General features: G+C 34.4%; 8 protein-coding genes and 4 long non-coding RNA genes across 18 annotated transcripts; 6 read left to right on the top strand and 6 right to left on the bottom strand.

Annotated features, from left to right (window-relative positions):
• The first annotated feature begins 15,586 nt into the window (after positions 1-15,586).
• Positions 15,587-32,077, top strand: LOC105184018 (Biorientation Defective 1). The gene is made up of 3 exons (XM_011142542.3): positions 15,587-15,835; positions 16,223-20,013; positions 31,773-32,077. Exons 1-3 carry the CDS (start codon positions 15,704-15,706, stop codon positions 31,873-31,875), a joined length of 4,026 nt encoding a protein of 1,341 aa, XP_011140844.2. The 5' UTR covers positions 15,587-15,703; the 3' UTR covers positions 31,876-32,077.
• Positions 32,078-37,805: 5,728 nt separating this feature from the next.
• On the top strand, positions 37,806-38,244 carry LOC112590132 (uncharacterized). Its single transcript, XR_003114028.1, has 2 exons — positions 37,806-37,973; positions 38,192-38,244. It is a non-coding gene; the product is annotated as an uncharacterized LOC112590132 (long non-coding RNA).
• A 1,462-nt stretch (positions 38,245-39,706) lies between these two features.
• LOC105184020 (mitoferrin-2) lies at positions 39,707-122,485 on the top strand. Of its 3 annotated transcripts, XM_011142546.3 has the most exons (7): positions 39,707-40,266; positions 43,083-43,356; positions 48,249-48,473; positions 56,015-56,225; positions 56,359-56,504; positions 121,666-121,729; positions 122,285-122,485. In XM_011142546.3, exons 1-6 carry the CDS (start codon positions 40,150-40,152, stop codon positions 121,719-121,721), a joined length of 1,029 nt encoding a protein of 342 aa, XP_011140848.1. In that variant the 5' UTR covers positions 39,707-40,149; the 3' UTR covers positions 121,722-121,729; positions 122,285-122,485. The 3 variants fall into 3 exon arrangements, with proteins under 3 accessions (XP_011140848.1, XP_011140849.1, XP_011140847.1); XM_011142547.3 differs by lacking the exons at positions 121,666-121,729; positions 122,285-122,485 and adding an exon at positions 66,607-66,871; XM_011142545.3 differs by lacking the exons at positions 121,666-121,729; positions 122,285-122,485 and having other exon boundaries at positions 56,359-57,082.
• LOC112590134 (uncharacterized) lies at positions 65,329-66,141 on the bottom strand. Its single transcript, XR_003114030.1, has 2 exons — positions 66,033-66,141; positions 65,329-65,950 (listed from the first exon to the last, which is right to left on the bottom strand). It is a non-coding gene; the product is annotated as an uncharacterized LOC112590134 (long non-coding RNA).
• Positions 82,271-168,275, bottom strand: Tusp (WD40 superfamily protein Tusp). 4 transcript variants are annotated; one of them, XM_011142543.3, is made up of 15 exons: positions 167,493-168,275; positions 164,639-164,806; positions 139,153-139,335; positions 138,498-138,605; positions 131,778-131,943; positions 131,404-131,672; positions 131,232-131,320; positions 127,152-127,286; positions 126,656-127,055; positions 123,276-123,453; positions 111,273-112,980; positions 92,980-93,093; positions 90,348-90,570; positions 90,083-90,262; positions 82,271-84,929 (listed from the first exon to the last, which is right to left on the bottom strand). In XM_011142543.3, the coding sequence occupies exons 1-15, from the start codon at positions 167,586-167,588 to the stop codon at positions 84,813-84,815; spliced, it is 4,134 nt and encodes a 1,377-aa protein (XP_011140845.1). In that variant the 5' UTR covers positions 167,589-168,275; the 3' UTR covers positions 82,271-84,812. The 4 variants fall into 4 exon arrangements, with proteins under 4 accessions (XP_011140845.1, XP_019697396.2, XP_025161665.1 ...); XM_019841837.2 differs by lacking the exon at positions 167,493-168,275 and adding an exon at positions 148,314-148,378 and having other exon boundaries at positions 84,813-84,929; positions 164,639-164,696; XM_025305880.1 differs by lacking the exon at positions 167,493-168,275 and adding an exon at positions 157,709-157,777 and having other exon boundaries at positions 84,813-84,929; positions 164,639-164,683.
• Positions 133,493-138,491, bottom strand: LOC109503938 (uncharacterized). The gene has a single exon (XM_019841838.2). The coding sequence runs from the start codon at positions 134,388-134,390 to the stop codon at positions 133,671-133,673; it is 720 nt and encodes a 239-aa protein (XP_019697397.1). The 5' UTR covers positions 134,391-138,491; the 3' UTR covers positions 133,493-133,670.
• A 65-nt stretch (positions 168,276-168,340) lies between the features above and the next one.
• On the top strand, positions 168,341-174,125 carry LOC112590133 (uncharacterized). The gene is made up of 3 exons (XR_003114029.1): positions 168,341-168,472; positions 173,768-173,875; positions 173,985-174,125. It is a non-coding gene; the product is annotated as an uncharacterized LOC112590133 (long non-coding RNA).
• A 728-nt stretch (positions 174,126-174,853) lies between these two features.
• Positions 174,854-176,396, top strand: LOC112590131 (uncharacterized). 2 transcript variants are annotated; one of them, XR_003114026.1, is made up of 3 exons: positions 174,854-174,984; positions 175,229-175,298; positions 175,970-176,396. It is a non-coding gene; the product is annotated as an uncharacterized LOC112590131 (long non-coding RNA). The 2 variants fall into 2 exon arrangements; XR_003114027.1 differs by lacking the exon at positions 175,970-176,396 and adding an exon at positions 175,489-175,512.
• Positions 176,397-177,840: 1,444 nt separating this feature from the next.
• On the bottom strand, positions 177,841-179,102 carry LOC105184029 (uncharacterized). Its single transcript, XM_011142555.2, has 3 exons — positions 178,447-179,102; positions 178,073-178,361; positions 177,841-177,978 (listed from the first exon to the last, which is right to left on the bottom strand). Exons 1-3 carry the CDS (start codon positions 178,485-178,487, stop codon positions 177,841-177,843), a joined length of 468 nt encoding a protein of 155 aa, XP_011140857.1. The 5' UTR covers positions 178,488-179,102.
• Positions 179,103-182,629: 3,527 nt separating this feature from the next.
• Positions 182,630-183,331, bottom strand: LOC105184021 (uncharacterized). The gene is made up of 2 exons (XM_011142548.2): positions 183,091-183,331; positions 182,630-183,004 (listed from the first exon to the last, which is right to left on the bottom strand). Exons 1-2 carry the CDS (start codon positions 183,329-183,331, stop codon positions 182,661-182,663), a joined length of 585 nt encoding a protein of 194 aa, XP_011140850.1. The 3' UTR covers positions 182,630-182,660.
• A 2,803-nt stretch (positions 183,332-186,134) lies between these two features.
• Positions 186,135-194,654, bottom strand: Orc1 (origin recognition complex subunit 1). The gene is made up of 5 exons (XM_011142549.3): positions 193,338-194,654; positions 192,969-193,245; positions 188,409-188,674; positions 187,429-187,712; positions 186,135-186,341 (listed from the first exon to the last, which is right to left on the bottom strand). The coding sequence occupies exons 1-5, from the start codon at positions 194,645-194,647 to the stop codon at positions 186,190-186,192; spliced, it is 2,289 nt and encodes a 762-aa protein (XP_011140851.1). The 5' UTR covers positions 194,648-194,654; the 3' UTR covers positions 186,135-186,189.
• A 5,223-nt stretch (positions 194,655-199,877) lies between these two features.
• RpL4 (ribosomal protein L4) lies at positions 199,878-204,240 on the top strand. The gene is made up of 8 exons (XM_011142550.3): positions 199,878-200,059; positions 200,534-200,711; positions 201,271-201,516; positions 202,672-202,796; positions 203,019-203,117; positions 203,187-203,458; positions 203,693-203,852; positions 204,011-204,240. Exons 1-8 carry the CDS (start codon positions 200,057-200,059, stop codon positions 204,203-204,205), a joined length of 1,278 nt encoding a protein of 425 aa, XP_011140852.1. The 5' UTR covers positions 199,878-200,056; the 3' UTR covers positions 204,206-204,240.
• Positions 204,241-205,078: the final 838 nt, after the last annotated feature.

Raw genomic sequence — 205,078 nt, 5'->3', positions numbered from 1 at the left:
TTATTAGCAATCTATCGATAGATTGGTGACAGATTCAACAAGAATTTGTCGACAGAACCATAGAGATGTGTCCGCATTCGACTTATATTTTGTCGATAGAGTCTGCTGACAAAATTTAACAGCAGATTGGCGGCAGAAAACGCGCAGGATCTACAGTATGTTCCATTTAACACGTTAAGTACTACGCTGGTCCTTGCGGACCGGCGCTGGATGACTTTTCGTTTAGTAGACGACATTGGTCCTTGAGGATCAACAGTATCAAATTTAGAAAATAATATTTTTTAAAATACTTTTTGAAATAGTCGATAGATTAGATATGCTTTATAAAACATAACTTTACTGTGGCTTTTGTCTAACTGACGATTTGTCAATCGACTCAGCAAGCCAATACTCTCCCGCCCTGCATCTCGTCATTTCTTGGTTATACTTGCACACGCGCCGCCAAGTCGATCAAAATCAGCGTAGCTTTTAACTTGTTACATATATTAGGGAATGACAGATCTTGCTCAGTTTCTGTCGTCAGTTTGTCATATTCTGCGATCAAATTCTGTTATATTTCTGATAGCAAGCTGCTGACAAAGCCACTATACAAAATCTGTTTTTGCAAATTTACCTATTTAAAATTGCATCATGTTTAAACGCATTATTCTTGTGAAGGGATATAGGAAGCGTAAAAAGGAGGAAAAGTCTCACGCCTGCACAAATGCAGTGTGAGTCCAACTAACAAGGAGAGTGACACAACTCCCTCACCGATTTAAATGGGCTTCGGATATGTTGTAGAGCATCAAAAACTAAGGGACACGTATTTTTTTATATCGGCTTCGGAGCATGTTTAGGGGGTGAAACCACCTCTTGAAAAAAATAGTCGTTATTATTTTTAGTAAATATTTTCTAAATTATGAGTCATATGAAAAAAAGTTTCAGACAAAAGTTTTGCAATATTTTATGCTTTTTGCAACCATGTGTTCAATTTTTTTTAATTTCAAATGTTGAACTACTCTCCCCCTCCCCCCTCTCGTTACTCTGGCAAAATTTTTAAGTTTTTGTAAGGACAAAAATTATAGAGCATTAAATACCAAATTTATCCATATATAATATTAGAAGATGGTATTTAATATTTTGGACAAAACGCAATGAGAAATCTTCATGGTATATGTGCCGCCCTGCCCGAGTAGATAGATACTGTAGGTAGGTACGCTGTGATATTTCTCTATAATTGCACTATGCTTCACGACTGCTTGTGCATATTTTCTTATGCTATAATTAATCGTAATGATATGATATACAACATATTAAGGCTTAGTCTCACAATGTTCGATTGTGTTAATGATTTTCTATATGCTAACTTATGAAGTTGTACACGGAGCTCTACATGGCAACCTTCATGATTTCGACAAAAACAATAACACTAACAATTCAAAATCATGAACGTTGTCATGTAATGTTCCATATGCAACTTCATAAAAGTTAGCATATAGAAAATTATTAACACAATCGAGCATTGTGAGACCAGTCCTTTACACAAAATAAACATGTGAGCACAGATAAATCGTATATATAACAACGTAGCAAATGCGTGTGGGGTGCGCTATTTGTACAGAAATTTCAAATATATATTTTCTGAATTATCTATCCATCATCAAAATACTCGATAGATTATAATGTACCATCCTGTTTACAAACAGAGTTTTCGAGATATATTTTAAGTCCTTCTGCCGTCTGGTATTCGTCACTCGCCCTTGATTTTTGAACATGAACGCACGCCAATAATAGTCAATGTTTATATCTCTTATCGCACACAAATAATGGTTATTGTTTATTATTAAACCACGTGCTCAATTTTATTGTGATTGTCTGTGTTTGACTCGGTTGGTGGACGATTACTTTGTTGAAGTTGTTTTTCTTGGCGAATCTGCGTTGCTCCTTATTTTTGTTTAACCTACAGCTGAATCACGTTTGTTATCGAGGCCATTGGGCACTGTAAGGATTTGATTTTTCACACATAATACTTGCAAATAGCGGGGCTTCGGCGTTTACTGTTGGTGAGTAACGTTTATCTAGTCATGAAAACACTCAACTTTCGTTGACCGGATTCGCTGACGGAATATTTTATAAATTTAATAAATATATTTTATAAATCCTTCATTGCTACAAATAAGAACTCTACACAGACAAGTTCCGAATAACACAAACTTATATATATGCATGATACAATTATAAAATACGTTATCTCCGCGATTTCCGAATGGATTATCACACAAATGTCACGAATTATAATTTTTATATTTTACTATTGAAAAAGTTCGAAAAATTACGACTGGAACATACGTATGGATATTTGTAGATTTTAACTATGATTATTAAAAGTAAATAATTGACGCACGACTAACAGCGTACTACCTCAATTGTCTTTTTATTCTCGTTTGTTTCCTGAATCACATATTTGTGAAATTTATGTTTATACTGCAATTTTACAGAAAAGTCAAAGTGAATAGAAAAGAGCAAGCGCGTTGTGTATGAAGTGCATTGAATATCTTAATAATATAACACAAAATTAAAAAAATATAAACTAGATATACTAACATGTTTATTGTAAGTAATTGACATTATTATGTATGTGTGTGAATGAATTTTATATTATCGCTTAAATGTTATCAAATATGATTTTACCTATTTAGCGCATAATATTATTTAATAATATATTATAATATATTATAAAATTTAAGATTGACAATTATATATACAATTAGAGGCCTGTAAAATTTAAACGACAATCGAAAAGCGCGTATAACTAAACTAAAAAATGTTTTATATAATATTAATAAAAATTATTAAATCAATACGTATGAAAACGTATTCGGTCATTAATTTGACAGAAATAAATTGCTAACAAAAAAATTATCCCGTAAAATTTGAAACGCTAAGCTTCTAGCTTTCAGCTGGCTGGCGTCCAACTTTCAGCTTTCAGCTAGCTGGTGCCCAACTTTCAGCTTTCAGCTGGCTAGCGTCCAGTTTTTATATTTCGTATTCATTACATAAAATATATATAATTCATTATATAAAATAAAACAAGCATACGCTCAGAAATAATATAATTTAATGTTTTAAGAACATAATGGTATAATCTCATTATGCCCAGACATGTGTAAGTTTGGATTATGTAATACAAAACGTTAGAGATAATCGATTTTTTTACAGGAATTTAATTAAAATGACGAGGAAAGATGGTTTAATAACGTTAATGTTCATACGAAAACGAAAAAGGAATTTTGTCATAATTTGTGTAAATATACCTAGCAATTTTAACTTGTGTAAATATACCTAGCAAATTGTAGTAGAGATGCGGAGAACGTAGCAAACGCATTAAACAATTTGTAGTATCTTTCAACTAAAAATAATATGACAATTAATAATGGTATGTGATAAGAGACATTTAACAGTAATAATGACAAAATGTTTTATTGCATGACAACATCTCTGTAAAAAGTTATCGACCATACTCCATTATGCACTGTGGTCTCATTATACCCCAAGTTCCCTTTTTTATTCGGGAACAAATTGTTTAAATATAATTAAATAAAATGATATTTAATTAGACATAATTATATATGGTTATATATATATTATATATAAATTATATCATTTTATATATAAATATGTGTAATTATATATGACAATTTATATATAATTTGATATCTTTATGTATAATAATATGTGAACATATTTTATATATAATTATATATAATTATAAGTTGTACATTTATTTCTGAGCATTTATAGTGCCATGTATATAAAGCAAAGTCAACTGTATCGCAGTGCATCAAAAACAATTTATTTGTACTTCTATATAAATAAATTTTGTTTTCGTTTCCCATGAAACAGACTCATGTGATCGTCATGCGCACTACAATTGGCTCATCTGATCGTATTGCGCACTATGTAGACTATAAAAATATCTGTAATATTTGAAAACGGGCAGTTCACTTCATGAGTTTATAGTGTAAAGAATTGTGTTGTACACTATATTTTTGTGAAATTATGTAAGTATTTATTGTATTGTATTATTGTCTTACGCTTGTCGCTCTTCATATTTATATTATTATACACTTTTATTATACACTTATTATTATACAATTATTATACACAATTATTATACACTTTGTGGAGTTATTAATATTATATAATATACGGAAGATCGGAGCAGCATTAAACAATAGTTAAATTTTAATATTTTGTAGAATGATTTCATTTAACCCATGGAATGTTATACTGTTGCTATACGCAACATTCACTGCTCGTGACCTTCTACAAACTTCGGTAACTTCGGAAGAAATGGAAATGAAGAAGAAGATTGTAAATATGCTCACAGACATAGAAAATAAAATGGACTTTCTAATAGAAGAGGAAGAAACACTTGATTTCTATGATACAAATGAGACTCCACAGGCGAAAAAAGTTGATTTGTTGGAGCATGATGAAGATGAGGATTATCTTCCAGAAGAAGTTATTTGTATTTATGTTGAAGCAGAAATATCAAATGACTATAAAAGGAAAGCTGTGGAATTCTGGAAGAGCGGTAAAATAAGACCAAGAACGATTGAAGGAGTTAGACGAAGGTACAAAAAAGTTACATCAATTCGATAATTACGACGATGAGAGGACTATATCAATGCAGGTGGTAGTAGAAATGAAAAATTAAAAGCAATTTCTGAATATACACTAAACCGTTTCGCTGAAGCACTTGAAAAAGGAGTTATTATTCATGATATTAACATTGCTCGATGGGCTAATGGAGCACAAGAAGAGGAAAATGTGCCTGGATTCATAGCATCACGTAGGTGGATACAAAGATTCAAAAAGAAATAATATTATGTCTAGGAAAATAACCAAATTTGTCACAAAAAATCCTTGTTATCCAAATCAGAGTTAGAAAACAAATGCGATACATTTATTATAAATGTCAAATATTATATTGATCGATACGGGGTGGAAAATAACTACAATTCAGATCAGAGTGGTTTCCAATTAGAACTTCAGACCGGTCGTACCTTACCACAAAAAGGTACAAAGAAAATAGAACCCGTAGTGCAATCTGTATCAGCATAGTTATATTATACAGCCGACTATTTCCGCTGATGGTAGATTATTGTCGCTTCTGTTAATTGCATTAAAAGAACTAACAGGAACGTTCGGTCCACGAGTACAGAAAAATTTATTCAATGCTCCTAATATTTTTGTAATGGCTTCCAAATCAGGTAAATTGATACCAGATTAAATGAAAACCTGGTTGAGAGAAATATTTTTTCCGAAAGTCTGGCCACAATCCGTTTTATTATTAGATTCATGGAGTGGACATTGTTCCAATGTAAATTCAGGAAACTTAAGAATTTAGGAAGATCGGATTTTGCATCAGATATTGTTTTCCTAACCATTCTGGCCGGTACAACGGGAAAAATACAACCATTAGATGTATATGGCTTTTGATTATGGAAAAATTTTATTAAACATTTTTCTGATATTGTAATGTTATTAAACCTTGCAATTGATTTTCATGTTAGAAACAATATTTTAAAACTGCAGTCATTAACACACCACCAATTCTCGTCACCCAGGTTTCACAATTTATTTAAATACGCGTGGTTTAAAAGTGGATATTTACAGAGTAGGCTATGCGAATTCGAAACACCGGTTGAGTTTTGTTTCTAAAATAATTCTAAAATAAAATGCGATATTTGTGGCAAAACTGCCATAATTATTTGCTCTTGGTGCAAAAAATCACTTTGCATCACACATTTTTCCATGATCACCACCTTTGCAACGAATATGTGCCATAAATGTAACATTTATTTTTCGTTTATATGCAAACAGTGTATTGATTTTTTTATTAATATTGTGAAATATATATAATAACGTGTTATTTTTCCATAACTTATTGTATTGTTCCTCTCTATCTTATAAATTATTACTCCATAATTTTTGTTAAGCCCTTCGTTATGTCTCATTCAGCAATTAATAAAATATATTGTATTGTCACACTACACGCTTGCAGAGGTAACATAACGTCGACCTAATTAGAAAACCTCTTAATTCCAATTTTTGACAAAATTGACTCATTTTATTCGATCAAAGTCGACGAGATAAATCGAACAAAATGAGTATCTCAATTTTGTTAAAAATTCAAGTTAGGAGGTTTTCTAATTAGGCCGATGATAATGTGTTTCATTATTTCACATGCATTGCATGAAATACTTTTTTAATCATTTTAATTATCCTTAATCGACATACCTTTCAGATTGTAGTGAACATAAATTTTACACATTAAATGAAGAAAATATATATTTGGAGCTTTTGTACAAATAGTGATGCTGCACACACATTTGCTACTGTTATATATGCAAATTGTTCTATTGTTCACATTTTCATCAAGCATTTTTATTTCGTGTAATACATTGTATATCATATCATTACGATTAATTGTAGCATAAGAAAATATGTACAAGTAATCGTGAAGCATAATGCAATTGTAGAGAAATATCACAGCGTACCTACCTACAGTATCTATCTACTCGGGCAGGGTGGCACATATACCATGAAGATTTCTCATTGCATTTTGTCCAAAATATTAAATATCATATTCTAATAATATATATGGATGGATCTGGTATTTATTTCTCTACAATTTTTGTCTTTACAAAAACTTAAAAATTTTGCTAGAGTAATAAGAGGGGGGAGAGTAGTTCAACATTTGAAATTTAAAAAAATTGAACACATGGTTGCAAAGAACATAAAATATTGCAAAACTTTTGTCTGAAACTTCTTTTCATATGACTCATAATTTAGAAAATATTTGATAAAAACGATAACGGCTATTTTTTTTCAAGCGGTGGTTTCACTCCCTAAACATGCTCCGAAGCCGATATAAAAAAATACATATCTCTTAGTTTTTTATGCTCTACAACATATTCGAAGCCCATTCAAATCGGTGAGGGACAGTTGTGTCACTCTCCTTGTAAGTAACATACATATGATATACAGGGTGTTATAAAAGTCCCGGAAGAGCAGCATAACTCGAAAAATAAGTCCTAGAAAAAATGCGAAATACTGGGTTTTTATGATTTTTTCCTGGTTATCCGATGGTGACCTTGGATTTGACCTTGACAATGACCTTGAAGGTCGTTTTAAGATCAGGTCAATTTTTTAAAATGGGACCCCATACTTTTGACCCCAGAAATGAAAAAAGCGGAAAATTTTACGTTTGGATATGAACTTGAACACTGCCAAATTTGACCTCTGAAGGTCACATAAAGGTCTAAGCTTGTTTTAGGCTGAAAACGCGAATATCTTCGAAAATGCACCTGCTAGGGAGCAATGTTACGCATAAGAATAAGAATGTGGAGGTCAACGAGGGACATTCAGCCGTGTCCTTGCCCTTATTCTCAAAGTCATGAGTTAAGATTATTATTAAGGTCAAACCGGACTTTTTTAAGACTGAAAATCCATACTTTTGACCTAAAAGTGTCAAGATTGAAAAATTTTACGTTCGGATATGACGTTTTCAACCTTGACCTTGTTCTCAAAATTATGCGTTTTATGTTACTTCACTGATCGTGAAGTTTACTGAAAGTAAAGCGTCTCGGAACCTGACCACTGAAGTCAAGGTGTCTCAAACCCGACCACTGAAGGCAAGGTTCAGTTAGTCCCGGCCAACGAAGGCAAAGCATCTTGTAACTCGGCCTGAGATTACAAGAGATGTTCAAAATGTTCCCCATTGACCGTTTGACAGTGTGTTTGACAGGTCAAGGTTGAAAACGTCATATCCGAACGTAAAATTTTCCAATCTTGACATTTTTAGGTCAAAAGTATGGATTTTCAGTCCTAGAAAAGTCCGGTTTGACCTTAATAATAACCTTAACTCATGACCTTGAGAATAAGGGCAAGGACACGGCTGAACGTCCCTCGTTGACCTCTACATTCTTATTTTTCTTATGCGTAATATTGCTCCCTAGCAGGTGCATTTTCGAAGATATTCGCGTTTTCAGCCTAAAACAAGCTTAGACCTTTATGTAACCTTTAGAGATCAAATTTGGCAGTGTTCAAGGTCATATCCGAACGTAAAATTTTCCGCTCTTTTCATTTCTGGGGTCAAAAGTATGGGGTCCCATTTAAAAAAAATTGACCTGACCTTGAAATGACCTTTAAGGTCATTGTCAAGGTCAAATCCAAGGTCATCGTCAGATAGCCAGGAAAAAATCATAAAAACCCAGTACTTCACATTTTTTCTAGGACTCATACTTTTCGAGTTATTCTGCTCATCTGGGACTTTTATAACACCCTGTATATGTCACGCTTGTACTGACAGTTAAAGTTCTTGCCAAAACGAAGTTATATTGTATCATTTTGCAAATGTTTAAAAGACGACTATTAGAATTCGTAATAAAACGTTTCCATACGATTTTCAAGTTATGTTTGACAAGACTTTTCGACATCTTTTTTTTCAGTTCCTCAGTCAAATTAATATTTTTATTCTAAGTTAAATTAATATCACAGTTAATATTCTTTTATCTACTGTTTTCATTTGGAACATTTTTTTCAATAAAACAATGATTCCTGAAATAATTAGGCGTTCCGAAACTGTTGGAGTGTACTTTTTATTACAGTTGCTTCAGCAATCGTATATACTATTTATTATATTTATAATTTAATACATCTTACAAGAATAAATTGTATTCTATTGCAATATTGTAATTTATTATAACAACACAACATTAGATATTCTTTTTCGAATATCAATGAAATATATTAATATATAAAATTTGAATTATTCAACGTGTTTTTTCCGTATATATATAATATATATATAAGGTGTCCGGAATGTGATCATTAATTTTTGGTGTACTGGTAGATTGGGTGTAGCCGAGAAAAAAAATCATGTACCGTAATGTCAAATTGGCAATAGTTATCGAGTTATTAATTGAAACATGTGAGCCAATGAGCGCGTAGAGAGCGCTGGGCGGCCGCCTCTTGTCGCTTGCGCTCGCTCGCTCGTCGTTCGCGCTCACTCGCTCCTCGTCGCACGCGCATGCCTCTTGTCGCTTACGGTTGCCTTTCGCCGCGCGAGGTAAGCCATCTTCTTATACACGGAGCCCGTCCTGTCGCTTTCTCGTGCGCTCATTCGTTTACACATTTTAATTAATTACGGAATAAATATTGAAAAAATTATAAAATGGCACAGGACTTTTTTAATTGTTTTAACGAGTTCTACCAGTACACAAAATATTAATGATCACATTCCGGACACCCTGTATATACTATACACACAGGTATGTACAGGGTGGGGGATTATAAGTTTACAACCCGAAGTGTGAAGGTAGATTAGGTTAAGACAAACATAAAAGTCTCATACCGTTTTGCGAGATTCACAATAATTATCGAGTTATTAATGACAGAAATCTGAGGAGTAGGAGCGCACCGGCAACAGTTGCTGGATCGACTGGGCCGTGTTGCGGCCTAAGTAGCTGCAACGCTTCTCCAATCATTTATGCCGGCGCGCTCCCACTCCTCAGATTTCTGTCATTAATAACTCGATAATTATTGCGAATCTCGCGAAACGTTATGGGACTTTTATGTTTGTCTTAACCCAATCTACCTTCACACTTCGGGTTGTAAACTTATAACCCCCCACCCTGTATAATACTATACACACAAGTATGAAATATATCTGGGTTAGATGTATTGAAAAGATTTTAGAGAATAATGTTGGAAATAAATTGCAGGATATAAAATGCATTTAGAAATGTTAACTATTTTATCTTGAATTATATAAGATTAAGTCAAAGTCACATTAATCAGTTAAAGTATAATCTACTTTTGGCTTCAGAATTTATTAAGTGCTATTAAAAACTTTCCAAAGTCATATAATATTTATTGTTGTTCAAGTTTATGCAAGTTATAAGTTTTCAAAGTTAATTTGTTGCCGGCATTACTTTTATTTTGAATACGCTTTGTGAAAGTTAGACAGTCAATAAAATTTATAGCAGGTTCTCGAGATGTTTATACTATGCTGCTTGATATTTATAAGCTATTCTAAAATACATTAAAAATCGAATTTCTGCTATGCTATGAAAAGTAAGGCTCATCTCATTAATTATTCAATGGCGCAAGTTTTTGAAATCCTGTGTTTTTGATTCGTAAACTTTATTTTTCAGATAATCTTACAAAGAAGAAATAAAGAGAGATAAATCAAGTGATCGAGATGGTTATTTAATTTTATCTCCTTTCAATCTATCCTCGAGGAAGTACTCGATTCATGGATGTACAAACAAATAAATTAAAATAAACAATATTCCATCATGCTGGAACCAGCTATTGTCAAATTTCTAACTAGCAAGATTTTGAATTACAAGAAATATTTCATTTTGGAACATGGTTTCATATTTATCGACAATCAAATTACTTTCAATAAAAAAAATGCCTAATTACGATATGGTAAATAATTCTTACTTATATTTTATACTATATGTGTTCAACGATCCATTGTTGGTTTCCGTCGTTCTAATACATATTAAGGATGGAGATTATTTCGTTATATATTACTGAATAACCGTTATTGAAAAATGTTAATAACAGTTATTAAATTTAGAGAGTAACGATTCACGAACTAGACGATTAATGTCATAAAATTATATTTTACGAGAACAATAAAACGTTTCAGATCCTCCTGACCAACTATTTAGATTGACCAACTATTTAGGTAATAAATCTAGTAGGTTTTAGGTAATAAATTTAGGTAATAAATCTAGTAAATTTTAAGCTACAAGAAATCGAGTAATCATAGTCGACTTTACACCCTGAGCGATTAGTGACTAAATAAATATGATTACACTTAAAATTTAATATACATGTTCAATACCTTGCAAAAGACGCAAATTCCCATTTGAATTACTTGCACTATGTATCTATCTCTCCGCTGCTGATTTTTCAAAATGTAAGAATTGAGTGCGTTCACGACACTCAACGGTTGAGCAACTGTTGAATAATTTGTCAACGTTATTGGTCTGAATGTAAAGATCTAACAGTAAGGACTAATAGTCACTAATCGCTCATTGAACGGTTTTCTCCGCTAAACGCAATGATTGTTGACATACTTATGTCATACCACGTATATTTCATTTCTCGCCTTTCGTTGTGAGTTACTGCGCAGACGTGCTCCGCAGGCGGAGCAGCAGCTCTCATCTTTCTCGAGTCGGGATGCGTCCCGAAAGTCATTAAAAAAAAAGTGACAACCTTTATGTCCGCGACCGTAATGGCAGTCCGTACTACATCCATTTTCAGGCGGTTTATGTCCATACTACAACTATAATAGTGTACTTGACAAGCACGGTCTACCACATTGTTAATATCTCCGTTTCTATTGGGAATTGAAAGTCGAGCTTTATGACGAGAATAGAGTTGATATAGGACTATATTGTGGCAAAAGCGCATTCTTGTATCTTGAGCCGTTTAGGAGATATCGAAGGTTACATTTTTAACTTTTATTGTTCATATCTCCGTTGCTACTGGAAATTGAGTGTCGAGCTTTATGGTGAGAATAGGGTTGGTACAGGACTATATTATGGCAAAAGCGCGTTCCTGTATCTTGACCCGTTTAGAAGATACCGAAGGTTACATTTTTAAGTTGTACTAGTTAATATCTCCGTTTCTACTATATTTCTGAGAATTGAAAGTCCAGCTTTATTGTGAGAATAGGGTTGATATAGAACTATTTTGTGGTAAATGCGCGTTCCTGTATCTTGAGTCGCTTAGAAGACAAAAGCCCGTTTTTGTATCTTTAACTGTTTAGGAGATATCGAAGGTTAAAGTTTTCCAACTTGTACTATTAATATCTCCGCTTCTACTGGGAATTGAGAGTCGAAATTTATAGTGAAAATAGTGTTGATACAGGACTATATTGTGGCAAAAGAACAGGCATGTATCTTGAGCCGTTTAGGAGATATCGAAGGTTAAAGTTTTCCAACTTGTACCGTTAATATCTCCGCTTCTACTGGGAATTGAGAGTCGAAATTTATGGTGAGAATAGGGTTGATACAGGACTATATTGTGGCAAAAAAAACGGGCCTCTGTCTTGAGCCGTTTAGGAGATATCGAAGGTTAAAGTTTTTCAGTTTGTACCGTTAATATCTCCGCTTCTACTTGAAATTGAGAGTCGAGATTTATGATGAAAATAGGGCTGATATAGGACTATATTGTGGCAAAAAAAAAACGTGCCTGTACCTTGAGCCGTTTAGGAGATATCGAAGGTTAAAATTTTTCAATTTGTACCGTTAATATCTCCGCTTCTACTGGGAATTGAGAGTCGAGATTTATGGTGAAAATAGGGCTGATATAGGACTATATTGTGGCAGAAAAACGTGCCTGTATCTTGAGCCGTTTAGGAGATATCGAAGGTTAAAAATTTTCAACTTGTACCGTTAATATCTCCGCTTCTACTGGGAATTGAGAGTCGGGATTTAGGTTGAAAATAGGATTAATATAGGACTATATTGCGAAAGAGCGTTCCTGTATCTTGAGCCGTTTAGGAGATATCGAAGGTTAAATTTGCTATCGATCAAGTTCGCTTATAACTAGCATTTATCTCAAAAGCGCTTCTCGGGAACGCGTATTTTGATAACCCCGGTCGCGATATTCAAAGGCACGCGAGCGAAGATACCTCAAGCTCGGCATGCACTGGCGCAATTTCTTTGCGCATTATACGCTACTCGAGACAATAGGGATCATGATGAAAGGACAATATTGCCAAATAATTCTACAGCCTGTTTTGCAAATAAAAGAAAAGTAGCCAACGGTATCGGCATTTATGCGAATGAATATATTTTACACAGACAATTGAATATTGTCAAATAATTAAATCGTTAAATAATTCTGCGGCCCGCTTGAAAAATAAAAATAAAGCAGCTGATGATGGTATCGCGTTTATACATATGAATATCTTTTATTCAGATGACTGAACATCAAAAGAGAGTCATTCAGTATTTTAAATCTCGTATATAATGCAGGCTATCGATCAAGTAATCCCCTGATTGTTTCGAGCAATGTATTTTATTCAACGTCACAAATACACACATGCAAGAATTTATTTGCAATTCGCATTGACTCGAACTTTTTAGTCCCACATCCGTCATGCAGAGTTTTGTTTTTATTTTCATTTTGACTCACCGAAACGACTTGCAGTCAGAGCTGGCTACGTTCCGCTTCAACTATGTAACAAAAAATTCACATTGAATGTCTAGATAGGAGCTCTTGAAAGAGCTGACGAAAGAAATGACAACAAGAAGCGGAGACAACTGTTGTGTGCTCTCGAGAATACTCTTTTACGAATGGACATTTAAATTTAGATACCGTAACGAGAGTAAACAGACTTGACAGAAGCGCTGACCGAAAACAAAAAAGGTCGCAGTCTAAGAAGCGGTATGACGTTGAATATTCTACACAAGACCGGTATACTCACACAGTTGAGAATTATTCAGAATGTTTAATTGAGAACATGATGAATTAGAAATCCGCGTTCATGGACCGTTATCCGTCTCTGTCTGGATCAATATTTCTTGTATGCAACAACACAATAAATAATTAGACAGATAGAGATTGACAAGAGTAATTGCAAATTCATAAAGTCATGATTACTAGTCGGATAATGACGGATTGTGAATGCCGAGCGCGAAATTTCAACTTCTTATTCCCGACAAATTCGCAAAACGTCCGCTCTCGTTATCAGAGACCTCCCACATAATAAATGATTCCACATACCTGGAAACGTGACGTATCGCTGCCGGCATCCTGCTTCCCGACTACTGGAGTCCTTCGGATTTCACTCACTCACGCTTCTAATGCCGATACTCGCGAATCGACTATGCGGTTAATTAATCAACGCGACGTCGACGCGATGCCGATTGAGTATCTCAAGGACCGACGAGATACATTTCTTTGAATTACACGAGACGGAAATGACGAGAGCGTCGCGCACGGCTGCTGTTGATGGAATGAGGTTGAATACACGAGATGCGCGAGTATTACAATACGGACAAAGAGTCGCTCGCGAGCCGATCAACACAATCGGCACAATGTAAATATTGCGGGCCTCGGCGGCGGTTGAAGCAAGAGAGACTTGCCCTTGGGCGTCTCTTTTTTTCTCGAAAGTTCCGAAACGACGAAGGGAATGCTAGGAGGCCTTTCAACTGTACGCGACATTGATGCGCTCTATTTATTGATTGCTGAAAATAAAGAAAATTATTCTGTCGAAGCATCAAACATCAAAGTTCGCATTTGAAAATTATCGATTGCGATTGAATACAAGGCATATTTGAAATGAATTGAATCCTTTTTAATGCGAAGCATTCACCACTGCCATCTCGTATTTAGCGCGGTGAAATTTAATACTAACTAATACTTTATAGTCCCTTTCTTCGGATCAGAAAGTAGAATTCAGATGTCAATATTCAAAATGTCAATACTTTTTAATATGTTTCAGTTCGACATTTTATACAGGGAGATTATCCGCTGCGGACAATAACTCTTCTACTTTTCATCTAATATTCAATGATGATAAATAATATTTAATTGCATTCGTTTGGCTTTTTTTATTTCGAAAATAAAAAAATATATACCAGGGTGAGATTTCACCCATTTTTTTTTTGGTCACGCAGGGGAAATCCTCATGGATACCCCCGCCCCTTGGGGAGGGTGGGTGTTATGTCGGACTTCTACCGACTAAAACCCCTGCGGGGTGCCTACCGCTCGGACCGTGGTGGGGGGAGTCAGGGGAACTACGCCTGCATTTCCTCCCCGAAAAGGCAACGTCAACCGCTGGGGACGCGAACCACCACTGTCAACAACACGAGTCTAGCGCACTTCCACCAAGCCATATGCTCTCTGAGATTTCACTCATGACAACATCAACGTGATTTTCTTTGATGTTTTTTTTAAAAGTTCAAATATTTCGTCGACTTGCGAGATATTTATAATCGGAGTCTCGTCGCGTTAATTAACATGTGCTCCTCCGAGCGGATCGAATGCTTATCGACGGCCACTGTCAGTGCCACGAGCGAATGTCCGGAACAGACGGGATGCTGAATTGAGGAGCAGGATGAAGGGAACGGGACGCGGGCAACGATATATCATGAGTCTCCAGATATGTCAAATCGTTTATTATAGAGGAGATTTTGATATGGCAACATGTACTCGAAGATTTAATATTTAATACGTACTTTTATTTTTTCTGCTCCTCCCCCCTCCGCCCCTCGCGCTCTTTTAGATCTCCGGGCATAATCTGGTATAGAGATAGCAACTGTGGTTGCAGCACGGACATAAACCGCCTGAAAATGGATGTAGCACGGACTTCCACCACATGCAGATTTTACCACCGAGACCTGAAAGTGGATGTAGCATCCCCTCTCAAAATGGGTGCAGATGGCGTCCTTTCCCAGTGCGGAAAGTCGGTGTCGCACAAAATGTCGTGTTGGCCGCTCTCAGGTTTCTCTCTGGTAACACTATGACAGTTTCCTAAACTGATTATATTTATTGCCAAAAATGATACAATGGCTGTAAGGTACTGTGTGAAATGGTTTTAAGAACAAATATGGCGTATGAATAATAATTGTTTTTGGTTTGTGATGAATAAAATCTGGTATTGTTCTGTGTTTTGAATAATATGGAACTAAGCTTGTCTAACACTTTGTTAGCTGGTGATCCACGTTTGATTGATCATATAGTGGGTGAAGTTAAATCTCAAGGCATCTTCGATCAATTTCGCAAAGAATGTATTGCTGATGTGGATACGAAGGTATGGACAATTTTGAATGCAATAATATTTGTAACGGATTCGAAGTTTTTGTCTAACTTATCAACAATAATTAAAATGTAATGTAATATTATATTAAATGTAAGTAAATTTGAATCATAAGTATTAGTATAAGCTTTTTTGAGTACTCGATAAATGTTTACAGCATAGTAAATATTTATGCAATTATGTAACATTTTACATATATAAAGTTCTTAATGTAGAGTCATTTTATATGTTCCTATTAAATAGTGGCATTCTATATTTAAAAGTTAGATATTAACTGATATTGGAATGCATATCTATTATATATTATTGCATAAGTAGTATTTTAATAAATAGTATATAGCATTATTTTAATAAATAGTATATAGTATTATATATTTTCAGCCAGCATATCAAAATTTAAGGACAAGAGTTGAAGGTTCTGTAAATTCATTTCTTAGTAAACAAACATGGAAGCCAGATTTAAACAAGAATCAGTTCAGAGAAACTTTGCGCAAGCATATACACGATGCGCCATATTTGGATGCTGGTGTAGAACGGATAGTGGATCAAGTAGTGAATCCCAAGGTTTATTCAGTTTTTATGCCACAAATAGAAGATGTAGTTTATAAGTTTTTAGGTATAGAAAGACCAAAAGTAAAGGAGAAAAATGGTGCTTGCGGTCTTAAAGATTTATTACCTAAAGATTTGGATCCAGTCTCACCAGAATCAGATAAGAATAGCTTAAAAGATTTATCTCTTGAATCTTTGGACACAAGTGAAAACTTAAATGAAAAGGAAGATGACAAAATATTCAACGAGCATAAGTTACAAGATCAGGTGCTGTATACTGATAAAGATAATACTGATTCTGAAAATGGTCATGTATCCTCTGAAGAGAAAATATTCAATGAAGCTTGTAAGATTCTTAGTGTGGCTAGTAATATAAATTTAAACATATCTGGTAAGTCAGATGATAAAATAGATGAAGAAGAAGAAGACAGTCCTACTTTCGAGCCAATTGACATTATGAACCTAAATGAATCAAATATGTCCAATGATTCGCATTTGTCAGGAATATCAGAGTTAACAAGTCACAGATCCAAAACTCCAGACTTTTCAAATGAATTGTCACAAGATAATTTTGACTGTAGTAATCAGGATTCTCAGCTCAGCAAAGTCTCATCAGATTCTCGGGTGTCAATTGTAACAGATTTTGGTTCTTCTAATCATGGTTCAGCACCAATATTTGACACATCAAAAGTTGACGAAACAATGAGGGATAAGTACGATGCAAAAAATAACAAAGATGAATTTAGAGCAATTAAAGAATTTGATTCATCTAGGAACAAAATAGCTAAGAATAATTTTGAATTCATTAAATGTAAAGACACTCAAGGATGTAAAGATTTAAAAGATATCAAAAGTACTAAAAGTACATCTAGAGAAAATTCTCATGATGTTACAGACAGTAGTGTTAAAGATAAGTGTGAATATAAAAGTTTGAAAGAAAAGATCAAGGACAGTGAATCTATTAAGTTTAAGAGCACAAAAGAAAAGATCAGCAGTAAGGATGCAAAGCATCCTAAAGATAAAAGTAACGAGAAGAAAAAAACTAGTAGTAATAGTAATATAAAGTATGATAAACATAACAAAAGTAAAATTAAAGAAAAAAATTATCAAATGAAAGATAATTTTGAGAAAGCTAAAGATAATTCGGAAAATGTAAAAGAGAACGCTAATAAATTGAAAGATGAAAAGCTCAAAGAAACAGATAAGAAGGATAATATTAACAAAGAAGCTAAAGATTTGAAGGATCTTTATAAAGAGAAAATTAGAGAACTTAGAGAGAAGAAAGAATTAACAGAGAAAGAGAAGTTAAATAAGGATAAACTTAATAAGGAAACTAAAGATAGAAAGGATTCTTCGAAAGACAGGAAGTCCAGCAGAAAAGAGCACAAACACTCTTCATCGTCATCGTCGAAAAACCTATCTGTGGATTATCATGAAAATAAAAATAGGACGTTAGCAGAGAAAATGGTAAATAGCAAGGATAAAAGGATTGACATAAAGGATAAAGTGAGGCGAGAGGAGAAACGATTGTCGAAAGATAGCAAAAGTAAAACTCATTTCAGTAATAAGATAGATCTATCGGATAAGTTTGAGAAATATGATCTGAAGAAAACTTCTAGAAGCGAGAAGGAAGATAAGACCATAAAAACAGATGTGAAAAAAGATGTTAAAGTGAGTGGCGACAAAATAGATGGTAAGAAGAACACAAAGAATTATTTTCAAAGTAAAACTTCAGATCGGAATGATAAGTTAGATAACAAAAAAGACTCAAAAAACGATAGCCAGCCTAAGGATAAGAAACGTAGAGAAGAAAAAAAACCTAAAATGAAGGATGATCATCCTAGTTTGCGGAAAAATTCGAATGATCGGCGTTCTACCGACAGAGATGGATCAAATGGTTCAAATAGCAAAACTTCGCAATCCAACAATTCATATTCAAATGTAACGAGCCAGAAATCAGGCTCGTCGAGTTTAACGAAGGAAAATCAGGTCGACAACTCTAACAGTGAAACATCCGATAACATCGAGGAAATGCAAGTGAATGACATGAAATTGTCTCATCATTCAAACTATAAATTGTCTCACAAAAGCGGTTTACAATCGATGAGTGACAAAAGTCACTTGAAGATCGAAACCGATGATCACGAAGAAGTGTACGATACACAGGAAGAAGTAGATTTGCATCAGACGAGTTTTCCATCGAAAAAAAGACATATGTACAGTGATGATGATGACAAGTCAACCTCCAATGATATAATTAAAAAACCAAAGTTCGCGAAAAATATACATGAAGCTAAGAAGTTAATGAAAATCAGAAAGCAAATGGAAAAGCAGAAAACCAAAGAAAATAAAACGGAGAAAAAAATAGCGCAAGAAATGGAACAAACTGGTCAGTCACATACAATAAGAGATGATGCTGACAATCTTGCAGGCATGCCGGACGATGAACGTGTTCAAATTATTGAAATTCCTGACGAGGAATATGACGAGCCTTATCCCGAAAAAGAATTTAATTTAATGTTGGATGAAAGATCAATAATAATGTTAGGAGATGAACCATGTGCGAACGATTTTCTTAACAGTCACTATAATAAAAAAGCAACATTGTCCAATATGGAGTTGTGTATAAGAGAATCCTTAAGTGAGATTGTATCGAATATTTCCCTAGGAACAATAGTTACGCAGTCGAATGATTTATATCGACCGACTTCTACTTTTTCATCTGCTGTTTCGACGACATATACCAAAGACACGGAAAATTTGCTGGTATTTAAAGAGGAACTTAAGGATGACTTCAAGGTATATACAAATGATAAGATACAGTCAAAAAGTGCAATTACATGGATAGAAAAATCTTCCGATAGTCCACAAATAAGAGAAACTTCTATTTCACCGAGTCGGGAGAAAGTTACATTTTTGAAAGAATCAGAATTTGCAAATAAAAACGCAAGACGATTAATAGAAGAGAATACGGAAGTATGGGATTATCATCGGAAAAAAATACGATATGATTATGAAGAGGTAGTTCTTAATGATTGTAAAACAGAGATACAAGATAATGAAGAAGCAAAATCGCAAAGTAAAAAGCAAGTAGAAACATTTACACAATCAAAAATTAATACAGATTTACGTAGCGATTGTACAGGAGCTACGTCTTTCGTTAGTGAAGACAACGAGGATTGCCTTTATTTTAAGACCGATAATGAAAAATCTGAGAAATTTTCGAATTTCTTAGAATCTCTAGAACTGGTGGAAAGTTCGTCTTTGGAAGATATAATAGAAAGTTTAGGCGGAAAAGTTGTTTCCTCGGTACCAAAATCCATAGCTTCTACATTTCCCAAACCCAAACGTTCGTCCAGTCCCTTATTAGATATATTAGTGAATAATTCAAATAATAATAATAATGGCCACAAACAGACACTGTCTTCATCTGCCAATGAAGATGTGCATAACGTTAAGAAGAGAAAATTATTCATGGCTAAGAAGTCAAGACTTCCGAGTTTTTGTAATACGCAAGGAATTTCAAATGGTGAAAATTTCGTCATGCCTCTGAGTCCAGACAGTGATGTATCCGCAACGAGCGAGAAAACGGTGTCATCTAATGCAATAAAAGAGGAAAAGAGGTATATATCATATGTTATTGCGAATTTTTTTTGTACGTAGTATTTATTTATACATTGAATATTTTTGAATTTAAATAGTAACATATGTCGCATATGTATATACTTGTTTGTATAATGGTTTAAACACGTTTTTTTTCTGATAAAGTTAGGAACGCATTAAATTACGATTACAAGCTATTGCTCGCACACTTGTGTGGTAATAATTATAAGAGGAATCGAAGTGATAGTACTATACAGCGTGAAAATAAATTGGATCAAGATAATGTGACAAAATGTGTCAATACATCGGAGAGTATTTTTGACTCATCTATGCGGTAGTAATGCTAAAAAAATCTTGTACTTCTAGCATATATGATATTATGACTGCAACAGAGGATTAGGAAAAACGTTCCATTTATAGCATCAACTGCGTACGAAAACGTTCTGTTAATAAATAAAAAAGCCACGGATTAGCCTGGTAAATGATCAAAGAAGATACAGGTTAAATTAAAGCAAACATTTTATCCTGATTTTAACATTATTGAATTTAGAAGGCACAATGGGATTTTATCCCATTTCATTATTCTATAAGAAAAAAAGAAGAAATTTTTAGAAGAAAATTGATAGGAAAGGATATTGAATTTACATTAATTTTTAATAATGATTATTAGATTTCTAATTATCCGGTAAATTTCTAATAAAAGTGCTTTTTATAATCTTAATACCAGAAGTCAATATTATCTTTGGTAATTTAACTGGTTGATTTGTGCTTATTTTACTCATTATTAATGTGTCATATTATGCATATAATGTTATAAATATTAGTTTTTTCTTATATTCTTATATGTCAGATTTTAATTATATTATATACTTATTTTATTGCTTATGCACTTAAAGGTAAATATATTGTTTAGGGATCACCTTCAATGGTGTTGTTGTTGATATACAGGATGGGGGGTTATAAGTTTACAACCCAAAGTGTGAAGGTAGATTAGGTTAAGACAAACATAAAAGTCCCATACCGTTTTGCGAGATTCGCAATAATTATCGAGTTATTAATGACAGAAATCTGAGGAGTGGGAGCGCGCCGACATAGATGATTGGAGAAGTATTGCAGCTACTCAGGCCACAGCGCGGCCCACTCGACTCAGCAACTGTTGGCGACGTGCAGCGAGACATAGGTCCGGCGAGATAAAACAACGAATAGCGGCGCATTGTCTTTCCCCTCGCCACGCACCGGTAACAGTTGCTGGATCGACTGGGCCGTGCTGCGGCCTAAGCAGCTGCAACGTTTCTCCAATCATCTATGCCGGCGCGCTCCCATTCTTCAGATTTCTGTCATTAATAATTCGATAATTACTGCGAATCTCGCAAAACGGTATGGGACTTTTATGTTTGTTTTAACCCAATCTTCACATTTCGGGTTGTAAACTTATAACCCCCCACCTTGTATATTATAGAACTCATCTTCCTGACTAACATTCAAGAAGTTTTATCTTATTTAAGGCTTATTGTTTAGTAAAAAGTTATCAAAAAAAGAAGTTCCATAAATAGAGTTTATTTTTCCGACAGAGTATATGTATATATAAAAAATGTTAAACATTACATATGAGCAGAGGGGAAGGATGGAGCCTCTCCCCGTACATTCTCCTCCCCAAAGAAAAATGTAACCTAATCCAACTTATATATCTTTGCATATGTTTGAGCATTACGTGTTTTAGGGGGATTTCTTCAACAACTTCTAATCATATGACAAAGATGTATAAATAATTTAAATTAAGTTAGATTAGATTTCTAACAGGAGGGTGGAGCCACTCCCCCCTTCATATGTACTGTATAATATTTTTTAAAGCAAATGTCCACAAGTATTACTTCATCAAAAACCATATATTTTTTTTAATTAGGAATTAATAGAATTAGCTATAAAAAGACATGTACTTTTAACAAAATTTTAAGGGGGACTTAAGAATTTTGTAGAAAATATCTGAAAAATATTATTTTTACATCGACAGATGCGTTTTACGCAAAATTTGTCATATATTACTAATTACGAAATGTGATGTTAGAGAAGTTTTATTGCGATCAAAATCAAATCAAATATGTTGCGAATCAAATTAAATATGTTGTTAGGATTTTTAGTTTTTAAAAGACGTGTCGCAATGGTTAATAAGATATTCATGGTTAAATATGAAGTCTATAAATATGGAGAATAGAAAAGCTATGAATTGTATTATTGGTCATTTAATAAACAGCTTTTAATTATGTTCATTTAAATTCAATGGTTTTTTAGGTCGCTGATTATGAATCCGATGTTAAAATTGACCAATTCAAAATGATGAATTTATTGTAACAGACATTTATTAAAGTTATGATATCTGCGTTATATTGAATCCATCATTTTTAATTTATCAATTTTGACGTAGACAAATTCATATTTAGCAATTTAAAAAACTACTAATGGTACTTTTACGGTACAGTGGAATGTTGAGTGTTCTACCTTTCTTCTTTTAGATTTCGAAATTTTTCAAGGACTTTAACAAAAAATATTCTATAAGATCTTAGAACATTAACAAATGCAACAAAAGTGTATACAATTATTAACAATTAATAATTGCAAAAGTTATATAAATAAATAGTCGAAATTAGCATATTTTGAAAAAATGTAGTTCTCATGAACCTTCTATCAAAATCATTACACAATTTTCTTTCATATTCATAAGGAAATATACAGAAGTGTCTTCCAATTTTGATGAGCTTGAAGTATACAGGATGTCTCAGAACTTTGGCACACGGGCTCCGTAAGGACATGGAGCTAAGTGAAAGGAACAAAAAAGTCCTGTACCATAATGTGAAAATCGTAATAGTTTTTTAATTATAACAGCGCAAAGTTAGGCATTTTCCACGCCCAGCGCGGCCTATAGACGCTCCGTGGCAAGCTGTGTGCGTAGGGGCTGAACGATAACGCGGCTCGCGCTGACCGTCGCGCGGCGTCAAAGCGCCAAGACGCCATCGTGACAGTCAGCGCAAGACGCATTATCGCTCAGCCCCTACGCACACAGCTTGCCGCGGAGCGTCTATAGGCCGCGATGGGCGTGGAAAACGCCAAACTTTACGCGGTTATTACTAAAAAACTATTACGATTTTCATATTATGGTACAGGACTTTTTTGTTCCTCTCACTTAGCTCTATGTCCCTACGGAGCCCGTGTCCCAAAGTTCTGAGACACCCTGTATAACTGCAAAATAATATCTCCATATATCATTTATTTTAAAAAATGTTTATTCCTTTGAAGTATACCTTTCTCTGTTCAACAGCTTTTATGAAAATTTGCATATAATGGTTTTTGGTGACGCTGATTATGAATCCGCTATTGTCTATACACAAAAGGAAGAGCTTTGTGGCCATTTAAAACAAAAATAAAAAGTCCAAAAGAATAAAACAAAAAAAAACAAAAAATTATGAAAGCATTAAAAAATAAAAAAAAGCGAAAAGGATAACGACAAAAAACAAAATAAATATCAAAAGGACAAAAGATAAGAGAAATTAAAAAATAACAAACGTAGAAACAAAAATAAAATAAAAAATAATACAAAGATAAAAATTTTCATAAATAGAAATAAATATTTTTAGATTTTTTTTTTAATTTCCGGCATTGGATACTGTTAGTTATTGGATTTCATAAGTTGGCAAAACTGCTCCAATTCCGATAACGGATTCATAATGATCCTGAAAATTTTTATATACCAATTTTCACGGAAATTGAAAATTTTTGAAATTTTGGTTCGTCATAATGGATCCGCCATTATGAATTTCGAAATTCCGTCAGCAGATTCCTAATCAGCGACCCCAAAAATTCATAAATGTAAATTTTAATGAAAAACTTTTTGAATAAAAAAATGAATCTTCAAAGTTTTAAAAAGTATTGTATATATGCAACACTATGCCGTAAAGGGTTAAGTAGATTAATTAAAAAAAGGAATATTTTGAGTATATTTACTATATTTATTTAAAAAATGTTTATTATATATATATTTATTTAGAAAACTTAACAGAGATTAAATTAGGATAAATGTATGTAAGTTTTGTGTCAATATAAGAAATGGAGAGTGATATACAGGGTATCCCATTTTAAATAATAATCCAGCCTAATACCTCGAAAACTAAACCCAGTAGACAAAATGTTTCAGACAAAAGTTGTTTAGCTCGAAGAGGAACATAAGGTGGTGCCATTGATTTGACCTTGGATATTCCTCTGAAGGTCACGTGAAGGTTACCTTCAATTTTCTAAATCTATTTTTCATTACATATTATAGCTCATCTTGAGAGCTTTCCAAAACACTATAACTAAGTTACTTTTCGTTAAGTACTTGTTAAATTATAAAACAAGATCGAGACTGATCCAACCGATTAAGGCAAGATCGCGCGGAACTGATCCAGACGATCCGATCCATGTCAGAATCTAGTTTTTGTGTGAAAGGATTATATTGATCTTAATAAGTGTTCAAATATTTGTCTATTATTATCCACACATAATTGAACTCGATGTTCAAAAATGTCAACTGTCGATAAAAGTATATTTCTTAGAATGTTACGGCAGGTAAGAATTATACGCTCATTTTTTGCCATCAGCCATCATGGATCAGTCCCGGTTGGATGGACCGATTAAGGCAGAAAATGTTGCGTGAGTACAAAGGAATTGAGTAATCCTTTTGGAGATGGTTACTCTGCTGATACTATGGGATATCAGTCTCAAATTTTCGTGGAAGAAAAATTGCATAAAAAGATAAATTTATAAAAAAACTATGATTACTACAAGGATGAGAATATGCAAAGGAGCGCACTGTCGGCGTGAGTGTGTTGAGTTAATCAATTGAGTTATGATGGATGCGTGTTCTGGGAAAAAATAGACGGTTAAGCAACTCACTTTGGGGCCCACGATTAGTAATCAAATTATTCAAATTGCTCATAACCCTAATTTTACATAATCTCGTATTTGGATTAGAAATACATCATCAAAATGATGACGTCAGAGGAATAGCATCAGTTAAAAAGCCTAAAGACTGACTTAAATAAGTATGAATGTCATGAATGTTAGTTATGAAAAGATATCTCGAGTCTTCCACAGTTTTATCATCGAACATTGATTTTGCAGTAATTGAATATCTCAGTTAGACAACGATGATAAACGTATTAAGTAACCAGTAATAAAAATCAGAAATTGATAATTTCGAAACAAGTATGTTTAATCTGAAATCATTGTTACAGATCACTGATTTTGGATAGTCAAATTGAAATCAGAATTGTAACTCAAACTTTTCCAAAAGGCACGTTCGAGTTAACAACTACAATTCAATTTCACTATCCTAATTTTTAAATTTTATATCTACAAATTTTTAGGTTATAATTTTTAGGTTATATATGTAGAAATGGTTATTCAAATGACAATCCACTGTATTGCAACTTTCAAGCCTTATAACTTAACAAGTACTTAATGAAAAGTAACTTGGTTATAGTGTTTTGGAAAGCTTTGGAGATGAGCTATAAGAATATGTAATGAAAAATAGGGGGTCCCATTAAAAAAATTGAAGGTGACCTTCACGTGTGCTTCAGGGAATTATCCAAAGCCAAATTAATGGCACCGTCTTATATCCCCCTTCAAGCCAAACAACTTTTGTCTGAAACATTTTTATCTACTAGATTTAGTTTTCGCGATATTGGGCTGGATCATTAAAAATGGGACACCCTGTATATTTGCGCTTATATTTATGCATTGTACTGTACGTACGCAAACATTTACTAATATGATTAACTTTAATATTTTATTGTTTGAAAATTATTATTTATACAGGTTGTCCCATTTTAACTTTCGCATTAAACAATCTCGAAAACTATGAAAGATATTAAAAAAAGCTAAAACACGTTTTCCATGATTTCGAAGGGGAAAGAGAATGGCATTATCAGTTTTTTTATTTGGAGGGCATTTTCAAGGTCAGTTGAAGGTCAACTTTTAAAATAGAAAGCTCAATTTTTTATTACATCTTCTTTTTCTACCAATTAATTTTAACAACTTTTGTCTGAAATATTTTTTTATTTGCCTAATATTTTTTGAAATATTTAAGAAAAACTTGGTAATTTTTTCAACATTTAATTTACGATATCACGTTAACTATTCGTCGAAAGAAAAAATAGTATCAGACTTTTTTACTTTATTTACTATCAAGAATATATTACTATAATAGTGCCCTAACTTTTGTTAATTTAATAATTTAATTTAATATGTTAATTATTAATTTAATAATTTTGAAATTTCCAAAGGTCAATAAGTTAACAAAAGTTAGGGCATCATTATAGTAATATATTATTGATAGAAAATAAAGTAAAAAAGTCTGATACTATTTTTTCTTTCGATGAATAGTTAACGAGATATAAGTTGAATGTTGAAAAAGTTATCAAGTTTTCCTTAAATATTTCAAAAAGTATTAGGCAAATAAAAAAAATGTTTCAGACAAAAATTATTAATATTAATTGGTAGAAAAAGAAGATATAATAAAAATTGGGCTTTCTATTTTAAAAAATTAAGTTGACCTTCAACTGACCTTGAAAATAAAAGCCCTCCAAGTAAAAAACTGATAATGCCATTCTCTTTCCCCTTCGAAATCATGGAAAACGTGTTTTAGCTTTTTTTAATATCTCATAGTTTTCGAGATTTTTTGATGCGAAAGTTAAAATGGGACAACAGTATGTATATACAGGGTGTTTAGTTTTAATCTCCCCAGGCAAATATATCGAAAAATATTGAAGATACGGAAAAACGTTTCAGACAAAAGTTGTTTGGTTCGAAGGGGAACATAAGATGGTGTCATTGGTTTAACCTTGATGTGCCAAGGTCACGTGGAGTTACACTTTGTTTTTTTAAATAGAATCACATCTTCCACTGCACATTCTTGTAGCTTACCTCGAGAGCTTTCCAAAACACAATAATGAAGCCTTTTTTTAGCCAGTACTTTTCGAGTTACGGAGCTTGAAAGTTACAATTCTACTGGGCATTAGCATTACCCAAGATGCACCGGCCAGTGAAGGCAAGACACTGATCCAGCCAATGAAGGCAAGACTGATTGACTCTGTAGGATCATATCGAAGTCACATTGAATGTATACATATTTTTTATCTACAGCTGCTCAAATGTACCACCATTCTGTTGGATACATAATTGCAACCGTTTTTCGAATGCACCGACTGTTTTTCTGAGTACGTTGGCTGGTATACTTCTACATGCTCGTTTAATGCGGTCCTTTAGGTCTTCAGCTGTGATATATGCGGTCTGGTAAATAGCATTTTTTATATTTTATCATAATATTTCATTACCAATGATAGTAAGAATTATTTTGTAAGGACAAATAAATATTTTAATTTTGGTTTGACGGAGGGTACAATCTCATCTTATTTCGTATACGAGACCGTTCCTGCGGCAGAGTGTCTCGCGCGTGATCGGTGGCTCGGCCGCCGCGCTTTGAGAAGTAGTGGGAGAAGCACAGGCGTTGCCTTTGAAATCGACTCGCTGTGCTCAATTCATTCCTAGCATCTCCAGCAAAGCACTGTTGTAGACTGCTACCACAATACACTTTCATTAGGCTCCTATTCAGCTGATTGTTTTTAGTTAAAATCGACTCGAGTTGGATCTTATTACGACGATTTGTTCGATACGTTTGGTTATTAATGTATTAAGTAAGTATTAAGTAAACTTATTTTATTCTTTTTCGTTAATTGTGTCATTATCAGCATGGCAGATTACATATCTTCAGAAATTGTTGATATGATTGGTATTTATTATGTCGCTGATAATAATGCTAGAGAAGCAGCTCGTCAATATTGAGATAGGTATCCAGATAGACATCCCGATCATAAAGCAATTTTGCGTTTAATAGCTAGAGCGCGTACGGGATAGATAAAACGCAAACGTTGTAAAAAACCATTAAATAACGACGATGCTATTATCGTAACTACATTAGCAATACATTAGCAGTTATATTAATATTAATAACGAATCCGCACATTAATCAACGTCAGATTAGTCGTGAATTAAATGTGTCCTGCGACTTTAAATAAAATTTTACATGGGAATTACATTCATCTTTATCACATTTCACTTAATCAGGAGCTTTCTGATAATGATAAAGTTCTTCATGTCGCATTCTGCAGATGGGCTGTAGCTCAAATTCAGCTCGATCCCACATTTTTTTCTCGTGTTATGTTTAGCGACGAAGATATATTTGAGAGCAGTGGCATACTGAATCGGCATAATAGCCATTATTATTCTGATATCAATCCCCACTAGGTTCGTCATGTAGACAATCAGCATCGGTGGGAGGTGATAGTTTGGTGTGGTATTTTAGATAGTCATATTGTTGGACCCCACTTTTTTGATAACAATGTTAGTTAGTTAGTTAAATAAATATGTATACATTCAATGTGACTTCGACGTGATCCTATAGAGTCTTCCTATAGAGTCAATCAGTCTTGCCTTCACTGGCTGAATCAGGGTCTTGCTTTCACTGGCCGGATCAATTTTGGGTTTTGCCTTCATTGGCCGATGCACCTTGGGTAATGCTAATGCCCGGTAGAATTGTAACTTCCAAGCTCCACAACTCGAAAAATACTGGTTAAAAAAGGTTTCATTATTGTATTTTGAAAAGCTCTCGAAGTAAGCTACAAGAATATGCAGTGGAAAATAGGTGATTCTATTTAAAAAAACAAAGTGTAACTCCACGTGATCTTGGCACGTTCACTCAAGGTCAAACCAATGACACTATCTTATGTCCCCTTTCGAACCAAACAACTTTTGTCTGAAATGTTTTTCCGTATCTTCCATATTTTTCGACATATTTGCCTGAGGCGATTAAAACTAAACACCCTGTTTATTGTAGTTTCGGCATTTTTTGTATGAGAATTTTTTTTTTAGAAAATCTTTCCCAAAATATTTTCTATAAGAAATAGAATATCTTATACATATAACTTATTTTAATTAAAATACATTTTAAAAAAATACATTATTTTAATTAAAATACATTGAAACGTTTTTTTTTCGTATAAAATTATTCCGAAAAAGATAAATTACCTAGTCATTGGTAAACACTTCACAATATTTTTCATTTGAGAAATTAAAGAACAGTTAAGCATTATGATGATTGACTATTTTCCTTTATTCTTCAAAGTCCTAAAAAAGAAATGTGTTGTAACCTTTATACTACAGTCTACAAATATTCTGTTTTTATTCATTATAAATCCTTTTGTATTTATTTTGTTCCTATTTATTTGTTTCCACTACATCTATTTCTATCCTTAAAATGTACAGATAAAATATATTAATGTTAATGTTCATTCAAATATTATTGAATGTATTCGCTACCATCGTTTGTCTGACAAACTGCCTGCTATAGCTCAACTACATTTTTAATTTTTTATGCCATAGAATAAGACTGATTCCATATGATATGATAAACGTAGGCGTATCATAATGTTAGCCGGATATAATACCAAAATACAAATTCAGACATATAGTGCGACGCTATTTTCCAAGCGCCGGCAAATTTCCGTCGGTCCACTATGCCACAGTCGCTAATGCGCGAGACCACAAAGTATTATTGTTGGGCGCCACACGGACAGTCGCATCGCTCACCAACGCTAATCGCCAAGCTCGTGACCGCGACGCGGGAATCCGACGAGACCGGTAGCTCCTTGAGATTTAAAGTCGGGAGACGGGATGGGTTCGATCGGAAATCGGGACAGTTTGAAGAAAGATAACGAACGGTGTTCTAAATATCGAGGTCACAATTTATTATTTCGGGAATCGGCACGCTCCGAAACCCTGCGGGACGATACAATTTTTCCCTGCGCTTTCTCGCGAGATCGATACCGCTCTACGCAACGGAACCCACTTTTGAACGGGACGCAAACACCGGAACACCGAAAATATGCAGGTGGACGGCCTTACAGTATGCGGGAACCTCCCGGCGGCGTGGTCCTGGACGGTCGTCGGGCGGGTCGCTCCCTTCGCTGGGTCGGTCACAGCCGGCGGTCATCGCTTCGTGCTTCCTTTTTCCCGCCTTCGTTCGGCCCTCGGCATCGCACGGTACACCTCGTTGCCTCCGGTAGCGATCGGAACACTAAACAAAATCTCTGTTGCGAGCGGAACACAAAATTTTGTCCCCTTATCGAGCGGAAAAACGAGTCTAGTTTTACGTGACGAAATCCGATCTGCTTCTTTCGCACGAAAAACGGAATCTCAATCTAATCTATTCTTCTCGCACGAAAAACAGAATTTCTTCCTTCCTTTCTTTCTTTTGTCTCTCCGTTTCGGGAGGGGTTCCTCTCTCCCCGTTCCTCGCTCTTCCGACTGAACGGGAATCCTCTCGTGAATCGCTGTTGTCGATCCGCGTAATATATGCTCTCTCTCTCTCTCTGTCTCTCTCTCTCTCTCTCTCTCTCTCTCTCTGTCTCTCTTTCTCTCTTTCTCTCTCTCTCTGTCTCGCTCTGTGTTCCGCGAGCATTGTCTTCGGGTCCGTCTAGACATTGTTTTTCTTCGGCGAGCGGGCCACGCGCCGTGGTCGTGGTCGACGGTATCACACCTCGCTCCTTCCGTCTCCGTCTAGGCTTTGTCTAGCAACAAACACGGCAGCAATAACCTCTTTCGGGACGACATATAATTTTATAATAAGAGACGATAATCGAGAGCAATCACCTGATCGTGCCGTGCCAGTCGATGAGCGACGTTCTCCACGTCCTTCCTGCTCCTCCTGTCCTGCTGGTCGGCTCGGGAGGTCCAGGGGCACAAAATCGTGGGACGCGAGACCGTCTCACCTGCACGCTCTTAACATTAATTGATTTTGCTCCAATTATTATGATGTTTCGAGGAGTCAATTCGAACTCCCTATGTACCGCGCGAAGAATTCTGCCCTCCCCCCGCGTCGCGACCGAGGTCTCGCCTCCTCGTGACGGGCGCCCCCGCGGCTGCCACGTCACAATAGAAAAAAGGGAGAAAAAAGAAATATGTGATATAACTAATGTCATATTGCTCAATATCAATATGCATACATTTTTCATATTATATAGAGTTTATCAACATATGAATATCTGAACAAAATATTCTACTAGAGTAAGATCTAATCAGCCGTTCTGAGCAGAAAATTATGATATTTTTGTAATAGTTTCATAGTAGCTTTTTCGGAAATATTCGGTTTTATACCAGCTCGCGATCAAACTGTGACCCATGTCAACTATCATCACTGTGACACGTATATAAAAAGGGGTAAGTGACAGAGAGAGAGGGAGGAGGAGGGAGGGAGGGAAAAAGGGAGAAATAGGAAAGGTGAACGAGGGAGGGAGGGAGAAAGAGAGAAGGAAATAATATTTTTAAAGAGTATTTACTATACATCAAAGTATTGTGTCAATATATTATACAATGTATATTATATAATTAAAGTAGATATGTGTAAGCCTAATATTAGCTAGTCGAACTGAATTATTCGAAATGCCGTAACGTTCTTTTTACTAAAAATTAATACCATCTTGTCTTAATCGGTAATATATATTCTGTTCAGATATTCATATGTACATGATACAGCTGATTTATACAAATTTTGTTTGTTTATATAAACATAAATACAAAATTTATCATATGTATGGTAGCGAACATGTTAAAGAAAGTTAAGTTAAATTTAAGTTAAGTTAAAGTTAATTTGATCACAGTGTAATTTTTTAAATGTTCTGCCTTAAAATTGCAGCCGAAATAGGAGCAGTCAACGATACTCGAGTGATGACTTGTATAAACCACGCCCATTATTTTCAAGTTCTTCTCGTCGAAGCAGACGATCTAATCAAGTATAGCTAGTGCTACATGGATTCAGATGTTGAATAAATTTATACATTGTACAATTTTAAAATATACTTTCCTGTCTTGCTGCGTAATATTAGCATAAATAAGCATGTGTTGACTTATTATATATGTAATGTTTGTACTAATGTTATATAAAGTACTAATTTATCATGGAATTATAACAATAAGTATACATCAAATTTTATGTTTAAATTTTATCTTTTAAATATTTACTTACACAATTTAATACTTCATTAAGTAATAAGTACATATCTACTTGTATGTGCGTATGTATATGCGTGCACATACGTACATATGTATGTATGCATCTATTTATGTATATATGTGTATATGTATATATGTATATATGTAAGTACGTATATATGTACGTATGTATAGTTGTACATGTATACTACGCGCATAAAAAGGCATATTAATATATATGCATTCAATACAATTTTTAAGTTATTAAAATTTCGAAATGGCGGTTTTAATGTAATGAAAAAAACATTCCAACGTAATTGTTTTCGCATATGAATTAAAACTAAAAATCATAAAAAAGGTTTTGTATTTATTTTTACAAAAATATAAATTAAAACCTATTAAAACAATCTTTAACATACATGCATGGACACATATATACACGTTAGGTATACATATTAAATTCGGTGCCTTTTTGTACAAAATTGCAAATTTATTTATTAAGAAATTATAATAAACTCAATAATTAAAATAGTTGCTGTTGGTGCCGGTGATTATCTAGCGTGTAATTATATAAAGATAGAGACTATTCTTTGATTCCAATAATTTTGAAATATATTATCATGGTCGTCGCCATAAGTAATGTCGTGAAGGTCTCGGTATTGAAACTAAAAATTTTAATATATTTACTATTTAACATAAATATAAGATTTCTTAAATTGTCTTCTTAAATAACTTTTCAATAGATAACAAGAGCCATAGAAAGGAAGAAAAAGAGGGATAAGAAGAAGGAAGAAGGGTGGAAGGGTTAAAACACTTTTTCCCTTTCCTTTTTTCTTTTTTCTGTCCCCCTTTCTTTCTCTTTCTCTATCCCTTTTCCATCCTGCCCCATCCACCCTTCTTCCTTCTTCTTATCCCTCTTTTTCTTCCTTTCTATGGCTCTTGTTATCTATTGAAAATTTCTTTCTTTCTTCCTTTCTTCCTTTCTTGTTATCTATTGAAAAGTTTATTTAAGAAGACAATTTAAAAAATCTTATAGTTATGTTAAGCAGTAAATATATTAAAATTTTTAATTTCAATACCGAAAAGCTGTGTTTATGTATATATATATATATATATATACACAAGTATATGTATACATTTATAAATAGGATAAAAGAAAGAGTATAGGCCAGGGAAGTTTCACATCTGTTCCAGTATTTTACCGTAGAGTCCTAATCTAAAGGAGCATAAATAATCTAAATACAAATAATCTAAGCACTAATAATCTAAAGGAGCGTTTTCTTTTTCGTGGTTCCCATAGTTGATATATTGGGCGCGCAACAGGCAGCTAATCGCTTGTAAACAAGATAATCTCTGTATATCTAACACAATAAATAAAAAACATAAAGAAAGAACGATATTGCCCGGAATATCGATAGGTGTTAATGTAACATATATGAAATTACCGAAAACAAAACATTGGCGGTATAACTCGAATGTTTGGAAATATAATATACAAGAAAACATAAAAACGTTTTAAGGATATGCGTATTATGCAGTTATGAATATTGTTGTCAGGTTTATAATAAAAACAATGATCCATATTCAGAACATGCTTATAACTATGTTAATGCGCTGTTAACTAATCAGAAGGCATATTGCGTGGCTTTTCATTGGTTAACAGCGCGCTGACATAGTTATAAGCGTGTTCTGAATATCGTCTCTAGATTTTTATATTAAATCGTAAAATGTATATGTGTGTGCATGTGTACATGCGTGCGTTGCGTGTATGTATGCGCATGCGCACGTGTGTCTGTGTAAGTACGTGCGTGCGTGCTCATCTATGTGTTTACTTTAATCCTTTGAAACATGATAGGATCCCACCTTTTCTTTTTTCATTTTTAATTATTTAAGCTATCTTTTTAATACTAATTTTAAACTGTCGCAGTCATTGATATAATCAAAGTGTTTCTTCTGGATGGATACCGTGTCGTAATTCAGCTTTGTGCCGACGTTTCGCAAACATTGCAGCTGACATCATCAAAGCTAGGAGCTCCGATATTGAGTTGTCCTGGTTTGTACGAGATATATCCAGAAAGTAAAAAATATAAGGGCTGTGTAGGGATTTTTTTGTTGCAAAGTTGGCACCCGTGACATGTAGAGGGGTTCGTAACGGTCAAAATAAGCCATCGAGCGCCTCAGTCAGTTACGAAATGTCGCAGCAGTCTAATACGTCAATCAGTGCATCCGCCGTTCGCTCCACCTACAGCAGGTGTGAGATTCGTTCCAGTCATTCGGTTCCTCACTTTGCGTAACGAATCGGCGGCCAGTATCCATCGCCAGCTCGTGGAAACTCTTGAGTCAAAAAGACAGTCTCTGCAGTGGCGCCATACCCATTCTCCATCCTCCAAAAAATTCAAAGTTCAATCTTCAGAGAGGAAAATCATGACATCCGTGTTTTGGGACCGGAAAGGGCTTTTGTTGGTCGATTTCATGCCCAAAGGGACCACCATCAATGCTGCTGCATATTGTGAGATCCTAAAGAAGTTGAGAAAAAAAATCAAAGACAAAAGGAGGGGAATGCTGACTTGTGGTGCGTCCCTCCTTCAACGCCAGACCCCATACCGCCCGGCTCACTTAAGACCTGCTCGTGTCGTTTGGATGGGACATTGTGACTCACCCACCCTACTCCCCTGACCTGGCACCCTCGGATTACCATCTTTTCAATAAATTGAAGGAGTTCTTGGATGAACAGCGCTTTTCGAACGATGAGGAGGTCATGCAGACTGTGACAAAGTGGCTTCAGGAGGTGGGGCGAACGGTATACGACGAGGGTATACAAAAGCTGGTGCCCAGGCTTCAAAAGTGCATTAACCTCAACGGCGATTATGTGGAGAAATAATAACATATTTTGGCACATACCATGTAAATTTCAATAAAATATATTCATTTTTCGATTTTAAACAATTGTTGTATTCTTACTTTCTGGATGTACCTTGTAGTTGTCCTTATATACTCTCCCATTCTTCTAAGTGGGGGTTGGGAGAAATGGGCCAGCTGGCCAATTAATATAATTGGTCGAAACATTTCCCCCACCCCGTTTCCCATTTCTCTTAACCCCCACTTAGAAGAATGGGAGAGTATATAAAGACAACCACGTATGAGTGGCGTTGGAGTATTTATTGTATGCACAGAGCCATCTATTGAAGAAGAAGGAGATAAGGACAACCATAAATCAGGACAACTCAATATCGGAATCGTGATGATGTTAGCTGCAATGTTTGCGAAACGTCAGCACAAAGCTGAATTACGACATGGTATCCATCCGGAAGAAACACACTTTGATTGCTATTTTTTTAATATATTCGTCCGAATTTTTTTCACTTCTAAAATATGTTAGATATTGATATACGTGTTAAAAATGTAAAATGTCAATTTTTTTTAAATTGAAGCATCCTATAAATAAACAAATTGCATAAAATTATATATTTTTCAGTAAAAATGCATTTAACGGGTTAGTCTATAAAAACAGTCGTAACGAAACTTGGTCATTTTACGTTTTTGAGGTCGCTGATTACGAACTTGTTATCAGATTTCCGAAATTCAAAATGCCGGATCCAATAGGCGGAACAAAAATGTTCAAAATCCTTCGATTTTGACAGAAATAAGTACATGGAGGATTTTGGGTCGCTGATCACGAATTTATCAGATTTCCGAAATTAAAATCCTAATAATATCATCAAAGTTAGCCATTTGGAGTCGCCATATTGGATTTGCCATTTTGAATTTTTTAATTTCAATTCTGTATTTGTCATTTATGATCGGAAAAACATATATATACCGAGTTTGGTACATATCCATAATATCATATCAATGTTAGCCATTTGAAGTCGCCATATGGAATCCTCCATTTTGAATTTTAAAATCTTGACTCCAGATTCGTAATCAGCGACTCAAAAAACCGCTATATACATAATCAGTTTTTTTTATTATTGCATAGAAACATTCGTACTTCAAAGAATTAAATAAATGAAAGAGAAACTTAATGCAATAAACAGCATATCTTTAACAAATTCTCTACAAATATTTTAATACTTGTAAGTAGAAAATATTGGGTCTGGGAAAAAGTTAGTGGTGTTTTTTTAGTAAAATTCAACTGGTTTTCTTATAGTGTGAAAATGAATTTATTTAAACCAAATATGCTCCATTATTATCGACAATGTTTCGCCATTTTACGGGTAGAGCCATGATGCCATCAGTGAAAAACTTCTGTGGTTGAAAAACTGAATCAAGTGGTTTTCACAGGCTTCTTTTGAAACCAGTTTAATTCCATTGAGAGAGTTCTGCAGAGATCGGAACAAGTGATAGTCAGAGGGTGCTATGTCTGGACTATACGATGGATGCATCAAAACTTCCCAACCAAGCTCTCACAATTTTTGACGGGTCATCAAAGAAGTGTGTGATCGGGCGTTGTCATGATGGAAGACAACACCTTTCCTATTATTCAATTCGGGTCGTTTTCTTTCAATTGCTTGGCGTAATCTCTCTAGTTGTCCACAGTAGAGTTGAGAATCAATCGTCTGACCAACTGGAAGTAGCTCATGGTGGACGATTCCCTTCCAGTCCCACCAAACACACAGCATCACTTTTTTCGGCGTCAATCCTGGCTTCACGAACGCTTGTGACGGTTCACCATCCCTTATCCACGATCTTTTACGCTTCCGATTGTCGTACGTGATCCATTTTTCATTACCGGTTATGACACGTTTCAGAAATGGCTCGATTTCATTGCGTTTCAGCAGCGCATCGCAGATGTTAATTTGGTCTATCATGTTTCTCGCGCTCAACTCATGAGGAGTTGAGCGCGAGAAACATACATCGAGCTTCTTTTTGTAGCTAGCTTTGTGTAAATGGTTCAAAACAGTTTTGTGGTCAATGCCTTACTGTCATTGTAGATCACGTTTTAAGGCTCATCTACAATGGCTGCAAGAATAAGGTTCTAAGCGTAAGCAGAAAAGGCTCGTTTACATTGGCTGCGTTCCGATATTCACTGCCAGTATTGAAAATATATACTTTATGTCACATATATTATAGATTTTCAATACTGGCAGTGAATATCGGAACGCAGCCATTAGCTGTAAGAGTAAAGCCCCTTGCACAATGCCAGGCAATAAGAATAAAATTAGACCAATCACAATAGATTATTCTTGTAATAGTCGATTGTGATTGGTCTATTTTTATTCTTATTGCTTGTTGCCTGGCATTATGCAAGGGATCTAAGGGCCAGAGCACAGACTTCTGCATAACGCATAATACACAACGCATAATGCCTCGTCTACAATGGGGTCGTAGAGTCATAAAATATAGTCGTAGAGTCGTGGCGGTAGTCGCTTGAGAGATCGTAATCGCTGTCGTTCAAGTTAGGATCGTCTACAATAGAGTCGTAAAGTCATAGAATACGGTCGTAGAGTCGTAGCAATGGTCGACTGAATACCTCGTCTACAATAGAAGTCATAGAGTCGTAAGTCGTACAAATTGACCAATCGCGGTCGATTATTTTTCTCTTACCGGACTATGATTGGTCAATTTCTACGACTTACGACTCTAAAGGCTCGTCTACATTAGCTGTAAGAGTAAGGCTGTAAGGTTGCAAGACACGAAATGAAATATTTTCATTCGCTGACAGCTTACGTTGCAGCCTTACAGCCTTACAGCCTCTTATAGCTATTGTAGACGAGCCTTACGACTTCTATTGTAGACGAGGTAGAAAGGTTATTTTCGATCGCAAAATACTTGCAAGCACAGTCGCTTGAGTTGGTTCCAATCCAATTTCAGCGATTATTGTAACGACTTGAGCTACAATAGACTAATCAGAGGAAAGATTTTATATATCACGCTATGTGACCAACGTGGGAAAATGATATCGGTGTGTGGACGGCACTTATTTATTCATTTTTGATAAAGTCACTTTCACAAATTTCATCAGTATCACAAGGATCAATGATAAAGAATTTATCAGCAAAATCGCCTACTTGCAATAAAAATTTTATTAATATTTCTGAAGGCAAATGATTGATAAATTACTATTTTCCACAGAAAACTTAATCATTAATTACATTCTTAACACTTCTAAATAAATTTCAGATAGCGAGAATATTGATCCAGCAAATAAGTATAACCTCAAAGTGCCTAAAACAGATATTAGAAAAAAAAAGAATATAAGTCTTGATATGAATTCTCTAATTATGGAATTATCACAGGCTGTTACTGCAGCCTGTTCAGCTTTGCCAGCATTGCTGAACAACTTCCACGCCAGATACAGAAGAAGAGAAAAGTATGGTGACAGTCTTATTACATGAAATAAAACTTGTACCTATGCAACAAAGAATAAAATGTTTTATCAAACTGTTGGAAATATTGGAATCATTTCAGCATGAGTGAATAATTATATAGTCATTGCTGATAGAAAATATTAAAAATATAATTATCCTAATATAGCATATGTTATAGGATTCTATATGGAATATTGTCAGCAATTAGCAGAGAAAGTTATGTAAATGTTATAAAATTGATCTGATTGGTATATATTTTTAAATTCAATCAAGATTAAAAGCATACCATCAATCAGATTCACGTATTTTTACATAGTTGCAAAACTTTCTTCTCTATATTCTCTATATAATAGTTGTACTGTTAAAAGAAGAAAACTCAATATGAATATTAAAAGTAATACTTTTATGGAATGTACAGTTTAATCATGAAACAGTAGCCTTGCTTTGTGGTATCAACAGATTTTCATAAGATATATCATCTTATATATCTCCTTTTTATATACCTTTTTATATATTTCCTTTTTCTAAGAAAAGGTCTGACAATATGGCACAAATAATCATATCGGAGGTGTCATTCGTGTCATACTAAAAAAATTTGTCATGATCTGTCTCATATACCTCTTTAAATTGTTTATTGAAATATCCTAAATAATCTCTGCTTCTATTTATAGGTCTTATCCACTATCTTCTTTGTCTTTTTCGTCTTAGATATAAATATATCGATATTAAATTCAAATGGTAAGCATTTAATAACAGAAATACTACAAATTGCACGGAATTCCATTATATTTCTATTTCAATAACACACATAAATCTAATCGATCATTCGTATTATTGTACGGGCAATATCCTGCTCTCTGATTGGTTTACACTCCATTTCAGCGACTAATTGAACTTTGTACAAGCATCGCCATAGAACTCAGCTCACGACTTTACGACCCCATTGTAGACATAGCATAAGGCTGTAAGGTTGCAAGACATGAAATGAAATATTTTCATTCGCTGACAGATTACGTTACAGCCTTACAGCTTTACTCTTACAGCTATTGTAGACGAGCCTTAAAATTTGACTATGAATACCGGCCTATGAATACGACCTTAACTTATTGCACTAGTTCAGCAGTGCAGCTATAAAGAACAAACCCTATGATCGCTCTCAAGTTTTTCTCTTCTTACGTATAGGCCACGTGTTGCATACGACGCATGCGTAGCATATGCATCTGAATCTAACCTTCCTAATCTTCTCAAATCGTCTCACTAGAAGTTCATTTATAGCATTGTGCGTTTTTGTGGGCGTTATGTTGTTTGATTGAGCGCAAAAATATTTCGCACATACTATTCCTGCAACATAAAATATTTAGCGAACGAACGAACTGAGCAGTTAGAAGGAAGTAAAGGAAAATCTTGTGCATTGTCGGAAGAAGGAATTATTACCGAGCCTTTCCGATGTGACTGTATTAAGCAATCAACGCACGCAATCACACATTGGCGTACATATTAACATTCGTACCCGTTAATCCGTCCATTCCTTTTACCCGTGAAGTATTTTACCGTGAACACGAATGCAATTTCATACTATATGTCGGATTATTTGAATGTGGGTATAGTAGACATTGAATTTGCGGCATCGCAACGTGTTGCCTAGTACATAAAATAAAGGAAAAGAATAAAAGTGTAAGTGTACACGAAAGGAGAGGGAAGAAAAAAGAGAGGGAGACATTGTGGCGATTCGTAGTTACTGACAATCGAGTGCGCTGTTGTGTCGTAATAATGAGTATGGATGAATACGAGAGTTTGCCGAACACCTCTGTAGCTGTGAACATGACGGCCGGTGCCGTGGCTGGGATTATGGAGCATTGTGTCATGTATCCTTTCGACAGTGTCAAGGTATTGTCGTGTTATTCTTTATTATGTACACGTTTTTCCGGTGCCGATCATGTTTCATACATAACCTCACCTTATCACACTACTCTACACCTCACTTCCTCTCACCCCTCCTCCCCTCTCCCCTTCTCTCACCTCACCTCACCTCATCTACTTCACTTCCTACATTACTCACATACCTAACCTTACATTATATTATCATCTGCGCACCAATGCTCCGTCCAGCGATTGCGACATTGGATAATTACCCTGGAACATCATAATGGAATTCCTGGATGTAGATTCGACTTAAATTTATCTTTGTCATGTTGCTATATAGTGGGTTTCCTACGACATTTTAGGAAAAACCATTTTATATGACTGCTTTTTCCTTCATGTTTTCCTGGAATTTGTTCCTCAGCATTGGATATTTTATCATTGTTTTTTATCTACTACAAATAAATGTACGCACGATAGAGGATTGACTCTTATTGTTTCGCAAATGAATGATTTTGAATAATTATTTGTAAGTTTTACTATCAGTGATATTGCCTCAGCATTTCTTACCATTAACTTTAAAATGTTTATACTGTAAGGAGAGACAATTAGTCGACAAGTGCGCAATTATATAATTATATAACATAATATATATACATACATACATAAGTATATATATATAGAGAAAGGAAAAAAGAGAAAAAGAATATAGAAATTAAATGTAAAACTTTATACAAATCCTTGTACCTTATACATTATATTTGTGGAAAAGGATACTTATATAATTATAATTTGGTATAATTATATACAGTCCATGTACAAATGTTGTTTACATGACAATATGTATACACACACACACACACACACACACACATACAATTATATGTCTACATGAAAAGAAGATTTTGTTGAATGAAAATAGAATTTAATTTAACTAAACATTGATATTATAGGCTGCTATAAACATATATATTTGTTTTAATTGTATTTGTGCAATGTTCTTTTTAGTATGAATATATATAATTATATATGATTATATATGACAATATAGAGTTACAATTCATTATTTTTCTCTGGAAGATTTGCTGTATATATGTTCTTATTACCATTAATTAATATAAAACATATAATATGTAATATGAAACATGTAATATGTAATATTTATAATAAAAATAGAATTTTAAGTCCATATTATAAATGAAAGAGGTTTTTTATCCTATAGACTTTGTGTTGATAATATATTTTTATAGTGGTTTTAATATACAAGGTGTTTCAAAAGTGGATGTTAGTTGTTTGGGAAGTGATTGGGGACCAAAAACAAGAAAAAAAGTTAGTATAAATATGGATCTGAACATGCATTGTTTTCGAATTATCACCATTTTGAAATTTTAAATCGCTTTGTTTTCAAATTTTTTTGTTAAAATTGAAAGAAGAGATGGTTTTTATTCTTTCTCAACTGTTCAACTTTTTTTCTTATTCTTCAATCCTTAATCATCTTTTGAGTAATTGCTCTTTACTTTTGAAATACTCTGTGTAACTTGATATATGCACACTGACAGTATAGGTTGAATATGTATATATGATATAAATAGATTATTAGAATTTCTGCATAATACGTATTCTGATTTTTATTTATTCATAATTTAAAGAAGCAGGAACAATGTCAAGTTAGTAATTTGTGTCTGTAATAGTTTTAAACATTAATATCAAGAAAAGAGTATATATAATTGTAAAATAATAATAACATAATTATATCTTATTCAAAATAATTTGCTGATTAGTGCATAGGAGATAAATAAAGTTAATTGTATATTTTCATGATTTAAAAACAAATGTAACAAATTGATAAAAATTCTATTTTGAATTTATTTGAGACAACAATAAATTTAATTATTGTTAAATATTCAATATTAACATATCCATTTGTATTTACGCATTACCATTGTTTGTTTAATGGTACAATGATATTAAATGCTGTCATCTCTTAGAATATGCAAATAATTAAGACAATCATTTGTTCTATGTTTAGTAGAAGTAACACAAGGGGCTACTATATATATATATATATATATATTTATACTTTTTATCAGACTGTGAGTATCTATTATTTCTTATGCAATACAGTTTGTCTGTCTGTATTGCAAGATTCTGTTTCTATCTTAAACTCTGATATATATTACTATATTTTCCTAAGCTAATATTTCAAGTTTTATATAAATTAATTATATGCAAGTAAAGTTATTTCACAACGTTAAAAATGTAAATGATGTTAGAGTAACATTTTATAATTATGATCAATTTAAATGATATTCCAGTTGCGAACATCAAAATTTTAAGTATTAAGCATTTAGTTAATATATAGTTATTTAGTTATATATAATTATATATATTTAATTAAGTTATATCTGTTTTATTTCCTATTTTTCTTTTATTTTATTTTGTGTACATATATATATATATATATGTGTATATGTATGTATCTGTTTAATTTATAATTTCATAAGTTGATTAAATATTGATTAAGATGCACTTGTTTGTACAAATAAAATCGAGTAATATCAGAATACTTTTTGCAATAATTTAGTTGATAGTTACTATTATTATTACTAGCAAGTTATATTATTTAAACGTCTTTATAACTTTTGATGATTGAAAGAACATCATGAAATTTACATTACAAAAAGATACTTGATGTTGTAAAAAATAAATTTTATCATTTATTAATTATTGTAAAAAATAAATTTCATCATTAATTTATTAATTATTAACATTTTAATAGCTATTTAATATTATATTAATTTAATAACTATTCCTACAATTAATGTTAATTTCTTATTTTTTAGACAAGGATGCAGGCACTAACACCTGGTCCAGGAGGAGGAGGAGTAGGAAAAGTATTATACAAAATGATACGACAAGAAGGTGTATTAAGGCCAATTAGAGGTGTAAATGCAGTAATTTTTGGAGCTGGACCTGCACATGCTTTATATTTTTCTTGTTACGAGAGTCTTAAAGACAAGTTCAAAAGTGCGAGACCTCCAATCAATCATTTTGTTTATGGAGCTGCTGGTTGTGTAGCAACAATTTTGCATGATGGCGTAATGAATCCAGCAGAAGGTTTGTTTAAAGATAATCAGTTAAATATAACCGATAATGTATTATTATTACTTAAAAAATAATAACTAATGTTATTGTTTAATGGAAATAAAGATATATTTTAGTGATTGTTATAAACTAAATATTAGCAATGTTTTCCTTGCAATATTATTCTTAGAAAAGATTGTTTAGAAAAAACTAAATAGCTTAAAGAAGATTTTAGTCTAGAAAACCTAAAATAAGATGTTTTTTTATTATTTTTATCTAAAAACTGAGACAAAATTGTCATGGGCTTTTAAGTATTGTATTTATTAATTTTTTGGGAATCTTTTTCTATAGTTTTTTTTATTTATTAAAGAAATGAAACTGGTTTAATTTTATATTATGCGATTCGGTTAAACATAAGAAAATTGCATATAAAATAGTAGTGCAACGATGAGACTAAAAGAATGAAAAAAAATCCCTAAATTTTATCAATTCTATTGGAGGATAAATCTAACTTTGCAAAAATCTAAATGCAAGAAGTTAAAAATTAACAAAATTACGATTTCGTAAATTAAGGCATCACTTTTATTTTCGTATTCTTTTATACCAAGGTTTTCCAACTTTTTTTGTATTTCGCACCCCTAAAAATTTATTAATGAACTTTTGCTCCCCTACAAAAAAAAAGTATTCGTGTGTTTCATGGTAAAAATTAGTTGTTAGAATTTTAAGGTAAGAAGTTAATTTATAATAATTTATTATTACATAGTATTGTTTTATAGAAATTAACTATCATTTTAATAAAATTATTATCTACAGTATTAAGCTTCGCATAGTGATACGTAATGAATATATACGTACAGATACGTAAAAAATATATAATTTTAATAACATTTTTTTTAATTTGATGGTAAAAATGCTGAATTATCCCAGAATTAATTTTAATCATTATTAATTACAATCACTTTTCCACGCACCCCCAAGAATGTTTTTTTGCACCCCTAGGGAGTGCGAGCACCCCCGGTTGGGAACCTCCGTTCTATACTAAGAAAAAACTTCAATTTTTGGAAATTTATATGTGTTTGTGATTCCAATAAAAAATCTAATAAATAAAAATACCTGTTTTAAAAACAAAAGAATCAAACCGATCGAGATAATAATTCGAAAGATATTTTGCCTTCAGATTTTTAGAAAATAATCATGAGAAAAATGCATTTAAACTTTTACAGGATTTTTAAGGATTATTTGTTTATTATTACAAAATTATTCATTTACTACTTAATTATTTAATTTATCACTTTAACTTTAACTTACTGCCTATATCAGAACCATATAACAATCCTTCAATATATTTGAAATACTTATTTCTATCTTTTTCTCCTAGTACTTTTTATTCTTCTAGTATTTTCTATCTTTTTCTTATATTTTAGCTGTTTTTGTTTATAGAAGAGTGATATTCAGATGTTTGCAATATTGATTCTTTCAGTCATTTTTTTCTCGACGTAACCTAAGAATTACTAGTACAACTAAGCATAAATATTTTTAATAACGGCAAATTTCTTTCATTAAAAATATTAGCTGCTATATATTCTGCTATTTTAATAACTTCTCAATCGAAAAATTGATGTTTTAGTGCGAACGACAATATACAAACATTAAATTTTTCGTCATTTTGTATATTGTTTGTACATCATTGTAATAATCCGATGTTGGATTTTTCTAAATAAGTCGAATAATATCCTGTACAACAACACTGAGTGTTTATTCATTTTCTGTTTTATAAACCTGACTATACATAACAACTCATAAGTTTCTTATTTTTGCAAAATTAATTTAATTTTAGGAAGACATTGTAACATGTTTTAGACATATTAAAAGTATATAAATTTAAAAGAAAATTTGATTTCTTCTAGGTCCTCTAAATTGGAGCTTCTTCCTCCATTATTGTTTTGATGTATTGAATTAAGAAAACAATTTATCATAAAAATTTATAATCATTTTCTACAAAAATAATTTGACATAAACATACACAGAGTGGGCCATTTTAATGTCTTACCCCAATTTCTCTTTCCCTGTACCTTTTACAAAAAAATTATTTGTACAAAAGTTTGACCTCAAGGGAGGCACATAACAACAATATCAATTTATTCTCAAATGGTGTTATTTTGGAGAAATTCACTAATGATTACTTTTCTTAAATAGAAATTGATTTTTTTCTTTTAATAAAAGTTGTAGCTCTCATCAAGATAAATCCAATGTATATTTGTTCAGGATTTTCTTCATGTTATACAATTCTACAGGTTATACAATCTTTTTAATTTTAGAAATTAGTGTTTCGCAAAGATGTGAAGAGATGTTTATAAATCAGATGTAAGGTCTTCTTAGACGCATTTTAGTAGATTGTTTTTTTACTTTTGCACAAATTTCTTATAAAATTTATGTCTTTGATTAGTTGATTATAAAACTAATGTCGAATATAACATTTTTATAATTTTTCGGAAATTGATGGTTTAGATCATAATTCTAATTTTTTATTTTTTTCTATCCATCTATGTGTGGAGTTGGTGAGAGCAGTGATTTCCTTCACCTCTCATTCGGGATGTTTTTTTAAAATAAGTCACTTTATTTTTGAGCTTTTTGGCTCACTTATTTTTCACCAAAACCCATTTTGATGTTTTTTAAAATGAGTTTTCTAGTCTCTCACTTTGGTGGAGGTGCTTTTCTTAAAGTAAGTTCTCTTATAGTTCCTCTCATATTTGGGAAATTTGAAAAAGCACCTCAGTTTCACATTGATAAAAAAAATAAAAATTAGAATTCCAATCTATTAAAACATCAATCTCAGAGAAATTAAGAAAATGTCATATTTGAGTTTTGTAATATATTGATTAAATAATTTTATGAATTTTACATATAATTATAAATAATAAATTTTTAATAATAAAAAGAATCACAAATTTTACAAGGAAAAATTTGCGCGAGGATAGAAAACAATCTACTAAAATGCGTCTAGGAAGACCTTATATATAATTTATAAGCATCTTTCTACATCTTTGTGAAACACTAATTTCCAAAATAAAAAAAAATCGTGTAACTCATCGAAAAATAAAGAAAACCTTAAACAAAGATATATGATTAGATTTATTTTGATGAAAGTTACAACTTTTATTCAGAGAAAAATATCGATTTCTATTTAAGAAAAGTGATCATTAGTGAATTTCTCCAAAGTGGCTCCATTTGAGAACGAATTGATATTGCTCTCTTGTATCTCTCTTAAGGTCAAACAACTTTTGCACGAATAATTTTTTTGTAAAAGGTACAAGAAAAGAGATATTTGGGATGGGACATTAAAATGTCCTATCCTATATGTGTGCGTGTGCGTGTGTATGTGCGTGAGATGAGGGTTTAAGAAATAAGTAGCCAAACTTTAAGAGCATATTCTACTAACTATAAAGATAAGAAAAGATTAATGTAAACGGGAACTCAGGAACGCTTCTTTTCTAAGTTATAAAAACTTTATTTACGACAGAATTTAATAAAAATATTTTATTAAAGAAATTCTTGAAAATTATTTTTTTACGCATCAATGCATGTCTCGCATCTACATGGATTGTCGAAGATGTTTAAAAATTCCCGGACTATTTTATAGTTTATCACACGAAGTGATAATACGATTTCGAGTATTTCTGCACAAACAACAGAAATTTCATAAATGAGAGTCTTAAGATGTCCCCATAAAGGGAAATCCGTTTCTATAAAAGTAAATTAAAATCAAGTGATCGTGCAAATCGAGCGATGAGTACTCCTTTGCTAATATATCTATTGATGTAATTATTATTCAGAAGCTTTTGAGTAATATAACTGAAATATGCTCGAGATGTGCTTAATGAAAAATGTTTATAACTTAAAAAAGAAGCATTCCAGGATCTGTATTTATGTGAATTTTTTCATCCTTCATCCTACATTGAATATGCTCTTAAAGTTTGGCCACTTTTTTCTGAAACACTTTGAATAGTTTAAGAAATAAAATAAAAATTCATTACTTCAATCTTAAGATCTTTTAAGTAAATTAGTTTTTTTATTTCTATAAAAATTATGACTTGTAATTGCTCCATTATTTTAGTTGGAATTAAATCATTTTAAATTCGTACGTTTATTTTGGGCAAAATAATTTAATTCGTTTTTACCTATTTTTAATTATATGTTTAGAATATTTTTGATTAAAAAAATGCTTAATTAACCCTAATTTACTATTCTTCAAACAGTTACACATACACAACGTTACACAACGGTTATCGGATCCGACTTAAACGAATATTTTGTGGTTTCTTGAACTAATTTTACTAATTAGACATTTTATTCTAATGAGAAATTAGAAAATATTTCAGAGAATTGATTACAATGAGAATTTTTGTTTTTATTTTTTGACCCTTATACTAACATGTATTTTACATATTCTTTTTATGTTTTATTGTACTTTAAAAATTGGTTGTAGAAAATTGTTGATGATTTTATCTACCATAATTGAGTGATATCAGAGTACTATTGTAATAAAACATGTATTTTATGTTTTATTTCTAATTTTAATATTAATGTCTTATTTGTTTATTAAATTAAATTAAATATTTATAGAACATAAGTTTATTTCTTTTTATTTCAGTATTACACTTTATTTTATTTTACATATTATTCTTTCGTAACGAAAACTAATAATTAAAGGAGGATGTGTAAAAGTCGTCGATATTTTTGGCTGGCAAGTGAAATTTATATATATTTTTTACAATTTTTAGACTGCAGAATCACATGGTGTAATTAATTTTCTATAAACATGAAAGGAATATAAATTAGGAAGTAAATTTGAGTTAACATATTAAGAAATTATAGAAAAAATATAATATAAATCTATTTAATAGATTAATGTTATTTTGTTACAGTAGTCAAGCAGCGGTTGCAGATGTATAACTCCCCTTATAGAGGGGTATTAAATTGTATACAGAAGGTATACCAAAAAGAAGGGATATCTGCATTTTACAGAAGCTACACTACTCAGCTGGCCATGAATGTGCCTTTCCAAACTATTCATTTTATTTCTTATGAATTCGCACAGTCCATTACTAATCCAGATCGTATCTATAATCCAAAAGCACATATCCAATCTGGTAAGCCATTCTACTGTTTATAATGTAAATGTTCTAATATGCATCTAATATGTTAAAAAAGCAAATATGTAATAATATATTTTTATATAATGTTATATACAGACATATGTATATACTTTGCAATGAGTATAAAACAATCTTAATTTTAAGATAACATTTATTTAAATAATTTGTTATTTGTTTTTAATATAAATATGTAAATTTATTTAATTTCTGAAAGTAGTTCAAAAAATACACAATTTTTATATAATTAATAAATGGAAGTAGGAATTGCACTTTGACAAAATTATAATTTCTAAATAATTTTAATCTAAATATATACGTAATAATTTTAAGCATATAGGAAACGTAATTCATTAAACATATTCTATAACATTTTAATAGCATATATGATATTATAATTTTTTCATAGATACGGTTTTTATATTCTAAGAGTTTAGAAGTTTAAAAATACTCGTTCAGGATTTAAAGTTAAAATTAAAAATTAATAAAGTACAATCCACTTTTATAGAGAAAAAAAGTTTTATTTTAGAAAGCTTAAAACAAGTTTTCTATGATTTTTTTTGTTTTTTTAAACTTGATATAGAGTTTTAAGAACTGTACTTATTAATACTTAAAAAAATATAAGGCATGCTTTTATATAAAAAGAAAAAAATGAATCAATTTAGATCAATTCTACATTATATGGTCAGGCAAGACATGAAAGTTACGAACAAAATTGTGATTAAGTGCAGAATTTGGAATACAAATAAAAATTCAAAATTTTATTAATTTTATTAGAAGATTAACTTAATTTCAGTGCAAAAAGTTAAAAATATTGAATGTTTAGAAATACTACTGTATTAAAAAAATTGCGGTTTTTTTTTTCAGTAATTCAGTAATCCAGTAAAATAAGTTATAAAAGCTATATAGGATAGGCCAAATTGGTTTGTTCATATTCATTTTTTTAATAAGTTATTTGGTGATTTGGTATAAAAAGTCTTTAATTGATCAAATATTGGATAAATGCAAAAGTTTGTGCCCGATTCCAATAAATGTTATTAGGATAGTTGTATGGTAAGCATTATTGATTACACAGGCACACAAAAAAAAATTGCTTGTTCGCTAGACTACACCACCATACCTATATGTTTTCGGGGTTGCTGAATCCGAATCCGTTGTCCGTTTTATCCCACACGTCAGGTTTCGCCTCTAACCTCAAAAAATACCTCAGAATCGCTAAAATAGCGTTTTTAAAGCTGAACAGTGAACACTGGCGACAGAAATCTGTAGACAATAGACTACTTACGTTTTTGGGGATATTAAATTTGAATTTTGAAGTCGAATCAATCTTAAAAGGTTAGAATTTCTTTCCAACTTTAAATATATCACAATTCTCTATTCATTTTTTCCTATTGTATCTAACTCTTTTACTCACAAAAAATCTATGAAGAGGCTTTCTTTTACGTTTGATTCGAATCACCTGACGTGATGAGGTAAAACGGACAACGGATTCGGATTCAGCGACCCCGAAAATATATAGGTATAGGGGTGTAGTCTAGCGAAAAAGCAACTTTTTTTTTGGTGTGCCTGTGTTATTATGTATACATATTATACATTGTTAGAAAAATGATATATTCAGTTGCTATTTGAGTGAAAGACTTGTGTGTTTATTGAATTTACATAGTGGAAAGAAAAACAAAACTTTGAAGATGAACGAAGAAAATTGTATTATAAATGTATTTACCGCATGTTATGCTTTATGACATTTGGAAGGCTGTAACAGTTGGAATCGTCATAAAAAAACATTCAAAATGTCTATCATGACTATGTACTAGTAATTTGAACTGGTTTATGAAGTTTAGGTGATTTTACCTCTATTAAGTTAGCCCCCTCCACATCGAAAATAAAATATCTATTAAGTGCAAAATTAAGTGCTAATTAGGTGCTAATTAGGTGCTACAATCCCGAATTTGGTGCTCGCGCGGTTTGACAGAAAAAAAATAAAATAATGGGCGGGGCTAGCTTAACGTTAACTTAGCCCCCCCCCCCAAATAAGAAAAACGTACAACCAACACGTAAAATCGAAAACAAATTATGTTAAAATTAGGTGCTAATTAAGTGCTTCAAGAAACAATTTACGGATATTAAAAATATATCGCCGTTCAAAAGTTATAACAAAATAAATATGTCATCTCAACGATGACTGTCCAAGAGAGAACTTATATTATAAAATTAGGTGCTCTCGTGGCTATGGTATCAAATTACACGTCCCTTTACGCACTGTCGAGATACCCAAGCGCCGAATTAAATGCTCGTCTCGTTTTGCAAAAATTCGCACTTAAACGTCGGCGGGCCATGCAGGTGACAAGAGAAGACCTGTCTTAAAAAATTAGATGCTCTCACGATATGGGTCTCAAAACACTCGTTTTTTATGCATTGCTTAGATATTCGAACGCCGAATTAGGTGCTCGTCCCGTTTTGCAAAAATTCGCACTTAAACGTCAGCAGGCCATACAGGTCACAAGAGAGAACCTGTCTTAAAAAATTAGGTGCTCTCACGATATGGGTCTCAAAATACTCGTTTCTTTATGCATTGTTTAGATATCCAAACGCCGAATTAGGTGCTCGTCCCGTTTTACAAAAATTCGCACTTAAACGTCGGCTGGCGATACAGGTTACAAGAGAGAACCTGTCTTAAAAAATTAGGTGCTCTCACGATATAGGTCTCAAAACACTCGTATTTTTATGCATTGTTTACATATCCTAACACCGAATTAGGTGCTCGTCCCGTTTTGCAAAAATTCGCACTTAAACGTCAGCAGGCCATGCAGGTCACAAGAAAGAACCTGTCTTAAAAAATTAGGTGTTCTCACGATATTAGTCTCAAAACACTCGTCTTTTGATACCTTGTCGAGATATCTAAATGTTGAATTTGGTGTTCGTGTTTGGCACAAAAAAAATAAAATAATGGGGGAGCTAGCTTAACGTTAACGCAGCCACCCCCAAATGAAACAAACCTTTAACCAACACGTAAAACCGAAAACCAATTATGTCAAAATTAGGTGCTAATTAAGTGCGCCAAGAAACAATTATGAGATATTAAAAATATAACGCCAATCAAAGTTATAACATAAAAAATATATCATCTCAGGGATGACTATCCAAGAGAGAACTTATATTATAAAATTATTATTATTTATTATATTGTCTGTTATGTAATGTCTATTTATTTTTAAAACCATTGCTTTTCCATATATGCGTGGGCCATTTTGACACATTATTTATTCCAGTTGCTTATCATTTTTGAAAAAATGTTTCTATTAAGTTATTTCCTCCGTGGAATTGGACAATTTTTGTTAAAAAATGTTTTCCTAATCATAATCGACTGGATTGGGTAATTATTAAAATGATTCAACTTATATATATATATTTCATTACAAATCATATGTACCAAAGACATATGTAATATTTCTTTAGTACATATGATTTATAATGAAATATATATATATATAAGTTGAATCATTTTAATAATTACCCAATCCAGTCGATTATGATTAAGAAAACATTTAACAAAAATTATCCAATTCCACGGAGGAAATAAAAACTTAATAGAAACAATTTTTCAAAAATGATAAGTAACTGGAATAAATAGTGTGTCAAAATGGCCCATGCATATATGGAAAAGCAATGGTTTTAAAAATAGGCATTACATAACAGACAATATAATAAATAATAATTTTATAATATAAGTTCTCTCTTCGATAGTCATCCCTGAGATGATATATTTTTTATGTTATAACTTTTGATTGGCGTTATATTTTTAATATCTCATAATTGTTTCTTGGCGCACTTAATTAGCACCTAATTTTGACATAATTGGTTTTCGGTTTTACGTATTGGTTAAAGGTTTGTTTCATTTGGGGGTGGCTGCGTTAACGTTAAGCTAGCCCCCGCATTATTTTATTTTTTTTCTGCCAAACTACGTGAGCACCAAATTCAACATTTAGATATCTCGATAAGGCATCAAAAGACGAGTGTTTTGAGACTAATATCGTGAGAATACCTAATTTTTTAAAACAGGTTCTCTCTTGTGACCTGTATGGCCTGCTGACGTTTAAGTGCGAATTTTTGCAAAACGGGACGAGCACCTAATTCGGCGTTTGGATATCTAAACAATGCATAAAGAAACGAATGTTTTGAGACCCATATCGTGAGAGCACCTAATTTTTTAAGACAGGTTCTCTCTTGTGACCTGTATAGCCTGCTGACGTTTAAGTGCGAATTTTTGCAAAACGGGACGAGCACCTATTCGGCGTTCGAATATCTAAGCAATGCATAAAAAAACGAGTGTTTTGAGACCCATATTGTGAGAGCATCTGATTTTTTAAGACAGGTCTTCTCTTGTCACCTGCATGGCCCGCCGACGTTTAAGTGCGAATTTTTGCAAAACGGGGCAAGCACTTAATTCGGCGCTTGGGTATCTCGACAGTGCGTGAAGAGACGTTTAATTTGATACCATAGCCACGAGAGCACCTAATTTTATAATATAAGTTCTCTCTTGGACAGTCATCGTTGAGATGACATATTTATTTTGTTATAACTTTTGAACGGCGATATATTTTTAATATCCGTAAATTGTCTCTTGAAGCACTTAATTAGCACCTAATTTTAACATAATTTGTTTTCGATTTTACGTGTTGGTTGTACGTTTTTCTTATTTGGGGGGGGCTAAGTTAATGTTAAGCTAGCCCCGCCCATTATTTTATTTTTTTTCTGCCAAACCGCGCGAGCACCAAATTCGGGATTGTAGCACCTAATTAGCACCTAATTAGCACTTAATTTTGCACTTAATAGATATTTTATTTTCGATGTGGGGGGGAGGCTAACTTAATGGAGGTGGTGATTTTCATCTTTACAACTAGCTACAATCTAGTTGATCTTCTGGCATAGATGATATTGTGTGCAATTTCGTGTAAAATAATTCACGAATTTCAACAGAAGAGGTTGCTGAGAGATTCAATATTAACAGATCAACAGCATTTCGACATTTAAAAAGAATTAAATTTGAAGCTTGATGTGTGGATGTGCATTTTCTAATTGAAGTGAACAAATTGAATCAAGTTTCTGTAGCTACTTTCTTGCTTGGCCGACTAAAGAATCATTTTTGTATCGATTGGTGATTGGTGATAAAAAATGGATCCTATATAGCAATATTCATTTAGACAATGCACTTAGAAATAAGTACTTGGAAATAAGCAACATACAGAATCCATGGCAAAAGCCAATTTGCATCCTGAGAAGGTGATGCTTTCTGTTTGATGGGTTTGTGAAAGAATAATTTATTTTGAGCTACTTCCAATTAACCAAACGATCAATTCCGACAAGAACTATCAACAATTAGACAATTTAAAGACAGCAATCTAGGAGAAGCGTTCAATTTTAATCAATCGTAAGGGAATCTTTTTTCACTACAACATCAAGAGACACACCGTGCCTTCATGCGAAACTGCGAGTTGAAACGAAATGAGATATTCATATTTCAGCAATGGCTGAATAGACCGAGGTTCTTTTAGTGTCAATCGATTTAGTCTTAAAAAACAGGAAGAAAAATATTCTTGTATTTTTTTGTACGTTGTCTCTAAGTGAAGATATTTATTTTAAAAAAGATAAAGTCCGAGTCACGGGAAATTTCGATTCAGTAAGAAAGTAAGACAGAAACGCTAGACGCACAGGAGAGAGGATTTGTGCACCTCGCTTTTCTGACACTAGAGGCGTTATAAGCGCGCTGAAGAAGCAGCAAGTGCGAGTGAGCAAGCGAGAGAGAGAGAGAGAGAGGGGGGGGGAGAGGGAGAATTTTATATATTTTACATTCATGTGGAATTTCAAGTTAAAATAAAACTATTCTGTACCGCGCTACAAATGTAATATATGTCGATATATTCAAGTTAATTTTAACAAATATATTATTAATATTCAAGACATTTGAATGTTATCATGACGTATCTATTTTAAGAGTATTTTACATTAGACTATATTTGTAAAGAAATGGTTTACATTTTACTATTGTATGCGTTTTAGACATTTTAATATTAGAGGAATGTTTCACCGATAAACGATGTGATATATGTTTCATATATTTACACGATGAATATATGAAATAAAATATATTAATAGCTTGCGCGCATCACAAATTTATCGTTAGTTTTTGGTACAGTCGCGCCAAGATTGTTTGCATTAAATATTTTTTATTACATTGTACAACTAATTTGTTATAATAACAAGTAAAATAACCATTAACTCAGTATTTTAATAAATAATGAAATACAAAATGTCTGTCAAATGTTACACGAATTATACCAGAAAATACAAAATGTCTGTCTGTTAAAACAAAGCAGGGAATTTTTGAAAGAATTCGCATTTTTATGGTACGAAGATGTGAATCGTGTATAAAAATAGAAGGAAGACATGTAGAAAATGTGTAAACGTTGTAAGCACCAGAAGCGAATCGTTTACTTTAATTAAAAGAGAATATTATTTAGCCTTAGAGTCCTGAAGTTTTTTTTTAAATATTCTGTATAAGCATCTTCCAATATTACTTATTTTGTTTTTTTTCTTTTAGTATTTTAGCTGCTTTTGATAGACAGAGAAGAGTGACACTTAGATATTCGCAACGTTAACTTTTCTGTCGTTTTTTGTTTTTTTCTTTTTTGCAAAAATTTCTACTTGTTTTCTACCTAGTTGCGCTAAGTCCACTAGCGCACAACTAAGCACTATGAACATACTTAACAATGACAAATATCTTTCAGTAAAAGTACTAGCTGCCATCCCACTATTTTTGTAACTTTGCCATGGAAAACAGAGAAATAGTTTTAGCGTAAACGACTAGATATAGGAATTAGATCTTTTGTTATTTTGTATATTATTTGCCTATATATCGCTATCATAAATCACTTGACATTAGATTTTCATAAATAAGTCAAATAATGTCTTGTACAACAACACTAAACGGAGAATTGTACTTATTCATCTTTTGGACGCATTTTTTATTCTGTAAATTTGACTATACATAATATCCATAAGTTTCTTATTTTTACGAATTTTGGAAAACATTCTAACGACATATTCTAGACGTATAAAATAATATAAAATAAAAAAGATATATAAAAAGTTGAGTTTATAGATTTTCTAAACTAGAAATCTACTCGCTCCTAATAATTTATATTCTTCAAAGCATTTAGAATGCGATCCATTTGCAATAATGATATTATATATGCTGTTAGAATGCTTCGAAATATTTCTAATAAATATTATCTTTTAAATTATAAATAAGAAAATCGTAAAAATATAACGATTTTTATTGACATTTATATTGCAAATAAATCGACTTCAAATTGGTTGAAGAATTTACCGTTAAATTTTTCTAAACTTTATGAAGAACACCATGTACATAAATATTTTTTAAGTGTTAGAAGTATTTTAAAAAATATTAGTTAATATTATTCAAATATTATTTGTGATAAAATATAAGTAAAACTTAAAAATATTTGTGACTTTACAAGGCGCAGCGGCGGGTGCGATTGCAGCTGCTGTAACAACTCCTCTGGATGTTTGTAAGACAGTGCTAAATACACAACAAGATGGCGCTAAAGCTCAAGGAATGATAGATGCATTTAGGCAGGTTTATATGCACGGCGGTATAAAAGGATACTTTCGTGGTTTATGTGCTCGTGTTTTATTCCAAGCACCAGCCACTGCCATTTGTTGGATGATGTAAGTTAATTATTTTTATATTTGTATTTTTAGTTTTATTATTATTATTAATTTTGTTATTTTATTGCTATACCATCCATTGCTTTGTCTTTAGTTACATCATGTAATACTTTTAAATTATCTTATATGACAGATACGAATCATTCAAGTATACATTACAAGGCAAACAAGGCAAACAAGATAAGGAACGCGACGGCACCGATATAGATAATGGCGCGAACGGAATTAATCAGAATTCTCCAACACTTGCATCAAGATCTAATAACTTTCAAGGCGCAGGTCTGTACTTCAACAATCACACCTCGTCACCTGTATTACTTAAAGTGACTACGAGTTAGGCATGTGGAAAATTACATTAACGATAAGCAGTGGTTTGAGAGAAAGAGAATAAGTGAAGGGCAAGAAAACATAGAATTATATAGAAGAGGAAGATAATTATATAAATTATATAGAAGAGAAGGAAAAGAAAAGAAAAGGTTATCATGTTTTCTACACTACGAAAGTTTAATGACAATGACTAGTATTGTGTTTATTTATTATACGGCAGCATTTCTACATGTGTATAAATTTCGAAATAAAAAAATTCGATAATTATGGAAAAACAGTGCCGAACAGACATCGAACGAGTCTTATTAAATAGGCATAACAGATAATTTCTTGAATAATGATTATTACCGTATTGCTTCATAAGTAACATTAAATTTATATTCTGAAGCACATGATCCCTTATATTATAATTTATATCTGACTTTCACTGTTTGTTGGTTCTGAACTCTAATGAAAATGATGTATTTTAACATGCAACACTGCAAATACAAGAAGAAACTTTATTTTATCACGCTTTATATTTTTAAAACTTTTAATATATGTATGTATGTATGTATGTGTATATACAGGATGCCGAATTTAAAATTTACAGTGCTATATTTCGCAAACCGATGATTTTATTAAAAAATGTTTCGAACAAAAGTTGTAGGGTTCAGAGGAGGACATCTGACAGTGACCTTGGCTTGATCTTGGATTCTCGTTTGAGGGTCACGTAAAGGTCAACTTTAAAATTCTAAATGGAACCCTACATTTTTTATTGCATATTCTTGTCGAGACGTTTTCAAAACACTACCTATTTTTTGTTTTCTACCTAAGCCATTTCCAAGAAATGAAACTTTAAAGTTGACATATCGCCGACATTCGCATTACCCGATGTACACCGCGGGGAGGTTGCTCGGATTTGTACATCATAATGGCCCTAAAAAGGGTTGATTTTGTGTGTGTGTGCGCGCGCGTGTGTGTGTGTGTGTGTGTGTGTGTGTGTGTGTGTGTGTGTGTGTGTGTGTGTGTGTGTGTGTGTGTGTGTGTGTAGCTCATTCATCATAGATGTTCGAAAACGCCGCCATCGACAGCTCGGCACATTCGAACACGCTTTTCGAAATTTTCGACGAGTTTCAGAAGAACGTTTGCTGGAATCGCTCGGCACGCATTTCTGATGCGATCCATTATATTCTGCCGCGTTGTTGGCGATTGACGGAATATTGCATCTTTCAAAAATCCCCACAGATAAAAATCCGGAGGAATAAGGTTGGGTAATCTTGTTGGCCACCAAACTGGACAATCTTGACCTATCCATCGATAAGGGAAAGTGGTATCGAGGTGATTCCCGAAGGAAAGTAAACTATGATGTACAAATTCGACCGAGCAACCTCCTCGCGGTGTACATCGGGTAATGCGAATGCCGGCGGTATGTCAACTTTGAAGCTTCATATTTTGAGAATGACTTAGGCAAAAGTAAGTAATTTGAAAACGTCTCGACAACGGTTATAAGAATATGCAATAAAAAATGGGAGGTTCCATTTGGGATTTAAAATTTTTTACCTTTACATGACCTTCAAACGACAATCCAAGGTCTAGCCAAGGTCACCGTCAGATGTCCCCCTCTGAACCCTACAACTTTTGTTTAAAACATTTTTTATAATAAAATCATCGGTTTGTGAAATATACTACAACCTATAAACTTTAAAAAGAACACTATAAACTTTAAAATTGGACACTCTGTATATATATATGCAGGGTGTTAGAAAAGTCTGGAAACGGTCAAATATCTCAAAAACGAAACATTTCTGAGAAAAATGTTTCCAACCAAAGTTGTAGAGTTTTAAAAGTTCTATTGAATGATCATATGCGTTTGACCTTGAGTGGAGAGATCAAAGCGAAGTCAAGTCCAACATGATTTTTTTAAATAAAACACCTCATTTTTATTACATAGTGTTAAAGATGACAGCGAGACGTTTCCAAAACTCTACTTGATGACCTATTTTTGTTGAGAATTGTCTGAGTTCTGAGATTTAGAATTTACGGTGCCGTCAGCATTAGTATTATCCAGGATGTACCGCGTGGAGGTTGCATGGTCGGACTTTACACTTGGCTGTGTGTGTGTGTGTGTGTGTGTGCGTGTGCGTGCGTGTGTGTGCGTGTGCGTGTGCGTATGCGTGTGTGTGCGTGTGCGTGTGCGTGTGCGTGTGCGTGTGCGTGCGTGTGCGCGTGTGCGTGTGCGTGTGCGTGTGTGCGTGTGTGGGTGTGCGTGTGCGTGTGTGTGTGCGTGCGTGCGTGCGTGCGTGCGTACGTACGTATGTAGACGGGTTTTTATTGAATTAAGTGTTTAAATTGTTTTTCGTCTACTGTTCGACAATGACCTAATCGTAGGTGAAATTTATTTAAAACGTTTTGTCTCATTTATGGTGAGATAAGATTTACTTGGTGTAGTATGCGTCCCCTACGGTCTGCCAAGCAGGTTTCGTTGCGTACACATTATAATAAATTATTTATAAATTGTCATTAGACTTACAAATCATTTGTAGGATCTCATTCTCTCCTTATTCTTCGATAAGGAAGATAGCACAGACGTGATCTCCACATGTAGTATCTCCAAAAAAATATGTCGACGGGTTTTTGGTTATCGGACCCTTCTTTATCAAAGGAAATTTAAATGCGAACATTTATCTAGATTTATTGCAAAATTAAATAGTTCCTGCTATTGACAATTTGTTTGACGGAAATATACAAAATATTTGGTTTCAGCAAGATGGTGCACTGCCACACTGTACAGTAGTAGTGCGTCAATTTTTAACTGATATTTTCCTAAACCGATGGATAGGAAGACGTGGAAAAATAGAGTGGCCCTCTAGATCACCAGATCTTTCCCCATTGGACTACTTTTTATGGGGGTATGTTAAAAACAATGTGTGCGCAACGAAACCTGCTAACTTGGAAGAACGTAGGGAACGCATACTGCACCAAGTAAATCTGATCTCACCAGAAATGAGACGAAACGTTTTAAATGAATTTCATCTACGATTAGGTCATTGTCAAGCAGCAGACGGAAGACAATTTGAACACTTAATTCAGTAAAAACCCATCTACATACACACGCACACGTGCGCGCGTGCACACACACACACACACACACACACACAGCAGAGAGGGTTTGGAGTCATTAAATACTGTGGGAGTGACGAACCGCGGGGTCCTTATCTCTGCTGATACACACACACACACAGAGGGGTGTAAAGTCCGACCATGCAACCTCCACGCGGTACATCCTGGATAATATTAATGCTGGCGGTAAATTCCAAAGCTCATATCTCAGACAATTCTCAACAAAAATACGAGGGCGATCCGATAAGTACTTAGCCTCACCGCCCGATGGCGCCACTATCGCAAGAGAAATTTACTATCGTGTAGTACATTCTCGTAGACGGCTACTGTCGAAATTTCAGCCGAATCAGACTCGTAGTTTTGTTTTGACCGCGTGTGGAAGCGGGCGTATCCGCGGATTTTAGAAAAATGGAAAAAGAGCAATATCGGTCGGTGATTCGATTCTTGTTTTTGGAAGGGAAATCGCGCAGCGAAATCAAAGAGCGCTTGGATGCTGTGTACGGTGACTCTTCTCCTTCGATGGCGACCGTCAAAAATTGGTTTAACGAGTTTCAACGTGGTCGCACGTCGGTTTTTGATGAGCCACGCCCAGGTGCCCCGAAAACAGCTACCACGGAGGATAACATGACAAAAATCCACGATCTCGTATTGGCAGACCGCCGATTGAAGGTACGCGAGATAGCTGAGACAGTAGGCATCTCAAAAGACCGCGTGGGTCATATCCTGCATGAAATTTTGGGCATGAGGAAGCTGTCGGCGCGATGGGTGCCGTGTTTGCTCACTCCGGACAACAAGCGCAACCGTGAGACCACTTCAGAGCAGTGTTTGACGCTGTTTAAGCGCAATCCGAAGGAGTTTCTGCGTCGTTTCGTGACCGTCGACGAAACATGGATCCACTGGTACACACCAGAGACCAAGGAACAGTCGAAACAGTGGACTTCACCCGGCGAACGTGCTCCGAAGAAGGCGAAGACCTATCGGCCGGAAAGGTGATGGCCACCGTTTTTTGGGATTCACAAGGTGTGATCTACATCGACTACCTGGAGAAGGGCAAAACGGTCACAGGGCTGTACTATGCCGAATTATTGGGCCGATTCGACGCCGAATTGCAGAAAAACGGCCCCATTTGGCGAAGAAAAAAGTGCTCTTCCACCATGACAACGCACCGGCTCACACCTCCGCCCTCGCCACGGTCAAATTAGTCGAATTGGGCTACGAACTGCTGCCCCATCCACCGTATTCTCCAGATTTGGCCCCGTGCGACTTCTTTTTGTTTCCAAACTTGAAAAAGTCACAGGGCAAAAGGGCAGAAATTTGAGTCGAGTGAGGAGGTCATCGCCGCCACGGAGGCCTACTTTGCAGACCTCGAGAAAACGTATTTTTCAGACGGGTTAAAGAAGTTGGAGCATCGCTGGGTCAAGTGTATCGAGTTAAAAGGAGACTATGTTGAGAAATAAATCGCCACTTTTCCAAAATTTTCGTTTTTCTTTTGTAGGCTAAGTACTTATCGGACCACCCTCGTAGATCATCAAGTAGTGTTTTGGAAACATCTCGCTCATCTTTAACACTATGTGATAAAAAATGGGGTGTTCCATTTAAAAAAATCATGTTGGCCTTGACCTCGTCTTGACCCCTCCACTCAAGGTTAAACGGATTTGATCATTCAATAGAACTTTTAAGACCCTACAACTTTGGTTGGAAACATTTTTCTCAGAAACGTTTCGTTTTCGAGATATTTGCCCGTTTCTAGACTTTTCTAACACCTTATATATATATATATATATATATATATGTATGTATACAAGATATTTCATTTTAAGTGATATGGTCGATTATCTTGCGAATCGATGATTTAATTGAAAAATTTTTTGAACAAAAGTTGGATGGCTTGAAGGAGAACACATGATGGAAATGTGGATTTGACATTGAGTGACCTTGTCAAAATCAGGTTAAGGTCATTAATGTTTTTTTAAATGGAAACCTCTATTTTTTATTACATATTCTTGTAGCTTATCTCGAGAGCTTTCCAAAACACTATAATAAAATTATGTTTCATTGAGTACTTTCCGAGTTATGAGGCTTGAAAGTTAAGGCAAGACCGATTACTGATTTGGCCAACTAAGACAAGACTGATCACTGACCCGGCCAACTAAAGCAAGATCAATCACTGATCCGGCCAACTAATCCGTGATTAGTGATCGATCTTGCCTTAGTTGGCCCAATTAGTGATCGGTCTTGCCTTAATTTTTAAGCCTCATAATTCGGAAAGTACTCAATGAAACGTAACTTTATTATAGTGTTTTGGAAAGCTCTCGAGATAAGTTACAAGAATATGTAATAAAAATAAGGGTTTCCATTTAAAAAAAACATTAATGACCTTGACCTGATTTTGACAAGGTCACTCAAGGTCAAGTCCACATTTCCATCATGTGTCCCCCTTCAAGCCATGCAACTTCCGTTCGAAAAAATTTTCAATAAAATCATTGATTCGCAAGATAATCATATCACTTAAAATGAAACTGTATATACAGGGTGGGGGGTTATAAGTTTACAACCCAAAGTGTGAAGGTAGATTGGGTTAAGACAAACATAAAAAAGTCCTATACCGTTTTGCGAGATTCGCAATAATTATCGAGTTATTAATGAGGAATCTGAGGAATAGGAGCGCACTAACATAGATGATTGGAGAAGCGTTGCAGCTACTCAGGTCACAGCGTGGCCCACTCAACGCAGCAACTGTGAGCGACGTGCGGCGAGATGTAGGTCCGGCGAGATAAAACAACGAATAGCGGCGCATTGTCTTTCCCTTCGCCGCACACCGGCAACAGTTGCTGGATCGCGCTGCGGCCTAAGCAGCTGCAACGCTTCTCCAATCATCTGCTGGCGCGCTCCCACTCCTCAGATTCCTGTCATTAATAACTCGATAATTATTGCGAATCTCGCAAAACGGTATGGGACTTTTATGTTTGTCTTAACCCAATCTACCTTTACATTTCGGATTGTAAACTTATAACTCCCCACCCTATATATATATACATATACTATGTCAATATATAAATATATATTTTTGAGCATGTACGCAAAATCAGTATGAGAATATGATATTGCTTTAGAATGATTGCACAAAATGATTTTATTAGTTGGCAATTGTACATTTGGTATGATGTTAAATAATTATTAATCGGTCTTTATATTGTTGGCTGCCAATCAGTATATAAAATTCGAATATAATGCTATTATCTATTGTACTATTTATGTGGAGTATTAACTATAAACAAACTTAGCAAAAGTGATATAATTTTAAGTAAAAATTTGCATATATATATATGTTATATGTATATACATACATATATATATATATGTGTTTTTATTACATAATTACATATTTTCGCATATATTTATAAACTAAGTTATATAATTTATTTATATATTCTAATCTGTATCTATTTACAAATATTCAAATATTTTGTTAATAAGTTGTTTAATGTTAATTAAATTAGGTTATTAATGGTAATATTTATCATTTAAAGAGAGTCAGCTAAATTTTTTTTATACAGATAGACCTACGATTGTTTAGCAATAATAGGTTACTAGTAAAAGCACGACATTAGTGTTGTGCTATTTCTATCTCAGTTTTCTAGTTTATAAATCCGATATCTTGAAACTCGAAAAAGAGTTCAATGCTCCACTTGAATAGTGAAAATAGATTATGTATATAGCAGAATTAGATTACGGCTCACTACAATGTAACATTGTACTATTAAGTAAGTTAAGAAAACAGTGAGATGCATGCGAGAATATCACCGATAATAAGATAGATTTTAGATTACATTGGCATAACTATAATTAATGCAGGATAAGTTTGCAGATTTAATTTTGGAAATGCAAAATTATACAATCTATAGTTATCATTAATGATGTAAGGTAATTATTTTATAGAAGATAGTAAATAAACTTAAATAATATTAAATATGTACAGTATGAGAGAGAATAAGAATCCGATGTATATGAAATTATATGTACAAGTATGCGATTTTCTCTCTTCTTGATCATTTAAGTACAAATGACAAAATGCTCTTTAGTCACATTGTAAATACATTATGTATCTGAACTTTATGATATATATTGTGATATATATCACAATATTGCTTCCTATGGCTGTGATTATTGGGTTATTAGATGTTGACTTTAAGAGGGAGTAATATCATGTAAAACTCATATTTCACGCCATATTTTTATTTATTGTTACAATTTTATAATATTGTTACCGGATAAATCGCATGATATTGTTGAAACTAAATATTCGTATATAAAAATATATACGTGAAAATAACAATTTAAAATAATTTCGTAAATATTTAAATTAGAGTTAATACAACAATTACAGAAACTGTCCTCTTCTTTTCTTTTTTATTTCTCTTTATTTCTTTTAAGAAGTCGAAATCAATGTATGATTATAAAAATTTTATTAAATTTAAAGCTGTTGGCCTTTTTATCGCGAAACTTTTAATTAATAAGCGTCAGAAGCGAGAAAATTTATGCCGAAAGTTCTTACGGATTATATTGAAATAATAAGACATTTATAAAACAATACTTGCAATTAATTGATTGTTTAGGAGCATGTTTAAAATGCCCCTAAAACTTTCTTTTTGTTCTTACAAACCGTAAACAACCGTAAAATTTAACATGACATAATCTTCCTTTTTAAACTATCTTTTCTCATTTTATCGTATTAACTTTTCGTCCATTTATTGATTTAACAATAAAGAAATTTCAGAGCATTTTAGGAAAATATATTTAATCGATTGTAAATTTTTCATTTTTTGGATATACCTTTTTATTTTGATACAATCCATAAAAATTTTTAGTATACATTTTCTCGTTTCTAACATAAGAATTAGAGATAGTTACAGCGAAGAAACAGAGACCTCTCTTAGCAATATATATTTGAGAATTCCTTTTGGTTATATATACTATATATATTCTTATACCGGGTGTTTCAGACCACCCGGGTCACCCGATTTTTTCGTTAACGCGACATGTTAGAGAAAAATATTTCAGATTACAAAAGATGTAGGGCTTCAAAGGATCTATTTACTGACGCTATGAATTTGACTTTGGGATAACCTTGAAAAGTCTAGTCAAGATCAACATAAAAATCTGAAATGGAAACCGCGATTTTCTATTACACCGTCTTTTTCCACCAATTAATTTGAACAACTTTTGTCTAAAATATTTTTTCATTTGCCTAATATTTTTCTAGATATTGAAGGAAAACTTGATAACTTTTTCAATATTTAACTTACGATATCTCGCTAACTAGTTGTCGGAAAAAAAAGTGGTACTAGACTTTTTTGTTCTATTTAGTCTTAAGAATATATTTTTACAATAGCGCCCTGACTTTTGTTAACTTGCTGATTTTTCGAAATTTCAAAATCATCAAATAACTAGAAAAAGATGATGTAATAAAAAATTGGGGTATCCATTTAAAATTTTTATGTTGATCTTGACTGGACTTTTCAAGGTTATCCCAAGGTCAAATTCATAGTCAGTAAATAAATCCTTTGAAGCCCTACAACTTTTGTCTGAAATATTTTTCTCTAAAATGTCGCATTAACGAAAAAATCGGGTGACCTGGACGGTCTGAAACACCCGGTATATACTATATATATTCTTGTCATTCTATACATTATAATTTATTATATATATTGTCACGCTTACACACGCGAGCAATGAACAGAACACAATTTTTAAGAAAAGAGAATCGTGAAACTTTTCTTTATATATATATACAGATCTTTTTTTAGCTCACAGGTAATTTTGCGAATTAATAAAAGCTGTCCCTGTCAACATCAAACACCGGCTTGTGAGACTTTTCCTCTTCCTTTAACACGTTTCCCAGGGAACTGATTCATTTTTTGTTACTCGCTAATATTGATTTTCTTCATCAGCTATTTTTTTAAGTACGCAGACATGGAATCCTGACGCGGGTGCTTTGTGCTCTTTTTCAAAATTGTTATTTCGATAATAAGAAAAGCTGTAATTTTCTATTCCCATAGTATTGATTCCAAGATCCTAGTATATTTCCTTGTCCTAACTTGAGTTGCTCCTATAGACCTTTCGAGCCGTTTTGTCTGGTTCCAATCAAATACCAGCTCCGAAACATCATGGCTGCATTGAATTTTATCTTATTCTTTTTGTGCTTCATTTTGGTTTTGATTATCTTTAGCCTTGAGATCTTGGTTCTTCTTCTTCAGACATGGAAAACTGAGATAGCGTCCGTGGTCACAATAAATCTGTTGAAACAAAATTACTCTTAAATCTCTCTGCTTCGGTATTTGCCCTAAGTTCTATAGAAAGACCACAGGGGATAAAAACCTATGAGTGATGCAATATGCATTATTAACTCGATGATCTTGTGGACATGATGAATCAGCGAACTCCACTTTCTCCTGGGAAACAGTGACGTCATTCCATAGTTCTTTTCTTTTTGTTGAATACTATAAAAATAAAATTGTGTGACAGTAATTAGAATCTAATTACTCAAAACAATAATCGAAAACAAATATACATAACAACAGGCTCCCGATGTAGTTTTTTATACTAATCCTTTTTTTCTTTTTTTCGAAAACATCGGCTAATTAGCACGAACAATCTTTTATATTCTTGAATGACTTCAGCATACAATAAGTAACTTCGTCCAACCTTTATTATAACGGGCCTCTTATTATTATTACTATATATTATTATATAGGGCCTCTTTCAGTAGCTTTGTAGCTTCGGAATCTTCCTTTTCTTTCGTTGTTACGGATTATGAAACCAAATTTTGACTAGCAAAGAAAACAATATCTTTAGCCTTCCTATCATAAACAGATTTTATTCTCTTCGACTTGATCGACATCGAATTTCATGTCGCCTCATGGATTGAATTTAATCTCTTTCTTAATTCCAGAGTGTAAAACTCCTCGGTGAAGGATCTCCCTCCCCAGGAGGAATTCCTCTCGATAAATCCAGAAGAATCCGGAGATTTTGAGCAAAACTAAATTCCAAAGGAGAGAACTTCATGGTTTCATGCTTTGAAGAACGATAAGCTAGGAGTAACACAAGGATCCAACGATCCCAATTCTTCTGACAGACCGAAACAAATTTAACAAAATAATTTAAGATCGTTCTTTGCTGCCGCTCCATTTATCCATCAGACTATGGGTATAAAGGAGTCATTCTGGTTTTCTTTATTTTTAATAAATTTTTAATAAATGTGAAAGTTCCTGGAAAAGTTTTCATTTAAAACATTTTTCGGCATGAATTTCTAAAGAAACTCCATATCTGAAAACTATTTGGGTAATGAATATTTTAGCTACCGTGTTAGTTCTAATATCTTTTTTTTTAGGAACAGCCTCTATCTATTTAAAAAACAATCCAATAACGATTATATATTTATTTCTATTAAAATTTAATGGTAAAGTCTGATATCTATTTGTATTCTATTGAATGGAGCCCCAACATTGTAAATTCGTAAAGATTTTCTTTATTGGAACAGCCAGCCTTCACGATACATTCTTCATAAGTCTGATATCAATCTTCGACATCTTGCATATTGCTCAATAAAATTCTTGACGATTTTTTTCTAATGTCTTATTTATACTAAAATGACCTGTTCGAGAATCATATTTCTCTCTCAAAATTATCTCAATCTTTTTCTATAGAACAATTATTTAAAAGACATTCTTTTTCAGTGACTGCATTTCCTATTTTTTTTATACAAAATAAGATATTTCACTGATTCCCATAAATCTTTGCAGATGGTTTTCGACAACGCTTGTCAAGAAGATCGGCAGTCCATCATTTTCTCCTGAAAAAATGTAGAAAATTTCAACTTTCTAATTACCTCTTCAGTTCTTTTTATTATCAAAACAATTCGTTCAACCATTATATCAATGTTTGCACCTTTTAAGTCTTTTTTTAGGTTGGTTATAGCGCAGAGGTTAATTGCAAGCTTCAGCTTGAAAGATCGTTGAGTGGGTTTCTAGTGGCTCAGAGATGTGACAGTTGGACCATTTATACCTAAGCCTACCGCCCCTTTCTCGAGTTTCGAGCCATCTGTGTACCATCTGAGTGAGCCCCCTTTGAACTTGGTCCCCAGATTCCCACAGATCTCGGTACATCGGCATCACCCTAAAGCCTTTTATCAGTTTGAGAGCTTGGTTATAGGTGGTCTGAGAGTAGATAGGCCATTTCTACCAGGCTTGAGGATGCTCATATGACCTTTAAAGGTTGGCACTTCGGTGTAGAGTGTCCTGCTCATTTGTAGGGCGCTTAGGAACGCCTTCTGCACTTGCTGCAGTGGTGTTAGTTCCAATGCTTCCATAACAGCTGTGGGACAAGTACACATGTCACCTGTTATACTCAGGTAGGCAAGCCTCTATTTTTTAAAGTTGTTGCTGCGCTGTTTTTTGTAAAGTTTTTGGCCATCATACTAGAGAAGCATAGGTGACCATTGGTCTTATTATGGTCGTGTAGAACCAATATATTATTTTGAGGTTAGTATCCCAGTTTCTGCCTAAGAGCCTGCGGTATTAAGAGTAGCTGCTACCGTCTTCTTGCGTAGTCCAGCCAGGTAAGCATTTCAAGGTAGCTTCTGATCCAGGATAACTTCGAGATATTTGATTTCCGTGCTGAAGTCAATAGTTATATCGTTCACTTTGAGGGCTATCAACGATAATTTTCTCTTTCTTGTGAATGGGACTATAACTGGGAGTTAATGCTTAGGCCTTTTTTGGGAGTTAATGCTTAGGCCTTGTACGTGGCACAATTTATTCATCTTTTGCATACATTATGATTCTAGGACATCCATTTTTTCACAGATTACGGTGACAAGGTCGTCAGCATAGCCTTGCACCGTAAAGCCACTATATGTAAGGGTATCTAGCAGGTCATCTATAACTATCGACCACAGCAGAGGGGAAGCACTTCATCTTGGAGGCATCCTCTGACTGTTCTAACAGTTTTTGTTTCTCCAGCCAGGGTTGCACTCACCTTGCGACTGCGGAACATATATTTTACCTTGTAATGTGGCAGTTTGAGGCGCCCGTTACCGAGCGACTAAATTATGCCAATCCGTCGATATAGCGTCGGAACGCCCGTGCGAGCGGGGCGATCGCGAGTCCCGAACGAATATTAGAATATACCGGGATTTTTCCTGGCGATTGTGGCGGGCTGAAACGAGTGACGGAGGGACCGTGGACCCAGAGCTTGTGAGAGATTTTGGGTGGAAGCCACCAAGAGCTTACATTCGCCGGTGGTCGCGGAGCGAATTTACGAAGAGCCGCGGCCGACAGCGAGCAGAGGTGAGAGGAGTCCGCGGGGCGACGGGGCACGGCAGCAGGACCGCGCAAGGTTCCCTGGGAGGTCCCGCGAGTGGGGGGCCTCCGAGGCGAAATCCATCAGGAAGCAGGAAGGATTCGTCCCTATTCGGATTTTGACCCCGAGCGAACTAGCGAGCGAACGAACGAGCGAGCAAACGAGCAAGCGAGCGGACAGGCGAGCGTGCGATCGAGCGGGAAGATCCGCGAGCGGCCACAGCGAGGCAAGGTGGTCTCCCGAAATCCGGCCCGATGGACCCGGACAGGAAGGAAGAAGGCGCCGCGTAAGCTCTTCCTGTTATCTGCGCACCTCGCGAATTTGGGGGTCACGCCGCCATTAGGCAGCCGGCCGTGGCCGGGTCCTCTTAGTAGTATTACGAGGGGCCGCATCTCGGTCCCGGTAATTTTGCGAATTCTTGGCGAGGGAGACCCGTGGCCCAGGCTCGGCGGCGAGCGACCGATAGAATTAGCGTATCTCGTAGTGCGTCGCGAATAAAAGACGTGCTCGACACACGCCACAAGCACGAGCTGGCCACATGCGACACGCATGTGTGTGGCGTGTACGCGGGCCGGTAGTGTACGTGATCCATCGGAAACTTTTGGTGCTGTCCAAACGGTTGGTGCGGTCGAGATCCAACTAACTCTTGCGATCCAGATTATTAGCGGAGTCCGTCGGACGGAGAATCCGTCGGCGGCTTGAACTGTATACGAGCGGGCCTATTTTTCTTTTGTGATCCAATTCGGACGGACGGGATTCGCCGTCCAGAGCGCGACCTTGTATCAGATAGAATATAAATTGCATGTTCATACCAAATAGCCGAGCGAGTTCTTAATTGCGCGATAAGATCCATTTAACGAACACGCCCATCTTCGACTGTAATCACATCGAGCTAGTCGGTCCTGCACGAGGCGATAATCGGGAGTCGCGATCCGACGGTAGAATTTGGCGATAATTACGAGAATCGGTGGTACGGCTATCTCCGTACCTGGCGCCCAACAAGTAGAGATATTTTCTGAGTTAGTGTAGCTGGTCGGATCGGACCCGCGGCTTTCGCTACCGGCGGAATTTCTACGACGTGGAAATCTTGCGCGGAGATCCGTGGCAGATCTCTTGGTGAAAAACATCGCAATCTATATAGTAATCAGGGGGTGGAAGCCTTTCCTTTCCGCTGCACTTGTAATTGCAGCTACTGAGATGTTGTCAAAGGCTCCCTGAATATCAATAAAGGCGCACAGAGCTACTTGTTTGGCTTCAATTACGCTTTCAATTCGTTGCACGAGTTTATGTAAGTCCGTAGTGGTGAATTTTGCCTTTTGATAAGCGTGCTGGTTTTTATGTAGAGGAGACTTCGTAAGAATCTCATTTCTTATGTACTGGTATGACCTTTTCTATTTTCTTCAAAATAGAGGACGAGAAACTAACTGGTCTGTAAGATTTAGGTTGGGCATTTGGTCACCCTCTACCCTTGGATATGAAGACCATTTTCGCCTCCATTGTGTGGGAACATATGTAAGGCTGAAGTTTGCCCTGTATAGATCACACAGGGACGGTAACACGTCATCTAAGCCATGTTATAGGAGCTAGCAAAATTCTACTCCTGGCAAAAGTCTACTTCTGAAACTTTATAGGACTTAAAGGTTTGCAAAACCCATTTTATCCTATCCTGTGTAAATATTATGGCAACCCCTTCGTTCTGGAGTTTGAAGGATTTCTAGAACTCTTCTCCTCAGGGCCCAGTAGTTGTATTGTGGAGGAGCCCGGTAAGTGTATGCTGAGTAACAGTTTAAGCATCTCCCCGATATTGGCCATCTGCCTTTTGCTAATGCCCAATATTATTTTGATGATCTTTAGCTAAGATTTTTTGCAGGCGGGCTGCTTTAGGCAAGTCTGTAAAGCCTTCATAGAAGCTCCGTTAGGTTCTCCTTTTAGATCTCTTTAATTCCTTGTTATATATTGTTAGAGCCATTCTATACTGGTCCTATAACTGTTGTTGCTGCGCTTTTTTAGCTTAATTGCTCTTAGTTGCTTAGTTAGCTTTCTAGCTCTTAGTTTCTCTAGTTTGTTGTTCCACCAGAGAACTTTTGTTAACCTTTTCTTGTCCTTTATAAGGCAGCTCTCATTGAACGAGTCCTCGATTGCATCGTGCGGTTATGTAGCAGCGCAATCAAAGTCCCGCTCATTATCAATGAATTTTTATAGTTTCCCAATCCTCCCCTGACACAGTCGGTAAATCTAGGAACTTTGATTGATTCCCTTTGGGTCCAGGGTCTAGGTGAAATTCTATATATCTATGATCAGATAGCGAGGCTTCTTTAGACACATGCCAATTGCGTATCTTCTCAGAGTAGTGGAGTCGCTAGTATTAAGTCTAGTCCTCTTGCCTAACTCTGTTTACGAAGGGTGGGTTCATTGCCCCTGTTTATTATGTCTAGGTTAGTACTACATATTGGGTTGTCGGAAAAGTCATGACATATTCTTTCTATGTTTTTCAAAGATCATTTATATAAAGAACAAAAATCAATCAATATATATTGCCCGTTTTGCTCAATGACCTTTTGCTATCTTTCAGTGAGCTTCATAATTCCTCGTTCATAGACTTGTCTTTATCGGCCAAAAACTGAACATGTTGCCGATTTACAGCTTCATTTGAATTTAACGTTATATCACGCAAGGAGTTTTGAAGAGAGCGAAACAAGTGGAAGTCTAACGGCGCAAGGTCAGGCGAGTATGGTGGGTGGCAACACATTCCATCCAAGTTCCAATCTTTGATCATTTTTGACGGGTGATCAAACTTATGTGTGGTTTCGCGTTGTTGTGATGAAATACAATTCCTTTATGATAACGAGCTCTGGATGTTTCTGAATGATGGATTCATTCAAATTGTCCAATTGCTGACAGTACACATTCGAATTGATTGTTTGGTTCTTTGGTAGGAGCTCGAAAAACACGACACCTTTAAAATCCTACCACACTGAGAGCACAACCTTCTTCTGATAATGTTTGCTTTCGATATCATTTGAGGCGAATCATCATGTCGGGACCAAAACCATTTGCGCTGCACATTGTTGTAAACAATCCATTTCTCATCACCAGTTATCATTCTCTTCAAAAAAGGCTCGTTTTCCTCACGTTTAATGAGCATATTGTAAATGTTTATACGCATCGTCAAATGAACTTCTGTGAGTTCATGAAGAACCCAAATATCGAACTTGCTTACGTATCCCAGCTTCTTCAGGTAGTTATGAACGCTTGAATGATGGATGTTTAATGTTTCTGCAATCTCTCGTGTCGTGTAACGTAGGTTTGATTCGATTAATTTATTAGGAAGACGATATCTGTTGCAGAATCTGCAACAGTCTTGTCTAGTATCTGCAATTATATTAGGACAATGTCTAGTCCATGAATCTAATAGCAATACAGATTATGGCCCAATATTCGGAAAAAATACTTCTTTTAACCACGTTTTTACATGATATGATGTTAGTTTGCCCGATAATGAAGCCATAACAAAAATATTAGGTGCTTTGAACATTTTTTCTTGTACTCTCGGACTAAACGTTCCTTTTATTTTTTTAATATTGCTGCGCCCGTGTCTTTGGAGGATGTGTTATCCCCATGCTCCTGAGTGGACTGCAAAGGAATCGAGTAGAGATTGTTTGACAGCTGTTGTTGTCAAGGAGGTTGTTTAATAAATAAATGGAAGAAGAAGAGATGAGAGAGAGTCGCCCGAGTCTTGTCGAGACGAACGGACGTGTTAAAAATAAAGCTTCTTTCGTTTTATTAATTCCGTGTTATTTTTCTTGCGCAAGGGCGCAACAATATTATAAAAAGCGGCGACAATAATTTACCATCTGCAGAAATAGTCGGCTGTATAGTGTAACTATGTGTGGTTGCTGATATAGATTGTACAACAGATTCTATTCTTTTTACACCTTTATGTGCTAAAGTATAACCGGAATGAAACTCTAATTGAAATCCACTTTGATCAGGATTGGAAATATTTTCTACTCTATACCGACCAATATAATATTTAACATTTTCAATAAATGTATCGCATTTATTTTCTAAATCTTCTTTTGATAACAGCGATATTTTTGTTACAAATTTAGTTATTTTACGAGATACAATATCATGTGCCACTTTAAATCGTTTTATCCATGTGTCCGAAGCTATAAATCCTGCTACATTTTCCTCTTCTTGTGAGCGAGTAGCCCATCGCGCAATATCGATGTCATGAATGATTACACCTCTTTCAAGTGCTTCGTTGAATCGAGCCAATGTGTATTCCGAAATTCGTCTTAACTTTTCATACCTGTTACTACCTGCTTCGATTTGTTCTTCCCATCGTCGTAATTGTCGTTTCGATTTAACTTTTCTGAACCTACGTTTAACTCCTTCAATCAATCTTCGTTTGGACTTTCCACTTTTCCAGTATTCCACTGCTTCTCTCTTATAGTCAACTGATATTTCGTCAGAAGTACATCTAATTTCTTCTGATAAGTAAACCTTTGCTTCATATGACTCAAATAAATCAATTTCTTCTATTTCTGGAATCTCATATGTGTTGTAGTAATCTAATGTTTCTTCCCCTTCTATTACAACTTCTTTCTCGTTTCTAATTTCTTTAAGCATGTTTTCTATTGTTTTTGTTACTTCTCGTTCTTTCGAAGTTATTGGAGAAGTTGGAAGATTCATTGCAGTAAATGTTACATATATTATTACATTATATGGATTAAATTGCATCATTCTGAAAAATAGATGATTCTTAAATATTTATCTCGAAATACATAAGAATATAAAATATATATCAAGATATATGTAAATAAATAAAAATAAAACTCACTTGCGTAGTAAGTATCATGGAATGGTCGGGGTGTCGGGGAGGGAATGCGGAAGCAGTTCTCCTGACTCCCCCTACCACGGTCCGAATGGTAGATATCCCGCAGGGGTTTTAATCAGTAAGACTCTGACATAACCCTCGACCCCCCCAACGGGTCAGGGTATCCATGACGGATTTCCCCTGCGTTACCAAAAAAAAAAAAAGTATCATGGAATGGTCTTTTTAGTTCCGTTATACAGGGTCCTCTAAAAGTCCGGGAACGCTAAAATATTTCGAAAAATATAAAAGATACGAAAAAATGATACAAAATAGATACAAATAGATACAAAAGTTGTAGAGCTTAAAAAGATCTATTTAGTGGTCATATCAGTTTGACCATATGTTGCTAAGGTCATATAAAGGTCAACTTTGTTTTTTTAAATGGAACCCCATATTTTTTATTGGAAATTCTTGTAGCTTATCTCAAAAGCTTTCTAAAACACTATAATGAAGTCATTTTTTATTAAGTTCTTTCCGAATTATGACGCTTGAAAGTTACAACAGTACTGCCGGCATTAGCATTACCCAAAGTGTACCGCGCGGAGGTGTGATCAGAGATGCTTCTCGGTCCACATATTCTAAAAACGAATTGCGCTCGTTCGTATCTCGCTCTTTGTCTCTTTTGTTTCTTTTTCCAATTATAATATCACATTTTTCTCTGAAAAATGTTGACTGAACAATCATCTGTAGTCGCGGTATTATAGGTCCATTTTTTATAGATGGTGATTTAAATGCTGAAAAGTATGAAAATTCATTGCGAGATCATATCATTCCTTTTTGAAATTGAAAATTTATTTGACGCAAACATTTGGTTCCAGGAAGATGGAGCAGGACCTCATTTTGTGGTACGAGTTCGAGAATTCTTAAACCGTTCTTTTCCTAATCAATGGATAGATAGGAAAAGTGCCATTGAGTGGCCTGCTTGATCATCTGATCTATCTCCTCTTGATTTCTTTTTTTGGGGACAAATCAAAAGTAAGGTTTATGTGACGAAACCATGTAATTTAGAAGACCTGAAGAATCGAATAATGCAGGAAGCATCTCTGATCACTTTAGAACAAATAAGCCATATGATCAATAGTTTCTATGAACGTTTAGCTCATTGCCAAACAGTAGAAGGAAGATATTTTGAACATTTGATTAATTGATAAAGTAAAAACCAATAGCTTGAAAAATGTTACCTACACACACACACACACACACACAAAAAAAAAAAAAAAAAAAAAAAAAAAAAAAAAAAAAAAAAAAAAAAAAAAAAAAAAAAAAAAAAAAAACACAACACAACACACACACACACACACACACACACACACACACACACACACACACACACACACACACACACACACACACACACACACACACACACACACACACACACACACACACACACACACACACACACACACACACACACACACACACACACACACACACACACACACACACACACACACACACACACACACAACACACACACACACAACACACACACACACACACACACACACACACACACACACACACACACACACACACACACACACACACACACACACACACACACACACACACACACACACACACACACACACACACACACACACACACACACACACACACACACACACACACACACACACACACACACACACACCACACACACACACACACACACACACACACACACACACACACACACACACACACACACACACACACACACACACACACACCACACACACACACACACACACACACACACACACACACACACACACACACACACACACACACACACACACACACACACACACACACACACACACCACACACACACACACACACACACACACACACACACACACACACACACACACACACACACACACACACACACACACACACACACACACACACACACACACACACACACACACACACACACACACACACACACACACACACACACACACACACACACACACACACACACACACACACACACACACACACACACACACACACACACACACACACACACACACACACACACACACACACACACACACACACACACACACACACACACACACACACACACACACACACACACACACACACCACACACACACACACACACACACACACACACACACACACACACACACACACACACACACACACACACACACCACACACACACACACACACACACACAACACACACACACACACACACACACACACACACACACACACACACACACACACACACACACACACACACACACACACACACACACACACACACACACACACACAACACACACACACACACACACACACACACACACACACACACACACACACACACACACACACACACACACACACACACACACACACACACACACACACACACACACACACACACACACTACGGAGAGAGTTTGGAGTCTTAAAATACTGCGGGAGTGACGAACCGTAGGGTCTTAATTTCTGTAGTGACACACACACGCGAGTTGTAAATCCGACCATGCAATTTCCGCGCGGTACACTTTGGGTAATACCGGCGGTGCTGTAACTTTCAAGTGTCATAACTCGGAAAGAACTTAATAAAAAATAACTTCATTATAGTGTTTTGGAAAGCTCTCGAGATAAGCTACAAGAATTTCCAATAAAAAATAGGGAGTTCTATTTAAAAAAACAAAGTTGACCTTCATATGACCTTAGCAACGCCACCTATGGTCAAACTGATATGACTACTAAATAGATCTTTTTAAGCCCTACAACTTTTGTATCAAACATTTTTCCGTATCTTTCATATTTTTCGAAATATTTTAGCGTTCCCGGACTTTTTGAGGACTCTGTATATTGGGTCTATCTGTGCATAATTCCGTAGCGAAATTTCGACAGATGTCGTTCGCAGTTGTTTTTCCGCTCGCACATGTGTCAAACATATGAAGTGTCATACACTAAGTTAAAGCTGAAATTTGTGCCGAGATTTTAAGAAAGTATTCATCGAGATCCTTGACATATACGAAGTTTAATTATATTTTTTAACATGGAAGGAAAAAACGTGTATTTTCAGTGCAATTTCGCTTTTTATTTCCGAAAAGGCAAAAACGCTTCGCAAACTCACAAAAAGATACGCGCCGTGTACGGAGAGAATGCCGTAAGCGAAAGTGAGTGTCGGAAGTGGGTTGCGAAATTTCGTTGCGGAAATTTGATCTCCAGGATCCTACTCGCTCTGGTTGGCCAGTCACTACTGATGTCGATCAAATCAAAGCTTTAATCGACTCCGACCGGCATTTGACGACTACAGAGATCGGACATAACCTCAACATTGACCAATCAACTGTTTCGAGACATTTACGGAAGCTTGAGATGATAAACAAGCTTGATGTTTAGGTGCTGCACGAACTGAAGGAAATGAATTTAATGGACCGAATTTCAGCTTGCGATTTGCTGCTCAAGCGCCATCAAATGGAACCATTTTTAAAGCGGATTATCATTGGCGATAAAAAGTAGATTGTCTACAACAATATCAGTCGATAAAGATCATGGTCGAAGCACGGGGAGACTGCTTAGATGGTCGCAAAGTTTGGATTATACCCGAAGGAGGTCGTGCTCTATATCTGGGATTGGAAAGGAATCGTCTATTATAAGCTGCTGCCACCCAACAAAACGATTGATTCGACCAAATACTGCTCATAACTGGCCAAATTAAAGCGAGCAGTCGATCAGAAGCGGTCCGAATTGGCGAACAGAAAGGGCGTTGTGTTCCACCAAGGCAACGCTAGACCACACGTTTCTCTAATGACCCGGCAAAAGTTATTGTGGCTTGAGTGGGATGTTTGGTGCATCCATCGTATAGGCCGACCTTGTACCTTCAGACTATCACTTGTTCCGGGTGCTACAGAATAATTTGAATAATAAAACCTTCAGTTCCCTGGACGTCCTCAAAAACCACTTGGATGATTTCTTTGCCCAAAGATCTCAGGACTTCTATGAAAGAGGGATAATGAAGCTCGTGGAGAGATGGCAGAAAGTCATTGAACAGAATGGAACATATTTAGTTGAATAAAATCGCTTTTTTTGCTAAATATTTTGCGTTTGAAATTTATTCGATTCTCGCTACGGAATTATGCATAGACCCAATACAATATTTTTATTCAGTTTTTCGTGATATTTGAATGAAAACTTCAAGAAAACATGAATTTTTGAAAAATTTGCGCTTGCATAAGTTTCCTGTATAATCATTAATAAAGTCTTTATAAAAGGGAACACAAAGTGGTTTGTCAGACGATGTCCCTTCAGAGCGGATATCCAAGTGTAAAGGATTAAACACTGGCCAAATGACTGCTGAAATATTGGTAGTATTTAATCACTACAAAGGACTCCGCACAATTTCTTATATAAATTCGGTGGAATTGGCTGAATATTTGATATGTTGTAGGTCTTGTCTCTCTGGTAAAAAGTTCCCATAGGCACAACCCCCAATAATTGACCATTTGACTTTTACGAGGTGTCAAATATCAAAAGTTTCTAACATCACAATTTCTTATTTTCAACGAATAAAATATATTCTTATTTTGATTTACATCTAAAACTTTCTTCTGTGTATATTTAAAAATAAAAAGCTATAAAGGTGACATTAACTTGAAGATGATGACTTGATTTTTTATGTGAAACATATGTTTCAATATATAATACATTGACAACTAAGTGTACCATTCGATTATGTTTCGCTTTTTGTTGAGAACACAAACACAACTTTTTTAATTAAACTATATTTTAAAGCATAACAATTCAGAATATTTGTGGTTTATTAAAAATTCACTTTTTAATCACATGTAATGTCCAGCAGTTAATAATTCCACTGTTATTTATTCGGATGCGATACTTGACAAACTAGAAAAAATCACAAAATTACCCCATTATTACACAATACCCGCACTTCCTCTATATTGAATATTTAGTATTAACTAAAATGAAAAGAAGAAATGGCATAGAAATCAAATCCCTTGTTTTGTTTGTGATCGAGCTTCGTTCAAATCAGTTAGCTCGATTAAATGGTGACGATAATGCGATAAAATGAGAAATATCTATGAGAAGGTGCGAAGAAATTGATAGGTAAGTTGATTTGATGGATGATGCACGCTTGTGTCTTAATTGTAATCGTTCAATTAATAACGAAACCAGAGAACCAGAGAAAACGATCTCACATGCATGATATGAAACATATTGAATACAAATCAAACGAATAGTAATATTCTGTTTCATTTGTAATGGAGCTAAACAACAAACTTTCAATCCATATTAGAGGCAGGGAACTCACGTTAATCAAGCACGCCGATGTGAGAGGCAAGAGGATTCATGTTAATCAAGCTCTGGACTTAAATCTCTGAAATCAGGTCATCGACCTCAAGCAAATATCATCTTTATTGCTTTTTATTTTTAAATATACACACAAAAAAGTTTTTAGATGTAAATCAAAGTAGGAATACATCTTATTCGTTGAAAATAAAAAATTGTGATATTAGACATTTTTTACATTTGACGCCTCGTAGAAGTCAAATGGTCAATTATTGGGGATTGTGCCTATGGGAACTTTTTATCAGAGAAACAAGATCTACAACATACCAAATATTCAGCCAATTCCACCGAAATCCAATTTACATAAGGAATTGTGCGGGGTCCTTTCTTAATAATTATCATTATTCAATTTCTATAAGAGAATGTCAGAGTAAACTTATCAATGTTCTAAAGAAAGTCTATTTTTTACTCCAAAATTTGATAATTGATATTAACTCTTCAAGCTACCAATTTTTCACTTTAATCGATTTCTATAAAACTTTGTATGCAGGGGTTTTCTGGGTCGCTGAATACAAATCCGTTGTCAGAGTTTCAAAATTCAAAATGGCGAATTTAATATGGCGGACGTAAAATTCAAAATTCAACCAATTTCTATGAAATTAGGTATCTAGGGGTTTTTAATATCGCTGATTACTGTTGTCAGAAATCCGTTGTCAGATTTTTGAAACTCAAAATGGCGTAGAAACTTAGGTTTTTAAAATTCTCGCTTCGCTGTATTAAATCAGCCATCGTGAATTTTGAAAATCTGATGACAGATTTATAATTAGCGACCCAAAAACTTCTCAATACCTATTTTTCTAGAAATTGAAGTTATTTTTAAGTTTTCCGTCCGACATATTGGATTGGCCATCTTAAAAATTTGAAAATCTGATGATGGATTCGTAATTAGCGACCCAAGAAAACCCTAGATACCTAGTTTCACGGAAATTGGTTAAGTTTTTAATTTTATATCCACTATATTGGATCCGCCATTTCGAATTTCTAAAATCTGACAACGGATTCGTAATCAGCGCCCCAAAAAAATTCCTGCATATCAATTCCCAGATAAAAATAGTTAATTCTTCGCTTTACCACACATTTATTCTTAAAAACATGTTATTGTGTTTACTTATTTACTATTAGCAGTAATAAATTTAAAGAATTTATAAGTAATCACAATTATTTTATACTAGTTAGGGTCTTAAGAAGCTAAAAAATATAATCGCTAAGAAATCGATTATTAAACTTCTCATAAAATATAAAAAACTGACGCAATATAAGTGGGTCTCTGCTGTATCTGTTTGCGCCACAAAGGGTTAAAGGAATATTGAACTGTCCTCGGAGAGAGAGGAGGAGGGAGTGACGGAAGGGGAAAGAGAAGGGAGAGGGAGGAGAACAGGAAAAATGAGAGGGAGGGACGAGGAGGGGAAGGGGGAGGGGTAGAGAGGGAGAGAGATCGCACAGTGCAAATAAAAGAAAACAATATACCATATATAATAGTAGTTTACGAATACTGAGTTAAAATAGATTAGTGGCATTCTGTTCAACTGCATATTAATATGTAAGTATATAGATGAGGTACATGTTAATTGTGTGCACACATGTACTTACTAATGCCACTAATGCGGTATTCATAAACTACTTTGCACGGTTATATTGCTCTTTTTTATTTACATATTGAGAAATGCATATATATGCAATTTTTTTAAGTGTACTTTATTATAAAGCCTAAAATTCTAAGCATGCTTCTGAATATTGGACGGTGTTCCTACAAGAAATATGCATCAGGCTATTACCTTTTTATATATTAAACGGAGAACTTTTATATAAACTATATATAGTTTAAAAAAGACAGTTTCAGATGTTATATTTGAAATTTCTTTGTCTTTAATAAAAAGATTATAATAACGAAATATGTCAAAATGTGTACTTTAATCGTACATAAAGTAAAATCAATGTGATTAAAATGATGTGATAGTACTGGGATTAGTATGTAATAAACTTATTTTATGATTGGAATTTTATGATCGAGCAGCACTCCGACATTCCTTTAAAAATTTTCCAAAATACTTATATATTTATTTTCGTTCAAAATTATGTAAGGTATATTTGTTTTGTTCAGAATGTAAGTTATAGGTTTTCAAAATTAATTTAATATTGGCATTAACTTCATCCGAAATCATCATATGGAGAGTGTGGTCAAATTTACATCTCTTTGTGTTACGTATGATGTGTATATGTATGTGTGTATATGTATACACGCGCACATATATGTAATCAATACATATTTAATGTAAATATTCAATAAATTCGGCTGCGCTGCTTCCATGTGGTGTCTTAAATAAAGCTAATGCTCGCGGTAAGTTAAACTTTAAAATTTATAAGATTTATTCGCATAAATCTGAACAAAAATAAACATCATATGAACGTTTCGGAAAATTCTTAACACTAATTATCAAATCTTGAAATCAAAAGTAAATCTAAGAAATGCAAGATGTGTGACCTTAATAATATTATCCAAAAGATTAAACTGTTAATACCACAAAACTGCTAATATTATTTTATACTGTTGTGCCCGAGCCACAAGGTTTGTGGCAGTGTCTGTTGTCCGCGAGCCTTAGACATCTGCTATTGATTTTGATAACTGAAGGATGATTGTCTGGTAGACGGAAAATCGATAAGAAGAAAACAACAACAGCTGAGAAATGTCGCCGCGAGCTGACGTGACACAAACGCTATTCTTCATTATTGTTAGAACGAGTGAATTCGTTAATAAGTGACAGTCTGTACATATTTGAAGTAAAGAAAAGTTCTTTCTTTTCTTTAAAAATCTTGTCCAAGTTCATTTCGCGAACCCGGTACGCGCGAGACGGTCGCGCGTAACAATACTTTGCAGCATTTATCTTAAACATTTTTCTCCAAAATACGTACATTTCAAGATATTTAGATGTCCTCCTATATTTCATATACCTTGTATATAGTCATGTAAAGATAGAAAAAAATCATATATAATATAATCATAATATAATTATTTTCCTTATATTATTCAAATACATAACAAGTATTTGATATATTCTGGTTACGTAACAGCGTAACAGAAAGTATCAGATACATATGTGTTTCCTAGGCGTTAATTTGTGAATATGGGCTTTTCGTGCGCGCGCAAGTAGAAAGTAAAACTTAAGCAGAACACGCGGTTTGGTGTAAAGGCATCTAAATCTCGATTAGCGCCATCGATGTTCGCAACGCAAAAAATTGCGGCGGTTGCAATGATTACGCAATGTCATGAGAAAATATGGTCTTAGGATGTAAATTACGCAGAATAATGAGCATTGCAAGAGCTTCCAAGTGCGACATTCTGTATATCTTTCAGCCCCAGTCTATCGCAGTTTCGTATATGGAAAAAGAGTATGTGATCCGTAAGAATTCTCCCTCGACTGTACGAAATCTGTTCCAAAAGTATCCGACCTCTGCGTATATCTTTGTCCCTGAGCATCCTATTGTAGACAGATATTTATTGTAAACAGATATTTAGTATTTAAGTTGGATCTTTAAAAATACCCTTACCAAGCGGCACGACCCAACAACTGTTCAGTGGGCAACGGTACGCAGTTGTGTGAGCGTCGAAAACTCTGAGCGTCGCATTTCACAATGACTGCCTGAAACGCACCTGCTCATTCATCTCACCTGATTCAGGAGTTTTTGACTAAACACGGCATTGTCCAACTTCGTCAACCTCCGTATAGTCCAGATGTAGCCCTGTGTGGCTTTTGGTTGAAACATCCGTTGAAGGGCAAAAGATTTGACGATGTTGAGGAAATAAAACGAAATGCAACGAGGGCTGTTGGCTATCAGAAAAACGACTTCCAGGACTACTTTCGCAAGTGGGTGTACTGTTAGCAGAAGGTCATTGCTTCGGAAGGAAACTACTTTGAAGGCGATGTTGTTCATATCATTCCGGAATAGCTCTTTCTCATGATACAGGCAAAGGTCGGATATTTTTGGGACAGACCTAGTATGTTCTTTGTAAATTGGCGAAACAACTAAGATAAAGTTTTCGCATTGTTGTTTCAAAGGATCCTTGTACATATACAGGATTATATGACTTCTGCATCTCTAACGTAGAATTCATCACGATCCTTATCGCCGCGAATATTCCAGTTACGAATAAACCCTTTTACGATGGGCATAACGTCAATCACAATCGTAGGAAAAAAACATTATATGTATCTATATATCTATATAAACTACAATGTATTGTAAAATAATGCCGTGATGTTCACCACTAGCACATGTTTATATCAATAACATTTCTAGTTGGTTCTCGCAATACCAAACAAATATCGCAGTTGCAACAATTAAACCAATCCAACCTTGAACCAATGAAGTTGACCTAATCGTTACAATCAATTTATGAATATCGTTGCAATGAGCATTGCGATTGATTGTGATTGACATTTCAGTTATTATAAAAAGACTAGAACATAACAAATTTCTCACTGGTATTCCTTCACGTAGACCTGATACATGTCAAAATTGCATTTGCACGCGCCACATTCGAACCGATGAAGTCAATACCACGGTGCAATCGTTCAAGTCGGATTAAGTATAGACAACAGTTATCTCAATGCATACATTCGTATATATACATGCATACTTTCGCTTTGTCCTTTCCGTCTCTTCCTTTAGAATCAGTCTGCTCTGTTACTGTTAATGGCGAAAACCATTACAGGCCGGACGTTACAATACTATTATTACACATTAAAATCGTTCTTATTATTATTATTATTATTACTATTATTATTATCATCATCATCATTATCATTGTTGTTACTATTATCATCATAACTCTTAGCATACGCATTTAAGAAACATTTAATTAAATAACATGAAAGTTTCGCCCTACATGTGCGAGTTCATCCATATAGTATATGTATAAAATTCGAATACATTCGGCGGATCGCAAAAATAAACGAGATGAATATTTAACAGCGTCATTAAACTCCAACATGTCGCATAAACTATACAAAACGAGCGCTCGAAGTTGGGAAAAACGAAATACTCTGGACGGTACGACGAAGAAGCATTCAACGAAACGTTATACATACATAGAAACCTTTGTATTCCGCTCGAAATCAATTCGCTCGTAACTATACTTATGTACAGTATAGTACTTAGATACTTGTGTAAATATACACAAATTAGTGTACTTGGTTCGGTTGTCGGTTTGCATATACATGTCCAACATCTCGTTTATCTCGAAACTTTGACAATTTCTGGTTACACATAAAATTCTCCTCTGGTACATAAAATCATTACTGGTATCAATAGCTTAATAAGAATTATGCAAATTTGTCAGTATCATCAATATAACACATCCATCAATATACACTATTTTAAGTCCAGACAATCAAAAAGTCTAAACAGACTTTTATTCCCGCTTGATAAAAATCGACCTTGTTTCTTTATTCAAATTTTAATATGTTCACGTGCTTGAAATTTTGAAAGTTCTATTATTCCTCACCGTATATTCTAAACGTCATTTGGAGATGACAGTTACTTTAGCCGTTGTGTGACATTTGCTAGAGCAACGGCAAACGCTTGTAAAGCGCTAAACGGATATTGGAAATCTAATGTGTATGCGTTGCCATCTATTCTGCCAAACTGCATCACCTGGACCAAAAAATTTAGAATTACTTTATAGTTTAATTAAAGCATTTAAACGTTAAGAAAAAGTTCAATTAATTATACCGGGCTTTCCAATAGTGTAGGAACCTCTTAATATTTATAAAATATATATTTTTGAAAAAAATATTCTATACAAAAGTTATAGGGTTTCTAGTGACGCATTACATAGTAAAAATAATATGACTTTGAACTACATTATCAAGATCAGATTAAGGTCACTTTCAAATTTTTAACTGCAACATCTACTTTTTATTGCATATTCTTAGAACATACTTCGGGAGCTTTCTGAAACATTATAATAAAATATATTTTCATTAAGAACACTTTGAGTAATGAAGATTGAAAGTTACCGTACCACCGGCATTAGCATTACTCAAGGTGTACACTCGTGAGCTAAAAGGTATGTGCACCGATTTTTTGTTGACTTCGGAATGCGCTCCAACTTGAGGAGAAAAACAACCACTGCTTCATACGTCAGCGCTGTCACTTATTACGAGAGCAGAAGGATGGCATATACGAGTGTCAAATAAGTAGTGATTGTGGCGTAGACACAAATGTCTTGGAGATTTTGAATTATAATTGAAGAAATGAAGAAAACAAATAGTGATTGTGAAGAAAAGTGGCAAAAGGCTTCATAAAATTTGTAAAACAGCATATTAAAAGAGAGTATTAATTGTCTAATAATATTTTAAGTGAAAAATATTTTTAAATGTGAGTGTAAGTTAAAAAAGTTATAAACCATAATTTCTTTAATGTTAATAAATTTGTCATCGACGTTGAATGAATATATATATAATGCTATTATTTCCATAGGTGCTATTATTTCCATATTTTTAAGTTTGAGTGTAAGTTAAAAAAGTTATAAACCATAATTTCTTTAATGTTAATAAATTTGTCATCGACGTTGAATGAATATATATATAATGCTATTATTTCCATAGGTGAGGAATTATATTATTGTGTTCAGCAGAAGTATGGCTTGTGCGTGTGCATGGATGGATGCAGGTGATTGGATAGGTGATGATAAGTTATGGAACAGATAAGAACTGAGAACCGTCACCTTTTCTCTTTATGAACTTCCCTTATCAAATTGTCTTCATAGACGAGGTAATCTTTAATTTGACGGGAGAAGTTAATAATCAAAATTTTCTCTTCTGATCAGATGAGATCTCAATTGGGTGCGGAAAATTCATACGCAATACCCACAAAAAATAAACGTATAGTGCGGTATGATAGATTGCTATTTAATTGACCTTACTTTTTTGAAGAAAATCTTGATGCTCAAAGGTTTGGAAGATTACTTGTAGATCAAATAATTCCAACCATATAAAATATTTTTCCAAATAATTTCGCAGAAATATGGTTTCAGCAGGATGGAGCTCCTCTTCATTTTGGTGTAGGACCATGTACAATTTTAAATTTTAAAGTTTTCACGAAGGTGGATAACAAGAAGAGATCGAGATGAGGGGGGAGAAAATTGGCCGCCTCGGTCATCAGATCTGACTCCGCTTGATTATTACCTTTGGGGCTACATAAAGAGTAAGGTTTACGAAACAAAACCTCAAAATATTCAAGAATTAAGGCCGCGAATAAGGAACGAAGCGAATTTGATACCTATTGAAACTAATCGTAAAGCCATTTCTGTTTTACTAAAGATTAGTGCATTGTCAGGAAATTAATGGGAGCCACTTCCAGTATTTACTTTAAGACGCTGAAACATATATGCGGAGCAGAGAGTTTTGAGTCATTAAAGAGAAAAGGTGACGGTCCTCAGTTCTTATCTATTCCGTAACTTATCATCACCTATCCAATCACCTGCATTCATCCATGCACACGCATAAGCCACACACGCGCGCATGTACGCACGCACGCCACACACACACACACACACACACACACACGCACACGCACACGCACACGCGCGCGCACACGCACACACACACATACACACGCACGCACGCACGCACGCACGCACGCACGCACACATGCGCATACATACACACACACATAAAAGAAGTATGAATCTGATCGAGCAACTTCCGTATGGTTTGCCTTGGGTAATGCTAATGCCGGTGATACTATAACTTTCAAGTTTCATTACTCAAAATATTCTTAACGAAAAAATATTTTATTATAGCGTTTCGGAAAGTTCTCGAGGTACGGTCTACGAATATGTAATAAAAAGTAGGTATTGCTATTTAAAAAATTGAAAGTGACCTTAATATGAGCTTGACAATGTAGTTTAAAGTCATACTAATTATTCTATGTAATGCGTCATTAAAAACTCTATAACTTTGGTGTAGAACATTTTTTTCAAAAATATATGTTTTTCAAAATATTAAGGAGTTTCTACACTTTTGGAAGACCCGATAGATTAAAAAGATTAATAAAAATCTACGTAAGATGACGATAACGAAATGTCTTAATTCATAAATGCAGAGATATGCAAAATGGGCATATTTATCCATATTTATTTGAAATAGAAAATGCGACAGGATTTCTAGATATTTAAGATAGGAAATAGAATAATGATATTTTGAAAATGATTTTTCAAAATGAGAATAATTTTTCATATATGTGAATATGCGTACGGTGTGCATGTGCGTGTGACGTGTGTATGCGTGCGCGCGCGTGTGTGTGTGCGTGCACGCAAGGTAAGGCATTTAAAACAGGCTACATGAATAATTTTGAAAATATGCAATATATCGTATAAAAAAATATTAAATATAGAAGTTATAGGTTATAAGTGACATCACATAGCAATACTAGTATGTCCTCGGGTAACGTCATCAAAGTTATGTGAAGGCACCATACATTTTTTAAATAGAAACATTTATTTTTTATTATATCATCATTTTCTTCTAATTAATTTGGACAAATTTTATCTGAAATATTTTTTTATTTATTTAACATTTTCAAGATATTTAAAGAAAATTTGGTAACTTTTTCAATACTTGGCTTACGATATCTCGGTAATTTTGTTGGAAGAAAAAACATTAAACTTTTAAAAAAAATTACTAGACTTTCTACTATATTTGGTCTCAAGAATATTCTGTTACAATAGTACCCTAACTTTTATTAACTCAATGACTATTGGAAACTTCAAAATTATTCCTAGGTCAAATTCAAGTCCATTATTAGATGCTTATTTTCAAACTCTTTTATTAGTAAAAAATTTTCTTATTTAATATTTTTTTCAAAAACATTCCTTCAGGTTACTTCGGGGCACCTATCTTGCTAATACACCGTATATATTTCTTACAAAGGGGATAACCAGAAGTGAAAACACGCTTTTGAAATGCGGTTAGTTGCAATAGATAGTTTTTCATGTCCGCGTTAAGAATCCTAAACATTAGCTTTAAATATCTCATTTTTTTTACATATTTAAAAAGCAGGAAAATGTTGATATTGGATTGATTAACTGCTTGGTAGTGTAATAAAATTCAAGAAAAAGAAAAAAGTTAAGTAGCAACATGTTCTAAGATCAATAGTTTTTGTTATAAAAATTGACCTTTCTATAGTGTTTAGGGCACTATAAATAAAGTTCCAATTAAATATGTTGTCACAAAAACTTCAACAGCACGTTGAAAAGTAGATGCAGTAGTAACTGGTGGTATGAATGCAATACTACCTAGTTCATTGTTATATATTTTTTCATATTTTTTCAATTAAGAGGGAACACCACTGTGACGGGCCCCAAAAGGACTCTTTTTCATGAATTTTTTTTTATTATTGAATGAATTATTTAAGCATTGGGGGAAGAGTATATTATTACAGACACTTTGAAGAAGGTTTATACAAATTTTTATTAAAAAATAATAAAAATTAACAAAGATATATACAACAGAGTGCCGGTCCGTAAAAAAATTCTTCTCAAATATTTTCTTAATCTGCATAAACGTAGTTTTTGTTAAGCGTAGCTGTTCTTTTTATTTGGAAAATTACTATTTTTTAAGGCCTTTTAAATGAAGAAAAAATGTTGGAAAAATTGAGATTTTTTTTTAACATGCCGCTATTTCGAGAAAAATTAATTTAAAAAGACGGCCACGTTTAATGAAAACTACATTTATGCAGATTAAGAAAATATTTGAGTTTTTTTACGATGAACCATGCCAGGAGACATCGATTCCACTATTGGAAGAATTTTTTACGGATCGGCACTCTGTTATATATATCTTTGTTAATTTTTATTATTTTTTAATAAAAATTTGTATAAACCTTCTTCAAAGTATCATTAATAATATACTCTTCCCCCAATCCTTAAATAATTCATTAAATAGCAAAAGAAAATTCGTGAAAAGGGGCCTTTCTTGGGCTCGTCACAGTGATGTTCCCCCTTAAATGTTTAAAACAGTAAATAACAACAGTTACTAACAATACAATATATGCAATATGTGATATAATTTTATTTTTTAATTTATAAAAAAAGATTAAGAAATGTCTGAAACTAATGTTTGAGATGCTTAATACAGACATAAAAACTATCTACTGCAACAACAAATCACATTCCAAAAGTGCGTTTCTATTTCTAGTCCTCCTTTTATTAATTTATAAGAAAAAGTTTTTATAACTTATTTTTCAATTTTATTCGAAATAGAAAATGGATAATGAAACTATTTAAATGAAAATATAAAATAGCTTTTTGAAAAATGTATTTTAAACACAAAATATAAAAGTATATATGTAAATTGTATATTAAACACAAAATACAAAAGACATTTTATATTTTGCATTCCTATTTTAAACGCATTTATTTCAAATAATGCCCATCTCTACACAAATGAAACAATAAATGAAACAATAAACGAAAAAATATGAAAAATACTGAAACAAATGAAACAATAAATGAAAAAATAAATAATGTATCAAACGAACATTATTTAAAAAAACTAAATGTTTCGATCGTTATTCTAACTTTTCTTAGTAGAAATGTGTAAGAATTATACGACTATGGACTTAATATATGTAGAATATCGGGAAGATACCCCATATCTCAAGTCTGTTTGATATTGTTTCATTTATGTGTTGAATTGTTCCGCTATAAACTTTTATTGGCTTTTTAAAATTTATAATTAATTGCACATACAAAAATCTTAATAATTTGTCTAGTATTTTATCTTATAAAAGTTTGTTCTCACCTGTCTACCCCTAAATTCAATTTGAAAATTCTTGGCGCTTTCTTGAGTCACTCTGCCACCAAAATCGAGCTGATATACTTGACTAGATTCGTTCCACATAGGTGCTTTGTTATGCATTACTAATTCGCGCCTTATCACTTCTGGTTTGGAACTAGAAACTGCTGCTCCTTTTTGCTTTAACTATAAATAAAATCTATCGGTATGTTTTTCCAAACTTAATAAACGTATTTATTTTTAAAAAGTCACGGATATCGTTACCACGGACCTTTTGACGTAACTGAGCTTTTTGAAACGTCTCTAGATCTCGGTAACTTGTTGAGGAGTCGTTTTGAAGAAGCCCTTCCTCATCCGAGCTTTCGCCGCGACTTTTTCTCATTCTTCTGCTCAATAATGGACTCGATAAAAGCCTTCTTCGAATCGGGGAAGCTGACGCTGGTCGTTTGCCTTTTTTAGAAGGTGCTGGGCTACTAGGCGAACTCCTTGGCAATCTATTATCAAGTGTGTATGGGTAAGTTGCTAAAAAGTCATCTGCACAGTTGATAGTTTAATATACAGTGCCCATCAAAAGTTCCGGGCCACCTAAATAACTTCTGAATGGTTTAAAATATTGGATTGAAATTTATAGGGATACAATGAGATTACAAAGTCTATCATTTAACCATAAAAATACCCACTACCACATTACAGGAGGCCGGGAGGAGAGGGAAGTCGGAAAATCTTAAATGACATGTGGGATTGAATGAGGGCTCGTTTGAAAGGGCTTTCCGAGAAAAAAACAACGCGGGGAGGTCAAGGTCTCTATGATTTTTTTTCGCAGATTTCGTGGTCATTTAAACATTTCTATACAGATTTTGCGATAAAGAGGCCACGGCAAATAAAATAAGGCTTCACGCGTGTTCACTAAGTAGATAGAAGTATATGTGCGTGTGTGTGTGTGTGTATGTGCGTGCGCGCGCGCTTGTGTTCGTGTTCACCGCGAAAATAAGGATTCCGTGGTTTGTCAGCTCCACAATATACCCTGTCATCATCAATATAATGATCTTTTCCGTATCAGTTAAATGCATTTTCTGACAAAAGAAATGTACTAAAATGACTAAAGTAAATTATTAAATTACAAATAAGGAATTGGACTGGCATTCTTCAAAATTCTAAAGCAACTATGTATGAATTTATAATATATTAGTTTATAGTTGGAGCTTATAGCTTATTTGGTTGTAGCTCACAAATCACGTGAACACGTGTGGCTGAACGCGTGTATTACACATTAAGTGTACAAATAAGTTTTAAAGCGTTTTTTGTATGACATATACTGCTGGTTTACAAATCAGAAATTCTCCCGCGGTTTTGTCATGTGACTGTAACCGGTCCAGAATAATAAAAACGACGCAGAAATTAGCTCAGCATTCAAACGTTCTTAAACGTTGATAGGTGAAAGATGGCAAGCGACAAAGCATTTATTCGTCACTGCATTCGTTACCAATTTCATCAAGGGAAAGTGCTGCAAAAGCATGTGCATCGATATGTTCTGTTCTTGGGGAGAATACTGAATCGAAAAGCATATGTGAATTTTGGTTCAGGCGGTTTAAAGCTGGTGATTTTGAGATTAGTGAACGTAGCGGCGACCCGCAGAAGGTTGAACATGAGCAATTACAAGCATTACTGGATGAAGACTCCGTATAAACGCAAAAAGAACTTGCTGAACAAGTGGGAGTAACACAACAAACTATTTCTAATCATCTACGCAATAGGAAAGATTCACAAAGAAAGAAAATGGGTGCTACATGAACTGAGTCAGAGGAACAAAGATGAGCGTGTCATGAAGTGTTTGAATCTGTTAAACAAACAGGAGGTAGGAAGTTTTTTCTATGGAAAATTGTAACGGGCGATGAGAAGTGGATATGGTTCGACAATCCCAAACGCAAGAAACACTTGGTAGATCCCGATCAAGCAACGACATTAACACTGAAGCGCAATATTCACTCGAAGAAAGTTTTGTTATGCATCTGATGGGATATCAAGGGTGTGCTATATTATGATCTCTTGCAACCGGGTGAAACTGTTACTGCTGATCGCTACAAGTAACAATTGCTGCGATTGAACGAGAAAATCAATCGAAAATATCTATTTACTGGCAAAGCATTACGCCCCGTTAAATTACTCCATGATAACACCAGATCGCGAAATCGATCAAGGAAACGTTATTGACGCTTGGCTGGGAAGTTTTGGAACACCCGGCGTATAGTGCCGACATAGCCCCTTCAGACTATCACTTGTTCCAATCCATGCAAAATGCTTTATTTCCAATTCACTTCCGGACATTTGACGAACTGCAAAAATGGGTTGACGACTTTATCGTATCGCACAACGAATACTTCTTTATTGCTGGAATCCGTCAGCTGCCTGACCGATGGCAGAAGGTGATAAATAATGATGGCGCTTATTTTGATTAATAAATATATTGTTCTTTTCTCTCAAATACCCTTTGCATTATCTTAAAAACGCTTTAAAATTTATTTGTACAACTAATATTTCTATCTACTTAGAAATACGCGTGAAGCTTTATTTTACTTGCCGTGGCCTCTTTATCGCAAAATCTCAATAGAAATGTTTAAATGATCATAACTCTGCGAAAAAAAGCCATAGATACCTCGACGACCACATGTTGTTCTCGTCTCAGAAAGCTCTTTCAAACGAGCCCTCACTCAACCCCACATGTCATTTAGAATTTTCCGACCTCCCTCTCCCCCCGCCCTCCTGTAATGTGGAGACGAGTGTTTTTGTGATTAAATAATAGACTTTGTAATCCTATTGTATTCCTATAAATTTCAATTCAATATTTTAAACCATTTAGAAGTTATTTAGGTGGTCCGGAACTTTTGGCGGGCACTGTATACTACCTTGATGATGGACGCGGGGAAGGTGGTGGTAAAGAATGCCTCTCATCGAAATCTCGAAGTCTCGCGGCAAGACCGTCAAGCGATGAAGCAAAAGATCCACTCGGACTCGAGCCTCTGAAATATAATTAGTTTTTTATTTGAAACTATTTTGAAAGTATATTCACTCGCAAAAAAAACCGGCCACTAAATTTTAACACAGTTTTCTAACATCTTTCAATACCGCCAACTCAGCCAAAAATCATCATATTGCGATGAAATAAAGCTCAAATTAAAGCTTGGATATTTCTTGTCAACAACCAAAAACCTAAAAGTAAATTATAATAAATGTTTTAAATGGCGGATGTTGAAAATAGACTTCGATTAACGGGAAAGAAATTTGTATCTTAACTGTTGCACTGTTTAGAGGAATTGGTTCTTTGGTACAAAAATATATGAGATTTAAAGTTCATTTATTTTCTTAACAAATCCATTTTCCTAACAAATCTATATTTTAATCATTTTTCTACGACCTTTTTTGATACAGTTATAACGTTTTGAAGAAAATGTTATAACAGTTATGAGTCCGGATATAAATCCTATCGAACATTTATGGGCGCATGCTGAAACGAAGAGTAAGAAAACATAATATTGAGTTAGCCAATAAGTCCGTACGGTTTTTCTCGATAGATGGCTTCAAGACGCTCTGCTAAGCTTTATCTTCAGTTGAAAGTCTTGAAAGCATATAGTCATTGACAAATGACATTTCAACGTACATTTAAAAAATATACGTAAATATTGCTTGTATATCTTGTGTGTTTTGCATCATCTGAAAATGGATAACCAGAACGAACATTTTCGACATATTATGCTTTTTTATTTTAAAAAAGGCAAAAACACGGCGTAAACCTGTAGAAAGATTTGTGCAATATATGGTGAGGATGCCGTAAAAGAACGCGTGTGCCAAAAGTGGTTTGCGAGATTTCATTGTAGAGATTTTTCTATCAAAGACGAACCATGTTTAGGCCGACCAAATGAGATCGACAGCGACAAATTGAAGACGGTAATCGACACCAATCTACACGACGCGATTGTAGACGTTCTCCAAATATCGAAATCGAGCGTGGAAAATCATCTGCATCAACTTGGTTATGTTAGCCGTCTCGATGTTTGGGTTCCGCACAAACTGAGCGAAATTCATTTAATCTAACGCATTTCCATCAGTGATTCACTCGGAAAACATAAGAAAAGCGATCCATTTCTGAAACGTATGATAACTGGCGACGAAAAATAGATCGTCTATAATAACATCAAGCGCAAAAGATCGTGGGGGGCAGAGCAGCGAACCGCCACAAACCACTTCGAAGGCAGGGCTTCACTCGAGCAAGATCATGCTCTCAGTTTGGTGAAATTGGAGGGGTATTGTGTTCTACGAGCTACTTCCGAAGAACAGAACGATCAATTCAGATTTATACTGTAATCAGCTGGATAAATTGAATGCAGCAATCCACGAGAAGCGTCCAGAATTGGTGAATTGCAGATGCGTCGTCTTTCACCATGACAACGCTAGGCCGCACACATATCTACAAACCCGGCCAAAATTATTGGCGCTAGGCTGGGATGTCTTACCACATCCTTCGTATTCTCAAGACATTGCACTTTCAGATTATCTGTTTCGCTCCCTTCAAAATTCCTTAAATGGAAAGCACTTCATTTGTGAGAAAGCTGTCAAATGACACCTGGAACAGTTTTTTGCCCAGAAAGACAGGAAGTTCTTTGAACGAGGCATTATGAAGCTACCCGAAAGATGACAAAAGATAGTAGATAATAACGGCCAATACATAATTGATTAAAGTTATTACCTTCTATAAAAATAATCATCGATCATTTATAAGTAAAAAACCGCACAGACTTATTGGCCAACCCAATACTCAAGCGTTAGTAACACTGCTTTACAAGAAGAATGGAACAATGTAAAATAAGATATCAGAAATTTGATTTACAGTATGATCCAACGAACAGAAGCATTGTAAAATACGAGAGGAGGCAATACGCACTAATAAATTTAAACACATACACATACACATAACACATAGTATAAGAGTCCTGCCATGTCTACGTCGTTGATCCTGGGTAACGTTAAGAGTAGGACACACACACGCATGCATATGTACACGCACACATTCATACACAAAATTTCAATCCGATCATCTACCACCCCGTGGAACAATTTGATTGAGTTACATGTTAATTTCTTTTTGAAAAAGTTTTCCATGATAATTTTTATTCTGAACTGCAAATTTTACAAGAAAAAGTTGTTCATTTTGTAACATTTTCTTCAAAACGCATAACTTCATCAAAAAAGTCGTAAAAAATGATTAAAATATGGATTTGTTAAGAAATAAATAAGCTTTAAACCTCATACATTTTTATACCAGAAAACTGATTCCCCTGAATAGTGCAACAGTTAAAAAACAATTTTTTTCCCCGATTAACTCTTTGAAGCAAAGCGGAACTCTGAAGTCCCACCTTTATTTCATTACGTTTTTGAAGTATAAAAAACTCGATATTCTTGCTGTTTTTTGTGTTTTCGTTCGAGTATTATGTTATTAAGTACGTTGTAATGTGTAATTTTCATAAATTGTTTATGAAATTGTTTATATAAATAGTTAAATGCATAAAAACAGTGTTTTTTGTATAAAAAATTCGTGTCAGAGAAAACAATTATAGCTATATGGATGACAATTGATATCCTGGGGTTTTCGAGGCCGTCGATTACGAATCCGGGATCAGAAATTTAAAATTCAAAATGGCGGATCCAATATGGTGGATAAAAATGTTCAAAATCCTTCGATTTCGACAAAAAAGGTACATGGAGGTTTCTTGGATCGCTGATTACGGATTTATTACAAGATTTCTGAAATTCAAAATGGCGGATCCAATATGATGGACAAAAATGTTCAAAGTCCTTCGATTTCGACAGAAATAGGTACATGGAGGTTTTTTAGGTCGCTAAATTTATGATCAGATTTCCGAAATTAAAATCCATACTATCATATCAAAGTTAGCCATTTGAAGTCGCCATATTGAATCCGCCATTTTGAATTTTAAAATTTTAACTTCAGATTTGTAATCCGCGATCCAGAAACCCCTATATACATAATCAGTCTCTTTTATTACTACATAGAAAAATTCGTGCTTCTAAGAGTTAATCGAAGTCTATCTTCGACATTCGCCATTTTGTAAAACATTTATTAAAAGAGCAATTGCAAGTTTCGCTCGTTTAGTGGACCTCACGGATTGAATCGAATTGCGGTCTAAATGATATCTTACGATGATATATTAATCTGGGAAAAAATTTCAAATTTAATATAGGAATGGTTTCGGAGATATGAAGAGTCAAAAGTTGTCGAAATCGGTAAACAAATCCAACGGTGTGGGATAGATGAAAATATCATGTTGACTTTCACTAATATATTTGTAAAATTGTAGAGCGATGTGTACCCAGAGTACATGTCGGAGTTCGTTAATTGTTAATTTTAAATCAGACGTTCAAAAATCAAAATGGCCAAATCAATATGGTGGTTTTGGTTGTTAAAACTGGAAAAAGTTTGTTATAAATATTTTTGAAAATCAATCAAATATATTAAAATAGCATAAATTAATAAAAAAACATGAATATGATATAGAATTAATTACTTTCAAAGATACACAAATGATGATCTGTGAAACAAAAGATTAGATTTGGTTATATTATTGTAATGTATTTCAATAATATGTAAGCCTCTTTATCACGTCACGGTACTGATCTACGAAGAGGCTTTTTCTATTTTTTCTTTTAATTTCTCTTTTCTTCTAATTTCTTTTAATTTTTAATATTTTTTTTATTTTCTATTTATTTTTTTAGAGTTTATATTGGGTATGGGAATAAGTTTCCGCCCGTTTTAAATATAAATTAGTCGTTTATTTAAACAAAAAAATACAAAATGATTTTATTCCAAATATATCCCATTGGAAGCGACTACTTTCTCCCATCTTTCAGGTAGTAAACGGATTCCTCGAAAAAAAAATCAAGTTCTTTTGACTCGATCCATTCATTAAGCCATTTTTCGATACCTTTATGAGAAGTAAACCGTTCTCCAGGAAGGGCTGACTGCATGGACCGAATAATAAGTGGAAATCCGAAAGAGCAATATCTGGTGAATACGGCGGGTGGGGCAAGATTTCCCAATTCAATCCTTCCAAGTATTTTTGGACCGGTTTTGCAACATGGAGCCTAGTGTTGTCGTGTAGCGTGTAGCAGAATTAGCTTGTTGTGCTTATTATCCCATTCTGGTCGTTTCTCTTTCAAAGCTCGGTTCAAACGTATTAACTGCAGTCGGTAACGATCCCCAGTGATGGTTTCGGACGGTTTTAGAAGCTCACAATAAATAACGCCCTTCTGATCCTACCAGATGCATAACATAACTTTCGAACCGTGGATATTCCGTTTTGGAGTTGATGGACTTGGTTCACCTGGCATCATCCATGATTTCAATCGTTTGGGGTTGTCGTAGTAGATCCATTTTTCATCTCCAGTGACAATTCGATGCAGAAAACCCTTCCTTTTTTGTTTTTGAAGCAGCACGATTCTCGCACGTCACCAGCTCGTCTTTCAATGTCTCTCTCCTTCAATTGATGTGGCACTTAATTTCCTGATTTTTAGACCATCGCCAAAGCATATAAACATTTTCCGACGGTAGATCTATCAACATTTAACTCGTTTGAAAAATCTTCGAGCGTTCGACTCGGATCTTCTCCGAGTAAATCTTGCAGTTGTACATCTTCGAACTTTTTAGGTGCCCCTTCGCGTTCTCGGTCGCCACGTCATAATTACACTTCGAAAACGTCGAAACCACTCTTTACACGTGGTACTCGACGGACCATGATCGCCGTAAATATTAACAGACATTCGATGCGTTTCAGCAGCACTTTTCTTCAGAATATAATAATAGAGTAACACTTCCTGCAAATGCTGCTTCGTTGGGGTAAATGTTGCCATTTTCGACGCAAAAAAAATGATGTTTACACTTCAAACGAATGTCTACTACTGCGATTCAAAGCTCACAAATATATCTTCAAAACACAAGTATAGCCGTTTCATCAAACACGAAATTAGTACCACTAGCGATATCTTTCTAAAAAGGGCGGAAACTTATTCCCATACCCAATATTATTTTTCTTAATTAACACAAATTAACATTTGAGAAAAATCCCGACATAGGAAACATTTATGTATCTGACCTTGCTTTCTTAGGTATGGAAATGGATATATTACATATATCCAGATTCAGTATATGAATTCCCTCATATTGTGCACCTAGCCTATGCACCTATGTAACATAGGAACTATACAATGTTCATAATATGATTGCAGCAACCAACAATCCGTGCACCACTTTTACATGTACTCGCGAGTCGAGTCGCTACCAGTTTTTGCCTTATCCAGGAGAACAAAAATGTGATGACATATTCTGCTACGAAATCGAGACTTCATGTAAGACTTGAGAACTAAAGGTTTCTCGATAGCAACTTTTTGCCGAGCAACGCTGCACCTTGGCAACAGCGCGAACGTTTGGTGGCCCGGCTGTTCGCGTTCGCGGGCGGCCCCTGGCGGGCCGCCTTTGATTCTTCATATCTCCGAAACCATTCCTATACTCAACTTAAAATTTTTCCTAGATTAATATATTGGATTGGCAAATAAGTTCGTTCAGTTTTTGTTTCAGTGTAAGCTTCACGCGGATTAACTTTTTTTTCTCAATGCTATCGTGCAAATCGAATACACATTTGGAAGGTTATGTTTCACTGTTTATGTTGTGCTGTGTTAGGTTTGGCTAACATCAGTATTGTGGGTGCTGCGTAGCTGTGAACATGGAAATAAATAACGTGCATTATCGTCACATTTTGGACTATTATTTTAAAAAAGGCAAACGAGTTGCGGAAGCTTATAAAAAGATATGCCGTGTGAGATGATGCCTTAACAGAACGCGTATGCCAAAAATGGTATGCCAATTTCTGTTCTGGAGATTTCGACATCAATGATGCGCCCCGTTCCGGTCGCCCGACCGAGATTAATTCAAGTGACATTAAGGCTATAATCGAAGTAAATTCATTCCAATCGGTACGAGAGATTGTTACGACATTGAATATATCCCAAGCGTAGAAAAGCATTTGCGCCAGCTGGGATACGTTTCTCGGCTTAATATTTGGGTGCCGCATTAATTAACCGAGGCTAATTTAACCACACGCATATCCACCGTAGCGATTCGCTACGGAAACGCCAAGAAAACGATCCATTTTTTAAACGAATGGTGACGGGTGACGAAAAATGGGTCGTCTACGATAATATAACGCGTAAAAGATCATGGGGGTACAGGAGCGAACCACCGTGAACAATCTCGAAGACGGGATTGCATCCGAAGAAAATAATGCTCTCCGTATGATGGGATTTCAAGGGTGTCATCTATTACGAACTGTTACCGTCAGGCAAAACGATTGATTCAACTGTATACTGTTCGCAATTGACGAAATTGAACCAAGCAATCTGCACAAAACGTCCAGAATTGGCAAATCGCAAGGGTGTCATCTTCCACCACGACAATGCCAGACCTCATACGTCATTGACCAAACAATGCTGAATTGAAACAAATTGCTTCAGCTTGGCTGGGATGTTTTGCCTCATCTTCCGTATTCATCGGATCTTGCCCCTTCCGATTATCATTTATTCCGATCGCTGCAGGACTCTATGAACGGGAAAATCTTCAAGGATGAAGAGGCCGTTAAAAACCACCTGGATTGGTTTTTTGCCGATAAGTCCCAGACGTTTTACGAACGCGGCATAATGAAGCTGGTGGAAAGATGGCTAGAGGTCATCGATAAAGATGGCCAATATATAATTGATTAAAATTTATCTTGTGTATCAAAAAATTGTGTTTTATTCTACTCTAAAAAACCGAACAAACTTATTTGCCAACCCAATGTCATCATAAGCTATCATTTAGATTACAATTCGATTCAATCCGTGAGGTCCACCAAACGGGCGAAAAAACAAGTGCTTTTGCAGTTGCTCTTTACTTTTAAGTTTTTAGTTGTTGACAAGAAATATCCAAGCTTTAATTTAAGCTTTGTTTCATCCCAATATGATAATTTTCGGCTGAATTATCGCTATTGTAATAAGATGTTAGAAAACTGTGCTAAAATTTAGTAGCATGTTTTTTGTTACGGGTAAGTATAGTTCTCTTTCGAATTGTTATACATTATTATATACTTATTCTTATACATTATGTTATATACTATATTGTTATATAGAGTACCCTACAATCCAGTTCAGGCTACAATCGCTCATGTGCAAATAATATTGTTACATCAAACGTTCTTTTATTTGTAATTCGTTATTGATATTAGTTACCTTTTTCCAATATTAATCTAATTACGTCTTTTTTCGTCAGTAATTGTATCAGTAATACAATTATATATTGCTTGGGTAACAATAATGAATATAAACGTTACATTTATTGTTATTAACCGTCGGCATTAGCCGATTATTATTTCGCGCAAAGACAAACGTGTACATAAAATATATGGGTAACAATAAAGAGTTAGATCTACAGAATTATACTTACATTATATCTACAGAATTCTTACTATAGTTACAAAGTGTTTCATGTTTATAAGAATATATGCACATATCTATGTACATACATATACATCTATCTACACGCGCGTACCCACACATATATCACACATATATCACACACGCGCATGCACGTACACGTATGCACACGAGTACATATAGTATGTATATACATGGTGTTCCATGGGAAGTTGCTGAAACTAATTAGCTATCATTTTTAAATATATGTAGTTATTGTAAAAACAAAAATTGCGTTGGAAAGAGGAAAGCCTGCAGTTTTTAATAGGTATAAATGAAATTTAACAAAATATTTATATATTAGTTTATTTTATTGATGAAAATAATGTTAATAATCAAGTAAGCTAATGATAAATATTTTCGAAGTATGCACTATCTGAATTTATATAAAACTCAATTCTTTTACGAAAACTTATGTAAACTTTTTTTAACATGTCTTTAATGTTGCTGATAACCTTTTTAATAGCTACTACTAAATTCTGGCAGGATCTGGCATATCATGTCTACGGTCTTGGAGAGTTCCATACTGCATAAAATTATCAATAATTCTGTTAAAAATAACACAAAAAATTATTTTAATGCAGATTTATTGCCAAAAACGGAGTGATGTAATGCATAAGTTTAAATAAATAATGAATTTCAACCTTTTCAATATGTTTTTGCTCTTAACTTTATATGTTCCGTATTTAATACGAAACCCTCTATAAGCACTGCTATACACTTTTCTTCGCACTCGATAAGATAGATCTTTTCTTCCGTTGTCAGATTATTCATTTTGACATCCACGGATTTGCTTCTACCACAGCCAGAATAAAACTGCAGATCCTCAGATGGACAACCGTTAATAGTAAGACTCTTTCTGAAGTCATGGAGGGGAGAACCAATCTTTTAGTTTCAGCACCTTCCCGTGGGACCCTGTATATATATACAGGATCCTCAAAAGTCCGGGAACGCTAAAATATTTTGAAAAATATGAAAGATACGAAAAAATGTTAGATACAAAAGTTATAGGGCTTAAAAAGATCTGTTTAGTAATCATATCAGTTTGACCATAGGTGGCGTTGCTAAAGTCATATGAAGGTCAACTTTGTTTTTTTAAATGGAACCCCCTATTTTTTATTGGAAATTCTTGTAGCTTATCTCGAGAGCTTTCCAAACCACTATAATGAAGTCATTTTTTATTAAGCTCTTTCCGAGTTATGACGCATGAAAGTTATAGTACCGCCGACATTAGCATTACCCAAAGTGTATACAGAATGTCCCATTTAAAAAAATGCATCTCGATAATTCTTCAACGAAGCATTTTCAGCAAAAATATTTCGGACAAAAGTGATATAATTTTAAAGGGCACATAAAACGATTATACTATTTTGTTTACAAATGACACCACCTTCGAGATATTCACTAATCATTACTTTTCTTAAATGGAAACCCAAATTTTTTATTATACCACCTTTCTCTACCAATTAATTTAAACAACTTTTGTCTGAAACATTTTTTTATTTGCATAATATTTTTTATTTTATTTTGAGATATTTAAGGAAAACTTGATAACTTTTCAATATTTAACTCACGATATCTCGCTAACTATTTGTCGGGAGAAAAAGTGGTACTAGACTTTTACGCTTTACTTGATCTCAAGAATATATTGTTACAATAGCGCCCTCATTTTTATTATTTTGATCATTTTGAAATTTCCAGAAGTCAATAAGTTAACAAAAGTCAGAGCACTATTATAACAATATATTATAACAATATATTCTTAAGATTAAATAGAACAGGAAAGTCTAGTACCACTTTTTGTTTCGACATACATATAATTAGCGAGATATCGTGAGTTAAATATTGAAAAAGTGATCAAGTTTACCTTAAATATTTCAAAAAATATTAGGCAAATAAAAAAATGTTTCAGACAAAAGTTGTTTAAATTAATTGGTAGAAAAAGAGAATGTAATAAATAATTGGGATTTCCATTTAAGAAAAGTAATAATCAGTAAATATCTTGAAAGTAGTGTCATTTGCAAACAAAATAGTATAGTCGTTTTATGTGTCCTTTAAAATTATACCACTTTTGTCTGAAACATTTTTGCTGAAAATGCTTTGTTGAAGAATTATCGAAGTGCATTTTTTTAAATGGGATTCTATATACAGGGTACATAAAAAGTAACAGGATGGTGAAATATCATAAAAACCAAGCATTATAAAAAAAATGTTTCAAACAAAAATTGTAGGGTTTCAAAAAATCTATTTACTGACATTATGAGTTTAACCTTGGGTGACGTCGCCAAGATCAGGACAAGGTCACCTTGAAATTTTTAAATGAGACTCTCTATTTTTTATTGCATATTCTTATAGTCCTTCTTCAAACCTTTTCAAAGCATTATAATTCTTTCTATTTTGACTAAGCCGTTTTGAAGTTAACGAGCTTTTTATGATAAGATGTCCAGCCAGCCAACCAAGACAAGATCAAATAAGTATTCAGCTAGCCAAGGCAAGATTCTTAAAAAAGCGTTTGAGAATAATGTTAATCTCTAAAAGAAAAAGTAAAGTCTAATAAAAAGTAAGTCTAAAAAGAATAAGTTAGGAAACAAAAAGATTTATCCAATAAATAAAAATTTGCATTAATTAGATAACAAAATCGATAATTCAATTAAAGAAAGAAAAATCAGTAAGAAAAATCATTTACCTTTTCCGTATGAAACAACGCGTATCATATACAAGTATTGTGTTCTACTTCAAATTAAATACATTACAATTGATTTGAAATAATTCGAAGGTGAATTTTAGTGCTGTTATAAATTTAGTACATTAGTATTACGTTAATATTACATGTGTCTGAAATACAAGTTACGAAATTGCTCCAGCCGCTGACTGGATATCTTATCATAAAAAGCTTAATAACTTGAAAACGGCTTATTCAAAGTAGAAAAATTATAGTGCTTTGAAAAGGTCTGAAGAAGAGCTTAAGATATGCAATAGATAGCTTAAGATATGCAAGATGCAATAGATAGCTTAAGATATGCAAGATGCAATAGATAGCTTAAGATATGCAAGATAAGAATATGCAATAAAAAATAGGGAATCCTATTAAAAAAACTCAACGTGACCTTATTCTGACCTTGGCAACGCCACCCAAGGTCAAACTCATAATATCAGTAAATAGATCTTTCGAAACCCTACAATTTTTATTTGAAATATTTTTTTCTAGAATGCTTATTTTTTGTGATATTTCACCGTCCCAGTACTTTTTATACACCCTGTATATATAGGATGTTTAGTTTTAATCGCCCCAAGCAAATATGTCGAAAAATATGAAAGATACGAAAAAACGTTTCAAACAAAAGTTGTTTGATTCGAAGGCGGACATAAGATGGTATCATTGGTTTGACCCTGAGTGAAGGTGCCAAAGTCACATGGAGTTAAATTTGTTTCCTTAAATAGAATCCCTTATCTTTCATTACATATTCTTGTAGCCTACCTCGAGGGCTTTCCAAAACACTATAATGAAGTCTTTTCTTAACTTTTTTTACAATTCCGCCAGCATTAGCATTACATAAAGTGCACCGGCTAGTGAAGGCAAGATCCAAGATTGATCCGGCCAGTGAAAGTAAGACTCTGAGCCAGCCAGTAAAGGCAAGACTGATTGACTCTGTAGGATCATATCGAAGTCACATTGAATGTACACATATATTTTATCTACAACAAATGCTCAAATATACCACCATTCTGTTGGATACATAATTTCAACCGTTTTGCAAATGCATCGACTGTTTTTCTGAGAACGTTGGCTGGTATACTTCTACACGCTTGTCTAATGCGGTCCTTTAGGTCTTCAGCTGTGCGGTCTGGTAAACAGTATTTTTTAAATAGCCCCATAAGAAAATATCTGGTGATGTTAGATCTGGTGATCTGGGTGGTTATGTTGCATGACCACCTCGTCCAATTCAACGGCGCAGATAAGTTAAATTTAAAAAGTCCCTTACAGGGTGTACGTAGTGTGGTGGTGCACTGTCCTGTTGCAACCACATACGCTGGACTGTATTTTCATCAACAAACTGTAACATACTTGGCAACACATCTCGTAGCATATGTGAATATAATTCCCCTGTAACATTGTTATCAAAAAAGTGGGGTCCAATAATATGACTATCTAAAATACCACACCAAACTATCACCTTCTACCGATGCTGATTGTCTACATGACGAACCTAGTAGGGATTGATATCAGAATAATAATGGCTATTATGCCGATTCAGTATGCCATTGCTCCCAAATGCAGCATCGTCGCTAAACATAACACGAGAAAAAAATGTGGGATCAAGCTGAATTTGAACTACAGCCCATCTGCAGAATGCATCAGAAGAACTTTATCATTAGAAAGAAATCCTGATTAAATGAAATGTGATAAGGATGAATGTAATTCTCACGTCAAATTTTATTTACAGTCGCAGGACTCACATTTAATTCACGACTAATTTGATTGAATGTTGACTAATGTGCGGATTCATTATTACTATTGCTAATGTAGTTACGATAATAGCATCATCGTTATTTAATAGTTTTTTTTACAATGTTTCATCTGTCCCGCACGCGCTCTAGCTATTAAACGCAAAATTGCTTTATGGTCGGGATGTCATCTATCTGGATACCTATCTCGATACCGACGAGCTGCTTCTTTAGCATTATTATCAGCGGTATAATAAATACTAATCATATCAACAATTTCTGAAGGTGTGTAATCTGCCATGCTGATAATAACAAAATTAACGAAAGGGAATAAAATAAATTTACTTTAAGAACCAAAGGTATCGAACAAATCGTCGCAATAAGACCCAACTCGAATCGATTTTAACTAAAAACAATTAACTGAATTACTTAATGAACCTACTAAGGGAACCTAATGAAAGTGTATTGTGGTAGCAGTCTACAACAGTGCTGGGAATGAAGTGAGCACAGCGAGCCGATTTCAAAGGCAATGCCTGCGCTTCTCCCACTATCTCTGGAAGCGCGGCAGCCGAGCTACCGATCGCACATAAGATGCTCTGCTACAGGAACGGTCTATACAAAATAAGATGGGATTACACCCTCCGGCAAATCAAAATTAAAATATTTATTTATCCTTACAGAATAATCCTACTATCATTGGTAATGAAATATTATGATGAAATATAAAAAATACTGTTTACCAGACTGCACTTACCACAGCTGAAGATCTAAAAGACCGTATTAGATAGGCGTATAGAAGCTGTGACGTGGCAGCCGGGAAGGCGCCCGTCACAATGCGAACCCTCGGTCTTTACGCGAGAATTGCGGGGGAGGGGGGGTAGAAGAGTAGAGCGCACAAATTGCGGGGGGAGGGAAGCCGCATTGCCCCCCTGTATTAATTAGTATTAGGGATAGGAGCGCGCAGGTGGAACGGTCCCGCGTCCCCGAGCTCTGTGCCCCTGGACCTCCTGTGCCGCCCATCAAGACCGGAGGGACCAGAGGAAAGAAGAGGACGTCACTCATCGACCGGACCGCCACCTCAGGTGAATGCTCCACCTTCTATATTACCGATTCCCGTATCGCCTTAAAGGATTCTCGCTGCCGTTTCCGTTGTCCACAGGCCCGTAGGAATATCGCGCAAAGCTATCGTCGCTCCCGTGCTAGCAGCGTGATCGCCGGCGAGACAAAGCCAGCCTCGGCGAACGGGCCTACGGAGCGCGAGGGAGAGAGAGAACACGCAAGAGAGAGACGGAGCCCCGTTCCGTGGATCAACAACAAGGATCCGCAGAAGGATTCCCGGATGGGGAGAGGCAACGAGGAACGGGGAGAGACGTGTCGCGAGACACAACAATGAGGAAAGAAGCGACACTTTTTCTTAGGAGAGAATAAAAGAGAAAACTCCCGTTTTCTCGCTCTCTTACCTCTTGGCAAGCCAGTTCGCTGTCGAAGACTAAGAATCTATCGAATATCACTGGAGAAATTATTATCGGTGTACCGCTATCGAGACCGACGTTTGTGCCGCGCTCACGAAGGGTTGCCGTTGGTAGCTGAACCGCGGAGGAGCTAGCAGAGGAAGTAGGTCGAAGGACCACGCCGCCGGGAGGTTCCCGAATTTGTAAAACCGTCCACCTGATTTATTATTTCGTGCGTCCCGTGTCTCGACTCATTTGTCGGCGTAGAGCCAGGCTCGAATTCGCGAGGGCACACAGCGGAGTTTACCGTATCGAGGGGTCGGACCGTTCCGATTCCCGAAAGAATAAAAAGTGAGATAATCAAAACGCGCATTACTATTCTTGTGTTTTCCCGACTGCGTCCCGGATTCCCGATCGAACCCTCCCGTCTACCGACTTAAAATACCGAGGAGCTACCGGTCCCGTCGAATTCGCGTGTCTCGGCCCTTTGGTGGTGTTCCGTTTCGTGTTGGTGATCAGTGCAGCCCGCTGCACCTGGCGCCCAACCATTTTTGGTGCGAGTGTGAACGGCCGAGACGCGTAGACCGACGGCAGTTTGCCGACGGCGAGCGGAAATCGCGTCGCAAAGCATACTAGCCAACGTTCTTAGAAAAACAGTCGATACATTCGAAAAACGGTTGCCATTATATATCCAACAGATGGACAAATGGTGGTACATTTACCACCATTTGGTACCACCATGGTACCACCATAGTAAGTATTTGCTATAGATAAAAAATATGTATACATTCAATGTGACTTTAATGTGATCCTACAGAGTCAATAAGTCTTGCCTTCACTAGCCGGATCAGAATTTTGCTTTCACTGGTCGGATTAGAATCTCGCCTTCACTGGTCCGATCAATCTTGAGTCTTGCCTTCACTTTTTCTTTTTTTGGTCACGCAGGGGAAATTCTCATGGATACCCCCGCTCCTTGGGGAGGGCGGAGGTTATGTCGGACTTTTATTGACTAAAACCCCTGCGGGGTACCTACCGCTCGGACCGTGGTGGGGGGAGTCAAGGGAACTACGCCTGCATTCCCTCCCCGGGGTCTTGCCTTCACTGGCCGGTACACCTTTCAAACACTTTCTTAACTCAAAGTACTGGTTAAAAAAAGGCTTCATTGTAGTGTTTTGGAAAGCTCTCGAAGTAGGCTATAAGAATATCCAATGAAAGATAGGGAATTCTGTTAAAAAATAAAGTGTAACTCCATATGACCTTGGCACATCCACTTAAGGTCAAGCTAATGACGCCATCTTATGTCCCCTTTCGGACCAAACAACTTTTGTTTAAAATGTTTTCCTGTATGTTCCATATTTTTCGACATATTTGCCTGGGACGATTAAAACTAAACACCCTGTATATAGGGTGCGACAAAAGTACGGGATTAGTGAAATATCTCGAAAACAAGACATTTTAGAACAAAATGTTTCATACAAAAGTTGTAGGGTTTTAAAAAGTGCATCATACGCCGACATTTATATGACGTTGAGCATAAGCTTGGAGGGGCTCTCAAGTTTAGGTTGAATTTTTTAAATAGAATGCCCAATTTTTTATCATATATTCTTGTAGCTTATCTCAAGAGCTTTTCAAAACATTATAAGAAAATTATTTTTCGTTAAATATTTTTCGAGACATAAGTTGATAGAGGAGTTCAAGTACCGCCAGCATTAGTATGGCATTATCCAAAGTGTGTCGCATGGAGGTAGCTTGGTATGTATCTATGTGCGCATGCGTGCGTGCTTGTGCTCAAGCAACACGCTGTTGGTGAGAATACGCTTTACGATTATGGGCTTCATTTCTTTTAAGCTTTCGTAGAATTTTTTTAAGAATAAAATAATGGCTACGTTGTCTGAAAAAGAATGCATTTATTTGTTGATAATTGACAATTTGAACATCTAATATAATTATTACCAAAAACATGCACCCGCGCGCGCACACACGGATACACACACATATACACGCACACACGTACGCGCACATGGATACGTACCAAGCTACTTCCATGCGATACACCTTGGATAATGTCATACTAATGCCAGCGGTACTTGAACTCCATCAACTCATGTCTCAAGAAATACAGGGTGCGGCGCCAAAATCCGGACAAAATTAAATTTGAATTTCCCGCCGTTCTATACCACTTCGAGAGGTCACGATTGGCGTCCAAATAGCTTGACGCATGTACTAAACATTCATAATCTCGAAACAGTCACAATGTTGAAACCAAGTGCGGAGTATAATCGAAGAGCCGCGATTATCGAAAGTGTTCGCGCTGGGCGTTCAGCGACAGAAATCATTCGATTCTTCGGGTACCCAAGATCGACTGTGTATGATGTCACGAAGTATAACAAGTCGGAGAAGTCCAACGAAGGTTTTGCAACACCGGCAAGGAAAACTCATTCGAAGGAGCGCGTTGTCAGGACGCCCGAAATCATTCAACGAACTCAGGAGCTGATTTTTGAGGATCCAGGGTAGTCGATTCGAAAATTGTCGTCGGTTGTCAGTGTGAGTGAAAAAACTAAGCATCGAATCGTCGAGGAGGACCTTCGCTACAAGTCTTATACAATTAAAGTGAGACAGATGTTTTCCGAAGCTGCCAGGACAAAGCGAATTGAGCGCTGTAACCTGCTTTTGTGTCCTTTATGAAACAATGCTGCCGGATGCCTCAGGTTTTTTTCTGACGAAAAAATTTTTACTGCCGATGCGAAAATTAATCGAAGGAATGATCGCTGGCTCGCCCATGATCCTGAAGATGTCCCCATTGTTTCCAGAACGAAATTTCCGGCGAATGTTCACGTGCTAGGTGTTATGTCCAGTGAGAGTGATGTCATGCCACCGCATTTCTTTAACAAAGGGGAAAATGTCACAAAAGAAGTTTATTTGTATGTTCTGATAAATGTGATGAAGCCGTGAATGGAAACTGTATCGTCTGGAAAGCCGCATGTTTTCCAGTAGGACGGTGCGCCCGTGCACACAAGTCATTTGGTGCAAAATTGGTTATCGGACAACGTCGACATGTTTTGGTCCAAAGAATTTTGGCCTCCCAACAGCCTAGATTTAAATCCTTTGGACTTCTATGTATGGAGCGTTGTTGAAAGGGTCACTAACAAGTCCAAACATCCAAACGTCGCATCATTGAGAGCCGCTATTGAAGCGGCATTGGCCGATATGGACCGTGACTCATTAAAACGGGCCTGCAAACGCTTCAGACCGAGAATGGAGGCGGTCATTCAAGCAGAAGGGGATTATATTGAGTAAATGTGTTCTTTATGACCTAACAAACAATTTAGTAAAAAAATAATTATAAACTTCTCCATTTTTGCAATAAAATTATGTTTCAAAAAAATGTTTAATTTGTCCGGATTTTGACGCCGCACCCTGTACTTAACGAAAAATAATTTTCTTATAATGTTTTGAGAAGCTCTTCAGATAAGCTACAAGAATATACGATGAAAAATTGGGAAAATTCTATTTAAAAAATTCAACCTAAACTTGAGAGTCTCTCCAAGCTTATGTTCAACGTCACATAAATAGCAGCGTTTGATGCATTTTTTTAAATCCTATAACTTTTGTATGAAACATTTTGTTCTAAAATGTCTTGTTTTCGAGATATTTCACCGGTCCGGTACTTTTGCCGCACCCTGTATGTGTATGTGTGTGTTCTCTCATTATGCTGCATGTTGTATGTATTTTGGTACAAGAAAGTCTCAACGTTAAGTCACTGTAGCTCGAAAACTATTTATTACTGGACTTCCGGCCTATTGACATTTGATCTACACATCAAGAGCTATCATATAGTAAATCTACAAAAGATTTAGCCAAAAGTAATTTTCTATAAGGAGTCTCCAAGGTTCTTTATCTGCGATCACGTTTTTATTTTATATAATACGTTGCATATCATATCATTAGAATTAATTAGTTTTCATCTTGTAATATGAAAAATATCCACAAACTATTATGAAGCATAGCACAAGTAAAGAGAAATAACCTAATGATATCGTACAATGCGGTGCCTATAATACGATATTATCATGTCGTTTTTAATCGTCGTAATTAAAAATTTAATCCTGACCACTTTCTAGTGTTATACATGGATAAATTTAGTATTCAATATTTTTCAATTTTTGTCCTTACAAAAATTTAAAAATTTAAAAATTTTAAAAAATGATAATGAAGGGAGGAGGAGCTATTAAAAATTTTGCATTAATTAAATTTGAGCAGACTGTTTCAAAAAGTACAAATTACTGTACAACTTTATTATGAAATATGTTTTCATATATTTCATAGTTTGGGAAATATTTGCAAAAAATGGAAAAGATTGTTTCTTTCGAAAAATTTCCACTCCTAAACGTTGAAAAAATATAGGTTTAGTATTTTTTAATCTTCTATAACATATGTAAAGCCCATAAAAATCGATAAAGGACAATTTTTACGGTTTTCGATGGTTTCCTTATTAGAAAAAAGTAACAGAAATTAATAATATCAAAAGTAATGGAAACAGTAACAACTCCTTACTTTTTGAATAACTTTTTGAATAACTTTTTGAATAACGAGTTAATTTTCAAAGTAAATGATAGTGAGTGAAGGAGTGCGGTATAGTAGCTAAGAATTACTGTAAAAAAATTATTTTCTCCCAATCTCCTCTGGTATGTGTATGTACATAAAATATCTGAATGTTTTTAATTACTCACTTAGCAGGAGATACAGCAGCTTCTAATTGGCTCGATTTTTCTCTTACAACAGCTCCGACAACGTTTTTCTCAATTTCCTCGTGTTTAGGTATAACTTCGCGTATTACATCTATTGACGGTAATACAGATTCAATGTACTTGTCTTCAGCAACTTCGCAATTCGCCGGACTTATTGCTTCCTCAATGTGTTCTGGCAATTGCGATGAAGAAATTATATGTTCGTTACTCGGAAAAATATCACTAGAATCAAGACTCTTAGACTTGCCACAATTGCGGAGTCTGGGCGGTTTCAAATTCTGTTGATTTACATCAGAGTGCTGGGGTTTACTTTTTTTTCTTCGTTTCGTTTTCCGCGACACCAAAACTAGCCTCTTGTCCGGCGCGTCTCGCCGGAGCATTCTTAGAGCTACGTCACATGGAACCAATTGAGCGTCTACCAAGTCTAAGTATCCGACGCTGCAGCTTCTAACTATTGAATCGCTTGAGCACATCGGACTGATACTGATTACTGTAGAAGTCCTATGTACGCTACGTAATTGCTCCAAAGTTTCCGTATCGCCACGAGTTTCATCGTCGATGAAATGCATCTCATCCAGTTTACCAGTAGAAGGCGTCCCGACGTTCGCATAATCGGAATTTGTCTTTCCATAGCACACATGGCATTTGAGATCCTTACCTCCATATTTCGAAAAACACTGCGAACATGAGGACCCGAAACACTGATCGATATTTTCTGGAAACTGATAGGAACACGCCGGTGAAACCATACCGGCAATAGCGTGCATGCCGCTTTTATTCAGCAAAATCGTTCCTTGTCCTAGTTGTGTGTGAGAAGAACTATTCGAAGGCGTTATATCAGCGCTCGTCATATTCGTTCCGATATTTTGATTATTTTTAGTATATACAAAACTATTAGTGTTATGTGATGTCGCGGCTTGAATGGTGCTAATATGCGGTGCAGTGATCGAGTTGACATTATTTTCACACGCGGTATTACTTAAACCATTCAGATACACAGTTTGTGTTGAGGTGCACTCAACGGTGTTTTCTAAAGTCTTCAAGATTGAGGCCTGAGAAATATTTCGGCTGCTCGATGCTTCCGCGTTCAAAGTTTGACCGTTGTGCATTGACATAGAAATAATGTTCGCTGAACAACACGTCAGGTTCGGTTTGTCGTCTTGCGAAAATTGATGGAACTTGTTATTCTCCAACTCTTTTTTCACAGTTACACCCACCTGCTGATCTGCGAGAACGTTTTTCATTCTTTGGATACTGTTGACGAAGTCGGCATTAGCATTTGAAGTTGCTATTAGTGTCTGTGTAGGCGCCACCGCGTTCTTCGGCGATTGCAAAGCTGGCACATCGCAACACCGCGGCGGATTATGCCTCGGCGGTGTACGATAAGTGTTTGTAGGAGCATTTCTAATATTTTCATATAGATTACTCATGTCCTGCATATCTACATATGAATACTCGTTTTCGTAGCTTTCGACTCTTGCTAACGACGAGGATAAGGTCTCTGATGTTAGGAACTGATTAGAAATTTGAGACTTGGGTCGATTTGAGTTGAGTCGGGTGTTGCGAGAAGTCATCGGTGCGATTGGTGGTGGCTGCGTTTCCATAGTAGTCCGTGAACTAGCTTGAAAATCTTGATACGATTCCTCTTCATCCTCGGAGAACAAATTGGGGTTAAATGTGGGATCCGGTCCTAGGAGAAAATTGAGTCATCATTAATATTTATCTTATAAATGACTCAATTCCGTCATAAACGACGAAGCAAACACTTCATTGTTCGTAGTATATGATAAAACAAATATTATTCAATCTAAAATGTTGTAAGAATAATTAAAAATGCTTGCTTTAAAATAACTAGTTTAAGGGGATCTTATAGTCCAAAACTTTCAGAAAATCGAAAAAAACTTTTTTACATATTTTTATAGCACAACATCTTAAGAATATGTAAGTATACTTTCGAAATTCGAAAAACAAAGTTATAAGCGATTTAACGTCCGACCATTTGACGCTGTCAGGTACGGGTCGGAGCAAATAGGAATTTTTTGCTGTCGAAGAAATAGCAAACAAAGAAACAAAATCTTCTACATGTATAGTAGTCTTCTACATGTATAGTAGTCTTTATATGTATGTATATTCTCAGCAAGATTGTAATCTCTAATGGTCATTCGAACTCAGTTCTTTCTCGAATCTTATGCATAATTAGCTGCAGGAGTGTTTAACGAGGGTCATGTTACCATTCTACAAGTTATGGAAACGATGGTAATAATTATTGATTAGTAATGTAAGTTATTTCCTGATTACGCCTATAAACGGCGACTCACATATGCGGAAATCAAGAATGCTGATACTACAACGAAAGTTCGTATGGCTAACCAAAGCAATGTGGAGAAATTACATTAATTTAGAGAAATTAGATTTTTACGAAGAATCGGAAGGGTTATTCTATGGTCCAGGAATAGTAGATTAGCCAGAACAACCCCCTTCGATTCTCCTATTTTGCCCGTATATTTCCATGTCTACATAAATTTACACATTATTTTATTAAATATGATGTGTAAGTTTATCGAAACAGAAAGTCAGCTAATTTATATTAAAGAAATATTGGTCACAGAGGAGATGAAAATGCAACTAAAAGCTTTAGGAAAACCTATGAATTTAGATATATTTGATATAATTAATGACATTTTATCTTAAATAATAATACAAAAAAGAATCAACATATTAAAAAAATATCAAAACATTGTGAAACTTAAAAATACTTGTATTGGGTTGGCAAATAAGTTCGTTCGATTTTTGTTTCAATGTAAGTTTCATGCGGATTCACTTTTCTTTTCTCAGCGCTATCGTGCAAATCAAATACACATTTGGAAGTTTCACTGCTTATGTTATGCTGCGTTTGGTTTGGCTAACATCAGTATTGTGTGTGCTGCGTAGCTGTGAACTACGGAAATAAATAACGTGCATTATCGTCACATTTTGCTCTATTATTTTAAAAAAGGCAAACGAGTTGCGAATGCTCATAAAAAGATATGCCGTGTGAGATGATGCCTTAACAGAACGCGTATGCCAAAAGTGGTATGCCAATTTCCATTTTGGAGATTTCGACGTCAATGATGCGCCTCGTTCCGGTCGCCCGACCGAGATTAATTCAAGTGACATTAAGGCTATAATCGAAGTAAATCCATTCCAATCGGTACGAGAGATTGCTACGACATTGAATATATCCCAAGCGTAGAAAAGCATTTGCGCCAGCTAGGATACGTTTCTCGGCTTAATGTTTGGGTGCCGCATCAATTAACTGAGGCTAATTTGACCACACGCATATCCACCTGCGATGCGCTACGGAAGCGCCAAGAAAACGATCCATTTTTTAAACGAATGGTGACGGGTGACGAAAAATGGGTCGTCTACGATAATATAACGCGTAAAAGATCATGGGGGCACAGCAGCGAGCCACCGTGAACAATCTCGAAGGCGGGATTGCATCCGAAGAAAATAATACTCTCCGTATGGTGGAATTTCAAGGCTGTCATCTATTACGAACTGTTACCGTCAGGCAAAACGATTGATTCAACTGTATACTGTTCGCAATTGACGAAATTGAACCAAGCAATCTGCACAAAACGTCCAGAATTGGCAAATCGCAAGGGTGTCGTCTTCCACCACGACAACGCCAGACCTCATATGTCATTGACCACTCGAAACAAATTGCTTCAGCTTGGCTGGGATGTTTTGTCTCATCTTCCGTATTCACCGGATCTTGCCCCTTCCGATTATCATTTATTCCGGTCACTGCAGAACTCTATGAACGGGAAAATCTTCAAGGATGAAGAGGCCGTTAAAAACCACCTGGATTGGTTTTTCGCCGATAAGCCCCAGACGTTTTACGAACGCCGGTTTAATGAAGCTGGTGGAAAGATGGCTAGAGGTCATCGATAAAGATGGCCAATATGTAATTGATTAAAATTTATCTTGTGTATCAAAAAATTGTGTTTTATTCTACTCTAAAAAACCGAACAAACTTATTTGCCAACCCAATATCATCATAAGCTATCATTTAGATTACAATTCGATTCAATCCGTGAGGTCCACCAAACAGGCGAAAAAACAGGTGCTTTTGCAGTTGCTCTTTATTTTTAAGTTTTTAGTTGTTGACAAGAAATGTCCAAGCTTTAATTTAAGCTTTGTTTTATCCCAATATGATAATTTTCGGCTGAGTTGATTAGTTTTTCGCCGATAAGCCCCAGACGTTTTATAAACGCGGCATAATGAAGTTAGTGGAAAGATGGCTAGAGGTCATCGATAAAGATGGCCAATATATAATTGATTAAAATTTATCTTGTGTATTGTTACGTCCTGTGAACTCCGGGCAATTAACAATTCTTTTTTTCTCTCAAACTTCTATTCTTCTAATATAACAAAGGTCGTAGGAAACAGACATATCTGGCGGACAGCCGTCGCGTCAAATCGAAGGCGATATTCCATAATTAAAAACAGTACCCTATTGTGAAAATCTACACGTCTTTGTTCAGAGTTTATATCTGGGTAGTATTCACCAAGTGTATCCGTCGGCCTAGCTATAAAATTTGAAACTCTGCGCTAACAGATCTCCAGTAAAACAAAGCAACTCGAAACACTCTTGCTTTAAAACCTTGAAACCTACATCTCCCTAATCTAAAACCATATGCAGTCTAACAACAAAGCTTAGTCGTAAAATCTTATCTCAGCCTTTGATTTACGGCATCTTGACTTTTCCAGCTGGCCTTTTGTATACATTTCTTTATCCCACCAGAACCACCACCACCGCACTTTTACATCTAACTCATTCGGCCAATCATAACCTATCCACCTAAAATTATGAAACATCCACGCTCCACCCCTTATCCCATCTATATTTATGTCTTCTAGAACTAACTGTCTCCTCTCACGAGGTCTTTTAACCTCACCCTTAATTTCTAATGGCTAAGACTTTTCCCCACTAAGGACCAATACTAAAAATTTACTAATTAAATCTTTGACATCATTGGGCTCTCCTTAGGGCTTCACCCCTTTCCCAAAGGCCATCTCTCTATCCACCCTGGTGGATCCTACCTCCGATCATCAGTATAAAAACCGCGACAATTCGCCTCCGCGAGCATTCAGATAGTCAGATATTCAGATATCCAAATATTCAGTCATTCAGATATCCAAATATTTAGTCATTCAGATATTCAGTCATTCAATCATTCAGACATTCAGATTATTCAGACATTCAGACTGTGACAAGTTAATATCCAATCACTCGGACAGGTCACCATTGAATACCTTTTGTTACTCCCTGCAACTTTTGTTGAAGAAGTGTTTTACGATAACTAATATTTCAAGAGTTACCTGGCCGTATCGGAACTTTTTGAACACTCTGTATATATACGTATATAGAGGCATTACAATTTTAAATATTTCTCAATGTTCAAATACGTCTCTTTCTCCATAATAAATATGGTATCTTCTAAAATCGTGCTGTATAATATTCAATAAATTATCTTTTAATTCTTTATAAATATTTATCGGCATGTCTTGCCGTAAAATACTAATGTTTGACAAATGCGTCTCATATTTTAGAGTATTTATACCGTCACGTATGCACAGTGTTATCGCATGTATGTTTCAAAACAAGTTTTCTTAATAAGAAAATAATATTATATAATTAAAATAAAAGGTCAAAAATATTAAATATCACCATCATAACGAAATTGTTTTGCACAGTAACTGATGTCGATCGTATCATAATTTCACAAATCAATAAATCGAAATTGTTTTCGATTAAATCGTGCTTACAGAGATGACTTCATCGCATTATCACATCTTCTTTCACTAATACCTCAGAGTTTTATAGAATTGTTAATAAAATGCATCCATTCAATAGTGTCAATTGTAGATACATTCAAAAATAAAAATTTATCTATCATTTTGCAAACAATCAGACAAAATTTTGAGATATTGGTAAAAGAAATTAGGCATATTAATGCTGTGAAATCAGCTTTGTAAGCAAGATTTAATAAAAAATGTCCGACTTTCTGGCTTATAAACTTATCATTCGATATCAATCTCCTTATAATAAACATTTTTCATATTTTCATAACTATATTTGATAACCTCCCCTTTAATTTTTCAACTTATGAATTAGACAATATTATTTTGTTATTAATACTGTATTATCAATTTTATAGACTTACCACGTGAGCGCATGATATTAGTTAATTTTTAATAAAAATTTTTATATCTTTATGATATTTGTATGATATCTTTTACGTTTCAACTTAATAAAATAATATTATTTTCTTATTGATGCTATATTATTACGAAATATTTGTGCAATAATGTGATGTAAATATGTAACGGTGTAAATAGTCCGCAGTGAGACACTTCTTGTTATACTTCTTGTTATGTCAGGTATGTAAATATGAAATCGGAATTTTTGTATAGAAAATACACGTTTATTGTATGAAAATGATAAAAAATATTTTATTTGAAGTATTGCCCATCGCTAGCTATACATTTTTCCCACCTGTCTGACAATTTGTGGATGCCACGTCAAAAAAACTGTTGCTCTTTTGAGGCAAACTAGTCATCAAGCCATTTTCGTACATTTTCGTAAGAAGTGAAGCGCTGCTCAGCAAGTGCGTGTCCCATCGATGCAAATAAATAGTAATCGGACGGAGCCAAGTCTGGTGAGTAAGTCGCATGCGAAAATATTTCCCAACTAAACGCCTCAACCGGTTTCCTTGACCAGTTTTGCTGTGTGTGATGGTGCATTATCATGAAGCAAAATCACTTTGTATTGCCTTTTTTGATATTCTGGTCGTTTTTCACGCAAAGCTTGATTCAAATCGATCATTTGTTGTCGGTAGCGTTCAGTATGAACGGTTTCGCCAAGTTTTAGCAGCTCATAATAGATTACACCTTTCTGATCCCACCAAACACAGAGCATTGTCTTCCGTCCATAGCGATTTGGCCTTGCAGTCGATGTCGATGGTTTGCCTGAAGTTACCCATGATCTTTTACGCTTAGGATTCTCAAAATATATCCACTTTTCATCGCCAGTCACAATTCGATAGAGAAATGACTTTCTTTTGTACCTCGCGAGCCGCATTTCGCAAGTGGTTTTTCGGTTTTCGTGCTGTCTTTCATTCAATTCATGTGGGTCCCATTTCCCCATCTTCTGGATCTTTCCCATGGCTTTCAAACGTATGGAGACAGCTTCTCGTGTCACATTTAATTGATCCGCGAGTTGTTGTTGCGTTTGATTGCGTTCATCCTCATCCAACAATGCTTGCAATTCGCTGTCCTCAAACTTTTTCGATGGTCTTCCACGTTCTTCGTTTCTCACGTAAAAATCGTTACTTTTGAATTTTTTAAACCACTCAAAGCACTGTGATTTACCAAGAGCATGTTCACTGTAAGCTTCGACAAGTATTCGATGCAATTCTGTAGCAGTTTTCTTCAAATGGTAACAGAAAATCAATGCTGTCCGCAAATCATAGCTTTCATAGCAGGCATAAAATTCGACATGTTCAACGCTATTATGCTGTAACTATACTGTTGTATGAAACTTGTATTGTTGTGAGTTGAAAATCTTTGTCAGATGTCAACAAATGGAAATGGCGCCAATGACGCAGTTTGGCGGTAACTACATTAACAGCTAGGGCCATCTATAGGCAAATTCCGGTTTCATATTTACAGACCTCGTATGTGTACGTGCTTATAATACGTTCGTACAAAAAAAGTCATGCATATTAATCCGTTTAATGTTATTGCGTTGCTTCAGGCATTGTTTAAAATAGAAGAGAAGCAAGATACGTTGATGAATATTTATAAAAAAAAATTGAAAGATAATTTATTGAATGTTATATAGCACTGTGTATAGAAGATACCGTACTTATTGCGGAGCAAGAGACATACCTGGACATTGATAAATTTAAAATTGTAATGTTTCTATATATGTATATGTATAATATGTTAATATAAACTCACATGTATACTTCTCTCGTCTGTTGTATCAAACACACTTAAAAATAATGAGATGTGAAATATATGTTATAAATAAAAAAAATGTTCCGCGTCCCGCGTTTGTGTTAATAATTTCTGAATTATTTTATATTATTATATTAATTAAAATGCGTTCAAAAAATGTGTCTAATAGATATTCGTTATTTGCGTAACGATGTAGCGATTAATAGAAAATTTGTTGAGACTTGTGAGGAAAGCGGGATGGAGAATTGTTTAAATTTAGGTTATCCGACCGTGGAGAAGGTACCGGTACATTCGCGGGTTTTCGTAGAGGTTTAGTTAGGGAAATTTTCTTTGAAAATGCCCATGTTCGTCGTGGAATGATTGCCTTTTGGGAACCGGTTTCTTGACAAATGCGGAGTCCAGCATGCGGGAGGCTTCAGGAATTTCGCAGTCGAATGGGAAAACTATCACTTGTGCGAGGATTAGATAGGAAAAAGACAAATACCGGAGAGGCTGCAGCCTTTCTTCTTGCGGCATTCCGAAAAGTTAGACGATCTTCAGAAAGAGAAGGCCGAATTTACTTCTGGCCGAATTTACTTCTGAACTCAATGATATATTTTCGGATCTCAGCTGGAAATTGTGATGTGGGAAAACATCGGATTGATTTATTGGACAACCGGCCGATTAAGCAGAATCTGCGACGAGTTCCGCTAAAGATGGGAGCCGAAGCTGAAAAGCTCATTAACCGTTTGAGTCCCAAGCAGCGCGATCGCGCTGTTCAGATTTTATGTCGAGAAAACCCAGTACATTTCGATCATTGTGGACAACTGACGGTGCGTTACCGATTGTCGAAGTCGCGCGCTCAGATTTACTGAAGCAAGTATATCACACCGATCCTTTTAATGTAAATAGTACATTTTATAATAGGTAGAATAATACTATAATAATGCAATAATACATTACAAAATAAAAATTTTTATTTCATTGTTATCTTCTCAATAATTTTTATCGAACAAAACTTGAAATATTTATAAATTTACAGTACGCATATGTAATAATACAGATGTATTTTATAAAATAACGAATTACAAATTAACAATATTTTTGTGTTATGAACAAATAATTTAAATGGAGAGTAACAATTATAATTTGTAACATCGGTGTTTATCAAAACATGTTGGATGGATTCCTTTTGCTTCCGTTGCTTCGTCTAATCATTTTGAAACACACAATTATTAACAATGAGAAACACTTACGCAAGAATACGTCCGATCGCTTTGCAAACTACAATAAATGTGACAGAGCGATGAGAAAAAGACGAGAATCGCGTTACCTAACAAATACAAGAAGCGGTATTGGTCCGATTGGGATTCATCGATGTAAAATAAACAAAGCGCTATCGCGCTGCTTGGTATTTCTCGACTTAAAATAAAACAAGCGCTATCGCGCTGCTTGGGTCTTTTCATACTCATTTATAGAAAGCGCGGTTGCGCTGTTTGGGATTCTTCGACAGTGTTTTTTCAATACCCCCTGGGACTCAAACGGTTAAGGAGATGCGGGAAAAAAGAGTTACTGAAGAATTGCATAGCCCTTGGCTTTCGCCTGTGGTCTTGACCAGAAGTCATGCAGATTCTGTGTGGATTATCGACGTCTCAATGCAGTCACCGTCAAGGATTCTTATCCATTACCACGAATGGATGATTTGCTTGATCAATTATCAGGAAACGTATGGTTTTCGACGATCGATCTGAAGAGCGGATACTGACAAGTGAAACTTCGTGATGGGGACAAAAAAAAGACAATTTTCTCTATTAAGAAAGAGTTGTGGCAATTTACTATTATGCCATTCGGGTTGTGTAATGCATCAGCAAATTTTGAGCGGATGATGGAAGAAATTTTATATAGGCTTTTATTTAAAGTTATAAACGTCAAAGAAACTCCTTGTAATCCTTACAGTATACATATCTGCGCGGGGGAGGGGTTCCGCCCCTCCCCCGCACCCCCTCTCCAAAAAATAACCCTAACCTAACCTAACCTAGCCTAACATATCTATTGAAATATGGTAAATTATACATTCTTATATTGTTTTTCATTTAGGTTAGGTTAGGGTTAGTTTTTCAGGGGAGGGGGTGCGGGGGGATGGGCGGAGCCCCTCCTCCCGCACATATATGTATACTTTTTTCTTTTACGAACTTTTCACATAATTACTTCTATATCCAACAAATCTGTTGCACTTATGTAACTTCTTTGCATAACTTTTTAATAAACAATGAGCAACGGCTAATATATAATATAACAATAGTAAGAAGATTAATAATGAATATCGAGCACGACGAAGCGCGCGAAACATATAAACGTACCAAAGACAGGTCTTTTCTGATTCCAGATCATCATTATAAAATCAACTACCACTGTTACTTCTCACGTCCAATGGAGTTATAAAAATTTTGGTAAGCGCCAATAGGCACTTATTTATTTTTTGACTTTTCACCTTGAAAATGATTTTGTCGCAAATTTTGAATGAAAATAGGTTGTGAGGAAAAGACGATTCTATACATATATATCTATATATAATATATATATACATATTTATATAAAATATATATATATATATATGATTGTGACGTAAGTGGACCTACAATGACATTGAAAAGGAAACGTCCAATGTATGTCTGTTTTCATAACAAAGTCGAGGTTCATACTCTATAAACACATATCTTCTATTACACATTATCTTACATACATACACACACTGCATGTGTGTATGTATGATACAAGATATGTATATGTATAATAAGTTAAATAAATATGTATAAAGTTTAAAGTCTTTATCATTGTTTTTCTCAGATGACATTATTTCTATAGTAAAAATGCATGAAACAAAATCTATATTTTGAAGAGACTTACAATTTTTACTTGAAACATTTTTTGAAATTTCCAATATTTGATAAAATAATTGACAAAAATGTTAATTTTTAATTTTTGTTAATAATTTTTTAATGAAGAACGAGCGACGGGAAAAGTTTATTTAGCTTTGACATCCTTAAGGGTCAAGGTTAACATCAAGGTCAACCGGAGGTCATTTCACGCGGGCTGTGTAAAGGTGAATATTTAACGCTGTTGTTTATTACATATAAAACTTGATTCATCACACAATCTTTGGAATAAGTCTAGATCTGGAATAAACATTTTTTTATCGTGAAACATTATTCCAAAAAATAAGCAAAATACATTCCTATAATTTGAAAAAAATAAGTTTTAATTGAGAATCAAAAATTTCTTTTATTACGAAAATATTCAAAAGATAAAAAAATATGTGAATTGAATAAATAAAAAATGTATAAAAGGAAGAAATAAATAAAATAAATAAAACAAGAAAATAAAAAAAAACAGAAAAATAAAAAAACAAAAAGTTTAAAAATTAAAAAAACAAAAAATGGGACTAAATTTTGCCATGTCTACGTCATTAGCTTTGGGTTTAGCTGAGAGCGAGAATAAAAATATTGCAGCCAAAAAGACCGATTTTCAAGGCAAATTTAGCATTTTTCAAATTTCGGTCCGCGATATTTGATCTGTCATATTGAATTTTGCAAAACTGACTGCAGATTTGTAATCAGCGACCCCAAAAACCTCTGTATACCAATTTTCAAGGAAATTAAAGCATTTTTTAAATTTTGGTTTGCCATATTGGATCCGCCATATTGAATTTTGTTAAACTGACTTCATATTCGTGATCAATGACCCAGAAACCTCTTAAGTACGAAAATTCTGAAAATTTGACTGCAACGAAAAATTTGTGCATCAAAGGCTTAAGATAAAGAAGAACTATGAATACGGGTAGTATCGTAGTAGTCGAACTTAGTATTTAAAGGAATCAGACATTTCATATTTAACGACCTAAAATATATACACATATTAAGAGATAAAGTAAAATTAATTATATATACAATTATTGATAGATAAAGAAAAGATACTTATCATCAATCGCTTGTTTACCTGAAGGTAAATCATCTCGAAGTTCAGTCATTATTAGTGTCATTTGTCTCGGCTGTAGATGCAATAACGACGTTCGATAAGTCACTTGACCTAAGTTAGCAGGAATCGAATCCGCCAAGCCATGAAATTTAAATTTAGTGCCCCAAATATTTGACGTTACTTCGACTAGTCTCGCATACTGTGAACAAATATTAGAAATCCCCATGCAGTATTGACATGAATAACGCTCGCTCCTTTAGAATACAAAAAGTTCGCACATTATATAATTTATCAAATCAAACGAAAAATAGTGATTAACCCATTAACGCCCAAAAATCCTAAAATATTAGCCTTACTTTGCAACTATATTTTATGTAGAGAAACATATTATATAAGGTTGGAATAGCATTTCCTTATGTTTTCGGGCTCGTTCTACAAGATTCCGACATCAGAATTCGTTAGGATTCACAATAAAATCCAAAATGGCGGAATTTTTGGAAAAAAGTCGTGAAAAATCGACAATTTTATTTTTTTTAAGCTTAATTTCGTATCAAAAACGTTACTTTGATACAGATACAAGTGTCACATCTTGTCTCAAAAATGTTGAACTTTCAAGATGCATTGGTGAAAATGTGAATTCAAGATGGCTGCTTCAAAATGGCGGTTTGAGCGAAAAAACTTAAAAAATAATGTATTTTTAGAATAACTTCGCAAAATCCTAGTATTTAGCATCAATTTAGTATCCAGGGTATTAATTTTAGGATATTTGCTGACAACTTCATATTAGAGAAATTCAAAATGGCGGATCCAAGATGGCGACTAAAAGGCACAAATAATCGTGAAAATTTCCAGATTTTCATGAATTTTCTTCTATTACTTTCATATTCATGAATTATTTTCGAGACGTACACACGCACATATACAGGGTGGGTAATTATAAACTTACAAACTTTATAAAAAACATAAAAAACATCGAGATAAGTACAATGGATGGGAAAAAATTGAAATCGATTACATAAAGTTTTGAAAAAAATTATTAAATAAATAAGCGAATAAATGCGCAGTGGTCGAACATCACGGGCCTGCTACACCACACAGCTTGGACCCGATTGACAAGTAACAACGGCGAACGCCGGTTCGCTGTTGTTGCCTGCTAATCCGGTCCAAGCCGTGCGGAGTAGCATGCCTGCGATGCCCACAACGCATGCCCACTGCGCGTTTATTCGCACATTTATTTAGCAATTTTTCTCAAAACTTTACGTAGTCGATTTCTATTTTTCCCGTCCGTTGTACTTATCTCGATGTTTCTTATGTTTTTCATAAAGTTTGTAAATTTATAATTACCCACCCTGTAAATGTGCGTGTGTATGTCTCTAAAATAATTCATGAATATGAAAATAATAGAAGAAAATTCATGAAAATCTGGAAATTTCCACAATTATTTGTTTTAGTCGCCATCTTGGATCCGCCATTTTAAATTTCTCTAATATGAATTAGTTGTCAGCAAATATCCTAAAATCAATACCCTGGATACTAAGTTGATGCTAAATACTAGGATTTTACGAAGTTATTCTAAAAATACATTATTTTTTAAGTTTTTTCGCTCAAACCGCCATTTTGAGGCAGCCATCTTGAATTCACATTTTCACCAATGCATATCTTGAAAGTTTAACATTTTTGAGACAAGATGTGACACTTGTATCTGTATCAAAGTAACGTTTTTGATACGAAATCAAGCTTAAAAAAATAAAATTGTCGATTTTTCACGACTTTTTTCCAAAAATTCCGCCATATTGAATTTTATTATGAATCTAAACGTATTCTGATGCCGGAATCTTGTAGAACGAGCCCGAAAACATAAGAAAATGCTATTCCAACCTTATATAATATGTTTCTCTACATAAAATACAGTTGCAAAGAAAGGCTAATATTTTAGGATTTTTGGGCGTTAATGGGTTAAAATAACATATTCGAAATATATTCGCGCTTTGAATAATAAAGGACTAATACTTTAAATATCAGAAATAGTTCATAATATGATTAATAATTCAATTTTTTTTTCAGTTTTTAGTTATAGGAGCCTTAGAACTTGTTGAATGATAACTTTTATTTTTCCGAGATACACAGTGTGTTCCAAAAGTCCCGAAACTTTTTTATTACCGACAGTACATATCGCACCATTGTCGTATCGATAGTGAACTATGTAGAAGCCTTGTTTATATATATCTGTACAGCGCAAAAATTCGCTCGACAAAACCGATTGTGTGTTTTTTACCCTCGTCACAAAATGTCGATCGAGAAAAGAACGAACATTAAATTTTATATAAAGTTGAGGAATACGTTTACCCAAATGTTGGAATTATTGCGGGAGGTTTATGGGGACGAAGCCCCATCGAAAACAAATGTGCACGTGTAGTTCGACCGGTTGAAGAAAAGACGTGAATCGCTGGAGAGCGACGAGCGCAGCGGGAAACCACCAACGAGCTGAATTGATGAAAAAGTGGAGAAAATTCGGGAGCTACTCAAGGGAGATCGCTGTCTGACCGTCAAATTGATAGAGGATGCCACTGGGATCAGTAAGTCTCAAGTACATCGCATTGTAACTGAGGATTTGAAGATGCGATAGATCTGTGCGCACTTTGTTTCGCACACGTTAACAGACGATCAAAAACAAGCTCGCATTCTTCATGTTCGAGACGTCATTTCGACCGCTCGGAAAGATCCAAACTTCTTGAAAACTATCATCACTGGTGATAAAACATTGCGTTTACAATACAAGTCACAAACTAAACGCCAGAGCTCGGAATGGAAGATTTTGAAACCAATACCAAAAAAAGTGCACATGCAAAAATCAAGAGTAAAGACAACGCTCATCACTTTTTTCGATTACAACGGGTTGATATATCGAGAGTTTGTCCCACCAGGCCAGACAGTCACCGGGGAATATTACTTAGACGTTATAAAGCATTTGATAAAAAGAATCAATCGGGTTCGTCTACAATACCGAGAACAAGGCATGGTCGCTTTTCCATGACAATGCGCTGGTTCACAAGTGCATCGCTGTGCACAATTTTTTAGCCTCAAAATCGGTCCAGGTCATTGACCAACCACCTTATTCTTTAGATCTGACACTGTGCGGCTATTTCCTAAACTCAAATTACAGCTGGAAGGGCAGTTTTTCGACAATATCTCTACCACTCAGAGAGTTTCGGCAGAAGAGTACCAGAAATGTTTGTCAAAGATTTCAGACCGATGCAATGCATGCGTTTCATCGGAAGGGATATATTTTGAATAATATTTAATAAAAGTTTCACTTTCTAGCAAACAAAGTGAGTTTCATTAAAAGTTCCAGAACTTTTGGGACACACTTTGTGTATGTAAGACGTAAGAGATTACATTACCTCTGGTAAGGTATCCGTGTACGTAAGATCATCTGTTTCGTCATTCAACTTCTCCTCTTTTTTCCTCCTATTTTTCTTTCTGTTTCGTGGCGAGCCACACAAGTCCGCGGTATCCCTCTCAGTGTCCGAGCCATCACTGAACGACGGACACTGCGACGTATCATCAAGCACTTGTAGTGTCTCCTGACTCTGCGGGTCGAATATTACAAATTCAGGCCTAATCTTGCTAATTCGTCTGCCCTTCAAAAGTGGCACAAGGCCGCCTAAATATTCTAGATAGAGTGTATAACACGGCATAGGTTCTATGGCATGTCTCAGCATCGTACAATGTAACCGGCTGCCTCCCGGCGGTGGCCTTGATACAAATCGACGCAACTCTTTCGGTTCTGGCACTGAATATCTGAAAAATATACGGAAGAATATCCAATTTTCTTCCCGGAATTTCTTTCGCAGTGAAACAAAGTTTTTCGTAATAATTTTTAAAACCTCTGTTTACCGTATTGTACTAGCGAAGAGAGCAGCCACTGAAGCTTTTAATCTTGGTGGTAACGGAAGTTGTTGCACATTGGACTCCCGCGCGAGGGCTGCTCTCACTGCTAATCTCGATAATAGTTGAAGCGAACCGACCCTTCTGCAAAAAACAATGTCTATTTTGTCACAATGATATATTATTTCGTTAGATCAACACAGAACAATACAAATATGCAAAAAATTAAAATTGTCTCACATATTCATTATTTATTAGTTCTTTAGATTCTTTAGATTAGATAATAAGTTACATCAATTAATTCGTATGAACATTGATGCTTTAATAATTTAATTTAAAAGAAACAGGAAAGTATAAACAACAAAGGCAGTCTCTTCCGTCTAAATTTTTTACTTTTCCACAAAAATGTTCTTTTAAAATTTGTTTCTCTCTCACCTTATGAAATCCCTATTGAATCATTTATTTCCTTATTCTAATCGTATTGCTTCTCTTATCGATCGATTTTCTTTATTCAATTTTCTTTATTTTCTATATTTTCTTTATTCAATTTTCTTTATTTTTTTTCTTCATTTTTTTCTTTGTTTCGATTATGGATTAGAAATTTTACAGAAATATCAGCTGCTTATTATCGTGAAATTATACAGAATGTTTAGTATAATAATTCACACGATTTTTCAAATATTTCTTTTTTCGCGATCTGGCTTGCCTGACGAAATATTTCCTATCGTCGATTAAAATGGATCACCTTGTATACTTTTTTAACCCATTAAGGCCCATCCTTAGACCAGTAGAGATATGAAAAAAGTAACTATTGGGTTTCTAGCATGGGCACTGACTGATGCTTCAAATTAGTTGAAAAAAAATTTTTTTAAACAAATTGTAAACAAATGAAGCAAAATTAATTTTTTTTATTTGTTTACAACAATTTATTTGTCATTTTTTAACAAGAAATGAAGCGAAAAATCGAAAATGTAACACATGTTTCTTTAGTGATTTTTCCCGTAAAATCGATCGCCGTGGTTAGTTTCTTGGAAAAAATAATTTTTCTTAATTTGTTTATAACATTTTGTTTAAAAAAATTTTTTTTCAACCAATTTGAAGCACCAATAACTATTGCTAGGGCTTATGCCAGAAACCCAATAGTTACTTTTTTCATATCTCTACTGGTCTAAGGATGGGGCCTTAATGGTCTTAATGGGTTAAAAAGTATATAGGGTATCCATTTTAATCGACGATCAGAAATATTTCGTCAGGCAAGCCAGATCGTGAAAAATGTTTCAAATAAAAGCTGTAGGAGTCAATAGGAGACACACACTGATGGCTTTAACTTTGACCTTGAGGTCAATTTTCAAGGTTATCTGAAGGTCAACTTTGATTTTTCAAATAGGAATCATTATTTTTGACTCCAGAAATGAAAAGAGCGGAAAATTTTACGTTCATATAGGTAAATTATGATAGGAGTCCCTGACATGACATTTAAAGGTTATTTTAAAGCCAAATACGTATTTTTTATCAATACCTTCAAAAAACTTGTAACGTAAAGGTGGTACTAAAAAATGTCGTCAACAAAAGTTGTACAAGTAAAGGAGGTCGTCCACTGATGACCTTAACTTCAATTTTCAGATCAAATTTCAAAGTCTGTGATTTTTTCAAGTGAAAACCTCCAATTTTGACACCAGAAATGGCAAGTGTGGAAATTTATTTAATTCTGATACATTATTCTGATACATTATTTTCCTGGTACATTGAAATAGTAATAGAAAATTGCAGAAAAGTTTTTTCAAATAATGGCTGATTATCCTCTGAATGAAATTGTTGATATGATTCAGATTTTAGGAGAATGTGGTGAAAATCACGTAGCAGCTGCAAGACTTTACGCACGACGTTATCCAAACAGATGTCATCCCAATAATACCACGATACGAAATCTTACTGCAAGGGCTCGTAATGGACATTTAGTTCGTGAACGTCCTTGTCATGATTACGGTGTTGTGCACGTTCTTATAGTACTTGCAATTATCCATTTAAATCCTTACATCAGCAGTCGCTAAATACAAAGGCAAACAGGTATACTTTGAACAACGGTATTGAGAATTTTAAGGACAAGGCAGTATTACGCTTATCATATCACACTCACGCAAGCGTTAACACCGAATGGTAACACGGGAAGAAAATGAAGGTTTACAAATTTTTGCCGAATGTAGCGCCATCTATCAGGAATCGAAAAAAAAGTTTAGACAAAATTTACGTGTATTTGGACGTAGAATCCGAATCTGTGATAAAAAGTAAAGATTCCCATTTAAGATATCAAAGTTATCCTCCGCCCCACCCCCAAGGGGGGCCTAAGGCAGCAAAGAATTTTGCGGGATAGAATTGCCCCCTCGAAAATGTTTAGAGTTTATTTGGAACATTTTTTTCGTACAATACTTATTTTTCCGGATATTTTGCAGTCGCAAGTTAAAAAACTCACCTTGTATTGATAGAAGGGTTAAAGAAGGAAAAAGATAGAAAGGTATCGTACTGATTAGGCAATTTTTGGCAATCCTTTGGTACATGTATTAAAATGTACCAAACTGTACCAGGATGTTTTCGCGTATTTGATAGAGGCATAGTTTACCGTTTTGATATAACTTTGGTTGATACCATGTTATACTCTGTTCGAGAGCAGGATAGTTTTCCAAAGTCTCTAGTACCAGAGAGAAATCTGAGAGCGGCCACTGGGCCGGTTACGCCCAGTGGGCTAGAACGCTTTTTCTGCGTTCCTGAAAAAATGTGTGCACACTACATCCGTCCTGATGGTAACGACAAAGCGTACACTGTTCTTGCTCACTTTACTTCCTTATAAGAGATAGTAAGTTAGATAAGCACAGACGATCAATCGCTCTCCGTCTTTGTCGCACCAACAATGAGCGGACCGCGCGGCAGGAATAGGCACGAGGCGTGTCAGCGACAGATCTTATCGTTAAGCTAGAATCTTTCCCATCTTACCCCTTCGCCTTTTTATCTTTCATGCACTGCCTGCGATTCGGGAAGAAATATTTCGAGACCGCGCGGACAAGTTCTAACAATGACACAAAATGACGCCAATGGGGATGGCCATATTTATAATTTTTATATTCAATTTTATAATTTTCATATTCAGTTATGAATATACACATATATATGCGTTATAAATGTTAATATGTAATAATTATTATATTTGAGTTATTATTAATATTAAATAATTTTATTAACACTAATAATTTAAATGATGTCAATAATTTGAGATACTCATCTTCTCGCAAAAAAATTGACATCCATCTGATTTCGAAAAGATTTCTTTGAGATTTTTACGAGTTAGCGTGCAAAATTATACAATGAATTGTTAAGTGTTTGCAGGAGAAAAGTGAATAGTTTAATACTTTAATCTGATGTTGTTCTGTCTTTGATGTTTTAATGTAAAAAGTATATGTTTTCAATAGAACGTCCTACTCATAATGCACGAATAATTCAAAATTATCTCCAAGATATCTTTACAAATCATATTAATCATATACATATAAATCAGCACAATGGTCAGCTCGTTTCTCAGATTTATCTCTGATGAATTTCTTTTTATGGGAATATCTTACAAACTCTTGTGTATCAAACATGAATTAATAATGTTCAAGATCTTTGAGAAAAAATAATTACAGCTTGCGCGATTTTGGATTCAAATAACTACTATATATAGTAATTTGTTAAATAAAGCAGGACTTTATATTGCAGAAAGAAGCAAGCAATTTAAACATTTGCTTCCACGGGTTAGAGTTTTTTTTATTATTTTTATATTGTTATTAATAGAAGTAATTTTCTAATAGTGCGTTAAATTCATCTTAGCTTTCCATAATATTATATAAAAAAGATTGCATGATTGCTATTTAAGAAATTCAAAGTGACTTTGATATTTTTATAAAGAAAATTTCTTTCTAAACTGTATAAAGCAAATGAACATACATTTTAAAACCTCTTCTTTAAATCATCAGAAGTGTATAAAATATTGTGCATACCATTACGCTGAATACTTTGTATAATCGACGAAAGTCGAGGTACATGAAGGTAAGAAATTACCTGGAAACCCACGCTGCATGAACACGCGTCCCGGTCGCTACAAAGAGTCGCCTATCGTTATGTCCCCACGTTAATGCCGATACTGGGGACTACAAAAACCATGCGGAGAATCATAAAATAAATTATTCAATTATAACGAATTAGGAGTAAATAATAGCTTTTTCTGACATACTTGCGTATACGGAATCGTTGTCGTATATACGAGGGTACCATTAACCGAATAGAATTTCAAGAGATTCGTGTATTCTTGTAAATTATTCTGAAGAATGTCGGTCTCCTTTGTGCCGGCAATGGCCAACAGTTTTCTAGAGTTGCTCCACTCGGCGTACAAGGGCGTCTTTAGCTTGCTGTGTATCGTGATCGGCGATACGTCGTCAAATGAGCGCAGCATGACAATGTTTCCATCAACAAGACAAACGGCCAACACGTAACCTCGATCATCTGTGCTTCCACACATATATAAATGTATTAGCATGTCTCAATAGTTCGCCTCAAGTTCGGGGCATGGATATTCCATACTTTCCTTAAAAGAGCTACGATTAATACCTTTCTGAGACCGGTCGCTTGTCATATCGTCGTCTCCTTCCTCCATCGTAAATTTTTCGGCACTCCAAGCCATCGATGTAACGCCAGCCCCCAGTTGTATTTCTGATACCATAGCTCCGTGAACGTCCATCACAATTAGCTGTCCCGCAGTCGTCCCAAAATAGACCTTTGTTAACAAGCAACGTTAAAAATGAATAAAATTTTATTAATGTATCCATTCTTGATATATCTGCATTATGGAGACATCAAATCTTTAATTAACCGAAGACATCCTCATTGACGATAAAAGAATAAATTTTCAATATTTTATGACTCTATGTTAAGTTTAGTTTAATATCGCTTCCGATTTCTGACGCGTTCCAATCTAGTCGATTTTACCAACAATAAACCAACAGTAAACTTTTACATTAAAAGACCCATCTTCTATGACCTTGATTTTCACATATATTAGGTGTACAAATAAATAATCCAAAATTTTTTAAGCGTCTAAGAAATTAAATTTCAAATAATCAAAATTTCCCGCTCTTTTACGGTTATGTAGTGTTGACATGTAGCTATTAAAAATTAGATTTAGTATGGCAGAAGGCACAACATAACGTTAAAAATTATTTAGTTCAGTACAGTGAAAAATGGCAACAGATAAGGTGCATATCCGACACTGTATTCTTTACGAATTCCAACAAGGAAAAAATGCTACAAGAGCATGTGAATTGATTTGTTCCTTTCTCGGTTAAGGTGTTGTATCGTACGATATGTGTGCATTTTGATTTAGACGGTTTAAAAGCGGCAATTTCAGTTTGAGCGACAAAGAACATCCCGGACGCCTTCGAAAGTGCGGCAACAATGATGTGGAGCAACTGCTTCCTGCGAACTAAACACAAACACAAAAAGAACAGTTAATAGTAACGCAACAAACTATTTTCAAACGCTTACACGAAATGGGGAAGATTCAGAAAGAGGGAAAATAAGTTCTGCATGAGTCCACTGAAACCAGTAAAAATCAACGAGTGACAATGTATCCTTCTCTTCTTAATAAGCAGCGTAGAAAGTCTTTCTTGTGGAAAATTGTTACGGACGATGAGAAGTGGATATTCTATGACAATCCGAAACGCAGAAAGTCATGGATAAATCCCGGCGAGCCATCAACATCGGTCGCAAAGCCAAAACACTTCGGAAAGAAAATTCTGCTTTGCATTTGGTAGGATATAGAAGGGCATAACTTACTATGAACTATTAAAAACGAATGAAACAATTACTGCGGACGGCTACTAACACCAATAAATCCGTTTGAATGAAGAATTAGAACGAAAACACCCGTATAGTGGCACAGGAGAACATCATAATTTGACCTGTTGAACACGAATCTGAAGTCAAAAGTGGGGGTTGCTGAGGTTATTTTATCTTTAGAGCAAAAAACCGGTGAAAAAAACGAAAAAACACTTTTTTGATGTAACTGCGATGCATCATCAGAAGTAGCCGGCCGATTAAAAGAGACAGGTTTATTCTCAAGCATTTCAACTTGCTGAACACGAATCTGAAGTCAAAAGTGAGGGTTATTGCGATTATTTTGTCTTCAAAACCAGAAAAACTGTCAAAAACATATTTTTCTTTTCACATTTTTTTAACTGTCATATATCATCAAAAGTAGTCGGCCGATTGAAAAAAACAAGTTTATTCTAAAATATTTAAATACGAATCTGAAGTTAAAAATGAGGGTTATCGTGGTTATTTTGCCTTCAGAACCACAAAAACTGTTGAAAACACACGATTTCTGATGTAAGTGCTATGTATCATTAGAAGGAGTCGGCCGATTGAAAGAGACAGGTTTATTCTTGAGAATTTTGACTTGTGAAATAAAAATGGGACTTATTACGGTTATTTTGCATCTATAACTTATATTGGTTTGCGCCTTCGTTCACGTTTGTCTTCAAATGACTTGTGTAAGGGATTTCTATGTCGTTTCTGTCCTTTTGTCCGGGTTTTTCTCTTCAGCATCCAGCAAAAATCAGCCATTATATTAATGTCCCATCTTCCTTGATATCGACGCTCTATTTCTTTCATATCCTGATGGAATCTTTCACCTTGTTCTTCACTACAATCTCCAAGATTTTCTGTAAAGCTGTCGAGATGAAAATCAAGAAACTGTAGTTTCAAATTCATTAGACAACCTAATTTTTGAAAGTTCTCTATCATATTTTCTATTATTCTTTTGTAGTCTTCATCTTTATTATTCCCCAAAAATTTTGTTGCGACATTTTTAAAACTAAGCCATGCTACCTTTTCCTGCTCATTCATAGTAGTAACGAAATTTTCATCCCTAAACAATTTGCGAATTTGCGGGCCATCAAAAATACCATCCTTTAATTTGGCTTTAGATACATTACTTGTCCTAAATATTCGAAACATTTGCCCTTTGTTGAGAGCTTTGACGAATTGTTTCATCAAACCAAGTTTGATATGAAGAGGAGGAAGGAGAATTTTAGAAGGCTCTATTAGTGGCTGATGTACAATGTTCCCTGAACCAGGTTCGAGTGATGATCTTGCTGGCCACTGTTTTTTTATGTAGTGATTCTTTCTATCTATATCGAACATACACAGATAACATGGGTACATAGTAAAGCCCGATTATTGTCCTAGTATCATGGACAAAATTTTCAGATCTCCGCAAATTTGCCATCTATGTTCTTGATATTTGATTTTATTCAAGACCATTTCAATGTTACAATATTCTTCCTTAAGCACAGTTAAATGTGCTATCGGTAAAGAAGCATACTTGTTTATATTGTGGAGTAACACTGCCTTTAGGCTTCGTTTGGAAGAGTCAATAAATAACCTCCATTCATTACATTTGTATATATTAGGCTTTAATTCATCAATCAGTCCTTTAACATTCGAGCGATAAACTAAATTGGAATCTTGCGTGAAATATTTTCGAAAATCTTTTTCTCGCTCTCGATAAAATGAAGCTTTAGTGTTCGTCACTAACAAACTTTTCTTCTTCATTTCTGAGGCCATGTAAACACTCAAGCGGAACTCAATGATCTATTTAGAAAAGTTGGACTAGCCAAAGATACAGCTGAACTCATGGCCTCAGAACCGAGTTTTTAATAATTGATTTGAAGAACGGGTAATGGCAAGTAAAATTCCGAGAAGAGGATAAGGAAAAGATAGCTTTTTCTTTGGGGAGTTAGGTTGTGGCAATTTACTGTCATGCCATTTGGATTATACAATGCTCCGACGACCTTTGAGCGAATGATGGAAAAGATTTTACATGGACTTTTATTTAAGATTTGTCTTGTTTATTTAGATGATGTAATTGTTTTCAGTCCGACGTTTCAAGGAATCATGGAGAATCTTTGTGAGGTATTTTCAAGGTTAAGGAAAGTCAATTTGAAGATTAACCTTAAAAATATATTTTGTTTAGCAAAAGTGTAACTTTCTTCGGTCATATAATTTCTGAGAAGAGAATAATGACGGATCCACAAAAGATCTCTGTAATGGCGAAATGGTCTGTCCCCATGATCAAGAAGCAAGTTTGGAGTTTTCTTGGTTTCTGCTCTTATTATCGAAGATTTGTTAAAGGATTCTCGTTGATTGCAAAACCCTTGTATACATTGACAGAGAATTTAATTAAGTTTTCATGGACTGAGCAATGTTAACAAACTTTTGAAAATCTTAAATGAGCATTGATTACTCCTCCAATTCTTTCCTTTCCTTTGGAAAATATGGAATTTATCCTCGACATCGATAATTCAGGCCATGGGATCGGTGCTGTTTTATCGCAAGTTCAATATGGAACTGAAAAAGTTCTAGCTTACTACCTGGTATAGCCGAGTGCTAAGTAAAGCAGAGCGAAATTATTGTGTAACGCGGAGAAAATTATTAGCAATTGTAGATTCTTTGAAATTTTTCCATCATTATCTTTATGGACAGAAATTTATAATTGGAACAGATCACCAATTCCTAAAATGGCTGCTGTTATTTAAAAACTTGAAAAGGCAACTTGCTCGATGGATTGAAAAGGTATAACAATACGATTTTAAGATTGAATATCGAAAAGAAAGCGCGAACAAGAATGCCGATGGACTTTCTCGTTGACCTTGTAAAGAGAACCCTTGTAGTTATTGTATAAGAGTGGAGTCAAGAGAGACTATGAATAGTAAAGAGATATTGGGACGAATAATTTTTGGGGAGAGTAATTCTATTGACTGGAGGAAAGAACAATTGGAAGATTTATTTCTTTTATTTTGCTTGGAAAGGAGCAGCAACAACGACCGCTTTAGCAAACTACTTCTCCAAAAATTTTACGAAAATTTACTGGTCCTATTGGGATTTATTGATTTTGAGGGATGGAGTCCTTTATAAGAAATGGGAGAGTCCTAATCTTAAATCGCATATTCTTCAGGTTATCGTTCCTCAGAATAGGATTAAGGAAGTTTTAAGGGAGGCTTATGATTCTCCATCCGGTGAACATTTTGAAGTCAACAAAACCTTAGATAAGATTCGGAAAAGATTTTATTGGGCGACCTGCAAAAAGGATGTCGACAATTGGTGTAAGTCATGCAAAATTTGTGTTGCGAAAAAGGGCCCTGCTGATAAAGGAAAGCCTCCTTTGCAGATTTATAATGTTGGATTACCGCTGGAGAGGCTCTAGATGGACATTCTTAGGCCTCTTCCAACTACTTTTTCGGGAAATAAGTACTTGTTGGTAATTGCAGATTGTTTTTCCAAATGGGTTGAAGCCTTTCCTGTTAAGAATGTAAGAGCTTCTACTGTGGCGGATGTATTTGTGAAGCAATTTATTTCCAGACATGGAGCCTTTGGAGCTCCGCACAAATCAGGGCAGAAGTTTTGAATCCCGATTATTGCAGGAGGTTTCAAGGTTAATGGGAATTGGGAAGACACGCACTTCCGCGTTACATCCGCAGTCTGATGGCCAAATGGAGAGACAACATTTTACTATTGTCAATTATTTGTCTTAATTTATTTCTAAAAATCAGAGGGATTGGGATCAGTGAATTCCGATGTTTCTTCTCGCGTATCGATCTTCACAACATGAGTCCACCGGAATTTTGCTAGCTGAGGTATATTTAGGTCGAGAACTCAGGTTGCCGTTTGATTTATTGTGCGGAATTCCTCCTTCTGAGACAGAGATGACAAATAATTATTGCCATCAACTTCAAGAGAAATTAGATTCAATTCATGAAGTCGCTAAGCAAAATTTGTTTAAAAAATCTATGTCTTTCAAATTTCGTTACGATCAGGGCGCTAAGAAGTGTCATTTTGCTGAGGGAAGTAAAGTTTGGTTTTATAATCTCCGTCGTAAAGTGGGAAGAGCGCCAAAACTATAATCACATTGGGAAGGTTTTAAAGTCGTTAAGAAATTAAGTGACGTGGTATATTGTATTCAGAAATCGAAAAAATATAAGAAGAAAATAGTTCATTCTGATAGATTAGCTTCCTTTCACAAACGAGCGATTTAACATTTTTTTTTAAGTCTGAGCCCGATATCAGGCAATATTTGAAAGATGAAGATTCATTAATTCTCTTTGTTTTTCAGAAACAACGTTTTTCACTTTGCTTTTCCCAGATTCGTTGTCCAGCTTGATGAAATTTTATCTATCTTCAACAGACTAAGAAGACTACCTTACTCACGGTTTTTGATCGTGGTTTTCCCGTGAGTCTTTCGGAAAAAAAGGGCGAATGCCAAGGTAGGAACTCAGGAAGTTCTCACTGAGAATGGATGAGTTCATGGAAATTCCCCCCCCCCTTGTTTGAAGACCGATGTCAAGAAGAAGGCGAGGTTCGACAAAAAACTTCGGTCACTCCTAGGAACGTCTTGGAAACTGATCACCTCCTGGAGGACGTATTTGAAGCGGACGCACTTCTTAATCGGGAATAGAAATTTATGGAGTCCGCAAAACTTGCAGCAGCAGCTCAGGACAGGACAAGGTCCATGAAGTTCCTTGGATTAAGAAGAGGACAACTTCCATGAATTGTCGGGACGACAATTTCAGAGAGAAGAGGAGTAATGTATCCGAGCCACCGTATGTGTGGCAACGTCGGCTGTTCGCGGGCTTGAACCGGCGGCATCGATTGAGAAATTGACAGGCGATCAGCTGGGCAACGAGGGAATAAATAACAAAAAGAAACAGAGGAGGTCGAGCACGAGCCGTCGACACAGGCTGACGTGCAGCGTTCAGAGTCGGCTCTATCTTTACAATTTACGCGCGGGAGAGTTCATGGCTGTAAGGTTTCGCTGTATATAAAACTTTTCGTCTCCAACCCAATATAAAGTTATTTCTTTCCGCGCGGCGGAGTTTGTCTCGCGTTTGCACAACAATATTCAATTTTCAACAATCTGTGGAAAACGACTTCCGCGATTTCATCGTCACTCGCTCTTCAGGCTTTTTCGCTGTTGATATGAATAAGCTACCGTTAAGATGGCAGAATTGTGTCGATAGTTTAAGCGCATACTTTGATTAATTTTACTATTTCTGGTTTGAGATGTAATGAACCAAACTTTTGTTTCGAAATCGAACATTTCATACTTAATGACCTAATATATTATATTATCTAATATATTACCGCGAAATAAATGAATTTCTACGAATCAGCAAGAAGAAAAGTCGAAAATAATCTAAATCGTGAAATGCCAAATTTATGTGTCGATGGTTGGTTGACGATTATGTTCCACTATATCTAAAAGTGTTTTCAAACCTGTTGGTCATCTGGAGTCCATATGCCACAAGTTATCGTTGCTTTATCGTTGAGCATCGACGACCAATACCTCTGACCAGCTACACTGCCCACCAAGACAAAACCATCCTGCAGAAAATAATACATTCTTTGTTACGTCATTCTAGATCGGTGTTTTTCAACCTTTTTTATCTCATAGCACACATGAACCTATAATTAAACTTCCGCGGCATACCTAAATTATAATGATTAGAAAAAAAATATAAAAAATTACTTTTTTGATTTATTTATTAACACAAACAAAATGCATGTTATAATTTGTAATAAAAAGATAATAATTAAAATTCTTAAACATTTTCGCAGCACATCTTAAATCTTCTCACGGCACATCAGTGTACCGCGGCACATCGGTTGAAAATCACTGTTCTAGATGATTCTTCGGAGAAACACGTGGAACATTTATTATTTAGTGAAGTTGTAAATAAAATGCGTTTAAAGCGCAACACGACCAAAGTGCATTTTTAACTGAACAACGATATCAATAAAAAATATATATTTATTCATTATGACCAATTTATTAAAAGAAAGCAGAGACTTTTTCGCCTCTTTATAATATTTGAATGTTGTTATTCGTGTCAAAAAATCATTGTTGTCACTTTGTAAAACTAATGCTTACTCTGTAACATATGAGCGCCATGCGTCCGTCGTGGGACCAAGAAAAGTGTGTAACAGGAGTACTCCTATCATTGATTAATTCTATACTCCATCGTCCTTCGTATTTGATCCAGACGAAGATTACACCGGAACTGTCGCACGTGGCCAACTTCTGGTAAGGTTCATTCCATTTTACGAGTATCACCTGCGATCATATAATAAATGTTACGTGGTAGAACTGAAAATCGCTAATTATGGCTAAAGTATTTTTTAATGTAGATGTAATCTATGATAATAATGCAGATGTAAATATCATATTTGAATATTGTGTATTGAGGAATTGTACGAATTTTTGGAGTTTTTTATGCCATGTTGACAAGTTTATCCCAATTTGACAAAATAATACTTTCTTTTAAGATTTGTGTAGGATCAATGACATAGTTAGGATATTTGGAAAGAATATGGTTTCAAGCGTGAAAAGGACATAGTTTCAAGGGGGAAACTTTTACTTAAAAAATTTGATATTTTTTATTAAAAAGATTGTTAAAGTGTTTAATAGAGGGAAACTTTGTAGAACCAGTTTCTAGTATTTTTCCGTCTATTGTTGGATTTAATTGGATAGAATTTGATTGTGAATATATCATTTATGATTGTCCGTATATTATATGATTTAATGTATTCTATAAGTTAGATCAGAAGAGAGACGAGAGAAAAATTAAAATAGAATTGAAAAAGTTTCTAAGAAAGGAGGAAAAGTTAAAAAAAGTTGATTTTGGCTAGCCAAAAACTTGCAATTATTGATTATTTTAGGCAAATCACACCTCCGTACGGTTCCTTATAAGTAATTCTTATAACGGTGCATAGAAAGAGCAACTTTAAATGATAAAAATAAAGTCATTGTTGTATACAGCACTAGTCGTATAGAAGCACGCTCAGCGAGAGCGCGCTGCGCCTGACGCCGCGTTTCTGATTTCAGCGGTTCTGATTTCAGCGTATGGCGACCGTTTGCTCTTCTATAGTAACATTATAGTATATTCTCATTGAGTACTCAATGAAAAATTACTTTTGTTCTTGAAATTGCATATCAACCAGTGTGAAGCAAGTCAATAAACGACACTTTGCCTTATCTGTCTCTTAATTCTTCAGATTACTTTTATATATTATAGATTCATGATATTCCGTGCACGGTCTTTTTTCAAGTGATTAGAGCAACGTTTGGGCATAATAAATATTTTTCTGAGGAAATGGATATGGCGGAAGTGGATATGTTATTTTAATATACCTCTGAAATTGAGTTACTGACCAATAGTTATAAAAGGAATTGACTACAAGAACTAGATATCGCTATAAATGTTATATGTTGAAAATATCAAACTTTGACACTTTTTGGTGATATTTTAACAAATATATAATCATGTGTGAGTAAAAATAGTAATATGAATCAATTGCAACTGTCAGAATTAAAATTATAAACGAGTATATAATATATAAAAGTATTAGGTCATTAAGTATGAAATGTCCGATTTCGAATCAAAAGTTTGGTTTATTATATCTCAAACCAGAAATAGTAAAATTAATCAAAGTATGCGCCTAAACTATTGATACGGTTCTACTATCTTAACAGTAGCTTATTCATGTCAGCAGCGAAGAAACCTGAAGAAGAGCGAGTGACAATGAAATCGCGGAAGGTGTTTTCCACAGCTTGTTGAGAATTGAATATTTTTTTCTTGCAAGAAGTGGTCCAATGCCTGGAAGAAATGGTAGTCAGTTGGTGCAAGGTCTGGTGAATATGGTGACAGAGAGTTTCAAAGTCTAGCTGCTGTAATTTGAGCAACGTTGTTTATGCGGCATGGGGTCGAGCGTTGTCTTGCAAGAGGATTGGTCTGTCTCTATTGACCAATCTCGGCTGGTTAATCGCAAGCATCCTCATCATTTCGTCCAGTTGGTTACAGTGGACATCCGCTGTAATCGATTGACCAGGTTTCATGAAGCTGTAGTGGACAATACCAATGCTGGATCACCAAACAGACACCATTAGCTTTCTTTTGTGAATATTCGGTTTCGGACTGTGTTTCAGCACTTCATCTGTATCCAACCATTGTGCCGAACACTTGCGATTGTCGAAAAGAATCTATTTTTTATCACACGTAATAATACAATATAAAAATGGTTTGCCTTTATGTCGTGATAATAAAGAAAGGCAAGCTTCGAGACGATTTCTCTTCTGACGCTCGTTTAATTCATGCAGAACCTATCTATCCAGCTTTTTTATCTTGCCGATTTGTTTTAAGTGATCCAATATCGCTGGAATAGTAACGTTAAACCGTACTTTTAATTCACACGTAGTTTGAGATATATCCGCTTCCATTACAGCTTTCAGCTCATCATTATCTACCTTGGTCTCGGGTCGCCCACGTGACTCATTTTCAAGATTAAAATCGCCAGAACAAAACTTCTCAAACCATCGATGTACTGTGCGCTCATTAGCCACATCTTTATCAAACACTTCGTTGATATTTCGAGTTGTCTGCGCTGCATTGGTTCCACGATGAAACTCATATTCGAAAATAACACGAATTTTTAGCTTATCCATGGTTACGCAAAGATTGCTGTAGACATTTCGAACAAAGACATTTCGAAAGATAATCACAAACTAAAACATGCGTTTGAAAGAGTGATGATGTACCTTCACAAGAAAAAAAAACCAAGAACTATAACGGTGAAGTGTCAGAGATATCGACTGTCGAACTTAGTACTTAAGGAAATTGGACATTTCATATTTAACGACCTAATAATTCTGAAGAATTAAGCGATAGATAAGAAAGTGTCGTATTGACTTGCTTCACACTCGGTGATATACAATTTCAAGAACAAAAGAAATGTTTCATTGAGAACTCAATGAGAATGTATAGTGTTATTATACATTATACGAAAAAACAATCCGCCATATGCCGATGACCAGAGACGCGGCGTCAGGCGCAGCACGCTCTTACTGAGTGTGCTTCCGTGCGTTTACTTGTACCGTACGCAGCAATGACTTTATTTTTATAATTTAAAGTTGCTCTTTCTATGCACCGTTATAGGAATTACTTATAAGGAACCGCACGGAGATATGACTCGCCTAAAATAATCAGTAATTGCAAGTTTTTGGCTAGTGGCACTTTTTACTATATTCAGGCCATTCTTGCAATGTTCCTATCACTGGTCGGATAAATGATTGTTATTTCCTGTCATCTGAGGACCCAAACAATGATTTTTCAAGGTCTCCAATCACTTTTCCCTTGGGGCCAAAATCGACACTTTTTTAACATCTTCCTTTGGGAGATACAGATTTTCATATAAGAAATATGTTCTTTTACAAGTAGAAGTCCATTTTTTTCCTTATTTTTTGTAAGATGTGCAAAGTCTTCATTACTTACGACTAGGACTAGCATTTAAAGCAAACTTAACAAATTAAAATGTACGCTCCAATAAAACGGATAAAAAAAAGGACAAGATAGACAATGTTAAAGAAACACCAAAACAAAATAATGTTTGCGGAACAAACCATACTATAAAAAAAAGACCAAAACAAAACTAAGACAGAATAACGTTTGAAGAATAATTTATATCATAAAAATAAACAAAAGTCTCAAAAATACCAATCACTTTCTTTTACCTTGTACCACAAGTAGAAGAAGTTGTATATAAAATTGGTAGAATATCAACGAAATATAATATAAAAACCAGGTACAAACCTCCAACAAAAATAGAATATTTTCTTAATAATCTAAAGAACAATATATCTCCACTAAACGTATTAGAAATTTATAAAATTCATTGTATTGCATGCGTACATAAACAAATACACACACACGTATACATGTGATAATTATACAAGGTATCCGATAATTTGCTACCAACCCGAAGTGTGAAGGTAGATTAGGTTAAGACAAACCAAAAAATCCCATATCGTTTTGCGAGATTCGTAATAATTATCGAGTTATTAATGACAGAAATTTGAGGAGTGAGCACACGTCGACATGGATGATTGGAGAAACGTTGCATCTGCTCAGGTCACAGCGCGGCCCAATTGATCTTGCAACTGTTGCGGTGCGCGGCGAGAGAAAGAACAACGCACTGCAATTCGTTGTTTTATCTCGTTGTACTTACATTTCGCCGTATGCCACCAACAATTGGTCGACTAGGCCACGCTAACCCAAGAGGCTGCGACCTTTCTCCAATCATCTATCTCGCGTGCTCATTCGTCAGATTTCTGTAATTAATAACTCAATAATTATTGCGAATCTCGCAAAACGGTATGGGACTTTTATATTTGTCTTGACAGCTATGTTGATAGCTAATTATCGGACATCCTGTATAATCTATGTAGGAGAACCTAGAAAAATGGTTAACTCATATAAAGAAACATCAAATTACACATCAGTCAGGCTGAAATATTTAACACAATTTATATTAATAGAACATCACATAGAAACAAGACACTTAACTTTATTTATCTACCCTTACGGAAAAAACTAATATTGAGTATCTACACTCAATTATTCGAATTTCTCAAATATTAGTGTATATACTGAAATTTGAATATACTATATAACTACATTTGAGAGTAAATTCGAATAATTGAGTGTAGATACTCAATATTTGAGTATTTTTTCTGTAAGAGTATCTATTTATCTAATACTATTTATTTATCTATACTATTTATCTAATATTATTATCTATATTATTTATCTAATACTATTTCTTTATCTAATACTTAATTTTAGCCAAAACGATACTTCCTTCTCTCGAAAATGTAAAAAATATCTAATTTACAAATATTTAAATAATCTAAACAGACAACGATATGCAATTCCATTTAACATGGAAATTTATACTTCCAGTTTTAAAAAATACAGTACATACTTCTACTATACATCCTTTTCACTTTCTCTCACCAGTTATCTAACATGCACTTAGTTTTTGAAACGTATATACAGGGTGGGGAAATAACTATTAGGACCTTAAATAACTTCGAATCTATAAGGCCTAGAGGAAGATTTGTGTAACCAAAATTGCACGGTACGAAGGGGGCTATCATATAGCGTTAATAATTTTTGTCCAGGTGGAAGTGCTTCGGAGATACCAAGGTCATCTTTATTTTTTTAAATGATATGTCCGATATGTTCTTTTTCCATAATATAATAGAGGAGCTCGAAACAAGTTCAGAACTCACGACACAAGATCATTGAACAAGATTTAAAGTAAAGAAAAATCGATAAAAATACATCTTTGTTATTGAATGAAATTTACGTTTACAAAAGATGTTCAAACGGATATATTGTGCATAATTGACTGATTTTCTTTTTATTTTAATCTTATTTCAATCCATTTTCATGTCTAGTTTATCCTGAGAACTTGTTCAGATGTCTTTCAGCAGTGAAAATAGATACTCACGTATTATCACTTCAATGAAAACAAACACTCTTTGAAGGACATCTTAATAAGTTCACCGTAGTAATAAAAGTAAACATGACAAAATTAGTATCGACAAATCAGTCAATCGTGCAAGATGTATCCTTTTGGAGAACAAGTTGACATGATTTTTATTTATGGTGAATGTCAACAAAATTCAGTACGAGCAAGAATTTTGTATTCTGAACGATATCCTAATCGTATTCTGCTTTCGTGTTAAACATTTAAAAATGTGTGCCATAAGCTTAGACAAACTGGTAGTTTAAATACTCGTAAAAATGAACGTGAAAAAAGAGTAACTCATGAAGGGAATGAAGTTGGTGTCCTTGCAATGATTGGTCAAAATCCTCATGTTAGTTCGCGACAAATTGAACGAGAATCTGATGTCAGTAAGAGGAGCGTACTCCGCATTTTGCACCGTCACATATTTCATCTATATCATCTTAGCCTTCACCAAGGATTGCATGGGATGGACTTTGTGAATTGTGTTAGATTTTGTCAATGGGCTCAACATCAGATTCGAAACAATGACTCATTTTTCGATACTGTGTTATTCACTGATGAGGCAACATTTACTAATCACGGGAACGTTAATTTGCATAACATGCATATCTGGGCAGTGTAAAATCCTCATTGGCTACGGCAGGTCGAATATCAGAGGCAATGGTCTTTAAATGTGGTGTGATATCATAGGTAACAAAATTGTTGGTCTTTATTTTATTGACGGACATCTAAATGGCAATAGCTACGCTAATTTTCTAGAACATACAATAGGTCCTTTATTAGAAGATTTGCCTTTAATTACGCGACGAACAATCATGGTACCAGCACGATGGATGCCCAGCTCATTTTTCATTGGTTGCGAGAAATAAACTCAATGAAAAATTTATAAATCGCTGGATTGGACGTGGGGGTCGTCTAGTGTGGCCAGCTCGTTCGTCAGACTTGACACCGCTGGATTTCTTTTTATGGAGAACCCTAAAGGACATGGTCTACAAAGAAGAACCAACTACACTTCAAGACATGCAACAACGGATTATTACAGCCTGAACATCAATAACTTCTGACGTTATTAAAAGAGCAAGCCAATCAATGATCGGAAGAATCTAGTCTTGCATCGATAATGATGGCCATCACTTCGAACATCTTTTGTAAACGTAAATTTCATTCAATAATAAAAATGTATTTTTATCGATTTTTCTTTACTTTAAATCTTGTTCAATGATCTTGTGTCGTGAGTTCTGAACTTGTTTCAAGCTCCTCTATTATATTATGGAAAAAGAACATATCGGACCCATTTAAAAAAATGAAGATGACCTTGGTATCTCCGAAGCGCCTCCACCTGAACAAAAATTATTATCGCTATATGATAGCCCTCTTCGTGCCGTGCAATTTTGGTTACACAAATCTTCCTTTGGGTCTTATAGATTCGAAGATATTTAAGGTCCTAATAGTTATTGCCCCACCCTATATAACAAGAGAAATCTCATAGAGAATTAACAGTTCCGAGTATTCTTCTCTCCGAAGAAATAAACTGGAATGTTCATAAAATAACGGAAATAAATTCAAGATGGATGTGGCAAATATATACAGATTGAGACATCTAAAACAAGACCTTATTATATAAAAATTGCATGATTTCAAGGGGAACATCACGATAATATATGTATTTTTTGTAAATGAAGACATTTTTGGAAATTTAAAAGTCAATTTTAATTTTATGTATGGAACTAGCCTAATTGTTTTATATTAATAGATTGCTTCTAATATTCTACATAAATAGTTATAAAGACAGTCAAAAATGGAATAGTTTACGAAATATTTTATATTTGAATTTAACATATTTTGTAATAATATACAAAATATCTCGTAAAACATTTAGTTTTTAATGATCTTATCTCAATATTTTTATGCATAGAAGAATGAAACTAATTGATTGATGTAAAGAAAACGTATAATTGTTCTTAAAAGAAAAAAGATACTTTTGCATATTATATTTCTTTTACCTTGTTGTTTTAGATATACGCATATCTTTTTTTTACCTTATCTTTTAGCTTATTACTTTAGATACGCAGTCTTATTGCAAATGTTCAAAATAATGATCTTGAGTATTAATGCATGCTATAAAGCGATTAAGTATAGAAAATATTGTGTGTGAAAATTCTCAGATAGCCAAACCTCTAACCCAGATAATCAAACAAATTCTGAGCAGAATCTACTATAAATTTTGGTACTAAAAAGGCAACAAAACCAACATAGGATCTATTCCATCAAATTATGTTATTAAACTGCAGCTAGAAATGTGACAGAGCCTGCTAATAGATAATGCGAACAAATTTCCGGCAAAAACCACACAGACCTTGTAGTAGTTTAACGACAGATTAACAGCAGAAATCGAGCAGATCTTCCTGCATGCAGTTTGGTGGCAAGAACTATGCAGTTTCTGTCGTCAATCTATCATCATATCATATCAACAGGCTCTGTCGCCAAAACATGAGTTGAATGTGGACACAAATGGCTATGATTTTGGTATAAGATACTGATCAAATTTATTCTTAGTCAATTTTATTTACTGAGTTATTTGTATCTATATGCTATAGAACATACATGCTATAGAACCAACAAATTTTAAATGTTCTTCATGTATTATGATTATGGGTATGTAAACAAACATTTAATTGCATTACACTGAATACTATTTACGTAAATAATATTAGTCTAACATTTACCACTGACTAAAATATAAGTTCGTAAATTTATTTAAAATTTCATAATGCATTACATAAAAGCGGAAAAAATTAATATAATATTCATTCATGGTGAATGTCACCGAGTTATGAGAGAGGCAATTAGCTTGTACAGGGTGTCCGGGATCTTTTGAGAACGAATTGTGAAAATTAATCAGATCAAACTGCAAAGAAGAGCCTGGTACCATTTTACAAAAATCACAATAGTTATTAATGATTGAAAATGATCATCTAGAAGCTCTTTTAATTGATAACTTGAAACTTTGCATACTTATTTGCAAAATGATAAAGGACTTTTTTGTTCAGAATGACCTAATCTACAATTATATGACAGCTATTGTGCCTAGCGACAAGTTCAAGATTCTAGGTTTAAAGTTTGATATACTCATATCTATCGCTATAAACAAATTATCATTACAAACAACTATTATCATTACAAATTACATGGGCAAGTTAATCTTCGAGATATGCACTATTAATCAGTTGAAAATCCATGGTGGTTAAGAGAGATAAATCATTAAAAATCTTGGTCTGTAAATGTTTAGTGTAGAATCATCAATAATCAAAAAATTGGCCCATATTTTATTGATGGAATATCAATCGGAATAGCCGCATATAAACAATTTATAATATAAATTTTATCAAAATTATTAGTAGATTTTATTAAACATACGAGAATTTATGTGGTCACCAAGGTATCATCGAGATAGATGTCCTATTCATTCTATATGAACAATTACATTCGAATGAACAATTTCTTAATAGAACACTTAAAAATCGTTGGTTGGCCGTTCAATAATACACAAATGGCCTCCGCAATCATCGGACTTAATACCCTTGAATTTTTATTTGTGAAACAAATTAAAACAAGAAATATATTGCAAATTAGCAACATCTAAGGAAGATATGAGAAAAAAGTATATAAGAAGATATTCTACAATAGATACAAATAAAATTCGAAACGCAATATTTTCCATACCTTTGCTTTATAGCATGCATTGATGCTCAAGATCATTATTTTGAACACTTGCAATAGGACTGCGTCTAAAACAATAAAGTAAAGAAAATGTATGTAATATGCAAAATATCTTCTTTTAAGAAAAATTATACGTTTTCTTTATATCAATCGATTTATTCGTTACATTATTCCGTGCATAAAAATATTAAGATAAGATCTCCAAAAACTAAATATTTTACAAGATATTTTGTATTCTATTATATTTTATTAGGAGATCTTTTGTATTTAAACATAGGAAATAAGACACGAGTAGCGACGTATTGTTCTTCTTCTCGCTGTGTGCAGGAACTGGTTGCTATATCGAACTGCGTTGTAATCCGAGCGACTGCAATGCTTCTTTAATCATCCATGTCGGCGCGCGCCCACTCTTCAGATTTTTGTCATTAATAACTTGATAATCATCATAAATATTGTAAAACGGGACTTTTATGTTTATTTTAACCCGTTCCATGTCTCCACGAGCTCTGTAACAATTGTTCTAGGACACCCTGTATATTATACTTGCGTAACGACAGTGTTGTTATCGATTAGACCACGCTATAACACGAACAGATGAAATGCTCCTCCAATACTATCTCGGCATATGTTTATTCGTGAGATATTTGTCAGATATTTCTATAATTAATAACACGATAATTATTATAAATATCGTAAAACGATATAGGATTTTTATATTTGTCTTAATCTGCTTTATGTCTTCATGAAATCTTCGGACCGAATTATAAGACATCCTGTACGTACACACACACACACACACACATGCGTGCGCGCACACCCACATACAAAATTAGCCCTTTTTAAGGCTACTATAATATACAAATCCGACCGAGCAACCTCGTTGCGAAGTACATCAAATAATGTGAATGCCAGCGGTATGTCAATTTTGAAGCTTTATATCTTAGAAATAGCTCCTATAAAAGACCAAAGTAGGTAATATTTTGAAAACGTCTTGACAAGAGCTATAAGAATATGGAATGAAAAATAGAGGTTTCTATTTAAAAACTTCAAGTTAATTTTTACATGACTTTGACAAAACTCTTCAAGATCATACTGATATTACTACGTAATGCATTACTTGAAACCCTACAATTTTTGTCTGAAACATTTTTGTCTGCCGCACTCAATTTTCGAGATATTCGACTGGTATGGGTGATCTGTGACACCCTATGTATACAGGGTAGGCCATTTTAATCTACGCACTGAAATCTTTCAAAATCCATAAGTTTAAGACAAAAATGGTTCAGACGATAGTTATATGGTTTCGAAGGGGCCATAAAAAGGTATCATTGGTTTAACCTTGAAGAGTTATTTGAAGGTCACATGAAGGTCATGTTTAATTTTTTAAATGGAACACTATATTTTGTATTGCACATTTTTGTAGCTGACTTCGACGGCTTTCCAAAACACTATAATCAAATGTTTTTTCGTGAGGTACTTTCCGAGTTATAAAGCTTCAAAGCAGTATTTTGACTTTAATGCAAAAACACCAACCAATATCAACTAACGCATATACAAAGAAGTCGTGATGACGGCGATTCACTTAAACAATTTTGGGAGCGGTATACTTAAAATCGGATGGAAATCTTGGGGCCCTCGGAGTGTTTCAAACGACGTGACGGAGATCTTGCCGAGCGTTAAGTTAGCGTCTTTCCGAAGCGGAGATCTTGAGCACGAAAGACGATTTGCGCGAGAAGTAGGAGGGATCGCGACCGCGATTCACCGCTCTCAAAACAATTGGTGGAGTAGATCGTCCGACAATAACACCAATTTCAATGACGACGTATATTGACCGTAACGCACCGATGTCACTGGCTACGATGCACGAAAGTCGCGAGCGGCTGCGAGCGAAATACAGCAGGCGTACGCGATAAGGTAAAAAAAAGAACTGATTGCGACAATCCGCTCGATTACGCGATGCGAAAGGAATTGCTCGATCACCGTGAGCCTGTACGAAATCACGGCGGTTAGGCAACACGCAAAAGAAGTTGTTGATTGGTTGCCCGACATCGAATGATCTGCGGCAAGAAGAAATCACGCAAAAGGAGTGTGACAGACAGCAAAACACCGGAACACGAGCGAGCCACGTGCCGAGCGGTCACGAAATGGAAACACCGAAATTATAACCGTCACCGACAGCCCGAACACGCCGCTCGATCGAATCTCAAACAACCTTAAAATACGATATCTTGTATAATTGTCATGTTATGAGGTCAAGTTGACTTTTAGGGATCATTCCAAAGTCAAATCAACTTTTCATCCAAATCTCTGTAGTTATGCATGTTATGCATCAAAAAATTCGAATCATCCTACTTTTAGCTACTTTTATCCAGGAACAACGACGTGGACGCAGTAGAATTCTGTTCCCTTTGAGGTGTTTGATTAACGTGAGTCCCCTTACCTCTCACGAGTTGTCAGAAACATTTTTACAACAAATGCTCAAAAACGTTTCCATTTCCTCGAATATATAATTGTATCCTTCGATGAAAATGTTAAACAGTTTTCAATAATACAGCTTATGGTATGTTTCTGCAAGCTGTTGTAATTCTTCCCACCACGTCTTCTCTAGTGGTTGGTGCTTGTTCGTATACATTTTTCAAATACCTCCCTAAATAAAAGTCAGGAGAAGTAATGTCAGGAGATCATGCCGGCCATGCAACAGGCCCATCCTGTCCAATCCACTTGCCATTGAAGCGCCTATTTAGGTAAGCTCTGACATGTCTGGAATAGTGTGGTACAGCTCCATCTAATTGAATCCACATTCTTAGTCTTGTATACAAATCAACTTCTTCGAGTAATACTGGAAGTTCATCCCTCAGGAGAGCTAAGAAGTTCTCTCCGTTTATATTTTTCTCAAAAAAATATGGACCAATAAGATTGCTTGGGCCAATAAGCCATTGATGATACCACATCACACGTTGATGCTCCAACGATGTTGGTTGTCTATTTGTCTATGCCAATGGGGATTAGTATCTAACCAATAATGACAATTGTATCTATTAGGTTCTCTATTATTCTTAAATGTAGTTTCATCCAAGAACATAAGATAAAGCTGCGGTGAAATGTAGGTCCGGCGAGATAAAACAACGAATAGCGGCGTGTTGTCTTTCCTTTCGCCACGCATCGGCAACAGTTACTGGATCGACTGGGCCACGCTGAGGCCTGAGCAGCTGCAACGCTTCTCCAATCATCTATGTCGGCGCGCTCCCACTCCTCAGATTTCTGTCATTAATAACTCGATAATTATTACGAATCTCGCAAAACGGTATGGGACTTTTATGTTTGTCTTAACTAAATCTACCTTCACACTTCGGGTTGTAAACTTATAACCACCCACCCTGTATATTTATGTTGTGCGATCTGTAATTTAATTTGTAATTTATGTGTGTAATTTATGTAATATCTAAAATTTCATATTGAACTTATTTAATATTAGTTCTTTTAATATTAAATTCATATATCGATTCTGGAATCGATTAATGGTCGAATCTTTTTTTTTATAAATAGAACTATAAATTCGTTTACACTATACTTCCACGAAAAGCAACATCAAAGCTATATAGCAAATTATAATGTATAAGGAACATCCGCGAAGTGTGTCTCCGATTTCGACGAAACTTGACATATTTGTAGAGTAGTCAAAAATAAGAAATCTATATTTTTTATCGGCAATGACTCACGTTTAAGAGATAAAACTGCCCTTCAAAGTTGTATCCCCTTTATGCTATGAACTATTGCAGATAGGAAAAACTTCTTAAACAAAAATTGTACGGTTTTTTATGAAAAATAAAATAAGCTTGATTAAGATAAAAAAATATTTTTAACAATTAACAAAATAACCATGTCAAACTTAATTATTAATTTATCAAATTCATTATATAAATAAGAAAGTTAGTATATTTCATTCGAAATCCATCTATATATATTGTTTTATATTTAAATTATACGAACATTACAGTTTATAAGTGGAAGTGATACCATAAAGAAGGTACTCCCAAGTAACACTACCCAATTGTCATTCACTAATCGGAATGAAACTTTGCTCTCTTATAAAGCATTGAAAAATATTGAAAATCCATTTTTTTATTTTTGCTTAAAACGCTTTTTAACCCCTTGACTGTCGAAGGCAAATTGTACCTTGTGGGACAAAAATGCGTTAACACAAAGTAACACTGATGGTCATAAAACTCGATATTCTAAGATTTTTTGGTAATCCAAATATGATATCAAAATTTTTTAATTCAAAATGGCGGATCCAATATGGCGGATACTAATTTTAAAAAATCAACATATTTTCATAAAACTCGGTATCTTAAGATTTTTTTGGATCGTTGAATCCGAATATGATATATTGGGTGAGTGCAAAAGTTCGTGCGGAGTTTGTGAGTAAAAGTCACACAGTGATTAGGCAAACAAAAATCTTTATTCAATCAATGATATATTCTCCATCGTTTTCTATAATCTTTTCCCAACGTTCTGGCAGCATACGGATGCCTCGATCATAAAAACTGCGCGGTTTAGATTCGAAGAACGAAGAGACGCCGTTTTTTAAGACCTCCAAAGAGTCAAAGTTTTTTCCATTTAAATAATTTTGCAATGACCGGAACAAGTGATAGTCAGATGGTGCGATATCAGGAGAATACGGTGGATGCATTAAGACATCCCATTTCAGGCTCTTCAGTTTGCGCAGCGTGTTTTCGAAACGTTTTTCGAAACGTGTGGTCTGGCGTTGTCGTGATGAAAGACGACTCCCTTGCGATTTGACAAAATCGGACGTTTCTCTTTTATTTCTCGATTCAGATTGATTAATTGGCGACAGTACTTGTCCGAATCAATCGTTTCGCCAGCGGGGAGAAGCTCGAAATAGATTATGCCCTTGCAATCCCACCAAACAGAGAGCATCACCTTCATCGGGTGCAAACTGGCCTTTGGCATTGCGTCACCATGCTCACCTGATTGTTTCCATGTCCGTTTGCGCTGAACATTGTTGTAGAGGACCCATTTCTCATCGCCCGTCACTAGTCGATCCAAAAACGACTCGTTATTGAGCCGCCCGAGTAAAGAAACGGCTGCAGAAATTCGCTTGATTTTGTTCTTCTCGGTCAGCAAATGGGGCACCCATATATCGAGCTTCAAATCGAATCCCATCTTTTTTAAACGCCGAAAAGCGGTTGATCGGTCAACGTTTAGTGCTGTAGCAACTTCTTCTGTTGAAATTCATGGATTATTGAGCACTAAAGTACGCAAAACATCGTCATCAATGTCAGAAGGTCGACCAGAGCGTGGCTCGTCTTCAAGGTTAAATTCTCCGCGCCGAAATTTAGCAAACCATTTTTCCACAGTTCGTTTAGCTGGTGCTTCATCCTGAATGTTTTTTACGGCTGCGGCAACGTTTATTCCCTTCCGAAACTCGTAAAACATAACATGCCGTAAATGCACCTTATCGATACTCATTTTTAAAGTGATATTTCTCGAAGCAGTTTGTATGAAAACAAATGATTTTTTTTTTAATAACAGCTGAAGACGTCACCTTTCCAACGTTATATAATATGTAGATGGAAGTATTAATGACAACACTTTATGACACTTATAACTCCATCTATTGAAACTCCGCACGAACTTTTGCACTCACCCAATAAAAATTCTAAAATTATGATACCGAAAATTCATCCAATCAATAAAGGCAAGATTGAAAGTCTACCCAATCAATGAAGGCAAGATGGAGAGTTCATCCAGCCAATGAAAGCAAGATATGATGTACGTCGATTTATCAAGGGAATAATATAGTCTATACGGCCAACAAACTCAAGATAAAGTCTACTGGGAAAGATAAATAACCTATATAATTATTATTTCACATATACATGACAATAGTGTGGCAAATTTCCGTCTTGTGTTGCAAAAAAGTACTATATGCAGAGAGATTTTGTATACGATGCACGTTTTATTGCACTGCAAATTACAATCTGTTCCAACATTTTTAAAACAGTAATTAATAGGCATCTCACACTTATCTGGTTTATTTGAAATGTAACCGCTTTTCCATCAAGCATATTTAAACATGTTCCCGAAACGCGGGGGTGAAAACTGATTACATATTAGCGATTGAATTTTCAGAATATTGTTTCTTAAATGTAATCTTATAATTGTACAAAAGAATTAAATCTGAAAAATGCGTCAGAAAATTCATCCATAGCCTGAATATATGATATACACCCAGCAAACAATATTACATGTAACGTGCATGTTAGTTGTAATTTCCTACTCAACAATATAACTCTTATATAACACATGTGTATAACACATGTGTATAACACATGTGTTATATAACAGTTATATTGTTGAGTAGGAAATTACAACTAACATGCATGTTCTCATGCATTCTCATGCCGAATTCTCCGTTTGTTTCTTGCAAGACTATCAGTAAAGAAGATTTCAATATGCCATCTGCAGATATAATTGGTTGTATTGTGTAACTATGGGTTAAAGAATTTAGAAATTAAGCAACACATTCAACCTTTAATGATCCTTTTAAGGAAAGTGTATGACCAGCATATGTTTCGAGATTGAAACCCGATTGATCGGAATTATAGACATTGGTTTCTCTTATTACACGAATCTCTGATTTTACTTTGTTTACGAAGTTAGAAGCCTTTTGTGAGAGTCGATTCTACTTGACAACCGTGTTTGAGTCACAAAATTATTTATTTTTCTCGAAACGATTCCATGACGTATGTTAAAATTGTGCACCCATCTCGATAAAACCTTAAATAATTTGGAAGGCAATCCTCTTTAGCCTTCAATGCCCATCTTTTCAGATCTATTAGGTGTGTGAATTAATTCGGTCCATCTGGCGGTCAATTGCTGTACTATGTAATTTTCTAACCTCTAATGTTTGCAAAAGGCTTTATTTTTTAGTTTTGATATCTGGCAATAATATTCAGTTGATAAACGTTTGGATTTGTAACAATAACATCGTGTTTATCTGATTCGAAAATGTCGAAATTCGAGTCAAAAAAGCATCATTTCCGAGAAGTTCTCATTTTCTGTTTTCATTTGAAGAAAACAGCCGTTGAAGTTCATCGAATGCTCGTAGAAGCTTATGGTGAAAGTACTCCCACCGATAAATCATGCAAAGAATGGTTTCGACGTTTCAAAAATGATGATTTCAGTATCGATGATAAATCTCGTCCAGGTCAGCCGAAAAAGTTCGAGGACCTTGTATATAAGAAAGTAAGCAATAAGTGAATCTCCATGATATATGTTTCTAAGCCTCGTTTACATTTAAAAAAACAATATTTTCCATCTGATAGAATTAGAAGAGAGTTGTGTATTATGCGTGAGTTGTTACCTAACAACTATTAGAAGGTTGCAAGTTGCTATCTTTTGTGTTTTTTTAGGTATTTTTTTCAATAACAAAATATGTGAATACATCAATAAAAATATTTGCCCTCGGAAGCCATGACTTTCCCGGCAGAAGTTGAATTCCACGATGAAAGAACAGTCTGTCTTTTTAGCTAATCCATCCAGCAACCCAGTTTTTGACTTTTCCATAATTATGGAAATGTGTATCTTCTCGTGTTACATCGATCGGAACAGATGGTAATCGCTTGGGGCCAGGTCCGGAGAATATGTTGGATGCATTCTCCGGAGAACCTTCCATTCAGGAGAATTCCATCAGTGTTTGTTTCACGGCTATAGCAACATAGGGCCAAGCATTATTATGGAGAAGAATCACTTTTTGGCGATTTGATGCAATTGATGGTCGTTTTTGCATCAAATTATCATTCAAACGCTCCAATTGTTGTCGATAACATTCGGTGGTGACTGTTTTGTTCGATTTCAACAGTTCATAATATACGACACCCTCCATATCCCCCGAAATAAAGAGCATTGCTTTGTGACTGTGGATATTTCGCTTTGGTGTCTACGTTGATGGTTGACCAGGATCAACCCATGATTTTTTGCGTTTCAGGTTGTCGAAACAGATTCATTTTTCATCACCGATCATGATATCACAAGATATTTTTCTTTTATGTCTTGCAAATAAAGAAATCGAGATGTCCAAACGATTAGTAATGGCATTTTCGATTAATTCATGTGGCGGCCATTTCCCTTTTTTCTAGATCTTTCCTATGGCTTGTAAATGTCATGAAATGGTTGATTTATTGACTTCAAGCTGTTGAGCCAATTCTTTGAGTGTTTGAGTAGGGTTTTCTTCCAATAGAGCTTGCAATTGTTCATCTTTGAACATTTTTGATTGACCTGGCCATTGTTTGTCACGAACATCACAATCACTATTTTATAATCAAAACCAATCTCTACATACTGTTTTCAATAGGACAAATTCACCATAAGTTTTCGCAAACAATCGATGAGTTTCAGCTGTACTTTTTTTTTAATCAAATTAGTGTAGAAATACATATTGGAAAAACAATTTATCGCATTCCGTTGTAATTCGGTTATAGAAAACCAATTGTATAAGCAAAGGATGGCGTCTGATGACTGAATTTTAATAGGAAATGTTCACACTTCAAAATGACATTTGTCATTGCACACAGTATACACAGCTAGAGCCATCTACATATGAACAGCAACTTTCAATGCAACCTTATAATAAATGCACGATAGATGCGATATTAGCCGGATACAAAACCAAATAATGTTTCATTTGTCCTATTAAAGATAAAATACAGCCACGACGCTTATGTACGATTAAATTTCTTCCAATTATTTCACAAACTAATCTTTTGAAGAGATACGGGGGGAACAAAAGATATCAGTATACATGGTGAAGATACAAAATGTGAGTTCTGCAGTCATAAGCACTACACCTGTATCTGAACTCATTTAAGTAGCATTGCTTGGACATCTTAAAAATCTCAATTTATTTCGCTACTGGCGCTAATATTAATTTCATGTACAAAGCATATGAGGTATCATAAACAGTACAAAATTTCTGATGAATGTCCTTAGGACATTCTTAGGACGTAGAATGCCCTCGAAACATCCTTAGAACATTCTTCGGACGTTTGTGCTATTTGGTATGTCACATCTAAACGTTCAAGCACAACGTGTCCTTCGTGAATTTACGATAGACAAACACCGTTAATGTGTTCCATTATATAATTATTTTTATTTATATTTTTATTTGTATATTATAATTATTATTATTATGTTTTGAAATGAGTGCAGAAAAAGGGAAAATAAACCGGAAGGATATTGTGCGAGCTGAGAATCATGTCATGCGAAACATGACATGATAATACGTGGAAGGAAGACAAATGCAAACTCGGAAGATAGAACTCTCAGAATTATAAGCTGGTGATATTAATATTGGAAAAGTTGTCGGAACCTACCGAGACGATAAAGCGCACTCAGACATTCCTTGTGAAATCGCAGGACAACATAGACTCCGGTTTGCATTGCTTTTAAAGCAGAATATATAGTTTTATCATATTAGTTTGAATGAACCACAGTTTTTTTAAACGAGTCACAATTTAATATCAATTAAGAGCTAAATAATTCCTAATTTAAAGATGGCTCTTTATTATCAATATAGTATAGAGATGAGATTTCGACTCAGTGGGTATAAAAAGTATCTGAGAAATTTTGGACCAACCAATTTATAAAAGTAGAACAAGTGAAATTGAACAATAAAGTCATATAAAATGTTTCAAGAATCGTAATTATTGAGTTATTAATTAAAATGTTTGGGCCAATGAGCGCATGGGAAACGGTAGGCCGGATTCGATAGAAGTATAAAGATAATAAACAAAACAAATGACTTATTTCTGAATATTCGTAGTAAAGACAATCAATTAACTGTATGAAGCAAATCAATATACGAGATCCTTTGTTCGTCTTTAACGGCAAGACGCACTAACGCACCAGCTGTTCTATAATTATGCACTAAACACTCAGTTTTACGTAACTTTTGCACGTAAAATTACTTTTCTCGATGAATGTCATGCACGCCCGAGAAATCGTTCCGCATAAATGCGAGCTGTCGCATTTTCATCCGCCGGTTCGTAAGCGATAATCATATTGGTGTACTTCTCTGGAGCAAATTTCATTTTTTGTTGCGGAGGAGCACAACGCATATCAAACAATTTCACGCGACTGAAGACGTATCCGTCGAATTATTGTCGTAGACGTAATCATAAACAAAAGATGTTTACAGTATCTTGCGACCTACATATATCCGCGCGAAATTGTTTTCTCGATATCCGTTGAGAAAAGTGATTATACATATAGTGCAAAAGTTATATGAAACTGGGTGTTTAGTGCATAACTATAGAATAGCTGGTGCGTTTTGTCGTACGTCTTGTCGTTGAAAACGAGGAAAGGATCTCCTGTGTTGACTCACTTCATATAATCAACTGATTGTCTTTGCTACGAATATTCAGAAATAAGTCAATTGTCTTGTCTATTGTCTTTATACTTCTGTCCGACCTACCATTTCTCGCGTGCTCATTCCTTCAGACATTTTAATTAATAACTCAATAAGTATTACGATTCTTGGAAAAGAACTTCCGCAAAAAGGGTCGATTTTTTGCTTGTTTTTCAGTTCTCGATTTTGCAATCGAATTTTATGCCAAAAGATAGTTCATGATGCGACATTAATTACAGAAAAGTTTTACGTTGAGCATACGATTGGTTTCAAAGATGTAGAGGGTCAAAGTGGTCACTACCTGCAAAGAAAATATGACACTAATAACGCTTTATCGCACGAATTTTTGTAAAATTCGGTATCTATGGGTTCTTTGAGTTGCTGATTATGAATCTGATGTCAGATTTAAAAAATTCAAGATAGCAGGTGCAACATGGCAGACACACATAGTGAAATCATTCACTTTTATCGGAACTTATGTTGTTCCGGTTGTTATGTTGTGGTTTTTTTTTTGGCTAGCTGATTGCGAATTTTCTATTAGGTTTTCGAAAGTAATTTTTTCAACCATAATTTTTGAGTGGAAAAAATATTTTTTTTATTGTTTTTTCATAAAAAAATATAAAATTCAAATTGATACGTTACATGACACATAAAGGATAACATGATAGTTTTATTTATTATATCTAGAAGCTTTTTCATTGCAGACGTGCTTTTTCATTGGAGTTTCCATGACTCTTTATAATTACATATCATTATATCCAATAATATAAAAGTTATCTAAAAATTCAGTTCTGAAGTTATCAGTTTTAAAGTATTGAATATTATAATTAGAGAAAAACACTACATTCTTTATCAAACAAGAATGTTTAATTCTTCACAAAAAATGAAAACTCTCCGAAATAGTTGAAGGTGCTCATGACATTTCATTTGTTTCCGTACAACGTGATACAGTGCGTCGCTTGTGTGTTTCCTACCAGGTTTCCGAATTGGCACTGTTTTGCTTTGATACTGTTTGCCTTTTCTCAGCAACTTGTAATCGATATTATTGCGAATTGATCATTTTGAAGAGAAATAAGCAATCTATTCTTATCAGCTCTTGTATAATTACATCACTTTAAGTTGATTATTTTTTACTTTGTATTAATTTTCTTTATCTCGATTTAGTTTCTTGTCTTTTATCATTACTATCTTCTATAGTTGAAAATTTTTTTTAATCATTAGTTGATTAAAATTTTTTAAACACTTAATCTTTTGACGCATTTTTCTTAGCTCAACCATGCCTTTCACCGTTTACTTAGGTTGCAAAGAAAAAGAAGCAAACATGACAAGTTCTATTCTATTGAGAATATTTCAAATCCATTGGTTGTTATTAACAATTTACAAGGATTTATAACGCGAAGAAACGGAAATTAAATGAAATCGACAGTATTCCAGCAAAAACTAAAATCTGTAAAACGTGCTACAAATTAAGTAAAGCACCACACGTCTCAACCAATATCGATCCTAATGAACCTGACTTATCAATCCATAGAAAAGGACTCAGTTCTCACAATCGATGCACGAATATATTTTCTTGCAAGAATATAGATAACTTAGTTTTGATTCCAAAGAAAATTCGCTATGATCTAGTCATAAACTACAAATTCTTTGTTCCACATTATGCTCGCATGTATAATGAACATGTAGGCGTTAGTAACTACTGGCCACTCGTCAAACAAGGGTAAAAAGTTATACCTGAAGAACAAATATTAATTAGTGATCTTATGTACGAATATTTCCAAGGATCAAAAACAGAAAAATAAGTGGTCTTTGATATGGACAAGTTCGATTTTATTGATAATGATACATTTAAAACTTGGTTTGCTTATAATAAAAATCAATTCAAATAAATCTGCAGCTTTATTGAGATAAATAATCCGAAATATGTAGGTGTTCTCTTGTGTAAGTTACGTACTTCTCTCTCCAATAAACAATTATAATAGCTTTTTTGTTTGGAGTTAGCGAACGAACGATTGCTAATTATATGTATTTAGCAAGAAAAGATCTACTCGAGAATTTAGTTCCGAAATTCGTTAACAACAACAATCGTTCAGTATTAATCAATCACAATATTCCTATGGCGGAAATGCTCTTCGATATTTTGGATAATAAAGCTTGCAGTATATTTGACGCTACTTATAAACTCGCATAAAAATCAAAGAATTTTTCAGGACAAAAGCAATTGTGGAGTGAACAAAAAAATGCCACTCGTAAAACCTATGGTAGGATGTACACCTGATGGTAGGGTACTTTTTGTTCTTGGGCCATTTGATGCAAATCACAATGATGTGACTATATTAAAAGATTGCTTTAACAAGTTTGAAGATAAAATGAACACAATTCATGAAGACGACGTCATTTTGGTTGATCGAGGTTTTCGAGACGTTATAAAGTTTCTTACTGATGATAAAAAATTGCGAGTTTACTGTCCCGAACTTGATCAACTTGACGTCTTAGAAGCAAATAACTCGAGATTTGTCATCAAAATTCGTTGGGTAATTGAATAAGTTTTTGCTCGATTAAAGAACAAATTCAAAATTTTTGCTTTACCAGCTCATAATACAACTTTAATTCACGACTTTGAATCTCTTTTAATAGCATTTACACTATTGAACTTATTTCACAAATCTATCGTCAGTAACAGAATGTACGAAGATATTGCAAATGTGATGAAATCTCAAGTAAACATTCCAAATCGTTTGAAAGTGATAGTGGAAAAATATAATCTATCCCAAGTTAGATCACCGTACCTTGAGGCTCACTATATAACAATAGATAATATGGAAAATAATCAATTTCTTGGGTTCCCTCAGCTTGAGCTAAATTTATATTATATTATCTCAGTCTTGGTCCATATCAGATCAATAATTCCATCTCATACTATGCTGAACATCAAAACGAAGGAAACTTCCTCGTACACAAGTTTCAACCAAACCCTAGACACCGATCTGCTACTATTAATTATGAAAACTATGGAATTGTAATTGAAGATCCCTTATTTATTGAAGCTTATATGAAATTACGGTACCGTAGCGGGAAACACCATCACATTTTTGTTTTCATGGACAAATCCAAATCCGGATGAGACTCAATAAGAGAATATTATTGTACGTGCGAAAGTGACGCTCGTACTGTCGGCTGTTGTAGCCACGTTATGACGATAGTCTGATACCTCGGATATGGTCAGTATAACGGAGTGCATATACCTAATGCTGGAATCTGTAATGTATCCATAACTATTCACAAAGAGTGAATTCGAAACAATTAATCTTGCCTTCACTGGCTGGATAACATTTTTATCTTGCCTTCATTGGCTGGATAACTTCCTCATCTTGCCTTCACTGGCTGGATAACATTTTTATCTTGCTTTCATTGGCTGGATAACTTTTTCATCTTGCCTTCAGTGACTGGATAACATTTTTATCTTGCCTTAATTGGCTGGATAACTTTTTCATCTTGCCTACACTGAAGGTAAATATAAATCTGATAGAAAATTCGCAATCAGTTAGCCGAAAAAACCACAACATAACAGTTCTAATAAAAGTAAATAATTGTTTCACTATTTGTGTCCGCTATATTACATCCGCCATCTTGAATTTTTTTAATCTGACATCGAATTCGTAATAAGCAAAGAACCTATAGATACTGAATTTTGCAAAAATTCGTGCGATAAAACGTTATTAGTGTCAAACTTCCTTAGTAGGTAGTGACCATTTTGACCCTCTATATCTCTGAAACCAATCATATGCTCAATGTAAAACTTTTTTGTGATTAATGTCTTATCATGAGCTATTATTTCGCATAAAATTTAACTTAAAAATCGGGGACTGAAAAACGGACACTTTTTGCGGAGGTTTTTTTATATTGTTTAATTTTACCTATGTTCTATTTATATAAATTAGTTGGTCCAAAATTTCTCAAACATCCTACATGTTTTTTTATATACTTTTATAAATATATATTTTTTTACTTCAACTATAAAACTTTAACATCACATTCAATATTTAAATATATTATAATTATTTTTAATGTGTTTAATATAACTACGTTTATAGAAGAAACATTTGCTTTGATGGCCATCTCAATTTTTAACATTTAAAAAGCCTATATCATATGAAATATTTTTATTTTTAAATCATTTTTAAATCATCATTTAGTTGTTTAGGTGTTACACCTTTTAATCATTTAATTGTATTTTGTATTTATCTAGAGAGTGAAATAAGTTCATTAAATCTATTTAGAACACAATTCTTTAACCTATTATAAAGATATAAACGTGTTTATGTTCAATAATTTACTAAATAATTTACGTAAAACATATATACAGTCGTAAACAGAAAATTTGTTTATATAATTTTTTATATATTATAAAATATCAGTTTATAAAATCTTATAAGGGGAAATAAAGATTTTCAATAAATTCGATATACTACAATTACAATAATACCTTACCTTTTGTTAACTTATTAACCTTTGGAAATTTCAAAATCGTCAAATTAACAAAAAAAGTCAGGATGCTATTGTAATATTCTATTCTAATAATTCTAAAATAATTCTAAATATTCTAATAATATTCTGTTGTAATGATAATCTTGAAATCAAATAAAGTAAAAAAGTCTAATATTATTTTTCTTTCCGATAAACAGCGAGATATCGTAAATATTGAAAAAGTTATCGAGTTTTCCTTAATATCTCAAAAAATATCTCAAATAAAGAAATATTTCAGACATAAGTTATTAAAATTAATTCGTAAAAACAGATGATATAATAAAAAATTGGGGTTTCCATTTAAGAAAAGTAATAATCAATGAATATCTCGAAAGTAGCGCCATCTATAAACAAAAAATATAGTTGTTATATGTCCCCTTTAAAAACCATACAACTTTTGTCTGAAATATTTTTCTCTAAAATGTCACGTTTACAAAAAGTCAAGTAGTACGAGTGGTCTGTGACACTATTGTATATATATTATATGTATATTATTGCATATTATCTATTACAGCAAATTTTGTATAAAAAGAAAACATCTTCAACTATTAAATCGAAAATAATTCTATTAAAGAGAAAATCTAAACTGTCTTCAGCTTATTTAGCTAACACACGAGTTTGCAATAGCTTCAAAGTTTACGCGAAGGCTTCCCGGGACATTCAATTATTGGATGATAGATTCTCGGATTAGAGCATGTTCCCCGAGTTTTAGACGAAAACTAACGACAGCATTGTATTCAGTAGGTCAAAATCCTCTGAAAATATGTTTTGTTTGTTTCCCACGATTGGTTAAAATTGGCCCTTTTACCCAAAAACATTCTTTGGATATTATAATCAGAATCTATGCTATATCAAAAAAATTTCTAAAAAATGCCTGTAGTGGGTATTTTAAGATATACTTGCAAACAAAGCAAGTACGTTTAAAGTGAACCAAATGATCCAAAATAATGTAACTTTTCTTTTATCGACAATTTGTGTATATATTTTCTTTGCCTTAATTAATAGTACATACGCCATGCAAATATTTATATGTGATGATATGAATTAGTATTCTAACATGGTCAGGGTAAACCACTAAAATTGAAAAATAGCAAGAATAATTTTTTCTTTATCTTTCCTACTCGTAACCATCATCTTTCGCAAAAAAGAAATAAAAAATAAAAAAGGAAGAGCATCCGGGTATTTTATAAAGTACACGTATTACACGAAGACTTACGAAAAATTAAAATTGAAGCTGTTCGTTTCATACTGAACAGCATCGAAACTCTCAGCGAAGGAAAATCCGAGAAAAAGAAATTAAATAATTTTGTTGAAACATTTTGAAAGTATAATGCCGACGGCAAGAAGTTAAGGAGAAAGCGATACTTACTTCACTGCGGTGTCCTCGTAAATTATAATTCGCCCTAAGTGGAAGTTCCGTAGCTCGGGTGCGACAATGCGACGTGGTAAAAGTCACTCCTATCAAGCCGCGAGCATTGCCGGTGGCTAACCATCCCTCTTGATAATAATTTGTACGATCGAGCTTCCATCCTTCGTCCTGAGTAAATAAAAAGAGAGTGATAATTACTTATCCGGGGTATGACGCGAAACATTATATCTTTGATTTATAGTTTCATGAATTAGCGTGGAAATTTTTATAATGATCTTCTACGGAATAAAGTAATGCCAATCACGATAAATATTGCACTTATTTCAAAATTTGTACGATACAAATGAAACTGCGAAGAATTGCCCTATAGGAATATTATGACCAAATTAAATGAATGAATTTACCGAAAGAAATGATTGAACGAAACACTTCTGAAATATTATACGGATAAAATCATCAATCAAACAATCGAGTTATCATGACGCAAACATTTTTCGAGCTAATTCATGATTTACTGGGTGAAGCTTCGCCACCGTGCGTAGATACGCGATACTTTCAAATAGGATAATTTAGGGTATGATGACTATACAGAAAAAATGGCCATAGGCTGTAATTTCTCCAACAATTGCAAAATAATGTGTTTTTATAGTCATTCTCAAAGATAATCGATATTTACAATAGTTTATGTGCGTATATTATTCAAAATAATGATATTGTAAATGTTATATCATGTTTTTACTTTCAACTGCCTCGAAAGTTTTTCATGTGTCCACTGAAAGCTGCTATAACTTAAATTACAGTTAAGCTGTCGTAACCAGTGTTAGATATATAACGAAAGTATCTAAATTATATTGTAAAATTATATTGATTATTAATTTTTATTTTCGTTTTCTCTATTTTTTTATAAAAATGGCCATTTTTCCCTCACAATTTGGGTAAGATGGCCAATGCAATCGATATACAGGGTGTTAGAAAAGTTTGAACACGGTCAAATATCTCGAAAACGAAAGGTTTCTGAGAAAAATATTTCTAACCAAAGTTGTAGGGTATTAAAAGTTCTATTGAATGATCATATCCGTTTGACCTTGAGTGGAGGGGTCAAGGCGAGGTCAAGGCCAACATGATTTTTTTAAATAGAATACCCCATTTTTTATCACACAGTGTTAAAGATAACAGTGAGACATTTCCAAAACACTACTTGATGACCTATTTTTGTTGAGAATTGTCTGAGTTATGAGCTTTAGAATTTACGGTGCTGCCAGCATTAGTATTATTCAGAACGTACCGCGTGGAGGTTGCATGGTCGGACTTTACACTCCTGTATGTGTATACGTGCGTGCGTGCGTGCGTGCGTGCGTGCGTGCGTGCGTGCGTGCGTGCGTGCGTGCGTGCGTGCGTGCGTGCGTGCGTGTGCGTGTGCATGCGTACTTATCGACTTTTGGAAATTTCAAAATTATTAAATTAATAAAAGTTAGGGCAGTATTATAGTAGTATATTCTTGATAGTAAATAAAGTAAAAAGGTCTAATACTATACTTGGAAAAGTTACCAAGTTTTCCTTAAATATCTCAAAATATATTAAGCAAATAAAAAAATGTTTCAGAAAAAATTTGTTTAAATTAATTGGTAGAAAAGGATGATATAATAAAAAATTTAGGTTTCCATTTAAGAAAATTGATAATCAGTGAATATCTCGAAAATAGAGCCATCTATAAACAAAATACTATCGCTGTCCTATGTCCCCTTCAAGCTAAACAACTTTTGTCTTAAGCATTTTTCGATTTAACACAATGTTTCTGAGATATTTGAGTGGGTCCTTTAAAATGGAACATCTTGTATATATAAAAAATGTCCATAACATAAATTTTTACAAGTAAAATTTATCATTATTTATTAGAACACTGAGTTATATGGTTATTTTACTTGTTATTATAACAAATTAATTATTATAATCACTTTTCTATCTTTCACTCTCTCTCTCTCTCCCCCCTCTCCTCCTCTCCCCCTCTCCCCATCTCCCCTCTCCTATCCCCCTCCCCTCCCCTTCCCCCCTCACCCTCTCCCCTCTCCCCCCTTCACCTCCACCTCCCTCCCCCTCTCCATCCCTCCCTCCCTCTCTCCCCCTCTCCCCCTCACCCCCTCTCTAACCCCTCCCTCCCCCTCCCTCCCCCTCCCTCTCTCTCTCCCCCATCTCCCTCTCACACACTCTCTCTCACCTCTCTTTTTTCTCTCGCCCCTCTCGTTTTGTCTTTCTGTTTCTCTCACTCTCTCTCGCTCACACACTCTCTCTCTCTCACACTTCCTCTCTGATACTCTCACGTATACACTCTCTCTCTCTCACACACACACTCTCTCTCCCACTCTCCTTTCTCACACACTCTTCTCTCTCACACTCTCTCTCTCTCTCTCTCTCTCTCTCTCTCTCTCTCTCTCTCATACCCCCCTCTCTCTCGCTTACTCACTCACTCACTTACTCCCTCCCTCCCTCCCTCCCCCCCTCTCTCTCTCTCTCTTGGATTATAATTATTACCATTACCCGAGAAAGAAGAAAAAGAATATTATAGCTTATTATTTTATGTTATAAAATTGTTAACCTGATATAATGCCTTTATAACTCCTTTCGTACAAACTGTCATTCAGCTGTCATTCGCCGCGATGACAGCTGCGAACGATACGAATGCAGCCGTGACCGATCGAGACGATCGAGATAATCGAGACGGCCAATCAACATCGCGGAAAAGAGGCTTCAATGCTTCGATAAGAATAAGAGGAATATTTTTTCTTACTATTGTATATACCATAAGTATTCTTCAAGCATCCAGTTTACATTTTTTTCTATATTGCAAACAACTTACTTCCGGCGACTCATCCGGCACTTTGCCCATCCAGCTGAGCGACAAAATGTTGCAGTCGCATTTGGCATTGTTGTTTTTCTCGAAATGTAGATGCATGTTAATGACACGATTAAATTCCTTTTATTAAGTCTGTCAATTCGTCAAATCAACATCGTTTTTTATAATTCCGACTTCGTTTGCAGCTGGACTCCATGTTGTTCTTCTCGCGAACATTCTGGTGCCGTCTGTACTCTGTTGCACCGGAGAATTCGAGATCGATAATCGAACGCTCACACATCAGCGTAAATACACACAAATAGCTTTCCGTGACATACACTCTCGTGTTTTAAGATCGAAACGAACTTTCTTCAAGAGGCTTCACAAAGGGAGGAGGACGTTATGGAAAAACGTGTCGTATTTCTGTTTCGTGATTTCTTTCCCATTGAAGTTCGTGGCAATGATACCGGATATCGCTTTTCGGTCACAATCGGGAAATAATTATGCACCACCGTTAACAAGCACCGAATTGCGCGTTTTTCACGAAATTGCTGCTCACCACCCTTATCATTTGTTTATCACGACCGCCATTTTGCTGTCCTAGACGCTGCTCTACTTTCCAGGCGATTCCTGTTCTGCGTCGCGCCACACCGTGCCGCGTTGAATTGTCGGGCCAGGGTGCACGTTTATGTGCGGGTGGATATGAACTTCGTATTCGCGGAAGTGACACGAGCTTCCAATGCGAGCGGGCGTCCGACTAGAAAGCTCGGTCGCTCGAACGGGAATACGCGCGAGCCTCCGCCGGAGCTCTTGCTTCCGTCGGTTACGTTCGCGCGGACGAACGTATTGATTGGAGTCAACCGCGTTCCGTGTACACTGCGACCACCTCATGCGTCCCGACTACACTAAATTTGCCGCGAGCTTTACCACGCAACACTGTGCCGCTCCGTGAAACTAGAGTCACTGGATATGTCATATGAAACACCTCTTAACACCTCTTTTACGTAAGTTTGAATAAAAAACGCACCTCGATGATTCTTTAACGAAGCATTTTCAGCAAAAAATATTTTAGACATAAGGTGTATGATTTCACGGGGAACATAAGACAACTATACTATTTTGTTTACAAATGGCATCACTTTCAAGATATTCACTGATCATTACTTTTCTTAAATGGAAACCCAAATTTTTTATTACACTGTCTTTTCCTATTAATTAATTTAAACAACTTTTGTCTGAAACATTGTTTTATTTGCATAATATTTTTTGAGATATTTAATACCAGGTCTGTAAATATGAAACCGGAATTTGCCCATAGATGGCTCTAGCTGTCAATGTAGTTACCACCAAACCGCGTCATTGGCGCCATTTCTATTTGTTGACATCTGACAAAGATTTTCAACTCACAACAATACAAGTTTCATACAACAATATAGTTACAGCATAATAGCGTTGAATATGTCGAATTTTGTGCCTGGAAGCTACGATTTGCGGACAGCATTGATTTTCTGCTATCATTTGAAGAAAACTACTACAGAATTGCATCGAATACTTATCGAAGCTTACGGTGAGCATGCTCTTGATAAATCACAGTGCTTTGAGTGGTTTAAAAAATTCAAACGTGGCGATTTTGACGTGAGAAACGAAGAACGTGGAAGACTACTGAAAAAGTTTGAAGACAGCGAATTGCAAGCATTGTTGGATGAGGATGACGCTCAAACGCAACAACAACTCGCGGATCAATTAAATGTGACACGAGAAGCCGTCTCCATACGTTTGAAAGCCATGGGAAAGATCCAGAAGATGGGAAAATGGGTTCCACATGAACTGAATGAAAGACAGCAGGAAAACCGAAAAACCATTTGCGAAATGCTGCTCGCCAGGTACAAAAGAAAGTCATTTCTCTATCGAATTGTGACTGGCGATGAAAAGTGGATACATTTTGAGAATCCTATGCGTAAAAGATCATGGGTAACTCCAGGCGAACCATCGACATCGACTGTAAGGCCAAATCGCTATGGACGGAAGACAATGCTCTGTTTGGTGGGATCAGAAGGGTGTGATCTATTATGAGCTGCTAAAACCTGGCGAAACCGTTAATACTGAACGCTACCGACAACAAATGATCGATTTGAATCAAGCTTTGCGTGAAAAACAACCAGAATATCAAAAAAGGCAACACAAAGTGATTTTGCTTCATGATAATGCACCATCACACATAGCAAAACTGGTCAAGGAAACGATTGAGGCGTTTAGTTGGGAAATATTTTCGCATGCGGCTTACTCACCAGACTTGGCTCCGTCCGATTACTACTTATTTGCATCGATGGGACACGCACTTGCTGAGCAGTGCTTCACTTCTTACGAAAATGTACGAAAATGGTTCGATGACTGGTTTGCCTCAAAAGAGCAACAGTTTTTTTGGCATGACATCCACAAATTGTCAGACAGGTGGGAAAAATGTATAGCTAGCGATGGGCAATATTTTGAATAAAATATTTTTTATCATTTTCATACAATAAACGTGTATTTTCTTTATAAAAATTCCGGTTTCATATTTTCATACCTGGTGTATGTAACATGTATAACAAACTCAAATTATTTTTTCTCAATATGTATGTGTGAAATATATAAGGTTTCACAAATAAAACTTATCTAACTACAAGAAAAATGTGATATAAAAAATATAAAACTTACCTTTTTAAACAAAAAGGTAAAAAAAGGCGCCAAGTATACGCGCAACACGTATTATGTTATTTTTAGAAATCTCAAATTATCAAGTTATATATGTACGTAACATAAATTTTTATACAAATAAAACTTATGACTATAATAAAACTCTACAACATTGGTCTACTTTACAAAAGAAGTGCAGTGAAGAATAATAACGCCAACTGAGAAACCTAACATATATACTTGTATATATGATTATAATATAATTATATATATATATATAATTATATATATATATGATTATAATATAATATAATATAATTAATTCTTTATTCAAGATAAACGATAATATTTGCACTTTTAATATTGTGCATCGTACCATACCTGAGCGTATATCTTTGTGCAATGTAATTTATTATTTTCGTTATACAAGTAATAAGTTTGTACAAGTAAAACTTATACTTCAAACAATAAATTCTTCTATTGAATACTATAAATAAAACTCTACAAAAAATATAACAAAACAATAACATCAATTGAAAAACTCTACTTAACATCAACTCTGTAAATGAGAGCGATTTGCAATCTGAAGATAAATGTATCGAAAACTACCTATAATGCATAGCGCAGTACTTCAAAAACAATGTCTTCATTATTTACTAGGACATTGAGTTTTATGATTATTTTACTTGTTAATTTAATAATTTTGAAATTTCCAAAAGTCGATAAGTTAACAAAAGTTAGGACACTATTATAGTAATATATTCTTGATAGTAAATAAAGTAAAAAAGTCTAATACTATTTTTTCTTTCGACGAATAATTAGCGAGATATCGTAAGTTAAATGTTGAAAAAGTTACCAAGTTTTCCTTAAATATTTCAAAAAATATTAAGCAAATAAAAAAATGTTTCAGACAAAAGTTGTTAAAATTAGTTGGTAAAAAAAGAAGATATAATAAAAAATTGGGCTTTCTATTTTAAAAAATTAAGTTGACCTTCAACTGATCTTGAAAATGCCCTCCAAATAAAAAACTGATAATGCCATTCTCTTTCTCCTTCGAAATCATGGAAAACGTGTTTTAGCTTTTTTTAATATCTTTCATAGTTTTCGAGATCTTTTAATGCGAAAGTTAAAATGGGACAACCTGTATATATGTTAGGTTTCTCAGTTGACGTTACTATTTTAATATATCACTTTTTTTGTAAAGTAGATCAGTGTTGTAGAGTTTTATTATAGTTATAAGTTTTATTTGTAAAAATTTATGATACGCGAGTGAGGCGCGCGCGCCGCATAGACAATAGCACTTATTCGTTAACTTTAACACGTTCTTCTACAAAAACTACTTGTCAGACGCAATTTTGCTAAAGGAAAAAGTTGTTTATTTTAGTATAAAGTATCATGTCCTGTACTCCGAATGCGGGAATTTCGGATCACCTTGTATATTGAGAAAAAATAATTTGAGTTTGTTATACATGTTACATATATTAAATATCTCAAGAAATATTAGGCAAATAAAAAAATTTTCAGACAAAAGTTGTTTAAATTAATTGATAGAAAAAGACGGTGTACTGGGGTTTCCATTTAAGGGGTAACACCTATGTAAAATTTTCAAAAAATCGATTTTTTTATATTTTTTTAAATACACTTTAGGGTCTTAGAAATAAAGTAAAATGGTTTTATAGCCAGAAAAATTTTTTCTTTGAGGATTTAGGCTCCCGCGTTAAAGGCTTATTAGATGCTCGGCTTTACGGAGACGTACTTATTGCTAAAAAAAGAATGCATTGATCACGTGCAAAAACACATAGGTACGCGGCTGAGGAACTAGAAAAAAACGAAGAAAGGTCTGGGAGGAAAAGGCAAGCTAATGAGCAAATTAATTGACGAATTAGCAATTTATTACGGTGTGGCTACAAGTAGAAATTCAGATTCGATAGAAAAAATGCGAGATGAAATATGGGCCACAATTTATCATAAGATCTCGACAGACGAACAACCTCAGCACGACAAATGCCCGAGCGGTGCCAACTCGTGGTGCACGTGGCAAGCTGCGAAAGCCACAGATAAATTAAATAATTATAAGCATAAACCGACGATGTCAGCACAGGTTTTTGATAAAATCGAACCTATATATACAGACTTAAGTCTCGATGAACTGTTCAATCGTTACTTCGGAGGATTTATTCAGAATAGCAATGAGAATTTTAATGCCATCGTGTGGTCGATCGCGCCGAAAACTTCATCGAGCGGTAAAAAAAGTACTAGAAGTTTACTCTGACATGCCGTTTGCCTATTTAACGATGGAATGAGCAACATTATACAAATAATGCAAGTTCTGGGCATCATTATAGGCCCTAACTGCTATAATTTCTGCGTTGAGGTCGATGAATGACGCATTAAACTGTCCGACCGGACTCTCAACGATGCGGCGAAAGAGGCTCGCTCGAGCCTAAAAGCTGCGAGAAAAGATGAATATGACGAAAATCTTGCTGTCGAAGGGCAACTGTATGTTCCTGGCATCGCTAAAGGTAAATTTTTAGTCCTGGGGGACTAAAGGTAAATTCACTTTAAGTATAAAATCTCAATTGTTAATCAAAGAATATTAACATTCAAAACTTTAAACGCGTTTTTCTCGAAACAGCATTTTTAAAGTTGGCTAGCAGTATAACAAACAATTTTTAATCGGTTAACTTCAAATTTTAATAAGACTTTAAAAACTAGATTCTCTAAAGAAATACGTAGAATTGTTTTGATAAGTTAAAAATTGTTTGAGTTACAAGTGGTTTTACACGATTTTTTCTCTCGAAAGAATTGAAATTTTGTTTAAAACTCCACCATTTTTTCAAAAATCAATATTATCAAAAACGGTTACGTATTTCTCTAAGTATTGGAATAAAGAAAACAAATTTTTTTGCTTTTTGTTCTAGACCAAAAATTACGGCACTTATGCTGCTAGCCGCGGACCACCTTGCCAAATCGACTGTCTCCTTCATCCAGCTGTAGCTCCACCATTTTGAATATTTTTACCACTAAAAAATTATTTTTTATACTTTTCAATATGGACAACAATATTATCAAAGTAATTTTTCAATAGCACCATTGAGAAAATTACAAAAAATTCCCAAACATAGAGTTCATTTTCGGCCGGTTACATAAGTGTTAACCCTTAAGAAAAGTAATGATCAATGAATATCTCGAAAATAATGCCATTTATAGACAAAATAGTATAGCTGTTTTATGTCCCCCGCGAAACCATACACTTTCTATCCAAAACATTTTTGCTGAAAATGCTTCGTTAAAGAATCATCGAAGTGCGTTTTTTAAAATGGGATACGCTGTATATTCTGAGAAAAAAATAATTTAAGTAATAACTTGAGTAATAAATTGAGTAATAATTTCACTTTTAAGACGATTTCCTGTTTTAAGACGATTTTTAATGCTTCCTGTTTCTTCAAACCGTCTTACAGTTCTTTCAACAGTTGATTTTGAAATAGGAATATTCTCATCTCGAAAAGTTATATTGAAAAGATCCTTTACATCTTGATACGATCTTAATCTACATTGCTGGAAAGCACCCTTTAACTTCGACTCGAAGTTAGCGCTAAATAATCTGTTCAAATTAATTTCAGTTAATAACATTCCTTTCGTTAATTAACCTAAACATGATCGACTTAACCTAAGTTCATCGCATCTTGCGCACATCGTATTTCACAGAAGTTTTTCATATCACAATCTCGGTGAGTATTTCATTATATCTCGGTAAATATATTACAAATATTCGATTAACATTTTTCAACTACTGTTGCTGTGCTATAGGTTTCATCCACTGTTCAATTTTGTCTGTAGATAGAATAGTATTCAGTAGCCGTCCAGATTGATTGAAACCTGGAATACCTTTAACTACATACCCAGACAGCACCGGACATCTAATGGATGCACGGTCACAGACATAAAGGTTGTCACTTTTTTTTTAATGACTTTCGGGACGCATCCCGACTCGAGAAAGATGAGAGCTGCTGCTCCGCCTGTAAAGCACGCTTGCGCAATAACTCACTACGAAAGGCGAGAAATGAAATATATGTGGTATGACATAAGTATGTTAACAATCATTGCATTCAGCGGAGAAAACCGCTCAGTGAGCGATTAGTGACTAAATAAATACGATTTCACTTAAAATTTAATATATATACCTGTTCAATACCTTGCAAAAGACGCATTCCCATTTGAATGACGCACTATGTATCTATCCTTCCGCTGCTGATTTTTGAAAATGTAAGAATTGGGTGTGTTCACGACACTCAACGGTTGAGCAACTGTTGAATAATTTGTCAACGTTATTGGTCTGAATGTAAGAATCTAACAGTAAGGACCAATAGTCACTAATCGCTCATTGAACGGTTTTCTCCGCTAAACGCAATGATTGTTGACATATTTATGTCATACCACGAATATTTCATTTCTCGCCTTTCGTTGTGAGTTACTGCGCAGGCGTGCTTCGCAGGCGGAGCAGCAGCTCTCATCTTTCTCGAGTCAGGATACGTCCCGAAAGTCATTAAAAAAAAAGTGACAACCTTTATGTCTGCGACCGTACGTTTCACGTCCAATTTATATCCGTATGTCCGATTTACGTCTGTGAACATAAATTGGACGTAACAAGAATGTCCTTATTGGACATCGGACCTGTAAGACGTCCGATGTACGTCCATCAGACGTCCTATGTCCGAAGTTGTGACAAACGTACGTCCTATGGACGTCTTTTGTAAAAAAAATGGACATATAACGGACGTCCAATGGACATCTGTCTGCTGTCTGGATAGTGATTACTACCCAACGATTTCGCAATCAGGTAAGAACCTTTATACTTCGCTTTCAATTTTGAACTTTCTCCAGATCTGAATTTATTATCTCTTATTAGTATATAATCGCCTTCATTATATATTTTGTAGAAGTTTTATGTCGACTGTCATAATATTTTTTATTATACTTCCTTAACTTATCGGTCACTTGTTGTGCTACGGTTCTAACGCTATTTTTTTCGTTTTCAAAATCATGGTCAATTCCCGTTAACATCTGGGTAAATTGTGCTAAAGAATGATCGCTGTGGTTTCGTTGCTCATATCCTAACATTAAACGCGATGGCGTGGACTTTATCGCTCTATAGTGAGTATTATTAATTATATATTGCATTATTTCCAACTTTGAATCCCAGTTATCCACTGCGTCACATAACTTAGCTAAGGAACTTTTCAAAAATCTATTAACTCTCTCAGCTATTCCATTCGTCCAAGGTGATGCGACAGCAATTTTCCTATGCTTTTTGCTGATACATATATTCAGAAAATTCTTTCAGAAAATCATGAAAGAAGGAGGGCGTACACTAGGTGGCGACGAAACGCCGTGCGTTCGGGACCTGCATCTTATTTTCGTTCCGAAGAGAGAAAAAATATCGAAAGCGCGGTAGTTGTTAGACCGGGAATCGAACCCGGGTCTTTCGCTCGCTGGGCGACTGCTCTAGATCACTGAGCTACCTGACGCTCCACGCTCACGACACTCTCCCCTCCCCAGATAACGTTGAGAGATGTCGTTCGGAAGCGACATCTCTAGTGCTATCCCGAGCGCACGACGACTACAGAGAGAAGCATTAGGCCTGTTCGTTTTGTCTGCACTGTTGAACTGGTGCAACAAGTTAAAGTGAGAAAACCTATGTTTGTCTCACTTTAACTGAATGCACCAGTTCAGCAGTGCAGACAAAACGAACAGGCCTATTGTTACTTGTACCTGATGGTACAAGCTGACAGTCTCTCAAAGTCAAAGGTTGCTATCCTTTTAAGACCTGCTGTCCATGTATGCCGGCCTCCACCGTTGCCCCTCCTTATCCGGTGCAAATAATAGAAATAAGCCCCGGGGTCGACGCCATATTTTGGCTGCCCCCGGGCGCTTGGACACGTTTTGCAACGCGCCGAAGAGGGATCTACCATGAAAGGAGGGCGTACTAGGTGGCGAAATCCGATCCGACGACGTAACCGCTTCAAGCAACAAGCTTGATTGGCGCTTCGACAAGAACTACTTCTCTATCCGCGGTTCTTCGGCACGACAACTTCAGGAAGTGTGAGCCCGAATCCCACTTCTGATGTGTTTTACTTCTCGCTGTAAAAGAGACAGCAAGGATTCTCTGGCTTTCCACTCTCCCTCGACGACTTTATGACAGGATAGACAGCACAATAAAATAATTGTTCGACATTTGTATAATTAGAAAATAAAGAAGAACATATATTAAAAAAATATACTAATATAATTTTCGACTTATATATATCTCTCGACAATAATTAACCTATCCAACGACAACGAGCTAATACGGACAAAGGATCCGAACGTTTTTAGTTGAGAGCTCGTGAGCAAAAGCTGTCGCACGCAGACGTTATCTTTTAAAAATCCGCGTTACCACTGTCCGCACGCTCCAACCATTCTTAAGACTGTAGGTGCTCTCTATACGCCTTTCCTACTGAGGATCAACGACAAGTTTAGTTGGCCCTTTATGTCTACATATCTTACAGTTGTTTTAGATATTCTAAACTAAAGCCCTAGATTATCAAAGAAGCGCAACCGTTACCCCCTCCATAATTCTCGTCCGACATGTAAGGCCCACAGCTGATCCACTGAATAAACGAAGTATCTATATGTCAGGCATACTCTCTTTTATCACTCACAGATATATTTATTATAGTTTTAACATTAGAATCAACCTGAAATAAGTTATAGAATTTTGGAGTGGTAAATGAAAAATGTCGACAGAGTCGGTACGTACGATATTTTATGAAAACGATACAATTCGATTATATTATTATCGTAATATGACATTTGTTTATTCTAGGAGCCAGCTTATTTAAAAAAGAATGAAAATCAATGTAACGAAACTGATATTACTTCTGTTCAAATATCAAATAAATATTGTGGGAAGGTCAGTATATATACTGGGGCCGGGGGGTTGGGGAGGGAATGTGGGAGCAGTTCCCCTAACTCCCCTCCTCACGGTCCGACAGGTAGACATCCCGCAGGGGTTTTAGTCGGTAAGAGTCCGACATAACCCCCGCCCCTCCCCAAGGGGGCGGGGATATCCATGATGGATTTCCCCTGCGTGAACAAAAAAAAAAAGGTCGGTATATATATATAATGTATGCTTACAATTGTGTAAAATATCAACCTAAATGTCCTTGTGCGTTATAATATATGTTACAGATATGTGCTATTGTAGAAAGATGTTCATCTCCTTTTCCACTGGTTTCTGAAACACAATATCATATAATTGAGTAACTGAAATTGCAGTGTAGCGAAGCATCACAAGTTATTCAAGATATGAGAGTTAAACGTGATTTAGGCTTGCAGCAATTATGTAAAATGTTCAATAAGATTGTCAAAATGGAGAAGAAATTGTGCAAGTTGCAATTGACTGTTACAGAAAGGAGGTATAAGCATAAAACAAAAAAATAGCTGAATGATATCGTATACGGGCAGAATAAATCTAAATCTGGGCACTTATAGTTTATTATGTTACATAATACATGATTTTGGATGTTTCAGGGATTACGAATTTTGTAATCATTTATAACTTTTATATTTCTTCTATTTTATAGTGTCTTTGAAATAAATTACAATAGTAAAAATATGTTTATTTTACTTTTATTCCAACCTTTTATATATAACACTAAAATATATATAACTTATGTTCATATAACATGTTTATATAACATTGAACTTTAAACTTATAATAACACAAAATAAATTTTATTCTTAGAAATTCTTCGTTGTTGCTGTCCTGTAGATTAGCAATTACTTCATTCAACTAAAAAAGAATATACATATATATATATATAAAGTGAACCACAATCTTTAACAAACATAAAAAATCCATTAGTAGAACAAAACCCATCTTTTACCTTAACACTGGTATCACTATTATGATCATTGTCAAATTCTTTTTCTACCATTATGTCCTCTTGCAATAAAGTTAATGATTCGGTTATCTTACTCATCACCACTAGAAATGGTGATGATGGTGTGGTTGGTGAAGTTGAACAAGATATATATTCATCATCGACAGTATTGTATATGCATATAATATCACTACGTATATCTTCCACATATTTTACACTTTGTTGTAAATCTTCCTCTTTATGAGTATTTTCTATTGCTGAGCAGTCCTGTGCCTGTTGAAAGGATGCAGTGCTTTGAAAAAAAAATAAAACATTTGGAACAACAGACATATATAATATTGTAGCACAAATAATATGGCATAAAATCTAATGCTTACTTGATCATACGGTAATGCTTTTGAATAGTATACATGATCATTCGCTTTTTTATGTCATTTCTAATGAAAATATTTGTTACATCTTTCAAACATTGTGGGGTTTGTCGAAATCTTCGTACGTTATTATATTGATTTTCATTATCTTTAATTTCTTCTACTTGCAATGAAGGAATAGCAGATATTTTTAGCTTTCGACTTTTATTTCCTCTTGTGTATACATAATCCTCAGGAACAAAATGCAATTGCAACAAAATAGAATACCAGGTCCGTAAATATGAAATCGGAATTTGCCTATAGATGGTCCTAGCTGTCAATGTAGTTACCGTCAAACCGCGTCATTGGCGCCATTTCCATTTGTTGACATCTGACAAAGATTTTCAACTCACAACAATACAAGTTTCATACAACAGCATAGTTTGTAATAGCGTCGAACATGTCGAATTTTGTGCCTGGAAGCTACGATTTGCGGACAGCATTGATTTTCTGTTACCATTTGAAGAAAACTGCTGCAGAATTGCATCGAATACTTGTCGAAGTTTACGGTGAGCATGTTCTTGGTAAATCACAGTGCTTTGAGTGGTTTAAAAAATTCAAACGTGGCGATTTTGAGAAACGAAGAACGTGGAAGACCACCGAAAAAGTTTGAACACAGCGAATTGCAAGCATTGTTGGATGAGGATGACGCTCAAACGCAACAACTCACGGATCAATTAAATGTGACATGAGAAGCCGTCTCCATACGTTTGAAAGCCATGGGAAAGATTCAGAAGATGGGAAAATGAATTCCACATAACTGAATGAAAGACAGCACGAAAACCAAAAAACCACTTGCAAAATGCTGCTCGCCAGGTACAAAAGAAAATCATTTCTCTATCGAATTGTGACTGGCGATGAAAAGTGGATATATTTTGAGAATCCTAAGCGTAAAAGATCATGGGTAACTCCAGGCAAACCATCGACATCGACTGCAAGGCCAAATCGCTATGGACGGAAGACAATGCTCTGTGTTTGGTGGGATCAGAAGGGTGTGATCTATTATGAGCTGCTAAAACCTGGCGAAACCGTTAATACTGAACGCTACCGACAACAAATGATCGATTTGAATCAAGCTTTGTGTGAAAAACAACCAGAATATCAAAAAAGGCAACACAAAGTGATTTTGCTTCATGATAATGCACCATCATACACAGCAAAACTGGTCAAGGAAATGATTGAGGCGTTTAGTTGGGAAATACTTTCGCATGCGGCTTACTCACCAGATTTGACTCCGTCTGATTACTACTTATTTGCATCGATGGGACACGCATGCTGAGCAGCGCTTTACTTCTTACGAAAATGTACGAAAATGGCTCGATGACTGGTTTGCCTCAAAAGAGCAACAGTTTTTTTGGAATGGCATTCACAAATTGTCAGACAGGTGGGAAAAATGTATAGCTAGCGATGGGCAATACTACGAATAAAATATTTTTTATCATTTTCATATAACTCAGACAGCACAATGTCCAAAACTGGGACATAAGACGTTTTTAAGACGTCTTTAAGACGACTTAAAGATGTCTTATTTTCAGACATCTTAAAGACGACTTAAAGATGTCTTAAAGACGTCTTATGTCTCAGTTTTGGACATATGTGCGGTCTGGGAATAAATGTGTATTTTCTATACAAAAATTCCGGTTTTTTATTTATATACCTGGTATACATGATACACATATCATCAGTAAACATGTTTCAGTATTTTATTATTCATATAAAATACCTCACAAATTCTGCTGTTAGTCTTCAGAATCCATTCAGTGGTACGATTCTGTAACTCGTTATTGGAGTTAACGACAGTTTCGTTATTGTTGCGCAGCTTTTCTACGGTATACAAAAGCTGCGCAACGATAACGAAAGTGTCGTTAATTCCAATAACGAGTTACAGAATCGCAGCACTGTCGTTTACGAATAATCCAAGCTATCCAAGCATTCTGCTGTTCCACATTCTTAGGAAAGTTGTGTATATATATTCTTTCATATTCTGTTGTTGCATACCCAAATACTTCATACACTTTTACCATTGTTTATTTGCTAACTCTTCATTTCAATAACGATGATAAATATCCAATACTATAATCATATAAATCAGCTGTGGGCCTGAAATCCGTGATTTTTATTGGCGCCGCGGATAGCCAATCACCAAGCTCGCCACTGGTTGCGCTTCTTTGGGTGCATTCAGTACTACAACCGCTCACTGAGCGCTAAGTGAGCTCTTGCATTTGATTGGTGTATATTTTTAAATCTAAAGGAATATACCAATCAAATGTAAAAGCTCATTGAGCGCTCAGTGAGCGGTGTAGTACTGAATGCACCCTTTGATAATCTAGGGCTTTATTCTAAACTCTGTGTTGCTTCATATATGCTCATTCCTTTCCTAATTGCCTCTACAGCAACGTTAAGAGTAGTTTGTAGAATAGTTCTTTTTCTTTTTTTTCCTTCCCCATAATAAAATAAAGCTGATAATAAAACAAATAAAATGTTTCAACATAATAAACATAAAATCAACATAATAAACATTATGTTTTAAGTTTATACTTTATCTCCATGCTGTCACTATAATTTTGTTATTATATACCTAAAAAAATATTCAATTTAAACGTAAAAACTCTTACAGTTAAAAAATAAAGATTCTCTCTCCTTATGAGCCTGAATTATTCACAAATTTATCACAAATATTTGTTTAATCAATGGGACATGAATGTGACATGTGTACCGATAACTGAACACATGTTTAATCAATGGGTCATTATAATTTTGACTGTACTGGTGATTGAATATTAATATATTTATATTTAAAAAGAAACTTTTAGGTAAAATGATATTTTTAAATGTGTTATTTGATAGCTTAAATTTATAAAAACATTATGTATTTATAATGTAAGTAAATATGAGTAGCATTTTCAAAAATATATTAAAAATATAAGCATCATATCTTGTTCAAGATGGTAAGAAACTAAGTGAAAATGTGACTATTTCTGTTATATTCAAAATAAACAATTTTTTAACAATGATTTACAGTCCAATTATATATTTTTATAATTTACTTCTATAAAAAAATGTTAAACATTCTTTTTATACATTATTTTTAGTTTATCATTTTGTTTCATTTATTGATAAGTATCTTAATAAACAAAAATATATTATTAATATTTCAATCATTGGGACATGTTTAAGCACTGGGACGTTTACCTTAATTAATAAAAACAAAAACTAATTACTGTATGTGAATGGATCACAGTATCAAATAAATATTGCCCCATAAAAAACAGTATATCGCTGTTCCTCAGTAAACATTAACTAACATACTAGAACATCCTACAAATGTTATATGGATATCTAATGTAATTTGTGGCTAATACACATATCCTCAGGTATTTCTATAGATAACTTTTTTCATTTGGATCATAATAGGATCATTTTGATCAAATTAGGATACTAGTATACTTTAGAGGTCTAATGCTATGTGGGAACTATCACCTAATATATAGTCCATTTCTTAAAATAAAAACAACATATCATAAAAATATACAATATTTAGTAAATATTAGATTATTAAAATATTAAGTGATTTATCTAAGTATCACAGGTTATTATAAAAGATTATAAGACATAAATAATATATAGATTAACTTCTTTTTGTATTCTTTGTGCTTTCTGGATATCAATTGTTCAGACATAAACAATACATATTAAATATCTAATTAATAAAAACAAGAACTAATTACTATATGTAAATGGATCACAGTATCAAATAAATATTGCACCATAAAAAAAAACAGTGTATCACTGTTCCTCAGTAAACATCAACTAACACATTAGAACATTCTACGGATGTTAAGCGGATATCTTGTGTAATTTTTGGCTAATGCACATGTCCTCAGGTACTTCTATGGATAACTTTTCATTTGGATTATAATAGGATCATTTTAATTAAATTAGGATATACTTTGGAAATCTAATGTTATGTGGGCAAGTACTTCTATGGATAACTTTTTCATTTGGATCGTAATAAGATCATTTTGATCAAATTAGGATATACTTTGGAGATCTAATGCTATGTGGGTTCAATAAAATTCAATAAAATATATCTATGGGGAAAGTACTGAAAAATATATTTTATAGTTATGTAAAACTGCATAGTATTCAGATTTCATTATATTTAAAACACCTGTTACATATTATTTACTATATGCAGTAATATAATTATTGGAATACGCAAGTTTCCTCTTCTTCATCAATTTCCAATTATATTTTTCAAATTTTGCATCAAATGGTAATGGATCTGTCGTACAATTATCTGCTTCAGACCCAATGACTAGAACTAAATTGCCTTTATAATTTTTCATATAATTATGAAATGCTGTACTGTTATTAAAATAACAAAATAACATAGCATATTTCCTTGGTATTTGAAAATTTATAGACTTATTTTCAACAAAGATAATGTTTTTCAAAAATTGTGGTGGAGAATATTTGCTGTTCCACCAAGAACTATCCAATTCTATGCCCACAATATCTAAACCTTAAAAATAATGACTCTATTAGAAATATAATATTTCTTTTTATCCACTATATACACATCAATATCTATTTGTTTTGAAGATTTACCTGAGTACTTTTGTAATAACCATTCTAGTAATCCACATCCACATCCAACACTTGCGATTCCCGATAGATTATACTGTTGTACAATTTTATTTATCCAATACAAATCACTTATATCAGGCAATACCCATGATAATTTGCATGTTTTAAAATCATCAATCGTGGAAGACAAAGCAATAATCTCTTCCCACTTTTGAGCATTATATAACGAAATAATATTTTCGTCGATATTATTGTTATTCATATTTTCAAAATTTTTTATTAAGTCACAAAAAATAATCACTTAATTTAAATTTACTTGACACAATTTCTGAAATAAAATAACGTTTATTATTATTTGAAAAAGTGTAGGATACAAAATATTCTTTTACATAAGTAGACTATTTATAAAAGACTGAAGAAAGGTTTACCTATCGAACTCGAGTTGTGTAATTTTTCCAATTATAGATTGGCTCATTGCTATGTGTAATTTGATATATATAATGTTTCTTGGCGTATTCGTTCGTTAGTAAATACCAACTAATAGTAACTCAGTAATAAAAGTCTAACATAACATATGTTATATTACATTTACATTATTAAATAGGCAATTATAATATTGGTACTAGTAAACACAAAATATCATCGATGTTACAATATCAGCTAAATCATATGGTATGTTACCTAACTGTTATTTTGTTATATAACAAAGCAACTATTATGTAACATACCATATGATTTAGCTGACATTGTAATATCGATGATATTTTGTGTTTACTAAAGTATAATGTTAATGACTGTTGCTTAGTATTTGATGCTAAATTAGAAATTTTACTGCGACGATATACAAAATAATGCAAATGTTACCGGACGATTTAACATCTCGTAAAAAATGTTTCCTGCAAAAGTTGTACAATATCAAGAGATCTATTTGATTATTTTAGTGTGGTCCCGACTCTCTTGAAGAAAACTGGGCAAATTGTGGAGCAATTAAATATTTTGCAAACATACATACGCATGTGCGCGTGTGCGCACACGTACACACACACGCACACACGCACACACACACACACACACACAATGCATTTTTCAGAAAAGATGTCAGAAGACTCTAATAAAAGCTATAAAATTTCAAGGCATTCATTTAATGGTGCTATTCTAACATGTTTACCCCAGTCAAAACTATAACGTTGATTCGACGTTGATTTTATGTTAGTCGATGAAACGTTAATTCAATCCTCATCGACATCGAACGTTGTGGTTCTGACTGGAACTTTCTCTCTGGAAGAAGCAATTTGGGAAGTTAGTAAAATATCTTAAACGGAAATAGAGATCACGTGCCTTCCTGTCAATGAAACGTATTTTAGGCAGATATTCATTTTTTATGCTTTTTCTAAAAAAGTAATACTTGACCTATTTTTTTATTAAGATTTTTACCAACTTAAAAGAGGATGTTAAGAAGTGTCGATTTTGACTCTCAAGGGAGAAATAAATGGATCTTGAAAAATCATTGTTTGGGTCTTCAGATAACGGGAACAATCATTTATCCGACCAGTAATGGGAACATTGCAAGAATGGCCTGAATATAGTAAAAAATGCTACTAGCCAAAAACTTGCAATTACTGATTACTCTAGACGAGTCACACTTCCATATAGTTCCTTATAAGGAACGTTAATTCAGTGTTCAAAGAGACACTAGTACCAGAATCTTTGAGGTTCTCGGATAGTGAAAAAATTGCCTTCCCCATGAAAGCAACACATGCGTGCTCCATAAGAGACAAATATGTTCCTGCTAGACTTTATGTAAACCTCGACGTATTCATTTCTCGATAGATGTCTTAAGAGTCTATCTCACGGCAGTTGAATACATTTCTTATGAGATTGCCTTTTGTAAATGGCACAGTCATGCGCAGGTCACCTTTATTATTGTTACGATTGCAAGTTTCAGTCGACGACGAACGTGATTTTGACTTGTTTTTTCTGCGTGGCACTTTTTACATAAAATTGTATCATTAGATTCATGATATTCTGTGTGTGATCTTTTTTCAAGTAATCGTGCACAATTAGAGCAACGTTTAGGCATAATGAGTATGTTTTCCGAGAAAAGTGAATTTTATTGTTATTTTAATATATTAATGTTATTTTAATATACCTCTGAAATGAGTTACTGACCAATAATTATAAAAGGAATTGACTACAAGAACTATCGCTATAAATGGATTATATGATGGAAATATTAATCTTTGACACTTCATATTAATCTTTGACAAGTGTTTTGACACTTTTTGGTGATATCTTAGCAAAGACATAATCATGGATCAGTAAAAATAGTAATATAAATCAGTTGCAAGTTAAAATTGTAAACAAGTGTTGTTTTATCTCGCCGCATTTACGTCTCGCCGCACGCCGCCAACAGTTACTGGGTCGACTGGGCCACGCTGTGACCCGAGAGGTTGCGACGCTTCTCCAATCATCCATCTCGGCGCGCACTCATTCGTCAGATTTCTATAATTAATAACTCGATAATTATTGCAAATCTCGCAAAACGATATGGGACTGTTATGTTTGTCTTAACCCAACTTACCTTCACACTTCGGGTTGGCAGCTAATTACCGAACACCCTCTATATTCATTTGTAATGCTTCTTTCAAAAAGATACTATTTGACTTTCCTTCCTATTTAAAATGTTATACCAACTTTTAAATCCTTCCTCTCTCTTCAAGGAAGCCAGAGAACGAAGGGAGAGAAGGTTAAAATAACGCCATCAGATAAATCTCTTGAAATTATACAACTTTCATAGAAAACGTTTTTTTTTAATCGAGTTATGTACGAGAAATTAAATCAGCTCGAAATATTTGTACCATCTTCTGTATTAATAAAATATATAAAGTTGTATAATGTTATAAATCAAATATAAAAAAATTTATACTTTATTATGCTTTATTGTTATATTGTTATAAAATTACGAACAAAACATATTGCAGTCAAAGTTTATGAAACTTATAATATATTATAACTTGTAATATTGACATTGTAAAATATTTAAAAACATATCTTATATATAATCATATTATAAATATTCATTTTTAGACCTTGACATTGTACATACTGTTAATTAAAACTTTATTTTAACGCGTAATATATGTCATCTTTTGATATGTTTAATAGCATTCTTTGATACATATAATTTGATGAATCTTCGCATATTAACAATCTATTACTATTCAATCTGTCACAAATACCAAGAGTCTCGGTGATATTAGGTGTTTGGAAACCTAAAAAGGAATATAAGATAGAAAATCTATTTGCATATTATATTTCTATCAATTATACAGAGTATCCGGTAATTAGCTACCGACCCGAAGTGTAAAGGTAGATTGGGTTAAGATAAACATAAAAGTCCCATACCGTTTTGCAAGATTCGCAATAATTATCGAGTTATTAATTACAGAAATCTGACGAATGAGCGCGCGCTGAGATGGATGATTAGAGAAGCGTCGCAGCCTCTCGGGTTACAGCACGGCCCAGTCGACCCAACAACTGTTGGCGGCGTGCAACGAGGCGTAGGTGCAGCGAGATAAAACAACGAATAGCGTTATCCTTCTCCTCACCGCGCACCGCGCAACAGTTTCTGAATCGATTGGGTCGCGCTGTGACCTGAGCAGTTGCAACGTTTCTCCAATCATCTATATCGGCGCGCTCCCACTTCTCAGATTTTTGTCATTAATAACTCAATAATTATTGCGAATCTCACAAAACGGTATGGGACTTTTATGTTTGTCTTAACCTAATCTACCTTCACACTTTGGGTTGGCAGCTAATTACAGGACACCCTCTATAAAGTGTCCCAGAACAATTGTTACAGAGCTCGTAGAAACATAGAGCGGGTCAAAACAGATATAAAAGTCCCGTACCGTTTTGCAATATTTATAATGATTGTCGAGTTATTATGACAGAAATCTGAGAAGTGCGCGCGCGCGCCGGTATGGATGATTGGAGAAGCGTTGCAGCTGCTCGGACTAGAGCACGGCTCAGTCGATTTAGCAACTGCTGCCGATGCACAGCGAGAGAAAGGACAACGTGCCGCTATTCGTGTTTTATCTCACTGCACGCCGCCAACAAGTTACTAAATCGACTGGACCGCGCTGTAGCTTGAGTAGTTGCGATGCTCCTCCAATCATCTATTTCGGTGCGCGCTCACTCGTCAGATTTCTGTCATTAATAACTCGATAATTATCGCAAAACAATATGGGACTTTTATATTTATTTTATATTTATTTTAATCCGGTCTGTCTTCACGAGTTCTGTAACAATTGTTCTGGGACATCCTATATACTGTACCTATATAATTTTTGTACAAACCATCAAAACAACATAAAGATTCAAATTGTTTGTAGACGTTCTTGAAACAGACTTCTTCGACACCAATTCGTGTAACTTCTACGCATACAGCTTGTAAAAATATTTGTTCCATCTTTGAACAATATTTTATGGCTTGAACCTTTGGGTTCGCTATCATCTCTGACAAAGCTTGATTTACGTCTTCCATGCATACTGTAGCTCTTCCATGTGTTTCAGTGATTTCTGCTGCTCGACGACATATGTCTAAAGCACGGCGAGCGTCTCCTGATACCGCAGATACCTTACTAAACATACATAAATATAAATATTATACAGTGCCTACCAAAAGTTCCGGGCCATCTAAATAATTTTTGAATGGTTTGAAATGTAGGATAGAAATTTATAGGGATACAATGGGATCACAAAGTCTATTATTTAACCACAAAAACACCCACCTCCACACCTCCGAGGGACGGGGGGAGGAGGAAGACAAAATATCTTAAATGGCATGTGGAGTTGAGTGAGGGCTCGTTCGAAAGGGCTTTCGAATACACACTCAGGAACGCGCGTGCCTACGTGAAGCCTTATCTTTCTTCTGTTGTCACCGTGGGCCTTCGCTATCACAAAATCTCAATAGAAATATTCAAATGTTCATAACTCTGCGAAAAAAATCGTAGAGACCTCGGCGATCTCACGTTGTTTTCGTCTCGGAAAACCCTTTCGAACGAGCCTTCACTCCACCCCACTCACATGCCATTTTAAATATTTTGGCTCCCTCCTCCCCCCGTCCCCCGGAGGTGGGTGTTTTTATGGTTAAATAATAGACTTTGTGATCCCATTGTATCCCTATAAATTTCTATCCTACATTTCAAATCATTCAAAAATTATTTAGGTGGCCCGAAACTTTTGGTAGGCATTGTATATAGCACACACGTACATGAATTTTAAACATAGAATAATTTTAAAAAACGTAAATATAAACAAATAAATATATTGCTTACCGTGCAATTAATTGTATAGCTTCACCTTTAAAAATATCTGTATCTTTGATCCTAGTTATTACAATCTGTTGTAGTTGTTCATGATTATATGGTTGAAAAATAACGCGGGTAAGGCCTAATCGCGATGTAACTCTACCCATTAAAACTCTTTCCGGAAGATCCATAGTATTTGCAATAGTAATAACTACTAGTTGTGCAGAGACTCTGGTTGGCCAATCCAAAAGATTATATATTACATCCTGCCGCTTTGTACATAATAAATCAAGCTACAAAAGAAAATAGAAATGGGATAATAAAGATAATTTAAAAATTTAATCAACGATACATAATAATCCAAAAACAATAAAATAAGGAAGAAGCAAAGATATATACAAAGTGTCTTCTCACAACTTGCTCCGAGGAATTCGTGAAGACAGAGCAGATTAAGACAAACATAAAAGTCCCATGCAAATAGTATAAAATACACTACAACTTTCATATAAACTATTTTTGCATATGCCTCGTATTTTAAAAAATATACGCTAAAAATGAGAATTTTTTTTGGAAGGATAGTTTCATCCCCTCAGGCTAGAATTTCGCACGAACAAAAAATAGTTTTGCATTACGGATGAACTACTTTACTTCCACACAAAGTTTCAGAATTTTTTGAATTTCCGCGTTCCCTATGTTTCCTTGTAAAACAAGATCGAAGAGAGATTTCAGTCATCTAGAACAAAATCGAGAAACGATCTACCTTTTCAAAGTTTATAATAAATTTTCGAAATGTTCACCATTCACAGTTTGACAATATGTTAGACGATGGCCGAAACATTTTACGAGATATTTCATATTAAAAAGGTTCACAACTAAGTTTAAAATATCTTAAGAAACTAACCAAAAGAAGCTTTATTATAATATTCTGAAAACGTCACAATAAAACGTCGCTGTAAGAATGTAACAAAAAAATAAGAGATCACATTTAAAAAATTCTACTTGACTTTGTTCTGACCTTGGCGACGGTACACAAGGTCAAATTGATAAAATTAATATTTTTATTGAAAATACTTTTCCATAAAACATATCTATCGAGATTTTTCAGTTTCTAAACTTTTTCTTCATCCTGTACGCACGCACGCACGCACACGATAGAGATGAAGCATTTAAATTGATATGTCTAAATGTATAAAAGATAAAGCAGAAGAAAAAGAAATGTTTCAGACAAAAATTATAGCATTTTAGAAAAGATGTATTGTGGTACTATTGGTTTGATCTTCAGATGAATTATCAAATCAGATGAAGTGTCAAAGTGAAATGAGGGTCAATTTCATTTCTTAATGGGAATTTAATTTAATTTTAAACAATTACGCTTGTAGCCCTTTTCAGGAAGAAAATGGCCTTCACAGACTCAAAGTCATTAGAAGTTAAATAACGAAAAATAGTTTAAATCATTAAATTGAATAATTTTCATTTTATTTATATTTATTTTAGACAGAGATTACTGTAATAGATGAACAGAACGAGCATTTGGTTGGTGTGCCTAACTTCACCAAACTCACCAAGTTTATCTCTAGATTTTCTCCTATGGGGGTTAAAGAAAAAGTATATCAAGATGTATTGGATATGTTTGATTATCAAAAAATATAAAAGAATACATTAAAAATGCATATCACAATATTCATAGGCATATTTTGTTAAATATTCTCCAATTTTTCATTCAATATATTCAAAAGTGTATCAAAGTTTGATGGTCATTTTTTTGTGCATTTAATAAAATAAATAAAAATCTGCCTTTTTTGAAATTTTACAACTTTCGCCTGGAACATTTCTTTTCATTAAAAAAAAATTTTTTATATATTTTTTATATATTTAAGTCTCAATTTAAATGCCTTAACTTATATACATACATATAATGTGAATTTTTTAACTAATTACCTGCATTGCTTTCGCGATTTTTTTGAGACGAGCTTTGAACACAATAAGCTATACAATGAGTGCAAAAAGTATTCGTATAAAGACTTCTTTGAAAAATTTGTTATTTTTATTTTTAAAAAATAAATTTTAATTAACAATGTATTAATATTGAATGTACGTGCTATATTTCTCTTATTGTAACAAAAAGAATGTAATAATTAAAACATATTGTCCTAATAATCAACAAAAACAAAGATTTATATTAAATTAGTGCATAGAAAATATTCATACAATTAAGAAATTTAGCTTCTGGGGTCGTAGATGCAATTGTTTATGTGAAGTTTTTTTTTCGTTTAAAATAGAAATATGTATTTCATTTCTTTAGGAAACACATGGAAGTGTTTTTGATGTATCCCTACTGAATTTGATGTACTTGAAATATATAGGATGATAGCTGTTTGATAGCTGATCATGCAGACGAAAGTTGGAGATAGATTGGGTGCAGCCGAGAAAAAAAGTCATGTACCATAATATCAAATTGGCAATAGTTACCGAGTTATTAATTAAAACATGTGAGCCAACGAGCGCGTAGAGAGCGGAGGGCGGCCGCAGTAAGCACGTAGATATTTGATACAGGCGGAGTCAGTGAGTGACGGTAGGCAAGCGCGTGCGGCGAGGGGTAACGTAAGCGACAAGAGATGATCGCGCGCGACGAGGAGCGAGCGAGCTTTTTCTTTATAGCTTTTTCCTTATAGCTCGCTCGCTCTTCGTCGCGCTCGCTCGTCTTTTGTCGCTTGCGCTCACTCGCTCCTCGTCGCGCGCGATCGCCTTTTGTCGTATACGTTACCCCTCGTCGCGCGCGCTCGCCTACCGTCACTCGCTGACTCCGCCTGTATCAAATGTCTATGTGCTTACTGCGGTCGCCCTCCGTTCTCTACGCGCTCGTTGGCTCACATGTTTTAATTAATAACTCGATAACTATTGGCAATTTGACATTATGGTACATGACTTTTCTTCTCGGCTACACTCAATCTATCTCCAACTTTCGTCTGCATGATCAGCTATCAAACACCCTGTATAATAATCTAGATCCAAATAAGGGATATGAATTTTTTATACGTGCTCAATCGACCTTTTAAGAGATAAAACATTTTTTTTAAGAAAATCGATATTTTCTTTTCAGAACATATATCATCACAAAAATAATGGTAGAAGAGATAGAAAAACTTTCATAAAAATTTAATAATTTGAAAAATAATTTTATAACGTTACCAATTTTTTAAAAAATATAAAAATTCTAAATGTACGCTCATCACTTACCAATTTTTTTTATAATCTAAAAATTTTTTCCGATCAAATGAAAGGATATTTTATGCCAAATCCAACCATGTGTAATGATGCTATTTTTCGACACACGGACTCGAAAAATAGATAAAAACTTCTATATGCCCATAACACTACGTAATATGCATAGTTGCTTACCACACTCGATATACTATATACGTAATACGTCCTTTTCAAACTTCATAGAACTTCATAGAAAAAGATTAGTATTGATATGCAGAATATGTAATCAGAATGAATACTGGAACAAAGTTATTTTCTCAAATGAGAGCAAAGTTAATACTTTTGATTCCGATGGCAAGCATATGGTATAGTAGGAAAGAAATACAGAGCTATACTCAAAAAATCTCATACTAACAGTTAAACAAAGCGACGGTTCTGTATTTGTTTGGGGATACATGAGCATAATAGAAGTCAATAATTTATATTTTATTGATGATATAATGAACAACAAAGCCTACATAAAAAATTTTGAAGAAAAATATCCATGCTGGTGGGGAAGAGAAATTGGGAATTGCTGACAAATATATTTTCCAACAGAACAATAATTCTAAGCATGCAGCATATAGCATGAAACAATGGCTTTTACATTATGCTTTTATTTAATATTCCCAAACAATTAAACACCTCAATCATTAGACCTTAGTCTTATCAAACATTTATAGAAAATGTTTGCAGATGATATTAAAAAGACAGATTTCTTTTAAAAAATGTAAAAACAGCTTTTCGAGAGAGACTCCATCTCATCAATTGTCACGTAAAAGTGGTGCAATTGATCGAAGATTATGAACTATAATTAGTGCTAATGGATACCCCACAAAATATTTAATTGTTTGAATTAAAAAAGGAATGTATGAATATTTTCTGCGCACTGAATATGAATTTTGGTTTTTGTTGATTATTAGAGCAATATATTTCAATTATATTCACATTTTTTTATATAATATTGAGAAATACAGCATATATTATATTTATTATTAATAAATTATTAATTAATTCATTTTCTATAAAAAATTATTTAAAGAAATTTTCTTTTTAGGAGCACCTGTTGCATTCACTATATGTTAAAAAAATGTTCTTATAAAAAAATATAAGCTAAAAAATGTTGCATTTGCATCATACTCTGATATATACACAATATTATTTACTTAAACTGGTTAAACATCCATATATCTTTACTTTAATTTCGCATTATCACACAAAATAGATAAGAAAATGCATGGGGTCATCTTCACATTGCTTGTTCAATTACAATAGTTATTGATAATATATATCACACATAATAAAAGTTTGGTATATGAACTATATATATATATATATACATACCTCATCTACAAGTAGTAATGTCATTGGCCTATTAATATTACTGTTGAATTTTTTTTCTAGTGCATTATATGCCTGTTCCCATGTTAAAACTTTCCCAGATAATTGCTTTAAAATTTGTACATATGCTTGTCTGGATTCAGATAATTTCATACCATTAATTTCAACAAAATTAAATTGATCTAATATACGCTTTTCCACTGAATGCTTTAAACATTTTATAACTTCGTTCACAGTTGCAGTTTTACCTGTGCCTGGGACACCGCTTATATAAATACATCTGCAATAATATTTGTACAATATATATATGTATAATACAATATGTATGTATATAAGTAAATGTTAATCAATGGAATTATTATGTAAGCTTACCCTCCTCTATTGTCCATTAATTTACCTTCTAAAAATTTATAAATAAGATTAAACTCTTCCTCTCTGCAAGGCAATGATTTGGGAACTACACTGACATGTAATCTTGACCTAGCTTTTTGTAATGGTGTAGTTGGTTTAGCTAAAACTCCAACTCTCATTCTGACAGATGGTGTTAAAGTATTATGTTTCACAAATGTCTGAAAGTTTGGAATACATGGATCATTTTGCACTACTGTTGAATCAGTAACATTCTTTTTATTTTTTTTCCTTTGTTTGACTGTTATAGACATATCTTCTGTATTTTCACATATAATTGTCACTTCATCAATTTCTTTATTTTTATTTTCATGTATTATAGCTCTACATTTGTCAGAAGTAGTTAAGAAGTTTCTAGGAATATTTTTCTTACTTTTTATTTGTCTTTTAGGGGTGTCATTCAGTGAATTATATCCTGTTGTAACTGATTTTCTTTTAGGAGTAATATAAGGTGAAGCATATTCCATCTTAGATAATCTTTTTGTAGGAGCTCTATGGGGTGAACTATGTTCTATTGTATTTGTCTTAGAATTTATTATAGTTTTCTCATTAAGTGGTATTTTATTTTTCTTAGATTCTACATTTGTAAATATACTTTCTGATGAGCTGGTTCTTTTAAGCAGGGCATCATCATTGCTTTCTACAGAATTAACATGATGCTTATTATTTTTTAATATTATGTTTGATCTTGTAGATCTTGTATTTGAAACAAATGAAACACAATCTATATCAGAATCATTATCTTTACAGTCACCACATTTAATTTCATGTTTTCCATTTTCTTTTTTTTTATTATTGAAAGAAACAAGAAATGTTTCTTTTGTTTTATCATTAATTTGTTTCTTTCTTAAAACAGATGTTTGTGGATCTGAACAATCATAATCTGAATATTTCTTGGGTAATTTTATAATTCTTGCACCTTTATGTGGCATTTGATTTTCATCTTGTAGTCTTTTCAAGTACTGTCTTGTGTTTCTGGTTGATCTTCTTGGTTTTTCATCATCTGAATCACTGTCTATTTTGTAGCTGCTTTGTTCGGTAGAACGTCTCAATCTAAGTTTCAAGGAAACTTGTCTTTTTTGTAAAATATTTTTTTGTAATAAGAGACTTTTGTTATTATTAAATATTTTGTCAGAATTTGAAGTATCTGAAGAATTTTCACTTATATCTTTCCTTTGAGAATAACATTTGGTAGACTCTTCTATATCATTATCCGAATCAGTATTGAGTATTATAGATATATCTTTTTCTGTGCATTTTTTTGATCTTGCCATTATATTATTTATATTTTAATCTATATATTCAATAATAATTGTTAAATATTTTGTTAAGACAAACAATACTAAACTAAACAATGCTAAATACAAACTAAACAATAATTAACTATTCACAAGTAAATTATTTTTAAATTACTTTCTTATATTGCATATATATTTTTGATAAAACAAATTATTTTTGTTTATTACTTATTTTGTTAATTTTCTACTATAGTTATCGTTATAGCGAAGTACTCACTCTTTTTCTTCTCTGATAGACTGCGTTCTGATATTCACTGCCAGTACTGAAAATACATAGTTTGTGTCATGTATATTATAGATTTTCAATGCTGACAATGGCTGCATTCAGTAGACTCAACAGTTGGTCAACATTACTAGATTTTCCACTGAATCTCGCTCCTGATTGGTAAATACTTCTGGGTCTATGAAGAATCTAAAAGAATGCTTCAATCACAGACAATAATCACTAAGCGCTCTCTGATTACTTTGTTTTACTGAACGCGGCCAAAGACTTCTCTTTCTTTTCAAACGTAGAGTATGATTGGTAATAGTGAAAAGAGGGAAAATTGAAATAAGTTGGATGCTATGACATCTAGTAGAGAACAATATATCTGTTTCGTATGAAGTAAACACTAACCAACATTAACATTTGCTGTATTTGTATATAAGTATTAATTTATTAAAAGGTGGAAGTCCAATGTTAATAATAATCAATTAGTTTATATTATTGAATTAATTGCATTTATCATATAATAATTGACTTTTATATATAGTTTTATACTCTGTTTTAGAATATAATCTATCGAAGCAAAAAACCCAATATTTTAAATTAAATTTATATACTTACTGTTCTGTTTTATGAGAAATTTCATGCTCGATTTCTGCTAGAACTGCAATAACAAATTCTTTGGATAATCTAAATCGTGCATGAAAATCGACATTATCAAATTCTTCCAAATATGATGGTCGTCTTATTCTTATATTTCTTATCCGTCGATAAATTAGGTTTTCAAAATCTTCATCTTTAGATGAAGATCTTTAGATGAAGATATTGGCCGCGTTCAGTAGAACAAAGTGATCAGAGAGTGCTTAGTGATTATTGTCTGTGATTGGAGCATTCTTTTAGATTCTTCATAGACTCAGAAATATTTACCAATCAGGAGCGAGATTCAATGGAAAATCTAGTAATGTTGTCCAACTGTTAAGTTTGCTGAACGCGGCCAATATGTATTCTAAAGCCATATCTCTTTGGCGTTCAAAATTTTTGTCAACTGGACTCCAAAACCGGGATAGTCATAAATTTTTTTCTCAAATTGATGGTGCTGCAGTGTTAAACTTCGTTTAAATTTATTAAACGCCCAAAGTTTTGGGTTTAACTTTAACTGTGAGAAATCAACGTTAACCATGATTTAAGGCAGTTGTGGAACGCAATTTTTCATCTAAACTAGGGTTAATGAGTTAAACTTCGTTTACAGTAAGTTGTGGAACCGGGCTTACTGCTTACTGCCATTATAGACCACGCTTAATAGGCGTCCAATAGACATCTGTGTGCTGTCTGGGTACTGATTTGCACTTTTCAATACATAATATCGTCGTGATGTAGCTCTAATTTATTATTTTAATCTATTTTTTATTGCTTCTTAATGTATGCTGTCACCTATACCTTGTCGTTAACTTTTATTGCAATTGAAATATTAAAATCTCTTAAGTGGTTGGTTCATGCTTGCATGCCAACTGTGATTGGCCCATTTCTTACTGTTCACGCTTTCTTCTTACTGCTGTAACGTCCCACCATATTAAAATTCCCTATCTTCTCACTAAAACTCACCATACCTTTTCCTACCCAATCAAATCCTTACCTATCATCGACTAATCCAACCGCAACGCCTCCTACAAACACCTCTGCAATCAACAGGTACCTCTGCCGTCTTTTATCGTTAATATAATATAATATCATTAATACTCGAAACTATTTACTGAATCATCATCTATCTTCTTCTTTCTCTCTCTTCCTTTACCTTCTTGCTTCGTTTAGTAAGCGATAGATTATCAAACAACTAAATAACACAAAAATAATCATAAATAGCATATTTTGAAATAAAATTAACATTAACATAGCACTGAAGCAGACATCGACATAGTAAATATATAAAATAGGAAAAGAGAGAATAAGAAAATTTAAGAAATAAATTTAGAGCTAGCTTATAAATTCATTTGTCTCGGGGACTAAGAACGATTTCGTTCGGGCACAGCCGCGCACATATTGGAATGTGTTTATGTTATAAATATCATCGAGTGATAGCTGTCCCACGTACTGCGAACTAAACAAAGACCTGAAACAAAGAGGACTCGAAGAGGAAAATAATTTTCTTTCTTTCTTCTATTTTTCTTCTTTTTAAATGATATTAAATAATTGCCATCATATTTCGCAAATAATTCCTCAAATATTATTGTCAAACCGCCTATCCTAATGTATATGCGCTTTAGAATTGTAAGAGGATCTATTTGTATTATTTAACTTTAATGATTACTACGCCCGAATGAAATAATTCTTTTAAGTTTCCAAATTCTTATATTATACCAAAGGAAATCAATAACAACATTTCCATTTCTTAGTAAAACATAATTTTATTAATAAATCAGCCAACAACGAGACAACTGAATTACCAAACGCTACATATGATTAAATATAATTTTAATTACTAGATAATAACATTTTTATATTTTTTAACCAATAAATAATGAAGGGTGAATTAGGAAAAGACGCTCAATTGATATCCATAGTGTCGGGCTTGGGTATAAAAAGGACTCGGCCCTTCGCGCGCATGCAGTCTCTCGGCAGTCTCTAAGCAATCTCTTGTTAGCCTCCAATTAGCCATCAGATAGTCTTTCGCTGAGCCTCTTAAGAGCGGCTCTTAATCAATTAGTAATTATTAAATTTAGAAAGAAGAAAAATAGAAGAAAGAAAGAAAATTATTTTCCTCTTCGAGTCCTCTTTGTTTCAGGTCTTTGTTTAGTTCGCAGTACGTGGGACAGCTATCACTCGATGATATTTATAACATAAACACATTCCAATATGTGCGCGGCTGTGCCCGAACGAAATCGTTCTTAGTCCCCGAGACAAATGAATTTATAAGCTAGCTCTAAATTTATTTCTTAAATTTTCTTATTCTCTCTTTTCCTATTTTATATATTTACTATGTCGATGTCTGCTTCAGTCCTATGTTAATGTTAATTTTATTTCAAAATATGCTATTTATGATTATTTTTGTGTTATTTAGTTGTTTGATAATCTATCGCTTACTAAACGAAGCAAGAAAGTAGAAGGAAGAGAGAGAAAGAAGAAGATAGATGATGATTCAGTAAATAGTTTCGAGTATTAATGATATTATATTATATTAACGATAAAAGACGGCAGAGGTACCTGTTGATTGCAGAGGTGTTTGTAGGAGGCGTTGCAGTTGGATTAGTCGATGATAGGTAAGGATTTGATTGGGTAGGAAAAGGTATGGTGAGTTTTGGAGAGAAGATAGGGAATTTTAATATGGTGGGACGTTACACTGCTTACGGCCATTGTAGATCACGCTTAAGAATTTCTATTTATGAACTGAGACTACTCAACGACTAAATCTTTTCTAGGTATAATCCCATTGTATTGTACTTTTATATTGTAATTTATTATTTTAATTGGCATCTCAATAGCTTTTCAACATGTATTGTCTACATCTTATCTTGTCATAAATTTCATTGTAGTAGAAATGTCTCAATTTTCTACATCTTACATTACATATAAGACACGAGACATCTTGAAAAGCGATTGAGAGGTAAATTTAAATAATAAATTGGAACTATATCACAACGACATTATGCTTAAAAAAGCACGAGTCGCTGTGTAACCTCAGCCTTCAGATAAAAATTCATACACATTTTGATTGCTATGAAATTAATGACAAAGTGCAAAAGACATCATACATTGGGAAACGACTAAAGGGTAAACTAAAATAATAAATTAGAGCTTTATCACAACAATATTATACATAGAAAAGTATGAGTTTATACAATTAACGAGAACTTAGGAAAAAATTGTTTGGAATTGAGAAATTTCTACTGCAATGAAATTTATGACAATAGGAAACAACAGATGTTGAGAAACTATTGAAAGGCCAAATAAAATATTAAATTAGAACTAAATCACAATGATCCCAGACAGCACACGGATGTCCATTGGACGTCCGTTATATGTTCATTTTTTTACAAAAGACGTCCATAGGACGTACGTTTGTCACAACTTCGGACATAGGACGTCCGATGAACGTACATCGAACGTCCTACAGGTCCGATGTCCAATAAGGACATCCTTGTTACGTCCAATTTATGTCCACGGACGTAAATCGGACATACGGACATAAATTGGACGTGAAACGTACATCCATCGGATGTCCGGTGCTGTCTGGGCATATTCCCACACAGCATAAAATTTTCCAGAGATGTTCTGGTGATATTCTTAGGATGTTGAATGGCCTTAAAATACTTTCGGGATGTCCTTAGGAAATCTGTCTAGGTTATATTTTATATTATCGAATAGAGCATTATATCACTGATGTTATGTTATTGTTAATGTGTTAATAGATTTTCAGTAGGTATATGATTTTCTTTTTCAATATGTATTCAATTCATAACTTACAAAAGTCTAAAATTTACAGTCAAACATATATGTTTGACTGTAAATTTGTTACTCATTACATTCAAACTTTTTATTTATTAAAAACACTAAGTTTATATATTTCCTACTATTAAAATTATGAACAAAAATACAAATATAACTTTTCTATTACTCACCTGAAGGAAATATTTCTTTGCTACACATTTCCAACATGTTTCAATAATGCCGTCAGACATAGCTTCCTGAAGTTTAATTTTATGATGTTCTTGTCTTGTGACGTCATAAAACTAAACTAATCTCTATAGGCTGTTTCAAAATTTACTGCCAGTACTGAAAATATATAGTTTGTATCACGCAAATTATAACTTTTCAGCGCTGGCAGTAAATTTTGGAACATGGCCTTCGTCTAGCTTTTCGGTAGCCCACGATATATCGCAACATACTCCTTCTTGGTATTTTTTATTCAATAGTCCTCTGTGACCCTTGCTGGAAAACGGCCTCTGATTGGCGAGGTACTTTGCCAATCGGTTTCTCGTACACAGCCATCACGTGACTTAGGCGCTTGGAATGCACCACAGTAGATTCGTAATGGAAGTTTACTTGAGATATCTCTCTAATCAACAGCATACATTTCATGTTCTACGATTTCCGCTCGCATCCATCTTTCTTTGCGATCAGACAAGGCGTGTGGATTGTTGGATAGATTTGCGTTTGATGCATAAGAAGTTTTAGAAAGTTGCAGAATGGTAAGAAATTTAGATTATTTGTGCATATATATATTATAATCGAGCTGTTGTGCTATATTTTTTCGTGTATTCGACGTTCGCTTGTGAATATTTTGTTGTAAAAGTACCGTTGGACGATGAGAGAAATATGGTTTGAGCCTTACACGTGGATACTTCCGATATCGTGAATATTCTATAATATAATTTTAGCTTTATCATATTACACAATCCTTGCATTTAACTTAAATTTCTCATTTATCATAAAAATCCATCCAATTCGCCGGGATTTCACGTTTTATTAATACTGAATATATTGCAGTTATTTTTGAGGAAATGTATCTGTTTTTTTTTTACAGTTATATTTAGTTGCGCTATTTGTTAATGTGAAGTTACATACTTTTCATGGAAACGAATAAAATAAAACAAAAATTATAAAATTGTTTAGAAAACTATAAAAAATAAAGCCATTTAACAGCTAATAATTTGTTTTCTTAGTCTTTATCAACAGCACGGCCACTTATAACAGTATATACCGATAAGAATGAAGCATCAGGTGATGCAATTTCTTTACCATCTGTATTTAAAGCTCCAATACGACCTGATGTCGTAAACTTTGTTCATCAACAAATATCTAAAAATAGCAGGCAACCATATTGTGTGTCAAAAGAAGCTGGTAGGTAATTCATAACATATATAATTTTAGATTGCAAATTCTTATATGATATTTAAATAATACTTAATAAGATTGAAAAATTATTTTTGCAAAGTATTTGCTACTTATTGTTATCTTCTTATTACTTAAGAAGTAACAAATTGTAATTTTTATTCTTTTTCAAGTTGTAAAAGTTCTTTTTTATGATTGCTGCTGCATATAAAATATTTTGATGTTTATTCTATGTACATATATTTTATATGTGCAATGCAATAATAAGAATAATGATTATATTTGTTACCATTGCCTAAAAAAATATATTATTGTAATTTCTAAGAAAAGAATATAACTTTTTCCTGAAAAAAAGTAACTTATAATAGTAACAGTGTTACAAGTAACATTACTTTCTGATTTTATATAACAATATATTTTAATCATGATGATAATAATTTGGTCCGTGTTTCTGAATAAACACTGATTAATTCTTATAACCATATAACTGATACATTATTTATTGTAATTTCATGTGGCTATTTGTAAGATATATCAAACAAAATCAAGTATATTTTCTATTTCCTAGGGCATCAAACCTCTGCTGAATCATGGGGTACTGGACGTGCTGTAGCACGTATACCTCGTGTGCGTGGAGGTGGTACTCATCGTTCTGGACAGGGTGCTTTTGGAAACATGTGTAGAGGTGGACGTATGTTTGCACCTACTAAGCCATGGAGACGTTGGCATCGTCGTATAAATGTTAACCAGAAGCGCTATGCTCTCGTCTCAGCCATTGCTGCTTCAGGCGTACCTGCCCTTGTTCAATCTAAAGGTATATCTTTTGCAAATACCTTTATATACTTGGTCTTGGATATTTCATATTATAAATTGTATTATAAATATCTTTTGATTCATGTTACAAATTTGTTAATAATTCCTGTTTCATTTCCAGTAACATGACAATTTGTAATAATTTATATATCCTTTGTAAACATGATAAATATTTTATACTATGTGTGTACACACACACACACACACTCATACATACATATACAGGGTGTCCCATTTTAAAAAACACCTTGATAATTCTTCAACGAAGCATTTATAGCAAAAATGTTTTGGACAAAAGTTGTATGCTTTCAAGGGGGACATGAAACAACTATACTATTTTGTTTACAAATAGCACCACTTTTGAAATATTCACTGATCATTACTATTCTTAAATGGAAACTCCAATTTTTTATTACACCTCTCTTTTATTACACCTTTTTATTACACCTCTTTTTCTACCAATTAATTTAAACAACTTTTGTCTGAAACATTTTTTATTTGCCCAATATTTTTTTAGATATTTAAGGAAAACTTGATAACTTTTTCAATATTTAATTCACGATATCTTGCTAACTATTTGTTGGAAGAAAAAGTGGTATTAGATTTTTCTGCTCTATTTAATCTCAAGAATATATTGTTATAATAGTACCCTGACTTTCTGAACTTATTGACTTTTGAAAATTTCAAGATCATCAAATTAACAAAAGTCAGGTCACTATTGTAACAATATATTCTTGAGACCAAGTAAAGCTATTCATCAGAAAAAAAGTCTAGTACTACTTTTTCCGACGAATAGAGCTATCGTGAGTTAAATATTAAAAAAGTTATTAAATTTTCCTTAAATATTTCAAAAAATATTAGGTAAATAAAAAAATGTTTCAGACAAAAGTTGTTTAAATTAATTGATGAAAAAAGGCTAATAAATTGGGATTTCCATTTAAGAAAAGTAATAATCAGTGAATATCTCGAAAGTGGTGCCATTTGTAAACAAAATAGTATAGTTGTTTCATGTCCTCATTGAAATCATACAACTTTTGTCTGAAACATTTTTGCTGTAAATGCTTTGTTGAAGAATTATCGAGGTGTATTTTTTAAAATGGTACATTCTGTGTATATATATATATATATATATATATATATAAATTTTTTTTTACAGGGCATATGATCCAGGAAGTTCCAGAATTTCCCTTGGTTGTTTCTAATAAGATCGAAACATATAATAAAACTAAACAAGCTGTTATTTTCTTGAGACGTATTAAAGTATGGAATGACATCCAAAAGGTAAATTAATGACAAGTTTATGTTGTTAATATGTGCACTAATATTCCTAACTAGATATTCCTAACAGATGCTAAAGGAAGATTATATTCAGATTTTCTTGCCTAAATAATTTTTATTAAAAAGGAATATGAATTATAAAACAGTTTCAATAATAAACATAAGATTTAATTTTAAACTTAAATTGTCTATATTGTAAAATATATAATATATTATTTGCTTTAGGTATATAAGTCGCAAAGATTTCGTGCAGGAAAAGGTAAAATGCGCAATCGTCGACGTATTCAGCGACGTGGGCCATTAATTGTTTATGGAAAGGATGAGGTAAATAATTCTTTTCACAAAGTAAGAATTGTGTAAAATCATTTCTTTGTATGATTATCTTGTTCGTAGGGATTGTGCAAAGCATTTCGCAACATCCCTGGAGTCGATTTGATGAATATTAACAAGATGAACCTTTTGAAAATGGCACCCGGTGGTCATGTTGGGCGTTTTGTTATCTGGACGAAATCGGCATTTGAACAATTGGACGCTCTTTACGGTACTTGGCGCAAGGAATCACAACTTAAAAAAGGATATAATTTGCCATTCCCCAAGATGGCAAATACAGATTTATCAAGACTCCTGAAATCAGAAGAAATTCGTAAAGTTCTAAGAGCTCCAAGGTAATTATGTGAACGATTATTTTACATGATTTTATATAATATTGTAATATCCTTTTTTTTTCTCTTTAAGTAACATGTTTGAATATTAAATATGGCATGATGATATTAATTTGGTCCGTGTTGCTGAATGATAATGATTATATTTGATAACCATAGCTGATCCATTATTAATTCCGATTTCGCGAGTGGTTATTCATAAAAATATTTTACTCAAAAAAAAAAATAAAATTGTAGGAAGAAGGTGATACGCAAGGTCAAAAAATTCAATCCATTGGCTAACACTAGAGCTATGTTACGTCTTAATCCATATGTGGCAGTTTTGAAGCGTGCTGCGATCTTAACGGCACAGAAGCGTCAACATGAGAAGGATATTCTTTTGGCCAAGAAACGAGGCGTGAGTATATTTTCTTTATTACTTTAGTAATTTACTTTAGTAATTACTTTAGTAATTACCTGTGAAATATAATGTTGAATTTTAAAAGTCAAATATATAGTGTTGAATTTCAAGAATTAAATGTCAAAATTTGATCTCAATCTAATTCTACATTTTAGATTGATTTGTCAAAGGATTCACCAGCTTTGAAAACTAAAAAGCTACAGGAGAAAAGACAGAAACAACTTGTTGCTGCTAAAGCAGCTAAACCTAAGAAACTAACCACTACAAAAAAAGTTGTCCCGGCATCAATTAAAAGCGGAAAAGATACTGTAGTAGCAAAGACTGTTGCATCAAAACAGGCTAAAAAATAAACTTAATTAAACAGTCTAACTGTTGCAACAGGAAACTATACATTTTTTCTCTTATATGAATTTATAAAAGATGATATTTTAAAGTGCTTTCAAGTTGCGTAATACTAAACATAATAGTTTTATGCCATTTTTTTTACATATGGTTCTTTTATTATTAATATATTTAAAAAATTGAATGAGTGCATATGTGATGAGACAAGCTAAAACAGTCCGAGCAGAAATGTTTAGGATTTATATTAGATATGTTTATATTAGATATCTTTTAACAATGAGTATTAAATTGCTGGAAAAGGTAGAATAATATTGCGAGCAAAGCAGTTTTGAATCTCACGCATGATGCTATTATGTTTTCACTGCTAAAAGATTGGAAAACATCAAAATATTTCATTAGACTGCATTATTCACCTTTCCAAAATCGTTTTCGTGTACTCATCTGCTAATGTTTTATGCATAAATAAAATTTAAAATATATTTATATATATGTATGTGTATGTGTATATATATATACACACACACATGCAGGATATCACTTGGTTACTCGAAAATCAAGTGAAAACTTAAGTCGAAACGAATATAAAGGTTCCGTACCATTTTGTGAAATTCGTAGTAATTTTAGAGAAATTAATGTTAAAAGATGAAAAGAAATCCGAGCGACAGAAGAGGAGCAGTCGTAGCACAGTCCAGTTTACCTAATTGTCTCGCTCGCGCGGCGAGAGAAGACCGCGCCGCTGCTCGTCTTCAGTCATGGTTTAATTTCCATCGTAGTCGTCAATTTGATTCTACTTCGGTGCAGGATCCGATGACATATATAACTAGACCAAGCATTCGACCAGCTTGTAGACGAAGGGGTGAAGCCAGAAGTTGGCAGTTTAT

This window comes from Harpegnathos saltator, unplaced genomic scaffold (genome assembly GCF_003227715.2).
Source record: "Harpegnathos saltator strain DR-91 unplaced genomic scaffold, Hsal_v8.6 scaffold720, whole genome shotgun sequence".
NCBI lineage: Eukaryota > Metazoa > Arthropoda > Insecta > Hymenoptera > Formicidae > Harpegnathos > Harpegnathos saltator.
The sequence above is the reverse complement of the archived record's forward strand: the minus strand, read 5'-3'. Positions and strand labels throughout refer to the sequence as shown.

What these genes read in the sequence shown, in the direction of transcription:
- RpL4 (XM_011142550.3), top strand. An exon ending in TTGTTTATGGAAAGGATGAG is followed by an intron (nt 203,118 to 203,186) that starts GTAAATAATTCT and finishes TCTTGTTCGTAG; the next exon opens with GGATTGTGCAAAGCATTTCG. An exon ending in TTTTGGCCAAGAAACGAGGC is followed by an intron (nt 203,853 to 204,010) that starts GTGAGTATATTT and finishes TCTACATTTTAG; the next exon opens with ATTGATTTGTCAAAGGATTC.
- LOC105184029 (XM_011142555.2), bottom strand. Translation starts at nt 178,487, where the DNA reads ATGATCATGTATACTATTCAAAAGCATTACCGTATGATCAA. An exon ending in AAGCATTACCGTATGATCAA is followed by an intron (nt 178,362 to 178,446) that starts GTAAGCATTAGA and finishes TTTTTTTCAAAG; the next exon opens with CACTGCATCCTTTCAACAGG. An exon ending in ATAGTGATACCAGTGTTAAG is followed by an intron (nt 177,979 to 178,072) that starts GTAAAAGATGGG and finishes ATTCTTTTTTAG; the next exon opens with TTGAATGAAGTAATTGCTAA.
- Tusp (XM_011142543.3), bottom strand. Translation starts at nt 167,588, where the DNA reads ATGCATCTACATTTCGAGAAAAACAACAATGCCAAATGCGACTGCAAC. An exon ending in GGACTCCAGATGACCAACAG is followed by an intron (nt 131,944 to 138,497) that starts GTTTGAAAACAC and finishes TTGTTAACAAAG; the next exon opens with GTCTATTTTGGGACGACTGC. An exon ending in CATGCAGCGTGGGTTTCCAG is followed by an intron (nt 127,287 to 131,231) that starts GTAATTTCTTAC and finishes TGTTTTTTGCAG; the next exon opens with AAGGGTCGGTTCGCTTCAAC.
- LOC105184021 (XM_011142548.2), bottom strand. Translation starts at nt 183,331, where the DNA reads ATGAATAACAATAATATCGACGAAAATATTATTTCGTTATATAATGCT. An exon ending in GTTATTACAAAAGTACTCAG is followed by an intron (nt 183,005 to 183,090) that starts GTAAATCTTCAA and finishes ATTATTTTTAAG; the next exon opens with GTTTAGATATTGTGGGCATA.
- LOC105184018 (XM_011142542.3), top strand. Translation starts at nt 15,704, where the DNA reads ATGGAACTAAGCTTGTCTAACACTTTGTTAGCTGGTGATCCACGTTTG. An exon ending in TTGCTGATGTGGATACGAAG is followed by an intron (nt 15,836 to 16,222) that starts GTATGGACAATT and finishes ATATATTTTCAG; the next exon opens with CCAGCATATCAAAATTTAAG. An exon ending in GCAATAAAAGAGGAAAAGAG is followed by an intron (nt 20,014 to 31,772) that starts GTATATATCATA and finishes TTAAAATTGCAG; the next exon opens with CCGAAATAGGAGCAGTCAAC.
- Orc1 (XM_011142549.3), bottom strand. Translation starts at nt 194,647, where the DNA reads ATGGCAAGATCAAAAAAATGCACAGAAAAAGATATATCTATAATACTC. An exon ending in TTAATGGACAATAGAGGAGG is followed by an intron (nt 193,246 to 193,337) that starts GTAAGCTTACAT and finishes ATATTATTGCAG; the next exon opens with ATGTATTTATATAAGCGGTG. An exon ending in ATCTTTATGTTGTTTTGATG is followed by an intron (nt 186,342 to 187,428) that starts GTTTGTACAAAA and finishes ATTCCTTTTTAG; the next exon opens with GTTTCCAAACACCTAATATC.
- LOC109503938 (XM_019841838.2), bottom strand. Translation starts at nt 134,390, where the DNA reads ATGTACCCATGTTATCTGTGTATGTTCGATATAGATAGAAAGAATCAC.
- LOC105184020 (XM_011142545.3), top strand. Translation starts at nt 40,150, where the DNA reads ATGAGTATGGATGAATACGAGAGTTTGCCGAACACCTCTGTAGCTGTG. An exon ending in ATCCTTTCGACAGTGTCAAG is followed by an intron (nt 40,267 to 43,082) that starts GTATTGTCGTGT and finishes CTTATTTTTTAG; the next exon opens with ACAAGGATGCAGGCACTAAC. An exon ending in CGTAATGAATCCAGCAGAAG is followed by an intron (nt 43,357 to 48,248) that starts GTTTGTTTAAAG and finishes ATTTTGTTACAG; the next exon opens with TAGTCAAGCAGCGGTTGCAG.